Source organism: Pristiophorus japonicus, chromosome 2 (assembly GCF_044704955.1).
Source record: "Pristiophorus japonicus isolate sPriJap1 chromosome 2, sPriJap1.hap1, whole genome shotgun sequence".
NCBI classification, from domain to species: Eukaryota; Metazoa; Chordata; class Chondrichthyes; family Pristiophoridae; genus Pristiophorus; species Pristiophorus japonicus.
In genome coordinates, this window is record NC_091978.1 from 293,210,101 (window position 1) to 293,498,458 (window position 288,358).

Below are 288,358 nucleotides of genomic sequence, written 5' to 3' on the forward strand. Positions count from 1 at the left end.
GAGGCCATAGGTTGTTGCCCCACAGACAGTGAGGAGGATCGCCCTTCGTTTGGCAGCGTTCTCGTTTCCTTCCAGCTCATTGGCCATGAAGTATTGGTTGAGTCGCTCCACGAAGGCCTCCCAATCATCCCCTTCTGACAATTTCTCCAGGATACCAACAGTTCTCTGCATTTTCATGTGATTGTTCATTATCTCATCACCAGTTGTTAAGCTTATAATAAAGTAATGTAACTGAGTACTGTAGACATGAGTGTGACCTTAGCTTCTTTATTCAAACTCCAGAGTGTTGGAACAGGTGAGCCCTCTCGTGGCAGTACGATACAGGTTACTTAGGGTTGCATACATAACATAAATAACTTGTATTTATATAGTACCTTTAACTTAGTAAAACACCCCAAGGTTTCACTGGACTGTTATCAAAAAAATTTGACACCAAGCCACATAAGGAACTATTAGGGCAGATGAACAAAACTTTGGTCAAGGAGGTAGGTTTTAAAGTTTAAAGAGGTGGAGGGGCTTAGGGAGGGAATTCCAGAGCTTAGAGCCACGGAAGCTGAAGACACGGCCGCCAATGGTGGAGCAATTAAAATCGGTGATGTGCAAGATGTTGGAATTAGAGGAGCAAGATATCACCGGAGGCTGTAGGGCTGGAGGTTAGAGATAGGAAGGCGTGAGGCTATGAAGGGATTTGAAAACATGGATGAAAATCTTAAAACCGAGGCATTGCTCAACAGCGAGTACAGGTGAACGGGACTTGGTGCAAGTTAGGATATAGGTCGTAGAGTTTTGGATGAGCTTAAGTTTATGGAACTAGGGAGTCTGGCCAGGAGTGCATTGGAATAATAAAGTCTAGAGGTAACAAAGGCATGGATGAGAGTTTCAGCAGGAGATGAGCTGAAGCAGGGGCAGAGTTGGGCAATGTTATGGAGATTGTGGTTGTTGGAGGTCAATCATGTCAGCCCTAAGATATTGCTGCAGGAGTTCTTCAGGGCAGTGTCCTCGGCCCAACCATCTTCAGCTGCTTCATCAATGACCTTCACTCCATCATAAGGTCAGAAGTGGGGATCTTCGCTGCTGATTGCAGTGTTCAGTTCCATTCGCAACTCCTCAGATAATAAGCAGCCCATGCCCGCATACAGCAAGATCTGCACGGGCTCGACGGGCCAAATGGCCTTCTTCTGTGCTGTAACCATTCTATGATTCTATGTGGACAACATTCAGGCTTGGGCTGATAAGTGGCAAGTAACATTTGTGCCATACAAGTGTCAGGCAATCACTTTCACCAACAAGAGTCTAGCCACCGCTCCTTGACATTCATCAGTATTACCATCACCGAATCCCCCACCATCAACATCCTAGGGGTCACTATTGACCAGAAACTTAACTGGACCAGCCACATAAATACTGTGGCAACAAGAGCAGGTCAGAGGCTGGTTATTCTGCGGCAAATGTCCCACCTCCCGACTCCCCAAAGCCTTTCCACTATCTACAAGGCATAAGTCAGGAGTATATTGGAATATGCTGCACTTGCTTCAATAAGTGCAGCTCCAACAACACCATCCAGGACAAAGCTGCCCACTTGATTGGCACCCCATACATCACCTTAAACATTCACTCCCTCCACCACTGGTGCACCGTGGCTGCAGTGTATATCATCTACAGTATGCACTGCAGCGACTTACCAAGGTTTGTTAGGCAGCACCTCCCAAACCCGCGACCTCTACCGCCTAGAAGGACAAGGGCAGGTGAATGGGAACACCATCACCTGCAAGTTCCCCTCCAAATTATGCACCACCCTGACTTGGAAATATATCACTGTTTCTTAATTGTCGCTGGGTAAAAATCCTGAAACTCCCTCCCCAACAGTCACAGATAGATAGATTTTTAACCAATAAGGGAATCAAGGGTTATGGGGAGCGGGCGGGTAAGTGGAGCTGAGTCCACGGCCAGATCAGCCATGATCTTGTTGACTGGCAGAGCAGGCTTGAGGGGCTAGATGGCCTACTCCTGTTCCTAATTCTTGTGTTCTTGTGTGGCAGTACCTCCATGACAAGGAATGCAACGGCTGAAGGTGGTGGCTCACCACCACCTACTCTAGGGCAATTAGGGATGGCCAATAAATGCTGGCCTTGCCAGTAACGTCCACATCCCAGGAACAAATTTTTAAAAAGATTCAAGTAGGCGGTCTTCATGATGGCGGATATGTGGTTGGAAGCTCATCTCGGGGTCAAATACGACACCAAGGTTGCAAACAGTCTGGTTCAGCCTCAACAGTTGCCAGGGTAAGGGATAGACCCAGTGTCTAGGGAACGGAGTTTGTGGTGGGGACCAAAAACAATGGCTTCAGTCTTCCCAATATTTAGTTGGAGAAAATTTCTCCTCATCTAGGACTGGATGTCCGACAATTTAGAGGAAGTGGAGGGGTCGCGAGAGGTGTTGGTGAGATAGAGCTGGGTGTGATCAGCGCATATGTGGAACCTGGCATGTTTTCGGATGATGTTCCCAAGGTTAGCGTGTAGATGAGAAATAGGAGGGGGCCAAGGATAAATCCTTGGGGGACTTGAGGTAACAAAGCAAGAGCGGGAAGAGAAGCTATTGTAGGTAATTCTCTGACTACAAATGGATAGATAAGTATGGAACCAGGTGTGTGCAGTCCCACCCAGCTTGACAATGACACCAATGCACAGAATTATCAATGCAGCAGATGAGAGATACAAGAATTCACATTGAGCAATTAATGGCTGAAGAGAAGATTCAGATGTGTGGATATGCTCTTTAGCATAGTATTACGCATTGTCATAGATGATATTGTCGTGTCAGAGGAGGAAAGAAGTAAATGGAGACATAGGAAGAGGAAGCAGGCAAAACAGCTGCAACAGCAGCAAGAGAACTGTGCTTGAAACTTATTTGAGACATTTTTCAGTCACTATAGTTTCACATTCTGGTTTACTGGTCAGGTTTTTACAAGATAAAATATTTCAATAACTCAACAAAACCAAATTTTGAATATTTACAAGGATTTTTCTACGTTTCATAAGGCTTATTCCAACACTTTGAATGCCACCGGAGATGTTGATGGTTTCTCAGAACTACTATGAGCTTCCTGGAACAAAAATGGTCCTTTGCTTGGAGTTGCTCATTCCGGAGATGGCACAGGCTCATCCACAGTCTGGCGCCGGCAGTGGAGCTGCCTCATCAGTGCACTCTCCAGCTATCCCATCTGAACTGGGAACAGCATAATGGTGTCCCATGATCGGCAGGAGAACAGACCTGATGAAAGTGTACACCAGTTATCCTCCAAATGCTGCTCTGGATAGATTGGAATCCAGTATCCATCAATTTCTCACTAGTCTGCAGGCCAGGAATCAATGCTTCCACTTGAATTGACGAGGTAGTAGAGACATCGGGCTCAATTTTCCCCAATGCCGTTTTTTGGCGTATTGCAAGAGTTACGCCGATTTATTTTGGTCCCGACTATTCAAAAAAAGTAACTAGCAAGTTTCCCCATTCTAATTTTTGAAGTTGGCACTGCGCAGCCTGTCCTTTAGCTTCGGGGGGGGGGGAGGTGGACCCAAATGTCTGCATCGAAAAAACTATGCACCCCCCTTCTGCACATGCCCAATACAGCTCCCGGTTTGCATTTGGCCATTTTTAAAGAGCCAGTTGTGTGTGAGAACTTTAATTCTCAATTTAAAAATCGGAGCTGCAATACAAGATGTAATGCAGCTCAAGGACCAAGAATTTCTCACAGGATGAAGTGGAGACACTAGTTACTGTAATTGAGGACAGATGGCACGAGCTGGACACCAGCAGAGGACACATAAAAGTTTCACCAAAAGAAACTGGAACCAACTCGCAGAAGATTACTGAGCAATGGTGATCACCCCGAGGTCTGGAGGCCAGTGCAAAAAGTGGCAGGACCTTGGTCAAGTAGTTAGTGTAAGTAATATTTTCATTTATTCACTGGAATTACAATTGTAAATGTGACCATCTGTCTATGTCCCAGCAGAAAGGCACCCTCTCTAAAAAGTTATATTTTCATCTTTGCAGAGGAAGGTGGCACACAACAAAAGGGAAAGAACTCGAACAGGAGGAGGCCTGGCAAATCTGCATCCACTGACACTCATGGAAGACAGAGTCACTGCTTTGATGAGTTCTGCCTGGAGAAAAGCAACCACCACTGCACAAGCTGGGCCCACACTCAAGGGAGAAGGCAAGTCCTGCAAATTCCAGTCTGGCTTTGCTAAATGTTAAGTACTGCGAGGGCTAGCTATGCTTTGGTTCATGGGGATGTCTCTGTAAGCTACACTTTGGTTGATGCAATGTACTATCTTTCATCGTGGTCCTTCAAATGAGCCTGCTGCCTGCGCTGTGTGACCCGACTAATGCCACCCACCCTGCCCCCTCCTCTGCTGCTAACCATTTGTCTGTTCTGTTATATTTTGCAGAACTTGAGGCCAACTCTGACGGGGCTAAAGCCGATGCAGAAGATCATTCAGACGCAGACAAGCCTGAAGAGAACATCTTCCAATCCCACCTTCCAGACCCAGAGCATGGGGGTGAGGAGATGGATGAAGCTCCCACTGTTGTATTCACTCCGGAGGAGATGCAGGTGCCGCCCATTAAGGTACCAGGCCCTTTCCTGAGTGATTCGAGTGTTGGGACATTCCATGGTTTTTCACAGTCCAAGGGTACAGCAAGGCATACCCCACCGCCCGAGGCTTGGGGTCCCAGTGGGATGCAGTGAGCCACACCTAGGGTGAGGAGGGGAAGGAGAGCTCAATAGTGCTCTCGAAAGGTGCAGGATCTAACAGATGTGGTTCAGATGATGGCTGTAAGTGCAGAGAGCATTGATCTCTCCTGGAGTGTGTACGAGATGGTTTTTTAGACTAGTATATTGAGGAGCCTGCTAGGAAACAGGCTATCCGAGATTGAGTAGTGTAATGAGAAGGGGTTAATTAACAGTCTTGTTGTGCGGGGTCCTGTAAGGATGAGTGACCATAACATGAGTGAATTTCTTAAGATGGAAAGTGAAGTCGTCCAATCTGAAACTAGGGTCCTAAATCTAAACAAAGGAAACTACGAAGGTATAAGGAATGAATTGGCTATGATAGATTGGGAAGATTCATTAAAAGACATGACGGTGGATAGGCAATGGCTAATATTTAAGGAACAAATGTATGAATTTCTGGCACACAAAAGGAAAAGTAGCCCAACCATGGCTAACAAAATAAATTAAGGCTAGTATTAGATCCAAAGAGGAGTTATACAAAGTTGCCAGAAAAAGTAGCAAACCTGAGGATTGGGAGCAGTTTAGAATGCAGCAGTTTAGAATGCAGCAAAAAAGGACTAAGAGATTGATTAAGAAGAGAAAAGTAGAGTATGAGAATAAACTTGCAAGGAACATAAAAACCGACTGCAAAAGTTTCTACAAGTACGTAAAAAGAAAAAATTAGTGAAGACAAATGTAACTGATAGAATAGATAAGGGAGAACCAGTGGATGTAGGCCAGTGGTATTTGGATTTTCAGAAGGCCTTTGATAAAGTCCCACATAAGAGGTTAGTGTGTAAAATTAAAGCACATAGGATTGGGAGTAATGTATTGAAAATTGGTTAACTGACAGGAAACAGAGAGTAGGAATAAACGGGTCTTTTTTTGGGTGGTGGGCAGTGACTAGTGGGGTACCACAGGGATCAGTGCTTGGGCCCCAGCTATTCACAATATATATATATATATAAATGATTTGGATGAGGGAATCAAATGTAATATTTACAAGTTTGCTGACGATACAAAACTGGGTGGGATTGTGAGTTGTGAAGAGGATGCAGAGACGCTGCAAAGTGATTTAGATAGGTTGAGTGGACAAGCACATGGCAGATGCAGCATAACGTGGATAAATGTGAAGTTATCCACTTGGATAAGAAAAACATAATGACAAAGTATTATTTAAATAGTGATGACTTGGGAAGTGTCGATGTACAGAGGGATCTGGGTGTCCTTGTACACCAGTCATTGAAAGCAAACATACAGGTGCAGCAAGCAGTTGGGAAGGCAAATGGTGTGTTGGCCTTCATTGCAAGAGGATTTGAGTACAGGAGCAAGGATGTCTTACTACAGTTATACAGGGTCTTGGTGAGACTGCACCTGGAGTATTGTGTGCAGTTTTGGTCTCCTTACCTAAGAAAGGATATACTTGCCATACAGGGAGTGCACCAGACTGATTCCTGGGATGGCAGGACTGTCGTATGAGGAGAGATTGTGTCGACTAGACCTGAATTCACTAGAATTTAGAAGAATTACAGGGGATCGCATAGAAACATATAAAATTCTGACTGGGTTGGACAGACTGGATGTGGGGAGTATGTTTCCCCTGGCTGGGAAGTCGAGAACAAGGGGTCACAGTCTCAGGATACGGAGTAGGAAGTTTAGGACCAAGATGAGGAGAAGATTTTTCACTCAGAGGGTGGTGAACCTGTGGAATTCTCTACCACAGAAGGCTGTGGAGGTCAAGTCACTGAATATATTTGAGAGAGATAGATAGATTTCTAAAAAGCGGGAATATGGTGTTGAGATAGAGGATCAGCCATGATCGCATTGCATGGTGGCGCAGACTCGAAGGGCTGAATGGCCTACTACTGCTCCTATTTTCTATGTTTCTATGATCACTCCTGAACACAATCAGTGGAGTGGGTGATGAGGTATCGGGACTGTCGGGAGAAGTAACAACACTCTCACGAGAAATGAGAACACTGTCTGGGCACAAGGGAGGGAATGTTGCAGGTAGTTGAGACACTGTCAGGGCACATGAGGGAGGGAATGTCGGAGTTAGCTGCTGCAATAAGAGAACACACCCAGACTCCGCGGCCATTGACAAAATCAACTGCCACTCCCACTCCAATCCCCAGACCAGCCTCTGAATAGGCCCAAGCCGGGGCCTACCACATTACCGCGCCCCCCCCCCGCCCCCAATCAAGTGCGCATTACCCGAGATGCTCGAAAGAATAAGTTTGGTACCAACCCAAGAAACGCTGCGCCACCGTGGAGTCAACAAGACCAAGCGCAGCGGGCAGTGTTAGAATAACGCGTAGTAGAGATGGGTGCAGCCTTTCTTTGTTGCTGTTGTTGTTACTATTATTGTGGTTACTGTTGTAACTTTTCTCAAAAGTTTTTTGTAAGTTATGTAAATTTACAAGTTTAATAATTTTTAAGTGATCTTACGTGAAAACTTTAAAGTTTGATACAAGAATATCTTTATTAAAGTTAAGTACAAATACAAGTGTTATATTTTATTCAAAAGTTTATTTTAAATTATAACTGAATCATTTCCATTATTTGTTCCATTAAAACACATTACGGAACAGGTCCAAACAGTAAACATGATCCATTTGGAATAGTTGCCGCTGAGCCTTCAGGCAGCAAAGCATTCACGGATGAGGTGCTGATGCAAGGCTCCAGCAATCATTAAAGGGCATTACGGCCCGACCTCCTCCGCCATCGTGCTCCGGGTTCAGGTAATTGCATGGCTTTCTCGTCCTCCTCATCATCTGCCACACTCATCTCAGATGGGTCTTCTACTACCAGCTACTGATGCCTCATGATGGCTAAGTTATGCAGCATGCAGTACACAACAGTGAACGGTCCGACAATCTCAGGGGAATATTGCAAGTAGCCTCCGGAATGGTCCAGGCATCGGAAACACTGTTTCAAGATGCCAATGGTCCTCTATTATGCTGCATGTCGCAATGCCGACATGTTTTATTCCCAATCAGCTTCCGTACGGGTTATGCATAGGGGCGTCATGAGCCAGGTGGCGATGCTGTACCCTTTGTCTCCCAGTAGCCAGCTCTGCCCTTCTGGCTGCTGCTGAAATATGGCAGATATAGCACTCTAGTGTAGGATGAACACATTATGGATGCCCTCAGGGTATCTTGCATCAACTGACACGATACGATGCAAGTTGCACATTAACGGAGTGGAAGCCTTTTCTGTTCCTGTACATCTCGGAATCCTCCAAAGGTGCTCACAAGATGATGTGGATACAATCAATGCAGCCCTGTACCTTTGGGAAACCAGCAATCCTGAAGCAGCCCAGACCTTTCACTGCCTGGGCATTCATGGTGAACTTTATGTAATCATTCCTCCGGGCATATAGTGCAGCAGTCACCTGTCGAATGCAGATATGTGTTGCATGTTGAGAAATGGCGCACACATCCCCAGTTGTGGCCTGGAATGATCCAGATGCATAAAATGAAAGTGCAGCTGTAACCTTCACTTCAACTGACAAAGCTGTCCTGACGCTTCTAGGTTGCGGGTCTGCTTTTACTAACTCGCAGATCTCGGTGACAACTTCTTTGCGGAAACACCGCCTTCTGACACCTGCACCTGAGTGATACAGACTGTATGAACACCCGTCTCACTATACCCGACGTGGATAAGGCCTCCCGCCCATCATCCTACGTGCTTTGAGTTTCCTCATGCGACGATGTCGAATCAATCGTCTCCTCCGCAGCACCATCATGCAGAAGGCTTGCACGAGGTATGGCATTGTCAATATTGCCTCCATAATTAAATTGTACCTTTGCAAGAAGCTCAAAACAGCAAGACAAGGAGTTAAAGCTTCTCTCCTCTCTTTTTCCGCAGGGTCAACGCCCTAGTATGGACCACTGCGCAAAACGCTTGCTTAGAACGGGAAGCTAGGCATTCAATGAGGACATTTGGGGGGCAACAAAGTCTAATGCAATTCTTTAATTTTAGATTTTTTTCAAAGTACCATCCCACCACCAACCGAACGTCTCCTCACCTGGCTTGAGGATCGGCCGGCAGAATTGCTCTCTTGTCTCGCACCACACCCCCCTCCCCCCCGCAGGCTTCTTTTGAAGCTGCTGTATAGTGTAAGGCATCTCATCCCTTCAGCGCCGCTTCCTGCCCCACTCCCACGCTTCTTTTGAAGCCGAGCCCCTGAGCCCGTGCAAGGGAGCGATTCTACCGGCCGAAGCTCTGACCCTCGAGCCCGGTAAGGAGACATTCAGTGGTGGCGTGACACTTTGAGAAAAATCCAAAATTAAAGAATTGCATTAGACTTCCATTCCGATTTGAGTTTGAAAAAAAACTGAGCTTCATGATGCATATTATTTGTCTTCCTGACTCCCTCCAAAACTTTGCATAAAAACAGTGACGTCTTTCTCCACCGATATTTTAATGTGCGCTTGTTTTTCTGGGAGTGGTCACATACGCCATCCTAGGAGAAATGTAAGTTGGCCAAACTTGCATAAATCTGAAAAACTGGCGCAGACATCAGGTTATGCCCCCATGGCGCAAAAAAACACGAACCTAAAAAAATCGTAACCGAGTTACGCTGGCGCAGAAACTTTGGAGAAACTTGGATATTCTAATTTACGCCAAAAAAGTGGCGCAGTTAACTGAGGAAAATTAAGCCCCTGGTACTGTGATTAATTTGTGCAATAAAATCCACATCATTGTTGAGTGCATAAACCGACCACACTCACTACTCGTGTATCAATTCCGTTCACCTGCACTGCTCAATAGCAATAAAACAGTACAGGTTGAACCTCCCTTATCCGGAACTCTCGGGTCCTGGCCTGTTCTGGATAAGGGATTTTTCTGGATGAGGGGTAGTCACGTTAAATTGGATGGTACAGGTACTGAGCAAGGGGATATCGGGGCTGGGAGTGTGGCAGAGAGATCATTTGGGGGGGGGGGGGGCGGATCGCGGGGTCAGGCCAGCAATTGCAAGAGTCGACAGCGAAGAAGGACTTCAATTTGTTCATGGAGTTTTGTGCATGTGCCACCAGTAGCTGGGAATGGTTCTGGATGAGGGAGATCATCCACTGCTTTTGACACCTCTCTAATATTAATATTTTTCTAATCTTCGTACCCACAAGGGCAAAGTGGTCGGGTTCTCACACTTCCCTGGTCACAAACTGAAATACACCCTATTGTTTTGATTAATTGTAATAATTAACAGATTAATTCAAACTTGGACAATAGACTACCAACATCTTGGGAAGGGTCATAGAGGAAGGATTTTCTCTGTTTTGTATTTAACAAAACCATTATTCTAAAAAAAATGAGTTTACAATTGTGTTACACATAGAGGAAAGCAACTGTAGGTTTCTCCATTGTGTAACTTATCCAACATCTTGCATTTTACAGCCTACAAAAAGGAATTGGAAACACACAGTACATCATCCTTGTTTGTAGATGATTTAATATTGTTAATAGGACACTTTGTTTGCAAATAAAAGTTTACTCATCAAAATGCAATTATTGTCAAAAGAAACTGATGTAAAAATAAAAGCAGAATTGATGTTTCCACCTTTAAGAAAATAATAGGCCACAACCTCTCTGGTCACCTTTTCCATCACATGGTTGTTTTGATTATTTCCAGGATTTTACTTTCCCCCTTGTACACCTCAAACTGGTGTTTTACATCACAGCCATGAATAAATAAATGTAGATGTGATAAATCCACAATTTTCAGCACCTTATACCAATTAGCTACAAATGTTTCAAGGGGGAAATGAACAATTTCCAAAAAAGTAACAGACAGAACTGCTATTGATTGAAGATATTGATTGAACAGTGAAAGATTCAGCTTGTCAGTTTTCAATCTAAATGTTTCTTGTATTGAATATGGCAATTTGGATTCACCGCACGTTTGGCTCTCTCAAAAATGAAAGTTTAGTCATCCAGGAAAAAGTAGTTTCCACTCTTCTTCTGCTCCACATCCTATTAAAGACAAAGGAGAAGCCACAAAGATCACAGTGTGTTTTCTGATTGCATTTTTCAAAAAACACCTTTTTAAAAAAAGTTTCCCCTGCTTTCTCCTGTCTCTACCATAAACCATTAACCTCTGTTGAAGCTACTTTAAGAACAGCTTTCAGTTACTCACCTTACCTTGCTGCTCTTTTTCTTGCCCATTTGGAAGGGATAGCTTAGTCACTTGTGCATTACCCCAACAAAGACTATAAAATTCACTGTGTGCGGAATTGCAGATTTGATCCCATTCCCATCACTTAGTGGTGCATTGTGTTGATAGAGCAAAGTGCTATGCTACTAGCACTGACCTGAACCCTTTGAGAACAATGGCAGCGTTACTGCAACATAGCAGGAAGACTTCCTCCTTACACAGCAATGAGAAAAAATCTTTTATCATGATTTTCTTCAATTCTGTGTATTAATTAATATACTTATCATTTGATCTACCCTCAGGTATTTTCTGCAAATTGTAAACAGAATATGTATTTAGAAACCTTAAAAAAAAACTAGTACTTAAGACTCAATGGGCTGGATTTGTGTCATTTTTTTCGATCATTTACCATCAAAAATACTACCAGTGGTAAATTCATCACAGATTACCACCGAAATATCGCCGATTTCATAATTTAGCACCGAAATACATCCGGTGTTAAATTCATCAGTGATTTACCACTGGTGGTAAAAAATACCACCGATCTTTTTTTTGCCGTTTTTAATGACGTCACAAGAACAACTACAAGAACTACAATATCAGCAGCAAGAACAAAAACAGCAATAAAACATCAGCCCCCACCCTGCACTTCTTTTACCTGCGGCCAAGACTCCAACACCGAAATTCCACCAAAAATGACCACCAGAGGTAAATTCATCAATACCACCATTTTTACCACCCACAAAAATTCTACCCATTTTACTTTGAGTGTTGCATGATCAAAAATAAGAACGAAATACAGTTAAACCTACCACCGGTCATTTTTTGATGAAAATAGCGGCCTTGAATGAAAGTGGTATTTCGGTGAAACAAAAACGCGATTTTTAAATAGCACCAAAATACCACCAGAAAACCAGTGGTCGGGCTAAATGATGAAAATCCAGCCCAATTATCTATAATAATTAACAATTATTGAATAAATAACAAACCTATTATATTTTTTATAACTATATTCTAAATCATATGGAAATTATTTTTGGAATTTTACTCTATGAAATTGCACATTGCTTTCACTCCTGTGAAGTTAATAATTATAATATATATATGAATTTATGCTCACCTTGATAGAGTTCATCTTATTAATCCTTGGTCTAAAATTGTTTGGGTCTCTTCGGAATGTGATTTCCAGCTGAGACAAGAATTTATTCATTCCAGCAAGCAGCGTCTGTGGGCTGGAATTGTTTAAAACAACAATTAGCACAGTGCAGTGAACTACAGATATATTTTGTAAAAATTAAGAGAATATTAACAGTAAACGTTGGTCCCTTACCGGCTGAGACAAGAGAAATTATAATGGGGAATAAAGAAATGGCAGATACTTTAAACAAGTATTTTGTATCTGTCTTCATAGCAGATGACACAAAAAACATACCAAAATAATGGAGAACCAAGGGGATGCCAGAGAGTGAGGAACTTAAAGTAATTAAGATCAGTAGAGAAAAAGTACTGAGAAACTAATGGGACTAAAAGCCAACAAATCCCCTGGACCAGATGGCCTGCATCCAAGGGTTCGAAAAGAGGTGGCTGCGGAGATAGTGGATGCATTGGTTGTGATCTTCCAAAATTCACTAGATTCAGGAATGGTCCCAGCGGATTGGAAGGTAGCAAATATAAACCCGCTATTCAAGAAAGGAGGGAGAGAAAATGGGGAACTACAGGCCAGTTAGCCTGACATCAGTCATCGAGAAAATGCTGGAATCCATTATTAAGAAAGTGGCAACACGGCACTTAGAAAATCATAGCAAGTTTACTGACGATACAAAGCTGGGTGGGAAAGTAAGCTGTGAGGACACAAAGGGATGTAGACAGGTTAAGTGAGTGGGCAATAAGGGGGCAGATGGAAGTATAATGTGGGGAAATGTAATGTTAGTCACTTTGGTAGGAGGAATAAAAAAAAACAGAATATTTTTTAAATGATGAGAAAGTATTAAATAAATGTTGGTGTTCAGAGAGATTTAGGTGTTCTCGTGCAGAAAATTAGCAGGCAGGTACAGCAAGCAATTAGGAAGGCAATGGCTTGTTGGCCTTTATTGCAAGGAGGTTGGAGTACAAGAATAAGGAAGTCTTACTACAATTGTACAGGGCTTTGGGGAGACCATACCTGGAGGACTGTGCCATTTGGTCTCCTTATCTGAGGAAGGACATAGAGGTGTTGCAACCACTAGATTGATTCCTGGGATGAGTGGGTCGTCCCAGGAGGAGAGATGGGCCTATAATCTCTGGAGTTTAGAAGAATGAGATGTGATCTCATTGAAACAAAGGATACTAAGGCAGCTCGACAGGGCAGATGCTGAGAGATTGTTTCCCCTGGCTGGAGAGTCTAGATCTAGGGGGCAGTCGCAGGATAAGGGGCCGCCCATTTCAGACTGAGATGAGGAGAAATGTCTTCACTCAGAGGGTTGTGACTTTGGAATTCTCTACCCCAAAGGGCTGTGGATGCAAAGTCATTGAGTATATTCAAGGCTGAGATTGTTGGATTTTTGGACTCTAGCTGAATCAAGGCATGGGGGGGGGGGGTTGGGTGGGAAAGTGGAGTTGAGTTAGATCAGCCATGATCTTATTGAATGCGGTGCAGGCTCGAAAGGCCGTATGGCCTACTCCTGCTCCTGCTCCTAATTATGTTACTATTATCGTGAAAGCCCTGGGAGGACAGATGCACCAACATTAGCATCCTCGACCAGGCCAACATCCCTAGCATTGAAGCACTGATAACACTTGATCAGCTCCGCTGGGCAGGCCACATTGTCCACATGCCAGACACGAGACTCCCAAAGCAAGCGCTTTTGTCGGAACTCCTTCACAGCAAACGAGCCAAAGGTGGGCAGAGGAAACGTTACAAGGACACCCTCAAAGCCTCCCTGATCAAGTGCAACATCCCCACCGACACCTGGGAGTCCCTGGCCAAAGAACGCCCTAAGTGGAGGAAGTGCATCCGAGAGCACTGAGCACCTCCAGTCTCATTGCCAAGAGCATGCAGAAATCAAGCGCAGGCAGCGGAACGAGCGTGCGGCAAACCAGTCCCACCCACCCCTTCCCTCAACGACTGTCTGTCCCACCTGTGACAGGGACTGTGGCTCTCGTATTGGACTGTTCAGCCACCTAAGGACTCATTCTAAGAGTGGAAGCAAGTCTTCCTTGATTCCGAGGGACTGCCTATGATGATGATGAGGAAGCTCTCTGCATTGCAAGACACATTTGAGAATAATGGTGAATTACTTACTCAATATTGTGTAATTCTCACTCCCAAATGAAGTTAATTTCTACATACATCAAGGTACAACTCAAAAATCAAAGCCAAAGTTTTGCCTCTTTAAGAATTTATATTAATACATTGGCTAAACAATCTTGCATATCATTTCACCTTCTTTGCATCACATCTTGTTTCCCCCACCCCCAACTCAGTTGCTTTTCCACTCACCACAGTGCATGCTGAACAGCCCAAAAGAACAGAATGAAGGGCAGCAACTTCTACTACTAGTGACACTTTGGCTGTTACGGTTATGATTACAAACTGCATCAACTAGCTTCACGGTTATATCTATAGTATGTAGAGATTAAAATTAGTTAGTTGCAATATCTATTTTCACTCATCATGGTGACCTCATACAAGAGTATATGATAGGAACAAGGAAAGGTCATTTAGTCCACGTAGCTTACCTAATCACTTGGTAAATTCGAATTCGCAGACAAATTTTATTTATTGGTGAGTCAACTTTATCCTGAGTTAGCACTTACTGCATGAGGCAACAATCTACTGTGAGAGAAAAGGGAACGCTGGGTGGAGTACATTATGTTCAAAGTGCTTCCCCATTTTATTCAGAAAAAATACTCACCATTATTCTATTTATATTTTTTGTATAAATATCAATTTTATTGCTCACATGGAGTCATGTCTCCATCACTGCTAGATTACTCTGATGGTAACCAGTGAAGTTATTCAAAAATCTAAGATGCCACTATCAAAGTGTTAATGCACTAACAGGGTGAGGTTCGTTAGGCTAATTGGCATGTTCTCAATCCTGATTATTACTTGTGTTCTTGTACTAACAGAACAACTATGGCGAATATCCCAGTTGAACTCAATCCTGTCCTCGTCTGATATCTATATACATACTGGACTCATGAGGTGGTCACATCATTTACACACCGAGTTGAGGGAAGAGAAGAGAATGCAGAAGAAATACATGCAGTCATATCACTAATCGTGGTCTAACTTATGAAAGGGCTGGAAATGGACTTACTCCCAAAGAAATAAAACTTACGGATTAGCTATTGTACTCCTAGATGGTATTCCATCAAACACTATCACACGGTCAGCCAAATAGGTGGCCATTATAAAGTCATGTTCCACAACAAAGGCAGTCTTCTTAGCATGGAGGATGAAACTAAAAAATAAGAGTAGTCATTTACCAATTTAGTAAATTAATAAGGGGACAGAAAAATACTGTCATTTCACTATAGCCCAATAATATCAAACATTTTATATTACATTTGACATTATCTTGAGAAACACTAATGACCACAAATCATTCTGGTATATCTAGATATTTGAAACTACCAGCTATGTCGAAGGTTTACAAAATATGCACAGAACACTTTTCTTTGCAACCAGAGGTAATTTTGTAAGAATATTAAGAACTTATATCTATATAGTGCCAAAGTGTTTTACAAGCAGTAGATTCTTTTTGACATGTAATTATAGAATCATAGAATAGTACAGCACATCAGGAGGCCATTCAGCCCATTGAGTCTGCGATGGTCATTATGGTTATTTGGGCAGATACAACAGCCAGTTATAACACACAGCAAGGTCACACAATAGCAAATGAATGAATGAATCATAGCATGATACAGTACAGGAGGCTATTCGGTCCATCATGCCTGTGCTGTCTCTTTGGTAGAGCTATCCAATTAGTCCCACTCCCTTGCTCTTTCGCCATAGCCTTGTAAATTTTTTCCCTTCAAGAATTTATCCAATTCTGTTTTGAAAGTTACAATTGAATCTGCTTCCAATACACCTTCAGGTAGGGCATTCCAGATCATAGCAACTTGCTGTGTAACCTTTCCCCCTCATGTCAAAAAATATCATACATCATGTCATTGATGACATTGGTGGAGAGGAATGCTAACCAGGATACCGGGAGAAATCGCTACTCTTTTTCCAATATGAATAGGCAGACAGCACCTTGGTATAATGTCTCATCCCAAAGACAACATCACCAACAATGCAGCAGTCCCTCAGTACTGCACTGAAGTGTCAGCCTGGATTATGTGCTCAAGACTGTGATCGGGCTTAAGAGTACAACCAACTGAGCCAAGCTGACATTTAAATGCTTAGTAAGTAACTGGTTTAGATTTCCAAAATACACTTACCGTTTGATTACCCTTCCAGCCATTAGACGCTGCTCAGAATCCAGGTATGCTGATGGTTCATCAATCAAGTAGACATCAGCTGGCTTACCTAAACAAAGAGCCAACGCTACACGTTGCAATTCACCTCCAGACAGATTCTGGACCTATTGAGATAAACACTGATTGTTAAAAACCATGCTGAAGGAAAATAAATTAGCCAAAAATCGTCTGCTCAACAAAGACTAATGCAGTGGATTTACAAGCAAGCCTCTCCCAAAGATAGCACACTGCATTAGACCCAACTTACTGCAGCAAAAGATGTAGGATGGAAGTTCGCATCAGTGATAATACCTCAATGAGCCATTGTGAGGTATCCCAGGTCGAAGGGCCTCCCAGTCCGCTCCACCGCCCCTAGCCCTGGCCGAGTGACCTGCCAATCCACTCCCCCAACCGAGTGACCTGGCGGTCTGTTCCCCCAACCAAGTGACCTGCCAGTCCACTCCCCCAACCGAGTGACCTGGCGGTCCGTTCCCCCAACCGAGTGACCTGCCGGTCCGCTCCCCCAACCGAGTGACCTGGCGGTCCGTTCCCCCAACCGAGTGACCTGCCGGTCCGCTCCCCCAACCGAGTGACCTGGCGGTCCGCTCCCCCAACCGAGTGACCTGCCGGTCCACTCCCCCAACCGAGTGACCTGGCGGTCCGCTCCCCCAACCGAGTGACCTGGCGGTCCGCTCCCCCAACCGAGTGACCTGCCGGTCCGCTCCCCCAACCGAGTGACCTGGCGGTCCGTTCCCCCAACCGAGTGACCTGCCAATCCACTCCCCCAACCGAGTGACCTGCCGGTCCGCTCCCCCAACCGAGTGACCTGGCGGTCCGCTCCCCCAACCGAGTGACCTGCCGGTCCGCTCCCCCAACCGAGTGACCTGGCGGTCCGTTCCCCCAACCGAGTGACCTGGCGGTCCGTTCCCCCAACCGAGTGACCTGGCGGTCCGTTCCCCCAACCGAGTGACCTGCCGGTCCACTCCCCCAACCGAGTGACCTGGCGGTCCGTTCCCCCAACCGAGTGACCTGGCGGTCCGCTCCCCCAACCGAGTGACCTGGCGGTCCGCTCCCCCAACCGAGTGACCTGCCAGTCCGCTCCCCCAACCGAGTGACCTGGCGGTCCGCTCCCCCAACCGAGTGACCTGGCGGTCCGCTCCCCCAACCGAGTGACCTGGCGGTCTGCTCCCCCAACCGAGTGACCTGCCGGTCCGTTCCCCCAACCGAGTGACCTGGCGGTCCGTTCCCCCAACCGAGTGACCTGGCGGTCCGCTCCCCCAACCGAGTGACCTGGCGGTCCGTTCCCCCAACCGCGTGACCTGGCGGTCTGCTCCCCCAACCGAGTGACCTGGCGGTCCGTTCCCCCAACCGAGTGACCTGGCGGTCTGCTCCCCCAACCGAGTGACCTGGCGGTCCGTTCCCCCAACCGAGTGACCTGGCGGTCTGCTCCCCCAACCGAGTGACCTGGCGGTCCGTTCCCCCAACCGAGTGACCTGGCGGTCTGCTCCCCCAACCGAGTGACCTGCCGGTCCGTTCCCCCAACCGAGTGACCTGGCGGTCTGCTCCCCCAACCGAGTGACCTGCCGGTCCGCTCCCCCAACCGAGTGACCTGGCGGTCCGCTCCCCCAACCGAGTGACCTGGCGGTCCGCTCCCCCAACCGAGTGACCTGGCGGTCCGCTCCCCCATCCGAGTGACCTGGCGGTCTGCTCCCCCAACCGAGTGACCTGCTGGTCCGCTCCTCCCCCTCCCCTAACCAGGTGATCTGCCGGTCTGCTCCGCTGCCCCTAGCCCTAACGGAAGGGCCTCCTGGTCTGCTCCCCCGCCCGCCCCTAAGTCCAGAGTGTGCATTGCCGGTCTGCTTCCCCCGTCCCTAGCCGTGGCCGAAGGGCCTCCTGGTCCGCTTCCCCCGCACCTAGTCATGGCCAAAGTGCCTCCCGGTCCACTCCCTCGCCCCTAACCCTGGCCGAGTGGCCTCCTGTTCCATTCTCCCTCCCCTAGCCCGGGCCGAGTGGCCTCCCGGTCCGCACCCCCACCCCTATCCTAGGCCAAATGGCCTCCTCCCTCCTGGTCCCCGCACCTAACTATACCCGAAAGGCTCACCCCCACCCCCTCCCTCCCTCTCTTACCTCTCCTGCTGCTGCACTTACCTGTGCCGATTTTCTTAACTCTCTAGAAGGTTTTTCTTCAGAGGCCACATACCCTGGCCTAAGAAGAACTGGAGTAACTCCCAGCTGGCCAAATTTCCCTAAATGGCCAGAATTGGCGCGGGTGGCAGGTTACGCCCCCTTTGGCTGAAAGAAAAACTTACCTAAAAAAACGATAACTAACTGAGTTACACTGGTGCAAACTGATTGGGGAAGCTGTTTTTTTTAAAAACTTAAGCCAACAAAAGTGGCCTGCTCCAAAAAAAGTGCAAATCACTGGGGAAAATTGAGCCCATTACAACTAAAAAAAAATGCCACACCAGCCCACATTGATGGGTCATCTTATTTCACTTAAACCACAAATGTTCAAACCATTCTCCACCATTTTTAACCTCGGAGCTTTACCTTTAACAAAAGCCTGACTGCCGTCACAGCTTTCCCATTTCAAAAGCCTGTCTGTCAACCAGCGTCTCAGCTTCTAGCTTTTATCTCTCTCTTCAGACAGACGGGGTTGTGTGCAAAGTGATTTTTGATTGACTAGACAGGAAAACAACTTTGGAACATAGGTAAAGTAGTAGGCCATTCAGCCCCTTGAGCCTGTTCTGCCATTCAATTAGATCATGGTTGTTCGGTATCTTAAATCCATCTACCCACCTTGGTACTGTAAGTTTTAATAGCCCTGCCTAACATAAATCTATCAATCTCAGTTTTGACATTTGCAACTGACCTAGCATCAACCGCTTTTTGGGGAGAGAGCTCCAGATTTCCACCACTCTTTGTGTGAAGAAGTGCTTCTCGACATCACCCCTGAACGGCCTAGCTCTAATTTTATGGCTTCTTGTTCTGGACTCCACCATTAGAAAAAAGTTTCTAACAACCCTATCAACTCATTTAACCATCTTAAACACCTCAATCAGATCATCCCTTAACTGTCTATACTCAAGGGATTACAAACCTAGTCTTGCAACCCACCCTCATAATTTAACTCCTTTAGCAACTTCTATTTAGAGACGCCTAAAAAAAAACTCGAGAATACACTTTGCTTAAAATAAAGATTGAAAAGGTAACTTTATTCAAATCCCTTCTGCAGAAAAATGATCAATAAATCCTGAAAAATGATGTTACTTCCAAACTCAATTATTTCAATGCTCTCTTTGACCATCCTCCACCATCCATAAACTCCACATCGAAAGCTCTGCTACCTATACCTATCCTGCATCATGTCCTACTCGATTGCTGACTTATATTGGCTAATAGTCCCCCCTAACAGTTCAAATTTAAAATTATTGTCCTCATCTTTAAATCCCTCCTTGGCCTTTTTGTTCCCTATATTTGTAACCTCTTCCAGCCCAACAACTTCCTTGAAACTCTCCAGTCCTCGAACTCTGATCTCTTGTGCATCCAACTCTCCTTTCGCACAACCATTAGTTGTCATGCTTTCAGCAGCCTAGGTTCTATTCTTAAAAATTCTCTCCCTTAATCCATCTGCATTATCCACAGTCCCTCCTTCCTTTCAAACCCTGGTGAAAATCCTCCCCATTGACGATGTTTATAGTCCTCCCTCCTAATTTTTCCTTTGGCGCGGTATTGTTTTTTTTCCTCAGGTCTGTGAAATGCAGTGAACATTTTTCTTTATCAAGGCATGTACCAATGTTCCCTCTAAGCTGCACTTTGTTGTGCGAGGCTTATTTATTTCAATGCACGGTCCCTTTAAATTTCTATGCGTGGAAAAGCTTGTGAGCGGCCTGTGCGGTACCCTGCAGATTACAGCGCGGCTGTGCATGCGAGCAGCTTAGAGGGGACAATGACCAGTACATAAATGCAAGATCCAATACAGAGTGGAAAGCTATTTGTTCACAGTGAGCGTCGCAGCCGAGTGCAAGCCTGCCCTCAGCAGGTTTGCTGCAACATAATTAGGAACAGGGATTCTGCCCATTTTCCTGTACCTATTGAAGGGATTCCAAGCCAATAGTAATATCCTTACCACGACCTTGGCTGAGATCAGCTAAAGCAGCATGGGTCTTCCTTACTTTCCTCAAATGCATTTTCAGATCAAACCAACCAGGTGTTACACAAGGCATAATAATTTAAAATACCTGTAATGAAAAGCTAAAGCAGTACCTCTTGATCAATGATGCTTTCAATCTGCAGTGGTTTCATTACATCAGTCACAAACTGTGGATGGGTGTAAGCATCTCTGATCTTTTCATGAAGCAGCTGCCGAACAGTTCCCTAGAAGGGTAAACCAGATATCATTTTTTTTAAAGTCACAAACATTTCTTACAAACAAAAGTTACATTTCCAATGGCAAGTGCAACACATATGGCTAAAATTGTGTGACAAGATTAACCAATCAATATATATTTTTTTGCCACATAAAATAATATTTTGGAGAATAAGACTTATTAACTTCAGTAAAGCTCATGAAAGTTCAGTTTGGATTTGATCTGGACCAATCATAATGGTGGTTACAATTGGCTATATAAATCTGGATGTTGGGATAATCAGATACAGGCAAAGTAAGAAAAAAAGCCTTGCATTTATATAGTGCCTTTCACGACCACCAGACGTCTCAAAATGCTTTACAGCCAATGAAGAAACACTTTGAATTTAACTTCATTTCACCTCAGAGTTTCAAGGGCTCCCATTATTTAAAATCATAACAGAGGGGCAATTTTCACAGCTCGAAGACTAATGCTCTAAACTGGATAGAAGATGTTATTCAGAAAATCGGAGGAACTTTCCAATCCTTCAGTAATCCATTTTCCAATAATCTAAAAAGGTCACAAGTTGTACTACTTACTTGGGACTTAGGGCTGATCTTCTGTGGTTTGTAGCTGACATTTAGAACAGGCACCACACCTATTAACAGATTAGTTGCAGGTTTTATAAAGTCACTATTTCAGAGTTGACAGCACAGGTTACAGTTTGATAGTTCCATTAGCTAAGGTTGTATAAATAGTACATTACCTCCTTCGTCAGGCTTCAATCTTCCAGCCAGCATTCTGATGAATGTGGTCTTCCCTGTACCTGTTGAGCAGAAAGCAATCAGATGCTGAGGAGAACTACATAGTGTATGAAAGATCTATAGAGATGTATGTAGTTGCAAGATCACAAATCTATCAGGTATCCTCCATATAACTGAAAGTAGTTTGACAGGATCAGGATGTTAATTTTCCTTGCTTTTCCTGTACATCTTTGCTAATGGCCGTTTTAATTCTGTACTTAAGGTAAAACACAAATATCATAGTTTCATGCTGCTTGACACCTTTTCTTACACTCCATTGTATCAAACAGATGTCAATTTTGAAATATTATTTTTACTTGATCTCAGCAATTGTAATAAAATATTCACCATTTTCTCCCAGCATCACCATGATTTCAGAGTCCGTAAACTCTCCAGTCCCAATTTCCAGTTCGAATTCGCCCATCTTTTTTTTCATTCTTGGATAATGGTATCGGCACATTTTCTTGACCTCTTCCTCATTTGCTGTTTCGGCCACCTTGAAAATCAGGGAGGCATCTCGGAATCTCAAGTTTTCTGTTGGCACATATCCGTCCAAGAATATATTGATACCTATTGAGATATAAATATTGTTTACAGTTATACAATTTTGTATCCAATAGTACAAAATGTACATAAGCTGCAGGTTGTGCATTCAATTAAGTTACATTGTTATCGTTTTGTTATGGATGCATACAGCACCTGGCACAAAGGGCCCAAGTTTCCACAGGATAAAAAACGGGCGCCCCTCCGAGCTGGGCGCCCGTTTTTCGCGCCTAAAACGGCGCCAGAAAATAAAACGCGCTATTCTTGAGCGCTTTGCAGCTCCTTGTCTGTTTGGCGCGGCGCCCAGGGGGGGCGGAGCCTACACTCGCGCCAATTGTGTAAGTGGGAGGGGGCGGGTACTATTTAAATTAGTTTTTTTCCTGCCGGCACTCGGCCATTTTTGTAGTTCTTTGTAGCTGTTTTAATTTTTGAACATTTTTTAATAAAAGCACATTGCCATCAGCACTGAGGCTTCCCTTCTCACTGTCTCCTTCCCCTCCCCACCCTCCACGGCAACAAACGGCTGTCTCCTTCCCCTCCCTCCCCTCCACGGCAACAAGCCGCTGTCTCCTTCCCCTCCCTCCCCTCCGCAACAACAAACCGCTGTCTCCTTCCCCTCCCTCCCCTCCACGGCAACAAGCCGCTGTCTCCTTCCCCTCCCTCCCCTCCGCAACAACAAACCGCTGTCTCCTTCCCCTCCCTCCCCTCCGCAACAACAAGCCGCTGTCTCCTTCCCCTCCCTCCCCTCCGCAACAACAACCCGCTGTCTCCTTCCCCTCCCTCCCCTCCGCAACAACAAACCGCTGTCTCCTTCCCCTCCCTCCCCTCCGCAACAACAAACCGCTGTCTCCTTCCCCTCCCTCCCCTCCGCAACAACAAACCGCTGTCTCCTTCCCCTCCCTCCCCTCCGCAACAACAAACCGCTGTCTCCTTCCCCTCCCTCCCCTCCACGGCAACAAACCGCTGTCTCCTTCCCCTCCCTCCCCTCCGCAACAACAAACCGCTGTCTCCTTCCCCTCCCTCCCCTCCGCAACAACAAACCGCTGTCTCCTTCCCCTCCCTCCCCTCCACGGCAACAAACCGCTGTCTCCTTCCCCTCCCTCCCCTCCGCAACAACAAACCGCTGTCTCCTTCCCCTCCCTCCCCTCCGCAACAACAAACCGCTGTCTCCTTCCCCTCCCTCCCCTCCACGGCAACAAACTGCTATCTCCTTCCCCTCCCTCCCCTCCGCGGCAACAAACCGCTGTCTCCTTCCCCTCCCTTCCCTCAACAACAAACCGCTGTCTCCTTCCCCTCCCTCCCCTCCACGGCAACAAACTGCTATCTCCTTCCCCTCCCTCCCCTCCGCGGCAACAAACCGCTGTCTCCTTTCCTTCCCCTCCCCTCCGCGGCAACAAACCGCTGTCTCCTTTCCTTCCCCTCCCCTCCGCGGCAACAAACCGCTGTCTCCTTCCCCTCCCTTCCCTCAACAACAAACCGCTTTCTCCTCCCCCCCCCCTCCCGCTCAGCGGCACGAACGGCTTTCTCCTCCCCCCCCCCTCCCCCTCAGCGGCAACGAACGGCTGCAGAATTCTCCCTGGCTGAAGCACTTTCACACAGGTAGGAAGATGGTTTATTTAATCTTTTCTTTGCTTATGTTTATTCGGGTTGGATTTATTTGTATAATATTTGTAGAAGTATAAATAAGGATTTATTGTAGAATTTAATGAGTTCCCATCCCCCCCCTCCCCCCCCCCCCCTCGTTCTGGACGCCTAATTTGTAACCTGCGCCTGATTTTTTAATGTGTAGAACAGGTTTTTTCAGTTCTACAAAAATCTGCACTTGCTCCATTCTACTTTAGTTTGGAGTACGTTTTCACTGTGGAAACTTTCAAATCAGGCGCCAGTGGCCGGACACGCCCCCTTTTGAAGAAAAAATTCTGTTCCAAAGTGGAACTGTTCTACCTGACTAGAACTGCAGAAAAAAAAATGTGGAGAATTGCGATTTCTAAGATAGTCCGTTCTCCACCAGTTGCTCCTAAAAATCAGGCGCAAATCATGTGGAAACTTGGGCCCAAAGTGACAGCATAACTGTTTTAATCTAAAAAAAACACATTTACAACAGAATACAAGCTGCATTGTGACAATTGTAAGTATATGATCAATTGTATATGTGAATGACATTTAATTTCATACCAGTTAATGAGGTTTTATCAATTACTTATTTCAAGTTAAAACTACCAGTCTAAGTGTGTATCAATTTATCTAAGTAACAGGAGGTCACCATGAAGAGATCTCATTACTTCAGCTTCACATAGGTCACAGTGAAAAGCAATTGTGAAGTGGACTTTAAAACTTGAATTTACAAAGCTCCCATGTAGTCTTAATGCTCATAATGAGCAAAGAATTCAATCTACTTTTCACTAATTTAAGTGTGCACACAGGGAAGTTAAACTCAATGCTATTCCCCTGAAATGCTCTGAAAACACCCACCAATGTCAAGCCATTAACTGCTGCATTTAAGTATAACCAGCTGTAGTGAGGCAGGGGTGCCAAAAAATCTAGAATTTTCTGTGTTTCAAAATTTTAGACAGCCTTTACATGCAGTGTGCAGGTGTGCTTACAATTTTTTTTTTCTCTCCAAATAATTTGCTAAATAGAAATGTTTTAATTCTCGTAAGTTTTACCTTCTCGAACACTGAAAGGCATAGTGACAACACCATATGCACTCGGCACACCATACAAACAGCAAATGAAGTCAGAAAGGTAGTCCAACACACTTAAATCATGCTCCACAACGATGATATATCTAATTACAAAAAGATAAGAACATTATACACTGTTTAGTAAAACATTTACTGCAGCCTTTACCATATGAAACTCTGCTAGAAAATTTAGTTCTGCTACCAAGACGTTCTTTTCAAAATATTAAAGCAATGAACCAGTTATAATTAAAATGTGTTTTAAAAGGTTATTTGTTGAGGTAGAAGAATCAAATCAAAGAAATGCATTTGGACCATAATTGATGTTTCATGAAGGTATCACATACTATTCTAATTACTGGAACTATTATGTCTTTGAAGATTCACTTGAACCAGAAACAAACATTTTAAAACTCACACCTTAGATTAATTGACACTTGTACTGACCATCTGCAACAATGAAACACAATGACAAAAAGAATACAATGCAATATTTTAAAACCACTCTATCTAAACAGTGTATAAAAAGAAAATTATGAAGCTTATATGATTTATCTCTCACCAGAGACTGTTCAGTTATCAGGTGGTTAAAAAAATGTTCACACTCCATAGATTTTGATAATGTATCTATATATGTCAGAAAGTCCAATATGTGGTGCCAAGTCCTCATGTTGGTCCCAAGCCTTGGCAATCTGACCTGAGAAGCCCAGATAACTCGGTCCCAATTGTGCTATGTTTCTTATTCCCTGGTTGATCCCATTTGAATTTTGTGATTCAAATTTGGAAGTTTGCAATGGTATTTTTTTTTTAAAAATAGCACTCTTGCGTCATTGGTGAATAAATGTCAGATCAGAACATTAAGATCAGCAACTTGAGAGATTTAATGCAAATGAACAAGAACATTGATTTAAACTTTATGGGCCCAAGTTTCCACAAGATTTGCGCCTGATTTTTAGGAGCAACTGGTGGAGAACGGACTATCTTAGAAATCGCAATTCTCCACATTTTTTTTTCTGCAGTTCTAGTCAGTTAGAACAGTTCCACTTTGGAACAGAATTTTTTCTTCAAAAGGGGGCGTGTCCGGCCACTGACACCTGATTTGAAAGTTTCCAGTGAAAACGTACTCCAAACTAACTTAGATTGGAGCAAGTGAAGATTTTTGTAGAACTGAAAAAACCTTGTCTACACATTAAAAAATCAGGCGCAGGTTACAAATTAGGCGTCCAGAACGAGGTGGGGGGGGGAGGGAAGTCATTAAATTCTATAATAAATCCTTATTTATACTTCTACAAATATTATACAAATAAATCCAACCTGAATAAACATTTATAAGCAAAGAAAAGATTAAATAAACCATCTTCCTACCTGTGTGAAAGTGCTTCAGCCACGGAGAATGCTGCAGTCAGCCTCACAAGTTGAGGCACCCGTTCGTTCCCGCAAGGGGGGGGTGGGGGGGGGGGGGGGGAAAGGAGGCGCCCGCTCGTTCCCGCAGGGGGGGGGGGGGGGGAAAGAGGAGGCGCCCGTTCGTTCCCGCAGGGGGGAGGAGGCGCCCGTTTTTTATCGTGTGGAAACTTGGGCCCTATATGTGGCTCCTGAGGCTCTGTAGTATTGAAATTCCTTTCCAGATTTCAAAAACGCAACTTTCTCTACCTGTAAAAATACAGCTTTAATGTTGATTTACACAGTAGAGAAATAATAAAGAATCAGAGAATATTTCTGAAATGTTTTGGTATAAAATGCGGTTAGCTTAAAGGGTCTGTTGACTAGTGGATGATTGCATCGACATCATGGCCCTGACGGAAATTTGGCTGAGGGATGATGACACATAACCTTTAAATGAAGCCTCCTCGCCTGGCGATACCGTCCACCATTTGCCCCGCCCAGACCGCCGTGGTGGCTCTCAACACCAAATCATACCTTGGTCTGTCCCCCTACTCCTCTGGCACTTTCTCCTCCTTTGAACATTTTACTGTATTCCACTCCTCTCACTTAAAATTCTCGTTCTCTACCGTCCACCCAAATACGACAGAAATGTTATCACAGGTATATCCTCACTACTTTCCTCCCTCAGCCTCTGCACCAGGCGACTTCTCATCCTCGGTGATTTCAACCTCCATCTCAATTCATCATGCTCTCTCTCTTCTGAGTTCACTACCCTCCTGTCCTCCCTTAATCTCTCCCTCCATGTGAATTTCTCAACTCATATTCACGGCTACCAGCTTTGACCTTGCCATCTATCATGGCCTCGCTATTCCTACCGTGTCAATTACAGATAAGGCCATCTCTAACCATTTCCTTGTATTGCTCTCCACCCACATCCCCCTTCCCCAATCCAAACCTACTTCCTTCTGCATCCGCCCCTAGAAAAAACTCTCTCCAAACTCTCTTACAACTACACTTATCAACTCCAAACTGTCCAACCTTTGGCCTTTCTTTCACCATGATATTTCTGCAGCCAACCACACCCTCACCACCACCTTTGATGCCCTAGTCCCTATTAAAACCATTATTCTCTCTCACCCTGGCTGTTCCCTCTGGTACAGCCCTCATCTTCGCTCCCTCAAGTCCAAGAGGCACAGATTTGAGCAGATGTGGTGGACAACTGGTTTAGCCATTCATTGCCAGATCTGGCTCGACCACATAAAGCATTATTGTCTGAAAAAATTGCTCACTATTCCAGGATCATTCTGGAATGCAAAGATAAACCCCCGGCTACTATTCTCTATTGCTAACTGTCTTCTTAAACCCCTCTCCACAACACTCACCTCCAACAAGTGTAAAGAGCTCATGGACTTCTTTGTCTCAAAGATTGAGACCATCCGATCAGTTGCCTCTGTAAGTTCTCTTCCTTCCCCGAGCCCACCGGGCCAAATTTCCTCCAAGGTTCCCCCCTGCCCTAGCCCTAAACTCGCATCATTCTCTAGTTTCTCTTTGATCTCCCATCTTGACCACTCCATGCTCATCTTGTCCATGAGACCCACTTCCTGATCTCTTGACCCTATTCCCACTATACTGCTGACCACTTAATTTCCTTTTTTGGCTCCCATGTTAGCCGACATTGTTAATGGTTCTCGCACCTCAGGAACTGTACCCCTCTCCTTCAAAACTGCAATCATCACACTCTACTCAAAAAACCAACCCTTGACACTGCTTGCTAGCTACCGCCCCATCTCCAACCTCCCTTTCCTCTACAAAGTCCTTAAACGTGTTGTCGCCTCCCAAATCCGTGCCCATCTTTCCTGGAACACCATGTTGGACTCTCTTCAATTTGGTTTCTGCCCCCGCCACTGTATCGAAATGCCTCTCATTAAAGTCACATATGACATCCTTTGTGACTGTGATAAAAGTGAACTATTCCTCCTCGTCCACCTGGACCCGTGTGAAGCCTTTGACACAGTTGACCACTCCATCCTTCTCCAATGCCTCTCCACCACCATCCAGCTGGGTGGGACTGCACTCGCCTGGTTCCATTCTTATCTATCTAATCGTAGCCAGAAAATCTCCTTCAGTGTCTTCTCTTCCCACTCCCGCATCATTACCTCTGGTGTCCCCAAGGATCTATCCTTGACCCCCTCCTATTTCTCATCTACATGCTGCCCCTTGGTGATATCATCCAAAAACACGGAGTCATTTTCCACATGTACGCCGACGACACCCAGCTCTATCTCTCCACCACTTCTCTCGACCCCTCCATGGTCTCTAAATTGCCAGACTGCTGGTCCGATGAGCAGAAATTTTCTCCAATTAAATATTGGGAAGACTGAAGCCAGTGTCTTTGGCCCCTACCACAAATTGTGTTCCCTAGCCACTGACTCCATCCCTCTCCCTAGCATCTATCGGAGGCTAAACCAGACTGTTCGCAACCTAAATGGGCTCCCGGTCACATATCCGCGGCATAAGTAGCGGCAGGGATAGTGGATGCATTGGTTGTAATTTACCAAAATTCCCTGGATTCTGGGGACATCCCAGCAGATTGGAAAACTGCAAATGTAATGCCTCTATTTACAAAAAGGAGGCAGACAAAAAGCAGGAAACTATAGACCAGTTAGCCTAACATCTGTGGTTGGGAAAATGTTGGAGTCCATTATTATAGAAGCAGTAGCAGGACATTTGGAAAAGCAAAATTCGGTCAGGCAGAGTCAGCATGGATTTATGAAGGGGAAGTCATGTTGGACAAATTTGCTGGAGTTCTTTGAGATGTAACGGACAGGGTGGATAAAGGGGAACCATTGCATGTGGTGTATTTGGACTTCCAGAAAGCATTTGACAAGGTGCCACATAAAAGGTTACTGCACAAGATAAAAGTTCACGAGGTTGGCAGTAATATATTAGCATGGATAGAGGATTGGCTAACTAATAGAAATCAGAGAGTCAGGATAAATGGTTCATTCTCTGGTTGGCAACCAGTAACCAATGGGGTGCCACAGGAATCAGTGCTGGGACCCCAACTATTTACCTCTATATTAACTTGAAAGAAGGGACTGAGTGTAACGTAGCCAAGTTTGCTGACGATACAAAGATGGGAGGAAAAGTAATGTGTGAGGAGGACACAAAAAATCTGCAAAAGGACATAGACAGGCTAAGTGAGTGGGCAAAAATTTGGCAGATGGAGTATAATGTCGGAAAGTGTGAGGTCATGCACTTCGGCAGAAAAAAAATCAAAGAGTAAGTTATTATTTAAATGGAGAAAGATTGCTAAGTGCCACAAGACAGCAGGACCTGGGGGTACTTGTGCATGAAACACAAAAGGATAGTATGCAGGTACAACAAGTGATCTGGAAGGCCAATGGTATCTTGGCCTTTATTGCAAAGGGGTTGGAGTATAAAAGCAGGGAAGTCTTCCTACGGCTATACAAGGTATTGGTGAGGCCACACCTGGAATACTGCGTGCAGTTTTGTTTTCCATATTTACGAAAGGATATACTTGCTTTGGAGGCAGTTCATCCCGGGGATGAGGGGGTTGACATGAGGAAAGGTTGAGTAGGTTGGGCCTTTACTCATCGGAATTCAGAAGAATGAAAGGTGATCTTATTGAAACGTATAAGATAATGAGGGGGCTTGACAAGGTGGATGCAGAGATGATGTTTCCATTGACGGGGGAGACTAGAACTAGAGGGCATGATCTTCGAATAAGGGGCCGCCCATTTCAAATAGAGATGAGGAGAAATTTCTTCTCTGAGGGTTGTAAATCTGTGGAATTTGGTGCCTCAGAGAGCTGTGGAAGCTGGAACATTGAATAAATTGAAGACAGAAATAAACAGTTTCTTAAACGATAAGGGGATAAGGGGTTATGGGGAGTGGGCGGGGAAGTGGAGCTGAGTCCATGATCTTATTGAATGGCGGAACAGGCTCGAGGGGTCGTATGGCCTTCTCCTGTTCTTATTTCTTATGTTCTTATAACTAAAACCGCCCATTTCCACCTCCGCAACATTGCCCATTTCCACCCCCTGCTTCAGCTCCTCTGCTGCTGAAACCCTCATCCATGCCATTGTTACCTCTAGATTTGACTTCTCCAACACGCTCCTGGCTGGCCTCCCATATTCTACACTACGTAAGCTTGAGGTCATCCAAAACTCGGCGGCCCGTGTCCTAACTCGCACCAAGTCCCGATCACCCTTTACCCCCTGTGCTCGCTGACCCTACATTGGCTCCCGGTTAAGCAACGCCTCGATTTTAAAATTCTCATCCTGGTTTACAAATCCCATGGCCTCGCCCCACCCTAATCTGTAATCTCTTTCAGCCTCATAACCCCACAAGATGTTTGCACTCCTCAAATTGTCCCCGGTTGAGCATCCCTGATTATAACTGCTCAACCATCGGTGGCCGTGCCTTCAGCTGCTTGGGCCCTAAGCTCTGGAACTCCCTCCCTAAACTTCTCCGCCCCTCTTTCCTCCTTTAAGACTCTCCTTAAAACCTGCCTCTTTGACCAAGCTTTTGGTCATCTGCTGTAATTTCTTATGTGGCTCAGTGTCAAATTTATCTGTTTTGACTTAAAACACTCCTGTGAAGCGTCTTGGGATGTTTTACTATGTTAAAGGCGCTATATAAATAAAACTTGTTGTATTGGCTGAATTCCACAACAGCAGTTACACGAATAGAAGATGAAAGCCTTTATATGATGGCGATTGGTGCACTAATAGCTATATTTGAGTAGCAATGCAAGTGGGAAATGTGCAGGTAATCAGAGCTGTACCACTTCCTTAACCATGCTGGTACAAATGGGTATGCCAGCTTGTGCCATTATGGCTGAAGAGCTAGTAGAGAGGATTTGTGACAAATGACAGATATGGTTTGTGATATTGTTGCGATATATTGAAACGCGTCATGCAAAGCACATTATTTATGGCTTTCTTATAACACAGCAGCCATATGAACCACCTTTGTAGCAACTTTTCTATGGCTGATTGAAGAGGTCTACTACAGTTCCAACACAACTATTAAAAAATTGTCCAATATGCAATACTGACATTTAAATAGCTTCACCAACAATTAATTATGTTATTAAAATAAACAAAAAAGGCAACCACTAAAAATTTAGCTGTAAAAATTAAGTAATTAAGAAATAACTGTGGCTAATGTGGGTACAGAGAACTACAGTAGTAGAAAGGGCCATTACTTGCATGTATAAAAACATACACTATAAGCTTACCTATCTGGATTTATAAGGGAGCGAATAGTGATGGCAGCCTTCAAACGCTGTTTGACATCTAGGTAACTGGAGGGCTCATCAAACATGAAACTGAAAAGAAACATATAATTTTAGTTGCTAGAATTTATACAGTTGTACTTTAAAGCTCTTCTGGAAGTTGAAGGGGAAACAACTTATTACGAACGCAATATTAAACACCAGGTTCAATAATGGTATATGCCAAATAAAAGTATGTGGTGACATTGAAATATATACAAGCAATCTTAAGTCAGATTGACAAAGGACAGAAACAGATAAGATCGCATTTACATTTTATACTAAGTGTCACCTTTGCTCTACAGCTTTCAGAATGCATCATGTAGCATAAAATTAATTTTCTGAAAATCTGCCCAAGAGACTCTTCAATAGAACTATATTATGAAGATCCTGGAGCTCATTCAATTGAAAAGTTTTTCACGAGAATCTACCAGCTAAAATTTCCCATCAATACAGTTAACAACAACAAACTTTATATTCCCGAAAATGACACACAATAGCACAAAGAGCAATTAACGAGGGTCAATGTGATGTAATGTCCTGGACAACATTCAGGTATGGGCTGATAAGTGGCAAGTAACATCCGCGCTATACAAGTGTCAGGCAATACCCATCTCCCACAAGAGAGAATAACCACTTCCCCATGATATGCAACGGCATTAACATCGTCAAATCCTCCAACATCAACATCCTGGGGGTGACCATTGACCAAAATCTTAACTGAAACAGCCACAAACACAAAACAGCCCACTTGACTGGCACCCCATCCACCACCTTAAGCATTCACTCCCTCGATGTACCATGGCTGCAGTGTGCACCATCTACAAGATGCAGTGCAACAACTTGCCAAGGCTTCTTCGGCAGCATCTCCCAAATTCACGACCTCTACCACCAAGAAGGACAAGGGCGGGCAGCATGGGACCACCACCACCTCCAAGTTCCCCTCGAAGTCACATACCATCCTGACATGGAAATATATTGCTGTTCCTTCATCGGCACTAGGTCAAAATCCTGGAACTCCCTACCTTCACCACATGGATTGCAGCTGTTCAGGAAAGTGGCTCAAAATCATGGGGGGGGGGGGGGGTCTAGACAGAATAGAGAAAAACTGTTCCCATTGGCGGAAGGGTCAAGAACCAGAAGACAGAGATTTAAGGTGATTGGAAAAAACAAAGACGACATGAGGAAAAACTATTTTCCGCAGCGAGTGGTTCGGATTGGGAATGCACTGCCTGCGAGGGTGGTGGAGGCAGATTCAATTGTGGCTTTCAAAAGTGAATTGGATAAATACCCGAAGGAAAATAAATTGCAGGGCTATGGGGATGGGGGGGGGAGTGGGACTAGCTGAAGTGCTCTTACAGAGAGCCGGCATGGGATCGACTGGCCGAATGGCCGCCCCCTGTGCTGTAACCATTCTATGATGAGGGTGGATAGAGAAATCAGAGAGACAGTTATCTCAGCTTGCTCTCGCCACCATCCATAGAAATTCATTTGAAGCAGGTCCTTTTGGGCAGACATTGGAGGAGGGGAAAAAGGGAACATTATTGAAATATATCTTTTTTGATTAAAACAAGAACATGCACGTCGTCCTTTTGATTGTATTGCAGTTGTATATCCATTGAAAGATCTGCCAGGAAATGGATCATTAAGCTTTTAGATTTACACTCCCTTACTCAACAGCCTTAATCCAACAAAAGGCAACTTCCACTTTTCAGACAGAGATATTTGACACTTTATATCCCTCCCTTGACACCGTGTCTTTATTAGGGAAGCATTTTGAATGTAAAATATGCCACCACCTTCTCTCTCACCCTTCACCCAGATAACTTCCACCAATACTACAGGGGTAGCTTCCACTTGGTTGCGCTGTTTTTTTGTGACAATTTGCAAAAGATCACACAATTTTATGCGCAAATTACGTTCAGTACAAATCGAGTTTCCGCAATCTTTTACGCTAGTTAAAAAAAAATTGCACTAGAAACCGGCCCTACCCACAAAACAAGATGAGTTAACCACCATTGGGTGGTTTCTGCTAATTGTGCTCATTTGCAGGCCTTCAAGGAGGCATTAAAATTAAGCTGCTTCTTTTGGGCACAAGGCCACCAATAGGCATGTCTTAAAAGTTTTTGAATGTATTTTCTTTTTAATTTACTAAGAAATTGACTGTACCCAAATATAACGAGCAAATGGTTCTGTATATTTTTACTCTAACAGATTTGTCAAACATGATTTCCATTTCATAAATACATGTTGACTTTACTCAATCTTATTATTATTTTCTAAATGTCCTGTTACCACGTCCTTAATAGATTCTAGCATTTTCCCTACTACTGATGTCAGGCTAACTGGTCTGTAGTTCCCTGTTTTCTCTCTCCCACAAACTATTAAAAATGAAATATGTCCTTCTGGAAACTTACATGTCTGCTTTTTGAATGCACACTACCGCACATGCAAATCTTTGCAGCTCTCCTCCAGAGAGGTCCTCAACATTCCTCTCTTTTAAGTGAGTCAGATCTGTAGAAAAGAATTGTAGTCTATTAAGTTACAACATCTAGAACTTTACAATTACAGCACAGATTTTATTTGTCTATTTTTCAGCTTGGCTCAGTTGGTAAAGAAAGAACTTGCATCTATATAGTGCCTTTTGTGTCCTCAAAGTGCTTCACAGCCAAATTAAGTACAGTGACGTCCAAAATCCGGAAACCTCAGGACTGAGGCCGTTCCAAATTTTGGAATGTCTTTGCCTGGGCCGAGGTAGGTGGGGTCGGTCTGCCGAGGTAAGGGGGTGAGGTTGAGCTGCCGAGAGCCGGGGCAAGGTCGGTCCGCCGAGGTAAGGGGGTGGGGGGGGGCGCAGGGAGGCGAAGTTGGGCCGCCGAGAGCTGGGGGGAGGGGGCGACGGCCACTGAGAGCCGAGGCGAGGTCGGGCCGCTGAGGGCCGGGGAGTCTGGATTTCGGAACATTTTCCGGTTTCCGGACAATCCTGCCACGGATCGGCCCGGTGTCCGGAACATTCCAAATTTTGCAACTCCGGATTTCGGACGCTCAACCTGTATTTTCAAACTGTAGGCACTGTTGTATTGCAGACAAATGTAGTAGTCAATTTGCACACAGCAAGGTCTTACAAACAACAGTGAGATAAATGACCAGAAAATCTGTTTCAGTGAGATGGGCTGCGGGATAAATGTTGGCCAGGACACCAGGAGAACTTTTCTGTTCTTTTTTGAATGATGTCATGGGATCTTTTACTTCCAAATGAACAGGCAGACAGGACCCAAGTTTAATGTCCCTTCAAAGACAGAACTTCTGACAGCACAGCTCTCCCTCAGTACTACCTTGAAGTGTTAGCCTAAATTATATGCTTGTGGTGGGGCTTGAACAGTCAACCATTTCACTCAGGAGGCTAGATTGCTACCATTGAGCCAAGGCTGACCCGGCCAAGTCTTGCAGCACTCTCACCTCTAGTCAGAGTGCTGAGTTCAAGCTCCACCTTTTCCGGTTTCCGGACAACCCTGCCACAGATCGGCCCGGTGTCCGGAACATTCCAAATTTTGAAACTCCGGATTTCGGACACTCAACCTGTATTTTGAAACTGTAGGCACTGTTGTAGTGCAGGCAAATGTAGTAGTCAATTTGCACACCAAAGGAATACTATATTTATCAGAGCACGCCCTCCCCCCCCAGCCACTTTGTCTGTTTGGGAGGTTCATGTATATGTTATAGATCTCAGGGAATGATACAAAGAACTACACTGAGCTCTCCCAGTATCCTGGCACGCAAATTCCTTAACTAATACCAGCAAAGCAGATTAACCAGTTGTTCATCTCATTGCTATGCGACATGCTGTGCATAAAATGGCTGCCACATAACGACAGTGGTTGCTCCTCAAAGCAATATTTACTAAGTAAAGTGCTTTGGGTTGTTTGAGAGGGGTGATAAGATGCTTTTTCTCTATTTTTAATGTAAACATATTTAGCACTCACATCTCTTAAAATACTTAAAAAGAGTATGACTGGCAGGGTATTACTAACAAGACTCCCTTAATAAGAATATGTTTTGACATCTTAACAGATTCTTGTGGATTGAAACACAAGCCGATAAAATTTAAATATTTCAGGATCTTTAGCTCCACAGTTTTCTTACCAAGATGATCACAAATAATATCCTGTGTTTTGGTTTCATCTTTTCTGTCCAAAATAGAACCCACAGTGCCCTGCAGAAACAAATTACAGAGTAGTCATAATCTGTGTAAGTAATTCTATTCGGATGACTTGATTTGCATCGTTATTTTTTCCTCCTTATAAAAAAAATCGGAAAGCACAGAAGACATTTGTGCTGACTCTTCGAAAGAATTACCAATTAATCACACTCCCCTGCTCTTTCCACATAGCCCTGCAAATGTTTCCTTTTTAAATACCTGTCAAATTCCCTTGTAAAAGTTACTATTGAATCTGCTTCCGTCACACTTTCAGGCAATGCATTCTAGATCAGAACTTGCAAAGTAAAAACATTTCTCATCTACCCCCTGGCTTCTTTGCCAATTGTCCTAAATTTGTGATCTCTGGTTACCAACTCTCCTATCAGTGGAAACAGTCTCTCCCTATCTATTTTGTCAAAACCCCTCAAATTTTGAACATTTTTATTAAATCTTCCCTTAACCTTCTTTGCACTAAAAGAGAAGAATCCTCGTGCCTTTCATCTCGCCACATAACTTAGTGACCTCCTCCTTGGTACCATTCTGGTAAATCTCCTTTGTACCTTCCCCCAAAGCTTTGACATTCTTTCTAAAGTGTGGTGCCCAGAATTATTGTCTATAGAAGATTCTCCACCACCGATGTTAGGCTGACTGGCCGGTAGTTACCTGGTTTATCTCTCACTCCTCTTTTTTGAATAGGGGTGTAATTTTTCAACCCTCCAGTCCTCTGGCATCACTCCATATCCAAGAAGAATTGAAGATTGTGGCCAGGGCATTCACTATTTCCACCGTTACTTCCCTCGCGAATCCAGGATGTATGCCAGCTGGACTTTAAGCGCTGCCAACCATTTTAGTACCTCCGCTTTACCTATTTTTGTTCTATCCAATTCCTCTACAACCTCCTCCTTTACTGTGAAATTGGTTTAATGTCTTTAAAATAACAGCTTTCAGAGTTGGTAAATGGATCATTTTTTCAGTGTCAGTAATAAGTTATCCAGTCTGGGCTGGATTTCAACTCGGGTTCTAGAAATCAAAAAATTGTGTGCTAATCTACTCAAGTCATCCAGTCCCCAAGTTTCAGAAATGAAACTAACACGTATCAAAAAAACTGCTTTTTTTTGTTAAGATATATTCTCATCTTCCATATTGGTCTCCGTGTCATGCAACAACGCTTTTGGCTTTTACCAATGCCACTTAAGGAACTGAATGAAGGCTAGATTGTCATGGCTTAGGGGATCTACTTTCAGTCTCAAGCCTGCAAGTTGAACAGCCCTGTCCTAAATGATGACATAGACAGGATTTTAGACCTCCAATGTTATGAAAGAGGTGCATTTCAAGTGGTACAAGATAAAGACAAGTTCCTTCCTCACCACAAAAGAAGTTGGGCTCTTATGGTATCTCTTGGATAACGGTGTGGCAGAGATGCAATTCACATATTGACTAACACATTTGCTGCGGAATATTACACTATCGGATTACAACAAAGTTACACTGCTACTTATACACCAATGAATTTTATTTATTTACTGTGACCAATTTTCTTCTGAACTTGCCAACTCTGCTAGGATTTGGTACGAAGTATGCAAAAAACCTTATGGTTCTTCATCCAAGTAGCTATTTTGTGTGTATGAACCTATGTGAATATCAGCATGCTAATCAACTGTAGAAGGCAACAGGAAAGCCTGATATTCTCACCTGATGTCCAGATACACACGCACACTCGAGAAGTAACTAGACAATAACTCTAACCAATACAGCACCAGTTTTATTCAGCTGGTAGTGCTCTCACCTCAGGAGACAGTGGTTGTGGGTTGAAGTCCCACTCCAGGATTTAAAGCTCAAAATCTAGGCCGACACTTCAGTGCAGCATTGAGATACTGCTGCACTGTTGGGAGGCATCATTTCTCAGATAAAACATCTGCCGTTCCTGGTGATTCTGGTGCACATTTAGAGTTCACAACACTATTTGAGGTGTAGGCAATCCCCCACAGTATCTTCCCACAACCAACAGATTACACCATAGGCATTCCCTCGGAATCGAGGAAGACTTGCTTCCACTCCCAGAGTAAGTTCTTTGATGGGCTGAACAGTCCAATACAAGAGCCACAGACCCTGCGACAGGTGGGAGAGACATTCGTCGAGGAAGAGGTCGGTGGGGCTGGTTTGCCTCGCGCTCCTTCCGCTTGGCCTCTTCACGTTCTTTGCGTTGAGATTCGAAGAGCTCAACGCCCTCCCGGATGCATTTCTCCACCTCTGGCGTCTTCGGCCAGGGTCTCCCAGATGTCAGTGGTGATGTCGCATTTTACCAGGGAGGCTTTGAGGGTGTCCTTATAACGTTTCTGCTGTCCTCCTTTGGCTCGTTTACCACGAAGGAGCTCCGCATAAAGCATTTACTTCAGGAGTCTCGTATCTGGCATGCGAACTATGTGGCCTGCCCAGCGAAGCTGATCGAGTGTGGTCAGTGCTTCAATACTGGGGATGTTAGCCTGGTCGAGGACACTGATGTTGGTGCGCCTGTCCTCCCAGGGGATTTGCAGGATCTTGCGGAGACATCGTTGGTGATTTATCTCCAGCGACTTGAGGTGTCTTCTATACATTGTCTATGCCTCGGATCCATACAGGAAGGTGGGTATTACTACAGCCCTGTGGACCATGAGCTTGGTGGTAGATTTCAGGGCCTGGTCTTCAAACACTCTTTTTCTCAGACGGCCGAAGACTGTACTGGCACACTGGAGGCGATGTTGAATCTCTGCATCAATGTCTGCCTTTGTTGATAAGAGGCTCCCGAGATATGGGAAATGGTCCACGTTGTTGAGGGTCACGCCGTGAATCTTGATGATTGGAGGGCAGTGCTGTGCGGCAGTAACAGGCTGGTGGAAGACTTTTGTCTTACAGATGTTAAGCGCAAGGCCTATGCTTTCATATGCCTCAGTGAATACATTGACTATATCCTGGAGTTCAGCCTCAATGTGCACAGACGCAGGCGTCGTCCGCATACTGCAGCTCAATGACAGAGGTTGTGGTGATCTTGGACCTTGCCTGGATGCGGCGTAGGTTTAAACAGCTTCCCACTGGTTCTGTAGTTTAGTTCCACTTTAGCGGGGAGCTCGTCGGCTGTGAGATGGAGCATGGCAGCGAGGAAGATTAAGAGGGTTGGAGCGATGACGCAGCCCTGTTTGACCCCAGTCCGGACGTGAATTGGGTTTGTAATGGATCCGTTGGTAAGGATCATGGCCTGCATGTCATCATGAAACAGGCGAAGGATGTTGACAAACTTTTGGGAGCATCCAAAATGGAGGAGGATGCTCCATAGACCCTCCAAAAGCCTTTGTAAGATCGGAAAAAGACCATGTATAAGGGCTGGTGCTGCTCCCTGCATTTTTCCTGCAGCTGTCGCGCTGCAAAGGTCATGTCTGTTGTGCCCCGAAGGGGCGAAATCCGCATTGTGATTCCGGGAGGAGCTCCTCGGCCACAGGGAGACGTCGATTGAGGACAACTCTAGCAACAACTTTCCCAGTGGCTGATAGCAACAGATTAACTGGTCATTCATGTCACTGCTGTTTGTGGGACTTTGCTATGTGCAAAATGGCTGCTGCGAATGATCACTGCATTCCAAAGTACTTCACTATCTGTGAAACTCTCAGATGTATAAGATGTGATAATGCATCTTTCTCCTGCCTAGCCCAGGGCGCTGAGACTAAATGGTACTCAAACACATTATAAATTTTATGGGGAAAAATGCAGTAGGCATGCTAATGGCTTGACTATACAATCAAACATCAGACCACGAGTGCTTAATTGCCTGTTGAAGTAATGGAGTTCCGTGGTACCTGGGTTTTCAATGCAGGATTCCTGAACTCATACTGTTAATTACTCCCAAAAGAGTTTTAGTTGCCAGTCTGAAATCAGAGTGTGCAATTAAGCAGTGTTCACAAAGAGAAATTAACGCCTAATTGCTCTAAATTACAGATCAATTCAGGCAAGTACTTTATTGCTTGTTCCACTGGCTGTCAACAGCCAAGTTTTGCAACAGATCGTGCAAAGCTAAATTTCATAGACCCCTCTCAGAGAACAATACCATTCCAATGCTGGCCATTTTGTGGCCAGGATGAAAGTTTTTCATATTTATACACACCTTTCCATTACTTGAATTGGATGCTCCTGACTTTCTGATTGCAGTTCATACTCTAAACGATTATGACCTACATGCAGAAGGAAGAGCTGATCAGAGAACCTTGGTGGGTCTATTCCTGGGTTTGGTGAAATACGCCATCTACAGGATCAAGATACATAGGATTGCCAGCATACATTGTTCGGATTGCTGGCCACTGGTCCAAGCCCTTGTGTGCACCTGCATGAGCATGGAGTGCAATCACAAAGTGCCTACTAGTTTACTCAAAAGCCTTCCGTGACTGGTGGGCACCCATAAGACATGGTCTGCATCATCAATGTCTAGAACTGAATCATTATCTAATACTCTACACTTGCATTTTTAGTTTGACTGGGTCACTTATTTTGTATTAGCGGTGTTCTCCTCTGCAAGGGCCACTTTTATTGGATTTGTCCTGGAAGCATCATGTTCATATCCAGTTCTCTTTTATTGGTCCATATTCAAAATACAACCGGGAAGTACAATTTATTAGAAGATACTCATCATAAGATACACCAGCATACACTCTGCATAGCGACCCAGCTAAACTAAGGTACAAAACTAATCATGATGGATAGATCTACAAAGGCAACCCTGGAATTCAAATTGAAGTGAACTGAATGACTGCATTATGCGCTGAAATGGCCTAAACAATGTCCATTTTATTTTATTATGGTACTTTGTTCTAGGATAAGTAAATTATGCAGTAGTATGTTTGCACTTTTTCAAAGCTGTAATGCCTCAGAAACAAATCCGCTGATTTTTCGGAACATGAAGATATATTACAAGTTCAGTTTGAAATAGGTTACTTTGAAGAGATTTTGTACATTTTTAATATAAATATATAAAACTTGAATCAGCAACATTTATAATAGCACACAGAGTTTCTTCGCTGAGCATCACGAGTACATATCACCAGAAATGATTACTGAAGGTCAGTGTTAGTCCCAATGTGCAGAGTCAGAAATTATAGCATAGGCATATTTGTTGCAACTGCCTAAACATGTAACTTGTGACAAGTCAAAAGCATCAAATTTGTTGGATTAAAAAAATTACCTTTACAGCCTTTGGGATCTGGTCCACATATTGGGGTTTAATGATGGCCTTTAGATCATCCTCGAGGATCTTTGTAAAATAGTTCTGCAGTTCAGAACCTCTGAAATAGGTCAAAATCTCCTGCCAGTCGGGAGGGTCCTGTTAGAAGAACCACAAGTTTTCCATTTATGAAGAGTACAATTTCTCGAACATCAGGCATATTAACCATGAAATAAGTTTTAATTACTACTAAGACTTATCATGTTTCTGGAAAATGTGGACATGTACCAACAATGCTGATTGATTCCATAGTGTACCCATAAAAACTAGGAAACAAAAATGGAACTCTGGGACTGGTACAGTACTTACATCATTTGTAGTATGTATCTCTAAAGATATTATCTCTCTATGTTTATAGAGATCACATCATGTACAGTTGTATAATTTTGATCATTGCAACTACATCTGATAATTATCTAGAAAAACTATTGTAGCTACCTCAATACACTTTAATTGCAGTAGTTTAAACTATAGATAATACATCAGATCAACTTGTTGAAATATTTTATATTCATCAGAAAAGCAGTATCTTCAACAGTAGTGACAGAGGACTTATGGATAGCTACACAATACCTATATTTAAGAAGGGAGATAGAACATGTTCAGGGAACAATAGACCAGTCAGCTAGTCAGCTTAACATCAGTGGTAGGAAGAATAATGGAGTCCCTACTAAAGGAGAAAATAGAATATCTAGAAACCAAAAATATACTGAATAGGCAGCGTGGTTCCAAAAGGGAAAGTGTTGTTTGACCAACCTCATTGAATTGTTTGAAGAGGTAACAGAGAGAATAGACAAAGGTCATGCAGTAGATGTAATGTAGCTAGATTTTCAAAAGGTCTTTGATAAGGTACCACATAATAGACCAATGAATTAGGTCAGAGAATGTGGAGTTAGGGGACAAGTAGCAGAATGGATAGCTAGCTGGCATCAAGATAGAAAGCAGAGAGTTGGGGTAAAGGGTAGCTATTCAGTGACAGAAGGTGAGTAGTGGTGTTCCACAAGGCTCAGTGCTGGGACCACTGGTGTTCCCAATTTATATTAACGATTTAGACTTTGGAATCAAAAACACATTTTTAAATTTGCAGATGACACCAAATTTGGGGGGGGGGGGGGGCAGGGGGCGATAGTCAATACAGGGGAGGACTGAAGCAAATTACAGAAGACATTAATAAACTTGCAGAATGGACATATAATTGGCAAATGAAATTCAACAGCGATAAATGTGAGGTATTAAATTTTGGTAGGAAGAATAGGGAGATCACTTATTATTTGGAGAGTGAGAGTCTGGGTGGCATAGAGAAGCAAAGGGATCTTGGAGTACAAATACACTAATCACTAAAAGTAGTGACACAGATTAAGATCATAAAAAAAATCAGCACTAGCATTTATTTCTAGAGGGATAGAATTGAAAAATAGTGAACTTATGCTAAATTTGTATCGAACCTTGGTTAGACCACATGGAGTACTGCATACAATTCTGGTTGCCATATTTGAAATGGGATTTAGAGGCAGTGGAAAGGGTAGAGAGAAGAGTTACAAGGGTGATACCAGAAATATGAGGGTTATACCGATCAGGAAAAGCTGGACAGGCTGGGTCACTTTTTGCTTGAAAAATGGCTGAGGGGTGACCTAATTAGAGATCTTTAAAATTATGAAATGTTTTGATAGATTAGATACTGAGAGTGTGTTTCCACTTGTGGGGAAGAGCATAATTGGAGGCCATCAATATAAGACAGTCATCAAGAAGTCACATCGGGAATTCAGAAGAAACTTGAAGAGCGGTGAGAATGTGGAACTCGTTACTACAGGGAGTTGTTGAGGCAAATAGTATAGATGCATTTAAAGGAGAGTCTAGATAAGCATGAGGGAAAAAGGAAGAGTCATCATAGGCAGTCCTTCGAAATAGAGGAAGACTTGCTTCCACTCCAAAAGTGAGTTCTCAGGTGACTGTACAGTCCAATACGGGAATTGCAATCTCTCGTCACAGGTGGGAAAGACAGTTGTTGAAGGAAAGGGTGCGGAGTCTGGTTTGCCGCACACTCCTTCCGCTGCCTGCTCTTGTTTTCTGCATGCTCTCGGCAACGAGACTAGAGGTGCTCAGTGCCCTCCCAGATGCTCTTCCTCCACTTAGAGCGGTCTTTGGCCAAGGATCCCCAGCTGTCAGTGGGGATGTCGCACTTTATCAAGGAGGCTTTGAGGGTGTCCTGAAACGTTTCCTCTGCCCACCCGGGTGATCGCTTGCCGTGCAGGAGTTCAGAGTAGAGTGCTTGCTTTGGGAGTCTTGTGTCGGGCATGCGGACGATGTGGCCCGTCCAACGGAGCGGTAGAGTGTGGTCAGTGTTTCGATGCTGGGGATGTTGGCCTGATCGAGAAAACTGACGTTGGTGGTATTTCTCCAGTGATTTGAGGTGTCTCCTGTATATGGTCCATGTCTGAGCCATACAGGAGGGCGGGTATCACGACAGCCCTGTAGACGATAAGCTTGGTGCCAGATTTGAGGTCCTGGTCTTCGAACACTATCTTCCTCATGCAACCAAAGGCTGCGCTGGTGCACTGGAGGCAGTGTTGGACCTAGTCGTTGATGTGTGCCCTTCCTGATAGTAGGCTCCCGAGGTATGGAAAGTGGTCCACATTGTCCAAGGCCGCGCCATGGATTTTGATGACTGGGAGAGATTGCTGTGTGACGGGGTCAGGTTGTTGGAGGATTCTTTGTCTTACAGACATTTAGTGTAAGGCCTATGCTTTCGTACGTCTCGATGAAGATGTTGACGATGGCTTGGAGTTCAGCCTCTCAATGTACGCAGACACAAGCGTCGTCCGCGTACTGTAGTTCGATGACAGAGGATGGGACGGTCTTGGACCTAGCCTGGAGATGACGAAGGTTGAACAGGTTCCCACTGATTCTATAGTTTAGTTCATTTCCAGCGAAGAGCTTGTTGAGCGCGAGATGGAGCATTGCAGAGAGGAAGATCGAGAAGAGGGTTGGCTCGATGATGCAGTGCTGCTTGACCCCGGTCCGGACGTAGATTGGGTCTGTGGTGGATCCGTTGGTTAGGATCACGGTTTGCATGTCCTCGTGGAGCAGGCGGAGGGTGGTGAGAAACTTTTGGGGGCAACCGAAACGGAGGAGGACGCTTCATAGTCCCTCGCGGTTAACAGTGTCAAAGGCCTTTGTAAGGTCAAAGGAGGCCATGTACAAGGGTTGGTGCTGTTCTCTGCATTTCTCTTGCAATTGTCGCGCTGTGATGATCATGTCCATTGTACCCCGTAGTGGACGGAATCCGCATTGTAACTCTGGGAGAAGATGGTTGAGGAGGATTCTAGCGCTGACTTTCCTAGTGGCCGACAACAGGGAGATTCCTCTGTAGTTGCTGCAGTCAAACTTGTCCCCTTTTTAAAAGATGGTCACGATTACGGCATCTTGGAGATCTCCATGCATGCACTCCTCCTTCCAGATGAGAGAGATGAGGTCATGTATTCGCGCCAATAGTGCCTCTCCGTCATACTTTAGTGCATCAGCGGGGATTCCATCTGCTCCTGATGCCTTGTTCTTGAGCTGATGGATGGTCTTTTCTACCTCGTGGAGGACTGGGGTTTTGCTGAGATGGTGGTGGGTAGTATGCTGCAGGATTGTGTCAAAGGCAGAATTTCGATTAAGGAGATCTTCGAAGTGCTCCTTTCAACGGGCCCTGACTGCCTTGGCGTCCTTGATGACTGTTTCCCCATTCTTGGCCAGCAGTGGGGTGGGGCCTTGGGCCGTAGGTGGACTTGACTGCGGTGAAGTATCCTCGCACGTCATGGCTGTCGGCCAGCTGCTGAATCCCCTGTGCTTTCTCCACCCACCATCTAGTCTTTAGGGCGCGGGTTTTTTGTTGGACCTCGGCTTTCAGCCATCTGTAGAGCTGCTTTGCTGCTCCAGAGTTGGGTTGTTGCTTTAGGTTCAGAAATGCCCTGCGCTTGCGATTTATTAGCTCCTGGATCTCCTGGTCATTCTCATTAAATCAGTCCTGGTGTTTCCTGGTTGAGTGACTGAGCATATCTTCGCAGATACTGATTATGGTGGCCTGGAGTGCAGACCAAGCGCTGTGGGCACTCTGCACCTCGGGGTCATCGAGGGTTACCAGGTTGGCAGTGAGGCGCTGGCTGTATAGGGCTCTTTTAGTTGGGTCTTTGAGTGCCTCGACGTTGATTTTTCTGTGGCATTGCTTTTGTTGCCGTCGTCGCTTTGGGGCTATATTAATGTTGATGACGGAACGGCGGTGGTCCGTCCCGCAGTCTTTGGCTCCTGTCATGGCGCAGGTGATGCGCACGTCCTTGCGATCCCTCGCTGGAACGATGACTTAGTCGAGCAGGTGCCAATGCTTGGAGCGAGAGTGTTGCCACGATGCCTTGTACTTGTCCCTCTGGCGGAACAAGGTGTTGGTGATGACAAGGTCAGGTTCTAGGCATTTTGTCAGGAGCAGAGTACCGCTGGAGTTGGTTTTCTCTATCCCCTCTCTGTCGATCACACCTCCCCAGGAGGTCTGTGTCCTTACCGACTCTGGCGTTGGAGTCGTCGAGGAAGATCAGTTTGTCGTCCGTAGGGACGTGGGACAGGGATTGTTCGAGGTTGGAGTAGAATACCTCTTTGGCCTCATCTGCTGCGTCAAGTGTTGGGGCGTACGCACTGATAACTGTGGCGCACTGGTTCCGGGATAGTGTGAGCTGGAGAGTCATGAGACGTTCGCTAATCCCACTGAGGCGGTTGACCAGCTCGTTCTTGATGGCAAAACCAACTCCATGGAGGCAGCGTTCTCCTTCTGGTTTGCCTTTCCAGAAGGTGGTGTAACTCCACCTTGTTCTTTGAGCTAGCCTTCCCCTGCCCGCCAGGTCTCGCTTAGGGCAGCGATGTCGACATCAAAGCATCTAAGTTCCCGGGCAACGATGGCGGTGCGGCGTTCCGGTCTGTCGCTGTTGGGAGTTGTCCATGAGGGTCCTGACCTGGAGGTCCCAAACTTCATTTTGAAGGGTGGAAGATGCCTGTGCTGTGCGTGAGTTCTTTTAACGTGGGATAGCTATTGCACACCGGCTACCACACGGGCTTAGCAGAGCAAGGTCTTGGTCCAGTGGCAAGGGGGTCCAAGACAACTAGAGACCAGGCACTACAGTATGGGCCTAGTTACCTATGATGGGGTGAGAGTCATAAACTCGCCGCTGAGCAGCGCCTTTTGGTGAGGTGGTGAGAAAACCGAGACCTGGTTGAGGGCAGGCATTGGGATGGTCAGAGGTCAGAGTGGCCACAGCCACCATGTGCTCGACAGAGACTCCGTCACTGAGTGGAGCCAGTGGCTGGGTGGGGGGGGGGGGGGGAGAAGAGGAAGGCTCGAACGTCGCCTGAGGGATGGAGGCCTGAACGTCGCTGGTGGGAGGACGGCCCGAAGGGGGAAGCTTCGTGCGTAAGGCGAGGAGTGAAGGAAGGACCCAAACCTGTGACTGGAGCTAGCTGGAAGTTCAGCGTTGTTGAGATCATCGGGGATCAGTTGGAGCAGCTGAGTCGGCCAGCGGGGAGTAAGAAGAGAGAGTACAGTTTGAAGGGACTTGGCAGCAGGGAGGTCGATATGGAAGGCAAGTGTTGATGGGGTAATGGGGGATGGACAGTGGCTTTTGCAGCACGGGTTTTAAGAACATAAGAACATCAGAATTAGGAACAGGAGTAGGCCATCGAGCCCCTCGAGCCTGCTCCGCCATTCAACAAGATCATGGCTGATCTGGCCATGGACTCAGCTCCACTTACCCGCCCGCTCCCCGTAACCCTTAATTACCTTATTGGTTAAAAATCTATCTGTGACTTGAATACATTCAATGAGCTAGCCTCAACTTTTTCCTTGGGCAGAGAATTCCACAGATTCACAACCCTCTGGGAGAAGAAATTCCTTCTCAACTCGGTTTTAAATTGGCTCCCCCGTATTTTGAGGCTGTGCCCCCTAGTTCTAGTCTCCCCGACCAGTGGAAACAACCTCTCTGCCTCGATCTTGTCTATCCCTTTCATTATTTTAAATGTTTCCTTAAGATCACCCCTTATCCTTCTGAACCCCAACGAGTAAAGACCCAGTCTACTCAATCTATCATCATAAGGTAACCCCCTCATCTCCGGAATCAGCCGAGTGAATCGTCTCTGTACCCCCTCCAAAGCTAGTATATCTTTCCTTAAGTAAGGTGACCAAAACTGCACACATTATTCCAGGTGCGGCCTCACCAATACCCTATACAGTTGCAGCAGGACCTCCCTGCTTTTGTACTCCATCCCTCTCGCAATGAAGGCCAACATTCCATTCGCCTTTCTGATTACCTGTTGCACCTGCAAACTAACTTTTTGGGATTCATGCACAAGGATCCCCAGGTCCTTCTGCACCACAGCATGTTGTAATTTCTCCCCATTCAAATAATATTCCCTTTTACTGTTTTTTTTCCCCCCAAGGTGGATAACCTCACACTTTCCGACATTGTATTCCATCTGCCAAACCTTAGCCCATTTGCTTAACCTATCTAAATCTCTTTGCAGCCTCTCTGTGTCCTCTACACAACCCGCTTTCCCACTAATCTTTGTGTCATCTGAAAATTTTGTTACACTACACTCAGTCCCCTCTTCCAGGTCATCTATGTATATTGTAAACAGTTGTGGTCCGAAGCACTGATCCCTGTGGCACACCAGTACCCACCGATTTCCAACCCGAAAAGGACCCATTTATCCCGATTCTCTGCTTTCTGTTCGCCAGCCAATTCTCTATCCATGCTAATACATTTCCTCTGACTCCGCGTCCCTTTATCTTCTGCAGTAACCTTTTGCGTGGCACCTTATCGAATGCTTTTTGGAAATCTAAATACACCACATCCATCGGTACATCTCTATCCACCATGCTCGTTATATCCTCAAAGAATTCCAATAAATTAGTTAAACATGATTTCCCCTTCATGAATCCATGTTGCATCTGCTTGATTGCACTATTCCTATCTAGATGTCCCGCTATTTCTTCCTTAATGCCTTAATGATAGTTTCAAGCATTTTCCCCACTACAGATGTTAAACTAACCGGCCGATTGTTACCTGCCTTTTGTCTGCCCCCTTTTTTAAACAGAGGGGTTACATTAGCTACTTTCCAATCTGCTGGTACCTCCCCAGAGTCCAGAGAATTTTGGTAGATTATAACGAATGCATCTGCTATAACTTCCGTCATCTCTTTTAATACCCTGGGATGCATTTCATCAGGACCAGGGGACTTGTCTACCTTGAGTCCCATTAGCCTGTCCAGCATTACCCCCCTAGTGATAGTGATTGTCTCAAGGTCCTCCCTTCCCACATTCCTGTGACCAGCAATTTCTGGCATGGTTTGTGTGTCTTCCACTGTGAAGACGAAGCAAAATAATTGTTTAAGGTCTCAGCCATTTCCACATTTCCCATTATTAAATCCCTCTTCTCATCTTCTAAGGGACCAACATTTACTTTAGTCACTCTTTTCCGTTTTATATATCGGTGAAAGCTTTTACTATCTGTTTTTATGTTTTGCGCAAGTTTACTTTCATAATCTATCTTTCCTTTCTTTATTGCTTTCTTAGTCATTCTTTGCTGTCATTTAAAATTTTCCCGATCTTCTAGTTTCCCACTAACCTTGGCCACCTTATACGCATTGGTTTTTAATTTGATGCTCTCCTTTATTTCCGTGGTTATCCACGGCTGGTTATCCCTTCTCTTACCGCCGTTCTTTTTCACTGGAATATATTTTTGTTGAGCACTATGAAAGAGCTCCTTAAAAGTCCTCCACTGTTCCTCAATTGTGCCCCCATTTAGTCTGTGGTTCCAGTCTACTTTAGCCAACTCTGGCCTCATCCCACTGTAGTCCCCTTTGTTTAAGCATAGTACGCTCATTTGAGACACTACTTCCTCACCCTCAATCTTTATTACAAATTCAACCATACTGTGATCACTCATTCCGTGAGGATCTTTTACTAGGAGATTGTTTATTATTCCTGTCTCATTACACAAGACCAGATCTAAGATAGCTTGCTCCCTTGTAGGTTCTGTAACATACTGTTCTAAGAAACAATCCCGTATGCATTCTATGAATTCCTCCTCCAGGCTACCCCGTGCGATTTGATTTGACCAATCGATATGTAGGTTAAAATCCCCCATGATTACTGCCGTTCCTTTTTCACATGCCTCCATTATTGCCCGCCCCACTGTGAAATTATTATTTGGGGGCCTATAAACTACGCCCACCAGTGACTTCTTCCCCTTACTATCTCTAATCTCCACCCACAATGATTCAACATTTTGTTCATTTGAGCCAATATCATCTTTCACAACTGCCCTGATATCATCCTTTATTAACAGAGCTACCCCACCTCCTTTCCCTTCTTGTCTATCCTTCCAAATTGTCAGATACCCCTGTATGTTTAATTCCCAGTCTTGGCCACCCTGCAACCACGTTTCTGTAATGGCCACCAAATCATATCCATTTGTAATGATTTGTGCCGTCAACTCATTTACTTTATTTCGAATGCTGCGTGCATTTAGGTAGAGTGTTTTAATACTAGTTTTTAAACCATGATTTTTAGTTTTGACTCTTCCTACAGCCCCTTTATATTCAGTGGCCCTTTTTGTTTTTTGCCTTGGGTTTCTCTGCCCTCCACTTTTACTCATCTCCTTTCTGTCTTTTGCTTTTGTCTCCTTTTTGTTTCCCTCTTTCTCCCTGCATTGGTTCCCATCCCCCTGCCATATTAGTTTAACTCCTCCCCAACAGCACTAGCAAACACTCCCCCTCGGACATTAGTTCCGGTCCTGCCTAGGTGCAGACCGTCCGGTTTGTACTGGTCCTACCTCCCACAGAACCGGTTCCAATGCCCCAGGAATTTGAATCCCTCCCTGCTGCACCACTGCTCAAGCCACGTATTCATCCGAGCTGTCCTGCGATTCCTACTCTGACTAGCACGTGGCACTGGTAGGAAAATATTTTGGGGGTGAATGTGTTAGAGCCGCGGGGGGCGGGGCGGGCGGGGAGGGTAGGGTAAGAGATTGAAGGAGAGAGGTGTGAAGGATTGCAGCAGATGGCCAGAGGAAGGTTTATTCGGGGAGAGCTCCCAAGGGAGCTGTTATCCCATCCACCATCTTGCCGAACAGAGGGTTATACCGATAAGAGTTATATGCAGAAAGACGGGAGGAGGCTCGAGCATTCGGCATGGACTGGTTGGGCTGAATGGCCTATTTCTGTGGCCCGTTTCTGTGCCGTATATCCTATGTATTATGCAAAAAAAGCTTGGCGGATTACTAAAACATGCTACTTTTTGACAAATGTAATAAACTGCCGGCAACAAAAATATCACTGAGTGACAAAATGTTTTTTCATTTTTTTTTTAAAATATGCCACCCCAAGACAGAACTCACATCATATTTCCCTAGGTTAGGCTTTTGCTTTCCTGCTAGGATCTTCAGAGCTGTAGATTTTCCAATACCATTAGTTCCCACCAAACCCAAAACTTCACCAGGTCGAGGAATAGGCAACCTAAAATTCAGATCATTTGGAGTTATTAAAATTTACTCAACTTTGAAAGTATAGTAAACTGTTGTGCACAAGTCACATTTTCATGTACATCATCTAAACAAAGGTAAACATTATACAACGCCTTGCAGGTTTAAGTGTGTATGTTGGCTATGTTCAGACTGGAGACAGGAGATTCAAGAATTCCTTTCCTGAAATTACAACTAGTTACCCACATTTGTTGATGAAGAAACTGAAAATGGAACTGAAAAGTTGGAATTATGACTATCTGACACTTCTACAAAATGCACTTTATTTAGCTACCTATTTTTCAAAAATGAAAACTCACTTTAAAATGGACATCACACTTGCAGATTTATACATTCTATTTGGATCCACAGTCAATATTCAGAAATAATTTTCTAGTTTCACAAATGCAATTTGATTATATTATTTAAAATAATTGGAAGTGCTTTTAGAATTACATAGCTACCAAGATTCATAAGAGATTATACAAATGAGTGCCACTGTGGTGTCGTCTTAAAGTTCCAACTTGCACGACTAGCGAAGGGAAAATGAACAAGGGTCTGATGCTTCTGCACCAGGAAAAAAGATGGTTTGCTATGTAGGATGGTCTTATCTGTATCCTAGCTGCTGGTTACAGAGCACCACTGTAGAATATTGAACATCGTGGAACATACTGAATACTGTAGAACATCGTGGCCCCCTCGACCTGCGAGAGAACAGCTCCGCAGATCGGGCTATAAAAGAGCTGGAGCAGCATACCACTTCAACCTCCAGCACGAGCTGCTCCAACGATTTTGAAATGGGTGACTGGGTGACATCATCAAAACCCTGGTCGTCGTTTTGGATCGTGGGCAGGAACATCGGCAGGGCCCAGGTACAGAGGAGTGGGAAGGTCGGGGCAGAGGAGCGGCGAGTGTTTGTGGCGAAAGTGCGACAGATGAGGGTACGGGGCCCAGAAGAGCCGAGGGTCATGGGGCAGCATGGGCCAGCCCACACTGCGATGTGTGCGCGCGCTAGGTCTGTGCAGCAGAGCAGGTCTCCAGTCATCTTGGTTAACCCTTGCCACTGGACCAAGACCTAGCTCTGTCAAGCCCGTGTGGTGGCTGGTATGCAACGGTCACCACACGCTAAAAAAAATCCACGTACAGGCATCTTCCTCCCCCTCAACTGGTGTTCAGGACTGGAACATCGGGTCCCTCACCGAAACACCTGTGAACTCGTGGAAGCAAGTCATCGTCGTTCGAGGGACTGCCTATGATGAGAATATTGATCAAGCAGGAGGACAATCAAAAGCATCAAGTTTTTTGGGTTCTACTCTAACAAATATTAAGCAAGGTATGACATTTGATCCTCCATAAAATGATCTTACTGCCTTTCATTAGTAGGGTCTACTTTTTTTTTTAAAAAAGCCAAAACCAATTATATGCAAATCTAATGCAATGTTAATGCCTGATATAAGGACATCTCAAAATTTCAATTTGTTCAGACAAATTCACGCTGATTGATCTCAAAGCTGTCTTTGTTTTTTTGTGGAGCTGCATCAATCATATACAAGTATTTATTATATACACCATGATGTATACAACATTAATTATAGGACATTCTTAAAAGCAGCCAACAAGTGATTCTCAAAGCATTCACATACCTGTGAAGCTTGAAAGAGTTTGCACAGTATCTATGTGTTGTCTCTTTAGCCAAATTGCTTGGCAGGTTAACAATTGATAAAGCTCCAAAAGGACATTTCTGAAATAGGAAACAGAAAACCAAATCATCATTAAAATGTTAATATCACATCACCTGCAATTGATTACTGGCAACACTACCAAAATTAGAGCATTTCACCTAAAAGGTCTGCAATAAACAGTTTATGGAAAGTGACGGAATAAATGCAACTTTTTGCAAGAACTTTACTTTTTTTTTAAATGGACGAGCTATAATCTAAAAAAATACAGAAAAAATGCTAATTGAAAAAATCTGTATTACGACTATATATTTTTTCTCTCTCACTATGATGTAACTATTCAAAATATGTAAATGTTGTCACCTTCCCAACAACTTTTATAAACATGAGGGTGAGGAACACTCACAATCTCACCCCAGAAATCTAAAGTGCTGAAAGAGAAGGTTGGGAAATATTGAGGGAAAAAAAAATCACAAAGGGTCATGAGAAACACATATGAACATGTATGTCTTACTTATAAACAAAAAGGACCCGTTTTATATTTAGCAATAGCATTGTTCACTAATCACTATTAGTATTTGCGCACTATTTAGAAACGTGCCGTTTGATCATTTATCAGATAGCATACACAATATTAGCATCATTTACAGTTCTATGTATAAACTAGGTTTAACTTAAAAACAGCAAATACCTGAATGGTACTGACCAAGAATTTGCAGGTTCAATCTCAAGTCTACGTGGAGCTAGCCAATTTTGCCTGGAGGAGTGTTAGGCGTGCAACATTCCGATTAAGGGACAGAATACAATCAGCCAAAGATTCTGCCCTGGCCCCACTGAGTGTGCTGTGATATCAGGTGAAGAGATGACAGATTCAACTGTGATACCCACTGACAAATAGCCTTGGATGCTCATTCTCTAAGGTCACACAGCAATAGCTATTTGGGTCAGTCACTTTTGGGTACTGGTGAAACTGTACCCCGAAAGGAAGTGGAAAAATGAACAAGACAGTTGGAAGAAAAAAAGACAGGTAAAGAGAGAAAAAAAAGAGAAAAAAAAGTGGGATACTACATTTTCCCATAAATAACAATGGAATTGTTTTAGCAAACCACTATTTATGAGCATATAGGTCCATAAAAAAAAATCCAAATATCCTGCAAACTTATGGCAGAGTGCACATCATAAGTGTACGATTGCAGCTGGGCCAAAAAGTGTGTGTGTGTCTGTCTGTGTGTTGGGGGGGGGGGGCGTTGCAGGACAAATCAGGATAAGTTAACATGGGTAACTCTTGAATATCTTTGACAGCTGATTACATTTGGGGTACCCATAAAAGCTTGGAATCAAGCTGGATTCTCTTTTTTCTCAGCTGATACATGGTATAATATCCAAGTATGTACAGGAGTGGAAGGGAAGAGAAAGAAACAGAACATTTTAAAATCCATATGCAGTAGTTTCTAGTTTATACAGTAAGAGTTTAAGACAAGGTAGTACATTAGTAACACTTAGCGATGGTTAATGCTCCATATGCTGAATATTTACAGATCCAACGTGACTGCCACATTTAAAAGGAACAAAAATAAAATCTAAAAATAAGATCGGGGCATATTATGGGAAAACAGTAAGATATTGATGATGCAACCAGTTGTAAGATCAAAGTTCTATAAGGAGAGGCGCATAAGAAATCGGCAACATTTAAAAGTTACTCTTCTGATGGACACCAACACATTACCCTGCTGAAAAAAATATATAGAACGGATTACCTTAATGCAAATACCACAACCAATACACAGAGTTTCTGAAATCCAGGCGATCTTACTCTGAGCAGTAACTTCAATGCAGAGCTTTCCTGCGAGAAGGAAAAGTACCATTTAAATGGCATGATTTAAACTTACTAGAGTGGCACTTAATAGGTATTTTTATAATTCTGACATTTACTGAAAAATTGTCACATATTTGAAGTATGGCTTAATGAAAATCCAATCACTGTTAGCACGGCTCTACGGTAACATTCTCACCCGAGGCAGAAATGAATTCAAGCTCCACCCCCTGTATTCGACCACATAACCTAGGCTGACACTTGAAGTACAGGGAAAATAATGCATTGTTGAAGGTGCTGGCTTTCAGATGAGATATTAAACTGTGACCCTGTCTACCTGTTCTTGTGGATGGAGAAAGATCCCATGGTATAGTAAAAGAGAAGGGCAGTCTCGCAGTGTACTGCCTGATATTTATCCCTCAACCAAAACCATCAATCAGGATTAAGTGGTCATTTATCTCATTAGCTGTTTATGGTACCTTGCTATGTGCAAATTGGCTGCCATGTTTGCATATGGAAAATAATCCATTGGCTGTGAAGTGCTTTAGAATGTACTTCACGACGCAGGACAACGATCGCAGCTAAACCAGCAAAGGGGTAGGCAAGTCCATGGTTGGAACTGAAAGATACGAAAATTATAGTCAAGTTGTTGGGACGCAAGGAGGTAGAATATGGGTCTTAGAATCACAGAAAGAGGCCATTCGGCCAGCCGAGCCCATTCCAGCTCTCTGTAAGAGCACTTCAACTAGTCCCACTCCCCTGGCCTTTCCCTGTAGCCCTGCATTTTTTTTCCCCCTTCAGATACTTATTCAATTTCCTTTTGAAAGCCATGATTGAATCTGCCTCCTCCACCCTTTCAGGCAGTGCATTCCAGGTCCTAACCACTCGCTGCGTAAAAAAGTTTTCCATCATGTCGCCTTTGGTTCTTCTGCCAATCGCCTTAAATCTGTGTCCTCTGGTTCTCGACTCTTCCTCCAATGGAAACAGTTTTTTTTCTACACTGTCTAGACCCATCATGATTTTGAACACCTCTACCAAATCTCCCCTCGACTTTCTCTGCTCTAAGGAGAACATCTCCAGCCTATCCACGTAACTGAACTCCCTCATCCCTGAAACCATTTTTGTAAATCTTTTCTGTACCCTCTCTAAGGCCATCACATCCTTCCTAAAGTGCGCTGCCCAGAATTAGAGACAATATTCCAGATGAGGCCTTACCAATGTTTTATAAAGGTTCATCATAACGTCCTTGCTTTTGCACTCTCTGCCTCGATTTATGAAGCCCAGGACTCTATGCGTTTTTAACTGCTTTCTCAACCTGCCCTACCACCATCAACTATTTGTGCACATATACCCCCAGGTCTCTCGGTTCATGCACCTCCTTTAAAATTATACTCTTTAGTTTATATTGCCACGCCTCATGCCAAAATGTATCACTTCGCACTTTTCTGCGTTAAATTTCATCTGCCACGTGTCCGCCCATTCCACCAGCCTGTCTATGTCCTCTTGAAGTTTATCACTATCCTCCTCACTGTTCACTACATTTCCAAGTTTTGTGTCATCTGCAAATTTTGAAATTGTGCCCTGTACTCCCAAGTCCAAGTCATTAATACATATCAAGAAAAAGAGTGGTCCTAGTACCGCCCCTGGGGACCACCACTGTATAGCTTCCTCCAGTCCGAAAAACAGCCGTCCACCACTACTCTCTGTTTCCTGTCACTTAAATAATTCCATATCCATGCTGCCACTGTCCCTTTTATTCCATGGGGTTCAACTTCGCTGGCAAGCCTACTATGTAGCACTTTATCAAACGCCTTTTGAAAGTCCATGTACACCACATCAACCGCATTTTGCCCTCATCAACCCTCTCTGTTACCTCATCAAAAAACTCAATCAAGTTAGTTAAACGTGATTTGCCTTTAACAAATCTGTGCTGGCTTTCATTAATTAATCTACACTTGTCCAAGTGACTGATAACTTTGTCTCTGATTATCATTTCTAAAAACGTCCTCATTACCGAGGTTAAACTGACTGGCCTGTAGTTGCTGGGTTTATCCTTACTCCCTTTTTTGTACAAGGGAGTAACATTCTCCAGTCCTCTAGCACCACCCACAGATCTAAGGACGACTGGATATTATGGCCAGTACCTTAACTTCCTTCAGTACCCTAGAATGCATCCCATCCGATCCTGGTGATTTATCTACTTTCAGTACAGCCATCCTTTCTAGTGCCTCCTCTTTATCAATGTTTTTAATCCTATCCAGCATCTTTGTGTTGGTGAAGACATTGGTCGTGAAGAGGGGTGGGAAGAGGCTTGTGTGGAGCATAAATACAAACATGGACCTGTTGTGCCGAATGGCCTGTTTCTGTGCTGCAGACTCGATGGGGCCCAAGTTTCGGCCTGAGTTGCTCCTGTTTTTTTTGAGCAACTGGTTTAGAATGGAGTATCTTAGAAATTGCAATTTTCGGCATTTAGTTTAGTTCTAGTCAGTTAGAACAGTTTCAGTTTAGAACAGATTTTTTTTCAAAAGGGGGCGTGTCCGGCCACTTACGCCCGTTTTGAAAGTTTAGGCAGTGAAAACTTACTCCAAACTAACTTAGAATGGAGTAAGTGTAGATGTTTGTACGCTCAGAAAAACCTTGCCTACATTTAGAAAATCAGGCCTAGGTTACAATTCAGGCGTAGGGAATGGGGGGGGGGGGGTTAAAGGGAAGTTTACAAACTTCAGTTTTACAAATAAAGAGCCATCAATAATAAATGATGAATACATCAATAAAACAACCAATAAATCAATCAAAACTTTTTTTTAAAAATCAATAAATAAAAAATGTTCTACTCACCGACTGCAGCACCGGGAGCCCTCTAACAGCGTGCTGGGATGGCCCTCCTCCACTCCCCCCCCCCCCCCCCCCGGTGTGTCTCTCTCTCTCTCTCTTTGTCTGTGTGTCTCTCTCTCTCTCACTCTCCGTCTGTCAGTGGCTATGTGTTTCTGACAGCGAGGAGGAGGGAGGAGAGGGAGGGGGGAAGGGAGGAGAGGGAGGGGGAAGGGAGGAGAGGGGGGGGAAGGGATGAGAGGGGGGGGAAGGGATGAGAGGGGGGGGAAGGGATGAGAGGGGGGGGAAGGGATGAGAGGGGGGGGAAGGGATGAGAGGGGGGGGAAGGGATGAGAGGGGGGGGAAGGGATGAGAGGGGGGGAAGGGATGAGAGGGGGGGGAAGGGATGAGAGGGGGGGGAAGGGATGAGAGGGGGGGGAAGGGATGAGAGGGGGGGGAAGGGATGAGAGGGGGGAGAAGGGATGAGAGGGGGGAGAAGGGATGAGAGGGGGGAGAAGGGATGAGAGGGGGGGGAAGGGATGAGAGGGTGGGGAAGGGATGAGAGGGTGGGGAAGGGATGAGAGGGGGGGGAAGGGATGAGGGGGGGGGAAGGGATGAGGGGGGGGGAAGGGATGAGAGGGGGGGGAAGGGATGAGAGGGGGGGGAAGGGATGAGAGGGGGGGGAAGGGATGAGAGGGGGGGAAGGGATGAGAGGGGGGGGAAGGGATGAGAGGGGGGGGAAGGGATGAGAGGGGGGGGAAGGGATGAGAGGGGGGGGAAGGGATGAGAGGGGGGGAAGGGATGAGAGGGGGGGAAGGGATGAGAGGGGGGGAAGGGATGAGAGGGGGGGGAAGGGATGAGAGGGGGGGGAAGGGATGAGAGGGGGGGGAAGGGATGAGAGGGGGGGGAAGGGATGAGAGGGGGGGGAAGGGATGAGAGGGGGGGGAAGGGATGAGAGGGGGGGGAAGGGATGAGAGGGGGGGGAAGGGATGAGAGGGGGGGGAAGGGATGAGAGGGGGGGAAGGGATGAGAGGGGGGGGAAGGGATGAGAGGGGGGGAAGGGATGAGAGGGGGGGGAAGGGATGAGAGGGGGGGGAAGGGATGAGAGGGGGGGGAAGGGATGAGAGGGGGGGGAAGGGATGAGAGGGGGGGGAAGGGATGAGAGGGGGGGGAAGGGATGAGAGGGGGGGGAAGGGATGAGAGGGGGGGGAAGGGATGAGAGGGGGGGGAAGGGATGAGAGGGGGGGGAAGGGATGAGAGGGGGGGGAAGGGATGAGAGGGGGGGGAAGGGATGAGAGGGGGGGGAAGGGATGAGAGGGGGGGGAAGGGATGAGAGGGGGGGGAAGGGATGAGAGGGGGGGGAAGGGATGAGAGGGGGGGGAAGGGATGAGAGGGGGGGGAAGGGATGAGAGGGGGGGGAAGGGATGAGAGGGGGGGGGAAGGGATGAGAGGGGGGGAAGGGATGAGAGGGGGGGAAGGGATGAGAGGGGGGGAAGGGATGAGAGGGGGGGAAGGGAGGAGAGGGGGGGGAAGGGAGGAGGGGGGGGAAGGGAGGAGAGGGGGGGGAAGGGAGGAGAGGGGGGGGAAGGGAGGAGAGGGGGGGGGAAGGGAGGAGAGGGGGGGAAGGGAGGAGAGGGGGAGGAAGGGAGGAGAGGGGGGGGAAGGGAGGAGAGGGGGGGGAAGGGAGGAGAGGGGGGGGGAAGGGAGGAGAGGGGGGGGGACATAGAAAATAGGTGCAGGAGTAGGCCATTCGGCCCTTCTAGCCTGCACCGCCATTCAATGAGTTCATGGCTGAACATTCAACCTCAGTACCCCATTCCTGCTTTCTCGCCATACCCCTTGATCTCCCTAGTTGTAAGGACCTCATCTAACTCCTTTTTGAATATATTTAGTGAATTGGCCTCCACAACTTTCTGTGGTAGAGAATTCCACAGGTTCACCACTCTCTGGGTGAAGAAGTTCCTCCGCATCTCGGTGCTAAATGGCTTACCCCTTATCCTTAGACTGTGACCTCTGGTTCTGGACTTCCCAACATTGGGAACATTCTTTCTGCATCTAACCTGTCTAACCCCGTCAGAATTTTAAATGTTTCTATGAGGTCGCCTCTCATTCTTCTGAACTCCAGTGAATACAAGCCCAGTTGATCCAGTCTTTCTTGATAGGTCAGTCCCGCCATCCCGGGAATCAGTCTGGTGAACCTTCGCTGCACTCCCTCAATAGCAAGAATGTCCTTCCTCAAGTTAGGAGACCAAAACTGTACACAATACTTCAGGTGTGGCCTCACCAATGCCCTGTACAACTGTAGCAACACCTCCCTGCCCCTGTACTCAAATCCCCTTGCTATGAAGGTCAACATGCCATTTGCTTTCTTAACCGCCTGCTGCACCTGCATGCCAACCTTCAATGACTGATGTACCATGACACCCAGGTCTCTTTGCACCTCCCCTTTTCCTAATCTGTCACCATTCAGATAATAGTCTGTCTCTCTGTTTTTACCACCAAAGTGGATAACCTCACATTTATCCACATTATACTTCATCTGCCATGCATTTGCCCACTCACCTAACCTATCCAAGTCGCTCTGCAGCCTCACAGCATCCTCCTCGCAGCTCACACTGCCACCCAACTTAGTGTCATCCGCAAATTTGGAGATACTACAATTAATCCCCTCATCTAAATCATTAATGTACAGTGTAAACAGCTGGGGCCCCAGCACAGAACCTTGCGGTACCCCACTAGTCACTGCCTGCCATTCTGAAAAGTACCCATTTACTCCTACTCTTTGCTTCCTGTCTGACAACCAGTTCTCAATCCATGTCAGTACACTACCCCCAATCCCATGTGCTCTAACTTTGCACATCAATCTCTTGTGTGGGACCTTGTCGAACGCCTTCTGAAAGTCCAAATATACCACATCAACTGGTTCTCCTTTGTCCACTCTACTGGAAACATCCTCAAAAAATTCCAGAAGATTTGTCAAGCATGATTTCCCTTTCACAAATCCATGCTGACTTGGACCTATCATGTCACCTCTTTCCAAATGCACTGCTATGACATCCTTAATAATTGATTCCATCATTTTACCCACTACCGATGTCAGGCTGACCGGTCTATAATTCCCTGTTTTCTCTCTCCCTCCTTTTTTAAAAAGTGGGGTTACATTGGCTACCCTCCACTCTATAGGAACTGATCCAGAGTCAATGGAATGTTGGAAAATGACTGTCAACGCATCCGCTATTTCCAAGGCCACCTCCTTAAGTACTCTGGGATGCAGTCCATCAGGCCCTGGGGATTTATCGGCCTTCAATCCCATCAATTTCCCCAACACAATTTCCCAACTAATAAAGATTTCCCTCAGTTCCTCCTCCTTACTAGACCCCCCCGACCCCTTTTATAACCGGAAGGTTGTTCGTGTCCTTCTTCGTGAATACCGAACCAAAGTACTTGTTCAATTGGTCCGCCATTTCTTTGTTCCCCGTTATGACTTCCCCTGATTCTGACTGCAGGGGACCTACGTTTGTCTTTACTAACCTTTTTCTCTTTACATACCTATAGAAACTTTTGCAATCCGTCTTAATGTTCCCTGCAAGCTTCTTCTCATACTCCATTTTCCCTGCCCTAATCAAACCCTTTGTCCTCCTCTGCTGAGTTCTAAATTTCTCCCAGTCCCCAGGTTTGCTGCTATTTCTGGCCAAATTGTATGCCACTTCCTTGGCTTTAATACTATCCCTGATTTCCCTTGATAGCCACGGTTGAGCCACCTTCCCTTTTTTATTTTTATGCCAGACAGGAATGTACAATTGTTGTAGTTCATCCATGCGGTCTCTAAATGTCTGCCATTGCCCATCCACAGTCAACCCCTTAAGTATCATTCGCCAATCCATCCAGCCAATTCACGCCTCATACCTTCAAAGTTAGCCTTCTTTAAGTTCTGTACCATGGTCTCTGAATTAACTGTTTCATTCTCCATCCCAATGCAGAATTCCACCATATTATGGTCACTCTTCCCCAAGGGGCCTCGCACAACGAGATTGCTAATTAATCCTCTCTCATTACATAACACCCAGTCTAAGATGGCCTCCCCTCTAGTTGGTTCCTCGACATATTGGTCTAAAAAACCATCCCTTATGCACTCCAGGAAATCCTCCTCCACCGTATTGCTTCCAGTTTGGTTAGCCCAATCTATGTGCATATTAAAGTCACCCATTATAACTGCTGCACCTTTATTGCACGCACCCCTAATTTCATGTTTGATGCCCTCCCCAACATCACTACTACTGTTTGGAGGTCTGTACACAACTCCCACTAACGTTTTTTGCCCTTTGGTGTTCTGCAGCTCTACCCATATAGATTCCACATCATCCAAGCTAATGTCCTTCCTAACTATTGCCTTAATCTCCTCCTTAACCAGCAATGCTACCCCACCTCCTTTTCCTTTTATTCTATCCTTCCTGAATGTTGAATACCCCTGGATGGGAAGGGAGGAGAGGGGGGGGGGAAGGGAGGAGAGGGGGGAAGGGAGGAGAGGGGGGGGGGAAGGGAGGAGAGGGGGGGGGAAGGAGGAGGAGGAGAGGGGGGGGGGAAGGGAAGGAGGAGGAGAGGGGGGGGAAGGGAAGGAGGAGGAGAGGGGGGGGAAGGGAAGGAGGAGGAGAGGGGGGGGAAGGGAAGGAGGAGGAGAGGGGGGGGAAGGGAAGGAGGAGGAGAGGGGGGGGGGAAGGGAAGGAGGAGGAGAGGGGGGGGGAAGGGAAGGAGGAGGAGAGGGGGGGAAGGGAAGGAGGAGGAGAGGGGGGGGGGAAGGGAAGGAGGAGGAGAGGGGGGGGGGAAGGGAAGGAGGAGGAGAGGAGGGGGGAAGGGAAGGAGGAGGAGAGGGGGGTGGGAAGGGAAGGAGGAGGAGGGGGGGGGGGAAGGGAAGGAGGAGGAGAGGGGGGGGGGAAGGGAAGGAGGAGGAGAGGGGGGGGAAGGGAAGGAGGAGGAGAGGGGGGGGAGGGAAGAGGAGAGGAGAGGAGAGGAGAGGAGAGGAGAGGAGAGGAGAGAGAGGAGAGGCGGCTGACATGAAGAAGCCGGGCCCAAGACTTCGGGCGGGGCCCGCCCCCAACAAGATGCCGGGCGGACGGTCCCCGCCGAAGGAGTTAAAGGTAGGTGGCCGGGGGGAGCGGGAGCTTGGGGGGGGGATCGTTAGAGCGGGAGTTTTGGGGTGGAGGGGTCGGAGCAGGAGCTGGGGGGGGGGGGGGGGGATCCGGAGCGGGAGCTGGGGGTCAGAGTGGGAGCTTGGGGGGGATTGAGAGAGCCAGCTGGAGCCAATCAGGAGCTGGACGAGGGAGGTGCAGCCTGATCCTCGCAGCTCCAGTGAGGCCATTCGGCCAGGGCTAGGGACTGCATGCTTTGGGCCCCTCCCCCAGTTTCGACGCTTGGAGCTACTGCACATGCACGCCCACTGTAGCGTGCCTGTGCAGAGGTTCGGCACTGATTTCAGCGCAGGGACCTGCCTCCGCCCCCCCACAGCTCATGCTGCGCTGCGCCGAGCTCCAAACGACCTGCAGGGAGCCGGAGAATCTGACGGTATTTTTTAGGCGCACTTTCGGGCGCGAAAAACGGGCGCAGCCTGAAACTTGGGCCCAATGTAACTCTATGCATGTTAGTTCTGCTTGGAGTCTTGGGAGCCCAAGTTCAGACATCATTTAAAGCTACTGCACAGGAACAAAAAGCAAAGAAAAAGGCTAATGGAATGTTAGTCTTTATCTCAAAGGGGCTGGAATATAAAAGGAAGAAAGTTATGCTTCAGTTGTACAAAATCTTGGTCAGATCCCATCTGGAGTACTGCATTCAGTTCTGGGCCTTGGTGGGAGTGCAGCACAAATTCACCAGTATGATACCAGGACTTAGAGGATTAAATTGTGAGGGAAAGGTTGCATAAACTTGGCTTGTATAGAAGACTGAGGGGGTGATCTTATCGAAGTGCTTAAATGTTAAAAGGATTCGATAGAGTAGATACGAAGAATCTATTTCTTCTGATGAGGAAAATCAAGAACCTGGGGACATAATTTTAAAATTAGAGCTAGGCTATTTAGGAAGGAAATCAGGAAGCACTTTTTTGCACAAAGGGTAGCAGAAATCTGGAATTCTCTGCCCTAAAAGGCTGTGGATGCTGAGACAATTGGAACTTTCATAACTTAAGAATTAGGAGCCCCTCAAGCTCGAGATGAGATCATAGCTGATCTTCTATTCAACTCCACTTTCCTTCACTATCCCCATATCCCTTGATTCCCTTAATATCCAAAAATCTATCGATCACCATCTTCAATATAATCAAAGACTGAGCCTCCACAGCCCTCTGGGGCAGAGAATTTCAGAGATTTACCATCCTCTGGGTGAAGAAGTTTCTCCTCATCTCAGTCCTAAAGGGCCGATTTTTTATTCTGAGACTGTGACCCCCTGGTTCTAGACTCCAGCCAGAGGAAACACCCTCCCTGTACAGACCCAGTCAAGCTCTGTAAGAATGTTGTATGTTTCAATGAGATCACCATTCATTCTTCTAAACTCTAAAGAATATAGAATACTCAATCTCTCCTCGACAATCCCCCCATCCCAGGAATCAGTCTGATGAACCTTTGTTGCACTCTTTCAATGGCAAGTATATCCTTCCTTAGGTAAGGAGACCAAAACTGTACACAATACTCCAGGTGCAGTCTCACCAGTGCCCTATATAATTGCAGTAAGACGTCTTTACTCTTATACTCAAATCCTCTTGTAATAATGATCAACATACCATTTGCTTTCTTAATTGCTTGCTGTACCTGCATGTTAACTTTCAGTGATTTGTGTATAACTGAACACCAACATTTTCCAATCTCTCACCATTTAATAAATACTCTGATTTTCCCTACCAAAGTAGATAACTTCACATTGCTCCACATTATATTCCATTTGCCATGTTCTTGCCCATTCACTTAGCCTGTCTATATCCCCTTGAATACTCTTTGCATCCTCCTCACAACTTAAATTCCCACCTAGCTTTATATCAGCAAATTTGGATAAATTACATTTGGTCCCCTCATCCAAATCATTGCTATAGATTGTGAAAGCACCGATCTTTGCGGCAGTTACAGCCTGCCAACCTGAAAATGACCCATTCATTCCTACTGTTTTCTGTCCATTAACCAATCCTCAATCCATAATAGTATATTATCCCCACGAGCTCTAATTTTATTCAATAACTCTTGTGTGGCACCTTATCGAATGCCTTCTAAAAATCAAAATACACCACATCCAGTGGTCCACCCCCTTATTTATTCTGTTAGTTACAACCTCAAAAAACTCAAACAAATTTGTCAAACATGACTTCCCTTTCATAAATCCGTGTTGGCTCTACACAATCCTACTATCCTTTTCTAAGTGCCCCGTTACCACATCCTTCATAATAGATTCTAGCATTTTCCCTACTACTGATATCAGGCTAATTGGTCTGTAGTTCCTCATTTTCTCTCTCTCTCGTTTACTTAAACAGTGGGGTTACATTAGCTACCTTCCAATCTGCGGAAACCGCTCTAGAATCTATGGAATTTTGGAAGATGACAACCAATGTATCCACTATTTCTATAGTCCTCTTTCAAAACCCTAGGATGTAGGCCATCAGATCCAGAGGATTTATTGGCTTTCAGTCCCATTAATTTCTCAAGTACTATTTTTTTTACCAATACAGGTTGAGCGTCCGAAATCCGGAAACCTCGCGACAAGAGGCCGTTCCGGATTTTCCGGATTTTGTAAAGTTTTTTCCTGGGCCGAGGTATGTGGGGTCAGGCAGCCAAGGTAAGGAGGCGAGGTTGGTGGGCGGTGAGAGAAGGGGCAGGGGCGAAGTCGCAGCCGGGTTAGGCCGCCGAGGGTCGGGGCCAGGTCGGGGTGAGGCAGGGCCGCCGAGGCCTGGGGGTGGGGGTGGGGTTGGGCTGGGTCCGGATTTTGGAACATTTGCGATTTCCAGACGATCCCGCCATGGATTGGCCCGGTGTCCAGATTTCGGAACACTCCGAATTTTGGAACTCCGGATTTCAGATGCTCAACCTGTACTAATTTCTACCGTGAAGGCAGACATAAAATATTTGTTTAATTTCTCTGCTATTTCCTTATTCCCCATTATAATTTCTCCTGTCTCAGCCTTTAGGAGACCCATTTACCGTTGCTAATCTTTTCCTTTTTACATACCTATTGAAGCTTTTATAGTCTGTTTTTAAGTCTCGCGCTAGTTTACTCTCATTCTATTTTCCCTTAATCAATTTCTTGGTCCTCCTTTGCTGAATTCTAAAATCCTCCCAATTCTCAGGCTTACTGCTCTTTTTGGCAACATTATAAGCCACTTCCTTTGATCTAATACTATCTTTAACTTCTCGTTAGCCATGGTTGGATCACTTTTCTTGTGGGGTTTTTGTGCCTTAAAGGATTGTATATATTTGTTGTAAATTATGTATTAATTCTTTAAATGCTAGCCATTGCTTGTCTACCGTCATGCCTTTTAATGTAGTTTCCCAATCTGCCTTAGCCAACTTTCCACTCATACCTACGTAGTTTGCTTTGTTTAGATTTTAAGACCCTAGTTTTGGATTTAACTAAATCACTTTCAAACTCAATGTAAAATTCTATCATATTATGGTCACTCTTCCCTAAAGGCCCCTTTACTACAAGGTTATTAATTAAGCTTTTCTCATTACACAATACTAGATCTAAAATAGCCTGTTCTCGAGTTGGTTCCTCAACATACTAATCCAGTAAAACCATCTTGTATACATTCCATGAATTCGTCTTCCACACTATTACTGCAAATTTGGTATGTCCAGTCTTTATGTAGATTAAAGTCTCCCATGATTATTGTATTACCTTTGTCACATGCACCTCTAATTTCTTGATTTATACTGTGCCCCACATTACCACTACTGTTTGGGGGTCTATAAACAACTCCCACCAATGTTTTTTGTCCATTGCCGTTTCTTAGAAAATTAAGAAGTAGAATCAGTTTGGGTGGAGCTGAGCTAAGATCCTTTAAAGGGCTAGAAATTCGGGTATTACAGATTTTGCCCGTGTTTGGGCAATAATCGTGGAGTTATTTTTTTTTAGTGTCGGGTTAGCGTTATCGCTCAAAGTCGCAAAATTCACCAAACAGTGCCCAGCGATAGCTCTAAATCCGGCCTTGCACAATGGAATTTGTGCGCCGGAGCCGCATTTTGCAGGGTAAAAAATGGACCTTCTGCTCGCGATTCTGGTCAGCTGTCAGGGTGCTCCCGCGCATGCGCAGTACATCCAAGGTTGAAGCAGGTATTTTTCACAGACCAAGCAGCCATGATGGAAGGGGACTCCAGCAGGTCAAGAGCTCAAAAGTTTAGCTGTGAAGCAAACAAGGCTCTCATTGCAGCTGTGCAAACCAGATGGGGGGGAATTTAATAGGAAGGGTGCTGGAAAACCCCTCCTAGCTGGGCGTCTGTGGACGAGCGTGGCTGAGGAGGTCTCCTCAGTCGATAATACCTCAGTATTGGGAAAATTATTGGAAAAAATCTTGAAGGACAGGATAAATCTACATTTAGAAAGACACAGATTAATCAGGGACAGTCAGCGCGGATTTGTTAAGGGAAGGTCATATCTGATTAACTTGATTGAATTTTGAGAGGAGGTAACCAGGAGGGTCGATGAGGGCAGTGCGTATAATGTAGTGTATATGGATTTTAGCAAAACTTTTGATAAGGTCCCACATGTCAGACTGGTTACGAAAGTAAAAGCCCTTGGGATCCAAGGCAAAGTGGCAAGTTGGATCCAAAATTGTCTCAGAGGCAGGAAGCAAAGTGTAATGGTTAGTGGGCATGTGTAGAAACATAGAAACATAGAAAATAGGTGCAGGAGCAGGCTATTCAGCCATTCTAGCCTGCACCGCCATTCAATGAGTTCATGGCTGAACATGAAACTTCAGTACCCCCTTCCTGCTTTCTCGCCATACCTCTTGATCCCCCGAGTAGTAAGGACTTCATCTAACTCCCTTTTGAATATATTTAGTGAATTGGCCTCAACTACTTTCTGTGGTAGAGAATTCCACAGGTTCACCACTCTCTGGGTGAAGAAGTTTCTCCTCATCTCAGTCCTAAATGGCTTACCCCTTATCCTCAGACTGTGACCCCTGGTTCTGGACTTCCCCAACATTGGGAACATTCTTCCTGCATCTAACCTGTCTAAACCCGTCAGAATTTTAAACGTTTCTATGAGGTCCCCTCTCATTCTTCTGAACTCCAGTGAATACAAGCCCAGTTGATCCAGTCTTTCTTGATAGGTCAGTCCCACCATCCCGGGAATCAGTCTGGTGAATCTTCGCTGCACTCCCTCAATAGCAAGAATGTCCTTCCTCAAGTTAGGAGACCAAAACTGTACACAATACTCCAGGTGTGGCCTCACCAAGGCCCTGTACAACTGTAGCAACACCTCCCTGCCCCTGTACTCAAATCCTCTCGCTATGAAGGCCAACATGCCATTTGCTTTCTTAACCGCCTGCTGTACCTGCATGCCAACCTTCAATGACTGATGTACCATGTACCAGGTCTCGTTGCACCTTCCCTTTTCCTAATCTGTCACCATTCAGATAATAGTCTGTCTCTCTGTTTTTACCAGCAAAGTGGATAACCTCACATTTATCCACATTATACTTCATCTGCCATGCATTTGCCCACTCACCTAACCTATCCAAGTCACTCTGCAGCCTAATAGCATCCTCCTCGCAGCTCACACTGCCACCCAACTTAGTGTCATCCGCAAATTTGGAGATACTGCATTTAATCCCCTCGTCTAAATCATTAATGTACAATGTAAACAGTTGGGGCCCCAGCACAGAACCTTGCGGTACCCCACTAGTCACTGCCTGCCATTCTGAAAAGTACCCATTTACTCCTATTCTTTGCTTCCTGTCTGACAACCAGTTCTCAATCCACGTCAGCACACTACCCCCAATCCCATATGCTTTAACTTTGCACATTAATCTCTTGTGTGGGACCTTGTCGAAAGCCTTCTGAAAGTCCAAATATACCACATCAACTGGTTCTCCTTTGTCCACTCTACTGGAAACATCCTCAAAAAATTCCAGAAGATTTGTCAAGCATGATTTCCCTTTCACAAATCCATGCTGACTTGGACCTATCATGTCACCTCTTTCCAAATGCACTGCTATGACATCCTTAATAATTGATTCCATCATTTTACCCACTACCGATGTCAGGCTGACTGGTCTATAATTCCCTGTTATCTCTCTCCCTCCTTTTTTAAAAAGTGGGGTTACATTGGCTACCCTCCACTCCATAGGAACTGATCCAGAGTCAATGGAATGTTGGAAAATGACTGTCAATGCATCCGCTATTTCCAAGGCCACCTCCTTAAGTACTCTGGGATGCAGTCCATCAGGCCCTGGGGATTTATCGGCCTTCAATCCCATCAATTTCTCCAACACAATTTCCCAACTAATAAAGATTTCCCTCAGTTCCTCCTCCTTACTAGACCCTCTGACCCCTTTTATATCCGGAAGGTTGTTTGTGTCCTCCTCAGTGAATACCGAACCAAAGTACTTGTTCAATTGGTCCGCCATTTCTTTGTTCCCCGTTATGACTTCCCCCGATTCTGACTGCAGGGGACCTACGTTTGTCTTTACTAACCTTTTTCTCTTTACATACCTATAGAAACTTTTGCAATCCGCCTTAATGTTCCCTGCAAGCTTCTTCTCGTACTCCATTTTCCCTGCCCTAATCACACCCTTTGTCCTCCTCTGCTGAGTTCTAAATTTCTCCCAGTCCCCAGGTTCGCTGCTATTTCTGGCCAATTTGTATGCCACTTCCTTGGCTTTAATACTATCCCTGATTTCCCTTGATAGCCACGGTTGAGCCACCTTCCCTTTTTTATTTTTACGCCAGACAGGAATGTACAATTGTTGTAATTCATCCATGCGGTCTCTAAATGTCTGCCATTGCCCATCCACAGTCAACCCCCTAAGTATCATTCGCCAATCTATCCTAGCCAATTCACACCTCATACCTTCAAAGTTACCCTTCTTTAAGTTCTGGACCATGGTCTCTGAATTAACTGTTTCATTCTCCATCCTAATGCAGAATTCCACCATATTATGGTCACTCTTCGCCAAGGGGCCTCGCACAATGAGATTGCTAATTAATCCTCTCATTACACAACACCCAGTCTAAGATGGCCTCCCCCCTAGTTGGTTCCTCGACATATTGGTCTAGAAAACCATCCCTTATGCACTCCAGGAAGGATGGAAGGATGTTTCCAGTGGGGTTCTGTAGGGCTCAGTACTAGGTCCCTTGCTTCTTGTGGTATACATCAATGATCTAGACTTGAATATAGGGGGTATGATTAAGAAGTTTGCAGATGATACAAAAATAGGCTGTGTGGTTGATCATGAAGAAGAAAGCTGCAGACTGCAGGAAGAGATCAATAAACTGGTCAGGTGGGCAGAACAGCAGCAAATAGAATTTAATCCGGAGAAGTGTGAGGTAATGCATTTGGGGAGGACCAACAAGGAAAGGGAATACACGTTAAATGGTAGGACACTGAGAAGTGTAGAGGAACAAAGGCACCTGGGCGCATGTCCACAGGTTCCTGAAGGTAGCAGGCCAGGTAGATAAGGTGGTTAAGAAGGCATACGGAATGCTTGCCTTTATTAGCCGAGGCATAGAATATAAGAGCCAGGGGGGGGGGGGGGGATGTGGTTATGCTTGAACTGTATAAAACACTGGTTAGGCCACAGCTGGAGTACTGCGTGCAGTTCTGGTCACCGCATTACAAGAAGGATTTAATTGCACTGGCAAGGGTACAGAGGAGATTAACGAGGATGTTGCCGGGAGTGGAGAATCTTAGCTATGAGGACAGATTGGATAGGCTGGGTTTGTTTTCCTTGGAACAGAGGAGGCTGAGGAGAGGCCTCATTGAGGTGTACAAAATATTGAGAGGCCTAGATATAGTTGATAGAAAGGGCCTATTTCCCTGAGCAGAGGGGTCAACAACCAAGGGGCATAAATTTAAAGTAATTGGTAGAAGGTTTAGAGGGAATTTGAAGGGAAATTTCTTCACGCAGAGGATTGTGGGGGTCTGGAACTCACTGTCTGAAAGGATAATAGCAGAAACCCTCACCGCATTTAAAAAGTACTTGGATGTGCAGCTGAAGTGCCGTAGCCTGCAGGGTTACGGATCTGGAGATGGAAAGTGGGATTAGGCTGGATAGACTCTTGTTGGCTGGCATGGACACAATGGACCTAAATGGCCTCTTTCCGTGCTGTAAACTTCAATGGCCCCAAGTTTCGTGCCGCAGCGAAAACGCCGCACCTCCAAGCTGGGCGCCTGTTTTTCGCGCCGAAAACTGCGCCTAAAAAAAGTCCGATATTCTCGAGCTCCTTGGAGCGGCGCGCTCTTCGCAGCAGGGGGCGGAGCCTAACACTTGCGCCGATTTTCTAAGTAGCAGGGGGCGGGTACAATTTAAAATAGCCTTCGTGGTGCCGGCAACCCTGCGCGTGCGCGTTGGAGTGTGCGCGCACGCGCAGTCTCACACAAACATTGGCACTCGGCCATTTTTAAAAATACTGCAGAAAAAGTGAAGATTTGTTTCTTGGAGCCTGCAAAGGCTTGTAATTTTATTTTTTTTGATATTTCTGTGTGTGAGGGAGTGCTTTTAGCAGCACTGCTGAATAAATCACCTGCTGAAATCAGTGAGTTCAGCTTTTCACTGCTAAACTTGCAGAACCGGTGCTGCATTGGTGCATGCAAATTAAGGACTGTGTGTTTGGAGAAATAAGAGTGCCAATTCAACTTTGCAATAATACGTGGTGTTGATAATGCAACACCCATTCTGCAAATTTAACTATAAAACTGTCGATGTGGCTGCCTCTCCCTGTCCAAATGGCCTCAGTTCCCCTCACAGCTCGAAGGCTGCTGCTGTATCTTCGGCTGCCGACCAGCCACTGACGCCGCTGATATCTCATGGCCGAATGGCCTCACATCGGTTCGCTGATTCTTCGGCTGCCGGCCAGCCACTGACGCCGCTGATATCTCATGGCCGAATGGCCTCGGGTCCATCCGGTGCTGCTTCTTCGCGGCCAGCCACGAAGAGAATGAAGGCCTGCCTCAAGCACTGCAGCTCAGCTCGAAGCTTGCTGCCGCTGCCGTCAAGACATTGACGCCACACCGCTGCCTGTCTCCAACATGAAAGGCCTGCCTGAAGCACTTTCACACAGGTAGGAACATGGTTTATTTAATCTTTTCTTTGCTTATAAATTTTTATTCAGATTGGATTTATTTGTATAATATTTGTATAAGTATAACTAAGGATTGATTGTAGAATTTAATGACTTCCCTCCCCCCCCCCTCCTCATCGTTCCCTACGCCCAATTTGTAACCTACGCCTGATTTTCTAAAGTGTAGACAAGGTTTTTTCGAGCATACAAAAATCTTCACTTACTCCATTCTAAGTTAGTTTGGAGTAAGTTTTCACTCACGAAACTTTGAAATCAGGCGTAAGTGGCCGGACACGCCCCCTTTTGAAAAAAAAATTATGTTCCAAAGTGAAACTGTTCTAACTGACTAGAACTGGAACAAACTAAATGTGGAGAATTCCGATTTCTAAGATACTCCGTTCTACACCAGTTGCTCCTAAAAATCAGGAGCAAATCATGTGGAAACTTGGGGCCATAGATTCTATGAATACCGAGAGGGATCATCAACAGTGTAGGAAAAAGTTCAATGACCATTGCAGAATCGTGAGAGTAACTCATTTTTATTCATGCACTCGTTCATTACTTAACTTGTAAATCTGACACACATTGGTATATGTAGGCTTAGTGTTGCACCTTATTTGACATGAATGATCGTTGCACATTCACAAGACTGCTTTTTGACATCTTAAAAGATGTTTCTGTACTTCGATGTCTTTCTCATGAACCACGTGCAACTACCAGGGCCATTAAACAGAGGACTGTATTAAATGCACACAGTATGATACAAGTATAAGATGGCTATCTGTGTGTGGCACAAGAGCAGAAGGGCCCTCTGGTAACCATTCCAATTGTCATCTTTGCACACAAAGTTGTCGCATAACCTCCGGGAGCAGCGGCACACAGGCGGTGGTCCACCCCAGGCACTGCCGTTAATGGACCTGGAGGAACGCAAGGCAGCTCTGATCGGTGTCTCAGGGAGGTTAACTACCCATGGGGATACGGACCCCTGTTCGAAACTGAGGGCAAGTCATGCAAAATTCCCAGGCTGTGTGAGGCAATCTGATGTAGTGTCGGTGGACTAGGGTTGGGGCAATGTCATGCAGTGGCTGTGGGCTAAATATAATGCAGTAGCACCGGTCCTTCAAATGAGCCTGTGTTATATGACCTTCCTCATGTCACCCTGTTCATTCCCCTGCTGCTAACCACTCATCTGGAAATAGAAACCAGCAGACGAGGAGGTGCCAAATCCACCAATGGAAACCTCCACCTCAGCCCATCGTGTGGGGACGCAGGAGGGCACCACGAAGACATCAAAATGTTTGATAAATTTTATTCCAGTTTGCAAATCACATTTACAATGTTTAATAAATCGTATTCAAGTTACTGTATGTTAAATAAATTATTTTATTCACCTTAATCATTCCTGTGTGGTGTCTCATTTGCAGAATAAGAGGGCGAATAGTCAACATGGTGGGATAGAGTGGGCAGGCAACGGTGAAACGTGCAGTTCACTGTTCAAGCAAAGCAAGGAATTACGAGCTGCTGACGTAAGGCTTTTGCAGTGGTGAAAGCTCCACGAGGCCTCCCCTGTGGTGGTGGTGGTGGGATGGGTTCATCGCCAGGCTCCTCATCCTCCTCCTCCTCCTCCTCCTCCTCCTCCTCCCCTCCCCACCCACCCCCCCCCCCCCACCCACCCCCCCCCCCACCCACCCACCCCACCCCCCACCCCCCCCACCCCCCACCCACCCCCCATTTTATCAACAAGCTGTAGAAAACTTTGGCTCATTCAAGATTTAGTGCCCAAGTTTCCCCGAAGAAGAAAAATGGCATTCACTTACCTGGACGCCCGTTTTTTTCCCGCCCCTCAGCGCTGAAAATAAAAATGCAGTATTCTCACCACATGCGCACCTTCTGGTGCCGGCGCTACCAGATCTGAATCTGCAGGGCGGAGCCTGCAATGTACATTGAAATCGCACAGCGCATGTGATGAAAAAAATAAATGGGCACCAAATCGCGCATGCGCATCGCACTCAAAAAAAAAGGTTTTTTCTCATAAACCCACTACGCATGCGCACAGGAAAAAAAAAACTCATTTGCACACATGCACAGTAGAAAGTATAAAAAAAACAGCATGTGTGGGACTGTGTGGATCATCATTGAGCATCCATTGGTAGCAGAGGTAGATTCACAGGTAGGAAATACAGCTTCATTCACGAGATGGCTGCAATGGAAGGGCGTAGAGAAGGCGAAAGGGCCAGGGATAGAGATGGGGAAACTGTAAGGGCAAAGAGATTTGTCGCGGAAAAAATTGAGCCTCTGGGAGACTTAATTGAGAGTAGATGGGGAGTCCTTGAGAACAAGGGGAGCTTTGGTAAAAAGAAGCTTAAACCGTCTGCACTCGCAAAAGTTTGGGACCAGGTAGCAGTCGAGTATAATGAAATTTCCATGACCCCGAGAACCGGTGCGCAGCTGAAAAATAAGTGGCAGGACCTCGGACAAGCAGTGACTGTAAGTAATACATTTATTTGGGCTTTTAAATACATGTATATTTATGCACTGCAATAACATCTGTAAATGTGATCCGTGTGCATGTGTTCAGAAGGACCCTCTCTTAAAAAGTTCTATTTGCATCTTTGTTGAAGATGGTGTCGCAGATCAACCGAGAACGGTCACAAACTGGAGGAGGTCCGCCAAGTAGGCTACAACTAACAGCCGTGGAGCATCAATGCTTAAATGTCACAGAAGACCAACAATCAATGCGGAAGCTGGGCCCAGTTTTCCATTAGCGGGTAAGTCGTGCAAATTGCAGAGTCTGGGTTGGCTAAATGTTACGTACTGCGTGCGCTTCCTACGCTTCTCCTTCCTCCCTGCTGCTTTGCAGAGGTTGAGCACCAGGAGACAGAAGGTGCACCTGAAGTTGAAGGAGAGAATGTTCAAGAAAATGCCACGCCAGATATTCCAACTCAAGAGAATGATGGGCAGCAAGAAGTCATAGACGACGAGATGGTTACCCGGATTTGGATGTGCTGAACCCCTCGAGGATTCCAAGCCCTTTCATGAATCAAGCGAGAGGTCTTTTCTAGATGTGACGTCTGAGGCTGCGGGTACAAGTGTGTCGCAGCAAGCCACACCTGCGAGACATCATAGGAGGGTGAACTCCAGACCTGATGCAGAAACACTGGACTCCGAGAACATATTGTGGGGATGAGCGGGGAGAACATCCAATAATCTCGATTGCTCCTAGAAGCCTTTGGTGGGGTGAGGGCAGAGTTGGGGGGACTGTCATTACAGGTTGAAAGACTTTCGGGATGGTTGAACGAGGTAGTATCGGCAATAGGGGGCTCACCCAAGCTGTCCTTAATGTGAGGAGCACTCTCCACTCTGCACTAAAATCAAGGGGTGATCCTAAGGCTGACTACGAAGAGAAACCCGGGCATTCCACTATGACACATTTTGGCTCTGTCCATGTTGTAACCCAGCATCAAGAAACGCCGCGCCGGAAAAGAAACAGATTACACCTGAGGATACGGGGGGCAAGGAAGCAGAAGTCTGCAACTACGGGCATGCGCAGAGCTAGCGGCGTCTACTGGGGCAGGATTGGTGCACAGCGCTAAGGAAGAGGATAGATGTCTTGTCTTTTTTTGGCTGCTTTAGTTGATTGTTCTTTGTAAAGTTTGCCACGGTTTTGAATAAAGTTTTTAAAGTTATGAAGGTTTAAAGATAAGTAAAGTCAAACTGTGCTGTACAAATGTTTAATAAACATTTTAATTTTGGACTTTTAACCCGACTCCTGCATTTCATTTTTTAATGCTGCACTAATAAATATTTCAGGATAACCAAATCAACATGTAAAATGGACTCATCCCTTGCAACCTATTGGTTTAAATGGTACACGGGTAGGTTCCAGTACTAAGCTGTTCATGGATCCTGCCTTGTTCTGGGTCACTGATGCATGTATCAGTGACCCTCACCCAGTCTGCATCCATGAACAACTTAGTATTATTGTCCACCTAAGCACTCCCAACACTCCTTTAAAACATAAAAGATTTGTGGTGGGATTACTTTTTTAATTCAATGTAATGTCCTACCTTTATTAGAGATCACTGCTGCTTCCCTTTGAACCTATCTTGCACTGTCTTTTGTGTGCAGACCTTCGACCTGGGCTAGCAGCAGGCCGCGTGGGTGGAGGACCTTCGGCTGGGGGCTAGCAACGGCTGCATTCGATGTCCATGAGAGTGGGGCTGCACTGGATGCCAGAAGACGATGACTTTAATTAGTATGCTGATTCTTCATTATTGGAGGTTTCAAAAGGTTTCCCATAATTATTTGGAGTATTGTGGGCGGTGACAACATCGATGGAAAAAGGTAAAGAATTTTTATTTTTTTGCCATCATTCTTTTTTCATCGCAGGAGCATCAGTATTGGTAAGTTTATATTTATTTTTAATTTTATACCTGCATATAGTTAATATTTGTTTTTTAAAATGACCTTAAAGTTTATTTGTAAGATACAGGAAGTCCCTTCGGCCAGGGATAGATCTCTAACTGCAGGCAAGGGTTTTTCCTACGGTGCTTCTCGGGTCTCTGCGCTGGTTGTAAAAATTTTGTTGGTGGGGAAAGTTTGCCTTATGTACAGAAATGGCAGGTACACCAGTGCCAGAATGTTTGGCGCCAAACATTCTAGCGCCTGTAGTAGACGCCAGCACCCCGACATTGGGGAATCTTTGGACTGAGTTTTGGTGTCAAAAAATTCACTGGGCGCCGTCTTAATGTTGGAAATGTAGCAACAGCCTTTGGGTTAATGAGGGAGGCAGGAAAAAAAGCCAGTGTCAGTAGAAGCTAACCCCATACTCAGAAATCTGCTTCCTATTTCTGCTGGAGTCCAGGAGCTCCTCCGCAGCCTTCCCTCTCCCCACTCCAAGATTAGAGGATGCCCTCATTGTTCAAAGACCCACCCCCCCCCCACCCACTGAGACCACATTCTTAGTGCGACCAGGACAGACCCACAGCCTCCTTTCACAATGATTCCAGGATCCCTCTCCAGTGATTCTAGCGTGCTCATAATCTCCCTTTCCAGTGTTCCCGGGAACTTCCCCGTCAGTGCTTCTCAAAATACTGCTAGATCCCAAGACCCCACCTCAATACTGGCAGACTACACCTTCCCAGTGCTCCCAAAGCTGGTAAGTCAATTTCTCAGTCAGGTAATGTTAGTCAGCACCAAACCTCTGTGGATGGGCAATGGCAGACATTTAGAGATCGCATGGATGAACTACAACAATTGTACATTCCTGTCTGGCGTAAAAATAAAAAAGGGAAGGTGGCTCAACCGTGGCTATCAAGGGAAATCAGGGATAGTATTAAAGCCAAGGAAGTGGCATACAAATTGGCCAGAAATAGCAGCGAACCCGGGGACTGGGAGAGATTTAGAACTCAGCAGAGAAGGACAAAGGGTTTGATTAGGGCAGGGAAAATGGAGTACGAGAAGAGGCTTGCAGGGAACATTAAGACGGATTGCAAAAGTTTCTATAGATATGTAAAGAGAAAAAGGTTAGTAAAGACAAACGTAGGTCCCCTGCAGTCAGAATCAGGGGAAGTCATAACGGGGAACAAAGAAATGGCGGACCAATTGAACAAGTACTTTGGTTCGGTATTCACTAAGGAGGACACAAACAACCTTCCGGATATAAAAGGGGGCGGAGGGTCTAGTAAGGAGGAGGAACTGAGGGAAATCCTTATTAGTCAGGAAATTGTGTTGGGGAAATTGATGGGATTGAAGGCCGATAAATCCCCAGGGCCTGATGGACTGCATCCCAGAGTACTTAAGGAGGTGGCCTTGGAAATAGTGGATGCATTGACAGTCATTTTCCAACATTCCATTGACTCTGGATCAGTTCCTATGGAGTGGAGGGTAGCCAATGTAACCCCACTTTTTAAGAAAGGAGGGAGAGAGATAACAGGGAATTATAGACCGGTCAGCCTGACATCGGTAGTGGGTAAAATGATGGAATCAATTATTAAGGATGTCATAGCAGTGCATTTGGAAAGAGGTGACATGATAGGTCCAAGGCAGCATGGATTTGTGAAAGGGAAATCATGCTTGACAAATCTTCTGGAATTTTTTGAGGATGTTTCCAGCAGAGTGGACAAGGGAGAACCAGTTGATGTGGTATATTTGGACTTTCAGAAGGCTTTCGACAAGGTCCCACACAAGAGATTAATGTGCAAAGTTAAAGCACATGAGATTGGGGGTAGTGTGCTGACATGGATTGAGAACTGGTTGTCAGACAGGAAGCAAAGAGTAGGAGTAAATGGGTACTTTTCGGAATGGCAGGCAGTGACTAGTGGGGTACCGCAGGGTTCTGTGCTGGGGCCCCAGTTGTTTACATTGTACATTAATGATTTAGACGAGGGGATTAAATGTAGTATCTCCAAATTTGCGGATGACACTAAGTTGGGTGGCAGTGTGAGCTGCGAGGAGGATGCTATGAGGCTGCAGAGTGACTTGGATAGGTTAGGTGAGTGGGCAAATGCGTGGCAGATGAAGTATAATGTGGATAAATGTGAGGTTATCCACTTTGGTGGTAAAAACAGAGAGACAGACTATTATCTGAATGGTGACAGATTAGGAAAAGGGAAGGTGCAACGAGACCTGGGTGTCATGGTACATCAGTCATTGAAGGTTGGCATGCAGGTACAGCAGGCGGTTAAGAAAGCAAATGGCATGTTGGCCTTCATAGCGAGGGGATTTGAATACAGGGGCAGGGAGGTGTTGCTACAGTTGTACAGGGCCTTGGTGAGGCCACACCTGGAGTATTGCGTACAGTTTTGGTCTCCTAACTTAAGGAAGGACATTCTTGCTATTGAGGGAGTGCAGCGAAGATTCACCAGACTGATTCCCGGGATGGTGGGACTGACCTATCAAGAAAGACTGGATCAACTGGGCTTGTATTCACTGGAGTTCAGAAGAGTGAGAGGGGACCTCATAGAAACGTTTAAAATTCTGACGGGTTTGGACAGGTTGGATGCAGGAAGAATGTTCCCAATGTTGGGGAAGTCCAGAACCAGAGGTCACAGTCTAAGGATAAGGGGTAAGCCATTTAGGACCGAGATAAGGAGAAACTTCTTCACCCAGAGTGGTGAACCTGTGGAATTCTCTACCACAGAAAGTAGTTGAGGCCAATTCACTAAATATATTCAAAAGGGAGTTAGATGAAGTCCTTACTACTCGGGGGATCAAGGGGTATGGCGTGAAAGTAGGAAGGGGGTACTGAAGTTGCATGTTCAGCCATGAACTCATTGAATGGCGGTGCAGGCTAGAAGGGCTGAATGGCCTGCTCCTGCACCTATTTTCTATGTTTCTATGGCAGGTTAAGTGTCAAAATTTTAATGTTGGATTTTCCATCAGAAATCTGGACATAACATTTGACAATGTAAAATCAGAACACAGGAAGGGTTTCCAATACTTGACAGTGAAGTAGTTACTCAAATAGTAGAGCAGTCCATGGTACTTTTACACTGAGGACACACCCATTTTACTTTCAAACAAATGCATCTTCATTGGGTACTAAAAACATTTTGTTTTGTTTACATATAATATATAGGTTGATACATTATAACACCTGGCAGAAGCAAGTCCCACAAAACTGCTAAAATACATAGGCCCGGAAATTGCAGTCGGAAGCTTCAGACCTCAAAAATTTCTACGAAAGAACCTGGTGGTCCTGGAGGTATGGGCTTCGTGCGCATCACTGGAATCACGTGGGCCGCCCAACCCATCAGGAGTAGGAGGATCCCCATTCATACTTTATGTGAGTTCTGTATATACGGAACCGCCATAAGTATGAATGGGAATACCCCCAAAAACACTGAAAATAAATTTTAAAACAATCACAAATTTAAAATTAAATCAAAATGGAATTTAATTAATTACCTAAAACAAATTTTTTATTTTTTGAAAAATAGATTTGCATATTTTAAAGGGTCTAAAAATAAACTTAAATATTTAAATCAGACATTTTTTTTATTATTCTATGCTTTAAGTGTCTTGTGCTGATATCAGTTGCAAGAATTTGAAGGACAGGAGTTGAGCAAAAAGAATTCTTGACAGATTGCAAGTTCCGAGTTTAGGTGCATGCGCAGAACTTGCGGGGACTCCACAGGTACAAGCGTACCTCGTACGTGCCGGTGGAGCGTGCAAATTCAGGCCCATGGATATTTTCCAAGCTTACTGCACACCTATTTAGGTGTACTATAGGCATCACAACAAAAAAATATTTTGCAGCATTGACTTGTCACTGTGAAACCTCAGCAGATAGGGAGAAAATATTGAAGGGCAAGTTAACCTAGCCTGCTCTCACACACTTCCCAGTTGATAAATCAAGAGGGGCTTTGATAGAAATCTGAATTAAGTTAACTGCTCACTAAAGTTTCACATCCCAAATGCATATTTTCAGGACATTTTGCGACATACAGTCTTGAAACCGAGGACACAGAAGTAAAGTATGTGTTTATGCACCACTGATTTGTGGTGATTTTTGAGCACACCAGCAGTTACTGAAAAAATACAAGGAGATTTTTGTTGACACACCCTGAACGCACTGAAAGAAATTTTTGAGGGACAGAATACTAAGCAACAAATTGATCCCTTTACACTACTTAACCCGCTACAAGTTGTAATTATAATACCAATAAACATTACAGATTTATTAAACATATCTTGGATTCTATACAAAATTATTTTTATTTTAATCCAAGTACAGCAATCCAATGAAAGACAAAATGACTTACCCATTCGAACCACTGGGCAACTCTTCTTGCACTCCTGACGGCATTTCTTGGGCTTGCACTTATCGTGGCTGACAATGGCAATTCTGGTTAGTTTATCTGCCATATTACCCGAGTGAGCTTATGTCTCGGCAAAAAATATTTTGTATCGTGCCAAGGACTGTAAAAATAAATGTATGTTGATCAGAACCACCATATAGTTACAAAGCAGATTATACTGCATGTATATTGTTAATAAACCTACCATACATAAAATCTAAAAAATAATGAATCATTTTACTGAAAATGCAGAAATACAATAACTTGGGAAGCAACTGGAACCTCAAGAAGATATTTTTTGATTTAACAAATGCAAATTGCAGTATGTTAATTTTTAGTAATTTTAGAATAGAAATATGTTGAATATGTAATACAAATCTTACCTCCTTGCATGCCAGTAGGATTATTTTACTATTTTTCAACAGTGCTAATCTCAGTCTATGTAATTGCAATATTTTGTAGTGCAATCAAGTTCTGTTACAAATAACCACCGTACAACACCATACTTAATTTGTTCTACTGATATACTTGTTAATTTCATACATTCAAATTTAACAATCTGTCACTATGTGGCTATGTACAGCATATCAATTGTGATGTTTGCATTTTAAATGATTAAAATTGGTCTAAAGCCTGCCAACAGAATGCAGCAAGAACACCCGGATACAGCAACATTTTTAATGGGGTGTCTTAAAAATATTTTTCATCTGTTGAAACACAGCAGAAATGTTGCATATTTCACCAGCTCAATTTGATGCCATTTGTGTTTCCATAAGTGAGGTCTGACAAACTAATCAATTTTGTACAAATAAATCAACCTGCCGATTGAACATGAACAGTGTATAAGAAAAAGTACTCAAAAAAAGGTAGAGCAGCAAACCTATTAAGAATGATTTCTAATAACAATTACTGTTTCCTTGGGGCAGGGGTGAAGTAAAGCTTTTCTGCTACTCTCATAAAATAATGGGTTTACAATCTGTCCTTATTTCCTTTAAACAAAACTATTTTCAATAATCTGACTATAGGGACAATACAACCAACACGTTATGAATGAGTGTAGTACTTCACTACTACACTTTGGTCGATGGAACCTTAACAGGAACATTGCAGTTTATTGGATTTATTAATAAAGCTAAAATGCTCCACTCCACTGTTAACAAATTGGAAAGACCTACTGTATTTCAGATCAGTAAAGTGACTTTTGACAGGTTAACAAGTTTGACAAGTAAAAAGCCGACCCCATCCTTTCCATCAATTAAACACTCTTACGATTCTGTCATGGTGGGTTTCATTTACCCCATTCAAATTTCCATATTGTAGGACATGTACATACATTCCAAACCTGAACATGGACAATGATCACGTGAAACACTCTAGAAAGGGGATATATCTAAAAAGTAACACTTTATGCGGGTTTTGAACGTTAGGGAAGAAAACGAATTGTTTTAACAGAAATGTCAATTGCTGCCCAGCTCTTTCTGTCTAACCTGGAGATCTCAGACATGTACAGAAACGCTCCTCGCCTCACTAGCAAGGCCGTGCTTCTCATTAAAAAGCACCAACAGCTCGGCACCGCTGCGGCCTAGCTGGGGCAATGGGCCCGAAGCCTGTCTGATCTACACGTTGCTATTCGCTCTCCCACAAACTCTGGCCCCCGCCCCGCGACTAACCCTGCCTGCACCGAGCACCCTCCAAATCGCTTCTTTACCTGGCCCGGCACAATGGCAGCGACTGCCTGCAGCCAACTTCTTGCAAGTTTTATTTTCTGGCTAATAGATGTGTAAATCCAGCGGGTTTTTTTTCAGCTCTGTTAACGTGTTCCTGACAAGCAAAGTAAAAAGCCAGTGAAGATGGCGCCCGGCACGCATGTGCAGTGACGCCCGGCACGCATGTGCAGTGACGCTCTTCGATCACTTCCCCGCCTCCTGTTCGCTTGCGCGTGACGTCATTATGTCGGCGGATGATGCGTTGGCCGGGAAGGAGGAGTGTCATGGGGGCATGATGTACAGCGGCCTTCTCCCCCCCCTTCCTGTGTGTTAACCTTTGAACGCGGGAGGGAGGCGGAGATTTAATGCTGTGTATTTGAAGTTTGTCGCGCGAGTTGCTCCCCTCCCTGTTGCATTGGGGCACAGCCACCGCCCCGAGTCCTGGGGGGACAGCCGCTATCTGTTACGGTAAGTGGGACTGCAGTGCCGGCAGTGACCGAGGCCCATCCGCTGATTCACGGGACAAAACACCGAACCGTGGATCTTAATTTTCCCCCAACTCCACGCCCCCAGCTCCTCAAAACACTGGTAAAAATGCTGGGACCCCCCGTGTAATGAGTTCTCCATTCACCGTGCGGCAGCGGGCCTGTGACTACAGATCAACATTAAAAGCGGTCTGACGAAGGGTCACAGATCTCTCCACAGATGCTGCCTGACGTGAGATTTCCAGCATTTTCTGATTTTAATATTAAAAGGGGTAATTTCACGCCATGGTGGTAAGCTGTTAAGACACTTCCTGTAGTGAAACCAATATGCATTTCAGTATCTTGCTGTAGTTCATATGCTTTCTATCGACAACAATTTGACCCAAAAAAATTAAGCAGAACTGATAACTTTATTTTCTTCCCTTTTAATTTGTAATGTTTGAATGTAACTCTTGTTTATAATATATTCAGAAAAATAATTTGCCAATAGAAGTGAATTGATGTTTTCTAATTACAATATGGGGCACAACTCTGGAAATATGTGAACTATGGTTGTATCAAGTCTGTGAATTGTAGCTCGAATTTCCATCATCAAGTCTGAGCAGAAATTTCCTCCAACTAAATATTGTCTTTGATTCCCGCCTCAAATTCCTTCCCTAGCCACTGACTCCATCCCTCTTCCCAGACCATTCGCAACCTTGGCGTCCTATTTGATCCTAATGTGAGCCTCTGACCACATTTCCTTTCCAACACCAAGACTGCCTGCTTCCACCTCTAACATCTCCCGTCTCTACCCCTGCCTCAGCTTATCTGCTGCTGAAACCCTCACCCATGCCATTGTTACCTCTAGTCTTGACTATTGCAATGCTCTCCTGGCTGGCCTCCTATTTTTCAACCTACATAAACTTGAACTCTTCTAAAACTGCTGCCCATATCTTAACTCACAACAAGTCCTGTTCACCCATCACCCCTGTGCTCACTGACCTAGATTTGCTCCCAGTCTGGCAACACCATTAACAATCCGGCCCTACCTTCAACTACCGAGGCCCTAAGCTCTGGAATTAGCTCCCTAAGCCTCTCTGCTTCTCTATCCCCCTCCTCCTTTAAGATGTTCCTTAAAACCTACTACTTTGACCAAGCTTTTGATCACCTGCCGAAGACCTCCTTATGTACCTCAGTATAATATTTTGTTTGATGACACTCTTGTGAAGCGCCTTGGGACGTGTTGCTGCGTAAAGGCTTTGTATAAATGCTTGTTGTTATGTGTCCCTGAACTCTAGTTTATTTGTTGGAATTGCACTCAATTCCATTTGTCATGATTAGGGATTAACAATGTAAAAGGACACTCTTTATTGCAGGAGGCAAACACTGATAGAACAGCTTTGTCAAATTTTTGGCATGGTGGCATCATGCACAAGTGATGCAATTATATTCTTATTATAGAATCATCGAAAGTTACAGCATTGAAGGAGGCCATTTCGGCCCAGCGTATCCGTGCCGGCCAACAAAGAGCTATCCAGCCTAATCCCATTTTCCAGCTCTTGGGCCGTAGCCCTGTAGGTTACAGTGCTTCAAGTGCACATCCAAGTACTTTTTAAATGTGGTGAGGGTTTCTGCCTCAACCACCCTTTCAGGCAGTGAGTTCCAGACCCCCATGATCCTCTGCGTGAAGAAATTTCCCCTCAAGTCCCCTCTAAACCTTCTACCAATTACTAAACCTTCTACCAATTACTAAACCTTCTACCAATTACTAAACCTTCTACCAATTACTAAACCTTCTACCAATTACTTTAAATCTATGCCCCCTGGTTTTTGCCCCTCTGCTAAGGGAAATAAGTCCTTTCTATCCACTTTATCTCGGCCCCTCAATTTTATACACCTCAATAAGGTCTCCCCTCAGCCTCCTCTAGTCCAAGGAAAACAAACCCAGCCTATCCAACTTTTCCTCATAGCTAAGATTCTCCACTCCTGGCAACATCCTCAAATCTCCTCTGTACTCTCTCTAGTACAATGACATCTTTCCTGTAATGTGGTGACCAGAACTGCATGTAGTATTTCTTATGTTCAGGGATCTATGGACCCACACGACAAGGTACCTTTGTTCCTCTACACTTTTCAGTGTCATACCATTTAATTTGTATTCCCTTGCCTTGATAGACCTCCCCAAATGCATTACCTCACACTTATCCGGGTTGAATTCCATTTGCTACTGTTCTGCCCACCTGACCAGTACATTGATATCTTCCTGCAGTCTGCAGCTTTTTTCTTAATTTTTAACCACCTAGCCTATTTTAGTGTCATCTGCAAACTTCTTAATCATACCCCCAACATTCAAGTCCAATTCGTTGATATATGCCACAAAAAAGCAAGGGATACATTTCATCTGGGCCTGGGAATTTATCCACTTTCAAAGCTGCTATACCCCTTAATACTTCCTCTCTCACTATATTTATTTCATCTAATATTTCATACTCCTCCCTGATAGTAATGTCTGCTTCGCCCCTCTCCTTTGTGAAAACACATGCAAAGTATTCATTAAGAATTATGAATTTTTTGATTTCTGTTGAGTCGTTGAATATTTCCTGTTATAAGGAAGCTTGTATATGAAGGATTTTATACGATGTAGTACTATTGAGTGTTGGAATAAAGGACAAATTTCTCCCACTCCTTGCCCTACTTTCACTGCATTCCTGATCTCAGCTGTGCTGTTGCACAATGAAAGTGTCAGAATGAGGATCATATGGGACTGCAATTGGGCACCTATTGGGGTTGTTCAAGAGTAGCACTTATCATTAAGGCTATTTAACTACCTCAACTCTGGTACATTAGATGTATGGGATCAGCGAGGGAAGTCAATTTAAAGAGGGCAGGGGAGAGATTGTGTGTTCCTGTTATTAAAAAACATTCACAGAATAAATATGAGTTTCTAGGATGGGAGTTTTGTTGCTGGTCTTTTTTCTGTATTTGCAAGGTACTTAACCCCCTCACTGTTGGGACTTCTGCATCCAAACTGAGTAATTCTACCTCTTGTTTGCTGTATACTTTTTGTAGCGAGCTTTAATTATCAGCTGTCTCTCAATTGTGTTGGCAGATTGGAAATTGCTGATTTTTGTTAGAACATAAGCTCTTAAGAAATAGGAGGAGGAGGAGGAGTAGGCCATTCGGTCCCTCGAGCCTGCTCTGCCATTCAATAAGATCATGACTGATCTGATCTTGGCCTCAACTCCACTTTCCTGCCTGTTTCCCATAACCCTTGACTTCCCTGTAGTTCAAAGATCTGTCTATCTCCGCTTTGAATATATTCAATGACTCCGCCTCTGGAGCTCTCTGGGATAAAGAATGCCAAAGATTCACGACCCTCAGAGAAGAAGTTCCTCCTCAATTCCGTTTTAAGGGCAACCCCTTATTTTGAAACTATGCCCCCTAGTTCTAGATTCCCCCATGAGGGGAAGCTTCCTCAGAATCTTATGTTTCAATAAGATCACCTCTCATTCTTCTAAACTTCAATGAATATAGGACCAACCTGCTCAACCTTTCCTCATAAGACAATCCCTTCATCTCAGGAATTAACTTAGTGAACCTCCTCTGGACTGCCTCCGATGCAAGTATATCCCTCCTTAAATAAGGAGACCAAAACTGTACGCAGTACGCCAGGTGTGTTCTCAGCAACGCCCTGCACAGTTGCAGCAGGATTATTCTGCTTTTATACTCCATCCCCCTTGCCATCAAGGCCAACATTCCATTTGCCATTCCTAATTACTTGCTATACCTGCATGGTAACTTTCTGTGCTTCATGTACGAGGACACCCAGATCCCTCTCTCTACCGCAGCATTCTGTAGTCTCTCTCCATTTAAATAATATTTTTCTTTGTTGTTCTTCCTACCAAAGTGGATTATCTCACATTTTCCCACATTATACTCCCATCTGCCAATTTTTTGCCCACTCATTTAACCTATCTATATCTCTTTGCAGACTCTGTCCTCCTCACAACTTGCTTTCCCATCTACCTTTGTATCGTCAACAAATTTGGCTACAGTACACTTGGTCCCTTCATCCGAGTCATTTAATATAGATTGTAAATAGTTGAGGCCCCAGCACCGATCCCTGTGCACCCCACTAGTTACAGTTTGCCAACCTAAAAATTACACATTTTATCCCGACTCTCTTCTGTAGTTAGCCAATCCTCTATCCATGCTAATATATTACCCTCCAACACCATGAACTCTTATCTTGTATAGTAACCTCTTATCTGGCACATTGTCGAATGCATTTTAGAGATCTAAATACACCACATCTACTGGTTCCTCTTTATCCACCCTGCTCGTTACAACCTCAAAGAACTCTAGCAAATTTGTCGAACACTATTTCCCTTTCATAAAATCATGTGGACTCTGCTTGATTGTATTATGATTTTCTAAATGTCCTGTTACTATTCCCTTAATAATGGATTACAGCATTTTCCCAATGATCGATGTTAAGCTAACTGGCCTATAGTTTCCTGCTTTCTGTCTCCCTCCTTTCTTGAATAGGGGCATTACATTTGCAGTTTTCCAATCCGCTGGGACTTTTCCAGAATCCAGGGAATTTTGGAAGATTACAATCAATGCATCCACTAACTCTGCAGCCACTTCTTTTAAGATCCTAGGATGCAGGCCATCAGATCCAGGGGACTTGTCAGCTTTTAGTCCCATTGCTTTGCCTAGTACTTTTTCTCTAGTCATAGTGATTGTTTAAGTTGCTCCCATTGATTATCTGCTATTATTGAGATGCTTTTAGTGTCTTCAACTGTAAAGACAGATACAAAATATTTGTTGAAAGTCTCTGCCATTTCCCTGTTTCCCATTATTAATTCCCCAGTCTCATCCTCCAAGGCACCAACGTTTACTTTAGCTGCTCTCTTCATTTTTGTATACCTGTAGAAGTTCTATCGATTTTTATATTTCTTGTTAGTTTACTCTCATAATCTACCTTCTCCCTCTTTGTTTTTTTTTTTGTTGGTTTGCTGGTTTCTAAAAATTTCCCGATTTTCTGGCCTAACACTAATCTTTGCAAAATTGTGTGCCGTTTCTTTCAATTTAATAGCAGCCTTAACTTCCTTAGTTAGCCACGGATGGTTCATCCTTCTCATAGAGTCTTTCTTTCTCACTGGAATATATCTTTGCTGAGAGTTATGAAATATCTCCTTAAATGTCTGTCACTGCTTATCTATCGTCTTACCTTTTAATCTTTTTTCCCAGTCCACTTTAGCCAACTCTGTCTTCATACATTTGTAATTGCCTTTATTTAAGTTTAAGATACTAGTTTCAGACCCAAGTTTCTCACCCTCAACCTGAATAAAATTCTATCATGTTATTGCAAAAGGGATGGAGTATGAAAGCAGGGAAGTCTTGCTACAGCTATACAGGATATTGGTGAGGCCACACCTGGAATACTGCGTGCAGTTTTGATTTCCATATTTACGAAAGGATATACTTGCTTTGGAGGCAGTTCAGAAAAGGTTCACTAGGTTGATTCTGGAGATGAGGGGGTTGACTTATGAGGAAAGGTTGAGTAGGTTGGGCCTCTACTCATTGGAATTCAGAAGAATGAGAGGTGATCTTATCGAAATGTATAAGATTATGAGGGGACTTGACGAGGTGGATGCAGAGAGGATGTTTCCAATGATGGGGGAGACTAGAACTAGGGGGCATGATCTTAGAATAGGGGGCCGCCCATTTAAAACTGAGATGAGAAATTTCTTCTCTGAGGGTTGTAAATCTGTGGAATTTGGTGCCTCAGAGAGCTGTGGAAGCTGGGACAATGAATAAATTGAAGACAGAAATAGACAGTTTCTTAAACAATATGGGGTTATGGGGAGCGGGCAGGGAAGTGGAGCTGAGTCCATGATCGGATCAGCCATGATCTTATTGAATGACAGAGCAGGCTCGAGGGGCCGTATGGCCTACTCCTGCTCCTATTATGTTCTTATGATCACTCCTCCCTCTTAGGTTATATTCAGTCAAATTGATGCCCACAAATACTGCTTTTCAGAGTTAACTGTGCACTTGCTATCAGTCAGCCCTGTAAAGTAACTGAACTCAATACCTGTGCCATTGGAGACAGTACACCTCTCCCCCGCGCGCGCGCCCCCACCCCCCCCCACCCCCATCCCTCTCCGCAAGAAGGTTTCTCCATGTGTTCAGACATGCCGCCGTCAACAAAGTTAAATGGCTGCTACTGTGAATTAAGTCAAGTTTCCTATCTTGGTTCTAGCTGTGGAGGTTGACTTCAACCCGTCCATACAGACAGCGATGCAGTTCCCACGAAGGAAGATTCTGGCCAGATTACCAAAATCACAAATACTACTTTGAACTAACTGCACGGGATTTTCAGAGGCACAGTTGATTTAAAGTTGCAGACAAAACTTTTGTACAACTTCATGCTCACATAGTATAAATGGAGCAAATTCAGCAGCAAAGGAATTTGCTTATATAATATTATAGAACTGCTATTGGAACCAGCTGCACAATATAAATGGGTTATGAGTGTTTTAGTGTAACGGCAGATTTCACTACATAGGCTTTGGTTTGCACTTGGAACAACACATACAACTTGCATTTATATAGCGCCTTTAACATAGTAAAACGTCGCAATATGCTGCACAGGAGCATTATCAAATAAAATTTGACACCGAGCCACATAAGATATTAGGACATATGACCAAAAGCTTGGTCAAAGAGGTAGGTTTTAAGGAGCATCTTAAAGGTGGAGAGAGAAGCAGAGAGGCTTAGGGAGGCAATTCCAGAGCTAGACAGCTGAAATCATGGCCATCAATGGTGGAGCGATTTTAAAATCAGGGATGCGCAAGAGGTCAGAATTGGACGAGTGCAGAGATCTCCTAAGGATTGTAGGACTGGAGGAGGTTACAGAGATGGGGAAAATGAAAGAAGGAATGACTTGCATTTATATAGCGCCTTTCACCATCTCCAGATGTTCCAAAGCGATTTACAGCCAATGAAGTACTTTTGAAGTGTAGTCACTGTTGTAATGTAGGAAACATGGTAGCCAATCTGCGCACAGCAAGCTCCCACAAAAAGCAATATGATAATGACTAGATAATCTGTTTGTGATGTTGATTGAGGGATAACTCTCCAAAATAGTGAAATGGGATATTTTACCTCTACTCAAGGGAGCAGACTGGGTCTCAGTTTAATGTCTCATCCGAATGACGGCATTTCCGACAGTGCAGCACTTCCTCAGTACTGCACTGGAGTGTCGGCTTAGATTTTTGTACTCAAGTCTCTGGAGTGGGACTTGAACATATAACTTTCTGACTCAGACGAGCCATGGTTGACATGGAGGGGTGAGACCATAGTGAGATTTGAAAACAAATCCCCAGAACCAGATGGTTTCCATCCCACAGTTATAAAGGAAGTAGGTGAGAACATTGCAGATTGCTCTAACTATAATCTTCCAAAGTTCTCGTGATTGAGGAACTGTTCCTTTTAGATTGGAAAATTGTATGTCACTCCGTTATTTAAGATAGTGAGAGAGGGAAACCAAAGAATTATAGACCAGTTAGCCTAACATCTGTTGTCGGGAAATTACGTGAGCCTATAAATTAAGGATAGGGTGACTGAACATCATGAACATTTTCAACTGATCAGAGAGAGCCAGCATGGATTTGTAAAAAGTAGGTCATGCCTGACAAACCTCATTGAATTTTTTGAAGAGGTGATTAATGTAGTAGACAGGGAAGTGTCTATGAATGTTGTTTATATGAACTTTCAGAAGGCATTTGATAAGATCCCTCCAAAGAGAATGTTAACTAAGGAGGAAGCCATGGAATTGATGGCAAATTATTAACCTGGTTAGGAAATTAGCTGAGCGGCAGGAGGGCAGGTACTCTAATTGGCAGGATGTCTCTAGTGGTGACCCGCAGGGATCTGTCTTGAGGCCTCAATTATTCACCATATTTATTAATGACTTCGATGATGGGATGGAAAGCCACAAATTCAAATTTTCCGATGACACAAAAATAGGTGCCATTGTAGGCAGTGTAGATGGAAGCATAAAATTACAAAGGGATATTGCTAGGTTAAATGCATGGGCAAAACTGGCAAATGGATTTCAATGTAGGCAAATGTGAGGTAATATACTTCAGACCTAAAAAGGATAGAACAAGATACTTTCTAAATGGTGAAAAGCTAAGACCAGTGGAGGTACATAGATCATTAAAATATCATGAACAGGTACAAAAAATAATCAAAAAGTCTAATGGAATACTGGCCTTTATATCTAGAGGACTAGATCTAGAGGTACTGCAGGTAGAGTTTAGGGAGCTAGGAGAGAGATTAAAAAGCAGGACCTCAAAGCTAGTAATCTCCGGATTACTCCCAGTGCCACGAGCTAGTGAGCATAGAAATCGGAGGATAGAGCAGATGAATACGTGGCTCAAGAGATGGTGCAGGCGGGAGAGCTTTAGTTTCCTGAGGCATTGGGACTGCTTCTGGGGGAGGTGGGACCTGTACAAGCCAAACAAGTTGCACCTCAACAGAGCCGGGACCAATATCCTCGCGGTGGGGGGGGTTTGCTAGTGCTATTGGGGAGGTTTTAAACTAGCTTGACGGGGATGGGAACATGAAAATAGATTCAGTATGGAGGGGAGTAAAGCTGAAATGAGCAAGCAAAAATAAAGTGAGTTGAAGGAGAGAGGAAACCAGCAGGAAAAAAGGTAAAAAAAAAACAAACTTAAAGGCACTTTGTCTAAATGCACGTAGCATTTGTAACAAAATAGATGCCTGGACAGCACAAATTGAGATAAACGGGTATGATCTGATAGCCATTACAGAGACGTGGTTGCAAGGTGATCAGGACTGGGAATTAAATATTCAGGGGTACTTGACAATCCGGAAGGACAGACAGAAAGGAAAAGGAGGTGGGGTAGCTCTATTGATAAAGGATGGAATCACCAATAGTAAGGAACGATATTGGTTCAAATGATAAGGGTGTTGAAACGGTTTGAGTGGACATAAGGAATAATAAGGTGAAAAAGTCACTGGTGGGCGTAGTCTATAGGCCCCCTAACAGTAGCAACTCAGTTGGTCGGAGCATAAACCAGGAAATAGTGGGGGCTTGTAAAAAGGGAACAGCAATAATCATGGGTGATTTTAACCTCCATATTGATTGGATAAATCAAATTGGTCAGGGTAGCCTTGAGGAGGAGTTCATAGAGTTCTTAGAGGACGGCTATCTTAGATCTGATCCTGTATAATGAGACAGGATTAATAAACAATCTCCTAGTAAAGGATCCCTTTGGAATGAGTGATCATAGCATGATTGAATTTCAAATTCAGATGGAGGGTGAGAAAGTTGGATCTCTAACCAGCGTACTCAGCTTAAATAAGGTATGAGGGCAGAATTGGGTAAAGTGGACTGAGAAAATAGACTAAAGTGTAGGACAGTTGATGAACAGTGGTGTACATTTAAGGAGATATTTCACAACTCTCAGGAAAAATATATTCCAGTGAGGAGGAAAGGGTGTAAGAGAAAAGATAGCCATCCGTGGCTAACTAAAGAAATAAAGGACGGTATCCAATTTAAAAACAAGGGCATACAAAGTGTCCAAAACTACTGTGAGGACAGAAGACTGGGAAGCTTTTAAAAGCCAGCAAAGAACAACTAAAAATATGATTAAGAAAGGGAAGATACACTGAAAGTAAACTAGCACAAAATATAAAAACAGATAGCAAGAGTTTCTATAGGTGTATAAAAGGAAAAGAGTGACTAAAGTAAATGTTGGTCCCTTAGAGGACGAGACCGGGGAACATGGAGATGGCAGAAACTCGGAAAAAATATTTTTTCCATCAGGCTTTATGGTAGAGGACACTAACAATATTCCAACATTGGAGAGTCAAGGGGCTATAGGGGGAGGGGAACTTATCACAATCACTCAGTAAGATAAGGGGACAAAAGGCAGATAAATCCCATGGACCTGATGGCTTGCATCCTAGGGTCCAGCAGCAGGGATTGTGGTTGCATTGGTTGTAATTTACCAAAATTCCCTGGATTCTGGGGAGGTCCCAGCAGATTGAAAAACTGCAAATATAATGCCCGTATTTAAAAAAGGAGGCAGACAAAAGGCAGGAAACTATAGACCAGTTAGCCTAACATCTGTGGTTGGGAAAATGTTGGAGTCCATTATTAAAGAAGCAGTAGCAGAACATTTGGATAAGCAAAATTCGGTCAAGCAGAGTCAGCATGGATTTATGAAGGGGAAGTCATGTTTGACAAATTTGCTGGAGTTCTTTGAGGATGTAACGAACAGGGTGGATAAAGGGGAACCAGTGGGTGTGATTTATTGCGACTTCCAGAAGGCATTTGACAAAGTGCCACATAATAGGTTACTGTACAAGATAAAAGTTCACGGGGTTGGGGGTAATATGTTAGCATGGATAGAGGATTGGCTAACTAACAGAAAACAGAGTCGGGATAAATGGTTCATTCTCTGGTTGGCAACCAGTAACTACTGGGGTGCCGCAGGGATCAGTGCTGGGACCCCAACTATTTACAATCTATATTAACGACTTGAAAGAAGGGACTGAGTATAACATAGCCAAGTTTGCTAGTGATACAAAGATGGAAGGAAAAGCAATGTGTGAGGACACAAAAAATCTGCAAAAGGACATAGACAGGCTAAGTGAGTGGGCAAAAATTTGGCAGATGGAGTATAATGTTGGAAAGTGTGGGATCATGCACTTTGGCAGAAAAAAATCAAAAAGCAAGTTATTATTTAAATGGAGAAAGATTGCAAAGTGCCAGTACTTTGGACCCAACCTACTCAACCTTTCCTCATAAGTCAACCCCCTCATGCCTGGAATCAACCTAGTGAACCTTCTCTGAACTGCCTCCAAAGCAAGTGCATCCTTTCGTAAATATGGAAAGCAAAACTGCATGCAGTATTCCAGGCGTGGCCTCAACAATACCTTTATATAGCTGTAGTAAGACTTCCCTGCTTTTATACTCCATCCCCTTAGTAATAAACGCCAAGATACCATTGGCCTTCCTAATCACTTGCTGTACCTGCATTCTAACCTTTTTTGTTTCATGCACCAGGACCCCCAGGTCCCGCTGTACTGTAGCACTTTGCAATTTTTCTCCATTTAAATAATAACTTGCTCTTAAATTTTTTTTCTGCCAAAGTGCATAACCCCACACTTTCCAACATTATACTCTATCTGCCAAATTTTTGCCCACTCACTTAGCCTGTCTATGTCCTTTTGCAATTTTTTTTGTCCTCACACATTGCTTTTCCTTCCATCTTTGTATTGTCAGCAAACTTGGCTATGTTACACTCAGTCCCTTCATCCAAGTCGTTAATATAGATTGTAAATAGTTGGGGTCCCAGCACTGATCCCTGCGGCACCCCACTAGTTACTGATTGCCAACCCGAGAATGAACCATTTATCCCGACTCTGTTTTCTGTTAGTTAGCCAATCCTCTATTCATGCTAATATATTACCCCCTACCCTGTAAACTTTTATCTTGTGCAGTAACCTTTTATGTGGCACCTTATCAAATGCCTTCTGGAAGTCCAAATATATCACATCCACTGGTTCCCCTTTATCCACCCTGTTCGTTACATCCTCAAAGAATTCCAGCAAATTTGTTAATCATGATTTCCCCTTCATAAATCCATGCTGACTCTGCCTGACTGCATTACGTTTTTCCAAATATCCTGCTACTGCTTCTTTAATAATGGACTCCAACATTTTTCCAACCACAGATGTTGGGCTAATTGGTCTATAGTTTTGTGTTTTTTGTCTGCCTTTTTTAAATACAGATGCCATTCTCCAGTTTTGTTGAAACCCAATTTCTCTTTATTCTTGTTCTTCTGTAGAAATGGTATGTGGGTTTCAAATTTGCCACGGCTATTAGTCAATGAATCAACGTTCCCCTTGGTCCCAATGTACTAGAAAATGTACTGATTAAGAATCCAGTTAGTATTGGGTATTTCAGTCTCAGATGGTCCTTGAACAGTTTTTGGATTGAAAATAATGCTAATCAGCATTGGGTGCTTTGAGGCTAACCAGTGGTTGGCTGACTTACAGCTTTGTGGTAAGTTTCCAACCTAAGGTTATAAAACTTTATCCTAACCAGGTAGATTTTTTTTGTCTGATTGGTGCAGTGATACAAATGCTTCAATGTGCTGTACCATTGCACCCACACTGAGTTTAAACAATTCTCTGTGGAGGACACCAAGTGGGGGCTATGTGCCACCATATGAGAAGGAAGAGAAAGTTTCATTGCCAATCAACCTGACCACTTGTGTGCAATATTTAGCAACTGGTTGTAGAACAACAATTTCAGTGGATAGGGAGCAAGTCTCTTGTACAGCAAGTGTGTGAAAAGGAAGAATAGGGTGAAAAATTATCCAATTTTTAGTCAACAATAAAGCATTCCAACATCTATGGAGCTTCCGGATTTTCACTGCACTTCGAGTAGCACCAGTGGAGTGGGAGCAGCGCTGAGCAATTTGCCAGCAATTATCTTGCTCTGCTAGTGATTTCACTTTCAGTACCTTCTGCCCTGGGGCCTCATTTTCAGAGCCTCTTGCCTCTGCTGCACCTCTTCCTCTTCTATTATTATGCAGAACAGGCGTATGTCCTTTGGAATGGCCATTCTAGTTGCTAGCACACGTGGTGGAGGTCCAAAAGACTTCAGCTGTGCTGAGACTGTCCACAATTTGGTTAAGTATAGTTTGGTCTCAGTAAATCTGTTACGCTGATATCAGGTGACTGGGCCATGCTGTGCCTACATTTTTGGATGGAGATCGACACCAGTGCATTACTGTGAGCCAGGAATCGTGTCTAAGCTAGTCTTTTCCATGGGCTGGAACAATGTAAATCAGCAGAGGGCTTCAGCAGACGTATCTCAAACGATCGAGGGAATTTGCGTGTTTCACATGGTTGTGTAAAACTGGTATAAATCAGTTACACTCAAATTTCATCAAGGGGACCGTCACAACGCCAAAAATTCCTGGAAATTCTGGGCCGTTATCTTAATGGACGGAAACAAAAACAAAGTGGTTCCACAGTGCTATTTGAGGAAGAACAGGGAGTTCCCCCAATGCCTTGGTCAACTAACATCACCAAAAGCAGTTTCAGACCTGATAGCATGTCTACATAGTTGATAACACAACATGTTTATGACCTAAGTTGCAGACAAGATGGTAATTATATGATGGCTATAAAGGGTAATATCTTGCACCTCCTTTTAGAGGTTGTGGGCAAATTTTAACTTTTATATCGGCTATTAATCAGTATTACTATACTCCAGTGTGTGTCTAAAGATGTGATATGAAATGACCACTCGTGAGCCTGTTTCCTTAGCTTTAGGCAGTAGATGGTGCTGTTATCTACATTGTGGAATCCATATCCACTTTTGTGATACGGGGTAGTTGGAATATTGTAAAACTACTGGTATGCTGACAGAACATTTCCCCAGAAATAGCTCTGCAAATGTTTTTCTTACTGTTATGACTAACCATCTTCCTGAATTTACCCTTTCTATTGCTCTTTAGTTTGAAGTTGGATACATTTTAAAATGTTAACTTAAAATTCATAATTAACATTTACTTCATTGCTAAATGGTAACAAGGGATGCAATGTTATCAAACAAGGTTTGTGTATGAAGAGAGTTTTACCAACTGGTTATGGCACTCTTGTTTTGGGGAAAATAACCTTAAATAATGTTTAATTTCACAACATAGAATCATAGAATGGTTACAGCATGGAAGAAGGCCGTTTGGCCTGTCAAGCCTGTGCCGACTCTCAGCTAGTCCCTTTCCCCGTAGCCTACAATTTTTTTCCTTTGACTACTTATCCAACTCCCTTTTGAAAGATAACATTGAGTCTGCATCCACTACCCTTTCAGGCACTGCATTCCAGATCTTAACCACTTGCTGTGTAAAGCTTTTTCTAGTGTCGCCTTTGGCAAAAGAACCAATCACCTTAAATCTGTTTCCTCTAGTTTGCGACCCTTCTGCCAATGGGAACAGTTTCTCTCGATCCACTCTGTCCAGACCCCTCATCATTTTGAACACCTCCATCAAATCTCTCAATCTTCGCTGCCTCAAGGAAAAAAAACCCAGCTTCTCCAGTCTATCAATGTAACTGAAGTCCCTCATTCCTGGAACCATTCTCGTAAATCTTATATATCTTATCATATATTCATTATATAATAAAGGTAGGTAGTCAGAAAGATTTTTGTTTCAAACAACTGTGTCTTTGTAATTCTGTTATCCATTGCAGATCAAGAATACTTAAGAAAAATGACCACTCCAAGCAAAACTCCACCTGGAGAAGATCCAAAGCAGCTAGAAAGAACTGGCACAGTGCGAGAGATAGGTTCACAGGCTGTTTGGTCCCTATCCTCTTGTAAACCGGGTATGTCTGCAGATTAGTTATGCACTTTATAAAACCATTTGACTTTTTATTAGTTTCTTGATTCGAATCCAACTTGGACACAGGATGAAGAAAAATCTTTCATCAAATAACGCCGTATCACATCCCAAAGTGCTTCACAGCCAACAAATTACTTTTAAAGTGCTCCCACCATTGTTATATGGGCAAACACAGCAGCCAATTTGCACAAGAACCTATTAACAGCAAGTTAAATGAATGATCAATTAATTTGTTTTCAGTGATGTTGATTGAGGGAGGAATGTTGGTCAGGACATGGGATGAGCTTCCTGCTCTTAAGTCATGCCATGGGATCTTTTACATCCACCGGAACAGTCGCAGACTGGTCCTCGATTTAACGCCTTACCTGAACAATAACCACCTCTAACAATAAAGTACTCACTTATTGCACTGATGTGTTAGCTAGGCTATTCATTCAAGTCCTGAAGTTTGGCTTTAATCTGTAACCTTCTGAGCCAACGACTAAAGTCCTACCAACTAAACCAAGTTGATACGTACAGGTTCCATTTTTCTCAAGAATGTTAAGGGATGAGAATTCAGAAAAGTAAGAATAAGGACAAATAGACGTTAGTATAGCTGGTTGCATTTTTACATTTTGGTGCACTCAAATGCAATACAATACAATTTGGATAATAGTAATATCAAGTCCTATATTAAACACTGCCTGCGATTTTGCCAACGGGTGCGAGTTGGGTGCGGGCAGCATCAGTGGCGTGTGGGGAACGCGCACCTGGCTCCAGCCTGCCCTCTGACAGCAATCTTCCATTGATGGGGCTTGTTAAGCCCATCCTGTGGGGTTCCCGGCTAATTAACAGGAAGCCAGTCTGATGATGTCATCAGCCAGTTTCCTTAAAGGGACCATGGCCAACTTTTTCCTCACAATTCTTCTGTCGGTGTTCTGCAGCGTTGAGTTGCTGCAAACACTGATGAGCACTGCACAAAGGTGCACGGCTACACCCTGTCTCTCCCATGACTCCCTTCAGACGCAAGTAGGTTCTCTTTCCTTCCAGTGGATGGGAGACCTCCCTAGGACACCATCGCAGCCTGGGTGCACATTGCACAGGAGGGCACAAGCAGGGATGTCGTCAGGAGGACCTGGCTGCAGTGGCACAAACCTTTCAATGATCTCGATGGATCACAAAACATTATTGCAAAGCCACACTCAACCTCATCCTGCTGTGCCACTCATCGCATCCCCATCACTCTGCATTCCATACCCTACTCCTGCACATCCTTGCTCACACCAACTGACCTTGCACCTCCACCCATCCCTCTATCTACATGATCACTTCCCCATCTCACAAGCCACCCCTCACACTCGCCCTCATCCTTGTCCAAACATACCAACTAACAAAATGCAAGAGTAGGCACTTGGATGTTTTAGCCAATGTTCAAGTAGATTTTCTGCTAATGTGTTGTCAAATATTGAATTGTTTATTTTGAACACTGTGTTCTTGGACAGATATGTGTGTGTGTGCACCTTTCAAAATGGCTCAGTGAATCGTAGTGAATGGTCAGACATAAGAATACCCTGCACAATGGTGATGAGTGTGAAAGGAATGGCTTGGGCATTGTTGGGATGATTTATGGTGCTAGTGTGGGGTGGTGCCAACCTGGGGCATCATGTGGCAGCCAGGGTGCATAGTGTCGAAGTGAAGTAAGTGGCCTCCCGGGCAGCAATGTGGTCAGGTACTGAAGTCCTGTGTCCTGTGCAGCATCAGGTGATTGCGGAGAAAGTTGGTGGTGGTGTTGGTGATGCTGGCATGTTTAGTGATGTTGGTGTTGGGGCTGATCGTGGTGGGATTTTGAGGACCACGGTGAGATTTTGTCGATGGCACTGATGCTGCTGGAATAGATGGCAGGTGAGGTTGAAATGACAGAATTGATCTGTCAGTGGTGAGAGAGGTTGCTCCAAGGAGGTGACACTGCAAACACTTCCAAGCTGCATATAGCTCAAACGTTTCTGCCAAATCCTGAAGGCTTCATCTTCTGACATTGGAAAGTGGACAGCTATGAAATGGTAGCTTTTATACCACTTCTGCAGGTGTCAACTTGCCAAAGTAATAGTCACTGAGAATCCGACTCCACTTACCTGGCATGTTCCCCGAGGGATGGCAAACCCGTTTAAAAAGTTGGTAAAGTTGTAAGTGCCTGCTTTTAATCCTCTTAAATAGCACTAAACTACCTGTTAAGTACCTTAATGAAGTAACCCACCGCTTGGTGTCGGGTCTGCAATCCGCATGTAGACTTGACAACTGAGAAACTGACACGGAGGTGGGTTCAGAGCGGGATCCGACCCGCTGTCAATCAGGGCTATTCAAACCCGCACTCGCAGGACTAGGAAGATTCTAGCCTGTGAGGGTGATATGATCACTATTGGTAATTGCCAACTTACTACCATGCAGAAAATTGCAGTCTGGATGTTGAGATGCATTTGTATAATAATGTCAGTTTCCAAATTCAAAATAGGTTCAACCAAGTCCAGGTACAATGTCCGAAATCTGGGATCCTCAGGACTGAGTCCGTAATGTTTTTTATGTTTTTCCGGATTTCGGTCAAGAAAATCAATGGTCTGAAATCTGAAATCCTCAATGGAATCCGTGCCGGGTTTTGATCGGCGAGGTCCGAAATCTGGCAAAACCCGAAATCCGGCATGATTCGGTCGAGGAGTCCAGATTTCAGACTATTGATTTTCTTGTCTGAAATCCAGAACCCTCGACTAAATCTGTGCCAGATTTTGGGTTTTTCCAGATTTCAGACCTTGCTGCTCACCACTCCTCCATGGCCCCCCTGGGCTGTGCTTTTTAACCGGGAAGTAGGCTCCTTATTCCTCCTACCAAACTAAACCACCCCATTGTTGGCTGCCTCAAAAATGTCCGGTTTTCAGACAATAATTCCGGATGACCCCATCTGGGATGCGCAAAATATCTGGTGTTTGGACAATTCCGGTTTTCAAAGTTCCGAATTTGGGACATTGAACCTGTAGTAATATTTGACACTGGTATCTAAAAGTTTCCAAATAGCTTTAGCGAAACTGCAAATTCCAAAAGATTGTGTGACATACATTGGTGTTATAAGTCACACTTTGGCTGTAGCCTATTACGGCAGACAAAATATAATTCAGATGAAGTTGTATTGAAAATATTTTTGTTTTAGTGCCAGAGCTATTAATACGAGCTCTGATGTATGTTGGTACTGTCCCCACCGCTTATAGCGAGGTGCGATTTGTCCGTTGTACACTATGGCTGCTATAACATGGTAGCACTGTGTGTGTGTGTGTTTATATATAAATATATATATTTCACCGGGGCGGAGGAACTGAATTACATCATCGGGCATGGCATCAGATTCAGTCTTTAATTTTACAGCATATTACAGATAGGATGCTTCAAAGGGAGTATTGTGTTTATCCTCTGTAGTTTCCTGACTGTTTTATATATACATACATGAAACTAATGGAGAAAATTGATATATTTTCACATGTATTTTACTCATACATTATCACAGTAGGTACAACTGTTTCTGCCCTAAACAAACATAAACTTAAAATTCTATAACCGGCAACTTTGGAATTGATATTCATGTTATTGGTTAGCGCTTTTTGGCCGATTAAGCGATTGCCCATTTTAAATGTGGACGCTTTAAGTGGTGGGGACTGTAACACATTTTTGACTTAAATTGAGATTGTAATTATATGAAGTCTATTACAAGCCTGTCTCTTCTAGTGAATATCTACATCTGTAGCCTGTAATGTGGGAAATTTCACCACAAAATATGTAAGTATATCGGTCATGAATGACAGTTAACTAAGATATTGCTGCTAAAGCTCAAAGTGTCAAATTTGGTTTTGTTCTTGTAAGCAGTCATCAATTGACAATATTGAAGTGTTTGACTCTCTGTTCGACTAAATATGACAAAATAATGTTCTTTAATTGCTTTATCAGGATTTGGTGTAGATCAGTTACGTGATGATAACCTGGAAACATACTGGCAGTCAGATGGATCTCAGCCTCATCTCGTTAACATTCAGTTCAGGTATGAGTATACGGGGGGATACAGTATGTGCTACTTTTAAAAAAAAAAAAAAAAAAAATTAACAATTCATTTAGATCTGATATGGTTAGACTACTGCATATCTCGTCAGCTTTTGTATGTCTCCCTTGTAAATTGGGTCTCTTGTATATCATAGTGAAAATAGCTATTATTTAACACAGCTCCATTGGTGGTCGAGGAAATAAATAGCAACTCCTTCATATGCTCCAATGGAGACAAGTCTAATTTAAATGGTATGCATTGCCCATACAAAGACTAGTGTTCACTGTTCACACACAAGTGTGTGCTGTATAAATTGGTTACAGAATATGAATTAATTTAATAATGAAAATGCAGCAGTGTAAATCATATAGGATCTCTCTGGTACTGTAGAACAATGTGGCTATTAAGAAACTAAAAGGAAAATGTAAAAATTAAATAAATACATGCATGGAAAATGACCATCTGTAATAGAGATTTATTGTCATCCAACCTTATCACAGTTTAAAAGTTCAAAGCACAGAGAAAACTCCTTTGGCTTGACAAGAGAGGGCATGGGCTGTGTGTTTGTATTCCCAGGGTGATCTGATTGCAATGTTTAAAATAATGGAATGAATTAACATTCTAATGGTGGGGGAATCCAGAACAAGAAAACATAACAATAGAATTCTAACTACACTGGTTAATAGTGAATCCAGAAAAAAAAACTAGTGTGCTAAATTGGTACTGCGATGCACCTTGGTGCATTTTACTATGTTGAAGGAGTTATATAAACACAAGAAATAGGAGGAGGAGTAGGCCATTTAACCCTTTGAGCCTGCTCCACCATTTAATAAGATCATGGCTGATCTGATCATGGACTCAGCTCCACTTTCCAGCTTGCTCCCCATAACCCTTTATTCCTTTATCGCTCAAAAATCAGTCTATCTCTGCCTTAAATATATTCAATGACCCAGCCTCCACAGCTCTCTGGGGCAGAGAATTCCATAGATTTACAACCCTCTGAGAGAAGAAATTCCTCCTCATCTCAGTTTTAAATGGGTGGCCCCTTATTCTGAAATTATGCCCCCTAGTTTTAGTTTCCCCTATGAGTGGCAATATCCTCTGCATCCACCTTGTCGAGCCCTCTCATTACCTTATATGTTTCGATAAAATCACCTCTCATTCTTCTGAACTCCAATGAGTACAGGGCCAACCTTCTCAACCTATCCTCATAAGTCAACCCCCTCATCTCCGGAATCAACCTAGTGAATCTTCTCTGAACAGCCTCCAATGCAAGTATATCCTTTCTTAAATACGGAGACCAAAATTGCACACAGTACTCCAGGTGTGGCCTCACCAATACCCTGTACAATTATAGCAGGATTTCTCTGCTTTTATAGTCTATCTATCCCTCTTGCAATAAAGGCCAACATTCAATTTGCCTTCCTGATTACTTGCTGTACCTGCATACTCACTTTGTGTGTCATACAATGATTTAGATGAAGGAATTGAGTGTAATATCTCCAAGTTTGCAGATGACACTAAGCTGGGTGGTGGTGTGAGCTGCGAGGAGGATGCTAAGAGGCTGCAGGGTGACTTGGACAGGTTAGGTGAGTGGGCAAATGCATGGCATAGGCACTATAATGTGGATAAATGTGAGGTTATCCACTTTGGTGGCAAAAACAGGAAGGCAGAATATTACCTGAATTGTGGCTGATTAGGAAAAGGGGAGGTGCAACGAGACCTGGGTGTCATGGTGCATCAGTCATTGAAAGTTGGCATGCAGGTACAGCAGGCAGTGAAGAAGGCAAATGGCATGTTGGCCTTCATAGTGAGGGAATTTGAGTATAGGAGCAGGGAGATCTTACTGCAGTTGTACAGGGCCTTGGTGAGGCCTCACCTGGAATATTGTGTTCAGTTTTGGTCTCCTAATCTGAGGAAGGACGTTCTTGCTATTGAGGGAGTGCAGTGAAGGTTCACCAGATTGATTCCCGGGATGGCTGGATTGACCTATGAGGAGAGACTGGATCGACTAGGCCTTTATTCACTGGAGTTTAAAAGAATGAGAGGGGATCTCATAGAAACACATAAAATACTGACGGGACTGGACAGGTTAGATGCAGGAAGAATGTTCCCGATGTTGGGGAAGTCCAGAACCAGGGGACACAGTCTAAGGATAAGGGATAAGCCATTCAGGACCGAGATAAGGAGAAACTTCTTCACTTTGAGAATTGTGAACTTGTGGAATTCTCCACTGTAGAGAGTTGTTAATGCCAGTTTGTTGGATATATTCAGGAGGGAGTTAGATATGGCACTTCTGCTCAGGGGATCAAGGGGTATGGAGAGAAAGCAGGAAAGGGGTACTGAGGTGATGATCAGCCATGATCTTATTGAATGGTGGTGCAGGCCTACTCCTGCACCTATTTTCTATATTTCTGTTTCTACAAGGACCCCCAGGCCCCTCTGTATTGAAGCACTTTGCAATTTTTCTCCATTTAAATTATAATTTGCTTTTCTATTTTTTTTCTGCCAAAGTGGATAACCTCACATTTTCCTACATTATACTCCACTTGCCAAATTTTTGCCCACTCACTTAGCCTGTCTATATCCCTTTGCAGATTTTTTGTGTTCTCCTCACAATTTGCTTTCCCACCCATCTTCGTATCATCAACAAACTTGGCTACATTACACTCGGTCACTTCATCCAAGTCATTAATATAGATTGTAAATAGTTGAGGCCCCAGCACCGATCCCTGCGGCACCTACGAGTTACTGTTTGTCAACCAGAAAATGACCCGTTTATCCCGACTCTCTGGTTTCTGTTAGTTACGCTAGTGTTGCCACGATGCCTTGTATTTGTCCCTCTGGCGACTGGAGACCAGGCACTGCTGTATGAGCCTAGTTGCCTATGGCGAGATGTTGGCTGCAAGCTCGGCGCTGAGTAACGCCCTTGATGGTAGGGGTTCCGAGGCTTGGTTGGGGGCAGGCATTGGGAGGGTCAGTGGCCCACTGTTGTTCCGAGTGGAAGGTCATAGCTATGATGCTCACCAATCAGAAGAGGCCAGGTCACCAGTGGGGAAGTAGAGGCCCAGTTGTCTCTGAAGGAGGAGGAAAGGCCAGCTGCCGTCGTGGCAGAGGAGGAGGCCCAATCGCCTTCGTGGAGGAGAGGCCTGTCACTGCTGGAGGGGATCTGGTCGCCGCTAGGGAGAGGTCTAGTTGCCGCTGGAGGCACGATCGCCTGGTTGCTGCTGGGAGAGGCCTGGTCGCCAGAAGCAGGGGGAACCTGTTCAACCGTCGCTGTCTCCAGGCCAGGTCCAAGACCACTTGAAAACTCTGTCGTCGAGCTGCACTACCGTAAGACAAAGGTCCACCACCAGCTTGTCCTCACCGCACAGCACTGCCCCCCCAGGCGCGGCCCTGGACAACGTGGACCATTTCCCATACCTTGGAAGCCTCTTGTCAACAAGAGCAGACATTGATGACGAGATTCAACACCGCCTCCAGTGCAGCCTTCGGCCGCCTGAGGAAAAGAGTGTTCGACGATCAGGCCCTCAAATCTGCCAACAAGCTCATGGTCTACAGTGCTGTAGTAATACCTGCCCTCCTGTATGGCTGAGACATGTACCATGTACAGTCGACACCTCAAGTTGCTGGAGAAATGCCACCAACGATGTCTCCGCAAGATCCTACAAATCCCCTGGGAGGACAGACGCACCAACATTAGCGTCCTCGACCAGGCCAACATCCCCAGCATTGAAGCACTGACCATACTTGATCAGCTCCGCTGGGCAGGCCACATTGTCCGCATGCCAAACACGAGACTCCCAAAGCAAACCCTCTACTCTGAACTCCTTCACAGCAAACGAACCAAAGATGGGCAGCGGAAACGTTACAAGGATACCCTCAAAGCCTCCTTGAAAAAGTGCAACATCCCCACCGACACCTGGGAGTCTCTAGCCAAAGACTGCCCTAAGTGGAGGAAGTGCATCCGGGAGGATGCTGAGCACCTCGAGTCTCATCGCTGAGAGCATGCAGAAATCAAGCGCAGGCAGCGGAAAGAGCGTGTGGCAAATCTGTCCCACCCTCCCTTACCCTCAACGACTATCTGTCCCACCTGTGATAGGGACTATGGCTCTCATATTGGACTGTTCAGCCACCTAAGGACTCATTCTAAGAGTGGAAGCAAGTCTTCCTCGATTCCGAGGGACTGCCTATGATGATGAGGAGTAGTTTTCTGATGGTTAGCCAATCCTCAATCCATGCTATAATATATTACCCCCAACCCCGTGAATTTTTATCTTGTGCAGTAACCTTTTATGTGGCAGCTTATCGAATGCCTTCTGGAAATCCAAATACGCCACATCCACTGGTTCCCCCTTATCCACCCTGCTCGTTACATCCTCAAAGAACTCCAGCAAATTTGTCAAACATGATTTCCCTTTCATAAATCCAAGTTGTTGTCGACAGGCTGAATGTGCTTTCCCTGTTCCTATATAACTGAAAGGAAATGCAAACACCCAACCCCTTACCCTCTCCTGTCAAACAATTTCTAGTGACTATAAACCCTCGTGATCTTCAAACATCCTATGAAAGAATAATTGTATAAGCAGTCTATTCAATGAATTGAAAAGATAAAACTAAGCAATTATTCATTCATATTACTATAGAGTAATTGGTTTAATGTTATCTTCTGACGCCTGATCATTTAAAATAATTTGTGTGTTGGAAGCACTGTCATAAACATTAAGCTGTATATTTATTCAAATATTTAACCCTAACTTAGTTTTATTTATTTCATTCACGGGATGTGGGTGCCGCTGGCAACGCCAGCTTTTATTGCCCTTGAGAAGGTGGTGGTGAGTCTCCTCCTTGAACTGCTGCAGTCCATGTGGTGAAGGTACTCCCACAGTGCTGTTATGGAGGGAGTTTAAGGATTTGAAGCCAAAGACGATGAAGGATGATGTATTTCCAAGTCAGGATGGTATGTGACTTGGAGGTAGTGGTGTTCCCATGTGCTTGCTGCCCTTGTCCCTCAAGGTTTGGGAGGTGCTGCCGAAGAAGCCTTGGCAAGCTGCTGCAGTGCATCTTGTAGATGGTACAAACTGCAGCCTCAGTGCGCCAGTAGTGGAAGACTGAGTGAATGATGGGGTGCCAATCCAGTGGGGTGCTATGCCTAGATTATAAAGAAAAAAAGACTTACATTTTTCTAGCGCTTTTCACGATCACTGGGCGTCTCAAAGTGCTTTACAGAGTATGAAGTACTTTGAGTGTAGTCACTGTTGTAATGTGGGAAAAGTGGCAGCCAATTTGCGCACAGCAAGCTCCCACAAACATCATCATCATAGGCAGTCCCTCGAAATCAAGGAAGACTTGCTTCCATTCCAAAAGTGAGTTCTCAGATGACTAAACAGTCCAATTCGGGAATTACAGTCTCTGTCGCAGATGGAACAGACAGTCGTTGAAGGAAAGGGTGGGTGGGGAGTTTGGTTTGCCGCACACTCCTTCAGCTGCCTGCGCTTGTTTTCTGCATGCTCTCGGTGACGAGACATGAGGTGCTTAGTGCCCTCCCAGATGCTGTTCCTCCACTTAGGGCTGTCTTTGGCCAGGGACTCCCAGGTGTCGGTGGGGATGTTGCACTTTATCAAGGAGGCTTTGAGGGTGTCCTTTAAATGGTTCCTTTGCCCACCTGGGGCTCGCTTGCCGTATAGGAATTCCGAGTAGAGCTTGCTTTGGGAGTCTTGTGTTGGGCATGCGGACAATGTGATAATGATCAAATAAACTGTTTTTGTTATGTTGATTGAGGGATAAATATTGACCAGGACACCGGTGATAACTCCCTTGCTCTTATTAGAAATAGTACCATGGGATCGTTTACGTCCACCTGAAAGAAAGCAAACGGCCTCAATTTAACGTCTCATCCAAAAGATGGCATCTCCAACAGTGCAGCAGTCCCTCAGCACTGCACTGGAGTGTCAGCCTAGATTTATGTGCCCGAGTCCCTGGAGTGGGATTTGAACCCACAACCTTCTGACTCAGAGGCAAGTGTGCTACCCACTGAGCCACAGCTGACACTTCTTTTGAGTATTGTTGGAATTGAACTCATCCAGGCAGATGGAGATTATTCCATCACACTCCTGACCTGTGCCTTATAGATGGTGGAAAGGCTTTAGGAAGTCAGGAGCAATGTTCCCTCTAATTTTTGGGGGGATGTGCAGCCCTTTATCATCATCATCACAGGCAGTCTCGAAATCGAGGCAAACTTGCTTCCACTCAATGAGTTCTTAGGTGACTGTACAGTCCAATCCAGGAATTACAGTCTGTTACAGATGGGACAGACAGTCATTGAAGGAAAGGGTGGGTGGGACTGGTGTGCCGCACGCTCCTTCTGCTCCCCTTGTTTTCTGCATGCTCTCGGTGACGAGCCCCTTTAACGTGCTGCATGGCCCATTCAAATAAAAAAGCCGGTGAATGGCCTGTGCGGGAACACCAGACCACTGCGCGGTCGCACAGCTTAACGGGAACATTGGTCAGGAGCTATGTTCCCTTTAAGCTGCCTGGTAGCGTACAGCCCGGGATGGCTTTTTTAATGTTAAATTTCGCACATATGTGAAACTGAATGGACCACATAGCACTTTAAAAGGCCGCACAGCCAAAACAAAAATTAGAGGAAACATTGGTCAGGAAGTGAGTCACCCATCGCAGAATACCCAGCCTCTGACCTACTCTTGTAGGCATATTATTTATGTTGCTGGTCCAGATAATTTTCTGCTCAATGGGGTCCCCAAGATTTTGATGGTGGATTCGACGATGGTTATAACATAAGAAATAGGAGCAGGAGTAGGCCATATGGGCCCTCGAGCCTGCTCCACCATTTAATATGATCGTGGTTGATCCGATCATGGACACAGGTCCACTTCCCTGCCCGCTCCCTAATGGCAAGGAAAAGTGGTTCGACACTCTCTTGTTGGAGATGGTCATTTCCTGGCACTTGTGTGGTGTAAATGTTTTCTGCCACTTATTAGCCCAAACCTGAATGTTGTCCAGGTCTTGCTGTATGCGGGCACGGATTACTTCATTATCTGAGTAATTGCGAATGGAACTGAACACTGTACAATCATCAGCAAACATACCCACTTCTCCTGGGGCTGAGATGATCGGCCTCCAACAACCGCAACCATCTTCCTTGGGTGACCCCTTATTCTAAAACTAGGCGGCATAGTTTTAGAATAAGGGGTCACCCATTTAAGACGGAGATGAGGAGGAATTTCTTCTCTGAAGGTCATGAGTCTTTGGAATAATTCAACCTAGAGAGCTGTGGAGGCTGGGTCATTGAATATATTTAAAGTAGAGACAGACAGATTTTTGAATGATAAGGGAGTCGAGGGTTATGGGGAGTGGGCAGAGAAGTGAAGTTGAGGCCAAGATCAGATCAGCCATGATCTTATTGAACAGGCTCGAGGGGCCAAATGGCCTACTCCTCTTTCTTATGTTCTTATAGTGAGGGGCAAGGCCATGGAGAGAGTTAAATATGGGACAAGAATTTAAAATGTGAGGCTTTGCAGAACTAGGAGCAAGAACAGGTTGATGGGCAAGTGGTATGGGAACAAACAGCTGAATTTTAGATGAGTTGGAGTTTATGGAGGATGAGAAGCCAGCAAAGAAAATATTGGAGTAATTGAGTCTGGGGTGACGAATGCAGCATTTCAGCGATGGATGAGCTGAGGTATTGAGGTGTACAAAATATTGAGGGGCCTGGACGTAGTGGATAGTAAGGGTCTATTTCCATTGGTAGAGCGGTCTATTACGAGAGGGCATAGTGTTAAGGTGGTTGATGGAAGGTTTAGAGGGAATTTGAGGGGAGTGCTTCTTTACCCAGAGGTTTGTGGGGATCTGGAACTCGCTGCCTGGAAGAGTGGTGGATGCAGAAACCCTCACCACTTTTGAGAGATGGTTGGATGGACACTTGAAGTGCAGTAACCTGCAGGGTTACGGACTAGAGCTGGTAATTGGGATTAGACTGGATGACCTTTTATTGGACGGAGCAGATATAATGGTAAGTGCTGCAGGGAATAGAATACAGCCAGGGTGATCTCTGGATTAGTTTCGATCGCCTGGGTGGGTCGGAGAGGAATTGTTCCGAGATTTTTTCTTCCTAAATTGGCCTGGGTTTTTTATCTGGTTTTTGCCTCTCCCAGGAGATCACATGGCTCTGGTTGGGGTGGAGTGTAGAATGTTTTAGTATAAGGGGTGTCGCAGTTGTGGTGAGGTGGATTGGTTGGGCTGGGTGCTCTTTGCCTTTCCGTCATTGTTCATAGGTTTATATGTAAATTTTAGGGCTGCTGACCAAGGGCCGTGTGGCTCTTTGTTGGCCGACGCAGACACGATGGGCCGGAATGGCCTCCTGCGTTGTAAATTTCTATGTATCTATGTATGGCAGAGATATCCTTTGCTGTGCTCGCTGGACTACTTTTGTTCCCGGTCTGGCAATACCTCAATTTTAAAATTCTCAGCCTTGTTTTCAATTCCCTCCATGGCCTCACCCATCCCTATCTTTCTAACCTCCTCCAGCCCAACTACCCTCAGAGGTCTCTGTGCTACTCCAGTTCTGGCCTCTTGCGCATCCCCAATTTTCATCGCTCCACCATTGGCGGCTGTGCCTTCAGTTGTGTGGGCCCTAAGCTCTAGAATTAACTCCCTATACCTCTCTGCCTCTCTTTTTCCTTTTCTCCTCCTTTTATGACTCTCCTTAAAACCTACCTCTTTGACCAAACTTTTGGTACCTGTCCTACTACCTCATGTGTCTTGGTGCCAAATTTTGTTTGATAATGCTCCTGTGAAGTGCCTTGGTATGTTTTACTATGTTTAAGGCGCTATATAAATGCAAGTTGTTGTTGATGGAAAAAAATACACAACATATGATGCACTAAACCTTTTTACTGCCCAAAAATTGTGGGGAAAATCTTTTTGAAAATAAAGAATGATTCCTTACATATTAGTGTCAATGTGTGACAACCATAGAATCTTTTGTGTGATATGCTTGTGTGCAGCTTTTAAAATTGAATTTAGCCAGTCAAAATGCATGATTTTCTAAATTGTAAGATGCTGGCACCACCTGTTCTACCTGTTGGTATTTTCTGTAGATAAGTTGTACTTTGATCTGATGTATTAATTGGAGATTATTTGCTTGGAATGCAAATGGTTATGGCAGGTACCTGCAAGGCTGAGGGTCCACACGGTGTGATGTTCTTTTGTGGCAGACTTGGTTGTGATTTGCCTTTGGTCAGGTTCTCAAACACTTCTCCTACCACATCTCAATATTGATGATTGTATCTGTGAAGCATTTTCGGGCATTTGCAAGGAAAGGACTTGCATATATTGCCTTTCACGACCTCAGGACATCCCAAAGTGCTTGACAGTCAGTGAAGTACTTTTACATAAGAACATAAGAAATAGAAGCAGGAGTAGGCCATTTGGCCCCTCAAGCCTGCTCTGCGATTTAATAAGATCATGGCTGATCTGATCATGGACTCTGCTCCACTTCCCTGCCCGCTCCCCATAACCCTTTGTTCCCTTATCGCTAAAAAAATCTGTATCTCCGCCTAAAATATATTCAATGATCCAGCCTCCATGGTTCTCTGAGGCAGAGAATTCCACAGGTTTACAACCCTCTGAGAAGAAATTTCTCCTCATCTCAGTTTTAAATGGGTGTCCCCTTATTCTGAGACTATGTCCCCTAGTCTTAGTTTCCCCTATGAGTGGAAAGATCCTCTCTGCATCCATCCTGTTGAGCCCCCTCATTATCTTATGTTTCGGTAAGATCTCCTCATTTATCTGAACTCCAATGAGTATAGGCCCAACCGACTCAAACTATCTTCATAAGTCAACACTCTCATCTCTGGAATCAATCTAGTAAACCTCTAAACAGCCTCCAATGCAGGTATATCCTTCCATGGACCATATACAGCAGATATTTCAAAGAGCTGGAGAAGTACCATCAACGCTGCTTCTGCAAGATCCTGCAATCCACTGGGAGGAAAGACGCACCAACGTCAGTGTTCTTGCTCAGACCAACGTCAGTGTTCTTGCTCAGACCAACGTCAGTGTTCTTGCTCAGGCCAGCATCGAAGCATTGACCACGCTCAACCAGCTCCATTGGGCGGGCCACGTCATCTGCATGTCTGACACGAGACTCCCTAAGCAAGCGCTCTACTCTGAACTCCTACACGGCAAGCGAGCTCCAGGTGGGCAGGGGAAACGTTTCAAGGACCCCCTCAAAGCCTCCTTGATAAAGTGCAACATCCCCACCGGCACCTGGGCATCCCTGGCCCAAGTCTGCCCAAAATGGAGGAAGAGCTTCGGGGAAGGTGCTAAGCACCTAGAGTCTCATCGCCGAGAGCATGCAGAAATCAAACGCAGACAGTGGAAGGAGTGCGGCAAACCATTTGCCTTCCTGATTACTTGCTGTAACTGCATACTAACTTTGTGTTTATGCACAAGGACCACCAGGTCCCTCTGTACTGCAGCACTTTGAAATTTTTCTCCATTTAAATTATAATTTGCTTTTCTATTTTTCTGCCAAAGTGGATAACCTCATTTTCCCACATTATACTCCCATCTGCCAAATTTTTGCCCACTCTCTTAGCCTGTCTATATCCCTTTTGTAGATTTTTTTTTTGTGTCCTCCTCACAATTTGCTTTCCCACCCATCTTGGTACCATCAGCAAACTTGGCTACATTACACTCGGTCCCTTCATCCAAGCCAGATTGTAAATAGTTGAGGCCCCATCACCGATCCCTGCGGCACCCCACTAGGTACTGTTTGCCAACCGGAAAATGACCTATTTATCCCGACTATCTGTTAGTTAGCCAATCCTCTATCCATGCTAATATATTACCTCCAGCACCGTCACCTTTTATCTTGTTCAATAACCTTTTATGTAGCACCTTATCGAATACGTTCTGGAAATCCAAATACACCACATCCACTGGTTCCCCCTTATCCACCCTGCACATTACATCCTCAAAGAATTCCAGCAAATTTGTCACCATGATTTCCCTTTCATAAAACCATGCTGACTTTGCTTGATTAAACTATGCTTTTCCAAATGTCCTGCTACTGCTTCCTTAATAACATAACATAAGAAATAGGAACAGGAATAGGCCATTCAATAAGATCATGGCTGATCTGATCATGAACTCAGCTCCACTTCCCCGCCCGCTTCCTATAATCCCTTATCCCCTTATCGTTTAAGAAACTGTCTATTTCTGTCTTAAATTTATTCAATGTCCCAGCTTCCACAGCTCTCTGGGGCAGCGACTTCTACAGATTCACAACCCTCTAAGAGAAAACATTTCTCCTCATCTCCGTTTTAAATGGGCGGCCCCTTATTCTAAGATCATGCCCTCTAGTTCTAGTCTCCCCCATCAGTGTTAGACTATGTTAGCATATGTTAGACTAACTGGTCTATAGTTTCCTGCTTTCTGTCTGCCTCCATTTTTAACAAGGGGTGTTTACATTTGCGGCTTTCCAATCCGCTGGGACCTCCCTAGAATCCAAGGAATTTTGGTAGATTACAACCAATGCATCTACTATCTTTGGAGTCACTTCTTTTAGGACCATAGGATGCCAGCCATCAGGTCTAGGGGACTTGTCCGCCTTTAGTCCCATTATTTTGCCAAGTACTACTTCATCAGTCATTGTGATTATATTAAGTTCCTCCCTTTAGCTCCTTGATTATCCACTATTGGGAAGTTTTTAGTGTCTTCTACCATGAAGACCAATGCAAAATATTTGTTCATAGTCTCTGCCATTTCCCTGTTCCCCATTGTTAATTTCCCAGTCTCATCCTCTAAGGGACCAACATTTACTTTAGCTACTCTTTTCCTTTTTATGTACCTGTAGAAACTCTTACTATGTGTTTTGAAATGTTGTCACTGTTGTAATATGGGAAATGCTTAGCTAATTGTTGATTGCTGGATAAATATTGGCCAGGACACTGGGAGAACCCTCCAGCTTTGCAAATAGTGCCATGGGATATATTGCATCCACCAAAAGGGCAGACTGGGCCTTGGTTTAATGTCTCATCCGAAAGATGGTGTACACCTCCAATTGTGCAGCACTGCACTCAGTAATGCACTGAGGTATCAGTCTGGATTATGTGTTCATGTCTAATACAGTAAAGATGCTATAAATGCAAGTTGTTGATTTGGTCCTACATTGGAACCGGTTCTGGGGGAGGTGGGACCAGTACAAACCAGATGTTCTGCACCTGGGCAGGACTGGAACCAATGTCCTAGGGGGAGTGTTTGCTAGTGCTGTTGGGGAGGGTTTGACCTAAAATGGCAGGGGGATGGGAATCTATGTAGGGAGACAGAGGGAAGTAAAATGGGGGCAGAAGCAAAAGGTAGAAAGGAGATAAGGAAAAGTGGAGGGCAGAGAAACCCAAGGCAAAAATCAAAAAGTGCCACATTACAACATAATTCTAAAAGGACAAAGTGTGTTTAAAAAAACAAGCCTGAAGGCTCTGTGTCTTAATGCGAGGAGCATTTGTAATAAGGTGGATGAATTAACTGCGCAGATAGCTGTTAATGGATATGATGTAATTGGGATTACGGAGACATGGCTCCAGGATGACCAAGGCCGGGAACTAAACATCCAGAGGTATTCAATATTCAGGAAGGATAGACAGAAAGGAAAAGGATGGAGTTGCTGGTTAAAGAGGAGATTAACACAATTGTAAGGAAGGACATTAGCTTGGATGATGTGGAATCTGTATAGGTAGAGCTGCAGAACAGCAAAGGGCAGAAAACGCTAATGGGAGTCATGTACAGACCACCAAACAGTAGTAGTGAGTTTGGGGATGGCATCAAACAGGAAATTAGGGATGCGTGCAATAAAGGTACAGCAGTTATCATGGCTGACTTTAATCTACATACAGATTGGGCTAACCAAATTAGTAGCAATGCGGTGGAGGAGGATTTCCTGAAGTGTATAAGGGATGGTTTTCTAGACCAATATGTCAAGGAACCAACTAAAGAGCTGGGTGTTGTGCAATGAGAGAGGATTAATTAGCAACCTTGTTGTGCGAGGCCCTTTGGGGAAGAGTGACCATAATATGGTAGAATTCTTCATTAAGATAGAGAGTAACACAGTTAATTCAGAGACGTGAATTGGCTAGGATAGACTAGCGAATGATGCTTAAAGGGTTGATGGTGAATAGGCAATGGCAGACATTTAAAGAGCACATGGATGAACTTCAACAATTGTGCATCCCTGGCTGGTGTAAAAAATACAACGGGGAAGGTGGCTCAACAGTGGCGAACAAGGGAAATTCGGGATAGTGTTAAATCCAAGGAAGAGGCATATAAATTGGCCAGAAAAAGCAGCAAACCTGAGGACTGGGAGAAATTTAGAATTCAGCAGAGAAGGACTAAGGGTTTAATTAGGAAGGGGAAAAATAGAGTATGAGAGTAAGCTTGCAGGGAACATAAAAATTGACTGCAAAAGCTTCTATAGTTATGTGAAGAGAAAAAGATTAGTGAAGACAAATGTAGGTCCCTTTCAGTCAGAATCAGATGAATTTATAATGGGGAACAAAGAAATGGCAGACCAATTGAACAAATATTTTAGTTCTGTCTTCACTAACGAAGACACAAATAACCTTCCGGAAATACTAGGGGACTGCGGGTCTAGCGAGAAGGAGGAACTGAAGGAAATCCTTATTAGTGAGGAAATTGTATGAGGGAAATTGATGGGATTGAGGGCCGATATGTCCACAGGGCCTGATAGTCTGCATCCCAGAGTACTTAAGGAAGTGGCCCTAGAAATAGTGGATGCATTGGTGGTCATTTTCCAACATTCTATAGACTTTGGATCAGTTCCTATGGTTTGGAGGGTAGCTAATGTAACCCCACTTTTTAACCAAGAAGGGAGAAAGAAAACAGGGAATTATAGACCAGTTAGCCTGACATTGATGGTGGGGAAAATGTTGGAATCAATTATTAAAGATGTAATAGCAGCGCATTTGGAAAGCAGTGACCGGGTCAGCATGGATTTATGAAAGGGAAATCATGCTTGACAAATCTTATAGAATTTTTTGAGGATGTAACTAGTAGAGTGGACAAGGGAGAGCCAGTGGATGTGGTGAATTTGGACTTTCAAAAGGCTTTTGACAAGGTCCCACACAAGAGATTAGTGTGCAAAATTGAAGCACATGGTATTAGGATAATGTATTGATGTGGATAGAGAACTGGTTATCAGACAGGAAGCAAAGAATAGGAATAAACGGGTCCTTTTCAGAATGGCAGGCAGTGACTAGTGGGGTACCACAAGGTTCAGTGCTGGGACCCCAGCTATTTACAATATACATTAATGATTTAGACGAAGGAATTGAATGTAATATCTCCAAGTTTGCAGATGACTCTAAGCTGGATGGCAGTGTGAGCTGTGAGGAGGATGCTAAGAGGCTGCAGGTTAGGTGAGTGGGCAAATGCATGGCAGATGCAGTATAATGTAGATAAATGTGAGATTATCCACTTTGGTTTCAGAAACAGGAAGGCGGGATATTATCTCAATGGTGACAGATTAGGAAAAGAGAAGGTGCAACGAGACCTGGGTGTCATGGTACATGGTTAGAGTGGGTGAGAGCTCAGATGAACAGGACCCTAAGAAAGAATGCAAAAGGCAGGAGGCAACAGAGCAGAGTAGCACTGGGGTAAATGAAAACCACAAGATGATGGGAAAGGACAATATGTATGAATATAAAGGGGCTGCAGGAGGGGTCAAAACTAAAAATCATGGTTTAAAAACTAGTATTAAAACACTCTACCTAAACGCGCTCAGCATTCGAAATAAAGTAAATGAGTTGACGGCACAAATCATTACAAATGGGTATGATTTGGTGGCCATTACAGAAACGTGGTTGCAGGGTGGCCAAGACTGGGAATTAAACATACAGGGGTATCTGACAATTCGGAAAGATAGACAAGAAGGGAAAGGAGGTGGGTTAGCTCTGTTAATAAAGGATGATATCAGGGCAGTAGTGAGAGACGATATTGGCTCTAATGAACAAAATGTTCAATCATTGTGGGTGGAGATTAGAGATAGTAAGGGGAAAAAGTCACTGGTGGGCGTAGTTTATAGGCCCCCAAATAATAACTTCACGGTGGGGCGGACAATAATCAAGGGAATAATGGAGGCATGTGAAAAAGCAACGGCAGTAATCATGGGGAATTTTAACCTACATATCGATTGGTCAAATCAAATCGCACGGGGTAGCCTGGAGGAGGAATTCATAGAATGCATACGGGATTGTTTCTTCGAACAGTATGTTACAGAACCTACAAGTGAGCAAGCTATCTTAGATCTGGTCCTGTGTAATGAGACAGGAATAATAAACAATCTCCTAGTAAAAGATCCTCACGGAATGAGTGATCACAGTATGGTTGAATTTGTAATAAAGATTGAGGGTGAGGAAGTAGTGTCTCAAATGAGCGTACTATGCTTAAACAAAGGGGATTACAGTGGGATGAGGCCAGAGTTGGCTAAAGTAGACTGGAACCACAGACTAAATGGGGGCACAATTGAGGAACAGTGGAGGACTTTTAAGGAGCTCTTTCATAGTGCTCAACAAAAATATATTCCAGTGAAAAAGAACGGCGGTAAGAGAAGGGATAACCAGCCGTGGATAACCACGGAAATAAAGGAGAGTATGTGTATAAGGTGGCCAAGGTTAGTGGGAAACTAGAAGATTGAGAAAATTTTAAACGACAGCAAAGAATAACTAAGAAAGCAATAAAGAAAGGAAAGATAGATTACGAAAGTAAACTTGCGCAAAACATAAAAACAGATAGTAAAAGCTTTTACAGATATATAAAACGGAAAAGAGTGACAAAAGTAAATGTTGGTCCCTTAGAAGATGAGAAGGGGGATTTAATAATGGGAAATGTGGAAATGGCTGAGACCTTAAACAATTATTTTGCTTCGGTCTTCACAGTGGAAGACACAAAGACCATGCCAAAAATTGCTGGTCACGGGACAATCACTATCACTAGGGGGGTAGTGCTGGACAGGCTAATGGAACTCAAGGTAGACAAGTCCCCTGGTCCTGATGAAATGCATCCCAGGGTATTAAAAGAGATGGCGGAAGTTATAGCAGATGCATTCGTTATAATCTACCAAAATTCTCTGGACTCTGGGGAGGTACCAGCGGATTGGAAAGCAGCTAATGTAATGCCTCTGTTTTAAAAAAAATAAAAGGGGGCAGACAAAAGGCAGGTAACTATAGGCAAGTTAGTTTAACATGTGTCGTGGGGAAAATGCTTGAAGCTATCATTAAGGAAGAAATAGCGGGACATCTAGATAGGAATAGTGTAATCAAGCAGACGCAACATGGATTCATGAAGGGGAAATCATGTTTAACTAATTTACTGGAATTCTTTGAGGATATAACGAGCATGGTGGATAGAGGTGTACCGATGGATGTGGTGTATTTAGATTTCCAAAAGGCATTCGATAAGGTGCCACACAAAAGGTTACTGCAGAAGATAAAGGTACGCGGAGTCAGAGGAAATGTATTAGCATGGATCGAGAATTGGCTGGCTAACAGAAAGCAGAGAGTTGGGATAAATGAGTCCTTTTCGGGTTGGAAATTGGTGGTTAGTGGTGTGCCACAGGGATCGGTGCTGGGACCATAACTGTTTACAATATACATAGATGACCAGGAAGAGGGGACAGAGTGTAGTGCAACAAAATTTGCAGATGACGCAAAGGTTAGTGGGAAACCGGGTTGTGTAGCGGACACAGAGAGGCTGCAAAGAGATTTAGATAGGTTAAGCGAATGGGCTAAGGTTTGGCAGATGGAATACAATGTCGGAAAATGTGAGGTCATCCACCTTGGGGGGGGGCAAACAGTAAAAGGGAATATTATTTGAATGGGGAGAAATTACAACATGCTGCGGTGCAGAGGGACCTGGGGGTCCTTGTGCATGAATCCCAAAAAGTTAGTTTGCAGGTGCAGCAGGTAATCAGGAAGACGAATGGAATGTTGGCCTTCATTGCGAGAGGGATGGAGTACAAAAGTAGGGAGGTCCTGCTGCAACTGTACAGGGTATTGGTAAGGCCGCACCTGGAGTACTGCGTGCAGTTTTGGTCACCTTACTTAAGGAAGGATATACTAGCTTTGGAGGGGTTACAGAGACGATTCACTAGGCTGATTCCGGAGATGAGGGGGTTACCTTATGATGATAGATTGAGTAGACTGGGTCTTTACTCGTTGGAGTTCAGAAGGATGAGGGGTGATCTTATAGAAACATTTAAAATAATGAAAGGGATAGACAAGATAGACAGAGGTTGTTTCCACTGGTCGGGGAGACTAGAACGAGGGGGCACAGCCTCAAAATACGGGGGAGCCAATTTAAAACCGAGTTGAGAAGGAATTTCTTCTCCCAGAGGGTTGTGAATCTGTGGAATTCTCTGCCCAAGGAAGCAGTTGAGGCTAGCTCATTGAATGTATTCAAATCACATAGATTTTTAACCAGTAAGGGAATTGAGGGTTATGGGGAGCGGGCGGGTAAGTGGAGCTGAGTCCACGGCCAGATCAGCCATGATCTTGTTGAGGTGGCGGAGCAGGCTCGAGGGGTTAGATGGCCTTCTCCTGTTCCTAATTCTTATGTTCTTATTATGTACAGCATGTCATTGAAAGTTGGTATGCAGGTACAGCAGGCGGTGAGGAAGGCAAATGTCACGTTGGCCTTCATAGCAAGAGGATTTGAGTACAGGAGCAGGGAAGTCTTGCTGCAGTTGTACAGGGCCTTGGTGAGGCCACACCTTGAATATCGTGTACAGTTTTGTTCTCCTAATCTGAGGAAGGACATTCTTGCTATTGAGTGAGTGCAGCGAAGGTTCACCAGACTCATTCCCGGGATGGCAGGAATGACATATGAAGAAAGACTGGATCGACTAGGCTTATATTCACTGGAATTTAGAAAAATGAGAGGGGATCTCATAGAAACATAAAATTCTGACGGAATTGGGAAGGTTAGATGCAGGAAGAATGTTCCCGATGTTGGTTACAGAACCAGGGGTCACAGGGTAAGGGGTAAGCCATTTAGGACCGAGATGAGGAGAAACTTCTTCACTCACAGAATTATGAACCTGTGGAATTCTCTACCACAAAGTTGTTGAGGCCAGTTCGTTATATATATTTAAATGGGAGTTAGATATAGCCCTTACGGCTAAAGGGATCAAGAGGTATGGAGAGAAAGCAGGAATGGGGTACTGAATTTGTATGATCAGCCATGATCATATTGAATGGTAGTGCAGACTCGAAGGGCTGAATAGCATACTGCTGCACTTATTTTCTCTGTTTCTATGTTATATCAACAAGGGAGCGCCATAATCACAGGGGCTATAGTAGTTCAAGGAGGCCCCATCTTCATCTGGGGCCTGTCATGTATCTTACATTATTATATATAACTGTATTCTAACATGCTATACATGATTGTAATAAGATATTACCTGTAACCACCAGCATACCTTACCAACAGGGGTGCACTTGCAAGAGACAGGTTATATAAGGGCAGGTCTCAGGCAAGTGTAGCATTCCAGAGCTGTGAAATAAAGGTGCAGGTCCAGAGTGACCTTGACTTCACTACATGCCTCGTGTGAATCTGTACTGAGGGGACAGGACTTTACAGGACCAAGTAGTGATGGGCAATAAATGTGGCTTTACCCGCATGCCGAGAATGATTAAAAAAAATATATAGCTGCATCTTTGAAAACTGCATTTTAATATTAGTGTTGGATGAAATCCAGCTAATGCTGTGATATTGCATGAATCAGACCTTGCTGACGACACTAAATATCTGTTGCTTGTACTGTGATATTGAGATTAAACTTCATGATAATTGTAGAGTTAGGGATTTAATTAAATTAAGTAGTTGTTCGTAGATTAAGTTTTGTGTCATACACTTATGGTCTTTCAACAGGGATACGAGTTAATAGTAAATCTTTACAGTCCAATATTTATTCACATTAAACCAGTGACTCTTAGTCTGTGGGAATTAATTTATGTAAGACAACTCCTGAAGTCAACTTTACTCTTGTAAAGTGTGAGACAAAATGATCAAACCTGATCTAATTTTTCCTACCTGATTTCATTCTTCCAACATGTGTTTGCTGCTAAATAGAGTCATCTCTGGAAACCTAGAATATTAAGGGCTTTTTCCAAGAAAGAGCTGGAGGAAAAAGTTGGAGAATTGCTTTGTCATGTACTTTGAGATCATGGCTAATCATCGACCACCACGCCACTTTCCCGCCCGATCTCCATATCCCTTGATTCCCCTAGACCCCAAAAATCTATCTACACTGGGCCCCTTCAGCTAGGTCATAAATATAGATTGTAAATAGCAGAGGCCCCAGCACTGATCCTTGCAGCACCCCACTAGTTATAGCCTGCCAACCTGAAAAAGACCCGGTTTTCCCTACTCTTGTTTTCTCCCAATCCTCAGGCTTACTACTATTATTCGCAACATTATAAGCTTCTTTCAATCTAATGCTATCCTTAACTTCTTTAGTTAGCCATGGATGGATCACTTTTCCTGTGGAGTTTTGTTTCTCAGTGGAATGTATTTTTGTTGAGAATTATGAAATATGTGTTTAAATGCTAGTCACTGCTTATCTACTGCCATACCTTTTTTAATCTATTTTTCCAATCAACCTGAGCCAACTCGCCCTTCATACCTATGTAATTGGCTTTATTTAAGTTTAAGACTCTTAGTTTCGTATTCAGGCAAGTCACTCTCAAACGTAACGTGAAATTCTATCATATTATGATCACTCTGCCCCAGAGGATCCTTCACTATGAGATTGCTAATTAACCCTGTGCCATTACACAATACAAGATCTAAAATAGCCTGTTCCCTAGTTGGTTCCATGACGTATTGGTCGAGGAAATTGTCCCTAATGCATTCCATGAACTCGTACTCCAGACTACCTTTGGCAATTTGATTTGTCCAGTCTATATGAAGTTTGAAGTCCCCCACAATTATTGCAATACTTTTGTTACAAGCTCCTACTATTTCTTGATATTCTGTCCAGCAGCATAGTTACTATTAGGGGGCCTATATACTACACCCACCAGTGTTTTCTACCCCTTGTTAATCCTTTATCTCCACCTATACTGATTCTACTTCCTGATCTTCTGAGCCAAGATCCTTTCTCTCCACTGTCCTTGTGTCATCCTTTATTATCAGGACTACCCCCACCCCTCCTTTATCATTCTGCCTGTCTTTTTGAAGTGTCAAGAACCCTGGAACATTTAGTTCCCAACCGTGGTCATCTTGCAACCACGTCTCTCTAATGGCTATTGGATCAAACCCATTTATCTCTCTTTGTGCCATTATCGTCTATCTTGTTATGAATACTCCGTGCGTTCAGATAAAGAGCTTTTAATTTAATTTTTTTACCATTATTCCCTGCTTTGACCTTTATTCTCTGCTGCACTGCTATAATTAAACTCCCTGTCCCTTCCTGTTACACTCTGCTTATTTTTACCCAAATCGCTATACTGCTCTGTTGAATTGATGAATTGATCTTCTTAGATATCTAAATTTCCCCTCACCTGACCCTTCCCCCACCCCCCCCTTTTTTTTAGTTTAAAGCCCTACTTATTCGATTCGCCAGGTCACTGGTCCTAGCCCCATTTAAGTGGAGCCCATCGCTCGATGGAACAGCTCCCTTTTTCCCCAGTACTGGTGCTAGTGCCCCATGAATTGAAACCCCTTCCTCCCACACCACTCTTTGAGCCACGCATTTAACTCTCTGATGTGCTTGACCCTATGCCAATTTGCGTGTCACTCTGGTAGTAATCCAGAGATTATTACCCTTAGGGTCTAAATTTATAAGCAAAACCTCATCAGTGAAATGGGCAAACTGACCTTTTGTCCCCTATTTTATACAGCTTTTTGTGGTTATTTTACTTTATTGCATTTAAAATCTGAGTAATTTATATGAAAAATACCATTATTATATCCTGCGCAGATCTTGTGTGATGCAATATTGATGCGCTTAAATTGATAGACTTAATGGGAACGCTAGATTTATTTTAATTTTACAATTTACCACAGTTGGGCTAATTATTACAGCAAAATATTGTGGGTGCTGGAAATCTGAAATAGAAACATAAAATGCAGAAAATACTCAGCAGGTCATGCAGCATCTTAGAACAGAATCATAGGGCCCAAGTTTCCACATGATTTGCGCCTGATTTTTAGGAGCAACTGGTGGAGAACGGACTATCTTAGAAATCGCAATTCTCCACATTTTTTTTTCTGCAGTTCTAGTCAGGTAGAACAGTTCTACTTTGGAACAGAATTTTTTCTTCAAAAGGGGGCGTGTCCAGCCACTGACGCCTGATTTGAAAGTTTCCACAGTGAAAACGTACTCCAAACTAAAGTAGAATGGAGCAAGTGAAGATTTTTGTAGAACTGAAAAAACCTGTTCTACACATTAAAAAATCAGGCGCAGGTTACAAATTAGGCGTCCAGAACGAGGTGGGGGGGGAAGGGAAGTCATTAAATTTTATAATAAATCTTTATTTATACTTATACAAATATTATACAAATAAATCCAACCTGAATAAAAATTTATAAGCCAAGAAAAGATTAAATAAACCATCTTCCTACCTGTGTGAGAGAGAGAGAGAGAACGGTCAGGTCGGATCCAGGTCGGGGGGGGCGGGGAGCGGGAACAGGAGCTCGGGTCAGTCGGGGGGGGGGGGGGGGGGCGCGCGGGTGTCGGGTCTGGTCTGGTCTGGTCCGGAGGTGGGGGGGGCGGGGCGGGGAGCGAGTGTCTGGTCTGGTCGGGGGGGGGGAGCAGGAGCTGGCCGTGGGAGGAGCCTTATTCACGCAGCCCCAGTGAGGCTATTCAGCCAGGGCAAGGGGCTGCGTGCTTCGGGCCCCTCCCACACAGTTTCGGGCGCCTGGAGCTACTGCACTTGCGTGCCTACTGTAGCGCGCATGTGCAGAGGTCCCGGCACTGTTTACAGCGCAGGAACCTGGCTCCGCCCCCACACAGCTCGTGCTGGCTGCGCCGAGGGCCAGAGGACCTGCAAGTAGGTGGAGAATACAGAGGGTTTTTTTAGGCGCACTTTGTAGCGTGAAAAACGGGCGTCCAGGTCGGGACTGCGCCGTTCTAGGCACGTGTGGAAACTTGGGCCCATAAAATGGTTACAGCACAGAAAGAGGTCATTCGGCCCGTTGAGCCTGTGGCAGCTCTGCACTTCAGCTAGTCCCAATCCCTTGCCTGTTTCCTGTAGTCCTGTAAATGTTTTTCCTTCAGTTACTTATCCAATTCCCTTTTGAAAGCCACAATTGAATCTGCCTCCACCACCCTTTCAGGCAGTGAATTCCAGATCCTAACGACTCACTGCATAAAAAAGTTTTCCCTCATGTCATCTTTGGTTCTTCTGCCAATCACCTTAAATCTGGTTCTCAACTCTTCTGCCAATGGGAACAGTTTCTCTCTCTCTCTCTCTACTCTGTCTAAATCCCTCATAATTTTGAACACCTCTATCAAATCTCCTCTCAACCTTCTCCGCTCTAAGGAGAACCACAGCTTCTCTGGTTTATCCACGTAACTGGAACCTCATCCCTGGAACCATTCTTGTAAATCTTTTCTTCACCTTCTCAAGGCCTTCACATTTTTTCTCAAGTGCGGTGCCCAAAATTGGACACACTATTCCAGTTGAGGTCAAACAAATGTTTTATAAAGGTTCATCATAACTTCCTTGCTATTGTACTCTAGGCCTCTATTTATGAAGCCCAGGAGCACGTATGTACTTTTTTTTAATCCGCTTTCTCAATCTGTCCTGCCACCTTCAACAATTTGTGCACATATATCCCCAGGTCTCTCTGTTCCTGCACCCTCTTTAGAATTGTACCTTTTAATTTGAGTCTATCACTATTCGCCTCACTGTTCACTATACTTCCAAGTTTTGTGTCATCTACAAATGTTAAAATTGTGCCCTGTACACCCAAGTCTAAGTCATTAATTAATATATTTCAAGAAAAGCAGTGGTACTAGTACCGACTCCTGGAGAACACCGCTGTATACCTTCCTCCAGTCTGAAAAACAGCCACTACTACTCTGTTTCCTGTCACTTAGCCAATGCTGCCACTGTCCCTTTTATTCCATGGGCTTCAACTTTGCTGGCAAGCCTGTTATGTGGCACTTTATCAAATGCCTTTTGGAAATCCATGTACACCACATCAACCACATTGGCCTCATCAGCCCTCTGTTACCTCCTCAAAAAAACTCAATAAAGTTAGTTAAACACTATTTGCCTTTAACAAATCTGTGCTGGCTTTCCTTAATTAATCCACATTTGTCCAAATGATAATTTTGTTCCTGATTATCATTTCTAAAAGTTTCCCCATACTGAAGTTAAACTGACTGGCCTTTTGTTGCTTGGTTTATCCTTGCACCCTTTTTTGAACAAAGGGTGTAACACTTGCAATTCTCCAATCCTCTGGCACCACCCCTGTATCGATGGAGGATTGGAATATTATGGCCAGTACCTCTGCAATTACCACCTTTATTTCCCTCAGCATCCTAGGATGCATCCCATCCGGTCCTGGTGACTTATCTACTTTAAGTACAGCCAGCCTTTCTGGTACCTCCTCCTTTATCAATTTTTATCCCATCTAATATATCAACTACCTCCTCATTCACTGACTTTGGCAGCATTTTCTTCCTTGGTAAAGACAGATGCAAAGTACTCATTTAGTACTTCAGCATCTGCCTCTATTCTTGGGTCTCATTTTGGTCCCACACCTCTTGCTACCCATTTAATATTTATATGCCCATAGAGGATTTTGGGGTTCCCTTTTTATATTAGCTGCCAATTTATTCTCGCATTCTCTTTGCTGCTCCTATTTTCTTTTTCAATTCCCCTCTGAACTGTTTATATTTAGCCTGGTTCAGACTTGTATTCTCAACCTGACATCTGTCATACGCCACTTTTTCTGCTTCATCTTTACTCTCTATCTCTTTTGTCATCCAGGGAGCTCTGACTTTGGTTGGCCTACCTTTACCTCTCGTGGGAATGTACCTCGACTGTACCCGAACCATCTCCTCTTTAAAGGCAGCCCATTGTTCAATTACAGTTTTGCCTCCCAATCTTTGATTCTAATTTACGCGGGCCAGATCCATTCTCAACCCACTGAAATTGGCTTTCTTCCAATTAAGTATTTTAACTCCAGATTGTTCCCTGTCTTTTTCCATAGCTAGTCTAAACCTTATGATACTGTGATCACTGTTCTCTAAATGTTCCCCGACTGACACTTGCTCTACTTGACCCACTTAATTTCCCAGAACCAGATCGAGCAATGCCTCCTTCCTCATTGGACCGCAAACATACTGATCAAGAAAGTTCTCCTGAACACACTTCAGAAATTCTTTCCCCTTTACTAACCCAGTCTATATTAGGATAGTTGAAGTCCCCCATTATCACTACTCTAGTTCTTGCGCCTCACTGTAATTTCCATACAAATTTGCTCATCTATATCCTTACCACTAGTTGGTGACCTATAGAATATACCTAATACAGGTTGAACCTCTCTTATCCAGGACTCCATTATCTGGCACTACCCTCTTCCAGAACCATTCCCGGCCGGTGGGTGGCGCATGCACAGAATGTAGCTGGTCAAAATCCTATTCACCAATATGATCTTTCTCCTTGATCGGCTGCCTCCTCCTCGTCACCCTGCTGGAACTCCTGCAGCCACAGTCCTCCGGCCGGCCGCTCCTCCGCACAGCGCTCCGTCCGGGGGATCGGGCCGACTCTTCTGGGCCTGCCGACACTTCTGCGCCCACTGGCCTGCCGACACTTCTGCGCCCGCCGGCCCCCTACACACTGAATGGCTGGCTGACTGACAGTTGTTCCAGCCAATCGGCGCGCACACACACTGACCGCAGTAGCACCCCAGCCTAGCACCAGCTCTTAAAGGCGCAGTCCACCCAAACATGTGACCTCCCCTTATCCGGCAAAAATCCCTCATTCAGAACAGGCCAGGTCCTGAGGGTGCCGAATAAGGGAGGTTCAACTTGTAGTGTAATAACACCTCTTGTTTCTCAACTCTAACCAAATCGCTTCTGTCCATGACTCCTCCAGGACATCCTCTCTCTAACATTGTAATATTCTCCTCAATTAATACTGCCACCCCAACTCCTTTCTTTCCATCCCTATCTTTGCTAAACACCTTCAGGCCAAAATTTAGCCTCCCAAAAAGGCCAGAAAGCAACAGCAAGACAGTGGAGTTGAGCTGGCGCCGACTTCCGGTCCAATGGCTGCCATGATCAAAATTCACCTCGGGGATTTTTCTGGCGGTCCTCACTTCTGCCTCGCTGTTGCCGACCGTCTGAAGCGCGTCATCAAAACACGCACTGCCGCATTCCCCGCAAACTTTAGATGGCAAAATTATATTCGCCGCGTGGTGGCCCCCGACAGCTTTTTCTGTCTGTGAACCTTATTTTTTGTGTGTGAGCCACGGCAACACGGTGGGCCTTCAAGGTGAGGGCGTACTGCCGCGGCTGCCATGGTTTTTTTTGCCGGCCGGTTTCCCTATTGGCCGGACAATTATGGCTCCAGGTTCAGCCGAGCCGCCAACAGGCAGCCTGTCACCCCTTCTAGGGTGCCAGACCGCTGGCCCGGCTGAAACCCTCCCTGATGGCCGAGTGGTTGAGCCTAAATAATCACTGCTTCTCTCCCCTTTAATTGAAGGGAGAGACGTGGTGATGCACACCCGCACTGACGTCAGCACCGCTCCACCACTGACTGACTCCATCCCGCCCCCACTTCCACCCCTCTCGAGTACTTACTACTTACCGTTGCACTTCCGCCCCCATTATGACCAACTTCCGGTCCACTCCAAAAAAAAATTGCCAAAGAGCTGAAAATGGATCAAGAGTCTGCCTCGTCTGACGCGATGGTAAAAACACTTGGAAAATGGTAGGTGCGCCAGGTTTCTGGCGGGGTTGAATTTTTACCCCCTTATATCCAGGAATATTTAATATCCAATCCTGCCCTTTTTTGAGCCAGATCTGTTATTGCCATGACCTCATGCAGCGAGATAGGGCGAAGTAATATGGAGTCAGAAACAGATGGTAGAAAGGTAAACAGCAATAGTGGAAGGCCGAGTAAACAAAGGCAAGAAACAAAAAGGGCCACACTACATCATAATTCTAAAAGGACAAAGGGTGTTAAAAAAACAAGCCTGAAGGCTTTGTGTCTTAATGCAAGGAGTATCCGTAATAAGGTGGATGAATTAACTGTGCAAATAGATGTTAACAGATATGATGTGATTGGGATTACAGAGACGTGGCTCCAGGATGATCAGGGCTGGGAACTCAACATCCAGGGGTATTCAACATTCAGGAGGGATAGAATAAAAGGAAAAGGAGGTGGGGTAGCATTGCTGGTTAAAGAGGAGATTAATGCAATAGTTAGGAAGGACATTAGCTTGGATGATGTGGAATCTATATGGGTACAGCTGCAGAACACCAAAGGGCAAAAAACGTTAGTGGGAGTTGTGTACAGACCTCCAAACAGTAGTAGTGATGTTGGGGAGGGCATCAAACAGGAAATTAGGGGTGCATGCAATAAAGGTGCAGCAGTTATAATGGGTGACTTTAATATGCATATAGATTGGGCTAACCAAACTGGAAGCAATATGGTGGAGGAGGATTTCCTGGAGTGCATAAGGGATGGTTTTCTAGACCAATATGTCAAGGAACCAACTAGGGGGGGGGCCATCTTAGACTGGGTGCTGTGTAATGAGAGAGGATTAATTAGTAATCTCGTTGTGCGAGGCCCCTTGGGGCAGAGTGACCATAATATGGTGGAATTCGACATTAGGATGGAGAATGAAACAGTTAATTCAGAGACCATTTTCCAGAACTTAAAGAAGGGATGAGGTGTGAATTGGCTAGGATAGATTGGCGAATGATACTTAAGGGGTTGACAGTGGATGGGCAATGGCAGACATTTAGAGACCGCATGGATGAACTACAACAATTGTACATCCCTGTCTGGCGTAAAAATAAAAAAGGGAAGGTGGCTCAACCGTGGCTATCAAGGGAAATCAGGGATAGTATTAAAACCAAGGAAGTGGCATACAAATTGGCCAGAAATAGCAGTGAACCTGGGGACGGAGAAATTTAGAACTCAGCAGAGGAGGACAAAGGGTTTGATTAGGGCAGGGAAAATAGAGTACGAGAGGAAGCTTGCAGGGAACATTAAAACGGACTGCAAAAGCTTCTATAGATATGTAAAGAGAAAAAGGGTAGTAAAGACAAACGTAGGTCCTCTGCAGTCAGAATCAGGGGAAGTCATAATGGGAACAAAGAAATGGCAGACCAATTGAACAAGTACTTTGGTTCGGTATTCACTAAGGAGGACACAAACAACCTTCCGGATATAAAAGGGGTCAGAGGGTCTAGTAAGAAGGAGGAACTGAGGGAAATCCTTATTAGTCGGGAAATTGTGTTGGGGACATTGATGGGATTGAAGGCCGATAAATCCCCAGGGCCTGATGGTCAGCATCCCAGAGTACATAAGGAGGTGGCCTTGGAAATAGCGGATGCATTGACAGTCACTTTTCAACATTCCATAGACTCTGGATCAGTTCCTATGGAGTGGAGGGTAGCCAATGTAACCCCACTTTTTAAAAAAGGAGGGAGAGAGAAAACAGGGAATTATAGACCGGTCAGCCTGACATCAGTAGTGGGTAAAATGTTGGAATCAATTATTAAGGATGTCATAGCAGCGCATTTGGAAAGAGGTGACATGATAGGTCCAAGTTAGCATGGATTTGTGAAAGGGAAATCATGCTTGACAAATCTTCTGGAATTTTTTGAGGATGTTTCCAGTAGAGTGGACAAGGGAGAACCAGTTGATGTGGTATATTTGGACTTTCAGAAGGCTTTCGACAAGGTCCCACACAAGAGATTAATGTGCAAAGTTAAAGCACATGGGATTGGGGGTAGTGTGCTGACATGGATTGAGAACTGGTTGTCAGACAGCAAGCAAAGAGTAGGAGTAAATGGGTACTTTTCAGAATGGCAGGCAGTGATTAATGGGGTACCGCAAGGTTCTGTGCTGTTTACATTGTACATTAATGATTTGGACGAGGGGATTAAATGTAGTATCTCCAAATTTGCGGATGACACTAAGTTGGGTGGCAGTGTGAGCTGTGAGGAGGATGCTATGAGGCTGCAGAGTGACTTGGATAGGTTAGGTGAGTGGGCAAATGCATGGCAGATTACGTATAATGTGGATAAATGTGAGGTTATCCACTTTGGTGGTAAAAACAGAGGGACAGACTATTATCTGAATGGAGACAGATTAGGAAAAGGGGAGGTGCAACAAGACCTGGGTGTCATGGTACATCAGTCATTGAAGGCTGGCATGCAGGTACAGCCGGCAGTTAAGAAAGCAAATGGCATGTTGACCTTCATAGCGAGGGGATTTGAGTACAGAGGCAGGGAGGTATTGCTACAGTTGTGCAGGGCCTTGGTGAGGCCACACCTGGAGTATTGTGTACAGTTTTGGTCTCCTAACTTGAGGAAGGACATTCTTGCTATTGAGGGAGTGCAGCGAAGGTTCACCAGACTGATTCCCGGGATGACGGGACTGACCTATCAAGAAAGACTGGATCAACTGGGCTTGTATTCACTGGAGTTCAGAAGAATGAGAGGGGATCTCATAGAAACATTTAAAATTCTGACGGGTTTAGACAGGTTAGATGCAGGAAGAATGTTCCCAATGTTGGGGTAGTCCAGAACCAGAGGTCACAGTCTGAGGATAAGGGGTAAGCCATTTAGGACTGAGATGAGGAGAAACTTCTTCACCCAGAGAGTGGTGAACCTGTGGAATTCTCTACCACAGAAAGTTGTTGAGGCCAATTCACTAAATATATTCAAAAAGGAGTTAGATATAGTCGTAACTACTAGGGGGATCAAGGGGTATGGCGAGAAAGCAGGAATGGGGTACTGAGGTTGCATGTTCAGCCATGAACTCATTGAATGGCGGTGCAGGCTCGAAGGGCCAAATGGCCTACTCCTGCACCTATTTTCTATATTTCATATTCCCATGTAGCTATTTGTGCCCGCAGCTCATAAATCTTATTTACCACACTTCATGCATTCACGCACATTCACATATATGCACTGTAAACCTATCTTAGACCGTCTTGTATTCTCTCTTAATCTGACCCTACCTAATACCATACTATTTTGTACTCTTGTTCTCTGTCACTCCCAATCCTTTGTGCACCTTGTTTCTCCTTTCTAATGCTATATCCTTTCTACAGCCCATCCCCCTGCCAAATTAGTTTAAATACTCCCAAACAGCAATAGCAAACCTCCCCGCAAGGACATTGGACCGAACTGTGGAGAGAGAAACAGATTTAACGTTTCAAATTGATGGCCTTTCATCAGAACTGGTCCGATGAAAGGTCATCGACCTGAAACGTTACTCTGTTACTCTCTCCACTGGTGCTACCTGACTTGCTGAGTATTTCCAAATTTTTCTGTTTTTATTTGGGTTAATTATTAAACTGAGGCTGGGCTAGCTTTTGCACTCATTTGTGAGGAATGAGATATGCTCATAAGAAGCATTGTACAACCATGCAGACAGACTATGTATCAAAAGCTCAAACTTTAAGAAAATATTAAGATTGCAATAATATTCATGTATATTCAGTGTAGAGTGCTGCTAATTTTAGTATAGTCTAATTTTCCTATGCTCTAATGTAGTTGCAACATGTGTTTTGGAATTTTTGGAATTATTAGTTTACATTATGAAAGTTCTCCATGATTGACTGCTAGTTAAAGGCGGAACTCAGTCGAAGTTATCAATCATTATTTGTGTCTGGTTTTGCAGTGCTTTGGGTACAGAAAGTTATTGTAGATTACCCAGTTTCTAAAAAATTAGAACGTAACAAAGTTATTTTTCTAGTCTTTTCAAATTTATATCCATTCCATAAATACATAGTCCCCTAAATTGTAATCTTTATATACATAACTTAATTCAGAAGAGAATTGTAGCTAATATGTGGAAAATTTAATTCTCCCTTTGAAGAAAATCGGACACGGGGAATGTGCCATAATTTTACAAAATAAATTGGGGTTTATTTGACTGGCTTTTTTAGAATGAGGTGGGGCAGAAATCTTGAATTATACTCTAGTGTGATTTGAAGGCATCAATTGTGTTAGGATCTAAATAAGTAATGCATAATGCCTGGACCTGTGAAAGGGCTATTAAAAAATGAATAAGGTTCCTCTGATGTCTAGTGGGCAATGGCACCTGGTGAAATTGCATCATACAAATCAGCTAGGTCCCATATTTAATGCCCAGTCTGTACTGAATTGGCTGATCTCAGCCAGGGTGCCATTAAGGCTTCTATAGTTGTCTACTCTGCCCTGAGCTATGTGATGATGGTGAGAGAAGGTTCAGTCGGTTGATTCCGGGAATGAGGGGGTTGACTTTGAGGAAAGGTTAAGTAGGTTGGGCCTCTACTCATTGGAATTCAGAAGAATGAGAGGCGATCTTATCGAAACATATAAGATTATGAAGGGGCTTGACAAGGTGGATGCAGAGAGGATGTTTCTACTGATAGGGGAGACTAGAACTAGAGGGCATGATCTTAGAATAAGGGGCCGCCCATTTAAAACAGAGATGAGAAATTTCTTCTGAGGGTTGTAAATCTGTGGAATTCGCTGCCTCAAAGAGCTGTGGAAGCTGGGACATTGAATAAATTTAAGACAGAAATAGACAGTTTCTTAAACGATAAGGGGATAAGGGGTTATGGGGAGTGGACGGGGAAGTGAGCTGAGTCCATGATCAGATCAACCATGATATTGAATGGCGGAGCAGGCTCAAGGGGCCGTTTGGCCTACTCCTGTTCCTATTTCTTATGTTCTTATGAGAGGGGGGGTGGGGGGAGCGAGAGGGAGGGGCACGATTTGACCAGACTAATACTCTGGATTGCTTTCCAGAGATCCTGTGGAAAGTACATGTGTGCGGTTGTTTGATTGGGGACAGGCTTGAGATTGGCTTGCAGGCCCCACACAATCATTTTGATTTTAATAGGTTTTAATGTATATCTGTTGAGAGCTGGTGTTTAAAAAAACATTGCAGCTGTCCTTACTGCAGGGAACACCTGATTGCTACGCCATCTATTTCTGATGACTCAGTTACTCGGATTAATTTTTGTTTTTCTAGGCGAAAAACAACTGTGAAAACCCTGTGTATTTATGCAGACTACAAATCTGATGAAAGCTATACTCCAAGCAAGGTCTCTGTCAGAGTGGGAAACAACTTTCACGACCTTAAAGAAATGCGGGTATGAATTTACCATATCTATCTTCATAACATTTGCCTTGATAGTAAAGTCTATCCCTTGTTTCAGGGCTCCCCGGACCAGTGATATCCAGGCTTTTTGTCTTCATGGCCTGCATATGTGTATAGCAAGGAACTTTGGGCACACATCATTTACATATATCTCAAGTATTGTGATTTGGGCTTTTTTAAAATTCGTTCCTGTGATGTGGGCACTGCTGGCAATGCCAGCATTTATTGTCCATCCCTAATTGCCCTTGAGAAGGTAGTGGTGAGCCTCCGCTTTGAACTGCAGCAGTCCCTGTGGTGAAGGTACTTCTACAGAGCTGTTAGGGAAGGCAGTTCCAGGATTTTGACCCAGTGACGATGAAGGAATGGGAACTTACTGCCAAGCTGCTTCATCAATGACTATCACTCCATCTTAAAGTCAGAAGTGGGATTGTTCGCTGATGATTGCAGTGTTCAGTTTAATTTGCAACTCAGATAATTAAGCAGTCTGTGCCCACGTGCAGTAAGACCTGGACAACATTCAGGTTTGGACTGTTAAGTGGCAAGTAACATTCGCACCATACAAGTGCCAAGTAATTACTATCTCCAACATGAGAGAGTCTGGCCACCTCCCCATGACATTCAATGGCATTGGCATTACCATCACCAAATCCCCCACCATCCACTTCCTGGGAGTGACCATTGGCCAGAAGCTTAACTGTACCAGCCACATAAATACTGTGGCTGCAAGAGCAGGTCAGAGGCTGGGTATTCTGCGACGAGTGACTCACCACCTGATTCCCCAAAGTCTTTCCACCTTCTACAAGGCACAAGTCAGGAGTATGATGGAATACTTTACACCTGACTGGATGAATGCAGCTCCAACAACACTCAGGAAGCTCAACATCATCCGCTTGATTGGCACCCCATCCACCACCTTAAACATTCACTCACTCCATCCCTGGCGTACAGTGGCTGTAGTGTTTACCATCTACAAGATGCACTGCAGTAACTCACCACGGCTTCAACAAAACCTCCCAAACCCGTGACCTCTGCCACCTAGAAGAACAAGGGCAGCAGGTGCAAGGGTACACCAAGTTCCCCTCCAAGTCACACACTATCCTGACGTGGAAATATATCACTGTTCCTTCAGCGTCGCTGGATCAAAATCCTGGAACTTCCTCCCGAACAGTACCTTCACCTCATGGACTGAAGAGGTTAAAGGCGACTCACCACCACTTTCTCAAGGGCAATTAGGGATGGGCAATAAATGCTCAGTGACACCCACACCCATGAATGAATTAAGAAAAAGAACACCAAGGTGAAATGGACTGGTTCAACCTGAGACTATGGCCAAGGAGTGGGATAGAATCGGTGGAGTGTATACGGAGTTTGTGGCAGGGGTCAAATACGCTGGCTTCGGTCTTACAAATGTTTGAAGGAAATTGTGTCTTGTCCAGGACTGTGTGTCGGACAAGCAGTCTTAAAGCACAAGAGGCAGTGGAAGGGTCAAGAGAGGTGTGGGGAAATAGAGCTGGATGTTGTCAGCGTCGACGTGGAACTGACTCCATGTCTCCGGCTAATGTTGTCTTTGGCAAGGGGCAGCATTGAGATTTGGAAGAGGAGGGGGCCAAAGATAGATCCTTGGGTAACTCGAGAGATAACAGTGCAGTGAGAAAAAGCACAGAAGCGGTGTTAGTATTTCTAATAATTATTTGCCAGTGTGTAAAATTGAGGCTCCATGTGTGTTTAATTATATTTAAAATTGATAATTTAACAAATTGATAGTATCCTCATAAATTAATTTACTGCAATTGAATTTGATCTTTATCCACTAGGTGTCACTATGCTACAAAAAAAATTTTCAGTATATTTCACAATATATAAAATTTAATTCATTCTATTTTGAGTGATGCTTTGTAGAATATTCTTGCTTTTTGGGGGCGGGTTGGTGATGATGCTGGGTGTGATGTGTCTTTTGCGCAATGACATTTTCCCTAATTTACCATTTTGTGATTGATTGATAAAAATGACCCATGTTTGAGGGTTAGGTGGGGGCAGTGGGGAGAATGGGGTGGTTCACTGTACGTCATTCACTGACATTTTGAATAAATGACAGACATAGTTCACTAACCACAGTCAGTTTGTGCCTGCACTGAGAATATAGACTCAATGGGCTAGAAATTCGGCGGATTTGCGCCTGTTTACTGCCATTTTACCGCCGTGGTGGAGTGGAAAAAGTATTTTTTTTTGGTGGTGCACAAGCACACAAAATTTAACGCCTGAATGGAAAATTCGCAGCAGTTTTGCGCCGGTGGTTAAAATTATCGCCCGTCCGTTTTTTTTACCTTTTTTATGACGTCAATCGGCGTGCAACGCTCCGCTATCGCCGCAGCCAGGAAATTCGCCAATGCCGCCATTTTTACTGCCCCCCCAAACACGCCAGAAAAAAATCAAGTCTTGCCTGCTTGGACCCACGATGCACCTGGCGCTAACGACGCCATCTTGAAAAATGCAGCAGAAGTTCAGTGCATAAAAGGATTTGGAGGGAAAGCTGCGTTTTACACTGAGGTTTTTGTGAGTTTATAGTTAATTTTTACGGCTGTTTGAGGACATTTAAAAGAATGGGAGCTAGAATATTTCTGCCATTATTGTTGGCTGCTTTTTCTATGCAGCATCGAGCTGGAAGAAGGCTTATTCAAGAGCATTTTGAGCGTAATCAAAGAGCTCGCAGATCTATGGGGAGGAGGCCTTACCCCCATCAGTTTACAGGGAACAGCGCATTCAAAGGCTGCGCTTCCAAAAAGAGGTGGTCAGAGAGCTATGACAGTTGATCAAGGCGGACCTACAGCTTCCCAGCAGCATCAGGACTGTACTGCCTGTCGAGGTGAAGGTGACTGCAGTACTTGCCTTGTATGCCTCCGGCTCCTTTCAGGCATCAGCAGGGGACATATGCTACATCTCGCAGTTCGCTATATTTAGTTGCATTCGCCAGGTGACTACTGCACTGTACACACACAGGATGGACTTTATAAAGTTCCCAGTGAGTTTTGCACAAATTGCTGGCTTTCCCAAGGTTCAGGGTGCCATCGACAGTTCGCACATCGCCCTGCGAGCACCTTTTAGAGAAGCTAGAGGTTTACCGAATCCGAAAGGGATTCCACTCCCTGAACGTACAGGTCGTTTGCAACCATACTTCGCACATCATGTCAGTAAATGCCCAGTTTCCAGGGAGCATCCATGATGCTTTCATTTTGCATGAGAGCAGTGTCTCATTCCTGTTTGAGCATCAGCCACAAAGTCAGAGCTGGATGCTAGTGGACAAAGGTTACGGCCTCGCCACCTGGCTCATGGTCCCCCCCCTCTCTCCCGGAACCCTCAGACACAAACTGAGCATTGCTATAATGATAGCCATATAGCCACACGCAACATCGTCGAAAAGGCAATTGAAGTGCTCAAGCAGCACTTCCGATGCCTGGACCACTCTGGAGGCAGCCTGAAATACTCCCTTCAGCAGGTCTGAGTTCATTGTGGTGCGCTGCATGCTACACAACTTGGCCATCATGAGGGGACAGGATTTGCCACTGGGGGCTGCAGGACCACCTCAGGAGAGAGGGAAGGAGGACGAGGAGCCTGGCAATAAATCCATGCCACCACCACCACAGAGGAGGCCTCGTTGAACTTTCGCCACTGCAAAAGTCTTGCGTCAGCAGCTCAAATCAATGCTTTGCTTGAACAGTGAAAGGCACGTTTCACCGTTGCCTGCCCACTCTATCCACCATATTAACTATTCCCCCTCTTATTCTACAAATGAGACACTGCACAAGATTGGTTAAGATGAACAAAATAATTTATAAAACATTTGTACATTCTTGAAACTTTGTAAACTTTAATTTTGAAACTTAAGTACAATTTTAACTTGAACACAATTTGTAAAACTTTTATAAAATAACAAACAGGAAAATTACAGCAAAACAACAATCCCTGCACCGAACGTCTTTTAACTGCGGCCACCTCCCCCCCACCCCCCCCCCCCAGCCCCCGCTTCTTGCCCCTACCTGCATTGGAACCAAGATGGTGTGCAGCAAGGCGTGCAGAGCGCTGCTGTTGTTGGGGGAGAGACAAGAGAGATGCTATTGGATCCCCTGGAGAAGCTCTGGGTATGGATAGCCCGGTTTCTGAGTCGGAGGGCTCTTGCTTGGCCTCAGCACTCACAGGTGCTCTCGGTCTGGGTGCTATGACACTGGGGACTGCAGTGCCAAAAGTCGATTGCCACAGGGCATTGACAGCCTCGGTGTTCTCCCGGATCGCAGCTGCAATCTGCGAATGTCCGCGATTGTGTTGCAGATTGTGCGGCGATGTTGCCGGAAATGCCACCCAGGGCCTGGAGGAGCTCAACCGAGTTCGACGCTCTCCCTGGACAGTCCCACCATATCCATGTGTGCGCCTGCTGTCTTTCAGCAGACTGGCTTTGCTGACTCAACCTCCAAAGAGACGAAATACAGGGTTGCTGCACACGACTTGGACCCACTGCCTCGGATGGGACAAAGCCTGTAAATGTTACTTCCTCCAAGGAACTTGTGGCCGCAGCTAAAAGACATGTTGACCGCATCACCCCCACCACCCTCTCCACACCCAACACCCCCTCCACCATTACCACCACCCCAGCAACAGCTTCATGATGTTGCTCCTTCCGTGGAGGGTCCTCAGCGCGGTTCTCATCAACCCACACATAATGGGCTGAGGTGGAGGCTTGCAAAATAGAAAACAACAGACGAGTGGTTAGCAGCAGACGAGGGTGCAGGGTGACATGAGTAAGGTCACACAGCGCAGACTTATTTGAAGGACCGCCATTACTGCATTATATGTCGTCGAGCGACACTGCATCACATTACCGGAACCCTCGTCCACAGACACTGCATCACATTACCGCATCCCAGCCCGGGGATTTTGCAGAACTTGTCATCAGTTCGGAACATGGGCTCAGCACCCACATGAGTAATTGACCTCCCAGAGGCACCAATTAAACCAGCCACTCGCTCCTCCAGGTCTGTTAAGGGATGCGGTTGCGGTGGACCACCGCCTGTCCATCACTGTTCGTGGCGATTGTGGGACAACTTTTCCTGCAAAAATGACAACAGGAATGGTTACCAGAGTGCCATTCTGCTCTTGTCACACACACAGCCATCAAAGCGCTTGTACCATACTGTGTGCATTTAATACAGCCGTCTGTTTAATGGCCCTGGTAGTTGCACGTGGTTCATGTGGAAGGCATCAACGTACAGAAACATCTTTTAAGTTGTCAAAAAACAGTCTTAATAATGTGTAACGATCATTCATAGCAAATAAGGTGCAACACTAAGCCTACCTACAGCAACATGTGTCACATTTACAATTTAAGTAATCAAGGAGTGACTGCATGAATAAAAATATTACTTACACTCATGACCCTGCAATGGTCATTTATCTTTTCCTGCATTGATGGTGGTCCCTGAGAATGTCATCTACTGAGGAGATCTCCTCCACAATACAGGTCCAAAATCTCTCGACAATGGCCGGGGTGGGGGGGGGGGTTTACTTCGACCCCTCCTATTAAACTCCTCCCATCTACTTTCAATTGCTGTTATCAGTGCCTTATTAGCATCAGAACTAAATTTCCTGGCCCTTTGTCTGCTATCACCCTGCTGCATCTTCTCTTGTCTGTGAAAAATGGCAAATTGAGACTTGGGTATACTGCGCTTGTGCAGGCGCACCCTGACACCTGACTAGAATCGCGGCCGGTGGTGGAGGGGGGAGGGGGGAGGGGGGAGGGGGGAGGAGAGGTGGAAGAGAATCATCGAAAAAATTGCACATGCGCAGAAGGTTTTTTTTTTTCAGATCGCTGAATTCGGCTCCGGTGCACAAATGCAGTCATGCAAGGCTGGATTTTACTGCTGCTACTCGTCACCATTTGCCGAATTTTGCGGCCTCCAAAAAAATCAAAAGTCGCGATTATTTCCCAAAAAACGGTCATCGCGCTAATTATGGAATTTGTAGCCCAATTTGTTTTCACCTCTAGGAGGTTGTTTTTGGCTGTCCTAACCTAGTATCATAGAAACATAGAAAATATATGGCCTGCACCGCCATTCAATGAGTTCATGGCTGAACATGCAACTTCAGTACCCCATTCCTGCTTTCTCGCCATACCCCTTGATCCCCCTAGTAGTAAGGACTACATCTAACTCCTTTTTGAATATATTTAGTGAATTGGCCTCAACAACTTCCTGTGGTAGAGAATTCCACAGGTTCACCACTCTCTGGGTGAAGAAGTTTCTCCTCATCTCGGTCCTAATCCCTTATCCTTAGACTGTGACCCCTGGTTCTGGACTTCCCCAACATTGGGAACATTTTTCCTGCATCTAACCTGTCTAAACCTGTCATAATTTTAAACGTTTCTATGAGATCCCCTCTCATTCTTCTGAACTCCAGTGAATACAAGCCCAGTTGATACAGTCTTTCTTGATATGTCAGTCCCGCTATCTCGGGAATCAGTCTGGTGAACCTTCGCTGCACTCCCTCAATAGCAAGAATGTCCTTCCTCTAGTTAGGAGACCAAAACTATACACAATACTCCAGGTGTGGCCTCACCAAGGCCCTGTACAACTATAGTAACGCCTCTCTGCCCCTGTACTCAAATCCCCTTGCTATGAAGGCCAACATGCCATTTGCTTTCTTAACCGCCTGCTGTACCTGCATGCCAACCTTCAATGACTGATGTACCATGACACCCAGGTCTCTTGCACTTCCCCTTTTCCTAATCTGTCACCATTCAGATAATAGTCTGTCTCTCTGTTTTTACAACCAAAGTGGATAACCTCACATTTATCCACATTATACTTCATCTGCCATGCATTTTCCCACATCACCTAACCTATCCAAGTCACTCTGCAGCCTCATAGCATCCTCCTCGCAGCTCACACTGCCACCCAACTTGGTGTCATCCGCAAATTTGGAGATACTACATTACTCCCCTCATCTAAATCATTAATGTACAATGTAAACAGCTGGGGCCCCAGCACAGAACCTTGCGGTACCCCACTAGTCACTGCCTGCCATTCTGAAAAGTACCCATTTACTCCTACTCTTTGCTTCCTGTCTGCCAACCAGTTCTCAATCCACGTCAGCACACTACCCCCAATCCCATGTGCTTTAACTTTGCACATTAATCTCGTGTGTGGGACCTTGTCGAAAGCCTTCTGAAAGTCCAGATACACCACATCAACTGGTTCTCCCTTGTCCAGTCGACTGGAAACATCCTCAAAAAATTCCAGAAGATTTGTCAAGCACGATTTCCCTTTCACAAATCCATGCTGACTTGGACCTATCATGTCACCTCTTTCTAAATGCGCTGCTATGACATCCTTAATAATTGATTCCATCATTTTACCCACTACTGATGTCAGGCTGACCGGTCTATAATTCCCTGTTTTCTCTCTCTCCTTTTTTAAAAAGTGGGGTTACATTGGCTACCCTCCACTCCATAGGAACTGATCCAGAGTCTATGCAATATTGGAAAATGACTGTCAATGCATCTGCTATTTCAAAGGCCACCTCCTTAAGTACTCTGGGATGCTGACCATCAGGCCCTGGGGATTTATCTGCCTTCAATCCCATCAATTTCCCCAACACAATTTCCTGACTTATAAGGATTTCCCTCAGTTCCTCTTTCTTACTAGACCCTCTGACCCCTTTTATATCCGGAAGGTTTTTTGTGTCCTCCTTAGTGAATACAGAACCAAAGTACTTGTTCAATTGGTCTGCCATTTCTTTGTTCCCAGTTATGACTTCCCCTGATTCTGACTGCAGGGGACCTACGTTTGTCTTTACTAACCTTTTTCTCTTTACATATCTATAGAAGCTTTTGCAGTCCGTTTTAATGTTCCCTGCAAGCTTCTTCTCGTACTCTATTTTCCCTGCCTAATCAAACCCTTTGTCCTCCTCTGCTGAGTTCTAAATTTCTCCCAGTCCCCGGGTTCATTGCTATTTCTGGCCAATTTGTATGTCACTTCCTTGGCTTTAATACTATCCCTGATTTCCCTTGATAGCCACGGTTGAGCCACCTTCCCTTTTTTATTTTTACGCCAGACAGGGATGTACAATTGTTGTAGTTCATCCATACGGTCACTAAATGTCTGCCATTGCCCATCCACTGTCAACCCCTTAAGTATCATTCGCCAATCTATCCGAGCCAATTCACGCCTCATACCTTCAAAGTTACCCTTCTTTAAGTTCTGGACCATGGTCTCTGAATTAACTGTTTCATTCTCCATCCTAATGTAGAATTCCACCATATTATGGTCATTCTTCCCCAAGGGGCCTCGCACAATGAGATTGCTAATTAATTCTCTCTCATTACACAACACCCAGTCTAAGATGGCCTCCCCCCTAGTTGGTTCCTCGACACATTGGTCTAGAAAACCATCCCTTATGCACTCCAGGAAATCCTTCTCCACTGTATTGCTTCCAGTTTGGTTAGCCCAATCTATATGCATATTAAAGTCACCCATTATAACTGCTGCACCTTTGTTGCATGCACCCCTAATTTCCTGTTTGATGCCCTCCCCAACATCACTACTACTGTTTGGAAGTCTGTACAACTCCCACTAATGTTTTTTTGCCCTTTGGTGTTCTGCAGCTCTACCCATATAGATTCCACATCATCCAAGCTAATGTCCTTCCTAACTATTGCATTAATCCCCTCTTTAACCAGCAATGCTACCCCACCTCCTTTTCCTTTTATTCTATCCTTCCTGAATGTTGAATACCCCTGGATGTTGAGTTCCCTGCCCTGATCATCCTGGAGCCACGGTCTCTGTAATCCCAATCACATCATATCTGGTAACATCTATTTGCACAGTTAATTCATCCACCTTATTACGGATACTCCTTGCATTAAGACACAAAGCCTTCAGACTTGTTTTTTTAACACTCTTTGTCCTTTTAGAATTATGATGTAGTATGGCCCTTTTTGTTTCTTTCCTTTGTTTACTCGGCCTTCCACTGTTGCTTTTTACCTTTCTACCATCTGTTTCTGACTCCATATTACTTCGCCCTGTCTCGCTGCATAGGTCCCATCCCCCTGCCATATTAGTTTAAACACTCCTGAACTGCATTAGCAAATGTTACCCCCCAGGACATCAGTTCCAGTCCTGCCCAAGTGCAGTCCGTCCCTTTTGTACAGGTCCCACTTCCCCCAGAACTGGTTCCAATGTCCCAGGAATTTGAATCCCTCCCTCTTGCACCACTGCTCAAGCCATGTATTTATTCTAACTATCCTGCTCCCTCTATTCTGATTAGCTGAGTGCTGCTGTAAAAGTTAATTTAAAATGGTACTAGGCATAAAAGAAACATTAAAATGGAAGTACTTTGTATTGAGCTCCCTTGAAGTGCTATTCCCATTTTAATTAACCTGACTTGATAATGTAAGCGGGTGGGGTGAGCTCTGTTTAGGTAACATGGGTATTTTTTACAGGGTTGATTTATATCATGCCAACAATCCTGTTGTTCTGGAAATCTCAGCAGGTCAGGCAGCATTTGTGGAGAGGAAGCAGCTCCACAGATGCTGCCTGACCACCTGAGATTTCCAGCATTTTCTGTTTTTATTCCAGATTCCAGCATCCACAATATTTTGCAATTGTAATCCTGTTATTCTGTTCCTATAAAGACCATCAGTAGGGTGGAGCAAGCCCTGTGAAGATTACTTAGCCTTGCCACAAATGTTGCAGGGAAAGGTAAATATAACTGAGAAAATACTTTGATAGTAATTCCTTCCCTTTCTTCCCCTCGCCGTTTTAAGTCGCTCTTTATTTGTACTGCACAGCAACACTAAGACATTTACTTCAGGTACTTTTTGCTGAATCTATTAAATTCATTATGCAATGAAAGTAGCATTATGCATTAACACTGAAATCTGGGGCTATTTGTTCCCATCCATCCCTTCTGTGCCAGTGCTTTGCAAGATCAGTACATCTGAATCTGTACACCTGTCTCAGGCCACTAACTTGCAAGCCTGCCCCCCTAGCAGGGCCAAGCATCAGAAAGACGGAGGAAATTAGAATGCAGCTGCAGACCTGAGCTTTGTGCTCGGGAATGGACATTCCCCAGGGCAAAGGTTAGAAATGTTGTTCCCCATGAGTGTTTAGCCACCATTGCAATGACACAGCAGATTATGTCATGTGTCCACTCAAACTTGAATTTAAATGTTTTCTTGTATTTGTTATTGTATAAATATTATACCTCATGACTACTGATATGAACCAATATTGACATAACCCATGGCTCCAAATAGGTGCAGTACATGTGGAATGTTATCAATCTATTGTCAGGTAGTCCAATCTACTCTGTTCAAGTTTATCACACGATGGCCTTCAAAATAATTTTTGTACCACCGTACCAGAAAAATATTAATTTCACTGAGTGTGTCCAACACCATAAATGTTTAGGTAAGGAACTTCAGCCTCAAGTAAAAGGAACTCCTTGAAATTTGTATATCTTCTATAGTTCTGAGAGTTGAGTGCTGTCAAACTAGGTGGTGTTGGCTGAGCAGTTCTTTTTTTTGTGTAGTCCCTCAAGCTCCCATCATACACTGAGCACTTCGCTTAAAAAAAAAAGTATTGTTAAGCATCCGCCCCAAAAAATGTTAAGCCAACATCAGCTTGAAACTGCGGAGAGTTGCTGAGCATCCAAACACACAACCAATGAGGCTGAGGTGCCTTGTATTATTAACCCCTGCAATTTATAAAATCACATTTAGTAATCAAATTAATATAATCAAAATATGAATACATTCCCTGTTATGCAGCTACATTTTTAATGTTTGTTTCAGGGTTTAACAATGGAAGCTCTGGTTCTGGTCTATATGTTCTATTTGATTATGTGCAAGGTATGTGGTTTGAAAGCCAGACTTCTCCCATGTCTCCATTTCTGTGGAACACTGCTCCATCATGTTTATAAATTTTCAGGCTCAACTGCAGAGTGAGGCAGTCCCTAGTTTCGTCTTTGTAAATGCAAACCCTTATTCATTAACTGCTGGGTAGGTTGTTGAGATGTGCTAAATTCTGGAAGATGTTCTATTTTAGTTATTGGCCCAGAAATCCCAGTCGGCGATCAAGGGAAAAAGTTAAAAAAAGATGAGCACCTACCTGTTCCTGCTGCTCCCATGCGAGTTTCTGGTCCTGAGGCCTCCACTTACTGCACGTCTGGACGTGCGCAGGGCTGGAGCTGCAGTCACATGGCTCTGGGCAGCCAATCCAGGTAAAGTATATACTTAGTCATAATAATAGGAACTCCGTAAGTTGGAATTCCCATTGTTATGAATGGAACCCCCCACCCCCGCCCTCCAACACACAACTCTAATAAAAAAAGAAAGAATACACCACACATTTTTATTAATTTAAATTAGTTATTTATGTATTATAAAAAAAAATACCGATTTTTTTTTTTTTAAGTTTTTTTTTAATTATGGTCTAAAATGAACTTACTGTAGTGGGAGAGTTTTGAACTAATTAAAAAAAAAGTTATAATGTTTTTGTGTATTTTAAAACTCTTATGCCTGCTTTTATTAGGCGCAAGAGTTTTCAGGACATCCACTGGGCAAGATATGGGTAAATACCGCAATCTTGCCCATGTGAATGTTCTGGATGTAGAGATGCAGAGGATCTGTCAAGCTTGACAGATCGGAAAAGCCGGTTTTGTACGCTGAAAACCGGCTTTTGCAATGCCTTCCGAGGTCCGTACACACGCCGTATGGACTCGGGATGCCGGAATTTCTGGGCCAATGTTGCACAGAACTTTAAAATTATGTTTACAGTCGGTTAGAATTCTCTAACAACCCGCCAGCGCCCAATTGCCGCCCAAAAGACCGCGAAGATTCCCAAGATTATCGCCGGCGAAAACTTACCCCAAAATATAAAAAATCCACCCAGTGAAAAAAATTGGCGTTGCGGCCCGATTCTCGATGAAAAAGTGGAATTTAGGGTCAATTGGGCGGTTCCTAAAGAAAATGGGCGATAAATTTTAAAAATCACTAAAAATTTACCCCAAGGCTGCAGGTTGGGCTTAAGAGCAGAAAAACACACATTTTTTTCAAAAAACAGAACATAAAAAATCATTAAAACATTCTCTAATACCCTTTTAACCTAAATCACAACAGAATTTCAAAATAATGAGTAAAAAAACAATTACTAACCTTTTTCTTGCAGAGCTACTCACCTACCGCCCAGCTCCGCTAATTCTCATGGGTGTTTTTTTTTCATACTTACGGGTCACCACTGAGCCATGGTGGACGCCGGCAGTCCGCTCCCCAGCGGTACCTCAACCGCCGGCGTGACTCAGGTGGACAATTTCTCGCTGACCTGGTTATTACCCACAATGGCCAATACCGCCCAGAAACCGGGCAGTAAGCCAATGCAATTGCTAGCTCGTGTTCTTTTAATGCATTTTTAGTATTACATCATATTTTCTACACTATGTTCCAATAACAACAACTTGTATTTATATAGCGCCTTTAACATAGTAAAATGTCCCAAAGTGCTTTGCAGGAGTGTTATAAGACAAAGATTGACACTGAGCCACAAGAAGAAATTAGGGCAGATGACCAAAAACTTGATCAAAGCGGTAGGTTTTAAGGAGAGTCTTTTATAAAAAAAAAAGAGAGATTGAGAGGAGGACAGGTTTAGGGAGGGAGTTTGAGCTTGGGGCCTCGGCAGCTGAAAGCACGGCCACCAATGGTTGAGCAATTATAATCAGGGATGCTCAAGAGGACAGGATTTAAGGAGCGCGGTTATCTCGGGGATGGGGGGGGGGGGGCGTTGTGAGGTTGATAGAGATTGGGAGGGGTGAGGCCATGGAGGGATTTGTAAACAAGGATGGGAATTTTGAAATCGAGGTGTTGCTTAACTGGGAGCCTGATTAGTTTTTCTCTCCCACCTCGTTTTCCCCCATCACCCTCCCGTCTCCCAGCAAATAGATTTTGGTACACATTTAAGAGCAGTATACTGATACTTCTAGGTCAGGGACATGGGGCTCCATTTTCCCTGTTCATTTGTGCTGTTATTTTTGGTGCGTGATTTTTTTTTTTGCATATTTATTTTTTTCAAAGTTTTCCTCTGTGATCTGCACCAGCTTAACTGACTTAGTTATGATTTTTCTAGGCCAGTTTTTTTTTAATGTCATGTTCCCTCATGTCTGTGCCATTTTTTTCAATTGTTTGCAGTTTGGCCAACATTTTTTCTTATATTGGAGTATCTGGCCACTGCCAAAAAACCTTCTGGTGAGTTTAAAAAAAAAGGCGCACATTCACAAATCTGCGCTGAAAGGCACCATTGTTTTTAAATTGAAGATTTTGGACCGAGTCAAGAACACTGTCAAAATCAATAATAAAGTTCCATTTTTTTTTAAACCTGTCAACGTAAAAGTGTAAATTTGTTGGATTTCAGAAGTTCTCTTTTTTAACTCACTCACACGCTATCACCAAACATCTTGAAGCAGGGCTGGGGGGTCGTAGATTTAGCTGGCAGAATCAGCCCCGCGCCCGGACACACTACTCTAGGCTCGGCTACAAAACAAGCTGCGGGTGGGAGGGGGGGGGGTGGGTAGTAGAAGAGAGAGGGAGGGGGACACCGAACGAAAGGCTTGGAGCCTGGGGAGAGAAAAGTCACAGGACTCCAATTAAGCGGGTGGGGTGGGTGGTGGAGAGAGGAGAAGTCACAAGACCTTTTGGGTGTGGCCCGTCCATACAGACCTGGAGAGAGAGAACTGCAAACCTGTGCTGCCTGCTTTCCTGCCGTTTTTGAGCTTCTTTCAAAGGTTAAATTTAAGTATGGGGGCAAAATGTACAGTGCCATACCTTGTGTGAGCCTTCTGCATCATGGTGCTACGTAGGAACAATTGATTTGACTTCATCGCATCAGGAACATCAGAGCCCATAGGGTGCTGGGCAGGAGGCCTTGCCCACCTCTAGTATATCGTGACGGGCATTCGTACCTCCACCTGAGTAATGCAGACTGTCAGTAGGCTGCGTTTCCGCAAAAGTTGTAAGTGAGATCTGTGAGGTAGACAAAGCAGACCTGCAACCGAGAAGCATCAGGAGGACTGCTTTGTCAGTTGAAGTGAAGGTTACAGCTGCACTTTCATTCTATGCCTCCGGATCGTTTCAAGCTACAACTGGGGATGTGTGCGCCATCTCTCAACATGCAACACATGTCTCCACTCGCCAGGTCACGGCTGCACTGTACGCGCGTAGGAATGACTTCATAAAGTTCCCAATGACCACCCAAGCAATCCATGACAGGGCTGTGGGGTTCTCCAGGATTGCTGGCTTCCCAAAGGTACAGGGCTGCATTGATTGTACCCACATTGCTTTGCGAGCACCTTTTGAAGGATTCTGAGATGTACAGGAACAGAAAAGGCTTCCACTCCATTAATGTGCAGCTCATATGTGACAACATGCATCATATCATGTATCATGTCAGTCAGTGCAAGATACCCTGACAGCACCCATGATGTGTTCATCCTATGCGACAACGTTATATCTGTCAAGTTTCAGCAGCAGCAGCAGCAGCCAGAAGGGCAGAGCTGGCTACTGGGCCACAAAGCATACGACCTCGCCACCTGGCTCATGACACTCCTACGCGTAACCCAGATGGAAGCTGACCGTCAATACAACATGTCACACATTGCGACGCGCAGCATCATTGAGAGGACCATCATCATCATTGGCAGTCCCTCGAAGCAAGGATGACTTACTTCCATGCCAAAAAGAGATGAGTTCACAGATGTGGCCCCGGCCTGCTGATGGTGTTGCCGCAGACTGAGGACTATTAGTATCTTGAAACAGCGTTTCCGATGCCTGGACCATTCCGGAGGCTACTTGCTGTACTCCTCTGAGATTGTCGGTCAGTTCACTGTTGTGTGCTGCATGCTGCATAACTTAGCCATCATGAGGCAGCAGCACCAGGTAGTGAAAGACCCACCTGCGGTGAGAATGGCTGATAATGATGTGGAAGATGCAGGTGATGAGCAGGAGGAGGAGGACAACGATGAGGATGAGGAAGCCATGCAAGTGCCTGAGGCCAGAGCATGACGGCGGAGGATGGTAGGCCACCGTGCCCCTTTAATGATTGCTCGAGCCTTGCGCCAGCAGCTCATCCGTGAACACTTTATTGATGCCTGAGGGCTCAGCGACAACTATTCCACATGGACATGTTTACTGTTTGGAGCTGTTCCATAATGATGTGTTGTGTTAATGGAACATGATTCCGTTTTAATGTAACATATATTTTATTCAAAAGTTTACAATGTACTTAACTTTAATAAAATTATTCTTGTATCAAACTTTACTTTAATATCACTCTTTAAGATCACTTAACTTGTAAATTTACATAGCTTACAAAAAACTTTTAATTTGATAACAGTTACAACAGTAACAATAATAGCAGCAAAGAAAGGCTGCACCCATCTCTCATCCCCGTTATTCTAAGACTGCCCGTGGTGCTTGATCTTGGACACTCCACCACTCCTGCCCACAGTGTTTCTGGACTCGATACCAAGCTTATTCTTTCTAACATCTCAGGTACTGCGCATCTCTTAAGGGTGGGGGGCTTTGGTATCAGGCGGCGAGTTGGGAGGCCCTGTAGGCAAGTTGGAGGGCCCGGCTTTGGGTTCTTCAGAGGCTGGTGTGGGGATTGGAGTGGGAGCGACAGTTGATTCTCTTATTGCAGCAGCTAACTCCAACATGCCGTCCCTCATGCGCCCTGACAGTGTCAACGACCTACAACATTCCCTCTCATGGTCAGTGACATGGTTTGCACTACCTCTATCATTCCCTCCCTCATGGCCACTATTCCCTCACTGATGGTCCCGGATATCATTCCCATTTCTCGTGCCATTGCTGTTACTTCTCCTGACAGTCCCGCTACTTCATCGCTCACCCCACTGATGACGTCCAGGAGTGATCGGGTAAGGTCAATGCTCTCCGCACTCAATGACATCATCTGTTAGATCCTGCACGTTAGGAGAGTGCGGTTGAGCTCTCCTTCCCCTCCTCCCCGTGGGTGTGGCTCGCACCCCAACACTGGGACCCGCAGCCTGGGACGGTGCGGCCCTGGATATGCCTCACTGCACCCCACCACTGGGACCCGCAACCTCAGAAGATATGAAATCATGGAATGTCCCATCAACACTCAAACCACGAGTCAAAGAAGGGGCTGTCACCTCCGTGAGCAGCACCTCCTCCAAAGTAAGTACATCAGTGGGAGCTTCATCCAGCTCCACTCCCTCACCCTCATCCCCATGTTCTTGGTCTGGAGGGTTGGATTGGAAGATGTTCTCCTCTTCAGGCTCATCATACAAAAGAAATAGGAGCAGGAGTAGGCCATATGGCCCATCGAGCCTGCTCTGCCATTTAATATGATCATGGCTGATCCGATCATGGATTCAGGGCCACTTCCCTGCCTGCTTCCTATAACCCCTTAATCCCTTATCGGTTAAGAAACTGTCTACCTCCATCTTAAATTTATTCAATGTCCCAGCTTTCACAGCTCTCTGAGGCAGCGAATTCCACAGATTTATAACCCTCAGAGAAGAAATTCCTGCATCTGTTTTAAATGGGTGGCCCATTATTCTAAGATTATGCCTCCTAGTTCTAGTCTCCCCTAGAATCTGAATACTCTGCATTGTCAGGGTTGGTCTCAAGTTCTGCAAAATATAACACAACAGTCAAATGGTTAGCAGCAGAGGGGGCAGGTTGGGTGGCATGAATAGGCTCACACATCGCAGGCCAGGCAGCAGGTTGATTTGAAGGACCATGATGAATTTTCAGCAATTACCCTCTCTCTCAAGTGTGGGCTAGCTTGTGCAGTACTGGTTGCTTTTTTCTAGGCAGGACCCATCAAAGCAGTGACCCTCTCTTCCAAGAGTGTCAGTGGGTGCAGATTTGCTGGGCCTCCTCTTGTTCGAGTTCTTTCCCTTTTATTATGTGCCACCTTCCTCTGCAAGTTCCACAGATTTACAACCCTCAGCGAAGAAATTTATCCTGATCTCAGTTTTAAATGCGCAACCCCTTATTCTAAGATCATGCCCTCTAGTTCTAGTCTCCCCCATCAGTGGAAACATTTTCTCTGCATCCACCTTGTCAAGCCCCCTCATAATCTTATACATTTCGATAAGATCACCTCTCATTCATCTGAATTCCAATGAGTAGAGGCCTAACCTACTCAAGCTTTCCTCATAAGTCAACCCCCTCATCTCCGGAATCAACCTAGTGAACCTTCTCTGAACTGCCTCCAAAGCAAGTATATCCTTTCATAAATATGGAAACCAAAACTGCACGCAGTATTCCAGGTGTGGCCTCACCAATACCCTGTATAGCTGTAGCAAGACTTCCCTGCTTTTATACTCCATCCCCTTTGCAATAAAGGCCAAGATTCCATTGGCCTTTCTGATTACTTGCTGTACCTGCATACTACTAACCTTTTGTGTTTCATGCACAAGTACCTCCAGGTCCTGCTGTACTGTGGCACTTTGCAATCTTTTTCCATTTAAATAATAACTTGCTGTTTGATTTTTTTTCTGCCAAAGTGCATATCCTCACACTTTCCAACATTATACTCCATCTGCCAAATTTTTGCCCACTCATTTAGTCTGTGTGTCCTTTTGCAGATTTTTTGCACACATTGCTTTTCCTCCCATCTTTGTATCGTCAGCAAACTTGGCTACGTTACACTTGGTTCCTTCATCCAAGTCGTTAATATAGATTGTAAATAATTGGGGTCCCAGCACTGATCCCTGCAGCATCCCACTAGTTAATGGTTGCCAACCAGAAAATGAACCATTTATCCCGACTCTCTCTTTTCTGTTAGTTAGCCAATCCTTTATCCATGCTAATATATTACCCCCAACCCCGTGAACTTTTATCTTGTGCAGTAACCTTTTATGTGGCACCTTGTCAAATGCCTTCTGGAAGTCCAAATACACCACATCCTTTGGTTCCCCTTTATCCACCCTGTTCGTTACATCCTCAAAGAATTCCAGCAAATTTGTCAAACATGACTTCCCCTTCATAAATCCATGCTGACTCTGCCTGACCGAATTTTGTTTTTCCAAGTGTCCTGCTACTACTTCTTTAATAATGGACGCCAGCATTTTCCCAACCACGGATGTTCAGCTAACTGGTCTATAGTTCCCTGCTTTTTGTCTGCCTCCTTTTTTAAATAGGGACATTACATTTTCAGTTTTCCAATCTGCCTGGACCGCCCCAAAATCCAGGGAATTTTGGTAAATTACAACCAATGCATCCACAATCCCTGCCGCTACTTCTCAAGACCCTAGGATGCAAGCCATCAGGTCCAGGGGATTTATCTGCCTTTAGTCCAATTATCTTACTGAGTACCAGCCCCTTAGAGATTGTGTTAAGTTCCTCTCCCCCTATAGCCCCTTGACTATCCATTGTTGGGATATTGTTAGTGTCCTCTACTGTAAAGACTGATACAAAATATTTGTTCAGAATTTCTGCCATCTCATGTTCCCCATTATTAATTCCCCGGTCTCGTCCTCTAAGGGACCAACATTTACTTTAGCTACTCTTTTCCTTTTTATGTACTCTAAACTCTGCCTGCAGGACCTCATCCCTCTTTCTACCTATGTCATTGGTACCGATGTGAACCATGACCTCTGCCTAATCACCCTCCCCCCGCCCCCCCAGAATGCCCTGCATCCGCTCAGTGGCATTCTTGACCCTGGCACCAGGGAGGCAACATACCATCCTGGAGTCACGTTTGCGGTCATAGAAACGCCTGTCTGCTCCCCTGATTATCGAATCCCCTACCACTATAGCTCTTCCATTTTTCTTCCTTCCCCCCCCTCCTCTGTGCAGCTGAGCCACCCGTGGTGCCATGGACTTGGCTCTGGCTGCACTCCCCGGAACCACCAACCCCCCGCCAGTACTCAGAACAGAATACTGGTTGGAGAGTGCGATGGACTCAGAGGATTCCTGCACTGCCTGCCTAGTCCTCCTCTTCTGTCTGCTGGTCACCCACTCCTTATCTTCCTGCATTCTTAAGCTGCGGGGTGATCGCCTCTCGAAACGTACTATCCACGTTGCTCTCAGTCTCGCGGATGCACCGCAGTGACCCCAGCTGCCGCTCAAGCTCCAAAACATGGAGCTCGAGTTGGTGCAGCTGGAGACGCCTGCACACATGGTCGTCCAGGCTGCACGAAGCATCCAGCATTTCCCACATGCCACAGGATATGCAATCCACGGGACTGAGCTGCACTGCCATCCCTCTAGTTACACTCGCAACTATCGAGTAGAACTAAACTCTACACCTTAGCACAACATATCCAGCCGCTACACAGCAAACAGCTGATTTAGTTAACTGGTTCTGCTTAGATAATAAAGATCACATATGTTTAATTCTAGTTCCTAACTTACAACAATGCCCAAGGTTTCTTAAAGAAAAGAAAAATACTCACCAATCCACCAGACAATCACTTACCTGCTTGGCTGTGATGTCACACTTCAATTTTTGATTTTTTTAACTTTTTTTACCCGACCTGCCGCTGCTCCAAACTGCTGCCGCCCTTTGCACTCCCACGCCCGCTCGGGTCTCGCGATGCTGGCTGCTGCTCCCAATCTGCCGCCGCCCTTTGTACTCCCACGCCCGCTCAGATCTCGCGATGCTGGCCGCTGCTCCCGATCTGCAACTTGGTTCCAGCGTTTCTTCATTTCTTTGGGTGGAACTTTTATGTGACCTCTGCTGATGTCCAGCTCCTGCCATCTGTTTTTCAATCACAGGAACTAGTGCCTCCACTTCATGCTGTAAGAAATTCATGGTCTTTGCGCCGTGTTACATCTTGTATGCTGCAGCTGCGATTCTCCCAATACTCTCATAACACTCCTCACACACACAACTGGCTCTTTAAAAATGGCCGATTGCCAAATGCGAGCTGTACTAAGCATGCACGTCCATTGGAACGACGTCAAAAACATAACTTTTTTCCCGTGCATGCGCAGAAGGAGCGGCTTCGTTTTTCGGTGCAGACAGCAGGCTCCACCCTCCTCCTCCCCCCCCCCCCCCCCCCCCCCCCCCCCCGAGGTGACTGGACACGCTGCGCAGTACCAAATTCGAATTATACATCAGGGAAACTTTAGCAAAATATTTCTGGCCTGGAAAAATGGGTGTAACTCTGGCAATACGCCAGAAACTGGCTTGGGGAAAATTGAGCCCATGGTGTTGGGTCAGCTCAATTTGCCTGACTGTGTCACAGTAATGCATCCTAACTGTCTGCCTCAAAGACAATTTTGTTGCTCTATGTATTTTCTTTACCATGTGATCAATTCAGTCCTCTTTAAAGATGTGACTGCCCGAAACAATGGTACTTTATGCTGTGCTGTTACAGATGAGACATCATTGCAGGATTTGAGCTATTGGACAAATGCAATCTCAAAAGATATTTTGGTTATATTGGGCCAGATTTTGCTGTCAAAATAACGGTGAGGCTAATGGCATTTCCATTATTTATGCGTAAATGGTATAGCAATTTCAGGCGAGGGACAGATGCGTGATTAAATGCCAATATCCAAAATTTGTTGTTCGAGTTGTGCCACTCTGCCGTTAGCTTTGCAAAAATAGCATTTTGCTGTCTGCCTCATCATTGCTATGCATTGAATGTCATGAAGTTGCTTTATTTGTGCAGTAGATAGGAACTAAATCCGATGCAGATATTTAGAGCTAGTAATTACGAGCGTAAGTAGCTTTTTAACAATGTGATAAGTGTTCGTGACTGCCAATCAACTTCTCTGGCACTGAAAATTAAATATAAGTGTCGAGTCTCGTTCCTTCAGGTTGTGAATTGTTTTATGAAATTTTAAAAATTACAAATATTAAATTTTTTAAATGTTCTTTTTCTTTCCATCTCTTTTTTTTTTCTTTCCCTCTCTTTATTTCTCTTTTTGTGCCTGATTTGACATTGAATTTGCCCCCTCTAATTCACCCTGCTTTTCAGTCCTGCTGTTTATTTCTCAATCCTTAAATTTTATTGGTTAAAGAAATACACAGTTGTGTTTGCCCTGTTCACTTAGGTCCCAGATGCCTTCTTGCCCTCGCTGTGCCATAATCAGCTCGCACTTTCAGCAATTGATTGGTCACAGATTTATTGAGCTGAAGGATGCAGGGGCAATTGCAACCAACAGGAGTGCAATTGCCCCTGCATTAGATGCCCTGTTCGAGCAAAATTTGGCTCATTATCCAAACTGGTTAAGGCCAGGATCTGAAGTTGAAATTAATAGATGCACTTGCATTGTAAGAATGCTCCAATACCACCCCCCCCCCCCTTTTCAGGTATAATTTTTATTCTGTACTTTTACCCAACAAACTAAATAGTAGCTTTTAATTTCAGTGATTTTAAAATAGTTCTTCAATTGGATTGCTTGTGACTTGAATGGAGAATTGCTTCCATTTACGACTTGGAGCTAAAATAGGAAATTAATTAGGATGTCCATTTGAAATTTATTCGATTTAGTTCTTAGCTTAGCAGCTGCATCTGAAACATAACGGGGCCGAAATTCAGGGTCCGAATAAGGCCCGTTACCGCCGTAATGCGGCGGAATCAAATGGCCACCGCGTTGCAGTCAATGGGTCGCCCTGACCCAAATTTAGCTCGGGGATTTTCTGGCCTATTCCCATTTCCACCCCACTGCTGCCGTCCACCGCAAGCTCATCATCAAAACGCGTACCCCCGCTCTCCTGCACCTCCAGAATATTCCGACCAAAATTCTAGTGGAAAAAATAGTTGCCCCACCACACGGTACCCCCGACAGCTTTCTCTGTCAGTGCACCTTCTCTTGACTGTGCGCAGTCTGGCAGCGCTGCAGCCCTTCAAGGGGAGCAGCCGCCATTCCCGATTGCCGGCAAATTATTGCTCCTGGTTCGGCTAGGCCGCCAACAGGCAGCCTGACCCCCTCTTGGGTGCCAGTCCACTGGCCTGTCCGAAACCCTCCCTGGTGGTCCAGTGGCCGAAGCTAAAAAAAAATCCCCGATTCGCTCCCTTTTAACAGAGGAGAGAGAGAGGGTGGTGACAGCAGCGGAGATTCGATCCTGCCCCAACTTCCGCCCCTCAGCAGGACTTACCGCCGCACTTCTGCCCCCACTATGACCGACTTCTGGTCCAACATCCAAAAAATTTCCAAGTGCCTAAAATAGACCCAAAGTCCGCCTCATCGCTCCCGGTGGTAAAACCAGCTAGGAAATCGTTGGTGAGCCAGCTTTCTGGCGTGCCTGAATTTCGGCCCCAACAGCTTTAATCACGGGTTTTGTGGCTGCTAACTTTTAATTATATTTTGGTACAAGAATGACTTCATGTTTGTTTTTCATTAATTTTTTCACACTTTGCTAGATTTTGCATTTTGATCCATGTAAATTCCTCACGGTTTGATTAAAGTTTCTTTATTTTTAGTTGACGTGTCAAATGAAAAACAATACCTGACTCTCTTTAAATGAACATTTCTGATTTATCCATTCTGTGTCCTGAACAATGCTGTATTAGAATCACTAACTTTCAGCAATGCAACTGTGGTGCATTGAGGTTCGAAAAATGAGTTCAAATCCACTTGAAATTTAAAAGTACATAATTTTAAACTGTTTTATAGTGTCAGCGAGCAGCGTATATGTTGACTATTAACACACGGTTATTGTACTGGTGGTTAACATCCTAATGGTCAGGCAGGGAGAGGCAGAACATGACAAATGCTTGAATATTGTAAATGCTGCTTATGCTGAAAAATGATTTATTGTAAAAAAAATAACTTTCACGGTATCTTTAATGAGGATGTTAGCATTTTTGAAGTTTTGATGTAATAAGAACATAACATAAGAAATCAGAACAGGAGTAGGCCATACGGCCCCTCGAGCCTGATCCGCCATTCAATAAGATCATGGCTGATCTGATCATGGACTCGGCTCCACTTCCCCGCCTGCTCCCCATAACACCTTATCATTTAAGAAACTGTCTATTTCTGTCTTAAATTTATTCAATGTCCCAGCTTCCACAGCTCTCTGAGGCAGCGAATTCCACAGATTTACAACCCTCAGAAGAAATTTCTCCTCATCTCTCTTTTAAATGGGCGGCCCCTTATTCTAAGATCATGCCCCATCAGTGGAAACATCCTCTCTGAATCCATCTTGTCAAGCCCCTCATAATCTTCTACGTTTCGATAAGATCACCTCTCATTCTTCTCAGTTCCAATGAGTAGAGACCCAGCCTACTCAATCTTTCCTCATAAGTCAAGCCCCTCATCCCCGGAATCAACTTGGTGAACCTTCTCTGAACTGCCTCCAAAGCAAGTGTATCCTTTCGTAAATATGGAAACCAAAACTGCACGCAGTGTTCCAAGTGTGGTCTCTCCAATATCTTGTATAGCAGTAGCATGACTTCCTTGGTTTTATACTCCATCCCCTTTGCAATAAAGACCAAGACACCATTGGCCTTCCTGATCACTTGCTGTACCTGCAGACTATCCTTTTGCGTTTCATGCACAGGTACCCCCAGGTCACGTTGTAATGCGGCACTTTGCAATCTTTCTCCATTTAAATAATAACTTGCTCTTTGATTTTTTTTTTCTGCATGACCTCACACTTTCCAACATTATACTCCATCTGCCAAATTTTGCCCACTTACTTAGCCTGTCTATGTCCTTTTGCAGATTTTTTGTGTCCTCCTCACACATTGCTTTTCCTCCCATCTTTGTATCATCAGCAAACTTGGCTACGTTACACTCAGTCCCTTCTTCCAAGTCGTTAATATAGATTGTAAATAGTTGGGGTCCCAGCACTAATCCCTGCGGCATCTCACTAGTTACTGGTTGTCAACCAGAGAATGAACAATTTACCCTGACTCTTTGTTCTCTGTTAGTTAGCCAATCCTCTATCCAGAGAATATTACCCCGTATGGCCTACTCCTGTTCCTATTTCTTATGTTCTTATGCTGCCTACCTGATGAGATTTCCAGCATTTTCTGTTTTTGTTCAGTAATATATTTTTATATGGTGCATTCCTGTAAGTATATTATTCCCCAATTCTCTGTACAATTATTGAAATACATGCACTTTTTTTAATGGACTTTGCTGTCGACTCCACTAAATGTTTTAGACTCACTTTGTCCCCACACTGTGGGACCTTCTGGAAGAGTTTTAAAATAGTATAATATTTTGGGTAGGCCACAGCTGGAGTATTGCATGCAATTCTGGTCGCTGTATTATAGGAAGGACGTGATCGTACGAGAGAAGGCACAGAGGAGATTTATTAGGATGCTGGCTGGAATGGAGAATCTTAGTTATGAGGACAGATTGGATAGGCTGGGTTTGTTCTCATTGGAACAGAGGAGGTTGAGAGGAGACCTCATTGAGGTAAACATAATGAGGGGCCTGGACATAGTGGCTAGTAAGGTAAGGGCCTATTTCCATTGGCGGAGGGGTCTATTACGAGGGGGCATAGTTTTAAGGTGGGTGATGGAAGGTTTAGAGGGGATTTGAGGGGGGTTTCTTGAAGCAGAGGGTTGTGGGGATCTGGAACTCGCTGCCTGGAGGATGGTGGATGCAGAAACCCTCACCACTTTTAAGAGATGGTTGGATGGGCACTTAAAAGTGCAGTAATCTGCAGGGTTACGGACCTAGAGCTGGTAATTGGGATTAGACTGGATGACCTTTTGTTGGCCGACACAGTATTAATGGCAAGTACTGTAGGGAATCTAATACGGCCAGGGTGATCTCCTGGACTAGTTTCGATCGCCTGGATCGGTCGGAGAGGAATTTTCCCAGCTTTTTTTCCTCCCTAAATTGGCCTGGGTTTTTATCTGGTTTTTGCCCCTCCCAGGAGATCACATGGCTCCGGTTGAGGTGGAGTGTAGAATGTTTCAATATAAGGGGTGTCGCAGTTGTGTTAGTTGGGCTGGGTGCTCTTTGCCTTTCCGTCATTGTTCATAGGTTTATACATAACCTTCAGGGCTGCTGACCAAGGGCTGTGTGGCTCTTTGTCGGTCGGCGTGGACACGATGGGCCGAAATGGCCTCCTTCTGCGCTGTAAATTTCTATGTTTTTATGTTTATCATGTAGTGTGTTTCACAAGTGTGGTGATTCAAAGAATATAGTGCACTTAGCATTTTTGTTTTTAAACTGCTTTAATCATTACAGCAACTGAGTTCACAATTGATCCATCAACACAGTAGATTCATTGTAGGAACACTGAAAGCTAAATTTTTTGAGTTTTCAACTAAATGAAGTGTTACAAAAATGTGAATGGGTGTAAAAGGATTTAGTAGTTTTTAAGCTTAATGCATGTGTTTGAAAGCTGTTTCTTCAGCGATGTGGGTGGCAGGTTATGCTAATGCATAATAGGTTGCTGTTGGCTCTCTACAGTTTGAGTAAGTGTTCAACCACTTGAAAAATTTTACCATTGTATGAGCTCAATCCAATTTAGCATTCCCAGATGACCTTAGAAAACGACATAATAATATACATCTAAACACATGTTAGTTGTCTCTAATGTGCTTTCCAGCATGTAAAATGTATTCATCTTTAGCTAAAAATAAATTGCAGATTTTATGTATGTTGGATACGCAATAGCTCAATAGACTGAATACTGTAAACTCCGAACAGGTACAAGCCTGGCTCTACTTTATTAGGGCCCAAAGTGATTACATGACAAGATAGCTGGCCTTTTATATCTGAGCCGTGCACACGTGTACACAGCCCAATGACCTCAGACAGCGGCGGCACCTGGTGGCTAGTAAACCCAAGCATACATACATGACAGTATCCTCCTTTAAGATATTAGTAACGGTCTTTTTACAAATTGAGGCGGTCCGGGCTTTCCGCCCTCGAGTTGAGCGTCTCAGTTCAACTCCAGCCTTGGGCAAGCGTTCTGGGTCTTATGACTGGGGGCTGGGTAGCCGATCTGATGGGAGTGGCAATGACCACATCAGGGATTGAAAGTCCAGATTCATTGATGACAGAGGAGTCCTCTGATGACTGAGGGTAGATTGATTGGTCACTGATTGTGTCTTCCTCAGACTGTTCTGGTTCATCTGTGTGCTGCAACTTTATCTGATGGACATGTTTCCTGCATGTCTGCCCATTCTTGAGCTTAACGATAAACACTCTGTTACCTTCCTTGGCCGTAACAGTACCGGCGATCCATTTGGGACCTTGACCATAATTCAGTACATACACATGATCATTGATAGAAATGTCGTGTGACACAGTAGTGCGATCATGATACCCTTGCTGACTTTGACGTGTCTATTCGACACGATTATTCAATTCAGGGTGGATAAGAGAGAGCCTGGTCTTGAGACCTCTCCATCAATAGTTCAGCAGGGGAGACCCCGGTAAGCGTATGGGGCCTTGTCCGCAACTAAGCAATATGCGTGACAAGTGAGGTTGCAGTGAGCATTGAGTTACATGTTTCATACTCTGCTTGATGGTTTGGACAGCACGCTCTGCTTGTCCTTGGATGCGGATTGGATTGATGCTGACCTCACATGTTTGATACCATTTGAGTTTCATGAACTCTTGAAACTCCATACTAGTGAAGCAAGATTCTTTGTCGCTTACAATGATGTCAGGCAGACCATGCGTAGCAAACATCTCACAAAGGCTCTCAATGGTAGCTGTGGCTATGCTGGATGACGTGATTGTACACTCTATCCACTTGGAATAAGCATTCACCACAACTAAGAACATCTTTCCCAGGAAGGGACCTGCAAAATCAATGTGGATTCTGGACCATGGTTTAGATGGCCATGACCACAGACTCGGCGGCAATTCCGCTGGTGCTTTACTAAGCTGCATGCATGTGTTGCACTGATGCACACATGATTCCAGATCAGAGTCCATTCCAGGCCACCATGCATGAGACCTGGCAATGGCTTTCATCATGACAATACCGGGTTGCATGCTATGTAGATTGTTGATTCCTGGATTCTTTTACCTCAATCTGGTTCAGCAAAATTACTGAAACGAATACCGTTTGTGCTTTAAACAAAGTAAGCTTTTATTTAAAAAGCAAATCCCGATCGGGGACTTTATCAGACAGAAGGAATGCATGTCTGTTCGAACGCACTCACTTCCTACGGACAAAGTGACGTTACATTGTAAAGGGACGATGGTTATACATTTTCGGCAAAAGATAAAAAGATAGGGCCAGAGTGACATCCTAGCTCAGCCCATCTCTTTTGATCCCTCCTTCCCTTTGTCCACTCATAAGCCGACCCAAGCATGGTCCGATTTTAAACAAAGACCTTCTGTCAATGTTTCAGGTTAATAACATGATTTAATAAGACCTTGAGGTTTTTCTGCAAGCTGTGGGTTTTGTTTCAATATGTGTTAGTGTTGTAACATTTCGCAGTCTCGAGTCTGAGATGTCATGGCTATTCCTCCATGAATTGTTTGTTAGCTTATACTGTCCCTATACAATTCCCACCTTCTCAACTTCAATGTCTCTATACATTTTTAAACATTCACAGATCATGCACAGATTTTTCTCTGCCTTTCTTGGGCATAGCAACACGATTACCCACAGTATACAATCTGATTGAATGGATAATTCGTCTTTGGTCTCCTCACATTTGCTTGGGTATGGCAGACCAATCACCACTAAGGATACAACGTTTCACAACCGATAATATCGGGTCCTGGCTGATCCAGGTCTTAATTTGTTGGGCTGTGACACGGGTTCCTTCACTTTCAAAAGCATCCATGACTAACAGTAGGTCTGCCGGTTGTGGCGTTTCCACTTCCAGTGTGGGCAACGGCAGACGGCTCAATGCATCGGCACAATTCTCAGTGCCAGGTCTATGGTGAATGACATAATCATAGGCAGATAATGTCAGCGTCTACCTCTGGATGCGAGCTGATGCATTGGTATTGATACCTTTATTTTCCGAAAACAATGAAATGAGTGGCTTGTGATCTGTTTTCAGTTCAAACCGAAGACCAAACGGGTACTGATGCATCTTTTTAACCCCATACGCACAGGCACAGGGCTAGTGCTTCTTTCTCTACCATGCTGTAGGCTCTTTCCGCCTTTGACAAACTTTTTGAAGCATATGCAACAGGTTGTAATTTGCCCGACTCATTAGCTTGTTGGAGCACGCAACCAACCCCATATGATGAAGCATCATAGACCAATACTAGATGCTTACATGGATCATAATGTACCAGCAGCTTGTTAGAGAAAAGCTTTATCTTGAGACGCACCCCAAACCCAGTTGTCGCCTTTTCTTAGCAGCATATGCAGTGACTCTAATAAGGTGCTCAATCTAGCTAAGAAATTACCGAAGTAGTTGAATAGACCCAGGAATGAACGCAGCTCCGTCACATTCTGAGGCTTGGGTGCATTTTTGATGGCCTTGGTTTTTGAGTCCGTAGGCCTGATACCGTCAGCAGCAATTTTCCTCCCCAGGAATTCGACTTCCGGTGCCATGAAGACGCACTTCGAGCATTTCAGTCTGAGTCCCACTTTGTCCAGACGATGTAGAACCTCTTCCAGGTTGTTCAGATGTTCGGCGGAGTCACGACCTGTGACCAGTATGTCATCTTGGAACACGAAAGTTCTGGGGACGGACTTCAGTAGACTCTCCATGTTCCTCTGAAATATGGCTGCAGCCGAGCGAATTCCAAAAAGGCACCTGTTATAGATAAACAGTCCTTTATGAATGTTGTTTCTTCGACATGTCGACCAGCTCCTGTGTCATGTCGGCTGACGTCTGATCCAGTTTTGTGAACGACTTCCCCCCGGCTAGCGTTGCAAACAGGTAATCAGTCTTCGGTAATGGGTATTGATCCTGTTTGGAAACTCAGTTGATCGTAATCTTGTAGTCTCCACAAATCCTGACAGTGCTATCACTTTTCAACATGGGAACAATGGGGCTGGCCCAATTGTTAAATTTGACCGGTGACATGATCCCTTCACACTGGAGTCTGTCCAATTTGATTTCGATCTTCTCCCTCATCATGTACGGAACTGCCTGAGCTTTATGATGGACTGGTCTTTCATCCGAGTCCACGTGGATCTGCACCTTGGCTCCCGTGAAATTGCCAATGCCTGGTTCAAACAATGAGGGGAACTTACTCGGCACATGGAATATCCTCCTCCGATGACAATGCTTTGATCTCGTTCCAGTTCCATTTGATTTTTTATAACCAGTTCCTGCCGAAAAGTGTTGGACCATTGCCTGGAACAATCCATAATGGTAAATTGTGAACCGCACCATCATACGACACCTTGATTACTGCACTGCCAATCACCGTTATTAGTTCTTTAGTGTACGTACACAACTTGGCATTGACTGGACTCGGCTTAGGCCTCACAGCCTTAGTATCCCACAGCCTGTCGAATGTCCTCCGGCTCATTATTGATTGACTCGCACCCGTGTCCAATTCCATCGATACCGGCACACCATTAAGTTTTACATTAATCATTATCGGTTGGCTCTTGGTTAGGAACGAATAAAGTCCATACACTTCCTCCTCTGGTATCTCGGATTGCATATCCGGATCCGCGCTTGACTGGTCATCATCCTCCACGTGGTGTGTCGCAGCATGCTTGCTCAGTTGCGGACACATGCGCTGCAGGTGGCCCACTCTCGAACAGCCTTTACAAATATACTGTTTAAACTGACACTGATGATGCCGATGATTTCCCCCACCACGCCAACACGGTGATATCGGATTCATTCCCGTTTCGCGTACGCAGTCGGATGGGCCCTGCCATATGATGCTCTGCCAAATGGCGATACTATCTTGTTTACAGTACTTGCCGACTTCCGATTTTTCAATGATATCTGCTTTAAGGTATTGCCATCGTCCTGCATGATTGGGCAATCATGATGGCCTTGCTCAAATCCAGCATCTCCGCCGCCAGTAGCTTATGCAGGATCACCTCGTGGTTGATGCTGATTACAAAGAAATCCCGCAGCATGTCTGCCAACGCAGTTTCGAACTTACACGGTCCAGCTAGATGTCTTGGATCGGCAACGAATTCCGATACATTCTGGCCCTCAGAATGAATGTGCATATAGAATCAATATCTTGAGATGATGATGCCCTCAACCATGAGGTGGACCGCCTGCGCCGAACTGCCTCTGTCTCTTCCTCCATTTTGTTGGCCATGAAGTACTGGTTCAAGCGGGCTACAAAGTCTGCCCAATCTTCTCCCTCCACGAATCACTCCAGAATTCCAATTGTGCTCATATTTGCATGCGAAGTTTCTTGTTACCTCATCGCCAAATGTTGTGTATGCAATAACTCAATAGACTAAATACTGTAAACTCCGAACAGGTATAAACCTGGCTCTACTTTATTAAAGCCCAAAGTGATTACATTACAAGATGGCTGGCCTTTTATACCTGGGCCGCACACACAGGCGCCACCTGGTGGCTAATAAACCCAAACATACATACATGACAATGTAGAAGCTCACGTTAATGTCGGTGAAACTACATTGAGTTAATACTCCAATATACAAACAAGTTATCCATTAAGTTTAATGTACAGAAACTGGGCTCTTTTGTCTTGATGTGAATACTCAGTGAACTGGTTTAAAGAAATCAAATGAATGATATGTAAATGTAATCAACCATAGCAGAGGTTTGCCAGCAAAATCTTTCTATAATCAAACAGTGCATGGGTGATTTATTATAGTTGGAAGTCTATTTGGGCCTTATACAGCCAAGTTAAACAATTATCTTTTAATTCAATACAATGCACTTTTTAATGTTACAGACAATTATGGTCGTTAGCCTAGCTACCTTTTAGCTATACTTCAGTACTGAAGTAAAATTTACACAATGTACTTTTTTGTTCCTCTTTCCTAATGGGGAAAAATACAGAGCTGCTCAATGTTATTGTTGGAAAAGACTAGAATATTGAGAAAGCAATCTTAGTATTTTTAACTCCATTTAATACTTCATCCTATAGTTTATGCAGGTGCACACTTTATTTTCTGTCCTAGCTTTTTCTCTTTCCTTCCCTCCTCACCCCACATACAACATTCATACAATTTTCTCAACTTCTTGCCCCAAAATCTTAGGTTCTTTAAAAAAACATCTTGGCTCAGCATTTAAGCATGGTGCTGGTCAGCTTCATCTTAATTCATTCGTTCTTAGCCCCAGCTCCTAAGTTCCATCATAACTTAGTGGTAGCACTCTTACATCAGAAGGTTCTGGGTTCAAGCGTCATTCCAGGACAAGCACATAATCTAGCCTGATACATCAGTGCTGTATTGTCGAAGGTGTTGTGCATGAGACGTTAACTGAGGGTCTGCCTGTTTAGATGAATGTAGAAGACTCAATAGGAGCACATGTTGACAAATCATAAGGGCATAGGCCATAATGGATGGAGTTAATCGGCTGTGTGCACGTGATTTCCTGATATGTGCTCCCAGCGACGAGGTTCCATGCCAGGAGAACGCAGTTGAAAAATATCCCCTAGTTTGTAGTAGTGCTAAATTTATTTAAAGACAGATGGTTCTGGTGCTCTTGATCTATACAATACAATTATATTTACATGTGATGCCCGTTCATTATAGTACAAAGCATTTTGGGTCTTGTATAGTTTCATTGACTGAGAATGAAGAAGATCTGGTTTAAGACTAATGGCTTGAAGGACATGTTTTTTTTTGCTGAGATTCAGTATGTAGTACCCTGTATGTGTGTGCCTTGTTTTCATATGCAACTTGATGCTAAATTTGTTTTTTAAATGATCAATTTTCTGTAGTTGCCCAGCATATTTTCAAACCCATGACTGATGACCTTCAGCTAAAACTTTACAAGTGTATTTGTGTTGGAACCGTTAAAAATTGATGAGCAGTTCTAAAGCTTGTTTTTCCTTGGGCTTAATGTGTCCTTTTTAATTAAAAAAAAACTTGTAGCCATTGTGCTGGATTTTTTTAATCCTTTAATGCTTGCAATAAAATGGAAACAATATTTAATACCTTGTCTTAATTTAACTACAGCAACTTGAACTGGTGGAGCCCAGCGGCTGGATTCACGTTCCACTTACTGATGTCAACAAGAAGCCAATCCGTACATTTATGATACAGATTGCTGTACTAGCAAATCATCAGAATGGAAGAGATACTCATATGAGGCAAATTAAAGTCTACACTCCAGTGGAAGAAAGTTCAATCGGCAAATTTCCGAGATGTACCACTATAGACTTCATGATGTATCGCTGCATTAGATGACTGAATATTAATGCAAATGTTGTTTTGACGCACTCTGAAGGCTATTTCAATGGCTGCTGGGTTTTCTTTTTTCTTAATTGGTGTAAAAATCATGAATTTTAATACTATATGGAATCAAAGTGTTCTACATTGAATGGAGGCAAAATAAAAAGGATGCCTCGAACCATGCATTTTGAGTGGTCATGATTGTTGCGGAGAAACCTGTGGCCCTGACTTGTCCTGCCTTTCCACCGATTGAGGACTGTAAGAAGTCTGAGTGGCAGGTCTGACTCGAGTTTAGCATTACAATAAACAAAGAGCCCCCTCATTTGTTTTCCAAACCAATAGTAGACCATTGCAAAGGCGAACTCATCCAGCTGTACAAAAAATTAACTTTTTCCACAGCCCCTCCTAAAAACATTAGCAGAAATCTAATTGAATTAAAATGCTGCAGTCCAAGCTGGCTTTGAAAAAATCCCACAGAACAAGAAAAATTATGACTCTTTAAAAAATGGTTAGATATTCTTCCTTGCATTGCATTTATCCATGGACAGTCATGCATCTAACTCAAGTAGAAACATAGCCCCAAATTTCCCCAGCCACTTAGAGCAGCGTATCTCAATGTGGTGTGTTGACTTCCTGGAGCAAAAAAAGCGCCAAAAATCTACTTCTGAATTTGGCTGCTCCCTCATTGTCCGGATGCATCGGCGTCGCGCAGCAGAGTCTGTGGGGGGCGGGGCGGGGGGGTTGGTGGGCGGAGCTGCCGGCAGTGGGGCGGGGCTTGGGCCCAGCATGTCGTGCAGTGCCGGCAGAGGCACGCATGACTGTTTGAGTGTGCGCTCATGTGCAATGGACAGTACAGACTACGCTCATGTGCAGTGTAACAGGAAGCTTGGCAATCGGCCAATTAAAGGGAGAGCATCCTCTGAATAAGGGGCTATGGAGTATATATAAAGGTGAGGTCTGAATATTGATTTTTGTGTGGCTGAGGGAGTGGAAAGGAGTGCTGGATAGGTGTAAGAGAGGTGTAAGTGTGATCTTTGAACATTACTGACATTTGAGTCCACTGGACGAATGGCGCAAGAGCATGAGGAAGTGGAGAAATTAGTGATGGTTATTGAGAAATGGCTGGAGCTGGATATCAGCAAGAGTGGTCTGTCAAAGGTCTCCCCCAAGGAAATGAGGAAAAGATGGAACCTCGTTGCCGAAGAATTCTCCACTGGGGTCAACACCGCAAGATCTGGAAGCCAGTGCAAGAAGAAATGGCAGAACGTTGGTCAAGTAGTGTGTAAATAATATCTTCTTTAAATTGAATTGCAGTGGAAAATGTGAGCATCTCTATGTGTCCCACCCATCAGAAGTGCACCATGTCTGACAATTAATATTTTCATCTTTGCAGAAGCAATTGGCCAACAACAAGAGGGAGAGAACTAGAACAGGAGGAGGTCCGCCAAATCTGCACCAACTGACACCCCTGGAACAGAGGGTTGCTGCCTTGCTGACTTGCACTGGCAGAAAAAGAATCCACTCTGCACAAGCTGGACCCACACGTGAGGGTGAGGGTGAGGGTGAGTCATTAAAATGCCTAATGGCCCTTCAAATCAACCTGCTGACTGGCCTGCTACGCGTGAGACTACTCCAGTCACTCATCCTACCCCCTCCTGTGCTGCTAATCATTTGACTGTTGTGTTGTCTTTTGCAGAAGAAGATGACACGCCTCAAGATCCTGAGGATCCAGATGCATGCCCTCCAGACCAAGGCGGGTGGGGGGAGGAGGGGTCCATGGAAATGTGTGCTCAGGAGAATGCTGACCGCGATATCGATCAGGGCATCGCGCAGCCAGAACCCTCCATTAGCTCCTCGGCAACCTTCCATGGGTTCACACCTTCCGAGGTCGCGGGTCCGAGTGGCGGTCAGGAAATGCATCTTGGGACACCCAGTCCCCCACCGTCCCAGCCTGCGCCTCGCACTGGAGCAATGCCACTAGGTAGACCCACGGCGAGGGAAAGGAGAAGCCGACCAGTCTCTCCTGAGAGGCAGCCCTCAGCAGAAGTTAATCAGGCTTTTTCATTGGGTGAGGAGACCAATGCCCTCACAAGATCACTCATGGTGGCCGTCAGTGGGGTGCATGATGAGGTCGCCACACTGTCGGGTGAAATCTCTGCACTAAGATGGGAAGTAAGGGTGTGCAGACGATGGCAGATGCCATGAGGGAGCTGGCTTCTGCAATAAGGGCACAAAGGCCGGAGACTCAAATGTTACTCCCACTTCATTCCACGCACCGACCACTGGTCAGACCCAAGCCGGGTCCCCAACCCACCCCCACCATCACCGACCCTATAAGGAAATGCACTTTCCCTGAGATGTGGATGAGGGATGGGTGCAGACTTTCTTTCCTGTTGTGGCTGTTGTTGGTATCGTTGAAGTGCACTGTAAAATTCACAATAAAAGATATTTTGCATCAAAACTGAATCACCTCCATTAGGACCACGCAACATTTAGGGTCAACTGTAAAAAGTAAAAATCCCTCAACCCTGCAGTCATGCGTGCCTGCCGCCCCTAGCCCTGGCGGGAGGGCTAGCCCATGTATTCTGCAGTCGGCAAGGTAGGACTGTTCTCTTTTCTGTCGTTGATTTATCTTTTATTTGTGGTGGTGATGTGCAGCTGTTGTACTGAAGATGTTGTAATGTTGTGCTGATAATTGTGAAGGTCTTTTGAACTTTGTAATCCTCTAACTCACCTTCTCTTTCTTTCCCCACCACCCCCCCCCCCCCCCCCCCCCCATCCCAGCCCCCATCTCTGGCTACCAGCGCTGATTTCTTAAATGTAGGTAAGGTTTTTATGTGGTTACAAAAGTGGCCACATACACTGGCCTAAGTTAGGTTGGAGTAACTTTCAGCTGGCCAAATTTGCTTCTATGGCCAGAAGAGGCGTAAGTGGTAAGTGGCTTGTCACGCCCCCTTTTGGAGAGAATAAACTAAACTTTAAAAAAAAACTAACTAACTGATTTACATTAGAGCAAGTTAAATGGAGAATTTGCGATTTTTGTTACTCCAAAAAAAGCTACTTCAAAAAAAAAACGGGGCAACTCTTGGGGAAATTTGGGCCCATAGAAAATAGGAGCAGTAGTTAGGCCATTTGGCCCTTCGAGTCTGCACCACCATTCAGTATGATCATGGCTGATCCTCTCTCTCAACACCATATTCCCACTTTTTCCCCATACCCCTTGATGCCTTTTGTTTCTAGAAATCTATCTATCTCCTTCTTAAATATATTCAGTGACTTGGCCTCCACAGCCTTCTGTGGTAGAGAAGTCCACAGGTTCACATTAAGATGCATTAGGATAACACTTAGAGAAAGTTCAAGCCACAAATTTAAATGTTCATACATTATCTAAGTTGCCTTTGAAATTTTCAGTGGAGAGTTGCTCTATTTAATGCAGAATAGCTTAAACCCAAATCAGTTATGATCAATTCATTCAGATTCTCCTAATCTTTCCTCACGTCAAAACTCTGCATAAGAGCAGTGCATTTTTGTGCCGCTTATATCAATGCCCAGTTATGACAATAATAGCAGTCATTTTTTTTTCATTCTTTAGAATGTGGGAGTTGCTGGCAAGACCAGCATTTATTGCCCATCCCTAACTTCCCTTGAGAAGATGGTGAACTGCCTTCTTGAACTGCAGCAGTTCCTGTGGTGAAGGTACTCTTATAGTGCTATTAGGGGAGGGAGTTCCAGGATTTTGATCCAGCGATGATGAAAAAATGGGGATTTATTTCCAAGTCAGGATGGTGTGACTTGGAGAAGAATGTGGAGGTGATGGTATTCCCATGCTCCTGCTGCCCTTGTCCTTCTAGGTGGTAGAAGTCACGGGTATTGGAGGTGCTGTCGAAGAAGCCTTGGCTCATTGCTGCAGTGCACTGCGCTGGTGGTGTATGGGCTGCTTTGTCCTGGATGGTGTCGAACTCCTTGCTTGTTGTCGGGGCTCCTCCAGGTAAGTGGAGAGTATTTTATCACACTGCTGACTTGTGCCTTGTATTAGTGTCAGATGTGTCTCAGTGGGTAGCACACTTGCCTCTGAGTCAGAAGCCAGGGACTTGAGTGCATAAATCTAGGCTGACACTCCAGTGCAGTGTTGATCTGTCGAACGTGCTGTCTTTTGGATGAGACATTAAACAGAGGCCCCGTCTGCTCTGAGGTGGATGTAAAAGATCCCACGGCACTATTTTGAAGAAGAGCAGGGGAGTTATCCACAGCGCCTGGCCAATATTTATCCCTCAGTCAACATAACAAAAACAGATTATCTGGTCATTATCGCATTGCCGTTTGTGGATCCAGCTATGCGCAAATTGGCTGCCGCATTTCCCACATTACAACAATGACTGTAAAGTGCTTTGAGATGTTCGGTGGTTGTGAAAGGCCCTATATAAATGCAATTCTTTTTTCTTTCTTTGTAGATGATGGAAAGTCTTTGGGGAGTCAGGAGGTGAGACACTCGCTGCAGAATACCCAACCTCTGACCTGCTCCTGTAGACCAATATTTATGTGGCTGGTCCAGTTAAATTTCTGGTCAATGATGACCCCCAGGATGTTGATGATGGGGGATTCAGTGATGGTAATGCCGTTGAATGTCATGGGGAAGTGGTTAGGTTCTCTTGTTGGAGATGGTCATTGCCTGGCAGTTGTGTGGCACGAATGTTACTTGCCACTTATCAGCCCAAGCCTGAAGGTCGCCCATGTCTTGCATGCATGCATGGACTGCTTTATTATCTGAGGAGTTGCGAATGGAGCTGAAAACTGTAATAATCAAAGGACATCCCCACGCCTGACTTTATGATGGAAGGAAGGTAATTGATAATGGAGCTGAAGATGGTTGGACCGAGGACATTGCCCTGAGGAACGCCTGCTGTGATTTCCTAGGGCTGTGATGATTGGCCTCCAACAACCACAACCGTCTTCCCTTGTGCTAGGTATGACTGCAGCCAATGGAGCGTCCGTCACCACTCCCCGATTCCCATTGATTTAAATTTTATTAGGGCTTGTTGATGCCACACTTGATTAAATGCTGGCTTGATGGCAACGGCAGTCATTCTCACTTCACCTTTTGGAATTCAGCTCTTTTGTCCATGTTTGAACCAAGATCGTAATGAGGTCAGGAGTTGCGTGGTCCTAGCGGATCGCAAACTGAGTAGCGTTGAGCAGGTTATTGGTGAGTAAGTGGTGCTTGATAGCACTGTCAACGACACCTTCCATCTCTGCTGATGATTTAGACTGATGGGGCGGTATTTGGCCGGATTGGATTTGTTCTGCTTTTTGTGGACTGGACATACCTGGGCAGTTTTCCACATTGTCAGGTCGATGCCAATGTTATAGCTGTACTGGAACAGCTTGGCTAGAGGGGGGCTCGTCCTGGAGCACAAGTCTTCAGCTCGACAGCCGGGATGTTGGGGCACATAGCCTTTGCTGTATCCAGTGCGCTCTGCCATATCTTGATATCACGTGGTGTGAATCGAATTGATTGAAGACTGGCTTCTGTGATGGTGGGGACCTCAGGAGAAGGCCGAGAGGGATCATTCACTCGGCACTTCGGGCTGAAGCTGGTTGCAAATGCTTCATCCTTGTCATTTGTACTTGAGTGTTGGGATGTAGTCCTGTGTTGCAGCTTCCCAGGTTGGCGCCTCATTTCTGGGTACGCCTGGTGATGCTCCTGGCATTTTCTTCTGTACTCATTGAACCAAGGTTGGTCCCCTAGTAGGTAGTAATGGTAGATATGCCGGGCCATGATGTTAGATTGTGGTGGAATACAATTCCACTACTGCTGATGGCCCACAGCGCCTCATGGATGCCCAGTTTTGAGCTGCTGGATCTGTTCTGCATCTATCCCATTTAGCACGGTGGTAGTGCCACACAACCGTGTCTCTATAAGGATGATGCGGTGGTCATTGCATCTAATATTGTCATGGACAGATGCATCTGTGACAGGTAGCTTTGTGAGGACGAGGTCAAGTAGGTTTTCCCTCTTGTTCTCTCTCCATCTGCCGCAAGCCCAATCTGGCAGCTATGACCTTCAGGACTTGGCTATCTAAGTCAGTAGTGGTGCTATCGAGCTGCTCTTGGTGATGGACATTGAAGTCCCCCACCTAGAGTATATTCTGTGCCCTTTCTACCCTCAGTACTTCTTCCAGGTCATGTTCAACATGGAGGAGTAGTGATTCATCAGCTGAGGTAGACGGTAGATGGTGATCAGCAGGATGTATCCTTGCCCATGCTTGACCTGAAGTCATGAGACTTGATGGGGTCCGGAGTCAATGTTGACTCCCAGGGCCACTCCCAACTGTATACCATTGTGCCACCTCTTCTGGTTGGTATGTCCTTCCCATGGAAGATGACACAGAAACCACCCAGACTGCTCTCAACTGGTTTCTTTTAATGAAAATTTGACTATCCCCTTAAACTTCAGTTAGATTTTCCCTTCTTGCGTGCTTGAAACTGTTAATACGGATTATTTTTCCCTCAATCTGTTTCAGCGAATTCACTGACGCGAACACCTTCTTGCCTTTTCTGTAAAAGACCTTTATTGAAGATTCTCCGGCCGGGACTTGTCAAGACAAAGAAACACTCTTAATCAGAGCCTGTTTACCTTCCTCTGGACAAGCCCCTTTACAGCGCGAAAAGCACAATAGTTATACATTTTCAAAACATAACACATTTGATTAGCACTTGGTCTATCCACTCCCTTTCTTCCTCGCCCCCCCCCCCCCCCCCCCCCCTCCGTGTATGTCCAGTGGCAGGCGAGGAGGTCTCCTAATTAGAGCTGGCCCCAAGGTCAGCTTGTTTATAGCCTCATTAAATTCTTCTTCCTTATCAGTAAAACCTATTTCCCTCCTATCAGTAAAAAGCATGACGTTACCCTCTCCTATCCGTGATTGCCTTTTCTTTCCCGTGACCCGTGTTTAACCTCAACTCTCAGTAACTCCTTTTTTTTTCTGTTGATTCTGCAATTGTCAGCATCTTGACACTTCTTTAGCTATTTTCCCATGATTCCCTATCTCCATCCCTCTGCCACATTCATAATCCTTCTGCACACATTCTCATTTCCCCCCTTTTATCATTCCATGATAACCCTGGTGACTATTTCAGGAGTATCGCATTCAGCCGTTCGCACTCTCTTTCCTGATCCTCCTTGTCGTCTGTGAGTCCGCCTCGAGCCTCTTCGCAAGGTCTTATCAATGTCTGTTTAGGTTCTCACATCGTATCCTGTCGGAATATTATTGAATTGATAACTTCTGGTGCCTTGGTACAAGGCCGAAGAGAGGCCTTTTACCTCCTTATGGGCCAGTGCAGGAACCAGCACTTTAACCCTTGTCCCGCTGGTACCCCTAATGCCAAATTTCTCTTACAATTCCCCCCTTTTGGCCCTTGGCTATATGCCAAGCTGGCCATATTTCCCCAAAACTATCTCCCTGTAGGCAAGTTCCAGATAGGTTCGTTCACCTGGGTGGCCATCTCCCAAGCTTCGGGACCTCCTGAACCCTTCCCACAGAGCTATATAAGGTAAGTCCTTCCTGTAGGACTGCTTAAATTTTCATCCCTTATGGCCTTAATCATAGTGCGTGCCCTGACTTATCGTTTGGCCAGTTTAATTCGTGCACATGTTAATCCCATCATGACCATCAGAACCAGACCCTGTATTACTACAAGTACATGTGATATTATTCTTATCCATGGGTGAATTTGAATATTAAGTCCAATGTCCCACAGCTTTGAGTACCAGGGCTGATCAGCCAGCATTGCATTCGTGTCTCTCTGTAAGTTGTCTATTTCTTCCATCAGCCGGATATACTGTCATCTTTGATTCTGGATTCCTTGCACCAAACATAATTGTTCCTCATTTAGTTCCGGTATTTGTTTGCCTTGCGGTTCCCATACCGCCTCTTCGTACCCTTCTCTGAGGGTATCCGTGATTGTTCCGTGGATGATTTCCGTTGTCTCGGGATATATGTGGTATCCATTTACATCTATTTTTCCCATGGGCCTGAAACAGAAGTTAGGGTTGGTGATGACACAGGGGGTGACTCCTCCCCTGGTCTTAATCGTCGGGTTGGCTGCTTCTGTGCTCCATTCCCTTGTGGAGCAGCGATTGTTTCGGAATCGTGTTTGAGAGGAGTGATACTTAGCATGCATCCGTTAGTTTGGTGGAATCTGCAATCATCATTCGTCATTCGTGGCGTACCTCGACATAAAACCACTAGGTTAACTTTCTAGCAGTCAGTTATGTCAATGCCTTTGGTACTATTGTTAATTTTAACCACCTGTCTGGCAGGCTGATGGTAACGTAACCGAGTTTGGTTTCTCACTTCACCATATGGATCTGGTATGAGGGGTCTCCCTGTGTTACATCATACTGTGGTATGGACAACATAAATCCGATCATATTCACCTGCCCAGTAATACATCTGAATTTCGGCACCCATGCGTGACTATTCCTTCGTACCTCGCATGTGTTGTTCATTTTTTTATCTAGAGTCCAATTGTTAAGTATGCTGTTCGGAATCCAATCTGGTATGTCTCCATTCTGGAGTTGCTCCAAATTATGTTGTACCTCACTTAATATCCAGGCCCCATACCCGGAGCAAACTATCTCAGCCTGTAATTGTTTACTTACATCTTTCCCCATTGCGTGGATCAATTTTATTGTCTTGGCATTTCGGCAATGTATGGGCCACTTGTAACAGTTCCCCTTCCGCGCCATCTCCCAACCGCTCATGTAGGGCTTGGTTATCCAAGTCCCTCCCCACTAAACCATTCAAGACTACGCCATTAAGTTTTTAACCCGGTCGTATATTGCATACAGGCCTATGGAATTCATCGTCGTAACCCCTGCCGCATAACCCGTGCCTAGTGTTTCCAGTATTCCCCTTTTTGTTCGACCTTGCCCTGTTCCATTTCTGACATTAAATCTCAGGGTAGTGGGTTCCGGGCCTTTGAGGATCCGTTGTGCCAGGTTCTGGTATAGACTTATAGTTTCATTCCCACAGAAGCTAGGAAAAATGATATCCATTAGGTTTAGGATAAGTAGCCGCTGACGCACCCCAAATTATATCCTTTCTTTAGATTCTTTTATTACTAGCCCCCCCTTTGGCTCCAGTCTTTATGGACGGGCTTATGGGGGGGACTTGTGTGGTTGTGCTGGGAAGAGTTGTTGTCCCCAGGGTGGTTGTTGGGGCAGTGGTAGGGCTTCACACTTCATCCGCCCCCCCTTTTTAGGTTGTATTCCTTTGTGTTTGCGCTGCGCATGATCAATACTGGCTTCTCCGTGTCACGCTTCAGGACATACACCTTATATTCCAGAGACCTCCCTTGGTCTTTATTTTATCCCACTGGCCAGTTTTCCTAAACATCCTGGGGTCCCACCCCCCTTTTTGCTCCATTCTGTTTCTTGTGGGGTGGATTTGGCGGCTTGTTTGCAGCTTCGTCCGCCCAGGCATGAGCTTCTAGAACTGAAATTCCGTCCAGTTGGATTTCTGCGCCCTTCCCCTTTTGGTTCTATAAACTTGCTCCTGTCCTCGGAATCTACTGGCGCCCATGGCATCGGCAGCCTGCTGCATTACAACCTTACTTAATACACTATACATAGCCATGCGTTAAAATAAGTTCTGTCCTTGCTCCAGTCCTTGGCTGCTGGGATGCATATTTCGGCAGTCAAATTAAACAAAGCTAGTTCATGTAGTTGTGTCTTTCCTGCGTGTGCTATATCTCTCGTCGTCCATCTGTATTATCCAGTGCTTGCGTGGGCCTTAAGGTTCCCAGTATCCTGAGTCTCCAGAGTCGAAGTAGCCGCTGCGGTCCCATCTCGGTGAGTGTTTTATCTGCAAATTTTAAACAGATAGCCTGGTCGTCACCAGGTGTTAGGTTCTGGTCTACTCATCTTTTATCCATGCATGTTGCGGTCACTCTGTGAAATCGGAGGTAAAGTTAGGTTGGGTTTGTAGACTACACTTAACCACCATGGGGTACATTGGCTCTATTGCCATAGGTGATGGTGCTATGGCTGCGTACTGCACTATCCGTCTGGCCCCGTTTATAAAAAAAAAAAATCTCTTCCAGCTTATTTATCTTAGCTTTTAACTCTTGAATTTGTTTTGTTTGAGTATCTTTCTTTTATTTGTATCAGGCGAGTATTATTACATAGGCTAGTTCTGTCTTTATTTTTATTCTGACTCGCACCATTTCCTCTGTTAGGTGAGTATTTTTTATTCTATTAAGAAATCCAAATGAATAATGTCCAGTATAAAACAGCTGTCAATGGAAAGGGTTAACTCCTTTACAGGTTTGTAAGAAAGCCTGATGTCATTACGTGACTTCACGTAATCATCCGAAAAATTCTTTTTTTTTTTAAGTCTTTGTGCCTTCAAAACTTGCTTAGAAATTAGGAATCCGTTAAAACAGCAGAAATCATTAGTAAAGCCGCCATAATAAAAGTCTTCTCATCAGGAAAGACGGCATTTTAGAGTAAACTCCAATGTTTTCTTAACTTCATTGCCAAAGATTTTTTTTTTGATTGATTTAAAACGAGACCACACATTTTTAATAGCTATTTTGTTTACTGAAATCCAATTTTCACACACGCTTGTGTACATTCTAACATTTCGTTTTATTTTATGGTCCCGTTCACTGGGCAAATCTTGTGGGGTTTTTTCTCTCAGCACAAAATCTAAACATCCGTGCCAGTTCCATTTTCTATAAGAATTTAAAAATTCAGTAAGATTCTCTCATTCCCAGTTTTTTCTGTGCTGAGTTCGCATAGCTTAGATCTTTTCTCCTCGTTATTTTCAAAACCCTCAAGCTTGTTTAGACTGTTCGGGACTTTTCTTGATAAACAATGTCCATTTTGGAAATCTTTCAAACTGCAGTGAAACTTTCTCATAATTGAAAATCATTATCAATGGAGAGTGTCTTTTACTACTTCAAATTCTTTTTTTTTTCCAATTAAACCAATATCTTTTTCACAGCCGATATCAACTAGTATTTAGTAAGTTATGTCTTTTTCCATCGCAAACACCCCTTTTTTTTTTCCAGCACCTAATTAGTGCATTACGTCTTTTTTCCAGATCACCTTTCTTCAAATTAGGTTTTGTATTTTACACGGAGGGCTCGTGTCTCTGTAAATTTGTTAATTTAAAATCATCAGACAATCGAAGACACTTTTCCTTTCAAATTATTCAATTTGTTTTCTTTCAAATTTGCGTCTTTATCTTTTTTCTTTTCTCCATAACTAGAACGGAGTCTGGCACGTAGGCTTTGAGGGCTGCTTTTCGTTATCTCAAAATGCTCCAGTTTCAAAGTCGTTAAAATGTCTTTTCTAAACGCTAAAGCTTGCTGTTTTAACATTTTTCAAAAGTTACACCTTTTACACCTTCGCAGATAACTCGCCACTCGCCGAGGAGTTTGACCTGATCCGTGAAGGTATTTCTAGATTATTTCCAAACCTTTTAGTTTTATTTCCTCCTTTTTTTTTCTTTAAGAGATCAGATTCAATTTAATAATTTTTTTTTTTAAGCTGTGCCTTCTCTTAATATCTCAAAATCCCAATTCAAATTTTGTAATTTCAATCTTTATTTAAAACTTTTTTTTGAGCTAGAAGCTTTTTTAAAAGGCATTCTTTATCTCATTCCGAGACTAAATTTATGTCTTTCAACCCAATGTAATCAATCCTTTGTGCATTTCCTAGCTCCGTAACTTATCATCTGAATAAATCCACACCTGTGTTTCTAACTTAAAATGTCTTAAAACTTCCCACATACAGGACATTACAAAGGGTTGAAAAAACTTTCACTCTGTTTGGAGAAGTGGGTGGAGCCGAAATTAACAGACAGCTGCACCACTCCTCCAAACAGACTTTTAAAAACATGAAAACATAAAAATTCATTCCGCAGTCAAAAAATCACACAAGGACTCTCACTCAACGACAGACATTCACAAAAGTCTCTCTTCATTCAACAAAGCTTATTAATTAATTTTTTTCTTTGGCCTGCTCTATTTTTGGATCCATGAATGCCCATTCTCGCGTCACCCCGCGGTAAAGAAATATTTTATCCTTACACAATTCCTCGCGTCACCCCGCGATTTAGATTTACACAATTTCCCTATCCCTCCGCATCGCCCCGCGGTGTTCCTGTTCACGTCGCCCCGCGATAGTCTATTTCCTTTTCCCTCCCCGTCGCCCCGCGATGTTCCTATTCGCATTGCCCCGCGATTTCCTAAGTTAAAAGGTATTCGCCAGATTGACCTGGATCTCGTTTGGATGCTACCTGAGAACCAGCGAGTGGCAAAACTTTCTTCAGACTTTTGGGACTGGAGGGAACCGAAGTGGTATTTAAAAAGTACTCACTCCTGTGGCCATTTTCCTCCCGTCTCGTCAGAGGCTAGTTCCGCTCTTAATTCGCAAGCTTTCGGCAGTCGTCCGTTGAGATCCCACTTCTGACACCAAATGTTAATACAGATTCTTTTTCCCTCAATCTGTTTCAGCGAATACACTGACGTGAACACCTTCTTGCCTTTTCTGTAAAAGACCTTTATTGAAGATTCTCCGGCCGGGACTTGTCAAGACAAAGGAACACTCTCAATCAGAGCCTGTTTACCTTCCTCTGGACAAGCCCCTTTACGGCGCAAAAAGCACAATAGTTATACATTTTCAAAACATAACACATTTGATTAGCACTTGGTCTATCCACTCCCTTTCTTCCTCCCCCCCCCCCCCCCCCCGAGTATGTCCAATGGCAGGCGAGGAGGTCTCCTAATTAGAGCTGGCCCCGAGGTCAGCTTGTTTATAGCCTCATTAAATTCTTCTTCCTTATCAGTAAAACCTATTTCCCTCCTATCAGTAAAAAGCATTACGTTACCCTCTCCTATCCGTGATTGCCTTTTCTTTCCCGTGACCCATGTTTAACCTCAACTCTCAGTAACCCCTTTTTCTTCTGTTGATTCTGCAATTGTCAGCATCTTGACACTTCTTTAGCTATTTTCCCATGATTCCCTATCTCCATCCCTCTGCCACATTCATAATCCTTCTGCACACATTCTCAAAACAACAACTTGTCAATTTTTTTTTAATCAATTTATCTTATCCATTCCAATTTCAGAAATAGGCTTGGTAGTTTTACATGGTGTTTTAACATTAGAGACAGAAGTGCTCGTAATTAGTTTACAAGGTAACTTCCATATAACAAAAGAAAGCAGAGAATCCATTGTGGCTCTGCTTAAGAGCCCAATGGGTTAATTTGTCAAATCACAATTTTCCTTCAGTCACCTAGGGAAAATGTCCATTTAAAATTAAGAAACTTAAATGTAATAATGTCCAATATCTTTAAATTTAATTCAGCAATACTAAAGTTGTTACTTGATGAACTAAAAATAAAAGCAGCTGTCAGCTGAAAGGGCTAACTCATTTTCAGGTTTATAAGAAGGCAGAACGAAACATGTCAGATGCATACAATTGCGTAATTTCACACTTTTTTAAAAAAAAAACTTTCCCAATCAAAAAAGACAATAAATTGGCACTTGGTTCTTTTTCAAAGTCTTTGTACCTTCAAAACCTCCTTAGGAATTTAAAATCCATTAAAACAGCAGAAATCATTAGTAAAGCCATCATTAACTTTAGATAAAACATTTTCATCAGGAAAGATAGCATTTTAGATTAAAGTCCAATTGTTTTTAAACTTTTTGCATTTTTTTTTAAAGGTGTCCAAACCCAAGATTTTCCAGTACAACCACAATGTTTAACAAGCAGAATCACCTCAATTGTCCCAAAATTCCAGTTCAAATCATGAAACGTTTAAGTTCCAAACTGGCAATTTTAATAGAGACTTTTGCACAATTTACAACAACCAGAATTTGACTGGTCACAATGATGAGCGTGAGGTTTTCACAATTTAATAGGATAGTTTACTTCAATAATTCCAATTTAATTCAGACCAATATTTTATTAACTAAATATGATACAGAACAGATAAAATAAAAGGAAATAGCACCTGCGTAGAAAAACACAGTAAGTTGCATCATATTTCATCTTTCTTCAGAGGCCTTTCCAAATGACTGTAAAAATACTGAATATTACTGGAGAAAAATTAACATTTACATTTAAACAAAATCATGAACATTCTACATAAAAGGAAAAAGAGGGTGGAGCTTCCCTCAGCTTGCTTGTAGCTTCGAAACAGACTTTTTTTTAAAAAAAGGGCTACTACACAAAGTAGAAAAGGGAAAGAATCTTTCCCTTTCTCCTTTCTTTATTTCATCGTAGATTCATTTATCTTTTCTCTTTCAACCCAATTTATAATTACTGATTACTACTTCTTTGTCAAAAACTTAGAATGGGCATCTCAGACTTGCAGTAACCAAATTAAGAAGACAATGCTTTGTAAACCTTCAAATTGATTTAAAATGAGACCATGCATTTTTAATTTAAAGGCAATAACAGTTTTATTTTCTATATGACACCATGACAACTGTAACTTCAAGGCTGAAGCTTATCTTTTGTAAAACAAACTGCCTCTGATTTATAGTTTGCTGTCCAAGCTTTGCCAGTCAAAACATACCAACAGCAGCATCTTGAACTTAAAATGTAGATCACTTCTAGGTGCACAATCTTAAATTGAAATGAACATACTCAATATATTCACACTTTCTTAAAACTTCCAATGTCCAAGATAGGACTACAAAGGGTTAAACGGCTTTTAGCACTATGCACAGAAAAGTGGATGAAGCTAAAACATAACAGACACTTTCTTTTAAAGACAGACTTTCAGACAAAAATGAATACTGTAACGTCTTAAACATTGATAGTCAGGGAAACTTCTGCACTTTAACACACACTTCCACACAAACTGAAATTCCAGCATTCTTTCAGGTTCCTTTCAAATCTTGGTATTTTATTTTTCTCGGCACAGAAGCTGATAGCTTCAGTGTCGGTTTCAACTTTAAGTTTCTTTTTTTACGCCTTTTTAAACTTAGTCGCAGCAGCTTTTCCTGGTTCCCCAATTCCCTGTTTTTTTTTTTTTCCTTCCTTTGCTGAATTTCCAGATGGGTTAGCATGCAGCTTAGCTTTTTTCCCCTCTCTATCTCTCACTGTCTCTCCTGCTTCTCCCCTCTCATGTTCATCTCTCAAGTTTCCACGCTTGGTGCAGCGGTGGATTGCGTAAGCCAATGTACGCTTGCTTCCCTTTGCCCAATTTGAACATACCCTGGTCAATTTGACCCTGGACCCAATCGACCACTTTTTTTATACGAGTCGTCTTCTCATGAGGGATGATTCTAGCGGGAAGCTTCCTGTGCTCCTTGTCCTTGGTATAGTCGACACCTGTTAGGCTCACCTTGATAGGCAATTAACTGCTTTACTACTGGTAGGGCAAATGGTTCTAAACTCCCGAAGGTTCCCCTCCTGAACCGCTAAGTGATATTGGCCACATGGTCCTAGGATTCCCTTACACTGAATAAGTGTCACAAAAACGACAGCTGTCTGTCAAGTCCTGCTGCAGTCACCAAGAGTTTTAGGGTCGGTGCCTAATTCACTCAAGTTCTGAAAGATTCAACTTGACCCTTATTGGTGACAGTGATTATACTTTATTCAGTGTAAGCAAAACTTGATGCAATTCAGTATCTGAGCAGTAGCTGACAAGGGGTGGTGCCAGAGGACTGGAGAATTGCAGATGTTACAACCTTGTTCAAAAAAAGGTGTAAGGATAAACCAAGGACTACAGGCCAGTCAGTTTAACCTCTAGTGGGGAAGCATTTAGAAACAATAATAAGGGACAAAATTAACAGTCACTTGGAAAATGTGTATTAATTAAGGAAAGCCAGCATAGCTTTGTTAAAGGCAAATAGTGTTTAACTAACTTGATTGAGTTTGCAAGGTGGAAGCCTGGCCAGAAGAGCAATGGAATAGTCGAGTCTAGAGGTAACAAAGGCATGGATGAAGGTTTCAGCAGCATATGAGCTGAGGTGGGGGCAGAAACAGGCGATGATACAGAGAGGTTATAGAGTCAGAAGCTCAGCTTGGCCAAATGGAATGCCAAGGTTGTGGATGGTCTGGTTCAGCCTCGGACAGTAGCCAGAGAGAGGGATGAAGTTTTGGCGGGGGACTAAAGACAATGGCTTTGGTCTTCCAATATTTAATTGGAAGAAATTTCTGCCCATCCAGTTAAGCAGAGTGACGAATCCGAGGCATTAGAGGGGTTGAATGAGGCGGTGAGAAAGAGGCAGAGGAGAGAAATGTTTCAGTAATTTCTCGATATAACATTAAAATACTATGCCTTTTTTCTGCCTCCTTCCGTGGCCTCTAACCCACCATGCCTGTTGGGAGAGTGCTTTGTAAAAGTGATTTTCTACACTAATTTTACTCAATGGGTGCATAATATCATTTTGTGAACAAATAAGACTTTATGATGTAAACAATAGCTCATCATTCCTGCAAACCATTGCTGTGCATTACATAGTTAATTTTAATGGGAACTATTCCACAGCTGCTATCTGTGTTCAGCTAAAAGATCTGGCTCCACTGTATGGAAATTTGAGTAAGTTTATTTTCTAATTGGGTAGATCTTGGCTATCAGTAATGTTTAACCTATATACATTTATTTACAGCTTATAGTAGTATTAGGCAGTCCCTCGTATCGGGGATAACCCGCTTCCACACCAAAAAGGGATGAGATCACAGGTGTTTCAATGAGGGACCTGACATTCTAGGTCCCGAACTACATGTTGAAGGGTGGAAGATGCCTGTGCGTGGATTCTTTTAACATGGGGTGGCCTTTGCACACCAGCCACCACACGGGCTTGACAGAGCTAGGTCTTGATCCAGTGGCAAGCGTTAACCAAGACGATTGGAGACCAATCTCTGCTGCACGGACCTAGTGCGCACACATGCTCCTACTATCCATAGATCGAAGTGTGGGCTGGCCCGTGATGCCCTCTTAACAATTACTCTACCTTTTAATAGTTAATAATGGACTGTTGCTACTTGCATTGTGTAACTGGTGCAAAGCTAAGAACAGTAAGGTCCAAAAAGATTTAGGGATCCATGTACAAAGATCACTAAAATGTAGTAGTCAGGAACAAAAATTAATCAAAAAGACTCGTGTAATGTTTGGCTTTATAACTAGAAAGCTAGAATATAAAGTGGAGGAGGTTTTGCTACAGCTATACAAAATTTACATCTGGAGTACTGTGTACAGTTTTGGGAACAGCACCTTAGAAAGGATATGTTCACCTTGGAAGGAGTGCAATGCAGATTCACCGGAATGTTACCAGGATTCCAAGGGAGAGATTATATAAACTAGGCTTGTATTCCCTGGAATGTAGAAAGTTAAGGGGTGATTTGATTGAGGTTTTGGGGATTTTGAAAGGAATTGTTAGGGTAGATAGAAACTTTTTCCAGGTGACCTACTAACTTTCAGTAATGTTAATCTTGGCCAAATTTTATTGGGCAGCAGGCTGCACTCGATATTGCCCCCACCTTAACCGCCCCCCTCCCCCGCCCCCGAGCGCGAAGCCAACCAGCAGCACATTTAGTTCCAATCATTATAAAGAGCAGGCAGCACAAATTTTGCATGCTCCCTGCACTACTTTGAGCAGGCGCGGGCACATCGTGCTTCATGCTCACCTTGCCCATTTTTAAACTTTATCCAATTTCATCCCCACTGTGTTTAAATCTATTTTTTGTTTTCATTTTGCTAGAGGAATGTGAAAAATAAAATGTTTGCTCTTTTATATTTAATTACAATGGCCCTGATATCCTGATATTCCACAGGGGTTTTCCCGATCTCCCGCTGTAACTTCAGTGGGAGATTGGTGGAGCCCCTGGAGAAATTACCTAAAAAAAACTGGCCAATATTTGCAAACGCAAAATGGTTGTCTGATTCAGTGAAGCTATCATGTCAATCCAGGCTGTGAATACCAGAACAACTAAAAACAGCTGGTTAGGCTCTGTTTGGGTGTCTGAAAAAAATCTGTTTATGTAACCCTGTCACGTCAGATTCTTTGCCTTGAACTTGGTCCATTTTGTATAATTGGTGTCCTCGAAAGCACTGAAGCTGGTAAGTTGCTTCGAATTTAAAGGAGCATTATCTTCATGAAAAAGTGCTTTGCAAACTTTTCTTGATTGATGAGAAAAAGAGCCGGAAGAACAGTACCTAAATTTCCCCATAATGCACAAACAATGTGATGATCCACTTTGACATATTCATGTTACTACATTGCGAAGCAGTAAACAAATGACAAAAGGCTTGCTAACACTATTTGATGCAGATTGTTCCACTTAAAATGTAATTTCAGATGAACACATTTTTGGTAATTTCAGCTATTGTCCTTCATTAATAAATTAAATTGCTGTCTTTTTTAATGATACAGTGGAACCATCACATATATAAGGTGGGGATGGTTGTAGCAGAATCTCAAACTCAGTTTAGCTTCCAATTTAAGAGAAATGCAGGATCTTTAGAAACACAATGTCACTAGCTCTAAACAACACACAGCTAACGTAACAGAATTTTTAAAACCCAGCCTGTGTTTCAGATTAAGGAAATGTGTATCTAGACTCCTTGTTGTCCAAACAGAACTGGAGGTCACTCCATATCGAAACTCGAGTTTTCTCCAGCTTTCATGGCCACAACATATTGAAGGACAAAAGTAAAAGTGCAGTAAATCTTTGGGCTTTTTGATAAGCTCTTCTCAAGCAATTAATATAGTAGAAGCTAAATTTTTACTAATATTATTATTATAGGGCTGGACTTTCCATTATTTTTGCATGCATACTGCCCACTTAACGTCCATTTAACGCTGAAATCAGGTGTAATGCCCATATAACGCCCATTTAGCCACAAAATGGAAACTAATGCCCATTTCTTGGTCACTTATCGGCGAGCGTTAATTTCGGCATATACTTAACGCCGATAAAAAAATAATACCGCCCACCCACTTTTTTTGCCGGAAAGGTCAGAATGGACGAAACCAACGCCCATAATATTGCCCAGCGTTACTTTCGGCATTCAATTAACTTGGAGATTTAATAATACCGCTGCCCACTTTTTTTGTTGTAAAGATCAGATTTGACGAAACTAACACCCAAAATATCATCGAGCGTTACTTTCGGCACCTCGCATACATATCACCGAAAATATCACTCGCCGAAAAAACCGCTCTGAAAAAGTTGCTGTCACCTGAACTAATCACAGCGGTATGGACGCCATTTTGTAAATTGCAGGTTGCTTCATTTAAAAGGCTGCTTCAACTTCTGGGGAGTTTTGATGTACTCTGGAGTTATTTTAAGGTGATGTGAACATCTGAACAAACATCTTATTCTACTGTGGATGCTTGGAATTTGGTTTAGGTATCTTAGTGTGGAGATTTATTGTTTGTGAACAATAAGTATAATACTGATAGTTATTAGAATGGGGCCTGTCATTTCTCAGCCTGTCTTGATGACCACGCACATGCTGCAGACTAGAGATGGCAGAAGGTATATTCGACAGCATTATGTGCCCAATCTAAAACGTGCCAGACTGATGAGGAGGATGAGACCTTACACCCCCCGCACTTACAGGGAGAAGCGGTCTTACTCAAACTTGTCCAATAACACCTGCCTCAGGAGACTACACTTCCACAAAGAGGTGATCAGTGAGATATGCCAGCTCATCAGGGGAGATCTGCAGCCTGCCAGCACCATCAGGACCACACTTTCCGTCAAGGTAAAGAACACCGTGGCACTTTCGTTCTACGTGTCGGGTTTCTTTCAGATCTCAGCTGGCAACTTTCGCGCTATAGCTCAACATGCCACACATGGTCACTGAAGCCCTTTACGCACGCAGGATGGACTTTATCAGCTTCCCCATGACCATGGAGGCTCAGACTGAGAGGGCTCTAGAATTCTACCGAATTGCTAATTTCTCCAAGGTGCAGGGAGCAATAGACTGTGCCCACATCGTGATGCGGGCACCTTTTCAGGATGCAGAGGCTTTTCAGAACTGAAAGGGATTCCACGCCCTGAATGTGCAACTCGTTGTTGACCACCAGCAAATAATTATGCAGTGAATGTCAAATTTCCGGGCAGCATCCTGCGTGAGAGCACTGTATCTGACATGTTTACCAGTCAGCCACAAGGTCAATGCTGGATGCTTGGTGACAAAGTATATGGCCTCGATACCTGGTTGATGATCCCCCTGCATAATACACACACAGAAGCCGAGAAGCGATACAATGAGAGCCACAGAGTCACACGCAATATTGTTGAGAATACCATTGGAGTACTTAAGCAGCGCTTTAGATGCGTGGACCACTTAGGAGGTGATCTACAATACCACCTTGAGCAGGTAGTTCAATTCGTGGTGGTGTGCTCCATTCTGCACAACTTGGCTATCAGGAGGGGACAAGAATTGCCAGAAAGGACTGACGGTCCAACTCAGGAGAGAAAGGAAGAGGAGAATGAGGAAGTGGACGCTGACCTCAGGCCAGACAATCAGGCTGACGCTGAAACCGTGCCCCCGCCCCCCTCTAGACCACAGGAAAGGGCCCGTGGTGGCTACATAGCTGCAAGACTCTTATGTCAGCAGCTCATAAATGAGCGCTTTACTTGAAAGAACTTTGTTGGTATTTACAAAGCTGCAACATTGCTGTGTGTGCAACTCATACATGAATGGTGTGCATCACCTTGGTGACAGTTAAAGTTTAAGTTGATTCAAGTTAAGTTTAATTATACTCTTTCATGTTAAGGAATCACCAGTGTGTAACGGTGCAGCTATCTGAGACAAGGCGCAACAAGGTTATGTTAAATAAAAAACATTTAATCCAAACATTTGTGTGAAATCATAATTATAACTGTAAAAAACATTCCACCCCACCCCCATCCCACCCCACAACAAATTTATCACATTTACATCAATCAAATGGTCAACATTTCCAGCAACACAGAACACAAATGCAAACTGTCATGTATCTTACATGGCCATTGTTGGTATTATATCAAGGTGTGTCACCAGAGGGCACAGCAGTGGGAGACTCATAGGTTACCTGTACAGGTGTGCCTGACCTAGTATAAAAGGCAGACCACCTGGTGTGATCGTCCCTCTGGAGTTAACTAATAAAGGACTAAAGTCACTACAGTTCAAGTACAACACACTGCCTCGTTGAGTCATTGTTAGAGCATCTAAGGACACAACAACTGGCGATAAGAATACGAACTTTCACCTGAAAATGGCTACCCTTGGTACGTTGCAGCAGTTCGCTGATGGTGATGATTGGGACACCTTTGTGGAGAGGTTAGTACACTTTTTTACAGCAAATGACCTGGCAGGAGACGAACCAGCCATGCTGGCTGATAAACGCCGCGCTATCCTACTGACCAGTTGTGGGCCCAACGTCTATGGCCTCGCCAGGGACTTGCTGGCACCAGCGAAGACAACGACCAAGTCGTACAAGGAGCTCGTAACCCTGATCCAGGAGCAACTCAAGCCCAAGGAGAGCACCCTCACAGCCAGACACTGGTTCTATACCCACCGACGGCCCGAAGTCGCGAAGTACGCCGCAGACCTCAGGAGGCTGGCGGCACCGTGCGAGTTTGGCACCCACCTCAACGAAGTGCTGCGGGACATTTTCGTCATTGGCATTGGCCATGAGGGCCTTCTTCATAAGCTACTGTCGGCGGATACCACAGTCACCCTGCAGAAGGCCATCTCTGTGAGTCAGGCATTCATGATCTCGACCTGCGGCTCTCGGCAGATGTCTCACCCTCAGGACTCAAACCCGGCAGGTACTGTGCACAGAGTGGCGCCGTTCAGGAGCTGGACTGTAGAGAACGCACCCTCTCAGGGGAGAGGGAATAGGCCCCCTGAGTCTCTTAACTCAGAGTCTTCCAAGGGGGGCTAATCGAGTATCACCATGCTGGTGTTACGGAGGGAATCACAGGACTCACCAGTGCCGTTTTAAAGACTATGTTTGCAAAGCCTGCAGCACAAAGGGCCACCTCCAGCGAATGTGTAAGGGAAAACAGGACTCACTGTGTCGATGAGTCTGCAGATGGCCATGAATCCAACGTGAATTACGAATCATTAGACCGAGAGGCAGCCCAGCCCCACGATGAGGTATATAGCATGTTTACGTTTACCTGCACCACCGAGTGTTCCCCATTGAGGATGGGAGTCGAGATAAATGGCACTCCAGTCTTCATGGAAGTGGACACGGGGGCAAGACAGTCAGTGATGAATCAAGGAGCCGTTGAGAGACTATGTGACAATCCGGCTGAACGACCCGAGTTGGCCCTGGTTCAGGCAAAACTGCGCACCTACACCAATGAAATCATCCCAGTCATTGGTAGTGTGAATGTAAAAGTACTCCATGATGACGCGGTATACAAGTTACCTCTGTTGCAGGTGATGGACCAACGCTGCTTGGCAGAAGGTGGATGGAGAAGATCCAGTGGAAGTGGGAAGACCTCAACCCTCCAGCGATCGAAGCCCTCTGCGCTCAGAAGCAAAGCAAGCCCTCACCTGAGGGTGGACTCGCCACTGATGAACTGACCAGCACGGCACCCGAGACACAGACCGCTCAGCACAACTGTGTGGAGATGATCCAGCTGAGACGACCCGAATGCACCTTCCAGGTTCCAGTGGCAGGACTCAGGAGGGAGAAAATCGGATCCAGCAGCGACTTCCCAACTGCGGAGGCAGAACCCGGGGTGAAGAGGATCACCGTGGTCGACATCGTGGACAAAGAAAAGATGGCGCCCGAACCACGAGGCAATGTGCTGCAGACAAAGATGGCCGCGACCAGACCACGAGGTGCTGTGCTGATGGAGCAACATGTGGCACCAAGCAAGCAAGGCTCTCTTAAAGTAGGCCTGCAAACCACTACAATTAAAGGGACAGTTCCACACAATTAAGCAACGTAACAAGTATTGTAAGTCAGACCGTAAAAGTGCAACAGATCATGTACAATGTGTAACTGACCATGTAAAATGTGTAAATGATGATCAGAATTGTATACATGCAACCAGCGAGGAAAAGTCGCGCGATCATGTTCGGAACCCTAGAGTGTCCATCATAAGCAAAGAAAAGCTGTGCAATGCAGGGTTCCCACTGCACGCAGCTAATGCAGTGGGCAGACACCCATCGGGTGCACACAGGTCCAGCAAGCTACCCAATGCTGTAGTCTGCGACCCGGGACCAGTCAGGCACCACGAAGTGTGGTCACAAACAGCCAATACACACGAGCTGCGAGGCAAGCGACCTCAGCAGGGCAATGGCAACGGTTGTGAGACCATGCCCTGGGTCGGCTCCATCTCTCATGCAACCGAGGGCCCCCAACGACTGCAAGCCTGAAGGAGCAGACTGCCCCAAGGCCATATCCCTAGATGTAGGGTCACCCACCAATGTATCCCCAGAGGAAACGAGCACCAGCCAAGATCACGAACCAAGCGACGCTCAGGCCAGCGAGTCAGCAGTTCCCTGTGCACTGCTAGACGACAACTCCTCAGGGAACAGCTGGGACCCAGGGCATAAAGAAAGGACGGGAGGGGGCGGTGGTCACAGACATCTGTGAACCTGCCTGCCGCTAGGGACCATGGCAACAGCCCCGAGAGCAAGCTATGCGAGCCAACCGGCTTCCCACTGCCAGCACCGGGCACTGAACTGCCACTAGGGACACCACCCAGCAGGTCGGGAACCAGCCGTCCTTACGCACTGGTCACCACAATTCGTCGCAACGCAACCACAAAAAAAAAAGGAGAGAAACGCGAAACCCACTCACCTGAACTTGTAGGTACATGAATGCCAGGAGCCTCCGCCACACCAACATGGGAAGGGGGGGTGAGGGGAGAATGGAGTGGTCAGGAACACACACACACACAAACAGCATGCTACTGCACCAACTATCCACCCAAGGTCGAGCTGGCCCGCCAAAAGTAGTCTGTCATCTCTCTCTATTACTATCCTGTCCATAACTTCGCTCTTTGCTTTTAGTGTAATATTCACATCATCCGCTTCCGCTGTGAAGACATATGCAAAGTACTCATTTAATACTTTAGCCATGAAGATGAAGATGTTTCTTTCTATATGAAGATTTCCCTATAGGCCCAACTTTTTCCCTAGCTAACCTCTTACACTTTATATGTTTATAAAATGTTTTAGTGTTCAATTTAATGTTATCTGCTAATTTTTTCTCATAACCTTTCTTTGCCTCCTGTATTAACTTTTTCAATCCCCTCCTGTAGGTTCTATAATTTCCCTGGTTATGTGCTGAATCTTGCTCCTGACATTTGTCATGAGCCTTTTTCTGTTTTATTTTAACTTTTATTTTCTTTGTCACCCAGGATGCATTAGCTTTGGGTGCTCTACCTTTTCCCTTCAAAAGAATGTGCCGAGTTTGTACCTGAACTATCTCTTCCTTGATTGTCTTCCATTTCTCTGTTACTGCTTTACCCTGCAATCACTTCAAAAATGGGGGGGTGGGGAAGGTGAGGGATAGGGAGCGGAGTGGAAGGGGATTGGGATTTTAAAGGGGATAGAAGTTGAGGGCACGACTGATAGGGAAATTGGGGAATAATTGCTATAGAAAAAGTTGGAGGACGGGGGCGGAGAAACATAGACACATTGGGCCCAAGTTTCGAGCCGCGCCTAGAACAGCGCAGTCCCGACCTGGACGCCCGTTTTTCGCGCCACAAAGTGCGCCTAAAAAAACCCTCCAGATTCTCCACCTCCCTGCAGGTCATCTGGCCCTCGGCGCAGCGCAGCACGAGCTGTAGGGGGCGGAGCTAGTTCCCTGCGCTGAAAACAGTGCCAGGACCTCTGCACATGCGTGCTACCAGTGGGCGCGCAAGTGCAGTAGCTCCTGGTGCCCGAAACTGTGTGGGAGGGGCCCGAAGCACGCAGCCCCAAGCCCTGGCTCCTCCCACGGCCAGCTCCTGCTTCCTCCCGACCCGACTCGACTCCCGATTCCCGCCTCCAGACTGGATCCGATTCCCGCTCCCGCCCCGCACCCCATCGGACCCGACTCCCGCTTCCGCCCGACCCGACTCCCGCTTCTGCCCTTCTCCCCCCCCCCCCCCCCCCCACCGCCCCCGGACCGGACCTGCCTCCCGCTTCCCCCTCCCCCTCCGCCTCCAGACCCGACCCGACTCCCACTTCTCCCGGACCCGACTCCCGCTTCCCCTGCCCCCGGACCCGACCCGACTCCCGCTTTCCCCCCCCCCCCCCCCCGGACTGGATCCGACCTGACCTCCCTCCCCCCGACCTGACCTCCCTCTCCATCCCTCCCCCCGACCCAAACCGAACCAACCTCCCTCCCACCACATCCCCGACCCGACCCAACGCCACCTACCTGTAAATCTGGTGCTGGGGACGGGCCCTGCCTGAAGTCTCGGGCCCGGCCCGTTCAGCCTCCCTCCCCCTTCTCCTTTCCCCTCCCCACTTCTCCTTTCCCATCCCCCCCCTTCTCCTTTCCCCTCCCCCCCCTTCTCCTTTCCCTTCCCCCCCCTTCTCCTTTCCCTTCCTCCCCCCTTCTCCTTTCACGCTGTTGGAGGGCTCCCGGTGCTGCAGTCGGTTAGTAGAAAATGTTTTATGATTGATTTTTTTTAAATTATTTCTTCTTGATTTTTTTTGATTGATTTATTGATGTATTTATCATTTGTTATTGATGATGGCTCTTTATTTGTAAAACTGAAGTGTTTAATGTTTGTAAACTTCCCTTTAAACATCCCCCCCCAACCATTCCCTACGCCTGATTTGTAACCTACGCCTGATTTTCTAAAGTGTAGACAAGATTTTTTCGAGCGTACAAAAATCTTCACTTACTCCATTCTAAGTTAGTTTGGAGTAAGTTTTCACTGACGAAACTTTGAAAACAGGCATAAGTGGCCGGACACGCCCCCTTTTGAAAAATAAATTCTGTTCCAAAGTGAAACTGTTCTAACTGACTAGAACTGGAGCAAACTAAATGACGAGAATTCCGATTTCTAAGATACTCCGTTCTACACCAGTTGCTCCTAAAAATCAGGAGCAAATCATGTGGAAACTTGGGGCCATAGAAAATAGGTGCAGGAATAGGCCATTCGGCCCTCCGAGCCTGCACCGCCATTCAATAAGGTCACGGCTGTTCAATCCCTCAGTACCCCTTTCCTGCTTTCTCTCCGTACCTCTTGATCCCCTGAGCCGTAAGGGCCATATCTAACCCCCTCTTGAATATATCCAGTGAACTGGCATCAACAACTCTCTGCGGTAGGGAATTCCATAGGTTAACAACTCTCTGAGTAAAGAAGTTTCTCCTCATCTCAGTCCTAAATGGCCTACCCCTTATCCTAAAACTATATCGCCTGGTTCTGGACTTTCCCAACATCGGGAACATTCTTCCCGCATCTAACCTGTCCAGTCCCGTCAGAATCTTAAACGTTTCTATGAGATCCCCTCTCTTCCTTCTAAACTCCAGTGAATAAAGGCCCAGTCGATCCAGTCTCTCCTCATATGTCAGTCCTGCCATCCCGGGAATCAGTCTGGTGAACCTCCACTGCACTCCCTCAATAGCAAGAATGTCCTTCCTCAGATTAGGAGACCAAAACTGAACACACTATTCCAGGTGAGGCCTCACTAAGGCCCTGTACAACTGCAGTAAGACCTCCCTGCTCCTAAACTCAAATCGCCTAGCTATGAAGGCCAACATACCTTTTGCCGCCTTCACCGCCTGCTGTATCTGCGTGCCCACTTTTAGTGACTGATGAACCATGACACCCAGGTCTCGTTGCACCTCCCCTTTTCCTAATCTGCCATTCAGATAATATTCTACCTTCGTGTTTTTGCCCCCAAAACGGATAACCTCACATTTATCCACATTATACTGCATCTGCCATGCATTTGCCCACGCACCTAACCTGTCCAAGTCACCCTGCAGCCTCTTAGTGCCCTCCTCACAGCTCACACCGCCACCCAGTTTAGCGTCATCCGCAAACTTGGAGATATTACACTCTATTCCTTCATCTAATCGTTAATGTATATTATAAAGAGCTGGAGTCCCAGCACTGAGCCCTGCGGCACTCCACTAGTCACTGCCTGCCATTCTGAAAAGGGCCCGTTTATCCCGACTCTCTGCTTCCTGTCTGCCACCCAGTTGTCTATCCACGTCAGTACATTACCCCCAATACCATGTGCTTTGATTTTGCACATCAATCTCTTGTGCGGGACTTTGACAAAAGCCTTTTGAAAGTCCAAATATACCACATCCACTGGTTCTCCCTTGTCCACTCTGTTAGTTACATCCTCAAAAAATTCCAGAAGATTCATCAAGCATGATTTCCCTTTCATAAACCCATGCTGACCTGGTCTAATCCTGTCACTGCTTTCCAAATGCGCTGCTATTTCATCCTTAATGATTGATTCCAACATTTTCCCCACTACTGATGTCAGGCTAACCGGTCTATAATTACCTGTTTTCTCTCTCCCTCCTTTTTTAAAAAGTGGTGTTACATTGGCTACCCTCCAGTCCATAGGAACTGACCCAGAGTCGATAGACTGTTGGAAAATGATCACCAAAGCATCCCACTATTTCTACGGCCACTTCCTTAAGTATTCTGGGATGCAGACTATCAGGCGCCGGGGATTTATCGGCCTTCAATCCCATCAATTTCCCGAACACAATTTCCCACCTAATAAGGATATCCTTCAGTTCCTCCTTCTCACTAGACCCACTCCCCTAGTACATTCGGAACATTTTGTGTCTTCCTTCGTGAAGACAGAACCGAAGTATTTGTTCAATTGGTCTGCCATTTCTTTGTTCCCCATTATAAATTCACCTGAATCCGACTGCAAGAGACCTACGTTTGTCTTCACTAATCTTTTTCTCTGGGGTACTGAAGTTGCATGTTCAGCCATGAACTTATTGATTGGCGGTGCAGGCTAGAAGGGCCGAATGGCCTACTCATTCACCTATTTTCTATGTTTCTATGGGCCCAAGTTTCCACAGGATAAAAAACGGGCGCCCCTCCGAGCTGGGCGCCCGTTTTTCGCGCCTAAAACGCGCTATTCTCGAGCGCTTTGCAGCTCCTTGTCTGTTTGGCGCGGTGCCCAGGGGGGCGGAGCCTACACTTGCGCCGATTTTGTAAGTGGGAGGGGTCGGGTACTATTTAAATTAGTTTTTTTCCTGCCGGCAACCCTGCACGTGCGCGTTGGAGCGTTCGCGCATGCGCAGTGTGAAGGAAACATTGACACTCGGCCATTTTTGTAATTCTTTGTAGCTGTTTAATTTTTGAACATTTTTTAATAAAAGCACATTGCCATCAGCACTGAGGCTTCCCTTCTCACTGTCTCCTCCCCCTCCCCACCCTCCACGGCAACAAACCGCTGTCTCCTTCTCCTCCCTCCCCTCCGTGGCAACAAACCGCTGTCTCCTTCCCCTCCACGGCAACAAACGGCGGTTTCCTCCCCCTCCCTCCCCTCCATGGCAACAAACCGTTGTCTCCTTCCCCTCCCCCCCCCCCCTCCACGGCAGCAACAAACCGCTGTCTCCTTCTCCTCCCTCCCCTCCGTGGCAACAAACCGCTGTCTCCTTCCCCCCCCCCCCCCCCCCCCCTGCTCAGCGGCAACGAACAGCTGCAGAATTCTCCCTGGCTGAAGCACTTTCACACAGGTAGGAAGATGGCTTATTTAATCTTTTCTTTGCTTATGTTTATTCAGGTTGGATTTATTTGTATAATATTTGTAGAAGCATAAATAAGGATTTATTGTAGAATTTAATGAGTTCCCTTCCCCCCCCCCCCCCCCACCTCGTTCTGGACGCCTAATTTGTAACCTGCGCCTGATTTTTTAATGTGTAGAACAAGTTTTTTCAGTTCTACAAAAATCTTCACTTGCTCCATTCTACTTTAGTTTGGAGTACGTTTTCACTGTGGAAACTTTCAAATCAGGCGTCAGTGGCCGGACACGCCCCCTTTTGAAGAAAAAATTCTGTTCCAAAGTAGAACTGTTCTACCTGACTAGAACTGCAGAAAAAAAAATGTGGAGAATTGCGATTTCTAAAATAGTCCGTTGCTCCTAAAAATCAGGCGCAAATCATGTGGAAACTTGGGCCCATGAAGTTTAAAGTAGTGATTTACAAATCTCCAGTGCTCCTTGTTTCGCAAGTACCCCACTTCCCTTCCGCTAAGACTATCCGATTTTTAATCTATTTCTTCCTCCTTGCTTACTTTACTCTCAACTGTTTTTCTTGTTTTCCTGATCAATTTCATTTTTTTTAAATGCATCTGTTTCTGACTCTTTCTTACCCCTTGCTTATTTTTGATCTGAATATATCTATACTTTAGGATCTGCCCTTCTCTCATTCTAATTCTTTCCTAGTTCTTTTTCATCCCCAATTTATTCTCATTATGCAGCTTGTCAATCTGTTGATCTTGCCCATCATCGACCGTTTAGTCCAAAACACTGTAAAATCTTCTAAACAATGGAAAAAAGTAACATGTTATAACACAAATTCATCTTTTCTCTCCTGCAGTCCTTGCTATCCCACATGTGTCTCTGGTTGAGAAATTGAAGGAACTGCTCCTCGTCCTCTGCCAATGCTGCGTACTGAGTATTACATTTTGCCAGCTCATTTTTCTCTCAATTTACAATTATATTTGGCCATTTGAGGATTTCTTGTGGATCTGCTCATTGACAGGCTTTATTGCTGACAGTAGAGAGGCTTCCAGCTGAAAATGGAATCCTGTAATTGATTGTCATTGTGGGTGGGAAAGGAAGAAGCAGATTAAAAAGCTGATTATCCCCTAACTACCAGGAAATTTCTTTAGTGACCTTTTCAGGATTGTTTCAGTTCGAGAACTAAGGGAAAAAAACGTTTGACAAACTTTTGATTTTGTTTGCCTGCAAATTGACATAAATCAAAAGATAACACTTACGGAGAACAACATTATGATAAATGACACATGACTTTTCTGGCTTTCCCCCTTCATAAACGTTAAAAAAAAAGACAAACACTTTTTCATGGAGACAGCCCCCTTTCAAAAATGTCAAAACATTGCATTTAAATAATATTCATAGTCTAGTTTAAATTTCAAGTACAGACTTGCACTCTAAATGTTACAAGTATATTAATGCATATTAGATTTGGCAATGCAGAGAATTAAATTAAGTGGGATACGTTTCCATCACTACTGTTTTATGTTAAGGCTGCATACCAGCGCTGCCAACATTTATTTATATTTTATTTAGACAATAAATATTGGGTATTTAGAGGGCTGAGTCATAGAGCTAGAAATTTAAACAAGCTTCATGACAAGTCAGTGAAATATATGGTTGTTACAGCAGCACCAACAAATGAGTAATAACTTTTAGTCCCCGCGAATGCAGCATTGAAATGGCAGTTGAATGCCTGTGAAAAGAGGTGAATGCCACTTCACATAATGATGCAGCAGATAAAGAAAGATGAGTTGGAAAGGCGGAGAGGTTTAGGAAGGGAATTCCAGACCGTATGTCCTAGACAGCTGAAAGCATGGTACATGAGATGGGGGATGTACATGAGATGGGGGATGCACAAGAGGCCAGAGTTGGAGGAATGCAGAGTTCTTGTAGGGCTGGTTACAGAAATCGGAAGGGGTGAGGGCAAGAAGTGATTTAAATACCAGGATGAGAATTTTAAATTTGAGACATTGGGGGATCTGGAGCCAATGTAGGTCAGTGAGTATGGGAGCAGTGGGTGAGTGGGACTTGGTGCTAACCCATCCCCCCCCTCTCCCCTGCCCCTGCTGATCCCCGATCCCTCCAATGCCCCAGCCGACCCACTCTCCCGATCCTCCAATCACCTCCCGATTGCTGACCCCCTGCTGATCCTCCATGCTCCAGCTAATCTTCCAGCCCACCCCCCCCCCCCAAACCCCTCATCGCAATCCTGACCATGCTGACCCCCCCCCCCCCCCCCCCAACGATCCCCAACCATGCTGACCTCGTGATCCCTCCCCCGGACCGACCCTCGCACCTGAATCCTACCCGCCTGCAGTCAGCCAGCCTCTCAAGCTGGCTGGCTGCAGGCGGAAATCTGAGGCCTTGTATTCAAATCAGGCCCTGTGGTTAAAGTCCTCTGAGGTCCCCGGCCCCAACCCGCCTTCCTTGAGAAAATGCAGGCCTTAGTGATAAAGTAGTCCATGAGGCTCTCACATGAGTTGTTGGAGGTGAGAGTGGAGGGGTATAGGAGAGGGATTTAAGGAAACAGTTGGTGGTTGAGAAATGAAGTTGGACATTAACATATTAAAAAGGCCAACCCGCCTCCTTGTCGCACCTCAGTAAAACCCAGATTGGAGCCGGCTTCCTGACGCACTTGGAATTTTTGCCTACCCGTACCCAATCCTACTCGATAACCCATCTTAAAGTTCCCCCCTAAATGTAACCTGTATTCAATGCAACTTCAGCACCTCATTTCTAGCATTTCTAGGGGCCGAAATTGCCCACCCCCAGAAACATGGCGCACCTACCCTGTTTCAGCTGTTTTCACTGACAGTGGATGTGGTGGCCTCTTGAGCGAAATTCTGCTCTTTGGCTTTTTTTTCCCAACATCCCGGAAGTCGGTCATAATGGGGGCGGAAGTGCGGCGGCAAATGAAAGTTCAGTAAGTAGAGGGGCGGAAGTGGGGAGCGGGCGGAGTGTCCGCCACTGTCACTCATCAGCATAGCACTGATCACGTCATCGCACTGGCGCATCACCACGTCTCTCCCCTTCACTTAAAGGGGAGGGCTGCTACGAGCTCTGCGATTCATTAAGTTAGGTCCACTGGGCCACCAGTGAGGGTTTCGACTGGGCCAGCAGCCTGGCACCCAAGAGGGGGTCCCAGGCTACCCAGGGGCATAATTGTCGGCCCGACATGGCAGTTGGCTGACAAAAAAAATTAAGATGGCAGCCGCGGCAGTAGGTCCTCCCCTTTAATGACAGCCGCACTGCCATTTTACAAACACTGCAAGCACAGTGCACCAGCAGAAAAAGCTGTCGGCACTGAGCAGCAGCAGCAGCAACATTTTCAGCACAGAATTTCGTGTTCGGAGGGGCACATCAGTGCTGCGCGCTCTGATGACGCACTTAGAGCGGGATACCGCAGGAGTGGAATTTTCAAAATGGCAGTCATTCCACGGTAAATCGGTGCTGATTTCCGGCAGTAACAGGCCTTAAGGGAAGGGGCAATTTTGGCCCCGTTCTTTTCAAAGAAATTAGTTGACCGTGCATTGCAATGTTACTTTCCCATTGAGATGTCTGGCGTGTGGCATTATAGGGGTTGAAATTGCTTGAGCCCTGCTCCATTTCCTAAGGTGTGACAGGGCCAGATTTCGGGGACCAGTCTGCCCTGGCTTTGACTCCTTCCCAAATTCAGAGGATAGAATTTTCTACATAAAGGTGCCAGGCTCCCTTGCCATTCATGGTGTTCGACAAGCAGGGCAGTCTGTTGCAGCTGAAGATAATTTTCTTTTTTTTAAAAAAAAAGGAAGACCCAATCTCCTGTTGCTGCTTTCCTAATGTTAATCGATGGATTGACTGATTGCTGCTGGGTAATGGCATTGTAGGCTCCATTTCCACCTTTGTAGATTGGCTGCAAGGAAGGCGGAACTGATGGCAGCCATCAGTCTGCTAGTCCCTCCTCTTTAAGTGATGTTAGGCTAACTGGAGGATAGGTGACAGAAGGACCTGCCCCCTCCCATTGGAGGTTTTTGGTTGTGAATAGAAAAGGGTGGAGACCTGACAGAATCATGTCCTGCCCTCAAATTCTAACCCCTCCTTACCTGTCCTATGCCTTATTCTGTTCTCTCAGGCCCAGGAATTTCAGGGTCATCATTTATTTTCCGAGAATGAGGTATTGCTTCTTTCCTTTTCCATGCCATGCATCATCTGTCAGAAAGGTGGGTAAAATGGCATCCTGTTCCAAGACCTCCACCAATCCTACTCTGAAACTGGCCACTAGGAGATTGGAAAGAATGGCCTTGGCTGACTGTCTTTCCTTCATTGAGCTGGAGGTGGCCTGGCTTCTGATCGTCACCTCTATCGAGCAGTACAGCTCACCATATGGAGAATCATGGCTAGGAATTTACATCATATAACCGCATGATACAGCTCACTCAGGCTCCAATGCACTGCACTACCTGTAGTGGCTGAAAATCTGGGAACCCACTCCGTTGCCCGAACAATGCAGAGCTGGTGTTGTGTCCCGCCAGTGACCCAAGGGCCTGATCAGTTGGAGTTGCTGGGTTCAGGTCATTTGCATAGTGACAGTGGGAGCCCACACCAGTCTCAGCATATCTTGGTGACTGCTGGGGAGAGCAGAAAAATGTGGTGTGTTCCAACCGTGAACAGCAGAAAAGATTTGAAATCAGTCTCTTTTTTAAAGTGGATCAACTTTATGGTGACCAAAACTTTGGTCTTGGAGTATTCCAGGCTAGAAATCCAGCCTAGAACACTCTTGTGGGGACCACTTCCATTCAGTACAAAATACTGAAAGCTTTTTCTTGTCAACTTACAGTATGTTGGGGACGCAAGAGACAGGACTAGTGAGAATTTCTGGCACATGACACTAATTCACCTCCTTTCAATATGTCATGCTGCAAGAGGGCAGATGCAACAATTGCCCGTCACAGCCCACCCCACACCTTCCTTGGAGGAAACCTCCACGGCTGTATACTCGAGGGCAGAGACCCGACGTTACTGGGTCTCATAGAAACATAGAAAATAGGTGCAGGAGCAGGCCATTCAGCCCTTCTAGCCTGCACCACCATTCAATGAGTTCATGGCTGAACATGAAACTTCAGTACCCCATTCCTGCTTTCTCACCATACCCCTTGATCCCCCTAGTAGTAAGGACTTCATCTAACTCCCTATTGAATATATTTAGTGAATTGGCCTCAACTACTTTCTGTGGTAGAGAATTCCACAGGTTCACCACTCTCTGGGTGAAGAAGTTTCTCCTCATCTCGGTCCTAAATGGCTTACCCCTTATCCTTAGACTGTTACCCCTGGTTCTGGACTTCCCCAACATTGGGAACATTCTTCCTGCATCTAACCTCTCTAAACCCTTCAAAATTTTAAACGTTTCTATGAGGTCCCCTCTCATTCTTCTGAACTCCAGTGAATACAAGCCCAGTTGATCCAGTCGTTCTTGATAGGTCAGTCCCACCATCCCGGGAATCAGTCTGGTGAATCTTCGCTGCACTCCCTCAATAGCAAGAATGTCCTTCCTCAAGTTAGGAGACCAAAACTGTACACAATACTCCAGGTGTGGCCTCACCAAGGCCCTGTACAACTGTAGCAACACCTCCCTGCCCCTGTACTCAAATCCCCTCGCTATGAAGGCCAACATGCCATTTGCTTTCTTAACCGCCTGCTGTACCTGCATGCCAACCTTCAATGACTGATGTACCATGACACCCAGGTCTCGTTGCACCTTTCCTTTTCCTAATCTGTCACCATTCAGATAATAGTCTGTCTCTCTGTTTTTACCACCAAAGTGGATAACCTCACATTTATCCACATTATACTTCATCTGCCATGCATTTGCCCACTCACCTAACCTATCCAAGTCACTCTGCAGCCTCATAGCATCCTCCTCGCAGCTCACACTGCCACCCAACTTAGTGTCATCCGCAAATTTGGAGATACTACATTTAATCCCCTTGTCTAAATCATTAATGCACAGTGTAAACAGCTGGGGCCCCAGCACAGAACCTTGCGGTACCCCACTAGTCACTGTCTGCCATTCTGAAAAGTACCCATTTACTCCTCTTTGCTTCCTGTCTGACAACCAGTTCTCAATCCATGTCAGCACACTACCCCCAATCCCATGTGCTTTAACTTTGCACATTAATCTCTTGTGTGGGACCTTGTCGAAAGCCTTCTGAAAGTCCAAATATACCACATCAACTGGTTCTCCTTTGTCCACTTTACTGGAAACATCCTCAAAAAATTCCAGAAGATTTGTCAAGCATGATTTCCCTTTCACAAATCCATGCTGACTTGGACCTATCATGTCACCATTTTCCAAATGCGCTGCTATGACATCCTTAATAATTGATTCCATCATTTTACCCACTACTGAGGTCAGGCTGAGCAGTCTATAATTCCCTGTTTTCTCTCTCCCTCCTTTTTTAAAAAGTGGGGTTACATTGGCTACCCTCCACTCGATAGGAACTGATCCAGAGTCAATGGAATGTTGGAAAATGACTGTCAATGCATCCGCTATTTCCAAGGCCACCTCCTTAAGTACTCTGGGATGCAGTCCATCAGGCCCTGGGGATTTATCGGCCTTCAATCCCATCAATTTCCCCAACACAATTTCCCGACTAATAAAGATTTCCCTCAGTTCCTCCTCCTTACTCGACCCTCTGACCCCTTTTATATCCGGAAGGTTGTGTCCTCCTTAGTGAATACCGAACCAAAGTCCTTGTTCAATTAGTCTGCCATTTCTTTGTTCCCCGTTATGACTTCCCCTGATTCTGACTGCAGGGAACCTACGTTTGTCTTTACTAACCTTTTTCTCTTTACATACCTATAGAAACTTTTGCAATCCACCTTAATGTTCCCTGCAAGCTTCTTCTCGTACTCCATTTTCCCTGCCCTAATCAAACCCTTTGTCCTACTCTGCTGAGTTCTAAATTTCTCCCAGTACCTGGGTTCGCTGCTATTTCTGGCCAATTTGTATGCCACTTCCTTGGCTTTAATACCATCCCTGATTTCCCTAGATAGCCACGGTTGAGCCACCTTCCCTTTTTTATTTTTATGCCAGACAGGAATGTACAATTGTTGTAATTCATCCATGCGCTCTCTAAATGTCTGCCATTGCCCATCCACAGTCAATCCCTTAAGTATCATTCGCCAATCTATCCTAGCCAATTCACGCCTCATACCTTCAAAGTTACCCTTCTTTAAGTTCTGGACCATGGTCTCTGAATTAACTGTTTCATTCTCCATCCTAATGCAGAATTCCACCATATTATGCTCACTCTTCCCCAAGGGGCCTCGCACAATGAGATTGCTAATTAATCCTCTCTAATTACACAACACCCAGTCTAAGATGGCCTCCCCCCTAGTTGGTTCCTCGACATATTGGTCTAGAAAACCATCCCTTATGCACTCCAGAAAATCCTCCTCCACCGTATTGCTTCCAGTTTGGCTAGCCCAATCTATGTGCATATTAAAGTCACACATTATAACTGCTGCACCTTTATTGCATGCACCCCTAATTTCCTGTTTGATGCCCTCCCCAACATCACTACTACTGTTTGGAGGTCTGTACACAACTCCCACTAACGTTTTTTGCCCTTTGGTGTTCTGCAGCTCTACCCATATAGATTCCACATCATCCAAGCTAATGTCTTTCCTAACTATTGCATTAATCTCCTCTTTAACCAACAATGCTACCCCACCTCCTTTTCCTTTTATTCTATCCTTCCTGAATGTTGAATACCCCTGGATGTTGAGTTCCCAGCCCTGATCATCCTGGAGCCACGTCTCCGTAATCCCAATCACATCATATTTGTTAACATCTATTTGCACAGTTAATTCATCCACCTTATTGCGGATACTCCTTGCATTAAGACACAAAGCCTTCAGGCTTGTTTTTTTAACACCCTTTGTCCCTTTAGAATTTTGCTGTACAGTGGCCCTTTTTGTTCTTTGCCTTGGGTTTCTCTGCCCTCCACTTTTCCTCATCTCCTTTCTGTCTTTTGCTTTTGCCTCCTTTTTGTCTCCTCTGTCTCCCTGCATTGGTTCCCATCCCCCTGCCATATTAGTTTAACTCCTCCCCAACAGCACTCACCCCGATTCCTGCCCTCGCTCACTCCAGTTGTACCGGCAGTCCATACCAGACTCGAGATTTGAGGCTCTAGAGTATCATAATAAATAATGATTCCTTGGTCCCAGAAAACAGATTTTCTCCAACAAAGCATGAGTCCACCTGTTGCAGTCAAGGAGTGCTGCTAAAATGTTTCTCGACCCACACATGTTGAGTATGCAAGTGGTTTAGTATGTATCAATTGCTGGTGCTCTAGAATCTGCAATATATGTTTCAGGATGGCATCCAGTACAGATAATAATACATAAACAATGGGGCATACATAGTTATTTAAAACTCATAATTGTATCTCTAACCCTCTGGCTGTGAGATTTGTTCCCAATATCGGGGGATTTTCTGCAAAACAAAATTGACTGTATATGGAAGTTAATTACTCAGCCCTCCCAGAATAATGCTGGCCTGGAGCATCCAATGCTGCCAGAGTGGCTAGTTATGTCCACTGTTGATGTCGCTGTACTTCCACCAGTACAGGATTAAAAAAAATAGTTTTTGTGTTCGAGCTCTGTCTCTGGAAACACTGCATCATTTATAATATAGCAGGTAAGCCAAAGTAGGAGCTGCTGTCATTTCTGCCAATCATGGTGACTTTATCCATACTATAGTTGCCCTCATTCCACAATTGATATGGGGTCGTAGACAGTTGATGGTGCTGCTATAGAATGTGGGTTACAGTTTATTGTACCTCTGCATTTGATTTTATCATCTTCAGTTCCAATTACAAAGCCTTCCTCGCAGATTCATAAATAGCTTCCAAAAGTATTTTTGCAGACTTTGCTTTGAGGACAATTATCCACTCCACATTTACATTCATTTACGTATAAAAGTCAAAGGGGGAAAAATTTGGCCGTGCCTCATTTGGGATGGTAACCCAGGCGGAGCGGTAATATTAGCGCCTTGAAAAGGTTTGCGCCGTTCATCCAGAATTTCATCAGAATCGGTCGAAGATCTGATGGGGCGCTAAATCAACAGTTGCACACCAGAGCTGGGGGGACGCTAATGAAAATGCCGGCACTAATTTTAATCGACTTATTGCGCATGCGTCGAACTCCGATTCAGATCCTGGGAAAAGCCGAGTCTTAAAAGCGCAGCACAGTAATGCACCCATTAAAGTTTTCAAAATCGCTTTTTCTCAAGCTGAACTCTTATTTCTGGCTGCCGCTGCAAACTCAGAGGCTCACCACTGTGCTAAGTATAAACGTTGCACTGACTGACCTTTGACGGAAGCACTTCCTCATCCCTTTAAGTAGCTACCAGTTAACAACTCTGCAAGCCTGTACCGATTGTTTTTTTAGATGTGTTCTTGGCAGCTGCTAAATGAAGCGGCTGCATCTAATTTACCGACCGGGACACAAGCGTGGGTGTTACACCAGGAATACACCATGATCGGAGTGATCATCAGCAGCCAGGCACTACTGGTTTGCACCCTCGGTGAGCCTCTAATGAATATTCGCTCGGGGTGCTAAACGCTGTGCGCTCAATCGGTAACCTCTTGCATAGAAACATAGAAAATAGGTACAGGAGTAGGCCATTCGGCCCTTCGAGCCTGCACTGCCATTCAATGAGTTCATGGCCGAACATGCAACTTCAGTACCCCATTACTACTTTCTCGCCATACCCATTGATCCCCCTAGTAGTAAGGACTACATCTTACATGCCCATTAAGTCCCTCTGGCCGCTAAATCCAACCCAAAGACAACTAATATAAAGAGATTAATGAAATGACATCTGGTATCCCTTAGTGTTTGTTTTTACATGTCACGTACATACTCAAATGTGCTTTCCTAATCAATTAACCACTCCCCCTATAGCAAGGCTCATGATATTAGTTGACTGGGCATCTCCGCACAGCTGAGATTAGGAACTCAGGAAAAATTAGGATTCAAGCCTGCATTACTTCATTCCAGTGCACTTTATGCGATACCTCTCTAAGGGCAGAATCATCTTTTGTGTTCCTCCCTATCACCCCAAGTATTTGTATCAATTTTATAAGTAGAGAAAGAGGACAAAATACCAACATTACAAGGGAACTTAAAAATAAATTGAGGGGAGGAATTTAGTGGATTTAATGCAAGTTAAAAATTGATGATGGAGAAAAAGCTCCAGGACCTGATGGGTATTAAAAGAAATAGGTTGAGGAAAATGCAGATGGTATCGTCATAATTTAGTCAGCATGGATTTCAAAAGGGAAAGTCTTGCTTGACCAACTTCATTGATTTTTTTCGAAGAGGTAACAGAGTAGACAAGGGTAATGCAGTAGATGTAATTTATCTAGATTTTCAAAAGGCCTTCGAAAAGGTACCTCATAATACTAATAAACAAGGTCAGAGCATGTGGAGTCAGCGGACAAATAGCAGAATGGAAAACTAGCTGGCTTCAAAGCAGAGAGTAGGGGTGAAGGGTAGTTATTCAGAGTGGCAGAAGGTAAGAAGTGGTGTTCCACAAGGATCAGTGATGGGACCACTGTTGTTCGCAATTTATATTAACGATTTAGACTTTGGAATCAAAAACACAATTTCTAAATTTGCAGATGACACCAATACTGAGGAGGACTGCAACAAATTACAGGACATTAATAAACTTGAAGAATGGGCATATAATTGGAAAATTAAATTCAAAATAGATAAATGTGAGGTATTACATTTTGGTAAGAAAAATAGGGAGGTCACATATTACTTGCAAAATATGAATTTAAGTGAGGTAGAAGAGCAAAGGTTCTTGGAGTACAAATACACAAATCACTGAAAGTATCGACACAAGTTAACAAGGCCATAAAAAAAAAGCAAACCAAGCACTAGGATTTATTTATAGAGGGATTGAATTGAAAAGTAGAGATGTTATGCTAAACTTGTATCGGACCTTGGTTAGACTACACTTGGAGTATTGCGTACAATTTTGGTTGCCATATAAAAAGGATATAGAGGCACTGGGGAGGGTGCAAAAAAGATTTACAAGGATGATACCAGGTATACCCTCGCATTTCTATCAGGAAAGGATGAACAGGCTGAGTCCCTTTTCACTTCAAAAGAAAAGGTGACCTAGTAGAGGTCTTTAAAATTATGAAAGGTTTTGATAAAGTAGATATAGAGAGAGAGTGTCTCCATATGTGGGGAAGAGCAAAACTAGAGGCCATCAATATAAGATAGTCATCAAGAAATCAAATTGAATTCGCAAGAAACTTCTTTACCCAGAGAGTGGTGAGAATGTGGAACTTGCTACCACAGGGATTGGTTGAAGCAAATAGTATAGATGAGTTTAAGGGGAGACTAGATAAGCATATGAGGAGAGGGTTATGCTGATAGAGTTATGAGGAAAGACGGGAGAATAAATGCCAGCATGGACTGGTTCGGCTGAATGGCATGTTTCTTCCGGCATATCCTATTTAATCATGTGTCATTTTCCAAAGCTCTCTAGATTCAAGAATTGTGCCTTTGGAACGGAAAATTGCAAACGTTACTCCATTATTTCCGGTACAGACACGATGGGCTGAATGGCCTCCTTCTGTGCTGTAAATTTCTGATTCGATTTCAGGAGTTGGAAGAAGCCAGGTAACAACAGATGTGGCAGTTTACTATCAATTCTGGAGAAGTAACTGGAATCTATCATCAGACAATGGTGTAATGTATGTACCTGTGAGTATGCTCATAGGTTTGTAGAGCTGTTGCCTGCCTCTTCCGCAGTTACATCCGAGCCAGGGTGTCCCTGGAGATGGAGCACGCGGTGTCCACTGGTATGCTCGCGGCCTTCCATGAGAGATGGGCGCCAGAGGGACTGGAGTGCATCATCATGCCTGGCAACCAAATTTTAATTTGATGTTTTGTCTAAAGTTTAATTTGTTTATTGTGCCGGTTTCAGTGCCCCCACCCTTTTAGCCAGGGGGCACTTGTATAATTTGTGTTTTAGTGCTCTCAAAAAAAAAAAACAAGGGGGCACTTGTTTGAAAGTGTTTGGTGTCTTCGCCCCCCCACCCCCCCCCCCTCTTTAATCAGGGGGCACTTGATTTAACTGTTTTTCTACAAAATAATTGTAGAGCTGTTGCATTGTAAGTAGCTTAGCCAGTCACGTGATGTTCACAAGATTCAATAAAACCCCAGTCAGTTGGGTCTGGGTCATCCACGATGAGGTATGCTGTTGTGAGCCTAATGGATGAACTGGTAATGTGCAGTGTGATTGTTAAACCTTTGTTAATAAACCAATTATTTCTTAATAGCAATGTGTTGCTATGAATTTTTAAGCAAAGAACCCATGAAGCAAATACATTACAGCCGAGATTTTGCTCACCTCGGCGGGTCAGTGGCGGATCCCAACCCCACTGCTGGTTCCAGTCCGCTGTCTGAAATGATTTTCTGTTGATAGGACTTGTTAAGCCCGCCCAGCAAGTTTCCCGGTCCAATTAGAGGAAGCGGGCCTGGTGACATCATTTTATCATGTGTCGTCAGCCGGTTTCCTTAAAGGGACCATGGCCAACTTTATTTTGACATTTGTGCTGTCAGTGTTCTACAGCATTGAAGTGCCACAAACACTGACCAGCACTGCACAGAGGTGCAGGCTGTACCCAGGTTCTCCCATCACTCTCTCCATATGCATATGGAGGGAGTCGGAGCATGCAGGGAGGTGCTCTTCCCTACCGATGGGCGGAAGAGACCTCCCCAGGAGACCAACACAGCTTGGTTGCGCATTGCAGAGGAGGTCACAAGCAGGGATGTCGTCAGGAGGACCTGGCTGCAGTGGAGCAAACCTTTCAATGATCTCTCACTAGATCATGAAAGGTTAATACAAAGCCACACTCGCCTTCATCCTGTTTTGCCTCTCATTGCACCCCCATCACTGCAGTCCCTACCTTACCCTGCACATCCTTCTTCACACCATCTTACCCTGCACCTCAACCCATCCCCCTCTGTCTATATTATCACATCCCCATCTCACTCGCAACCCCTCGCACTCACCCTCATCCAAGTACAATCATGCAAACTAACAACACACAAGGGTAGTCACTTGGGGGTTTTATCCAATGTTCATGTAAAATTTCTGTTAATGCGCTGTCAAACATTGAAACCTTTATTTTCAGCACTGTGTTCTTGGACAGATTTGTGTGCACCTTTAGAAGAGGCTTAGTGAGTTGCAGTGAATGGTGAGACATAAAGGTACCCCCTGCAATGGTGAAAGGAATGGCTTGGACATTGTAGGCATGCTTTATGGAGTTGGTGTGGGGTGGGGCCAACCTGGCGCATCATGTGGCAGCCATGATATAAAGCATCAAGTGAAGTAAATCTGGCTATGGTGAGGCCATCCCTAACCTCCCGGGCAGGAATGCGGTCAGGTGCTGATGCCCGGAGTCCTATATAGCATCAGGTGATTGCGGAGAAAGTTGGTGGTGTTGGTGCTGCTAGTGTGCCTGGTGCTGCTGGTGTTGGGGCTATTCATGGTTAGATTCTGAGGACCAAGCTCAGGCAGTATAAAGGGCACCCATGTTGATGGAATAGGTGGCAGGTGAAGTGCAGATGACAGAAGCATTCTATCAATGGTGAGAGTTCTTCCAATGAGGTAAGAGTGGATGGAGATGTAAAATCTGCAGAATCTATGGACTGAGAAACAGCTTGTGGCTGAAGAAAATGAAGATTTGTAAGGAGGGCTATTCCCAGGGGGGTCTGTACTGGGGCCTTAGCTTTTCATTATATATATTAATGTTTTGGATGAAGGAGTAGGAAGTTGTACATCCAAGTATTCAGAAGACACTAAGTTAGGAGGGACAGTAAGTTGTGTAGATGAGAGGAGGAAGTTACAAAGGTCCTAGACAGACTAAGTGATTCTGGCAGATAGAGTTCAATATGAGTAAGTTTGAGGACATCCACTATATTGGAGAAAAAGTCAAAATATTTTCATAAAGGTGAGAGACTCGGGGGTTGAAATTCCTTTGATAATGCCGCCCGTTAATGGGAAGCAAAGGCCTATCGGTGGTGAGCAGCGACCACACCTCCCTGAAAATTGAGTTCATCGTTGGTGGAGGCACCGAGAGATAGCGCTGTGCTCTCTTATGCCACCCTGTAATGACATCATCCAGCGTGCAACGCCTCCTTGGCGCCGCTCCTGCGATATTTGGTTTATACGGAGGCCTAATGGCCAGGGGTCTGTACAGTCAGGAAAAAGTGGTGTCAACATAGCGGAGCTGTTGATTAATTAGCAATCTTATTGTGCAAGGCCCCTTGGGGAAGAGTGACCATAATATGGTAGAATTCTTTATTCAGATGGAGAGTGACACGGTTAATTCAGAGACTAGAGTCCTGAACTTAAGGAAAGGTAATTTCGATCGTATGAGACGTGAATTGGCTAAAATAGACTGGCGAATGATACTTAAAGGGTTGCCGGTGGATAGGCAATGGCAGACATTTAAAGATCACATGGATGAACTTCAACAATTGTACATCCCTTTCTGGAGTAAAAATAAAACGGGGAGGTGGCTCAACTGTGGCTAACGAGAAATTAGGGATAGTGTTAAATCCAAGGAAGAGGCATATAAATTGGCCAGATAAAGCAGCAAACCTGAGGACTGGGAGAAATTTAGAATTCAGCAGAGGAGAACAAAGGGTTTAATTAGGAGGGGAAAATAAAGTATGAGAGGAAGCTTGCTGGGAACATAAAAACTGCATGCAAAAACTTCTATAAATATGTGCAGAGAAAAAGATTAGGGAAGACAAACGTAGGTCCATTGAGGCCAGAATCAGGTGAATTTACAATGGGGAACAAAGAAATGGCAGACCAATTGAACAAATACTTTGGTTCTGTCTTCACGAAGGAAGACACAAATAACCTTCCGGAAATACTAGGGGACCGAGGATCTAGCGAGAAGGAGGAACTGAAGGAAATCCTTATTAGGTGGGAAATTGTGTTAGGGAAATTGATGGAATTGAAGGTCGATAAATACCCAGGGCCTGATAGTCTGCATCCCAGAGTACTAGAAATAGTGGATGCATTGGTAATCATTTTCCAACAGTCTATCAACTCTGAATCAGTTCCTATGGACTGGAGGGTAGCTAATGTAACACCACTTTTTAAAAAAGGAGGGAGAGAGAAAATGGGGAATTATAGACCAGTTAGCCTGACATCAGTAATGGGGAAAATGTTGGAATTAATTATTAAAGTTGAAATAGCGCATTTGGAAAGCAATGACAGGATCAGTCCAAGTCAGCATGGATTTATGAAAGGGAAATCATGCTTGAAAAATCTTCTAGAATTTTTTGAGGATGTAACTAGTAGAGTGGACAAGGGAGAACCAGTGGATGTGGTGTATTTGGACTTTCAAAAGGCTTTTGACAAGGTCCCACACACGAGATTGATGTGCAAAATTAAAGCACATGGTGTTGGGGGTAATGTATTGACGTGGATAGAGAACTGTTTGGCAGACAGGACGCAGAGAGTCGGGATAAACGGGACCTTTTCAGAATGGCAGGCAGTGACTAGTGGGCTGACACAGTGTTCAGTGCTGGGACCTCTGCTATTTACAATATACATCAATGATTGAGTGTAATAACTCCAAGTTTGCAGACGACACTAAGCTGGGTGGCGGTGAGAGCTGTGGGGAGGATGCTAAGAGGCTGCAGGGTGACTTGGACAGGTTAGGTGAGTGGGAAAATGCATGGCTGATGGAGTATAATGTGGATAAATGTGAGATTATCCACTTTGGTGGCAAAATATTATCTGAATGCCGGCAGATTAGGGAAAGGGGAGGTGCAATGAGACCTGGGTGTCATGGTACATCAGTCATTGAAAGTTGGCATGCAGGTACAGCAGGCAGTGAAGAAAGCAAATGGTATGTTGGCCTTCATAGCTAGAGGATTGGAGTATAGGAGCAGTGGGTCTTACTGCAGTTGTACAGGGTCTTGGTGAGGCCACACCTGAAATATTGTGTACAGTTTTGGTCTTCTAATCTGAGGAAGGACGTTCTTCTATTGAAGGAGTGCAGCGAATGTTCACCAGACTGATTCCCGGGATAGCAGGATTGACATATGAGACACTGGATCGACTGGGCCTGTATTCACTGGAGTTTAGAAGGATGAGAGGGGATCTCATAGAAACATATTAAATTCTGACGGGACTGGACAGGTTAGATGTTCCCAATGTTGGGGAAGTCCAGAACCAGGGGATGCAAACTAAGGATTATGGGGTGAGCCATTTAGGACTGAGATGAGGAGAAACTTCTTCACTCAGATTTGTTAACCTGTGGAATTCCCTACTGCAGAGAGTTGTTGATGCCAATTCATTGGATATATTCAAGAGGGAGTTAGATATGGCTCAAGGGATCAAGGTGTATGGATGGAAAGCAGGGAAGGGGTACTGAGGTGAATGATCAGCCATGATCTTATTGAATGGTGGTGCAGGATCAAAGGGTCGAATGGCCTACTCCTGCACCTATTTTCTATGTTTCTATCTCGGGCGGAATCGCCCAGAGATCAGGATAAGTTTTTTTTTCTTTCTTTATTTCAGCTTTTATTTACTTGCTGTACCAGTGGGGAAGTATGTGTATGAGTCGGAGAAGTTTTCATGTTTTTTTTTTCTCCCGTTTTTCCTGCTCCCATGCTGGCAGCCTCCCATCGCAAAATCCAGTAGGCCTCCTGAGCTCCAGCCCCATTGATGCCCAAGGATGAATGTGCAGCACCACTTTTAGTGCTGCTTTCTCATCTTTGGGTGTAAAAACTGAATTTGACATTTTGTGGCTGCACCTATTAGCACTCGGGCGGCAACACCACCTCAAAAACAGCAATACTGAATTTCGAGCCCAAGGCGCTGTGAGAAGCCAAGGGATTTGGTTGTCCATGTACACAAATCACTAACAGGAACAAAAATTAATCAAAAATACTAATGGAATGTTTAGCATTATCTCAAGGGAGTTAGAAAATAAAAGCAAGGAAGTGATGCTTCGGTTGTAAACTGCCTTGGTCAGACCCATCTGGAGTATACATTCAGTTCTGGGTATCTAACCTCAGCGAAGATATATTGACCTTGGAGAGGGGGTAGAGTGCAGATTCACCAGAATGATACCAGGGCTTCAAGGGTTCATTTATGAGGGAAAGTTGCATAAACTTGGCTTGTTTAGAGGGTTGAGAGGTGATCTGAACAAGTTGTTTAAAGTTTTGAATGATAAGGGAGTGAAGGGTTATGGGGAGCGGGCAGGGAAGTGAAGCTGAGCCCAAGATCAGGTCAGCCATGATCTTATTAAATGGTGGAGCAGGCTCGAGGGGCCAATGAAGTAATCCTGGTCCTATTTCTTATGTTCTTAAAATGATGGCATTTGATAATATAGATACAGAGAAACTATTTCCGGAATGACGGAATCTAGAAAAAGTGGTATAATCTTACAATTAGAGCTAGGCCATTCATGAATGAAATCAGGAATTATTTTTTCACACAAAGGGTGGTGGAAATCTGGAATGCACTCCAAAAGGCTGTGGATGCTGGGTTAATTAAAATTTTCAAGACTGTGATCAATAGATTTTTTATTGGGTAAGGGTATCCAGGGATATGGAGCAAAGCTGGGTAAATGGAGTTGAGATACAGGTGAACCATGATCTAATTGAATGGCGGAAGAGACTCGAGGGGCTAAATGGCATTCTCCTGTTCCTTTGTTCCTACTGCACATTGTTTTTTAAACTTCAGTGTACTTACAGGACAAAAGCAAGAAATATGCTGCTTTTTTAACAGGCTTGCAGCCCATTTGTTATGCCACTTTTATTATGCCATACATAACTTTTTTCACTGTTTAGTTCTAAAAATAGAATTGATGATGACACTGCCTCATTTTGTGTTTGCTATTGATTTCATGCCCATCAAATTGAAGAATGTTAGTGTTGGGGAATGAAACACTTTTTCACTTTTTGCATTCAGTGTCAGCATCAAGTAAAAGAGGCATGCATAATGTCTTCCCTCCTTATGAAGCTCTACTGGCTCCCTGCACCAGAGTAAATCAACTTTGATGATCCTCATCTTCAAATCCCTCCATGGGTTCATCCACATTCTGCCTCGCCAAATGACTGCATATGGCACCAAGGAGCCTTAGCAAATTTGAGACTGGTCAGTGGTCAATGGCAAAACCCTGCAGTGACTGGAGTCATGACTGGAGTCATACCTGAAATACAGGAAGATGGTAGGTGGTTGTCAGAGGTCAATATTCACAGCCACAGGACATCACTGCCAGACTTACTCAGTGCAGCGTCCTCAGCCCAACCACCTTCAGCTGTTTCATCAATCGCCCCTCTTCTGTCACACGGTCAGGAGTGGAGCTTCTGGATGAGAATTCTATAGTGTTCAGCTCCTCTGATTTATACAGCACCCCATGGTGATTTACAGTATGACCTGCACAACATGACAGCGCTTGGGCTGATAAATGGAAGGTAACATTTATGACACAAGTGTCAGGCAATAACCATATCCAGCAAGCAAAGACCCAACCATCCTCCCCTGACCTTCAATGGCACCACAATCACCAAGTTCCCCAACATCAACATCTTATGAATTACCATTAACCAGAAGCTTAACTGGGCTATCTATATCAGCACTATGGCCATAAGAGCTGGGTACTCTGTGACAAGTGGCTCACCCCATGACCTCTTAATGGCTCTCCACCATCTACAAGTCAGGAGTGTGCTGTAATACCATTCATCTGGATGGGTGCAGCCACAACAACACTCAAGAAACTCAGCATCTTCCAAGAGCAATCAATCCGTTTGATCAGTGTCCCTGTCACTGGACCCTAAAGGATATTGCAAAAACTTGCCAAGCTTACTTTGACAATACCTCCCAGGCTTGCAATCTCTACCACCACAAAGGACAAAAGCAGCAAAGCCATGGAAACATCAGCTCTATGTTCCCCTCCAAAAACAACGTGTATTTATGTAGCACCTTTAACAGAGGAAAACATCCCAAGGTGCTTCACAGGAACTTCATAAAAAGATATCAAGATGGGCAACTAAAAGCTTGGTAAAAGAGGTAGATTTTAAAGATTTTCTTAAAGGAAAGAGACGTGGAGAGGCAGAGAGGTTTACAGAGGGAATTGCAGAGCATAGGGCCTAGATAGCTGAAGGCATAGCTGCCAATAGTGGGGCAAAGGGAGTGGAGGATGCACTAGAGTTGGAGAAACATAGTTCTTAGAAGGTTATAGATTTTACAGAGAGGGAGGGTGACGGCCATGGCCTCTTCTATGTACTCCGACATTGACAGGACTGTATGAGGTGACAGCCTGCTGTTGTCCAGGAGTGGCATCTGATCTTGAGGTGGCTTTTGGCATTTGAGATCCATTCCTTTGGAATTAATATGGGCAAATATCAATGTCAGGTGAGGGGAGGGTCTAAGCAGGTGTGGGCACCACTGGGCCGAAGACTGGTGTGCTGAGTGAAATTCATTAGGTGTCAGCCTTGGCATAGTGGTAGCAGTCTTGCTTCTGAGTGTGAAGGTTATGAATTCAAGCCCCACTCCAGAGACTCGACCTGATTCTTCACTGCAGTAGTAAGGGAGTGCTGCACTGTCAGAGGTGGCAGCTTTGATAAGGTGCCACACAAAAGGTTACTGCAGAAGATAAAGGTACATGGAGTCAGAGGAAATGTATTAGCATGGATCGAGAATTGGCTGGCTAACAGAAAGCAGAGAGTCGGGATAAATGGGTCCTTTTCGGGTTGGAAATCAGTGGTTAGTGGTGTGCCACAGGGATCGGTGCTGGGACCACAACTGTTTACAATATACATAGATGACCTGGAAGAGGGGACAGAGTGTTGTGTAATAAAATTTGCAGATGACACAAAGATTAGTGGGAAAGCAGGTTGTGTAGAGGACACCGAGGGGCTGGAAAGAGATTTAGATAGGTTAAGCGAATGGGCTAAGGTTTGGCTAATGGAATACAATGTCGGAAAATGTGAGGTCATCCACCTTGGGGGAAAAAAAAAACAGTAAAAGGGAATATTATTTGAATGGGGAGAAATTACAACATGCTGCGGTGCAGAGGGACCTGGGAGTCCTTGTGCATGAATCCCAAAAAGTTAGTTTGCAGGTACGACAGGTAATCAGGAAGGCGAATGGAATGTGGGCCTTCATTGCGAGAGGGATGGAGTACAAAAGCAGGGAGGTCCTGCTGCAACTGGAGTACTGCGTGCAGTTTTGGTCACCTTACTTAAGGAAGGATATACTAGCTTTGGAGGGGGTGCAGAGACAATTCACTAGGCTGATTCCGGAGATGAGGGGGTTACCTTATGATGATAGATTGAGTAGGCTGGGTCTTTACTCGTTGGAGTTCAGAAGGATGAGGGGTGATCTTATAGAAACATTTAAAATAATGAAAGGGATAGACAAGATATCTTGTTTCCACTGGTCAGGGAGACTAGAACTGGGGGGTCCAGCCTCAAAATATGGGGGAGCCAATTTAAAAACGAGTTGAGAAGGAATTTCTTCTCCCAGAGGGTTGTGAATCTGTGGAATTCTCTGCCCAAGGAAGCAGTTGAGGCTAGCTCATTGAATGTATTCAAATCACAGATAGATTTTTAACTATTAAGGGTTACAGGGAGAGGGCGGGTAAGTGGAGCTGAGTCCACGGCCAGATCAGCCATGATCTTGTTGAATGGCGGAGCAGGCTCGGGGCTAGATGGCCTATTCCTGTTCCTAATTCTTATATTCTTATATGGATGAGACGTTATTCTGGGCTGCTCTTCTGAGGTTTCCATGACTCACCAAAGTTAAAGCGGGCAACTGGAGAACCCCTGTGGAAATTCATATCCTAAATCCAGACAGGAGGATAAAAGAGGGCCCAATAACATATGTAAATATTAAATGGCATAGATAAAGTGAATTACACTTTTAAGCTCAGTACAGCCAGTAGAACAAGGGGTCAAATTTAAACTGGTGAAAAGATTTGAAAAATCATTTTCGAAGAAATTCCTTCACCAAAGTATAATAACAATTTGGAACCAAAAACATTGGGAGACTTCAAGATGTAGTTGGATGATAGGCTAGATGAGCTGAAATACTAGAGAGATCACTTTGATGGAACAAATGACCTTTTCATAGCTGTGACTAGACCTTATATTCTGTATTCATTAACTCCTGAATTATCAATCAACAACAACAATAATTTGTATTTGTATAACGCCTTTAACATAGTAAACCGTCCCAAGGCGCTTCACAGGAGTGCAGTGTGGAGGCCCCGACCTGCGAGGGAACATCATCGGCAGGTCTGGGCCATAAAAGGAGTGGCGTGTGGAGGCCCGACCTGCGAGGGAACATCATCGGCAGGTCTGGGCCATAAAAGGAGCAACGGTCGGAGGCCCAGGAGCAGCGTGGAGGCATACCACTTCAAGGTACAGGACGAGCTGGTTCAGGAGGGCGACGGCTGTGAAGTGATGTCATCAAGGTCCAGGTCGGTGATTGGAGCATGGGCAGACACAGCAGGAGCGGCGAGGTCGGGGCGAAGAAACAGCGAGAGACTGTAGAGGGATGTGATCGGGTTCCAGGGGAGGTGAGAGTTCGGGTCCAGGGGCAGCATGGGCCAGCCCACACTGCGATATGTGTGCGCACTAGGTCCGTACAGCAGAGCTGGTCTCCAGTCGTCTTGGGTAATCCTTGCCACTGGACCAAGACCTAGCTCTGTCAAGCCTGCATGGTGGCTGGTGTGCAACAGCCACCCCACGTTAAAAAAATTCACGCACAGGCATCTTCCACCCTTCAGGATGTAGTTCGGGTCCTTCATTGAAACACCTGTGAACTCATCCTTTTTTTTGGTGTGGAAGCAAGTCATCCTCGTTTCGAGGGACTGCCTATGATGATAATGATGAGACAAAACCAATACATTTGACAGTGAGCCACAGAAGAAGAAATTACAGCGGATGACCAAAAGCTTGGTCAAAGAGGCAGGTTCTAAGGAGTGTCTTAAAGGAGGAAAGAGAGGCGGAGAGATTTAGGGAGGGAATTACAGAGCTTAGGGCCCAGGCACGGCCACCAATGGTTGAGCAGTTATAATCAGAGATGCTCAAGAGGGCAGAATTTGAGGGGCAGACATCCCGGGGAGGAGGGGGTGGTGCAGTTGAGTCTGAAGGAGACTACAGAGATAGGGAGGGGCCATGGAGGGATTTGTAAACAAGGATGAGAATTTTGAAAACTAGGCGTAGCTTAACCGGGAGCCAATGTAGGTCAGTGAGCACAGGGGTGATGGGTGATCGTGACTTAGTGTGAGTTAGGACACGCGCTGCTGAGTTTTGGATGATCTCAAGTTTACGTAGTGTAGAATGTGGGAGGCCAGTTAGGAGTGCATTGGAGTAGTCAAGTCTAGAGGTAACAAAGGCATAGATGAGGCATGATAACTGTTCAGTTAGATAAAAATCAGAATTACATCGTTCGCCTGTGCTGACAGATTAGCTTGACACTCACCTTCACATGTTTTGTTATTTGAAGTGAGCTGAAGACCTGTAGAACAGCAGCATATACCATCATTCAACAGCTCCTGGCAACTGAACTAATACCAGGCTTCAGAACATGAGATTTCTAGAAGGAGAAGGTATTACACTTTAGAAAGGCCCATGCAGTACATTAAATAATGGTTGAATTTATGTTCTGTATTTTATGATCTGTTGTACGTGCTGTGCTCCAACATAAGACATTGGGGCTGACATTCCTGGGGGATTGGGAGTGCACAATGCAGATGGATTGCCTTCAAAGGTATAGGAACTTGGAGTGAAAGTGGGTTTGCTGGAGAGGGGAGGTGATCCGGTCTTCCACTCACCCTCCAAATGTCCGCAGCCAGCTTTGGAGTCATGTCTGGGGGCAGTTTCTAGTCTGTTCAAGGAATTCTGGCCATGGTGCTCTCCTTAGGCCCATCAGAAGCCAAGCCTGCTGAGAATCGACAAGTTTAAGGTGAATTTGTGACATCCAAACTGAATTTTTGCGATATTTTACCATTAATGCTCATGCATAATTACCTGTGCTTCCCCTTCGCGAGTATGTATACACAGCAACGGTGGCATTGATTTTCACAGGTACACAGGTAGCGTGCTGAGTCACTGTCCCAATTCTGTCAAACTATCATGCCCGCCCCTACAGGATTCATCGTCTGCCTCGGCATGTATGACTGAACTTGCAAACCATTCAGTTTTTACCTTGAGAAGAAGGAGATGCTTTTTAGGGCCAGTAACATTATCGAGACCAAAGGTGCAGATGAGAACGGTCAAAATAAAGTAATTCATGAATGGAAAAAAGCAATTTTTCTAATGGAGATCGGGCCAGATGTCTACGGAACATTGACAAACCTACTCGTGTCAGGGAAAGCAAAGCATGTATCATTTGAAGACATTGTCGCGAAACTCAAGAATATTTCGACGCAAAGCCATTAGAAATAGCACAGAGCTCTAAGTTTGGTACCAGAAACCAAAAACAAAATGAAACCCTCTGAGTACATCATAACTCATAAGAACCTGTCATTGCATTCGGTACATTTTTAGATCGTGTGTTGTGCAATAAGTTTGGGTGTGGAGTGGTGGATGAGCGCACACAGTCCAATTTACTGAACACTCCGAATTTAACCTTTGACATAGCATGCAGGAAGTAAGAACCATTCCAGTGGCAATACAAAGCAGTGACAACAAAAGGGGGAGGAGTTCACAACCTTGAAATGAACACACCTGATATTGAAGAACTGGGCAACTATAGTATCTATGCCACTAGCGACAATGGTAGCAGTCGTGAGAAAGACTTCCGTACAAAACTTTGATCAACAAGCAAAATATTGATATGTGTATCGATATGATGGCGGACTGATCTATCATGAGTAAAGACTCACATGAGAGTAAATTTAATCAAGTGCCACTTACAAAGAGTACTGTAGAGTTAAAAACTTACTTCGGAGAAATCCTCGAGACATGTGGACAAATGAAATGTAAAGTTCAACACAATGGCCAGTCAGTAAAGCTGCTTATTATTGTAGAGAGCTGCAACAACAGGCCAACTAGACTGGTTGAGAAACTAGACTGGAAAAATAGCTTCAGTGCAGATGCTTCAAAGAAGCGACTCGACACAACGCTGAACAAGTACCAAAGCATGTTGACAGACAGTTATGAGGGCATCACTGGATTTGATGCCCATATCTGCATCAAGTCCAACACAAAGACTGTCTTTTGTAAGGTAAGGCCGGTATGCGTTGAAAGTCAGTTGGAGAAAAAACTAGCGAAGCTCAGAGAACGGAGTGCTAGTAAAAACTGACAAAGGTGAATGGCCTACCCCGATTGTGGTAGTGCCTAAAGCAGACAAAACTGTATGCTTGTGCAGTGACTACAAAGTTACTATCAATCAAGCAGTTGACGATGAGCAGTACCCATTGCAAGATTTGTATGCAGCACTCTCTGGGTCAAGGATCTTCTCCAAGCTTGACCTGTCACATGCTTGTGCTCAGCTTAATGTTGACAGAGAGTCAACAGTATCTCATCACCAACACACACACCAGGGACTGTACTCATACACCAAGCTGACACATGGTATAAAGTCCTCCCTCAAAGTCTTCCAGGCTACGATGGATAAGATTTTGCAAGGAGTTCCAAATTGCTTATACAATCAAGATGATGTGCTGATTGCAACAAGCAGCGAGGAAGAAAATCTAGAAGTGTTAGATATAGTGCTTCAAAGGTTGAATGCCCACAACATCAAATTGAAAAGGAGAAAATGTGCTTTTATGTGGCCTGAAAATTGGTGCAAATGGTTTGCAACCAGTGAAGGAAAAGATCAATGATCCAAAGCTACAAAACATATCTGAGTTAAGTTCTTTCCTTGGAATGGCCCAGTACTATGCACATTTCTTACCTGAGTTCGAGACCATGTTAGCTCCATTGCACGAGCTCCTCAAGAAGGATGTCCATTGGAAGTAGACAAAAGCGCAACAGGAAGCTTGTAAGATAAGTCTCTCTAGCGATGTTCTATTTGTGCATTATGACACAGAGCGTGAGCTTAAGTTAGTGTGTGATGCTTCGAGCTACAGTGTGGGAGCTGTCATAAGCCACGTAATGGATGACGGCCAAGAGAAACTAATCATGTTCGCATCGCAAACAGTCACTAAGAGCGAAAGAAACTATGTGCAAATTGAAAAGGAAGCACTTGCTATAATGTTTGGAATCAAGAAATGTCAACAGTTCCTGATCTGCTGAAAGTTTACCCTGATAGCCAATCGCAAACCATTCCTTGCAACACTGGGGCCCAAATCTGCCATCCATGCAACGGCTGAGAATGCAATGTTCCAATGTGACTACACGCTTGTGTAATTGCACTTCAAAGCAAAATGCAATCACAGATGCCTTTCCATGTTGCCACATAAGGACTTGTGTTGGGAGTGAAGATGTAGTTGACAAAGGGGCCGAAATTGCCCTCCACCCCAAGCGGGACGCAATTACCGTTTTGTAAGTGTTCAGTCCGCCCCAATGCATGGGGCGGATAATTCAGCGAAATTCAGAGCTTTATTTTTTTCCAGTCTGCGCGGTGTTGCAGTCATCAGTGGGGCAAAAGTGTGGGTGGGTCGGAATGGCCGTCGCTCCAAATCTCAGTTATACAGGAGGGCCGCTGCAAACTCTGCAGCCCCTTTAGGGGCAAACACTGGGCCACGAGGGAGGGTTTCGGCTGGGCCAGCAGCCTGCCCCCCAAGGGGCGGTGCCAGGCTGCCTGTTGGCAGCCTGGCCAAACCCGTGGGCATGATTATCGGCCCGACCTGGCAGTCAGCCGACAATAAAAAATAACATGGAGTAGCTGGCAGCGTGAGCTCTCCTTTAAGGGCAGATGCGCCGCCCAGCCACCGACAGCCAATCCGCTCCCAGGTTACCTCAATTTAAATATTGTAATGAGGCTGGAAGCTTCTTTTTCCCCATTTATTTTGTGTTTAACTACCTGTGGACGGATTTCACACAATTTGTGAAACCTGGCAGTTAAATAGAGGCGGGGACTGCTGCATCCAGGAGGTAAATGGCTTTATAACAATCTTCTGGATCCAGGATCCTTACCATACCCATCCCCAGCAATAGGAGACCCCCCACCCCACCCCACAAGGCCTCTGATCACCCCCGCCAGGCCTCCCTCCCCCCCCCCGAACGATGATAATGAAGCCAGCCATGATCCTCCGGTGGCTGACCCTGATCCTCTCTCCCCAGCCCCCTTCCAATCCCTGGACCCTGCCGAAGCTCCCACCCCCAGTACCCGGTTCTTGCCAATGCTCTCTCGTTCCCTATCCCCTCCTTTCCTCGTGAACCACGGCCCCTGCTGATGCTCTCACCCTCCCATCTCCACCAATTCCCAGCCGAACCCCCACCAATCCCCAGGCGCCCGCCCCCAAACTCCGGCCGCCCCTCCCCCGTGATCCTCAACCACTGCAGATTGCCCCCTCCCCCCCCAAAATCCTTTGCTGAACCCCCCCCCCCCCCCGGTGATTTCTGGCTGACCCCCCACCCCACGAACCCTGGCTGAACCTCCCCCTCCCCCGGATCCCCTGCAATCTCTGGCCAACCTCCCCCTGACATCCTCAACCCTTATCTATCCACTCTCCGCCTCCCCCCACCCCCCCCCCACCGTTTCCCGACCCCGCGATCCTCTCCCCTGCCCCTCACCCCCTCACCCTGGCTTATTGCCAATCTCCCTCCCTCTAATCAGTCCCTCACTTCTGTGGCCTATCTGCCTACAGCCAGCCAGCTCGGGTTTTCCGCCTTCCTCAGAGGACCACCCATCCCCACTGAGAAAATTCTGGCCATGGATTCAAATACAACAAGTGAACATACCATAGATGAATTGAGGTCTATGTTTGCATGTCATGGCTTACCTGAAGAGCTTCTTTCTGACAATGTACCTCAGTTCCGTTCTGCTCTATTCCAAGAATTCATGAAATAGAATGGTATCAAACACACACTCGTTCTACCATATAATCCAGCTTCAAACGGCGCAGCCGAAAGGTCAGTCAGAATAGTGAAAGAAGCTCTGAAAAAGCAAGTGTTGCATGGTTATTCGGGACTCAACATGAAGCAATATTTGGCAAATTTCTTGCTTTAGTACAGAACTACTCCGTTCACTACAACTGGACATACCCCAGCAGAACTCTTGATGAAGAGAAGATTGAGGACACGATTGAGTCTTCTTCAACCAACTTTGGCCTCAAGAGTTGAACAGAAACAGTTGAGTCGAACGTCATTATGACACCAATCAGGACTAACGCAGTTTCAAACAAAACAAATGTGTTTGTGTTCTCAGTCCCCATGGCCAGTCACGTTCACACAAGTGGGATGTTGGAACCATAGTAGAGGTTGGTGGAACCAAGAGATATTCTGTTGAAATTGGTGACAAAATCCGTTCACGTAGATCAAATGATCTCTGCTAGAGATGAACCAAGAGATGATCGTGAACTTGATCAGGAACACATGAGTTTGACCAAAACAAAGCAGCCCAAAAAGTACAAAAGCAAAATACTGTGGATGCTGGAATCTGGAATAAAAACAGAAAATGCTGGAAATCTCGGCGGATCAGGCAGCATCTATGGAGAGAAAGGAAAGTTAACGTTTTGAGTCAATGTCCCTTCGTCAGAACTGGGAAGTATTTGGAAAGAACAGATTCTTAACGAGCACTGAAAGGGGGAGGGGAAGAAAGAACAAAAGGGAAGGTCTGTGATAGGGTGGAAGGCAGGAGAGATTAGAGAGACAAAAGGGATGATGGCCCAAATCCAAATGGTAATGCCAGGAGTTAGAACAACATTAGTTGAGATAGGGTGTGAATGGTGGGATAATAACCAGCTGCCATTGGAGACAAGGAGAAGAAAAGAAAGAAAGAAAGGCTCTGGGAGGGTGGGTGGGGGGAAAGGGAGCCAAAACATTCTGTAAGATCAGGCAGGCTTCACAAACCTGTTATTAAACTGAATTTGTAGTTCATTTAAAAGAAAAAAGTCAGGAGTCTTTGTTATGTGGTACATGTAATGCTGAGAAAGGTGGGAGCACAGTTTTATTGATTTGAGAGGAGAATGCGTCCTTTTTTAAGGGGGAAAGCTGTGTAATGGTCACGTGGTTTTGTATGATCATGCTCAGTTCGCTCTGGCCCATTTAAAAAGAACTCATCGTGTCACTGTCCCTCATTTGTTCTATCCTAGTATATTACACACCCATTACTCTTTTTGCATTTTCTCCCTTTTTTAGGTCCCCCTATGCCAGTCTTTTCCAATGACTAGCTGTATCCAATCTCACATGCCATATAAAAGTGGTCAGCTTTGTTGCAGCTTCTGATTATGCTCCCCTCTTTTCAGGGAAGGACTTCACTTGGTGCCTCCTTTTTATAGCAATCTGGCAATGATTGGGAACTTAGTATGTGACCATAAATCCAGTTACTACCATGGAGTAGCAAACTGGTGCCCAACTTATGTACTTTCTGGTCCTTGGCTGTAAATTTTAATACCTTTTAGCAAATAAACATTTTTGAAAATGCTCTGTTCACTTTATTCTTTTATTATAAAGTCTCTCTTAAAGTTTCATAATGTTATAAAAGAAATATGACCCAGACTAAATGTTAACTTACTGGAGCAGATCTTCTCAACAGAATTCAACGTGTAACCACGGCAGCAGTAACATTTGTGTTCATACAATGATGAGAGCAGCGATGGGGAATCATTCCACATTCATTTATATCTTAAAAAAGAAAGGAACTAAATTATCATGTGATCTTGTCATTAACATTCATTTTTCAAGGACTGGTATGAACTATATGTAATTACTTTAAAGTTATTTATGAGAGTAAAAAGGTATCCTCACAATTTATTAAAAAAAAGTACTTATTATCTGAAGAAAGTGAAAACAGTGACATGCAACAGCTTACATTTAGATAGCACCTTTAATTTAATGTTGGGGATGATGGCATATTGCTTATGTTACTGGACAGCTAGTGCAGAGGCCTGGACTAGTAATCCAGAGAATGTAAGTTTAAATCTCATCGTGGTAGGTTGAGAATTGGAATTCAGTTTAAAAAATCTGGTATCAGTAAAAGTGTCCTTGATGTTGTCAGATTGCTGTAAAAACTCAACTGGTTTACTAAGGCCCTTTATGGAAGGAAACTGACTGTCCTTACCCAGTCTGACCTATATGTGACTCCAGTCCCACATCAAAGTGTTTGAATCGTAGCTGCCCTCTTAAGTGGCCTAGTAAGTCACTCAGTTGTATCAAACTTCTCAAGAAGGCTTACCACCACCTTCTCAAGGGAAACTAGGGATGGGAAATCAATGCTGGACTTACCTGTGATACCTACATCCCTAGAATTAATAAATAAAAGGACCTTTACAGAGTAGAAACAGACAATGTGTAGGGTTAGGAGAGATGACGGAAAGCATAGTCAAAAAAGAGGAGGCATTTAAAAAGCAGATGATTTTTGACAATTAACTTTTTCATTTGTTTACAAAGGAACGATCCTCCTGAGTTCCCAATTGTTGCCAGGTTGCTATGAGGGAGGCATCAAGGGAAGTTCTTCCCTGAAAAGAAGAGAGCAAAATCGGAAGCTGAATCAAATTTTTCAATTTAAAATGGTTTGTGGGATTGAATACAGATAGTCATTATTCTTAAATGGAATAACACATCTTCCATCACAGTACACCATGGTTCAATGTCTCTCTAATCCTTTCACCTGGAACCAATATTTGGAATTCCTCTCTCAAGCCCTTTATGAACACAGTGCTCTACTCCTCTGAACTCTCGCATTACAGGGTCCTTCTAGCACTTGTCCTCCACATTACATGTGCTGTCTGCTGCCCCTGGGAAATGGCCTTCACCTAATGCTGCTAATATTGTTCCTGGAGAAACTAGCACACAATGCCCAGGGGAGACAGGCCACTAGCAGAAGTGGCTGGATGTAAGGAGGCTTATTGATTTTGAAAAACAGGCTATCAAACTCCAGGAGAGGCAAGCTGCCTTGGCAGTTGGCGAGGGCGATACAGGTGGCCTACAGGAAGCAGTACCTGCTTTTGCTACATTTGAACAAAAAATCAAGCTCCCACTGAATTTCAGAGTTCTCTCTATCTTGCCACCCTCTGAGTGTTACATAGTCATTTTTACCTAATTTCCTCATCTTCTGCACACCACTGCAAAGCAGGGTAGAAGAGGAGGAAGATGAATTAAGAGGCAATAACTACCTTTTGGAAGATTTTGACATCCATCTCGGATCAGCAGTTACAGGTGCCCATGCTCCTGCCCCCAAGATTTCACCACCTTCATTATCCCAGGCCCCAGCTCAGAGTCAATCATTTAGGGGGATCTTGTAGTGGTGCTGAGGAATATACATTGTGTGACAAACAGAACGAGGGAGCAGGGAGTGAGTGACACCTCGCCTGATCCCCAGCAGATGCTGCAGAGATGGCTTCTCTTGGCTAAGGAGGCCATAGACTCAGATCTCATGGGTTCTGCTAAGTAAAGAAGAATGTTCAATGAACATCACACCTATGCCACTGACAAACATTTCCCAGGGTAGGCAAAGATGACAGGGGTCACTCAAAGACCACTTCCCTTGTTTGAGGCAAAATCAGGGAAACATTTTCTTTGTTCCAGACATCAGTGGAGCATGTGACAGTTTCACTGACATCTATGACTGTGCCCCCCACCTCCAGCAGCATCCCAGAGAAATTGTACTTCCTCCTCATTGGAAACACAAATTATATCCCTGGAGGTCTTGGAAAGCAGGCTTAAAAGATTTGTGCATTACAGATTTCTGATACTTGCAGGAGACAGTCTCTTGGAGCTTACAGGATCTGGTGGGGACCATTAAATCTGCTATCGTGCTATCAATGGCCACCCTGAACTTGTGCCCAGTTCCACTGTTATGGCTGGAGTTACCTGACATGAGACTGCTGTTACCCATCTCCCTCAGTACTGCCTTGCACTGTTAGCCTAGATTATGCACCCAAGTCCCTGGAATGGGACTTGAACCCACAACCTTCTGACATAGAGGTGAGAGTGCTACCCACTGAGCTAAGGCTAACACAGCTCTAGGATAGAAGATAGAACCGGACATCTAAGCCCTCACCTGGAAAATATTGTGATAAGAAGTGGTTTAAACACTTAATGTTAAATAAATATGATATTATCTCCTGATTTGACATTGTTGTTTGATGAGCATTTGAGGTCTTCATAGAATCATAGAAATTCACAGCACGGAAGGAGGCCATTTCGGTCCATCGTGTCCGTGCCGGCCAACCAAGAGCTATGCAACTTGATCCACTTTCCAGCTCTTGGTCCATAGCCCTATAGATTATGGCATTTTAAGTGCACATCCAAGTATCTTTTAAAAGTGGTGAGGGTTTCTGCCTCTAACACTCTTTCAGGCAGTGAGTTCCAGACCACCACCACCCTCTGGGTGAAGAAATTTCCCCTTATATCTCTACTTAACCTCCCCCCAATTACTTTAAATCTATGCCCCCCATTTGTTGACCACTCTGCCAAGGGAAACAGGTCCTTCCTATTCACTCTATCCAGGCCCTTCATAATGTTATACACCTCAATCAGTTCTCCCCTTAGCCTCCTCTGTTCCAAAGAAAACAGACCCAGCATCTCCTATCTTTCCTTGTTGCCAAAATTCTCCAGTCCAGGCAACATTCTTGTAAATCTCCTCTGCACCCTTTCCAGTGCAATCACATCTTTCCTGTAATGTGGTGACCAGAACTGCACACAGTGCTCCAGCTGCGGCTTAATCGGTGTTTTATACTGTTTATGCATAACCTCCTTGCTCTTGTATTCCATGCCTCGACTAATAAAGGCAACTATTCCATATGCCTTCTTAACCACCTTATCTATCTGGCCTGCTACCTTCACAGATCTGTGGACCTGCACTCCAAGGTCCCTTTGTTCCTCGACACTTTTCAGTGTGATGCCATTTAATGTATATTCCCTTGCCTTGTTAGACCTCCCCAAATTCATTACCTCACACTTATCTGGAGTGAATTCCATTTGCCACTGTTCTGCCCACCTGACCATTACATTGATATCTTCCTGCAATCTATAGCTTTTTTTCTTCATTATCAACCACACAGCCTATTTTAATGTCATCTGCAAACTTCTTAATCAGAGATTGAACTCCAAATCATAGTCAACATCTTCACTGAGGCGTACAAAACCATGGGCCTTACACTAAACATCCGTAAGACAAAGATCCTCCACCAACCTGACCCTGCCACACAGCACTGCCCCCCCAGTCATCAAGATTCACGGCGTGGCTCTGGACAACATGGACCACTTCCCTTATCTCGGGAGCCTCCCATCAACAAGAGCAGGCATTGACGATCCAACATCGCCTCCAGTGTGCCAGCCGCCTGAGGAAGAGAGTGTTTGGAGATCAGGCCCTCAAACCTGCCATCAAGCTCATGGTCTACAGGGCTGTAGTGATACCCACTCTCCTGTACGGCTCAGAGACGTGGACCATATACAGTAGACATCTCAAATCGCTGGAGAAATACCACCAACGATGTCTTCGCAAGATCCTGTAAAACCCCTGGGAGGACAGACGCACCAACGTTAGCGTTCTCGATGAGGCCAACATCCCCAGCATCGAAGCACAGACCACACTTGACCAAACCAGTTGGGTGGACCATATTGTTCGAATGCCTGACAAGACTCCCAAAGCAAGTGCTCCACTCAGTACTCCTACATGGCAAGCGAGCCCAAGGTGGGCAGAGGAAACATTTCAAGGACAAGGAGTGTGCAGCAAACCAGTCCCAATCACCCTTTCCTTCAATGACTGTCTATCCCACCTGTAATTCCGGTATTGGACTGTTCATCATAGGCAATCCCTCGGAATCGAGGAAGACTGGCTTCCACTCTTAGCATGAGTTCTTAGGTGGCTGTACAGTCCAATACGAGAACCACAGTCCTTGTCACAGGTGGGACAGACAGTGGTTGAAGGAAAGGGTGGGCGGGGAGTCTGGTTTGCCGCACGCTCCTTCCGCTGCCTGCACTTGATTTCTGCATGCTCTCGGCAACAAGACTCGAGGAGCTCAGCACCCTCCCGGATGCACTTCCTTCATTTAGGGCGGTTTTTGGCCAGGGACTCCCAGGTGTCAGTGGGGATGTTGCACTTTATCAGGGAGGCTTTGAGGGGGTCCTTGTAACGTTGCCGCTGCCCACTTTTGGCTCATTTGCCATGGGCGAGTTCCGAGTAGAGCGCTTGCTTTGGGAGTCTTGTGTCTGGCATGCGAACTATGTGGCCTGCCCAGTGGAGCTGATCAAGTGTGGTCAGTGCTTCAATGCTGGGGATGTTGGTCTGGACAAGGACGCTAACTTTGGTGCGTTTGTCCTCCCAGGGGATTTGTAGGATCTTGTGGCGACATCGTTGGTGGTATTTCTACAACGACTTGCGGTGTCTACTGTACTTGGTCCACATCTCTGAGCCATACAGGAGGGCGGGTATTACTATGGCCCTGCAGACCATGAACTTGGTGGCAGTTTTGAGGGCCTGGTCTTCAAGCGGCCGAAGGCTGCACTGGCGCACTGGTGGCGGTGTTGGATCTCGTCGTCAATGCCTGCTCTTGTTGATAGGAAGCTCCAGAGATAAGAGAAGTGGTCCACGTTATCCAGGGCCGCGCTGTGGATCTTGATGACTGGGGGGCAGTGCTGTGCAGCGAGGACAGGCTGGTGGACCTTTGTCTTGCTGATGTTTAGCGTAAGGCCCATGGTTTTGTACGCCTCAGTAAATACGTTGACTATGTCCTGAAGTTCAGCCTCTGTGTGTCCACAGATGCAGGCATCATCTGCATACTTTAGCTCGTGACAGAGGTTGGGGTGGTCCTGGACCTGGCCTGGAGATGGCGAAGGTTGAACAGGTTACCACTGGTTCTGTTGTTTAGTTCCACTCCAGCGGGGAGCTTGTCAACTGTGAGGTAGAGCATGGCAGTGAAGAAGATTGAGAAGAGGGTTGGGGCGATGACGCAGCCCTGTTTCACCCCGGTGCAGACGTGGATTGGGTCTGTGATGGATCCTTGGTAAGAATCGAGGCCTGTATGTCATCGTGAAGCAGGCGGAGTATGGTGACGCACCTTTGGGGGCATCCAAAATGGGGGAGGACGCTCCATAGACTCTCGCGGTTGACAGTGTCAAAGGCATTTGTAAGGTCGAAGAAGGCAATGTATAAGGACTGGCACTGTTCCTTGAATTTTTCCTGCACCTGTCGCGCTGCAAAAATCATGTCTGTTGTGCCCCGGAGGGGATGAAATCCGCACAGCGCACTGTGCAGTCACCTAAGAACTCACTTTTAGAGTGGAAAGAAGTCTTCCTCAATTTCGAGGAACTACCTATGATGAATCACACCCCAACATTTAACTCCAAGTCATTGATCTATACCACAAAAAGCAAGTGACCCAGCACTGAGCCCTGTGGAACCCCACTGGATACAGCCTTCCAGATCGCTGTCAACGGATATGATATAATTGGGATAACGGAGACATGGCTCCAGGGTGACCAAGGTTGCGAACTCAACATCCAGGGATATTCAATATTCAGGAAGGATAGACAGAAAGGAAAAGGAGGTGGGGTGACATTGCTGGTTAAAGAGGAGATTAACGCAATAGTAAGGAAGGACATTAGCTTGGATGATGTGGAATCTGTATGGGTAGAGCTGCGGAACACCAAAGGGTAGAAAACGCTAGTGGGAGTTGTGTACCGAACACCAAACAGTAGTAGTGAGGTTGGGGATGTCATCAAACAAGAAATTAGGGATGCGTGCAATCAAGGTACAGCAGTTATCATGGGTGACTTTAATCTACATATAGATTGGGCTAACCAAACTGGTACAATACGGTGGAGGAGGATTCCCTGGAGTGTATAAGCGATGGTTTTCTGGACCAATATGTCGAGGAACCAACTAGAGGGCTGGCCATCCTAGACTGGGTGATGTGTAATGAGAGAGGATTAATCAACAATCTTGTTGTGCGAGGCCTCTTGGTGATGAGTGACCATAAAATGGTAGAATTCTTCATCATTAAGATGGAGAGTGACACAGTTAATTCAGAGACTAGGGTCCTGAACTTAAAGAAAGGTAACTTCGATGGTATGAGGCGTGAATTGGCTAGGATAGACTGGCGAATGATACTTAAAGTGTTGACGGTGGATAGGCAATGGCAGACATTTAAAAATCACATGGATGAACTTCAACAATTGTACATCCCTGTCTGACGTAAAAATAAAATGGGGAAGGTGGCTCAACCGTGGCTAACAAGGGAAATTAGGGATAGTGTTAAATCCAAGGAGGAGGCATATAAGTTGGCCAGAAAAAGCAGCAAACCTGAGGACTGGGAGAAATTTAGAATTCAGCAGAGAAGAACAAAGGGTTTAATTTGGAGGGGGAAAATAGAGTATGAGAGTAAGCTTGCAGGGAACATAAAAACTAACTAAAAAAGCTTCTATAGATATGCGAAGAGAAAAAGATTAGTGAAGACCATCGAAGTTACCTTTCTTTAAGTTCAGGACCCTCGTCTCTGAATTAACTGTGTCACTCTCCATCTTAATGAAGAATTCTACCATTTTATGGTCACTCATCCCCAAGAGGCCTCGCACAACAAGATTGCAGTCAGAATCAGGTGAATTTATAATGGGGAACAAAGAAATGGCAGACCAATCGAACAAATACTTTGGTTCTGTCTTCACTAAGGGAGACAGAAATAACGTTCTGGAAATACTAGGGGACCAAGGGTCTAGCGAGAAGGAGGAACGGAAGGAAATCCTTATTAGTCAGGAAATTGTGTTAGGGAAATTGATGGGATTGAAGGCTGATAAATCCCCAGTGCCTGATAGTCTGCATCCCAGAGTATTTAAGGAAGTGGCCCTAGAAATAGTGGATGCATTGGTGGTCATTTTCCAACATTCTACAGACTCTGGATCAGTTCCTATGGATTGGAGGGTAGCTAATGTAACCCCACTTTTTAAAAAGGTAGGGAGAGAGTAAACGGGGAATTATAGACTGGTTAGCCTGACATCGGTAGTGGAGAAAATGTTGGAATCAATTATTAAAGATGTAATAACAGCGCAATTGGAAAGCAGTGATAGGATCGGTCCAAGTCAGCATGGATTTATGAAAGGGAAATCATGCTTGTCAAATCTTCTGGAATTTTTTGAGGATGTAACTAGTAGAGTGGACAAGGGAGAACCAGTGGATGTGGTGTATTTGAACTTTCAAAAGGCTTTTGACAAGGTCCTACACAAGAGATTAGTGTGCAAAATTGAAGCACATGGTACTGGGGGTAATGTATTGACGTGGATAGAGAACTGGTTGGCAGACAGAAAGCAAAGAGTAGGAATAATGGGTCTTTTTCAGAATGGTAGGCAGTGACTAGTGGGGCACCGCAAGGTTCAGGGCTGGGACCCCAGCTATTTACAATATACATTAATGATTTAGACAAAGGAATTGAATGTAATATCTCCAAGTTTGCAGATGACACTAAGCTGGGTGGCAGTGTGAGCTGTGAGGAGGATGCTAAGCAGCTGCAGGGTGACTTGGACAGGTTAGGTGAGTGGGTAAATGCATGGCAGATGCAGTATAAAGTAAATAAATGTGAGGTTATCCACTTTGGTGGCAAAAACAGGAAGGCAGAATATTACCTGAATGGTGACAGATTAGGAAAGGGGCAGGTGCAACGAAACCTGGGTGTCATGGTACATCAGTCATTGAAAGTTGGCATGCAGGTACAGCAGGCGGTGAAGAAGGCAAATGGCATGTTGGCCTTCATAGCGAGAGGATTTGAGTATAGAAGCAGGGAGGTCTTACTGCAGTTGTACAGGACCTTGGTGAGGCCACACCTTGAATATTGTGTACAGTTTTGATCTTCTAATCTGAGGAAAGACATTCTTGCTACTGAGGGAGTGCAGCGAAGGTTCACCAGACTGATTCTGGATGGCAGGACTGACATATGAAGGTAGACTGGATTAGCTAGGCTTATATTCAGTGGAATTTAGAAGAATGAGAGGGGATCACATAGAAACACATAAAATGTTGGATGCAGAAAGAATGGTCCTGATATTGGGGAAGTCCAGAACCAGGGGTCAGAGTCTAAGGATAAGGGGTAAGTCATTTAGGACCGAAATGAGGAGAAACTTCTTCACTCAGAGAATTGTGAACCTGTGGAATTCTCTACCATAGAAAGATGTTGAGGCCAGATCGTTAGATATATTCAAAAGGGAGTTAATTGTGGCCCTTACGTCCAAAGGGATCAAGGGGTATGGAGAGAAAGCAGGAATGGGGTACTGAAGTTTCATGATCAGCCATGATAATATTGAATGTGAGTGCAGGCTCGAAGGGCTGAATGGCCTACTCCTGCACCTATTTTCTATGTTTCTAAGTCACAAAAACACCCACCCAAAACACACTTTGCTTCCTGCCTCTGAATTAATTTTGGATCCAACTTGCCATTTTGCCCTGGATCCCATGGGCTATTACTTTTGTGACCAGTCTGCCATGTGGGACTTTATCAAAAGCTTTGCTAAAGTCCCTGTACACTAAAAATAAAATAATAATAACTTTTATTTATATAGCACCTTTAATGTAGTAAAATGCCTCAAGGCACTTCACAACATTATTACAATAAAAAACAGATACATTTGACATCGAGCCACAAAAGAAGAAATTAAGATAGATGACCAAAAACTTGGTTAAAGAGGTAGGTTTTAAGGAGCATCTTAAAGGAGATAGAGAGGCGGAGAGGTTTAGGGAGGGAGTTCCAGAGCTTGGGGCCCAGGCAGCTGAAGGCACATCCACTGATGGTTGAGCAGTTATAACGAGGGATGTTCAAGAGGCCAGAATTTGAGGAGCGCAGACATCTTATGGGGTTGTGAGGCTGGAAAAGCTAACAGAGATAGGGAGGGGCAAGGCCATGGAGTGATTTGTAAACAATGATGAGAATTTTGAAATTTAAACCTTGGTTAGCTAGGAGCCAAAGGTCAGAAAGCACAGGGGTGATGGGTGATTGATGGTGTGAATTAGTAAACCGGCTGTTGAGTTTTGGATGACTTCAAGTTCACTTAGTGTGGAATGTGGAAGGCCGGCTGGGAGTGAGTTGGAGTAGTCAAGTCTAGAGGTAACAAAGGCATGAATGAGGGATTCAGCAGCAGAATAGCTGAGGCAGGGGCAGAGGCAGGTAATGTTACGGAGGTGGAAAAAGGCGGCTTTTGTTATGCCGCGGTTATGTGGCTGAAAACTAATTTCAGGTTCAAATATGACACCTAGGTTGCGAACAATCTTGTTCACCCTCAAATTGATACTGGGGGAGGGATGGAGTCAGTGGTTAGGGAACGCAGTTTGTGGCGGGGACCAAAGGTAATGGCTTCGGTCTTCCCAATAAATAATTAGAGAAATTTCTGCTCATCCAGTACTGGATATCGGACAAGCAATCTGACAATTTAGATACCAAGCAGGGGTCGAGAAAAGTGCTGGAGAGTAGAGCTGGTGTCGTCAGTGTATATGTGGAAACTGAATCCATGTTTTCGGATGATATCGCCGAAGGTTAGCATATAGATAAGAAATAAGAGGGGCCAAGGACAGATCCTTGGGAGTCACCAGAGGTAACAATGCGGACGTGGGAAGAAAAGCCATTGCAGGAGATTTTCTGGCTATGATTAGATAGATAAGAATGGAACCAGGCGAGTGCAGTCCCACCTAGCTGGACATTAGTGGAGCGGTGATGAAGGAGAATGGAGTGGTCAACTGTGTCAAAGGCTGCAGACAGGTCCATACGGCCCCTCGAGCCTGCTCCACCATTCAATAAGATCATGGCTGATCTGATCATGGACTCAGCTCCACTTCCCTGCCCGCTCCTCATAACCCCTTATCCCCTTATCGTTTAAGAAACTGTCTATTTCTGTCTTAAATTTATTCAATGTCCCAGCTTCCACAGCTCTCTGAGGCAGCAAATTCCACAGATTTACAACCCTCTGAGAGAAGAAATTTCTCCTGATCTCAGTTTTAAATGGGAGGCCCCTTATTCTAGGATCATGCCCCCTAGTTCTAGTCCCCCCCATCAGTGGAAACATCCTCTCTGCATCCACCTTGTCAAGCCCCCTCATAATCTTATATGTTTCGATAAGATCACCTCTCATTCTTCTCAATTCCAATGAGTAGAGGCCCAACCTACTCAACCTTTCCTCATAAGTCAACCCCCTCATCTCCAGAATCAACCTAGTGAACCTTCTCTGAACTGCCTCCAAAGCAAGTATATCCTTTCTTAAATATGGAAACCAAAACTGCACGCAATATTCCAGGTATGGCCTCCCCAATACCTTATATAGCTGTAACAATACTTCCCTGATTTTATACTCCATCCCCCTTGCAATAAAGGCCAAGATACCATTGGCCTTCCTGATCACTTGCTGTACCTGCAGACTATCCCTTTGTGTTTCATGCACAAGTACCCCCTGGTCCCGCTGTACTGCGGTACTTTGCAATCTTTTTCCATTTAAATAATAACTTGCTCTTTGATTTTTTTCTGCCAAAGTGCATGACCTCACACTTTCCAACATTATACTCGATTTGCCAAATTTTTGCCCACTCACTTAGTCTGTCTATGTCCTTTTACAGATTTTTGTGTCCTCCTCACACATTGCTTTTCCTCCCATCTTTGTATCGTCAGCAAACTTGGCTACGTTGCACTCAGTCCCTTCTTCCACATTGTTAATATAGATTGTAAATAGTTGGGATCCCAGCACTGATCTCTGTGGCACCCCACTAGTTACTGGTTGCCAACCAGATAATCTGGCCTATGATCCTGCGAATCAGTGTATATGGAAAATGCAGGAGACTTGTACTGATGGTCGGATCCCCACTGGGGCCTATCTGGAACGGATATGCGCCATAAAGGTTATCTCCTTTGATCCCTTCACCCTTGCAGACGATCCAGAGGTGCAAAGTATTTTGTCTCGACACCCGCAAGCGTTTGCGAGACATAAGCATGAATGTGGCCGAATTGACGGACAGCCCCTCATTGTGGGTCCTGATCCCCCTCCCCAAAAACAATACTGCAACCCTCGGCAGACCGGGGCCGATTTAGATGATATCATCACTAGCCTGTTGCAGCACGGGATCCTCCGACCCATCACATCCACTAATAATTCACCTATCTGGCCCGTCCAAAAACCTGATAATTCCTGGTGCATGACAATCAATTACCGTGCCCTCAATAAAGTTACCCCGGTGGTGGCACCCACAGTCACCACGACCCCTGATGCAGCGCTTGGGCTCTCCCCCAATGCAACGGTTTTCACTGTCTTGGACATTAGCAACGGCTTTTGGTCCATTTCTTCTTGCCCAGGAAAGTCAATATAAATTCGCTTTCACAAACCGAGGACAACTGTACACATGTTTACCCCAGGGCTTCCACAATAGTACCTCCATCTTCTCGAATATGATGGTAAATGGTTTGAAAGGGTTTTCCAAGCCACGTAGATGATATCCTGCTCCAGACAGAAGCAATGGAGGAACATAAGATCCTACTGGAGGAGTTGTTGATGACCCGCCACGATCTGGGGGTTAAAATAAATCCCAAAAAGACAACAAATAGAAAAACCCACCATCCACTATCTAGGAATGAGGGTGGCCAAAGGGCTAAGGGAGCTTACAGAGGAAAGAAAGAAATCCGCCTCTATTACCTGCCCTCACGGATGTGAAATCTCTCCGGTCATTCTTGGGGATTACAGGATACTGCCGGTACCACATGGAGGGTTACTCCGTGATAGCAAGGCCATTGTATGATCTATTAAAAAAGGGAGTGCCCTGGGAATGGACCCCTCTACATGCCGAGGCATTCCACAAACTCAAAACCGCCCTGGTTTGCGCCCCCGCCCTGAAGAGCCCAGACGCATCCCTGAGTTTTCACTTGGAGACAGCCTCTAGTGATGAAGGATTGTTAGCAGTGTTGCTCCAAATGCACTCAAGCAAATTGCAACCTGTTCACTATGCCTCTAGAGTTTTGGTCCTTGTCAAAGTTGTGTTCTCTCCCTGTGAGAGAAATTTGCTTAGTGTCTTTTGGGCGGTTCACAAATTCTCCCCCATTGTGGGACTGAATCCCTTGATTATCACCACCACACATACACCAATCAAGATGGTAATTTGAAAGACGGATCCGTCAGCTCACAGAGGATCGCTAGGTGGACTCTCTGTCATGTATGTAGATCATGTATACTAATTGTATCGTGACATAAGGTGTGCCACCAGAGGGCACTGCGGTGGGAGACCTGAGGGTCACCTGCATAGGTGTGCAGGGCCCAGTATAAAAGGCTGCCCACCATGCTTATGCCTCACTCTGGAGTTACAATAAATGGGACTAAGGTCGCAACAGCTCAAGTACAAGACCTCGTGGAGTCATTCATAAGAGTATTAAAGACATAGGGCTAGACTTTCCACTTCACATCGTCCATCTAAGGCCCATCTAGCACCCAAAACCAACCTCTATCGCCCATTTTGAATAAAAAGTGGAAACTAGGCCCAAAACATCGCCGATAAACAGGTGCCCAAGTTTCCACTCTGATCGCCGAAATGATTGCCCACAAAAGGCCCATCCCAAGTTTCGGCACCTAGCATGCACTTCGCTGGGCCGATGCAAGGCCCAAAAGAAAGCTGAGAAATAGTTGCTTTTACTAGGCTTAACAGAAGGAAATGGGCACTACGGATGCCATTTTGAAGATCGGAGGAAGGGTCTAGGCAGCAGAAAAGAAGGAGTTAAATAGTTGCTAGAGCGAGAGAGTAATTTAAAGATAATTCTACTCAGAATATTAGAACAAGTTTGTATTATCAAGTTATTTTGGAAATAGGTTTTATATATTGACATTATTTTGGAAATAACTTTTACATAGTGAAATTATTTACTGATATTGTTGGGGCCTATTAAACTGACTGGTATACAGCGTAGAGAGTACAGTGATTAGAGAGTATAGAGATTATATTAAATTAGTGAAAGTAATTATTAATAGTGATGGGGCCTATGCTTTCCCTGCCTTTAATTGCAACTGCTCACACACCGGTTACTGAAAGGATCAATCGAAGAGGTGACACAGTAATGCGTAGACAGAGGAGGAGATGAAGACAGAGGAGGAGACCATACAGCCAACGAAGGTACTTGGAAAAGCAATCTTACCTGAACTTGTCTGAAAATGCTTGTCTTAGGAGGCTGCGATTCCAGAAGGAGGTCATCGATGAGATATGTCAACTCGTCAAGCGTGATCTGCAGCCTTCCAGCACCATCAGAACCACACTGTCCGTTGAGCTGAAGGTTACTGCTGCCCTAGCCTTCTATGCATCGGGATCTTTTCAGGCTTCAGCTGGCGACATCTGCCATATCTCTCAGCATGCCAAACACTACTGCATTTAACAGGTGACTGAAGCCCTTTATGCTCGCAGGATGAACTTCATAAGCTTCCCAATGACCAGGGAGGCACAGACCAAGAGGGCTTTGGGTTTCTACAGGATATCACACTTCCCCAAGGTACAGGGAGCAATAGACTGCACGCACATTGCCCTGAAAGCCCCCTTAAAGAACGCGGAGGTGATTCGTAACAGAAAGGGATTCCACTCACTAAATGTGCAGCTTGTTGTCGACCACAACCAAACAATCATGACAGTAAATACTACATTTCCTGGCAGCACCCAAGATGCGCACATCCTACGTGAAAGTGCTATCCCTGACCTGTTTGTTAATCAGCCAGAAGGTCAAGGTTGGATGCTGGGGGATAAAGGATATGGCCTTGCCAGTTGGCTGATGACCCCACTGTGTAATCCCGTCACTGAAGCACAGAAACGTTATAATGAAAGTCACATAGCGACTCACAACATAGTTGAAAAGATAATTGGAGTCCTAAAGCAGTGCTTCAGATGCCTGGATCATTCCGGAGGCAGCCTGCAATACCACCTTGATCAGGTAGCAGAGTTTATTGTGGTGCATTGCATGCTGCATAACCTAGCTGCAAAGAAAGGACAAATAATGTCAGATCATGCTGCAGGTCCACCTCCAGAAGGAGATGAGACAAAAGAGGCGGCCGGCAAGAAGGAAGAGGTAGAAAAGGATGCAGACGAGGACATAGGGGAGCACAATCAGCCCGGCGATCTAGCACCGATACCACCACCCCCTCCCGAAGACCAGTAGCCAGGGGCAGTTACACGGCCGCTAAGCTGTTGCGTCAGCAGCTCATTAATGAACGCTTTGCATGAACTATCATTGTGGATATTCAAATGTTCATTTACAGTTATGGTTAATCAAAAGTTTCATTTGCGTTGGGTTCTCATTGTTGTCTTGCCTGTACTGGCCTATCATCGGCATTAATGCTTACTTTAAGTAAAGTACTGCTACAGTAAAAGATTAAACAAATAAGGATAAACAACTGTAAATTTGTTAACTAATATAATTAAGAGAGAAGGCACTAAAAAATTTGTTGAATTAAAGATTTTTTTTTATTAACAAAGAAAACTATTTATAAAAAACTAACACCCTCTCTCCACCACCTCCCCAACCCCCAACCCACCCTTCCCTTCAAATCCCAATGAACAGTGAACACAACCGTGACGATAACAATTAACAATAACAATAACAATGCAACAATTCAACAAGTAAACAATGATAATCAAAACCTCACCCTGCCTGCGGCCAATTTTCCCTCCAGGTACTTTCCCGCCCCGTGTTCTTACCCCACCCGCCTGTTTTGGTCTACGCTGACCGACACCAAGACATTGTGCAGTGTGGAACGGCAAGACTTCCTGCCATGGTGGAGGTGAAGGAGAGGAAGTTGAAGCCTGAGGCTCCACTTCCGAGACGGAGGAACTGTGTCCTTCATACTCGCTTGTGTGCTCCGGGTCTCGCTGTATCTTGGGGTGCAGCGCCGTGTGCAGCCATCAACGCATGCCGAAGGGCATTGTTTGCTGCAGTCTGCTCACGAATTGCCTCCAACGTCTCCCGTGCTGTCTGTGTTTGCACAGAAGATCAGTTGGAGAAGTTCGTGCTGCACTCACTCCAGGTTGCTGGAAACTGGCTCCAGTTCTCAGAGAACTGGCTCCAGCTTGCGGAGAAACTCGCGAATACCTGGATAAGGTCACGACCGATTTCGACCGTCTCCCTGCATAGGTATATCAAGTTCTCCATCTAGTTCTCCATGGTAGGCGATTGCCAACCCTGCTGACCCGACCTCCGTGGGGTAGTCGTTGGCAACAGTTCACGCCTTGGCATCACCACCTGTACACCGCTTGGTCCCGGTGCCTCATCCATCTTAATTGAGGCTGCAGGTTGTTCCCACCCACCCCCCCCTCCCCCCACAAAAACTAGATCGTCCTCTTCCTCTTCCTCCTCCAATGCCTCCTCCTCCTGCTCTTCGCCACATTTTGTTGGTGTTCCTCCTCTTCCTCCTGCGAGTTAGTTTGACGTTCCAGATTCTATGGACACTTGACCTTAAAAAGACAAATGACATTTCTAAACATTTAAAGGCAACTTATTAGGACAGTAACGGTTCTCATTATTATTAAACATAATTATCAATACATACCACTTTTTCAATAACCCATTACATATGACGAAATTTCAATAATTCATATGCACAAGGGTTCACCAGGGCTGACAAGACCTAATTTGTGAATCTTGATCACCTCAAAAGTATATATCATAATGCGAAACTAAGATATTATAAAGATGTATTTGATAATGTTTGAAACATTGCACAGTTCCCATTACTCACAAGTCTTAAGGGTGGATTCAGCCACACCACGGGTTGTGACCAAACAGCTGTCAGGCCCCACTAAGGCGACCGCAAGCTCCTCGTATTTACTAAGTTGTTGCAGTTGAGCCGAGCCGCCGCCTGTCCTCCTTTGCTCTGCTCTTCTTCTGTAAATGATAAGATAACATTGCATGGCATGAGCTAATTGACATGGTAATAATCATTTCAGATTGACATATTTAAATGTTCCATTGGAACATTGCATTGAATTACAACCACTCATTCTTCTGAACTCCAATCAGTATAGACTCAACCTAACTTCATAAGTCAACCTTGCATTGCATTGCATATGAACAATATGAACAATATTCCATAATGTAAAATTCAACTTAGTGTTAGGATGCATAAATTATTTCATAATTTAATTAATTAATCCTATAATGAAATGACATTGAAGATTCCAATTAAAATTTCCATACATCATTTAAATATAACATATGTATAATTTTAAATATAAAATGCAACTTCTCTGGCTGCTGCCAGCTGGCTGTTCCATCTTTTACGGCACTGGTCTGGTGTGCGCACTTCATTGGATGCCGATGTGACCACATTGGCAATCTTGGCCCAGATTCTCCTATATGTACGGGGTGAAGGTTTCCCCTGCCCACCCCATGTTAAATCCGCCCACCTACCACTCATGATGTTTACCAAAGCCTCGTTGGCCTCCTCGCTAAAGGGCTTAGCTCTTTTATGTTCCATTGCAGACTCCATTAAATTAATTGGTTGAATATATTTTTAATTATATTATACAATATATTGTATGTTTTATATTATATATTATGGATATCTATTACTCCAAAAAAATTATTTCAAACAGAAAAAGAATGGATACTTAACAGACTATTTTTCCAAACACAGACACTCGACCAGCAACTCCAATCCTTCCTTCGTTTCTCTCTGTCTCTCTCTGAACCTCCCTGTGCTTCTGAGCATGTGTGATGACCCCTGACCTCTCAAAACACGGCAAAGAAAATCAACCACAAAAAAAATTTCACACATATGCACAATAGCGTTGCTAAGAAAGTTTTTTTTTTCACTTCTGTTTTAGGTGGGCGATCGTGAGATCGGCGAAAAATCACATCTCCCATTTGACATCGCCGGGGTAAGGCCGAGTGGAAAATCGCAAAAAAAAATGGGCAATGTGCCAGCGATCAGCAAGGCCGAGACGTCCCACATCACTGGAACATCGCCCACTTTTTTGGGCGCTGGCCCCCTAGTGGAAAGTCTAGCCCATAACAACTGCCGATGAGATTACGAACTTTCACGCAAAACTGACTAACGTTGGTGTATTAGAAAAGTTCTCAGAGGGTGAAGATTGGGAAGCCTTTACAGAGCGGCTTAACCAATATTTCGTAGCAGATGACCTGGTAGGAGATGATCCGGCCACTCTGGCAGATAAGCGCACAGCTATCCTCTTGACCAGTTGTGGGCCTGCGGTCTACGGCCTCGTCAGGGACTTGCTTGCACCAGAGAAAACTACGACCAAGTGATACGAGGAGCTGAAAGTGCTAATTTGGGACCAACTCAAACCAAAGGAGAGCATCCTCACGGCCAGGCATCAATTTTATACACACTGCCGCCCCGAGGGCCAGGAAATCGCGAAGTACACTGCCGACCTCAGGAGGCTGGCAGGACCGTGTAACATCGGCGCATCCCTCGCTGATGCGTTGCGGGACGTCTTTGTAATTGGCAGCGGTCATGAGGCCCTTCTTCACAGGCTACTGTCTGCCGAAACCATTGTCACTCTGCAGAAGGCCATCAGCATCAGCCAGGCATTCATGACCTCAAGCTGCAGGGCCAAGCAGATGATAACTCACTCTCAGGACTCAAACCCAACAAGTACTGTAAATAGAATGGCGCCTTTTACAGTACTGTTGAACGTGAATCTGCCCAGGGCAGAGCCACAGGCCCCCGAGTCCTGTAACTCAGAGTCCGCCGAGGGGTGCAACATAAGTCGAGTAGCACCATGCTGGTATTACGGAGGTAATCACAGGGCTCATCAGTGTCGGTTCAGAGACTATGTGTGCAAAGGCTGCAGCACAAAGGGCCACCTCCAGCGAATGTGTAAAAGAGCTGTGACTCATCACGTGGAAGAGGAGTCAGCAGATGGCTGTGAATCCAGCGCGGATTACGAGGAGATGGCAAGAGAGGCAGCTCAGTCCCAGGACTGAACCACAGATTGTCCTCCAGTGATAATGGAAGTTGAGATAAATGGCGTTCCAGTCTTCATGGAAGTGGACACGGGGGCGAGTCAATCAGTAATGAGCCAGGCAGCCTTTGAGAGGCTATGCAACGATCAAGCTGAATGACCCAAGCTGGTCCTGGTTCAGGCAAAGCTGCGCACCTACACCAAGGAACTGATATCAGTTGTTGGTAGTGCGGATGTAAGTGTATCCCACGATGGCGCGGTGCACAATTTACCATTGTGGATTGTTTCAGGTGATGGACCAACGCTACTTGGAAGAAGATGGATGGGGAACTGGGAAGAGTTCATCCCTCCGGCGATCGATGTCCCCCGTGTTCAGAAGCAGAGCAAGCCCCCACCTTCGGTTGGACCAGGCACCGGAGAGCAGATCCGCACAGCCCCCGAGGCACAGACCGCTCATCACGACTGCGTGGTGATGATCCGGCTGAGACGACCCGAACGCACCTTCCCGGTTTCAGTGACAGGACTCCTGGGGAGGAAGATTGGATCCGAGGACGCCTTCCCAGCTTCAGTGGCAGAATTCCTGAGAAAGAAGATCACGGCAGTCGACATCATGGACAGGGAAAAGATGGCATCCAAACCACAAGGTGCAGCGCTAATGGAGCAACGACACATGGTTCCACGCAAGGAAGACGATTGGGGTAAAAGTAGTAAGGCCATTTTAAAGGAGGCCAGCAACCCGCCATTTTTGAATGAACTGCTTGAAATTGGTAACCAATGTAAAAGTCCAGCTGTAACGAGCAAAATGTTGTTGAGCGATGTCGGGTGCAAATTGCAATCAGCCAATGTAGCGGGTGAACACCTAACGGTCATGTACAGGTCCAGCGGCTATCCAATGCTGTAGCCTGCGTCCTCGGGACCAGAACGATGTATCATAAAGTGTCCCCACAGCTGACAGAAGTAGACAAGCCACAGAGTAAATGAAGACATAACACTCTCCTCTTACAGGGCAGGGATATTCACGTTCAGTATCAGGCCAGACTGTCTAACTTGGCACAGAATATGTTGTACCCCGAATGTAAAATGTGACCTTAGCGGCCCCTTTCAGACAAAATTAAGGGAGGGCAGTGAGGCAAAGCTGAAAGCACATGTTTATGTGGATGGCTCATCACTCGTGATCAATAGGCAACAGTACACTGTATTTGGAGTGGTAACAATGACGGGGGATGGGAAAAGGGTCTGGGAATGGATTTCTGTAAAATTAAAAGGACAAAGGGGGGCCAGAACTGAGTGCTGTGGCATTAGTGGTACTGCACCAGAATCATTTCCCCCACCAGTGGTCATTTATTCAGATAGTAGTTATATATGCAACAGTCTGACGGACTTTCTGCCCATTTGGCAAGCCAGGGGTTTTACCTTGGCTGATGAAACACCTTTGACCACGGATCCTCTCCTCAAGGTTATCTTTGATGCCGCCATGAAAAATCAGGGAAGCTATGTCATTGCAAAGGTTAAGGCTCACGCAAAAACCACCCTGTTAGGAAACCAGCTGACAGCAAATCAAGGAGCCATTGAGGGTTTCACGTGGGACCCCTTACCAGGACGAGCTGAGAATGTTATGGCTATCCAGGTATCCAGTAAAACAGAGATAGACCTGAAGGGAAGTCAGGGGGCTGACCCAGAACTAAAAGCCATCCAGTTGGGCAAGCCCTACCCTCAATCCTCTAGTCCTTACCAAGAACGACATGATGATACACAAAGGGGTGGTACTAATGAACAGGAAGTATGTGGTCCCCGAAGCCGAAAGGGTAGAAATGATTTACCAATTTCATGATGTGGGTAGACATCAGAGAACTGACCGAACTGTGATAAAAATAAAGGAGGTGAGCTGGTGGCCCGGCCTCCGGGCAGATGTAGACAGGTATTAGAGAAATTGTCTCATATGTGTCCAGAATAACCCCGGTAAATATAAGAACCAGGTCGAATTGGGACACACTCGACAGGGAAAGGGCCCTTGGACCCAACTCTGGATAAATTACATAGGTCTTTTGCCTCCCTGCCCAAGGGGAAAGAAATATGTTCTAGTAATTGTGGATGTATTCCCAAAATGGATTGAGGCCTTCCCCACCAACAATAATTCGGCAGCTACCACTAAAAAATTCTGATGGAAGAAGTTTTCTCTAGATGGGGCCTACCAGAATGTATTGACTCGGACCAGGGGACCCATTTCGCCAGCCAGGTAATGAAAACTGTCATGCAATTGGCAGGGGTAAAGCAGAAATTCCACATTGCGTACCACCCTGAATCAAGTGGGGTGGTGGAAAGAATGAACAGGACCCTGAAAACTATGTTGAAAAAGCTGGTTCAACAAAATCATACATCCTGGAACCGAGTCCTCCCCTATGTGTTGATGGCTATGCGCAATACCATAGCTCCCTCTACCGGCTATTTACCCCATGAGTTAATGACAGGTAGAATAATGAGGGGAATTGGGGCATTCATGGATTTAGATCTGAACGAAATCCAGAAAACATCCCTCTCCTGCGAAAAATATATGTCTAATTTGGTAAAGCACTTGGGAGCAGCTAAAATGGCGGTCGCCGTAAAAATGGGCAAGAGGCATCAGAAAAGTAAAGCCTACTTCAATGGAAAAGTGCACCCTTGAGACTTGAAATTGGGGGATTAGGTTATGGTTAAGGTCCAAAAGGAAGGAACTTTCCTGAGCCCCAGGTATGTGGGATCCTTCAGTGTTATGGAAAAGGCTAGTGCCTCGGTGTATAAGATAATGGACAGACAAGGGAAGTACCAGTGGCACCACATTCATCAGTTAAAGGCTTTTGGGAAATTAGCCTGTATCACATGCAGCATGTTATGTTAGATCCCGTGGGACCGGCTGAGGCTGAGGTGGGTCTCAGAGAGGCTGCTGGACAAGGAGATGGTGGACCCTTAGGGGAGGGAACCGGTGCTGGCTCACGAGATCCTGGTCATAGTGCCTCAGAAGAAGAACCAGATTTAAGAAGGGATCACCCATAAGTGGGCCCGAACGATCTCTTGGAAGGGCTGACCGGAAGTCTACAGGCCATGTTCTTGGACTCCCCAAGTCCCACTTCATGCCACTATGCGTCAGTAACATCTTGCACCCCCCTGGCCCCCGTATGTGTAATATCTGTAAGCTTATAATGTTTGTAGCTCCACACTGTGGATGTGGACGTATTGTGTACTGCAATGGCAGAGTAATCATTAAACAGAACAGGCACCTTCCGGAGGCTTCTGAGAGAGCTGCCTCCATGTTAGGAGCTGTGTGACCTTGTGCTCTGTGAATATATCACAGTTGGCGACAGAGATAGAATTTTTCGGATGCTTAAATTTTGTTGGTGAAGGATTCAGCCAGCCGACAGAGAGACTTTGGAAGTTTCTGTCTTTGGAAAAAAGCTACAAAAATCCGAGGTAAAATGCAGCACACGGTGTGAACAGCTAGAAGTTAAAATGCCAGGTTTATTGAGACATTTGGGTGAATATAGACATGACCGGGAACGTTTTAAAGCATATATGGATCGGCTAGAAATGTATTTCATTGCAAATAACATAATTGAAGTTCTAGACAATGCAGTCCAGAACCGGGCTGTGTTGGAACGTAAGAAAGCGATCTTCTTATCGGTGGCAGGTCCGGCATTATATGAAACCCTTGTAAATCTGCTTGTGCCTGACGAGCCAAAGGACACAATGCTTAAAGAGATTTTAACGAAACTGGAGCAGCACTATAATCCCAAACCATTAGAAATTACTGAAAGCTATCGTTTCGGGATTCAGAATCAAAAGGCTGATGAAAGTATCAGTGATTACATCATAGCATTAAAAAAGCTATTGATGCACTGTAATGTTGGAAACTTTCAAAACCGATCATTACGGGATTATTTTGTTTATGGGTTGAAAAATGATGCAATCAGAAGGAAGTTATTGACGACGGATGACTTGACTTTTGAGATTGCTTGTCAGACAGCAAGGTCGATGAGCATGGCCGAACAATATTCCTGAGAATTAAATAATGATTACGGTTGTCAGTCAACCGAGGTAAATCACCTGCAGGTTCAAAGTAAAAGACGGGTATGGCCGAAAGTCTCAGAAACTGGAAATTCTACCAGAGCGTCAAAGTCATGCTATAGGTGCCTGGGACAACACATTGCTCAAAGTTGTCCATACGTGAAGGCAGAGTGTTTCTTCTGCAGAAAGACTGGGCATCTTGCGAAGGCATGCCGACTGAAGGGTAAACCAGCTTTTAAAGCTATGAGTCCAGCATTCAAAGCTATGAGTAGAAATCCCAAGAGACTACATAGCATGGAAGAACAACAGGACAAGGAGATGTTAGAGTTACACGTCATCAGGAGCATGAGGTTAACGGACAACGATTCAGGAAGCATCAAAATCCACATAGATGTTGTGGGATTTAAGATACCAATGTAAATTGACACGGGTGCCTCCGTGAGTGTAGTACCGGAGTCACTGTACCATGACAAATTGCGTGATTTCCAACTGGAGAAATCCAAGATAGAGCTGCAAGGCTACTCGAGAGAGAAAATTCCTGTGATAGATCGTATCACCGTGCCGGTGAAATATAAAGATCTATTTCAGAACTTGCCTCTAATAATAGTGAAAGGAGACAAGTCTGCCTTACTAGGAAGAAATTGGTTAAGCTCACTGAAGCTGGATTGGAGTGAGACTTTCTGTGTGGAAGCAAGATTTTCATCAATGGATGAGGTTATCAAGCAGTATCTGAAGATGTTCTGCAAAACGGGCAGTCCGGTCCAAGGCTTCAAGGCGAGTGTCAGGGTACAGAAGGACGCTAGATCGGTTTACTACAAGCCACGTTCTGTACCATATGCACTCAAGGAGAAAGTTGAGTAAGAACTCAAAAGCCTAGAGACTGAGAATATTAGTTGTAAGATAGATCAATGTAATTGGGCTACACCCATTGTTGTTCTACCTAAGTCCGATGGTAAGGTAAGCAAGCAACCACCACCAGTACCATTACAGCTATGGAAATGGCCTCTCAGGGTGTGGCAAAGTCTACATATTGATTTTGCTGAGTTAGAAGGACAACAATTGTTCATTGTGACTGATAGCCATTCGAAGTGGGTTGAGGTGTTTCCAATGTGGAAAATAACAACAAATAAAACATTGGACATTTTGCAAAAATTATTTTCTGCATTTGGCCTCCCTGAAGAAATTGTTTCGGATAATGGATCACAATTTCGTTCAGAAGAATTTTCACAATTCACGAGCAAAAATGGTGTGAAACATACCAAGGTTCCACCATACCATCCTGCTTCGAATGGTGCAGCAGAGTGCACTGTACAAATTATTAAACTAGCCCTCATAAAACAAATGTTAGATCCTAATCCAAGGAAATGACAGTTGTCAATGGATCACAAATTGGCTAATTTTTTGCTTACATATCGAAATACTCCTCATACAACTGCTGGTAGAACACCAGCAGAGTTGTTTCTCAAATGACAGCCTCGAACCAGATTCTCGTTGTTAAAGCCAAATTTGGCACAGTCTGTAGAAGAGACACAATTAAGACAGAAAGAGAATCATGATAAAGGAAGAGTAAAAGAGAGAAGTGTGAAATTAAACCAGAAGGTGAGAGTGAAGAACCATCACCATAAATGGTTAAAGTGGTTACCAAGAAGAGTGGTGAAGATATGTGGTCCTCGCACATATTTGGTAAAGATGTTTGATAATGGACAGGTTAGGTTTGTTCATATTGATCATATTTTACCTACAGACATGGAAGGAGTTGAAGGTGGGAATGATTCAATTATTTCTGACTCATCAGATAGTTTTGATACACCAGTAGCAAATCCTAAATTCAATGTACTGGAAACAAATCCAGGAGAGAATCAGAATGTAAGTCTGAGTCCGAGTCAGGAAAACAAAGAGCCTGAAGTTAGAGTGAGTTCAAATGAAAATCAAGGAAATTCCGTGGAGGAAAACGTTCCTCAGGATGAGCCTCGAATGAGTTTAGATTAGATACCATATTTGGAAGGTTCTGTTCGAGAGCAAAGGTATCCTCTTCGAAACAGAAAACAAGTGGTGAAGTTAAATTTGTAAATATGGAAAAAAAATAAGTTTATATCCTGTGTTATGTTTCAATATGAAGGTTATGTATGATGTTTATGATGGCTTCTTCATTAAGGAGGGATAGATGTAATGTCTGTAAGCTTATAATGTTTGTAGCTCCACACTGTGGATGTGGACGTATTGTGTACTGCAACTGCAGAGTAATCATTAAACAGAACAGGCACCTTCCGGAGACTTCCGAGAGAGCTGCCTCCATGTTAGGAGCTGTGTGTGCTTGTGCTCTGTGAATATATTACAGTATGGACTAGACACCACCCTATGTACCCGACCCCTGGAAAATGGAAAACGCACACACGTGCGTGCAGCCCAATGGCCTCCAACAGTGATGCCATCTAGTGGCTAGTGATTCCAAAAGTACATACATGACAATACCCCACTCTGAGATATTAAGACAGTCTTTTACAAATTGAGATGGTCCGGTGTTTTACGCTCCTGGGTTGACCGTCTCAGTTCAACTTTAGCCTTGGGTGAGTGTTCAGAGTTTGTTGTGACTGGTGGCTGGGTGGCTGACCTGGTGGGAGTGGCAATGGCCATGTCAGGGATTGAAACTCCATTTACATTGAACATGTCAGTGATTGAAAGTCCCGATTCACTGATGACCACTGAGTCCTCTGATGATTGGGGGTAGGTTGGTTGGTCGTCGATTGTCTCTTCCTCCGACTGTTCCAGTTCGTCTGTGTGCCGCAGCTTTGTCTGATCCATATGTTTCCTGCATGTTTGCCCATTTTTGAGCTTGACAATAAATACTCTGTTGCCCTCTTTGGCCATGACAGTACCAGTGATCCACTTGGGACCCTGACCATAATTCAGAACATATACAGGATAATTTACAGAAATATCGTGTGACACAGCTGCGCGATCGTGATACCCTTGCTGACTTTGTCTTCTATATTCAACATGATTATTCAAGTCAGGGTGTACAAGAGATAGCTTGGTCTTAAAACCTCTCTTCAGCATTAGTTCAGCAGGTGAGACCCAGGTAAGCGTGTGTGGGTCTGCAGTGACCCTTGGGTTACTCGCTTCATACTCTGCTTTATGATTTGGACAGCACGTTCTTCTCGCCAATTGGATGCAGGTGTTAACGGTGCTGACCTTAAACGTTTGATACTATTGAGTTTCATGAACTCTTGGAACTCCTGACTGGTGAAGCACGATTCGTTGTCACTAACAACAATGTCAGGCAGACCATGTGTCGCGAACATGACACAGATTCTCAATGGTAGCTGTGGATGTATTGGATGACATGATTATATACTCTATCCACTTCGAATATACATCCACCACAACTAAAAACATCTTCTCCAGGAAAGGACCTGCAAAGACTATGTGGATCCTGGACCATGGTTTGGACGGCCACGACCACACACTCAGCAACGATCCCGCTGGTGTTTTGCTGAGTTGCATGCAAGTGCTGCACTGATACACACATGATTCCAGCTCAGAGTCAATTCCCGGCCACCATACATGAGACCTGGCGATGGCTTTCATCATTATAATGCAGGGATGTGTGCTATGTAGCTCACATACAAATTTTTCTCTCCCTTTCTTGGGCATAACAACACAATTGCCCCACAGTATACAATCCGACTGAATAGACAGTTCATCTTTGCGACAAATGTAAGGTTTGGTCTCCTCGCACATTTGCTTGGGTATGGCAGACCAATCAGCTTTGAGGATGCAACTCTTCACCGCCGATAAAATCGGGTCCTGGCTGGTCCAGGTCTTAACTTATTGAGCCGTGACAGGGGTTCCTTCACTTTCAAAAGCATCCATAACTAACAATAAATCTGTCGGTTGTGGCGTTTCCACCTCCGGTGTGGGCAACGGCAGACGGCTCAAAGCATCGGCACAATTCTCGGTGCCAGGTCTATGGCGAATGACGTAATCATAAGCGGATAATGTCAGCATCCACCTCTGGATGCGGGTTGAAGCATTGGTATTGATACCTTTGTTTTCAGAGAACAGTGAAATGAGCGGCTTGTGATCTGTCTCCAGTTCAAACCGAAGACTAAGCAGGCACTGATGCATCTTTTTAACCCCATACACACAGGCTAGTGATTCTTTCTCTACCATGCTGTAGGCTCTTTCCGCTTTAAACAAACTTAAACTGGTTGAAGTTTACCCGACTCATTAGCTTTTTGGAGTACGCAACCAATTCCATATGACGAAGCATCACAGGCCAATACTAAACATTTACATGGGTTATAATGTACCAGCAGCTTGTTAGAGCAAAGCAGATTAGTGGCTTTCTCAAAAGCTCTGTCTTGAGACGCACCCCACACCCAGTCGCCTTTTCTTAGCAGCATGTGCAGTGGTTCTAATAATGTGCTCAATTTAGGTAGGAAGTTACCGAAGTAGTTGAGTCGACCCAGGAATGAACGCAGCTCCGTCACATTCTGTGGCTTGGGTGCATTTTTGATGGCCCTGGTTTTTGCTTCCGTGGGCCTGATGCTGTCAGCAGCAATTTTCCTCCCCAGGAATTCGACCTCTGGTGCCATGAAGATGCACTTCGAGCATTTCAGTCTGAGTCCCACTTTGTCCAGACGATGTAGAACCTCTACCAGGTTGTTCAGATGTTCCTCAGATTCACTACCTGTGATCAGGATGTCATCTTGGAACACGACAGTTCTGGGAATGGACTTCAGTAGACTCTCCATGTTCCTCTGAAATATTGCTGCAGCCGAGCGAATTCCAAAAGGGCACCTATGATAAATAAATAGTCCTTTATGCGTGTTAATACACGTAAGTCTCTTCAACGTCTTGACCAGCTCCTGTGCCATGTAGGCCGACATCAAGTCCAGTTTGGGGAACAACTTCCCCCCTGGCTAGCATTGCAAACAAGTCATCAGTCTTCGGTAACGGGTACTGATCCTGTTTCAAAACCCTGTTGATCATAGCCTTGTAATCTCCACAGATTCTGACTGTGCCATCACTTTTCAGCACAGGGACAATGGGGCTGGCCCATTCATTAAATTCAACCGGTGATATGATTCCTTCACGCTGGAGTCTGTCCAGTTCGATTTCGACCTTCTCCCTCATCATATACGGAACTGTCCGAACTTTATAATAGACGGGTCTTGCATCTGAGTCCATGTGGATCTGCACCTTGGCTCCCGTGAAGTTGCCGATGCCTGGTTCGAACAGCGAGGGGAACTTGCTCAGTACTTGGGCACATGTATCTTTCTCCGACGACAACGTCTTGATGTCATTCCAATCGCAACTGATTTTTTTCAAGCCAGTTTCTGCCAAACAGCGTTGGGCCATTGCCTGGGACAATCCATAGTGGTAACTCGTGAACTTCACCGTCATACGACACTTTAATTGTGGCACTGCCAATCACCGTTATGAGTTCTTTGGTGTACGTGCGCAACTTGGCATTTACTGGACTCAGCCTGGGCCTCACAGCTTTAGTATCCCACAGCTTGTCGAATGCCCTGGCTCATTATCAATTGACTCGCCCCCCGTGTCCCATTCCATCGATTCCGCCAGCCCATTAAATTTCACGTTGATCCTTATCGGTTTGCTCTTAGTTAGGAATGAGTACAGTCCATACACTTCCTCCTCTGGTATCTCAGATTGCGTATCCAGATCCACGCTGGTCTGACCATTATCCTCCACGTGGTGTGTCGCAGCACGCTTGCTCATCTGCGGACACTTGCGCTGGAGATGCCCCACTCTCAGACAGCCTTTGCAACTATATTGCTTAAATTGGCACTGCTAGTGCCGGTGATTTCTCTCACAATGCCAACAAGAAGAAATCGGATGCATTCCTGCTGACGGACTTTGGGCAGCCACAGGTTTCGCGTACGCAGTCGGGTAGGCTCTGCCATGTGCCGCTCTGCTGAACGCCAAATCAATCATATTTACAGTACTTGCTGAGTTTCGATTTTTCACTGATATCTGCTTTAGACTTCTATCCATCGTCATGCATGACTGAGCGATCGTGATGGCCCTGTTCAAGTCCAACGTCTCCACTGCCAGTAGTTTACGTAGGATCACCCCGATTACAAAGAAGTCCTGCAGCATGTCTGCCAACACAGCTCTGAACTTACACGGTCCCGCTAGACGTTCCAGGTCAGCAACGAATTCCACCACATTCTGGCCCTCTGAGCGAACGTGCGTGTAAAATCTGTATCTCGAGATGATGATGCCTTCGTCTGGCTTAAGATGGTCCTGTACCAGTGTACACAATTCTTCGTACGTCTTCTCTGTTGGACTCACAGGCAGGAGTAGATACCTTATCAGACCATAAATTTTTGGACCGCAAACCTTGAACACCGCCTGGCGCCGATCTGCGTCGCCGACCTCCTCCATTTTGTTGGCCACAAAGAACTGGCTCAAACGGCTCAAAAAGTCTGCCCAATCTTCTCCTTCTACAAATCGCTCCAACAGTCCAATTATGCTAATTTTTGTATGCAAAAGTTCTTGTTGCCTCGTCACCAAATGTTGTGTATACAATAACTGCTCGACTGAGTACTGCTAACTCCAAGAGGTATGACCTTGGCTCTGCTTTATTAATGCCTAAAGTAACTAATATACAAAATGACTGGCCTTTTATACATGGGCTGCAAACACATGCGTGCAGCCCAATGGCCTCCAACAGTGACGCCATCTAGTGGCCAGTGATTCCAAAAGTATATACATGACAATGACGTAGGAACGGCGTATGAAGCAGGGATGGCCACGGTGAACATCTTGGACTTGGTTAATCTAAATTCAAAGGTTAAAACCTTAACCTACCAGTTAAAGGAAAGATTGAAGGGAATGAATGACAATCAGAGAGACTCCTCAAAGGGAGGACAAGCAGGAATGGACATCCAATTACAACAGGTGGTGGTATTAGAAGGACATGCTAGGACTATTAATGGGATTATCGGAACAGTGGAACAAACGACGAATATTGCCCAGAACCGATTGTTGCGCACTATATATGGCAATTGGATGATGGATCAGCTCAGAGAGAATTTAATGCTGGCTATCCATGGGCAAATCCCTACTTGGATCAACAACACCCAGGTGCGGGGCCTGGTAAGGAAAGGTTTTTCCATGTCCCTTAATGATTGCGAGCTAAGGAAGTTGAGTAAGGTATGGTTCAATGAGGGGTGTGTGGGTTATAGTGGGAATAAGGCTTTACGGATGGTTATTGGGGTACAAATGATAGGACAGCAGAAAGGGATGTAGCTATCAGAGGTACAGAACATAGGCACGATGCAAGACATGATATGGGTAGCTGTGGAAGGAATGAAGCCTTATGCTGTGGAGCAAAATGGTACTCTGGTGGGGACTGCGTTAGCTCAGTGTTCTATCACTGACCAGACTAGTATGTCCATATAAGATTTACCCCACCAATACAGCCTTGTGTGGATTCATGGGCAGCTCAGTGGTTAATTGCTCCCTGATAATGGAAAATGCAGTGCATAAACACATCACTCAAAGTGTCAATAGGGGAAACGGAACCTACTGTTTCACTACCACAGAGAGCAGCTATTGCTATGTGAACCAAGACTGTCCCATCAAAACACCAACCTTTTGTATTAACCCCATACCTATGAGAATAGCAAATGAAGAGATCATCAACATCGAAAAATGCACCACGGTCACTATTGATGTGCTCATAGACTTTAAGGAGCAATTACAGAGCTATTTCAAACAATTCGACTTTAATATCCAACTGGAAAATGAACATCTAATGGAAATCCGACATAAAATTGACCTCGTCCACAGAACGTATGAGATGGTAGAAATGCATACGAAGGACATAGAGGAGAAGTTCATATGCCTATGTATTACCTATTGCATGATACGATTAGAGAAAAGATAAAGTTCCGAGTTGAGTCAGTGGAACTGTATCAAGCATTGAGACAGTCTCAAAGTTCAAGAGGAACCTACCAGAAATGGCAGTCAAAACCCAGGGCAACATCGAAGGAAATGGACGATGAATACGATGGTTTGAGGGTGTAAAGAGGAGGAAGGGTCTGTAACAGTAAAAGATAATTGTCATGTATGTAGATCATGTATACTAACTGCATAGTCACAGAAGGTGTGCCACCAGAGGGCACTGAAGTGGGAGACTCGAGGGTCACCTGCATAGGTGCGCAGGGCCCAGTATAAAAGGCTGCCCACCATGCTTGTGCCTCACTCTGGAGTTACAATAAATGGGACTAAGGTCACAACAGCTCAAGTACAATACTAGATCTCGTGGAGTCATTCATAAGAGTATTAAAGACATAACAACTGGCGACGAGATTACGAACTTTCATGAAAAAATGACTAACGTTGGTGCATTTGAAAAGTTCTCAGAGGGTGAAGATTGGGAAGCCTTTACGGAGCGGCTCGACCAATATTTTATAGCAAACGACCTGGTAGGCGATGATCCGGCCACGCTGGCTGATAAGCGCAGAGCTATCCTGTTGACCAGTTGTGGGCCCACGGTCTATGGCCTCGTCAGGGACTCGTCAGAGAAAATAACGACCAAGTTATGCGAGGAGCTAAAAGTACTAATTCAGGACTAACTCAAACTAAAGGAGAGCATCCTCACGGCCAGGCATCGATTTTATACACTCTGCCATCCCGAGGGCCAGGAAATCGCGAAGTACGCTGCTGACCTCAGGAGGCTGGCAGGACCGTGTAACTTCGGTGCATCCCTCACCGATGCGTTGCGGGACGTCTTCGTAATTGGCATCGGTCATGAGGCCCTTCTTCACAGGCTACTGTCTGCCAAAACCACCGTCACTCTGCAGAAGGCCATCAGCATCAGCCAGGCGTTCATGACCTCAAGCTGCAGGGCCAAGCAAATGATAACTCACTCTCAGGACTCAAACCCGGCAAGTATTGTAAATAGAATGGTGCCTTTCACAGGCAGAACTGTTGAACGTGAATCTGCCCAGGGCAGAGCGTACAGGCCCCTGAATCCTTTAACTCAGAGTCCGCCGAGGAGTGCAACATAAGTCGAGTAGCACCATGCTGGCGTTGCAGAGGTAATCACAAGGCTCATCAGTGTCAGTTCAGAGACTATGTGTGCAAAGGCTGTGGCACAAAGGGCCACCTCCAGTGAATTTGTAAAAGAGCTGTAACTCACCACGTGGAAGTGGAGTCAGCAGATGGCTGTGAATCCAGCACGGATTACGAGGAGATGGCTAGAGAGGCAGCTCAGTCCCAGGACGAAGTGTATGGAGTATATACCTGCACCACAGATTGTCCTCCACTGATAATGGAAGTCGAGACAAAGACGTTCCAGTCTCCATGGAAGTGGACACGGGGGTGAGTCAGTCAGTAATGAGCCAGGAAGCCTTTGAGAGGCTATGGAACGATCAAGCTGAATGACCCAAGCTGGTCCCGTTCAGGCAAAGCTGCGCACCTACACCAAGGAACTGATATCAGTTGTTGGTAGTGCGGATGTAAGTGTATCCCACGATGGCGCGGTGCACAATGTACCATTGTGGATTGTTTCAGGCTACTTGGAAGAAGATGGATGGGGAAGATTAATTGGCACTGGTAAGGCTTCATCTCTCCAGCGATTGACGTCCCCCGTGCTCAGAGGCAGAGCAAGCCCCCACCTTCGGTTGGACCAGGCACCGGAGAGGTGATCCACACAGCCCCCGAGGCACAGACCGCTCATCACGACTGCGTGGCGATGATCCGGCTGAGACGATCCGAATGCACCTTCCCGGTTTCAGTGGCAGGACTCCTGGGGAGGAAGATTGGATCCGAGGACGCCTTCCCAGCTTCAGTGGCAGAATCCCTAGGAAAGAAGATCGGGGCAGTCGACTTCATGGACAGGGAAAAGATGGCATCCAAACCATGAGGTGCAGTGCTAATGAAGCAACGACATGTGGTTCCACGCAAGGAAGATGATTGGGGTAAAAGTAGTAAGGCCATTTTAAAGGAGGCCAGCAATCTGCCATTTTTGAATGAACTGCTTGAAATTGTTAACCAATGTAAAAGTCCAGCTGTAATGAGCAAAATGTTGTTGAGCGATGTCGGGTGCAAATTGCTATCAGCCAATGTAGCGGGCGAACACCTATCGATCGTATACAGGTCCAGCGGGCTACCCAATGCTGTAGCCTGCATCCCCGGGACCAGATAATGTATAATAAAGTGTCCCCACAGCTGACAGAAATAGACAAACCACATAGTAAACGATCCCCGGAGAACAGAGGCACCGGTAGTGATACCCTGCCTCACATCAGTTTAACATTGCAGGTACCCGATGGCATGAACCGCACGGGCCAGAAACAGTAAACTGCGCCAATGCTCGCAGTCGGCTACCGTCTCCCACCACCCGGGTGGAAAAGGCGCAGCCCACAAACCCACTCGCCACCGTGGCAATGCCCAAGGGTGAAGGGTCACCTACAATGGCTCCTCTGAACGGGACCTGGACCAGCCAGGATCCCAAACTAGAGAGTGCTCACAATGGTGCCCTCAAGGAAAGCGAGTCAGCAGTCTCCTGCGAACTGCTAGACAAGACGAGGCAGCCTCACCGTTGCTTCGACGAAACGCTCACTCGCTCAGACCGCTTCCCAGGGAGCAGCAGCGACACTGTGCAAACGAAAAGGACAAGGAGGTCACAGACACAACAGCTGTCTTTGGGCCTGCCCGACACTAGGAGTAACGGCAAGAGCCCTGAGCTCTGGCAACTCAAGCAAAATGAGCTCACCTTGCCCACAGACTCACTAGCTTGGGGCACTGCACCGTCACCAGACGACCCGGATCTCATCCGGCCGTGCTGGAAATAGACTGTCCTTATGTACCTGTACCTGTACTGATATACCTGTACTGATCATATAAATGTACCACATAAAAAGAAACGCAACTGTAATCCACCCAACAAATGTACCAAGATGTAAATGTAAATCCCATGTGATGAACTTGATTGCAACTTGTATGTAACGGGCCATTAGCATGATCTCTGTATGGGGGGAAGAATGGATAGTCATTGACTCACAACTAGAAACCACGGGGACCTCCACTGGCAACAAATCTCACTACCAACCCACCCAAGCTAGAAGCGACCCTCCAATGGTCAACCAGGAAGAGCAAAGCCCAGGTCACCGTCAATGTACAAGTCAATTTGCATTAAAGACTTGGGGGGAAGTGATATCATGTATGTAGACCATGTATACTAATTGTATAGTCACATAAGGTGTGACGCCAGAGGGTCACCTGCATAGGTGTGCAGGGCCCAGTATAAAAGGCTGCCCACTATGCTTGTGCCACATTCTGGAGTTACAATAAATGGGACTAAGGTCACAACAGCTCAAGTACAATACTAGACCTCGTGGAGTCATTCATAAGAGTATTAAAGGCATAACAGGAAAGATGCGGATGGTTTAGAGGTAGTGCGATGATCCGATATGGATTACGAGGACTTGCTCACCTGAAGAATTCTGCCAGACCCAAAACCACGGTGATCATACCATTCTGGAAATAGTTATGATCAAAGGGAGGAGTGTGGAAAGAAGCTAAGTAAGTGCCACATAGACAATTGAATGTTATCACACAGTACCAGGTGGTGTGTTTAAAGGGCTAAAGTCTGTGAGTGTCTAAAAAACATGTTCTTGTAAAAGATGTGAGGGAGGGACACCAAACTCTGATTCTGAGCAATTAATCTGACACCATTGATAAACAGACCTAAGAAAGGAATGTGATAACCGCTGTAAGAAGGATAACTCAAGCAAGGCTGGGGGCCACAGAAGAGATAGCTAGATCACATGAGCTTTTTCACGTTATGCATCAGAAATCATGGGGTATAAGGTTAGGACCCCCACAGACAGGGTTAGCGGAGACCTAGGACCAACATCTGACAGAGGGACCTCGGGCTAGGAGTCCAAAGCCAGCAACTGGAGCAGAGTCTGATCAACTCCTGGGACCGGTAATATAATACTCAGTAGAAATACAGATTTGCATTATATGTGTGTAAACTTAAATTACAGTCATTTATGTCTTTGTTCTGGCCAATCCGTGAATCTTATAAGTTAGTTGCAAACCTACTTGTTCGACCTAGTCGAACATTTAGCAAAATAGTCAACATAGAAACATAGAAAATAGGTGCAGGAGTAGGCCATTCAGCCCTTTGAGCCTGCACCACCATTCAATAAAATCGTGGCTGATATTCACCTCAGTACCCCTTTCCTGCCTTCTCTCCATACCCCTTAATCCCTTTAGCCGTAAGGGCCATATCTAACTCCCTCTTGAATATATCCAATGAACTGGCATCAACAACCCTGTGGTAGATAATTCCACAGGTTAACAACTCTCTGCGTGAAGAAGTTTCTACTCATCTCAGTCCTAAATGGCTTACCCCTTATCCTTAGACTATGTCTCCTGGTTCTGGACTTCCCCAACATCGGGAACACTCTTCCTGCATCTAACCTGTCCAATCCCGTCAGACTTTTATAAATTTCTATGAGATCCCCTCTCATCCTTCTAAACTCCAGTGAATAGAGGCCCAGTCGAACCAGTCCCATCTCATATGTCAGTTCTGCCATCCCGTGAAACAGTCTGGTGAACCTTCACTGCACTCCTTCAATAGCAAGAACATCCTTACTCAGATTAGGAGACCAAAACTGAACTCAATATTACCAGGTGAGGCCTCACCAAGGCCCTGTACAACTGCAGTAAGACCTACCTGCTCCTATACTCAAATCCCCTAGCTATGAAGGCCAACATACCATTAGCCTACTCCACTGCCTGCTGTACCTGCATGCCAACTTTCAATGACTGATGTACCATGACACCCAGGTCTCGTTGCATCTCCCCTTTTCCTAATCTGCCGCCATTCAGATAATATTCTGCCTGCATGTTTTTGTCACAAAAGTGGATAACCTCACATTTATCCACATTATACTGCATCTGCCATGCATTTGCCCACTCACCTAACCTGTCCAAGTCACCCTGCAGCCTCTTAGCATCCTCCTCACAGCTCACACCGCCACCCAGCTTAGTGTCATCTGCAAACTTGGAGATATTACACTTAATTCCTTCATCTAAATCATTAATGTATATTGTAAATAGCTGGGGTCCCAGCACTGAGCCCTGCGGCACCCCACTAGTCACTGCCTGCCATTCTGAAAAGGTCCCGTTTATCCCGACTCTCTGCTTCCTGTCTGCCAACCAGTTCTCTATCCACGTCAGTACGTTACCCCCAATACCATGTGCTTTAATTTTGCACACCAATCTCTTGTGTGGGACCTTGTCAAAAGCCCTTTGAAAGTCCAAATACATCACATCCACTGGTTCTCCTTGTCCACTGTACTAGTTATATCCTCAAAAAATTCCAGAAGATTTTTCAAGCACGATTCCCTTTCATAAATCCATGCTGACTTGGACTGATCCCGTCACTGCTTTCCAAATGCGCTGCTATTTCATCTTTAATAATTGATTCTAACATTATCCCCACTACTGATGTCAGGCTAATCAATCTCTAATTACCCGTTTTCTCTCTCCCTCCTTTTATAAAAGTGTTGTTACTTTAGCTATCCTCCAGTCCATAGGAACTGATTCAGAGTCGATAGACTGTTGGAAAATGATTACCTATGCATCAACTATTTCTAGGACCACTTCCTTAAGTACTCTGGGATGTAGATCAGGCCCTGGGGATTTATCGGCCTTCAATCCCATCAATTTCTCTAACACAATTTCCTGACTAATAAGGATTTCCTTCAGTTCTTCCTTCTCACTAGACCCTCGGTCCCCTAGTATTTCCAGAAGGTTATTTGTGTCTTCCTTCGTGAAGACAGAACCAAAGTATTTGTTCAATTGGTCTGCCATTTCTTTGTTCCCCATTATAAATTCACCTGAATCTGACTGCAAGGGACCTACGTTTGTCTTCACTAATCTTTTTCTCTTCACATATCCATATAAGCTTTTGCAGTCAGTTTTTATGTTCCCAGCAGGCTTCCTCTCATACTAAATTTTCCCCTCCTAATTAAACCCTTTGTCGTCCTCTGCTGAATTCTAAATTTCTCCCAGTCCTCAGGTTTGCTGCTTTTTCTGGCCAATTTATATGCCTCTTCCTTGGATTTAACACTATCCTTAATTTCCATTGTTAGCCACGGTTGAGCCACCTTCCCCGTTTTATTTTTACTCCGGACAGGGATGTACAATTGTTGAAGTTCATCCATGTGATCTTTAAATGTTTGCCATTGCCTATCCACCGTCAACCCTTTAAGTGTCATTCGCCAGTCTATTCTAGCCAATTCACGTCTCATACCATCAAAGTTACCTTTCCTTAAGTTTAGGACCCAACTCTTGTCAACATTTTTTCTTGCTCTCTCTTTGCTTTCCTGATATCTTTTTTAATTATACCCCTGCACTTCTTATATTCCTCCAGAGTTTCTGCAGTGTTAAGTCCCGGTATCTATCATAAGCGTCCCTTTTTTACTTTATCTTACCCTGTATGTCCCTTGAAAATAGGTGCAGGAGTAAGCCATTTGGCCCTTCAAGCCTGCACCACCATTCAATATGATCATGGCTGGGCATGCAACGCAGAGTCAGAGGAAATGTATTAGCATGGATAGAGAATTGGCTGGATAACAGAAAGCAGAGAGTCGGGATAAATGGGTCCTTTTCGGGTTGGAAATCGGTGGTTAGTGGTGTGCCACAGGGATCGATGCTGGGACCACAACTGTTTACAATATATATAGATGACCTGGAAGAGGGGACAGAGTGTAGTGTAACAAAATTTGCAAATGACACAAAGATTAGTGGGAAAGTGGGTCGTGTAGAGGACACAGAGAGGCTGCAAAGAGATTTAGATAGGTTAAGCGAATGGGCTAAGGTTTGGCAAATGGAATACAATGTCGGAAAATGTGAGGTCATCCACCTTGGGAAAAAAAACAGTAAAAGGGAATATTATTTGAATGGGGAGAAATTACAACATGCTGCGGTGCAGAGGGACCTGGGGGTCCTTGTGCATGAATCCCAAAAAGTTAGTTTGCAGGTGCAGCAGGTAATCAGGAAGGCGAATGGAATGTTGACCTTCATTGCGAGAGGGATGGAGTACAAAAGCAGGGAGGTCCTGCTGCAGCTGTATAGGGTATTGGTGAGGCCGCACCTGGAGTACTGCGTGCAGTTTTGGTCACCTTACTTAAGGAAGGATATACTAGCTTTGGAGGGGGTGCAGAGACGATTCACCAGGCTGATTCCGGAGATGAGGGGGTTACCTTATGATAATAGATTGAGTAGACTGGGTCTTTACTCGTTGGAGTTCAGAAGGGTGAGGGGTGATCTTATAGAAACATTTAAAATAATGAAAGGGATAGACAAGATAGAGGCAGAGAGGTTGTTTCCACTGGTCGGGGAGACTAGAACTAGGGGGCATAGCCTCCAAATACGGGGGAGCCAATTTAAAACCGAGTTGAGAAGGAATTTCTTCTTCCAGAGGGTTGTGAATCTGTGGAATTCTCTGCCCAAGGAAGCAGTTGAGGCTAGCTCATTGAATGTATTCAAATCACAGATAGAAAGATTTTTAACCAATAAGGGAATTAAGGGTTACGGGGAGCGGACGGGCAAGTGGAGCTAAGTCCACGGCCAGATCAGCCATGATCTTGTTGAATGGCGGAGCAGGCTTGAGGGGCTAGATGGCCTACTCCTGTTCCTAATTCTTATGTTCTTATGTTCTTATGTTTAGTACCTCATTCCTGCTTTCTTTCCATACCCCTTGATCCCTTTAGCTGTAAGGGCCACATCTAACTCCCTTTTGAACATATCTAATGAACTAGTCTCAACAACCTTCTGTGGTAGAGAATTCTCTGTACCCTCAGGATCTCCTCCTTGAATGCCTCCCACTGCTCTGACACTGATTTATCATCAAGTAGCCGTTTACAGTCCACTTTGGGCAAATCCCAGCTCAGCAAAATTGGCTTCTCCTGAATGCATTTTAGGAATTTCACACCCTCTGTACCATTCACACTACCTTTTTCCGGTTAATATTAGGGTAGTTGAAATCCTCAACTATTATGGCTCCATAGTTGTTGCACTTCACAGCAATTTGCCCACATATTTGTTCTTCTATCTCCCTCTGATTGTTTGGGTATCTATAGTACACTCTCAGTAGTGTGATTGCCCTTTTTTTGTTCTTTAATTCAACCCATATGGCCTCGTTTGATGACCCTCTAACATATCATCCCTTCTCACAGCTGTAATTGTTTCTTTAATTAATACTGCGACCCCCCCCTCCTTTTTTATCCCTTCTCTATCCCGTCTGAAAACCCTGTAACCAGGAATGATGAGCTGCCACACCTGCCCTTCTTTCAGCCATGTCTCAGTAATAGCTATAATATCGTACTCCCAAGTGTCAATCTGTGCTCTCAGCTCACCTGCCTTATTTCCTATACTCCTTGCATTGAAGAATATACCATTTAATATTGCCAAGCTCCCCTGTTGTCTATTTTCCAGCCCTTGTTTCCTCTGTCTTCCAAATTCACTTTCTACTTCTACTTCTCTGCTGCCCAATTACAGCTTTGCTTCACTCCCCACTGAATCTATTCTCCGGTTACCATATCCCTGCCAAGCTAGTTTAAATCCTCCCCAACAGCACTACCAAAATCTTTCGTGAGGATACTGGTCCCAGCTCTGTTGAGGTACAACCCGTTCAGCTTTTACAGGTCCCACCTCCCTCAGAAACGGTCCCAATGCCTCAGGAATCTAAGGCCCTCCCACCTTGCAAGGTCTGTTGGGGTGACGTGACATATTTGTTAAAGGGAACAAGTAGCACAGATGTTTCAGTATGGAATAGTCAGTGTTGGCAGTAATGCATGGGAAATGTTACAACTTTAACCCAGAAAATATACGCCTAATAATATTCCGACAAATTTTCCTGGCAGCCAGCAAGAAAGAACTCTCCCCATGAGGCTGAGCTCCAGGTTCCTCAACCTCCCCTGCATCCGGGTTCACCTCCCTCTGGATTTCCCTTTCCATTCATTTCCAAGTAGTACAGCTGTGAAGGGCACAGCATGGAATCATGATTCGAGGGGCCTGCTAGAAGCATACTACAGTGCCCCTGCTGATGTATCATGGAAGAGAAACCTTGCCTTCAGCACCTTGAGAGTCCTCAAATGTATGCGCTAGTTGATGAGTGGGTCTTGTTGTGATGATGTTCTACTGGTCAGCTTCACACTAGACGTGTGCCACCAGAGTAGGAATCGCAGGATAGCTCAGATTGGCTTGAGCAGTGGTGCAGCAGGGAGGGATTCAAATTCCAGGGGCATTGGAACCGGTTCTGGGAGAGGTGGGACCAGTACAAACCGGACGGTCTGCACCTAGGCAGAACCGGAACCAATGTCCAAGGAGGAGTGTTTGCTAGTGCTGTTGGGGAGGAGTTAAACTAATATGGCAGGGGGATGGGAACCAATGCAGGGAGACAGAGGGAAACAAAATGGAGACAGAAGCAAAAGACAGAAAGGAGATGGGTAAAAGTGGAGGGCAGAGAAACCCAAGGCAAAAAACAAAAAGGCCACTTTGCAGCAAAATTCTAAAGGGTCAAAGTGTGTTAAAAAGGCAAGCCTGAAGGCTCTGTGCCTCAATGCGAGGAGTATTCGGAATAAGGTGGATGAATTAACTGCGCAGACTGCAGTTAATGGATACGATGTGGTTGGCATCACGGAGACATGGCTCCAGGGTGACCAAGGCTGGGAACTCAACATCCAGGGGTATTCAACATTTAGGAAGGATAGACAGAAAGGAAAAGGAGGCGGGGTGGAGTTGCTGGTTAAAGAGGAAATTAATACAATTGTAAGGAAAGACATTAGCTTGAATGATGTGGAATCGGTATGGGTGGAGCTACCGAATACCAAGGGGCAGAAAACGCTAGTGGGAGTTGTGTACAGACCTTCAAACAGTAGTAGCGATGTTGGGGAGGGCATCAAACAGGAAATTAGGGGTGCATGCAATAAAGGTGCAGCTGTTATCATGGGTGACTTTAACATGCATATAGATTGGGCTAACCAAACTGGAAACAATACGGTGGAGGAGGATTTCCTGGAATGCATAAGGGATGGTTTTCTAGACCAATATGTCGAGGAACCAACTAGGTGGGAGGCCATCTTAGACTGGGTGTTGTGTAATGAGAGAGGATTAATTAGCAATCTCGTTGTGCGAGGCCCCTTGGGGAAGAGTGACCATAATATGGTTGAATTCTACATTAGGATGGAGAATGAAACAGTTAATTCAGAGACCATGGTCCAGAACTTAAAGAAGGGTAACTTTGAAGGTATGAGGCGTGAATTTGCTAGGATAGATTGGCGAATGATACTTAAGGGGTTGACAGTGGATGGGCAATAGCAGACATTTAGAGACCGCATGGAGGAACTACAACAATTGTACATCCCTGTCTGGCGTAAAAATAAAAAAGGGATGGTCGCTCAACCGTGGCTATCAAGGGAAATCAGGGATAGTATTAAAGCCAAGGAAGTGGCATAGAAATTGGCCAGAAATAGCAGATGCATTGACAGTCATTTTCCAGGGACTGGGAGAAATTTAGAACTCAACAGAGGAGGACAAAGGGTTTGATTAGGGCAGGGAAAATAGAGTACGAGAGGAAGTTTGCAGGGAACATTAAGACGGACTGCAAAAGCTTCTATAGATATGTAAAGAGAAAAAGGTTAGTAAAGACAAACGTAGGTCCCCTGCAGTCAGAATCAGGGAAAGTCATAACTGGAAACAAAGAAATGGCAGACCAATTGAACAAGTACTTTGCTTTGGTATTCACTAAGGAGGACACAAACAACCTTCCGGATATAAAAAGGGTCAGAGGGTCTAGTAAGAAGGAGGAACTGAGGGAAATCCTTATTAGTCGGGAAATTGTGTTGGGGAAATTGATGGGATTGAAGGCCGATAAATCCCCACGGCCTGATGGTCTGCATCCCAGCACACTTAAGGAGGTGGCCTTAGAAATAGTGGATGCATTGACAGTCATTTTCCAACATTCCATAAACTCTGGATCAGTTCCTATGGAGTGGAGGGTAGCCAATGTAACCCCACTTTTTAAAAAAGGAGGGAGAGAGAAAACAGGGAATTATAGACCGGTCAGCCTGACATCGGTAGTGGGTAAAATGATGGAATCAATTATTAAGGATGTCATAGCAGCGCATTTGGAAAGAGGTGACATGATAGATCCAAGTCAGCATGGATTTGTGAAAGGGAAATCATGCTTGACAAATCTTCTGGAATTTTTTGAGGATGTTTCCAGTAGACTGGACAAGGGAGAACCAGTTGATGTGGTGTATTTGGACTTTCAGAAGGCTTTCGACAAGGTCCCACACGAGAGATTAATGTGCAAAGTTAAAGCACATGGGATTGAGGGTAGTGTGCTGACGTGGATTGAGAACTGGTTGGCAGACAGGAAGCAAAGAGTAGGAGTAAATGGGTACTTTTCAGAATGGCAGGCAGTGACTAGTGGGGTACCGCAAGGTTCTGTGCTGGGGCCCCAGCTGTTTACATTGTACATTAATGATTTAGACGAGGGGATTAAATGTAGTATCTCCAAATTTGCGGATGACACTAAGTTGGGTGGCAGTGTGAGCTGCGAGGAGGATGCTATGAGGCTGCAGAGTGACTTGGATAGGTTAGGTGAGTGGGCAAATGCATGGCAGATGAAGTATAATGTGGATAAATGTGAGGTTATCCACTTTGGTTGTAAAAACAGAGAGACAGACTATTAACTGAATGGTGACAGATTAGGAAAAGGGGAGGTGCAACGAGACCTGGTTGTGTCATGGTACATCAGTCATTGAAGGTTGGCATGCAGGTACAGCAGGTGGTTAAGAAAGCAAATGGCATGTTGGCCTTCATAGCGAGGGGATTTGAGTACAGGGGCAGGAAGGTATTACTACAGTTGTACAGGGCCTTGGTGAGGCCACAGCTGGAGTATTGTGTACAGTTTTGGTCTCCTAACTTGAGAAAGGACATTCTTACTATTGAGGGAACGCAGCGAAGGTTCACCAGACTGATTCCCGGGATGGCGGGACTGACATATCAAAAAGACTGGATCAATTGGGCTTGTATTCACTGGAGTTCAGAAGAATGAGAGGGGATCTCATAGAAACATTTAAAATTCTGATGGGTTTAGACAGGTTAGATGCAGGAAGAATTTTCCCAATGTTGGGGAAGTCCAGAACCAGGGGTCACAGTCTAAGTATAAGGGGTAAGCCATTTAGGACCGAGATGAGGAGAAACTTCTTCACCCAGAGAGTGGTGAACCTGTGGAATTCTCGACCACAGAAAGTTGTTGAGGCCAATTCACTAAATATATTCAAAAATAAGTTAGATGTTGTCCTTACTACTAGGGGGATCAAGGGGTATGACGAGAAAGCAGGAATGGGATACTGAAGTTGCATGTTCAGCCATGAACTCATTGAATGGCGGTGCAGGCTCGAAGGGACGAATGGCCTACTCCTGCACCTATTTTCTATGTTTCTATGTTTCTATTACCCCCAACCCCGTGAACTTTTATCTTGTGCGATAACCTTTTATGTGGCACCTTGTCAAATGCCTTCTGGAAGTCCAAATACACCACATCCACCCTGTTCGTTACATCCTCAAAGAACTTCAGCAAATTTGTCAAACATGATTTCCCCTTCATAAATCCATGCTGACTCTGCCTGACCGAATTGTGGTTTTCTAAAGTTCCTGCTACTGCTTCTTTAATAATTGCCATTTTCCCAACCACAGATGTTAGGCTAACTGGGCTATGGTTTCCTGCTTTTTGTCTGCCTCCTTTTTTAAATAGGGGCGTTACATTTGCAGTTTTACAATCTGCTGGGACCTCCGCAGAATCCAGGGAATTTTGGTAAATTACAACCAATGCATCCACAATCCCTGCTGCTACTTCTCTTAAGACCCTAGGATGCAAGCCATCAGGTCCAGGGGATTTATACACCTTTAGTCCCATTATCTTACTGAGTACCACTTCCCTTGTGATTGTGACTGTGTTAAGTTCCTCCCTCCCTATAGCCCCTTGACTATCCACTGTTGGGAAATTTGAGTTTTATAAGCAGGAGCATATCGTACAAGAATCAATAAACAATGATGAATTTATGCAAAACATTGGTTGGGCCACAGTTTGAGTACTGTGTGCAGCTTTGGACACTCCTTTTGATAAAGCACAGATCAAAAAAAGCATAGATTCATCAAGCCGATGTCAGGGATAGGACACTTTTAGTTATGAGTAGAGTCTTGAGATACTGAGACTATTTCCATTGGAGCAAAGAAAGTTAAGAGGAGATTTAAAAGGTTTTTAAAATAATGAAGGGTTTTGATAGAGTGAATAGGAAAAGATTATTTCCTCTGGTTGTGGACAGTGATGAAGGGTCATGAATTTAAATTATCACAGAGAGAGGGACAATGCAAGGAATAACCACAAGGTTGATCCCTAGTGTTAGGAGTCTTGAGTTATCAGAAAAGACAGGACAGACTTGGGCTTTTCAACTGGAAAGGAGGGAAGTAATTATGCCACCTGGGTGTTAATCTGGTGGATTGGATTGCCCGCCTGTTGTAAAACCTGCCTGATTTTCATTTGTATAATTTCAATAGGATGAAAATCAGGCTGGTTCTACAATGGGTGGCCGATCCAGTCCACCTGGTTACCTAGTCTTTTCCTATTCAAAACCCTTCATTATTTTAAAAGCCTTATTAAATCTCCTCTTAACCTTCTTTGCTCCAATGGAAATAGTCTCAGTATCTCAAGACTCGACTCATAACTAAAAATGTCCTATCCCTGACATCGGCTTGATGAATCTATGCTTTCTTTGATCTGTGCTTTATCAAATGGGAGTGCCCAAAGCTGCACACAGTACTTAAACTGTGGCCCAATCAATGTTTTGCATAAATTTATCATTGTTTATTGATTCTTGTACTATATGCTCCTGTTTACCACGCAGGCACCAAGGACACAAATGATCCCGAGATGTCTAAGTGGTGATTTTAGAGAGGTACATGAGATAGTAAATGGGATGGAAAAGATTAATCTGGGATATTGCTTTCAATAAACACAGCATCAAAATATTAAATAGTAACTACAGGACTAATATCAGGAGGCTCTTTTTCAAATGGAGAGTGATCAACATTTCGAATGGACTTCCAAGCAAAGTGATGGAGGCTAAAACCAGATGTTTTGAATGCCTCAGACTTCCATATGTGATAGAAAAATAGAAACATAGAAACATAGAAACATAGAAAATAGGTGCAGGAGTAGGCCATTCGGCCCTTCGAGCCTGCACCACCATTCAATATGATCATGGCTGATCATGCAACCTCAGTACCCCACCCCTGCCTTCTCTCCATACCCCCTGATCCTGGTCTCAACAACTTTCTGTGGCAGAGAATTCCACAGGTTCACAATTCTCTGGGTGAAAAAGTTTTTCCTCATCTCGGTCTTATATGGCTTACCCCTTATCTTTAAACTGTGACCCCTGGTTCTGGACTTCCCCAACATCGGGACCATTCTTCCTGCATCTAACCTGTCCAGTCCCGTCAGAATTTTATAAGTTTCTATGAGATCCCCTCTCATTCTTCTAAATTCCAGTGAGTATAAGCCAAGCCGATCCAGTCTTTCTTCATATGTCAGTCCTGCCAGCCCGGGAATCAGTCTGGTGAACCTTCGCTGCAATCGCTCAATAGCAAGCACGTCCTTCCTCAGATTAGGAGACCAAAACTGCACACAATACTCAAGGTGTGGTCTCACCAAGGCCCTGTACAACTGCAGTAAAACCTCCTGCTCCTTCCCCTCGCTATGAAGGCCAGCATGCCATTTGCTTTCTTTACTGCCTACTGTACCCGCATGCCTACTGTTATGTATGAATAAAGAGTCTGACCACATGCTGTGAGTTCAAAGTAAAGTGTGACCGTAGTCTTTTATTACAGGTCTGCAGAGTGCCTCTCCAGCCTGTGAGGCCTCCTTAAGTACAGGTGCTCCCAAGGGATTGTGGGATCCCTTGAACTCCAAGGGATGACCCTTTGGTGGTTACTCAAGGTAGTTACAGGTTTACATCTATAACAACACTCCCCAAAGTCAATAGTGTAACTATTTACAAGGTGAGTCGATCTGGGACCTTTCTTTCCCTGGTTGATCGTCTCGGTGCAAATGCTGTTTTTAGTGAGTCGTTTGTTGGGCCCTTGCTGGGCTGCTGTGCAGCTGGCCTTGCTGGGCTGCCTAGTGTGGTGAGTCCTGCTGGGCTGCTGCGGGTGATGGGTTCTGCTTCATGGTCAACCGCTGTGTCGGTTGCCACTGGTGTGTGTGTTGGGGGGTCAAAAAAGGTAGGGTCTAATGTGGGTTGCCCTGGATAGTCCATGAATCTGAGTTTGGTTTGGTCCAAGTGTTTCCTGTAGATGAGTCCATTTGAAAATTTGACCCGAAACACCCTACTGCCCTCTTTGACCACAACAGTGCCGGGAAGCCACTTAGGACCTTGTCCATAGTTCAACACAAATACAGGATCATTAATCTCAATTTCGCGTGACATATTTGTGCTATCCTGATATGTACTTTGTTGAAGCCGCCTGCTCTCTACCTGTTCGTGTAGATCAGGGTGGACTAATGAGAGCCTTATCTTAAGTGCCCTTTTCATGAGCAGTTCAGCGGGTGGAATCCCAGTGAGTGAGTGGGGTCTCGTGCGATAACTAAGTAGGACTCGGGAGGTCAGTGAGCCTTCAGTTACCCTCTTCAAGCTCTGCTTGATTGTTTGCACTGCTCTCTCTGTCTGACCATTAGATACTGGTTTGAATGGGGCAGATGTAACATGTTTGATCCTATTGCGGGTCATGAAGTCTTTGAACTCAGCACTGGTGAAACACGGCCCGTTGTCGCTCACAAGGACGCCAGGCAAACATGGCCCGCCGGCTTTCAGTGGTGGCAGCGAATGTGCTTGGTGACATTATCTCACATTCAATCCATTTGGAGTATGGATCTACAACCACTAGGAACATTTTAGCCAAGAACGGGCTTGCATAGTCGACATGGACCCGAGACCATGGTTTAGAGGGCCAAGACCATAAACATAGTGGTGCCTCCCTGGGTGCATTGCTTAACTGTGAACATGTGTTACATTTGTGCATGCAGGAATCTAAGTCCGCATTGATACCGGGCCACCACACGTAGGATCTGGCTATTGTTTTCATCATTACAATGCCTGGGTGAGTACTGTGGTGATCACTAATGAAAGTATCCCTGCCCTTTTTGGGTACCACTACCCAATTGCCCCACAGAAGACAGTCTGCCTGTATAGACATTTCATCTTTGCGTCGCTGGTACGGCTTTATCTCTTCCTGCATTTCTAATGGGACACTGGACCAGCTCCCGTGAAGCACACAGTTTTTTTAACTAAGGACAGTAGGGGGTCCTGGCTCGTCCAGGTTCTAGTCTGTCGGGCAGTAATGGGTGATTGCTCACTCTCGAATGCTTCCATTACCATGACTAAATCTGCGGGCTGTGCCATTTCCACTCCCGTGGTGGGCAATGGCAGCCTACTGAGAGTATCGGCACAGTTTTCTGTGCCTGGCCTGTGCCAGATGGTGTAGTTGTATGCGGACAATGTAAGCGCCCATCTCTGGATGCGGGCCGATGCATTCGTGTTTATCCCCTTACTTTCAGAAAAGAGGGATATCAGTGGCTTATGGTCAGTTTCCAATTCAAATTTGAGCTTAAACAGATTTTCTTTACCCCATAAACACACGCTAATGCTTCTTTTTCAATCATGCTATAGGCCCTCTCAGCCTTAGACAGACTTCTGGATGCATAAGCAACCAGTTGCAATTTCCCAGATTCGTTAGCTTGTTGCAGTACACACCCGACACCGTATGACGACGCATCACATGCTAGTACCAAACGCTTACATCGATCATACAACACAAGCAAGTTGTTTGAGCATAACAGTTTTCGAGCTTTTACAAAGGCATTTTCTTGGCTTTTGCCCCATACCCATTGTTATGTATGGAGAAAGAGTCAGACTGAACACTGAGCTCAAAGTAAAGTGTGACCGTAGTCTTTTATTGCAGGTCTCCAGAGTGCCTCTCCAACTTGTGAGGCCTCCTTAAATACCTGTGCTCCCAAGGGATTATGGGATCCCTTGGGACTCCAGGGAATGCACCCTCTGGTGGCTGTACAGAGTAAATACAAGTCTACATATATAACAACACCCTCCCCCCAAAGTCAATAGTGTAACTATTTACAATATGAGTCGATCTGGGGCCCTGCTTGCCCTGGTTGATCGTCTCGGTGTGAAAGCTGGTGTTGTTGAATCATTTGTTGGGCCCTTGCTGCGCTGCTGTGCAGCTGGCCTTGCTGGGCTGCCTGTGCGTTGGGCCCTGCTGGGCTGCTGTGGATGATGGGTTCTGCTTCGTGATCAACCGTGGTGCCGGTTGCCACTGGTGTGTATGTTGGGGAATCAAAAAAGGTAGGGTCCAAGGTGGGTTGCTCAGGATAGTCCGTGAATCTGGTTTGATTTGGTCCAAGTGTTTCCGGTGAATGAGTCTATTTGAAAGTTTGACCCGAAACATCCTGCTCCCCTCTTTGGCCATGACAGTGCCGGGAAGCCAGTTGCTACCTTGTCCATAATTCAATACAAATACAGGATCATTAATTTCAATCTCGCGTGACACACTTGTGCTATCATGGTATGCACTTTGTTGAAGCCGCCTGCTCTCTACCTGTTCATGTAGATCAGGGTGATATAGAAGGGCAAAATTTGTGGGACCCCCTCCCCTCCGTATTTGGAAAGGAAATTTAATTTGGAACTATCTACCAGAAAGTTTGAAATCCTAAAGTGCACATGGAAGAAACTATGAACTTTAATCGAATTTGGGATTTTACAAAGCAGATTGAATCTTTGTGGGCAGGGCTAGGGAACTATCCCTTAAAGAAGCCAGTTTGATTATTGAAACTGACTGGGGCATTAAGACTAAAGTAAATTGTCTGGAAAATGGATACTCGAAAACACTTCTCCACAAGAGACATTAACATTGCAACAATTAACTCAGAGATGGCCAGCCATCAACCTGAACCTGGAAAGCCATTTTCAGCCTATGCATAAAAACAAAAGGCCCACTCCAGCCTGCATGCAAAAACCAAGCACAAAGAACATTGCGATTACCAAGCTAATATTTCCATCAAGAAACAGATTTAGAAGATCAACCCACCTGAGACATATTAACTTTTAACGAGCCCACCAAATATTACAAAGAATTCTCGGGCCCGCCAAAATTAAGCAAAGAATTCTGGACTGATTTGGCTCAAAGATTAGGACAGCTCAAACAGTATAATTGGCCCCATGTTTTAACAAAAGAGTATGCTGCTGCTTATGCTACTGCCTCGAGAGACACTTCTTGTGCTAGTGCTAATGCCATACTGTGCCTATGCCATCAAGAAGGGAGAGAAACCAATGTGACAGTTGTAAACTAACTTCTCCAGCCTCGACGTCCTGAAATCGAAAAGGAAGTAAGATCATCGCCATCGAGGCAGCAACTGACCACAGCCAACGTGGTACCACTAAAAACCACTGCGATCGACCAACCTCAAAACAAAATTTCACAAGGAAGAAACCTAAGAATCGAAAGTTTCCTCTCTACAATCTAGGCCTGAATACCAACAGGTGAAAACGTTACCTAAAAGGACTTTGAAACCTATTTCTAATGAAAGAAAACGGGTACTTACCCCACAAATCCAAAATGCGCCCTACCGCATCAGCGGACTCAACCCAACTGAAGATTGCGCAGTAAGAAGTCCTCTCCGACATTCGGGGTATGGCAAGCAGAACCTACAGAATCCAACAAACCCTGAAATTGCGAACTACCGCTAACTGACCAGAAAGGATTGGTAAGCATAGTCCCTGTGTGCCCTGGAGTTTAACCTAGCCAGTATTAGGTATTTGGGAGGTGGGAGGTGTAATTTTCACTGCAGCCCCTTTGAATGTGTGATGTACTGTTTTTTATTAGTGTAATTGGAAGTGTGACATTGTATTTTCTTATCCTTAATAAAATCAAAGTTTTTTTGCACCAAACCAGTGGTCTTTTGCACTTTATCACCTCCCCCAAATAAATCCAGAGTCTAGAACCCAAAGGAGTGGGAGCGATTTGAACCACTCAAGTAGGTCAGAGGCAAACCTGACCCACGGGACCACTCCTTACAAAATGGTGACCGTGACAGGACTCTGGTATAAGGGATGTGATGCAGAGAGTGCTGGCTTGGGAGAAAGTACCAAGATGGAAAAGAGGATTTCTTCCTATGTGTATAAGGTCAATGTCACTAAAAAATGGTTGTTTGGTCTATTGCGCGCTGAGCGTCCAGTTGATGCTGCAGCCCAGTTGTCAGCAAGCAAGGACCATAAAAAGTCAGTAGAGAAGGCAATTTGGTTGGTCTGTCTACAGCGACAGGTCCAACTCCTAGACAACACCGTTGAGTCACTACAGGCAGAATTATGGGAATGCGCAGAGACATCACAGGATAGGGCTATGGCAGATGAAGGGTTATGGGGAGAACTCCGTAAGCTAAAACAGTGAAAGACACAGCTAATGGAAAGGTTTAAAAACAGTCAGGACTATTTTCAATGTCAGGTTACTGAGGCTAAAAATAATGAAAAGATACTGTGAGAGGAAAGCACTCGCCTCACCCGACAAGTGAAAGAGCCGGAGGAAAAATGAAGAGACGTGCAGGCAGCATATAAAGTAGCTAGCTCTAACGGGTTTGAGTCAGGAGAGTACGGTCCCTGCCAGCAACAAATCAAAAGTTTAACCCTTGCTCTGTCCAAGGCAAAAGGCATGGTATGCCGAATAAACCCGGATACGGCCCAGGTAAGCCTGGAAGAGAAGGAAGAAACTGTTCAGCCACCACCTGTGGCAGCGGTGACTCCACCGGTTCAGCAGCAGGAGGGGCGAACGAGTTGCGGGGCGGACAGAGATAGCGGACCACCACCACCTGTGGTGCCGAGTTTTAGCTCGGCTTGGCAGCAGGGAGGAGGGGCAGGCGAGCCAGAACAGGAAGGGCCAGAACCAGCGCCAATGTGCCCGGTCCGGCAACAGAAGTTTGGTCCGCCCACCAGTGCCGGGGGTCAAGGGCCCCTGGAAAGTCCGTTTGTGATCCCCCACACTCACGAACAGCTTAGGGCTATGATAAGCCACCTGGAAAAGCTAACTCCAAAGGGAGACCCCTCGGTTCACTTTATAGAAGTGGAACAGGCAGGGGATGTTAATGGGTGCGATGATGCTGAGATAGCAAAGATGCTCCTCCTATCCCTTGACCGAAAGCTGTACCAGTCCTCTCTACCGAGAGCAAAAGGGGACAGAGAACATTTGCCGCCATCCAGGAAGACATTTTAGAAGCCACGGGCTGTAATGACAGGAGTCCCTTCTCCAGAGTAGAGAAAACAGTGCAGCTCACAGGGGAAATCCCACAGACCTTCGCAGACAGACTGTGACCTGTGTACCAGAGCGCCTGTGCAGGGGACCTCAACCAAAATCACTTAAGCCGGGACGAGAGAGCCCACTGGCTCCGAAGCCTGGTAGCAAACAGCTTACCCCGAATAAGAACCAAGGCTGAGGCCTGGTTTGACCCAAGAGATCCCCAGGCCATCGAACAGGGAGTGGTCAGACAACTGACCCTAGCCTACCGGAACGGCCGGGGAATGGAAGAGCACCCACCCAAGGGAAGGGTCCACGAGGTCAGGCCTAGTCAGGATAGGAGGGAATGGCACCACGAGGGGGGCAACCTCTCCGATACAAAGCTTCAGGTGTGGAAAGAGTGGGCACTGGAGAAGGGATTGTAGAAACCCATGGAAGCGTAGCGCAGGGAAGAGGTCTCCAGCCCCTGCCCAAAAGACCGAGACTGAGAAGCCAGTCCCTCCCCACTCATTTGATACCTTCCTGACTGCGTTCCGTACAATGCTAGATGGCCCTGGGAGGGTAGCCACTGCCACCAGTACCGAAATCCCATCTGCCCCATCCCAACCAAAACCGTGACTAGGACAGGCACAGCCTGTTTACCTGTGTTCCCTCGAGTACGATGTGTGGGGGAGACCGACCGTTCAGATGGAAGTGGAAAAGGTGAAAGGGACTTATCTGCTGGATACCGGTGCCTCAAGCACCCTCATCTATGCAGCTAACCCCGCTCCCTCACGTCTGTCCAGCAGGGTCCCCTTCAGCTTGGTGGGTTTCACAGGCATGGAGCAGATTGGTTCATTCTCCGTTCTGCTCTCCTTTCGTTTAGGTACACTCCACACTAAGTGGACTTGTGTGCTTATGAAGTGGGAACAGGAAGGGAGTGGGATCCTGGGGGCGGATTTCATCCTAGGCCACGGGATCCTAGTGGATTTAAGAAACCACTGTCTTTGGGGGTCAGTCTGCACGGGACAGGAGAGTGAGGTGATGGTTCTCCCAGAAAAACGGGATAAAGGGACGGTGTGCACCATGAAACCAAAGGAGGGTTACGACCTTGAATCACTGGTCAGTAACATCCAATAGAGTACCAAGAGCATGTGAGGGCAAACCTTGCAGCTTTTGCCACTCACAAACATGACTGTGGAAGAATAAACGGGGTCGAGGTTAACATAGATGGGAATCCCATGTTCCGACCACAGAAACAGTATAACTTCCCCAGGGAGGCGGAAGCAGACATGGAAATAGCCTTGGGTTCTTTGGTTAAACAGGGGGTATTGAGACCAATAGCTACCCATGTGAACTCTCCATTGTGGCCGGTTAAGAAACCGGACAACTCCTGGAGAGCCACGGTGGACTATCGAGTACTCAACCGTAACATCCCCGCCTGTGCACCCACTGTTGCTGCCGTCGCCGACCTCATTCCTCATTGGAAGTATCCCAGCCTCCGCGACCACCTTCACGGTGCTGGATATTTCCAACGGGTTCTGGTCCATACCTTTAAGAAGAGAAGATCAGCACAAGTTTGCTTTTACCTTTAAAGGACAGCAATACACTTGGAACTGTCTCCCTCAGGGCTTCCACAACAGCCCCAGCATTTTCCATCAGTGTATGGCCAACTGTTTAAAGACTGTCAGCAGACCCCAGCAGCTGGTGCAGTATGTGGATGACCTGCTCCTGTTCACCAATGAGGGGGAGGAGCATGGCCCACTGCTGGCTGAACTGCTGGAGCTGCTGAAAGAAGAAGGGTTTAAAGTGAACCCCAAGAAGGCACAGATCGGCCTGAAGGAAGTAAAATTCCTGGGACTGGCTGTGCGCGTTGGGGAAAGGGCCATTGACAAAGCTAGAAGGGAAGCAGTGCAGAGGTTACCAGCCCCCAACACAGTGACAGGAATAAGATCTTTTCTAGGGCTAACTGGGTACTGCAGAGATTTCATTGAGGATTATGCAGCCACCGCAGCCCCTCTGCTCCGACTCCTACACAAGGGAGTGGAGTGGGAATGGGACAAAGGTTGCGAGGCAGCATTTATCCAACTCAAGAAAGACCTACAGACCGCGCCAGCTCTAGGGGCCATCGATGAGGGTAAAGAGTTTTTCCTGGAGGTAGCAGCCAGTGGAGACAGCCTGAGTGCAGTACTGCTCCAAGAGCGGCATGGCCGGCTGAGACCAGTGGTCTACTCCTCCAGGATACTCACGGATGTGGAGAAGGGATACTCCAACTGTGAGAGGCACCTCCTAGCCACTCACTGGGCTGTGAAAAGGTCACTGATCTTCATGGGGGGGTCCCCTATCACATTCCTTACCCACTGTACACCCACCCAAATGCTCCTGGACGGGAGAATCAAGGACAGGACAGTGAGCAGTGCCCGCATTGCTCACTGGACCCTGCTCCTCTCTCAAATGGACCTAAGAGTAAAGCGTGAACCAAGACTCACAGCCAACATGATCTATCCAGGGACAGCCCACCGGTGTTCCGTAGAAGGGGTATGGGAAATTAACATAGACTTTTGGGCTGGGTTACACCCCACAGGCCGAGAGATCCATGTGGACGGTGTTGTGTATGTAGAAAGAGTCAGACTGAACACTGTGAGCTCAAAGTAAAGTTAGACCTTAGTCTTTTATTGCAGGTCACCAGAGTGCCTCTCCAACCTGTGAAGCCTCATTAAATACCTGTGCTCCCAAGGGATTATGGGATGCACCCTCTGGTGACTGTACAGAGTAAATACAAGTCCACATATATAACAGACAGTTCAAACACGGTATCTGCGGGTGAACGACTCACAGGCTGCTGAGTTTATGATCCAGAGGCAGGCATTGCCTTGGCGATTAAACTCCCCTATGAGCGCCCAGCATGCTGAACTGTCTGCAGTGGTGTACGTAGTCACACACCCCGAAGAATTCCCTACCCCATACGTGATTTGCTTGGACAGTATGTTCACATGCAATTCATGTACGGAGTAACTGGCTATCTGGTCCCGTCGCGGATACACATCCGCAGATGGGAGACCCCTGGCAATTAAGCCCGACTGGAAAAGATCACGATAGCTGTAGGGGGGGAAGGAAATATTTACATACATAAAGTGAAGGCACATTCCACCACAGAACCCCGTAGCAAGGGAAACCAGCAGGCTGACATGTTGGCCAAGCAAGGGGCTCGCACAGGCAAGCCCTGGGACCCATACAACCCAAGCCCCATTGCAGCAGTCAGGGGCAGGATTGGGACGACAGGGAGGGCAAGGGTAGCATTGCCCCCCGGACCTAAAAATGGTTCAGACCCAAGACCCTGTCCTCAAAACTGTCCTGAACACGCTAGCTAAAGGGGAAAGGGTAGACGGCCCGTACGGCACTGCAGCTATTGCCATTAAAGAAGGCATGCTGTTCATGGGGGAGCAATGGGTAGTACCGTAACAACACCAGAGAGAATTCCTCCAGCTGGTCCACGAGGGTCCAGGAGCAGGACACCCCGGACCTGAGACCGCTTGGCAACAGGTGGAACAGGCAGGGTGGTGGCCGGGACTCAGGGAAGATGTCCGGGAGTTCTGCGTCAGCTGTCTGGTGTGCGCGGCCAACAACCCTGACCCCCAGAAAAGAAAGGTGTCTATGGAACATATCAGGAGGGTAGAGCTACCCTGGCAGTCGATCCAGATCGATTACATCGGGCCCTTACCCATCGCCCAGGGAGACTACAAGTACTACCTATTATTGGTGGGCGTATTCACCAAATGGGTGGAAGCCTTCCCATGCCGAACAGCCACTGCCCTGGGACAGCTAGAATCCTGGTCAGAGAAGTGTTCTCTCAATGGGGACTACCACAATTTGTGGAATCTGACCAAGGGAGTCACTTCACCGGGCAGGTGATGCAGGAGACTCTTAAGGTACTCGGCATCAAAGGAAAATGGCATATCGCCCACAACCCGCAGTCATCCGGGCCTATGGAGCATTTAAACTGCACTATCAAGGAAAGGCTGTGCAAAGGGACGGGGACTCACCCAAGGGGTGGGTAGAGGTCCTACCACTGGTCTTCATGGGGATCCGGGCCAGCCAGTCAAAGAGCACGGGGTAGTCCCCGTACGAGCTCATGACCGACAGAGCCATGCGAACCCCCACCCATGTGTTAGCCCTGGTACTCACGGCAGGTCAGCTTAGGGAAGCGAGTCGGGACAGCTTTGTCAGGAATCTGCTTGAACATCTTAAACAGAATCACTGGCCGGCCGCTAACAACATGGGAAAACAGCATTGGAGCAACCACCTGCTGCTAGAACCCCGCAAGCATCACGAATGGGAGATAGGGGACCAGGTCATGGTGAGGAACTATGCTAGAGTGAGGGTCTTTGAGGCACTGTACATGGGACCGTGCCACATTGTCGACAAGGCAAGCCCCATGGTCTATGCCATAAAATTGCCTCGCCGTACAAAGTGGTTCCACATAAATCAGTGCAAACTTTTCAACCCGGGGGCAGCAACTAAATGTAAGGGACAGCCAAAAACAGTAAATCATACTAAAGACAGGGACCCTCAGCCAGCAGCCCCCGATTGTGGAAATCCCACAGGGGACGTGGTAAACCCACAGACTGCACCTAGAGGGGCGGTGGACTGTGTTACTGGAGGAGCTATCCCCCCAATCATTTGGGACTCGGACGCACCCCCAGTAGCCAGAGCCTTAAGAAGGACTCCCCGCACACCATGGCCAAAGACACTATGGTCACCAGCGCCCCAATTTAAATGGTTCAACCCTGGGGAAGGGACCAGCTGTGAAAGGGTACCTAAGGTCGGGGACCTGCCTGCAAGCAGGGACCCCCAGCTGGTAGCCTCGGGCAACGAGGGAACCCCAGAAAAGATGGTGGTGGACCAGCCACCAATTGGGAGTCCCCAGCCCGCACCCCTCGACCAGGCAGAACCCCCAGGGGACAAGATGAACCATGCAGCCACCCCCAAAGGAGTGGTGTGCTACAGCACCGGAGGGAGCGTTCCCCCAATAGTGTGGGGGCCCCAGACCCACGTCCGGTCAGGATACTCCGGGTCCTGTGGTACAGGCCGACTTACGATCGGCTCCATTGGAAACCCAGAGGCCAGAGGAGAAAAGAGAAGAACAGGAATTAACCTGGCCACCCGGAGACAGGCGGCAGATGTACATATATATGTGCTTTTATGAATTTAAGTATGTTTAACAAGGATCTAGCGTAGTGTAGGATTATCTGTGTAATGATAGGAACATATGTAATAGTTATTGGGGAAAACGTATAAAAGCCCATTCAAGGGTAAGAGAAAGAATCCACCTGTGCAGCTATTAAAAGAGGCACAGGCCGGGTAACACCCGGGAGTAGGAAGAATCTACCGGTATAGCTATTAAGGAAGCACCGGTAAGATAAGAGTAAAACGGCTGTGAGACAAAAGTTAAAGGCAGACACCAGTTTCATAGGGAATCGAATAAAACAGCCAGTCAATTAAAGACTGTATTGTGTGTCTGAGAAGAAATGAGCCCAAATTGGATCTCGGTCACCTTTGTCAAGCCAGAGAGCTTTTCTCAGGGCTGAACAATTTGTTTTTGTGCCCCTACAGGAAAGAGAACAACATGAGAAGGGTACCGTTCCTGTTCGCCCTGATAAGGATGAGCAGCGGTGGCCGAGGAGACGTGGAAGAATCCCTCATTTATGGGTGCTCAGGAGAGGGAGCACTGATCGTGACTGCAGGGGGTAGCACACTGGGTGTGGAAGAAATCGCTGTTCATGCCCACGAGGGAAGGTGGCCAGGGTGGCTGGGATCTAATTCTACTCGCTGCTCCAGCCAGGAAGGGTTTACCTATGGGGAGGCCTCAGTTCCATGTTCCCGGATACGGACCGTCGCTGCCTGAGTCAGTGTTACAGAGGGAAAACGTGTATGTTTGACTTGCAAAGGGAACATTCCCCTGGGAAGATGGTGGTGGCTCAGAAAGCTCAGCAAGGACACGTGGGACCAGGAATGGGACTGGGAATGATACGTACCGCACCATCACAGGGACACGGGGAGGAGTAAAAGTGTGTTGGGACAAATGGTGGGAATCTGAATAGGGAATTTACGTTTGCATGTGGGGATCAGAGAACATTTGCCCCGCAGGCATATCAATCGTCTTCGCCAGGCAATGGCAAGATGAAGGGGAAGGGATGGGTGGGACTCTAGCCTACACGGATACGCGGTCCCACACTCCCCACTCCCAATTAACGCCACCGAACTAAGAGCACACATGCACACATTAAGAAACCCCTGCCCACGACCCTGCCAATACACACAACAATAGAAAGGTGTCCTACCATCACCAAGGGACCTGGGAACGGATTAGTATTGGTACCGATCGAAAAGGTGTTATACCAGGGGGTACACTATGCAGTAGCCTCAGTAATTTTAAACCTTACCGAGGTACACTTACCTGCATGGTGCCCAGAGGAAACAGAGCTGCTACACCAGGCCCTACTTAGAGAAATGTTCAAGAAATTTTACGAGTTCGACTTTGGGAATGTAAACAAAGCAGATTTATATACCCTAAACACTAGGGACACCATGGACACGGGGAGACCTAGAAGGGGCATCATAAACAAAGTTTTTACTGCTACAATACAGGATCCTCTGTAATAAATAGCCTAGATGATATAGAACTGCAAACACAGATAAACGGTCTCAAGAACCAATTGAGGAAAATCCTGAAACAAGAAAACACAGTAGTAGGGTCAGAGCTACACGAGGACCAGGCTATGACGGTCCATTTACAAGAAATTGTGGCTGAGCTGGAAAAACATGCACAGACAGTGAATGCACTCATACGGGAGGATAGAAACACTTCGGACCAGGCTGCACAGAACGAGGTGTGCATATTGTATGGGGCATGGTTGCTGGGCGAGGGCCGCAATAACCTGGAGGATTTAAAACAAGGTTCAGTCCCCTCCTGGATCAGTAACAAACACCTCGCAGCCCTCCACCCGTACAGCAATTCACTAAGCCCGTGCCAGCTCTGCCTAGCCTCTGAAGCCTAACCTGTCCCAGTAGACTGTGGGAAATCTAACCACACCGTTATGGGGATCGTACTAAGGATGCCGGTCATGTGTGGGACAGCCCGACCCACACCGGTAAACCAGGTGGAGAACATTGGAGTTATTCAGGGAGGTGCCCACATTCTTTTCGCAGCGGTCCCACCCTATGTCATAAAGTGGGAACACGCTGTAACGGGTACTGACCTCTCCGGGTGCCGGAGCCTGGTGCACACGTAATACTGTGTCCCCAGTACTTGAGTGCCCATTCAAAGTCACAGTGTGGGTTTAAAGCTGCTGGTACACAGCCTATTAACTGTACCATGGAGGTAATGACACAAGGCCATGTCCCTCCACAGGTAACATACACAGGGAGTGGGACATATTGTGTCACCACCAGTGCGCCCCACTACCAACATGGACACTTCTGGTGTCCGGTGAGTGACAGCAGTTTTTGCTTCAAACCTGAGGCATCAGTTCAAGTGGCCCAGGAACGGATTGTCCCCATTCCTGAACCCTCCACTGTCCACCTCACTGTGAAGGAAAACATTACAAACCTGCAGGATTATGTTGTACATTTTAGCTATGCAATTCCCCCTCTACCCGAACATCTTACTGCTCTGCTAAAAGCTGTAATAATCTCGCTAAAACATTTCTATACTCTAGAACAGAAAAAAATTGAGATAGGGAGAAAGATTCTCGAGATTACAATTCCGCCTCGGTGGGACATTTTCAGAAATATAGACGTCCCAGTCTGGATCAGAATTGCTTCCCGCACTTTAGTTATAGAAACATAGAAAATAGGTGCAGGAGTAGGCCATTTGGCCCTTCGAGCCTGCACCACCATTCAACAAGATCATGGCTGATCACCCACCCCAGCACCTCCCCCCCCCATGCCCCCTCTACACCCCCCGACCCCCCCCCAGCCACAAGGACCACATCCAACTCCCTCCCGAACACATCCAATGAACTGACATCAACAACTCTCCGTGTCAGGGAACCCCACAGGCCAACAACTCCCCAAGTGAAGAAGTCCCTCCCAATCCCAGCCCCAAACAGCCCACACCCCCATCCTAAGAGCGTGCCCCCCACCGGCTCCGGACCCACCCAACACCGGGAACACTCCCCCTGCACCCAACCCGCCCCGTCCCGTCAGAATCCTTCCCAAATGCCGAACACCCCCGGATGTCGAGCCCCCAGCCCCAGCCACCCCGGAGTCACGCCCCCGCGACGCCAACCACACCACATCCACCAACCGCATCTGCGCAGTCAACCTGTCCACCCCACTCCGAACACTCCCCGCACCGAGGCACAGAGCCCCCAGGCCTGCCCCTCCAACACACTTCGTCCGCTGCAATGTGGCCCCTCCTGTCCCCCGCCCTGGGTTTCTCCGCCCCCCACCTCCACCACTCTCCCCTCCATCCCACGCCCCCGTCTCCCCTCAACCTCCCTCTGCCTCCCCGCACAGGCTCCCATCTTGGGGGCAGTAACCTTCTGGGGCAGGGAATGTTAGCCCCCAGCGTGAAAGTACTGCTCCCGCCGCAGAATTGGCCTTACCACCCCTCAATGGAAGCGGAGTGCAATTTCCCACACTCCACTTCCTTTGGGGGCAGTTACCGGGGCACGACTAGATGCTCCTGTCATGTCAGCTTATGTCAGTTCGCGATTATTCTTTCCTTATGGTGTCTCACTTGCTGAGTGAAATGCAGAGGCTGTCAGGTCAGGCACCAAAGGGTGCTGCACGCTCCCTGGCCGAACTTTGGAATCGCGCAGGGAGGGGTGACTCTGTACTACCATGTTTAATTTGTGTTTAATTTTACCTGCAAATATTGAGTGTTGTAAGAGCGTTACTTAAGATTGCGTTTACTATGTACCTTTTATTTTTACTGTACTAAAAGTTGTGTTTGACTATCTTTCGTTATTTTACTGTGAAAACAGAGTAAAGGAGGGGCGTCGGACCCCTCTACGTGTGACCGACTCAACGGACTCAACCCAACTGAAGATTGCGCAGTAAGAAGTCCTCTCCGACATTCGGGGTTCGACAAGCAGAACTTACAGAATCCAACGAACCCCAAAACCACGAACTTCCGCTAACTGACCAGAAAGGATTGGTAAGCATAGTCGCTGTCTGCCCTGGAGTCTAACCTAGCCAGTATTAGGTATTTGGGAGGTGGGAGGTGTAATTTTCACTGCAGCCCCTTTGAATGTGTGATGTACTGTTTTTTATTAGTGTAATTGTAAGTGTGACATTGTATTTTCTTATCCTTAATAAAATCAAAGTTCTTTTGCACCAAACCAGTGGTCTTTTGCACTTTATCACCTCCCCCAAATAAATCCAGAGTCTAGAACCCAAAGGAGTGGGAGCGATTCGAACCGCTCAAGTAGGTCAGAGGTGAACCTGACCCCCGGGACCATGCCTTACAGTGAAGTAACGAGAGCCTCGTCTTAGGTGGTCTTTTCATGAGCAGTTCAGCAGGTGGTATCCCAGTGAGCGACTGGGGTCTCGTGCCGTAGCTAAGCAGGACTCGGGATAGGCGAGTCCGCAGTGAGCCTTCAGTTACCCTCTTCAAGCCTTGCTTGATGGTTTTCACTGCTCTCACTGCCTGACGCTGTTTTAAAAGGGGCAGATGTGACATGTTTGATCCCTTTGTAGGTCATGAATTCTTTGAATTCAGCACTGGTAAAACATGGCCCGTTGTTGCTCATCAGGACATCGGGTAAGCCGTGAGTGGCAAACATGGCCCGCAGGCTTTCAGTAGTGGCAGCGGACGTGCTAGCCAACATTATCTCACATTCAATCCACTTGGAATATGCATCTACAACCACAAGGAACATTTTACCCAAGAACAGGCCTGCATAGTCGACGTGTACCCTAGACCATGGTTTGGAGGGCCAAGACTCATAAACTTAGCGGTGCCTCCCTGGGTACATTGCTTAACAGCGAGCATGTATTACATCTGTGAATGCAGGACTCTAAGTCCGCATCGATATCGGGCCACCACACGTGGGATCTGGCTATTGCTTTCATCATTACGATGCCTGGGTGGGTACTGTGGAGGTCATTGATGAAGGTGTCTCTGCCCTTCTTGGGGACCACTACTTGATTGCCCACAGAAGGCAGTCTGCCTGTATAAACAGTTCATCTTTGTGCCGCTGGAACGGCTTTATCTCTTCCTGCATTTCCACTGGGACACTGGACCAGCTCCTGTGAAGCACACAGCTTTTGACTAGAGATAATAACGGGTCCTCGCTTGTCGAGATTTTGATCTGCCGGGCAGTGACGGGTGATTGCTCACTCTCAAATGCTTCCATAACCATGGCTAGATCTGCGGGCTGCGCCATTTCCCCCCCTATGGTGGGCAATGGCAGCCTACTGAGAGCATCGGTGCAGTATTATGTGCCCGGCTTGTAGCGGATGGTATAGTTGTATGAGACAACGTGAGCGCCCATTTCTGGATGCGGGCTGATGCGTCAGTATTTATCCCTTTACTCTGGAAAAACAGGGATATAAGTGGCTTGTGGTCAGTTTCCAATTCAAATTTTAGCCCAAACAGGTATTGGTGCATCTTCTTTACCCAGTAGACTCACGCTAACGCTTCTTTCTCAATCATGCTGTAGGTTCTCTCAGCCTTAGCTAGACTCCTAGATGCATAAGCAACCGGTTGCAGTTTCCCGAAATCATTAGCTTGTTGCAAAACACACCCGACGCCATATGACGACGCATCACATGCGAGTACCAAACGCTTATGTGGATCATACAACACAAGCAATTTGTTTGAGCATAACAATTTTCTCGCTTTTTCAAAGGCATTTTCTTGGCTTTTGCTCCAAACCCATTCATCCCCTTTTCGTAGTAAGACATGTAGCGGTTCTAACAGTGTGCTGAGACCCGGTAAGAAGTTACCAAAGGAGTTCAAGAGTCCCAGAAATGATCGCATCTCCGTCACGTTCTGTGGCCTCGGTGTGTTTTCGATTGCCTCCGTCTTCGCGTTGGTGGGCCTGATGCTGTCCGCCGCAATCCTCCTTCCCAAAAACTCCACTTCAGGTGCCAGGAAAACGCATTTTGAGCGTTTTAACCTGAGCCCCATGCGGTTGAGTCGACTAAGAACCTCCTCCAGGTTCTGCAGGTGCTCGACTGTGTTCCGACCTGTGACCAAGATGTCATCCTGGAAGACCGCGGTGTGCAGGACCGACTTCAGTAAACTTTCCATGTTTCTCTGGAATATCGCCGTTGCTGATCGGATTCCAAACGGGCACCTGTTATAAACGAAAAGACCTTTGTGCATGTTGATGCAGGTGAGGGCCTTCGATGATTCCTCCAGTTCCTGCGTCATGTAGGCTGAAGTCAGATCCAGCTTCTTGAACGTCTTTCCTCCCGCCAGCGTTGCAAAGAGATCGTCGGCCTTTGGTGGTGGGTATTGGTCCTGCAGGGAGAAACGATTGACAGTTACTGATGGTGCCGTCTCCCTTGAGGACTGGGATAATAGGACTGGCCTACTCGTTGAACTCGATCGGTGAAATGATGCCCTCTCATTGCAGCCGGTCTAGCTCGATCTCTACCCTTTCTCTCATCATGTATGGCACTGCTCTCGCCTTGTGATGGATGGGTCGTGCCGCCGGAATTAGGTGGATCTGCATTTTTGCTCCTTGGAATTTCCCGATGCCTGGTTCGAACAGCGAAGGAAATTTGTTTAAGACCTGGGCACACGAAGTGTCGTCAGCGGGCGATAGTGCTTGGACGTCGTCCCAGTTCCAGCGTATCTTTCCCAGCCAGTTCCTGCCGAGCAGCATGGGACCATCGCCCGGTAGCACCCAGAGTGGTAGCTTGTGCACCGTTCTATCGTAGGAAACCTTTACTGTAGCACTGCCGATTACAGGAATCAGTTCTTTTGTGTAAGTTCTTAGTTTCATGTGAATTGAAGTTAAGACTGGCTTTGAGGCCTTGTTGCACCACAACCTTTTGAAAGTCTTTTTGCCCATGATGGATTGGCTTGTGCCCGTGCCCAGCTCCATTGACACTGGGAGTCCATTTAGTTCAACATTCAGCATTATCGGGGGACAATTCGTGGGGAATGTGTGTACCTCATGTACCTCTGCCTCCTCTATCTGAGGCTCTGTTTCGTCATGATCCTCCTCTGCAACATGGTGGTTTGCAGGTTTAACAGGGTTAGCAGCTCGCCTGTACACTCGTTGGAGGTGTCCCATTGTTCCACAGCCCTTGCAAACATATCCTTTGAATTGGCATGAATGGAAATGATGATCACCCCCGCAGCGCCAACAAGGTGTTAATGGCCTTGCATTCATACCCTTGATGGTGGACTCTGAGACATCTGCGGACGTGTAGCTGCAGGTATGTGTGACCTGCCCTGTACGTTACGATTCGAAAACAACATCACTTTTTTCACAGTACTTGTAGCAGCACTTGTGTGCTGAGAGATTTCCCTGGGCTATCACTATGGCCTTACTCAAGGTTGGGGTGTCTACAGTCAAAAGTTTGCGAAGTATGGTTTCATGGCCAGTGCCAAGTATGGAAAAGTCTTTGAGCATGTGCTCCAAATGTCCTTCAAATTCGCAAGACGTCTTAGCTCGGCGACATAACTCACCACTTCCTGGCCTTCAGACCTTTTGCAGGTGTAGAACCGGCACCTCACTATCAGAATGCTTTCCTTCGGGTTCAAATGCTCTCGGACCAGTTTGCATAAATTGTTGTACTATTTCTCCGTGGGTTTCACTGGAGAGAGCAGATTCTTCATGAGGCCATACGTTGGTGCCCCACAGACGGTGAGAAGGATCGCCCTTCATTTGGCAGCGCTCTCTTCCCCATCTAGCTCGTTGGCTATAAAGTGTTGGTTGAGTCACTCCACAAAAGTTTCCCAATCATCTCCCTCCAAAAATTTCTCCAGGATGCCCACTGTTCTCTGCATCTTTGGGTTTGCTATCTGTATCTCGTCGACAGTTGTTGAGTATGGAGAGTCAGACTGAATACTGTGAGCTCAAAGTAACATGTGACCTTAGTCTTTTATTGCAGGTCTCCAGGGTGCCTCTCCAACCTGTGAAGCCTTCTTAAATACCTGTGCTCCCAAGGGATTATGGGATCCCTTGGGACTCTGGGGAATGAGCTCTCTGGTGGCTGTACAGAGTAAATATAAATCCACATATATAACAGTTAGTATGCAGGTACAGCAAGTGATCAGGAAGGCCAATGGTATCGACCTTTATTGCAAAGGGGATGGAGTATAAAATCAGAGAAGTCTTGCTACAGCTATACAGGGTATTGGTGAGGCCACACCTAGAATACCAAGTATAGTTCTGGTTTCCATATTTACGAAAGGATATACTTGCTTTGGAGGCAGTTCAGAAAAAGTTCACTAGGTTGATTCCGGAGATGAGGGGGATGATTTATGAGGAAAGGTTGAGTAGGTTGGGCTTCTACTCATTGGAGTTCAGAAGAATGAGAGGTGATCTTATTGAAACGTATAAGATTATGAGGGGGCTTGACAAGGTGGATGCAGAGAGGATGTTTCCACTGATAGGGGAGACTAGAACTAGGGGGCATAATCTTAGAATAAGGGGTCGCCCATTTAAAACTGGGATGAGGAGAAATTTCTTCTCTCAGAGAGTTGTGTATCTGTGGAATTCGCTGCCTCAGAGAGCTGTGGAAGCTGGGTCATTGAATAAATTTAAGACAGAAATAGACAGTTTCTTAAATGATAAGGGAATAAGGGGTAATGGGTAGCGGGCAGGGAAGTGGACCTGAGTCCATGATTAGATCAGCCATGATCGTATTAAATGGTGGAGCAGTCTCGAGGGGCCGTATGGCCTACTCCTGCTCCTATTTCTTATGTTCTTATGTTCTTATCTGGCCGGAATTTTCTGCAGTAGGTGGGTCGAACTGCCAAGTCCCTATGACAAATTAAGTATTTCTTTCTCTGATTTAGTATAGTATTGTTTTAAAAAACTCTGTCACAGTACATAAAGGATTAAGAATGAGCTTCACTCACATAAATCATGTGGCAGCTTAACTTGATGGTTATGTTGCAGCAGTTAGATTTTTACTGGGCAGTTGTCCAAGAGAGGAACTAAGCCATTCAATTTAAATACAAACATCTTGCATAATTTGTGGAGAGAAACAGAGTTAACGTTTCAGGTCGATGAGATTTCCTGCTTTTTCTGTTTTTATTTCAGATTCCAGCATCTGTAATATTTTGCTTTTGTATTTTGCACAATTTGTTCAAGCATATTTTTGATCAGCAGCCCGTTAGAATTTAACAGATTGCCATTTAAATTCACTGGATCCTGGCACTTTGAAGCCTATTTTTTTTAAATGAGAGGGCCTGTCTGGAACCTTCAAAGAAAGTTAGTCAAACCAGTTGGGGAAAAAAAGAAAAAAAAAACAGCTATGCATGAAAATTAACCATATTATAGCTTAGCATAGTAGTTGCAAACTATTTGGGATAGAGTTTCTGCTTTGGGCGCAAATTACGCTTGAAATTGCGCCCGTTTTCTAAAGTGAATTTATGGTTCAAGTTTCTGCTCAAATTCATTTGCATATTCACAAATGTAAAATCTTTCATGAACCAGCACAATCGGGCAGAGGAATAGAACACAATTGTTTTCCCTTGCATTAAAAAAATACTCACTGATGTATTTAAGGATGGTAACCTGGTGCAGTTTTCTCAATACAGCCAAAAATGGGTTTATCAGCTAAGCATTTTTAATAAGAGTGTCATTCCACCAGCTGTGAATAACCTGAGTATAAATCACTGAAAATTATTTTTAAAAACTATATAGATAAGTTACTATTTTAATTGGTGTGCACTGGTCAGTTTCTCAGTAAATTAAATATTTTTTAATGCTTAAAAACATTTAAAATGTACATACGCCATGAAATACATTATGTTGATTTGGGAGCGTGTCCAGTTTCTTTTACAATGAGGTAAGCATAAGAACTACTATAAATATATATGTTGTGATATTGCTACTTTTCAATTGCTCTATTCCTGTTTAACAAATTAAGTTAGTGGCTGAAGCCTAAGACAAGGTCTACTGAAGTGTTATTCTATTGCCTTATGAAGACAAGGAGGATCCTGTGAAGGAATGTGATAGAGCCAATAGCTAAAATAATCTGAAAATGGTTCTCTGTTTGTTACCTGGACACACAATTAATCTTACCTAAAGAAAGAAATAACGCCTTTCATGACCTCAGGTCATCCCAAAGCAATTTACAGCCCATGAAGTACTTTTGAAGTGTTGTCACTGTTGTAATGTAGGAAATGCATCAGTCAATTTTTGCACAACAAGGCCGCATAAACAGCAATGTGATAATGACCAGATAACCTATTTTAGTGGTGTTGGTTGAGGGATAAATATTGCCCAGGACATTAGGGAGAGCTCCTCTGCTCTTTTTCAAAATGGTGCTGTGATGAAGAATGCATTTACGTAGTGCCTTGCCACATCCTGAGGATATTCCAAGATGTTTCACAGCCAAAGAGTTACTTTTGAATTGAAGTCACTGTAGTTCACAAGGTTACAAGAGAATGAATGATGAAGACCATTTGCCCCATTTTAGTTCATCTTTCTAGAATGACTCAAAGGCCCATATAATTTAAAGTAATTTTCTGCATTTACCTCTACTTTACCTTTTATAATCTCACACAGTCACTTCTTTGATGCCTCCTTTCAAGGCTAAGCAGCTCAAGTTCATTATTATTCAGACTCCGAAGGCTAGGGATCAGTCTCGTGGTTCTTCTCTGCACTGCCTCTAATGCTTGAAAGTCTCCATTATGTCTCCATGATCAGAACTGGACATAGTACTCAAGATATGGTCTGACAAGAGTTTGATCAATTATTTGTGCAAAGACGACAACTAGTTTGTACACAGCAAGATCCTACGAACAGAAAATAAGATGAATGGCCAGCTAATCTGTGTTTTTGGTGGTGTTGGTTGAATGAAGGTGATAGAGCACCAGGAGAACTCCCTGCTCCTCTTCGAGTAGTACTATAGGATCTTTTACATCCACTTGAGTAGGTAGACCTTGGTTTAACATCTCAAACCATCTCC

At 45.1% G+C, this 288,358-nt stretch overlaps 2 protein-coding genes across 3 annotated transcripts; one reads left to right on the top strand and one right to left on the bottom strand.

The window, feature by feature from the left end:
• Positions 1–7,234: 7,234 nt before the first annotated feature.
• On the bottom strand, positions 7,235–81,656 carry abce1 (ATP-binding cassette, sub-family E (OABP), member 1). The gene is made up of 18 exons (XM_070871598.1): positions 81,487–81,656; positions 79,743–79,899; positions 53,859–53,944; positions 52,066–52,163; positions 50,300–50,417; positions 40,842–40,979; positions 35,584–35,653; positions 33,861–33,957; positions 31,408–31,497; positions 24,744–24,865; positions 21,883–22,104; positions 21,498–21,557; positions 21,331–21,389; positions 20,649–20,759; positions 16,365–16,507; positions 15,254–15,376; positions 12,052–12,163; positions 7,235–10,750 (listed from the first exon to the last, which is right to left on the bottom strand). Exons 2-18 carry the CDS (start codon positions 79,843–79,845, stop codon positions 10,703–10,705), a joined length of 1,800 nt encoding a protein of 599 aa, XP_070727699.1. The 5' UTR covers positions 79,846–79,899; positions 81,487–81,656; the 3' UTR covers positions 7,235–10,702.
• An 86-nt stretch (positions 81,657–81,742) lies between these two features.
• On the top strand, positions 81,743–164,273 carry anapc10 (anaphase promoting complex subunit 10). Of its 2 annotated transcripts, none has more exons than XM_070865029.1 (5): positions 81,743–81,952; positions 96,262–96,396; positions 100,377–100,467; positions 131,730–131,850; positions 163,880–164,273. In XM_070865029.1, the coding sequence occupies exons 2-5, from the start codon at positions 96,282–96,284 to the stop codon at positions 164,108–164,110; spliced, it is 558 nt and encodes a 185-aa protein (XP_070721130.1). In that variant the 5' UTR covers positions 81,743–81,952; positions 96,262–96,281; the 3' UTR covers positions 164,111–164,273. The 2 variants fall into 2 exon arrangements, with proteins under 2 accessions (XP_070721130.1, XP_070721139.1); XM_070865038.1 differs by lacking the exon at positions 81,743–81,952 and adding an exon at positions 96,004–96,119.
• The last annotated feature ends 124,085 nt before the right edge of the window (positions 164,274–288,358 follow it).

Coding starts and splice junctions, on each gene's coding strand:
- abce1 (XM_070871598.1), bottom strand. CDS start 79,845: ATGGCAGATAAACTAACCAGAATTGCCATTGTCAGCCACGATAAGTGC. Junction 53,945..79,742: donor TTGCCCAGTGGTTCGAATGG/GTAAGTCATTTT, acceptor TCCTTCTCGCAG/GAAAGCTCTGCATTGAAGTT. Junction 15,377..16,364: donor GCTGGAAGGGTAATCAAACG/GTAAGTGTATTT, acceptor CTTATTTTTTAG/TTTCATCCTCCATGCTAAGA.
- anapc10 (XM_070865029.1), top strand. CDS start 96,282: ATGACCACTCCAAGCAAAACTCCACCTGGAGAAGATCCAAAGCAGCTA. Junction 96,397..100,376: donor CCTATCCTCTTGTAAACCGG/GTATGTCTGCAG, acceptor TTGCTTTATCAG/GATTTGGTGTAGATCAGTTA. Junction 100,468..131,729: donor CTCGTTAACATTCAGTTCAG/GTATGAGTATAC, acceptor TTGTTTTTCTAG/GCGAAAAACAACTGTGAAAA.